Source organism: Lagenorhynchus albirostris, chromosome X (assembly GCF_949774975.1).
Source record: "Lagenorhynchus albirostris chromosome X, mLagAlb1.1, whole genome shotgun sequence".
Lineage (NCBI taxonomy): Eukaryota > Metazoa > Chordata > Mammalia > Artiodactyla > Delphinidae > Lagenorhynchus > Lagenorhynchus albirostris.
The window spans coordinates 76390716-76679073 of NC_083116.1; the positions used below are offsets into that span (position 1 = coordinate 76390716).

The 288358-nt window shown below is 38.8% G+C and overlaps 2 protein-coding genes and 1 long non-coding RNA gene across 5 annotated transcripts; all 3 read left to right on the forward strand.

Moving 5' to 3' along the window:
• Positions 1–91297: 91297 nt before the first annotated feature.
• On the forward strand, positions 91298–182379 carry EDA2R (ectodysplasin A2 receptor). 3 transcript variants are annotated; one of them, XM_060137445.1, is made up of 8 exons: positions 95973–96054; positions 97118–97175; positions 106520–106616; positions 152630–152808; positions 153363–153448; positions 155090–155254; positions 158063–158455; positions 159712–160150. In XM_060137445.1, exons 3-7 carry the CDS (start codon positions 106530–106532, stop codon positions 158452–158454), a joined length of 909 nt encoding a protein of 302 aa, XP_059993428.1. In that variant the 5' UTR covers positions 95973–96054; positions 97118–97175; positions 106520–106529; the 3' UTR covers position 158455; positions 159712–160150. The 3 variants fall into 3 exon arrangements, with proteins under 3 accessions (XP_059993427.1, XP_059993426.1, XP_059993428.1); XM_060137444.1 differs by lacking the exons at positions 95973–96054; positions 97118–97175; positions 159712–160150 and adding exons at positions 91298–91464; positions 182290–182379; XM_060137443.1 differs by lacking the exons at positions 95973–96054; positions 97118–97175 and adding an exon at positions 91298–91464.
• LOC132513728 (centromere protein N-like) lies at positions 103246–103977 on the forward strand. The gene has a single exon (XM_060138282.1). It carries the CDS (start codon positions 103246–103248, stop codon positions 103975–103977), a length of 732 nt encoding a protein of 243 aa, XP_059994265.1.
• A 3757-nt stretch (positions 182380–186136) lies between the features above and the next one.
• LOC132513268 (uncharacterized) lies at positions 186137–206266 on the forward strand. Its single transcript, XR_009538427.1, has 3 exons — positions 186137–187781; positions 205147–205279; positions 206000–206266. It is a non-coding gene; the product is annotated as an uncharacterized LOC132513268 (long non-coding RNA).
• The last annotated feature ends 82092 nt before the right edge of the window (positions 206267–288358 follow it).

A 288358-nucleotide genomic window follows, 5' to 3' on the forward strand; every position in this document is an offset into this window, starting at 1 on the left:
TCAATAAAGTTCTCTTACAGCCAAGTATCTACAAAGGCTTACATAGGCAGTGGTAATCTTTCACCTTGATTTTTCAACATTAACCACAAGGTTCAAGACTAGAAAACAATGGACTACAGAGTCAGTAGATTGAACTGGCTAAGATTTTTCCCACAAGCTGGCCACATTGTTTCACCCAACCATGGGCTGATTGGCAGGAAGGATCTAGGGACATAGTCAACCTAATTATAACACAGGGACAATTGACACTTTTATCAACTGTAATACTTGACCAGGATAAAGCATATTTCTAGTTCATTCACTCTGATAGTGGACCACAGAATATGGTCTCTTTAGGCTATAGATACAAGATTCTGGTCTTGGACAAGTGAGGAAACTCAATCTCTCATACTGCTGAAGACACCCAAGTTATTTAATCCTAGACGAGACATCTGAGTTTTATTTGAATGACACAGGAATTCTCTAATACATATTCATGATTAGCTGTATTAGATGACCAGGAAGTTGAATTGTGTCTTGATACTTGACAAGGAACTTGAGATAAGCTGAAGTGGTATCAATACAAATTGTACCAAAGTTTTCAGGTCACTGTACATGTTTCTAGAAGACTCAGGTCTCTATGCCTAGGGAGACACTGCAGAACCACTAACTACTTCCACTTCAGACTCCTCCTTTTTCTAGGAATTCCCTTTTCCATCCCAACACACCACAAGTTAAAAAAGAAAATTTTAGAGGATCTAGGGGAAGATGGCAGAAGAGTAAGAGGCGGAGATCACCTTCCTCCCCACAGATACACCAGAAATACATCTACACGTGGAACAACTCCTACAGAACACCTACTGAATGTTGGCAGAAGACCTCAGACCTCCCAAAAGGCAAGAAACTCTCCACGTACCTGGATAGGGCAAAAGAAAATAGAATAAACAGAGACAAAAGAATAGGGACGGGACCTGCACCAGTGGGAGGGAGCCGTGAAGGAGGAAAGGTTTCCATACACTAGAAGCCCCTTCATGGGCAGAGACTGCGGGTGCTAGAGGGGGGAAGCTTTGGAGCCGCAGAGGAGAGCACAGCAAAAGGGGTGCAGAGAGCAAACTGGAGAAATTCCTGCACAGAGGTTCGGTGCCAACCAGCACTCACCAGCCCGAGAGGCTTGTCTGCTCACCCACCATGGGGGGCGGGGGCTGGGAGCTGAGGCTCGGGCTTCGGTTGGAGTGCAGGGAGAGGACTGGCAGCGTGAACACAGCCTGAAGGGGTTAGTGCACCATGGCTACCCGGGAGGGAGTCCGGGAAAAAGTCTGGACCAGACGAAGAGGCAAGAGACATTTTCTTGCCTCTTTGTTTCCTGGTGCGTGAAGAGAGACGATTAAGAGCGCTGTTAAAGGAGATCCAGAGACGGGCGCAAGCCGTGGCTAACAGTGCAGACCACATAGACGGGCATGAGACGTTAAGGCTGCTGCTGCCGCCACCAAGAAGCCTGTGTGCGAGCACAGGTCACTATCCACCCCTCCCTTCTAGGGAGCCTGTGCACCTGCCACTGCCAAGGTCCCGGGATCCAGGGACAACTTCCCCGGCAGAACACACAACATGCCTCAGGCTGGTGCAACGTCGTGCCGACCTCTGCCGCTGCAGGCTCACCCTGCACTCCATGCCCCTCCCTCCCACAGGCCTGAGTGAGCCGGAGCCCCCGAATCAGTGGCTCCTTTAAACCCGTCCTCTCTGAGCAAAGAAGAGATGCCCTCCCGCAACCTACACCCAGAGGCGGGGCCAAGTCAAAAGCTGAACCCTGGGAGCTGTGCGAACAAAGAAGAGAAAGGGAAATCTCTCCCATCAGCCTCAGAAACAGTGGATTAAAGCTCCACAATCAACTTGATGTACCCTGCATCTGTGCAATACCTGAATAGAAAATGAATCATCCCAAATTGAAGAGGTGGACTTTGAGAACAAGATTCATTATTTTTTCTCCTATTCCTCTTTTTGTGAGTGTGTATGTGTATGCCTCTGTGAGAGATTTTGTCTGTATAGCTTTGCTTTCACCATAGGTCCTAGGGTTCTATCCGTCCAGGTTTTGTTTGTTTGTTTGATTTTAACTTTAAAAAAATTTTTCTCTTCATAATTACTTTTTCTTTTAATAACTTTATTTTACCTTACTGTATTTTATTTTCTTTTATCCTCTTTCTTTCTTACTTTCTTTCTACATTTTCTGCCTTTTGTTCTGAGCCGTGTGGATGAAATGCTCTTGGTGCTGCAGCCAGGAGTCAGTGCTGGGCCTCTGAGATGCGAGAGCCAACTTCAGGACACTGGTCCACAAAAGACCTCCCAGTTACATGTAATATCAAATGGCGAAACTCACCCAGAGATCTCCATCTCAACAACAACACCCAACTTCACTCAAGGACCAGCAAGCTACAATACTACACACTGTATGCCAAACAACTAGCAAGACAGGAACACAAACCCACCCATTAGTAGAGAGGCTGCCTAAAATCATAATAAGTCCACAGAAACCCCAAAACACACCACCAGATGTGGACCTGCCCACCAGAAAAAAAAGATCCAGCCTCATCCACCAGAACACAGGCACTAGTCCACTCCTCCAGGAAGCCTACACAACACACTGAACCACTTTAGCCACTGAGGAGAGACACCATACACAAAGGGAACTACGAACGTGCAGCCTGCAAAAAGGAGACCCCAAACACAGTAACATAAGCAAAATGAGAAGACAGAAAAACACAGCAGATGAAGGAGCAAGATAAAAACCCACCAGACCTAACAAATGAAAAGGAAAGAGGCAGTCTACCTGAAAAATAATTCAGAATAATGATAGTAAAGATGATACAAAATTTTGGAAATACAAGAGAGAAAATGCAAGAAACATTTAACAAGGACCTCGAAAAACTAAAGATGAAACAATCTATGATGAACAAAACAATAAATGAAATTTAAAATACTCTAGAAGGGATCAATAGCAGAAAAACTGAGGCAGAAGAACAGATAAGTGACTTGGAAGATAAAATAGTGGAAATAACTACTGCAGAGCAGAATAAAGGAAAAAGAATGAAAAGAACTGAGGACAGTCTCAGAGACCTCTGGGACAACTTTAAACGCACCAACATTCGAATTGTAGGGCTTCCAGAAGTAGAAGAGAAAAAGAAAGGGACTGAGAAAATATTTGAAGAGATGATAGTTGAAAGCTTCCCTAATATGGGAAAGGAAATTGTTAGTCAAGTCCAGGAAGCACAGAGAGTCCGATACAGGATAAATCCAAGGAGAAACACACCAAGACACATATGATTCAAGCTGTCAAAAATTAAATACAAAGAAAACATATTAAAAGCAGCAAGGGAAAAACAACAAATAACACACAAGGGAATCCCCATAAGGTTAACAGCTGATCTTTCATCAGAAACTCTGCAATCCAGAAGGGACTGGCAGGACATATTTAAAGAGATGAAGGAGAAAAACCTACAACCAAGATTATTCTACCCAGCAAGGATCTCATTCAGATTTGATGGAGAAATTAAAACTTTACAGATAAGCAAAAGCTGAGAGAGTTCAGCACCACCAAACCAGCTTTACAACAAATGCTAAAGGAACTTCTCTAGGCAAGAAACACAAGAGAAGGAAAAGACCTACAATAACAAACCCAAAACAATTAAGAAAATGGGAATAGGAACATACATATCGATAATTACCTTAAATGTAAATGAATTAAATGCTCCCACCAAAAGACACAGACTGGCTGAATGGATACAAAAACAAGACCCATATATATGTGGTCTACAAGAGACCCATTTCAGACCTAGGGACACATACACACTGAAAGTGAGGGGATGGAAAAAGATATTCCATTCAAATGGAAACCAAAAGAAAGCTGGGGTAGCAATTCTCATAACAGACAAAGTAGACTTTAAAGTAAAGAGTATTAGAAGAGACAAAGAAGGACACTACATAATGATCAAGGGATCAATCCAAGAAGAAGATAGAACAATTGTAAATATTTATGCACCCAAAATAGGAGCACCTCAATATATAAGGGTAATGCTAACAGCCATAAAAAGCAAAATCAACAGTAACAGAACCATACTAGGGAACATTAACACTCCAATTTTACCAATGGACAGATCATCCAAAATGAAAATAAATAACAAAACACAAGCTTTAAATGATCATTACACAAGATGTACTTAATTAATATTTATACGACATTCCATCCAAACACAAAAAAAATACACATTTTTCTCAAGTGCTCATGGAACATTCTCCAGGATAGATCATATCTTCGGTCACAAATGAGGCCTTGGTAAATTTAAGAAAATTGAAATTGTATCAAGTATCTTTTCCAACCACAATGCTATGACACTAGATATCAATTACAGGAAAAGATTTTTTTAAAAAATACAAACACATGGAGGGCAAACAATACACTACTTAATAACAAAGTGATCACTGAAGAAATCAAAGAGGAAATCCAAAAATACCTAGAAACAAATGACAATGGAGACACGACGGCCCAAAACCTATGGGATGCAGCAAAACATGTTCTAAGTTGGAAGTTTATAGCAATGCAATCCTAACTTAAGAAACAGGAAGCATCTCGAATAAACAACGTAACCTAGCAGCTAAAGCAATTAGGGAAAGAAGAACTAAAGAAACCCAAAGTTAGCAGAAGGAAAGAAATCATAAAAATCAGATCAGAAATAAATGAAAAAGAAATGAAGGAAACGATAGCAAAGATCAATAAAACTGAAAGCTGGTTCTTTGAGAAGATAAACAAAATTGATAAACCATTAGCCAGACTCATCAAGAAAAAATGGGAGAAGACTCAAATCAATAGAATTAGAAATGAAAAAGGAGAAGTAACAACTGACACTGCAGAAATAGAAATGATCATGAGACTTTACTACAAGCAACACTATGCCGATAAACTGGGCAACCTGGAAGAAATGGGCAAATTCTTAGAAATGCACAACCTACCAAGACTGAACCAGGAAGAAATAGAAAATATGAACAGACCAATCACAAGCACTGAAATTGAAACTGTGATTAAAAATCTTCCAACAAACGAAAGCCCAGGACCAGATGGCTTCACAGGCAAATTCTATCAAACATTTAGAGAAGAGCTAACACCTATCCTTCTCAAACTCTTCCAAAATATAGCAGAGGGTGGAACACTCCCAAACTCATTCTCTGAGGCCACCATCACCCTGACACCAAAACAAGACAAGGATGTCACAAAGAAAGAAAACTACAGGCCAATATCATGGATGATCATAGATGCAAAAATCCTCAACAAAATACTAGCAAACAGAATCCAACAGCACATTAAACGGATCACACACCATGATCAAGTGGGGTTTATTCGAGGAACGCACATTAAACGGATCACACACCATGATCAAGTGGGATTTATTCGAGGAACGCAAGGATTCTTCAATGTACACAAATCAGTCAACGTGATACACCATATTAACAAATTGAAGGGGAAAACCCACATGATCATCTCAATAGATGAAGAGAAAGCTTTCGAAAAAATTCAACATCCATTTATAATAAACACCCTGCAGAAAGTAGGCATAAAGGAAACTTTCCTCATCATAATAAAAGCCATATATGACAAACCCACAGACAACATTGTCCACAATGGTGAAAAACTGAAAGCATTTCCAGTAAGATCAGGAGCAAGACAAGGCTGCCCACTCTCACCACTCTTACTCAACATAGTTTTGGAAGTTTTAGCCACAGCAATCAGAGAAGAAAAGGAAATAAAAGGAATCCAAATCGGAAAAGAAGAAGTAAAGCTGTCACTGTTTGCAGATGACATGATATTATACATAGAGAATCCTAAAGATGCTATCAGAAAACTACTAGATCTCATGAATGAATTTGGAAAAGTAGCAGGATACAAAATTAATGCACAGAAATCTCTGGCATTTCTATACACTAATGATGAAAAATATGTAAGTGAAATCAAGAAACACTCCCATTTACCATTGCAACAAAAAGAATAAAATATCTAGGTATAAACATACCTAAGGGGAAAAAAGACCTGTATGCAGAAAATTATAAGACACTGATGAAAGAAATTAAAGAAGATACAAATAGATGGAGAGATATACCTTGTTCTTGGAGTGGAAGAATCAACATTGTGAAACTGACTGTACTACCCAAAGCAATTTACAGATTCAATACAATCCCTATCAAACTACCACTGGCATTTTTCACAGAACTAGAACAAAAAATTTCACAATTTGCATGGAAGCACCAAAGACTCTGAATAGCCAAAGCAAATTTGAGAATGAAAACCGGAGCTGAAGGAATCAGGCTCCCTGACTTCAGACTATACTAGAAATCTACAGTAATCAAGACACTATGGTACTGGCACAAAAACAGAAATACAGATCAATGGAACAGGATAGAAAGCCCAGAGATAAACCCACGCACATATGGTCACCTTATCTTTGATACAGGTGGCAGGAATATACAGTGGAGAAAGGACAGCCCCTTCAATAAATGGTGCTGGGAAACTGGACAGGTACCTGTAAAAGTATGAGATTAAATCACTCCCTAACACCATACACAAAAATAAGCTCAAAATGGGTTAAAGACCTACATGTAAGGCCAGAAACTATCAAACTCTTAGAGGAAAACATAGGCAGAACACTCTATTACATAGATCACAGCAAGATCCTTTTTGACTCACCTCCCAGAGTAAAGGAAATAAAAACAAAAATAAACAAATGGGACCTAATGAAACTTCAAAGCTTTTGCACAGCAAAGGAAACCATAAACAAGACCAAAAGACAACCCTCAGAATGGGAGAAAGTGTTTGCAAATGAGGCAACTGACAAAAGATTAATCTCCAAAATTTATAAGCAGCTCATGCAGCTCAGTAACAAAAAAACATACAACCCAATCCAAAAATGGGCAGAAGACCTAAATAGACATTTCTCCAAAGAAGATATACAGACTGCCAAGAAACACATACAAGAATGCTCAACATCATTAATCATTAGAGAAATGCAAATCAAAACTACAATGACATATCATCTCACACCAGTCAGAATGGCCATCATCAAAAAATCTAGGAACAATAAATGCTGGAGAGGGTGTGGACAAAAGGGAACCCTCTTGCACTGTTGGTGGGAATGTAAATTGATACAGCTACTGTGGAGAACAGTAAGGATGTTCCTTAAAACTACAAATAGAACTACCATATGACCCAGCAATACCACTACTGGGCATATACCCTGAGAAAACCATAATTCAAAAAGAGTCATGTAGCAAAATGTTCATTGCAGCTCTATTTACAATAGCCAGGAGATGGAAACAACCTAAGTGTCCATCATTGGATGAATAGATAAAGAAGATGTGGCACATATATACAATGGAATTTTACTCAGCCCTAAAAAGAAACAAAATTGAGCTATTTGTAATGAGGTGGATAGACCTAGAATCTGTCATATAGAGTTAAGTAAGTCAGAAAGAGAGACAAATACCGTATGCTAACACATATATATGGAATTTAAGAAAAAAATGTCATGAAGAACCTAGGGGTAAGACTGGAATAAAGACACAGACCTACTAGAGAATGGACTTGAGGATATGGGGAGGGGGAAGGATAAGCTGTGACAAAGTGAGAGAGTGGCAAGGACATATATACACTACCAAATGTAAAATAGATAGCTATTGGGAAGCAGCCACATAGCACAGGCAGATCAGCTCGGTGCTTTGGGACCACATAGAGGTGTGAGATAGGGAGGGTGGGAGTGAGGGAGACGCAAGAGGGAAGAGATATGGGAACATATGTATATGTATAACTGATTCACGTTGTTATAAAGCAGAAACGAGCACACCATTGTAAAGCAATTATACTCCAATAAAGATGTAAAAAAAAAAGAAAAGAAAAGAAAATTTTCGGGCTTCCCTGGTGGTGCAGTGGTTGAGAGTCTGCCTGCCAATGCAAGGGACGCGGGTTCGTGCCCTGGTCCATGAAGATTCCACATGCCGTGGAGTGGCTGGGCCCATGAGCCATGGTCGCTGAGCCTACGCATCTGGGGCCTGTGCTTCGCAACTGGAGAGGCCACAACAGTGAGAGGCCCACGTAGGGGAAAAAAAAATAAATTTCAAAGAACAACTGTTTTCTTTATTTTTTATTGGGTGCATTTTATCTTAAACTTATCTTTTATGCTTACTTTTCTGCAAATTTGGCTACATTACATTGCCTTTTTTGAAACATCTTTTTTTTGAGTATAACTGCTTTAAAATGGTGTGTTAGTTTCTGCTTTATAACAAAATGAATCAGTTATACATCTACATATATCCGCATATCTCCTCCCTCTAGCATCTCCCTCCCACTCTCCCTATCCCACCCCTCTAGGTGGTCACGAAGCACCGAGCTGCTCTCCCTGTGCTTTGTGGCTGCTTCCCAATAGCTATCTATTTTACATTTGGTGGTGTATATATGTCCATGCCACTCTCTCACTTTGTCGCAGCTTACCCTTCTCCCACCCCGTGTCCTCAAGTCCATTCTATACGCCTATGTCTTTATTCCTGTCCTGCCCCTAGTTTTTTCAGAAACTTTTTTTTTTAGATTCCATATATATGTGTTAGCATACGGTATTTGTTTTTCTCTTTCTGATTTACTTCACTGTGTATGACAGATTCTAGGACAATCCACCTCACTACAAATAACTCAGTTTCATTTTTTTATGGCTGAGTAACATTCCATTGTATATATGTGCCACATCTACTTTATCCATTCATCTGTCGATGGACAATTAGGTTGCTTCTATGTCTGGCTATTGCAAATAGAGCTTCAATGAACACTTTGGTACATGACTCTTTTTGAATTATGGTTTTGTCAGGATACATGCCCAGTAGTGGGATTGCTGAGTCGTATGGCAGTTCTATTTTCAGGTTTTTAAGGAACCTACATACTGTTCTCCATAGTAGCTGTATCAATTTACATTCCCACCAACAGTGCAAGAAGGTTCCCTTTTCTCCACACCCTCTCCAGCATTACTGTTTGTAGATTTTTTGATGATGGCCATTCTGACCAGTGTGAGAGGATATCTCATTGAAGTTTTGATTTTCATTTCTGTAATGATTAATGATGCTGAGCATCCTTTCATATGTTTGTGGGCTCTCTGTGTATCTTCCTTGGAGAAATGTCTATATAGGTCTTCTACCCACTTTTGGATTACGTTTTTCTTTCTTTTTTTTTTTTTCTATTAAGTTGCATGAGCTACTTGTAAACTTTGGAGGTTAATTCTTTCTCAGTTTCTTCATTTGCAAATATTTTGTTCCATTCTGATGGTTGTCTTTTCATCTTGTTTATGTTGTCCTTTGTTGTGCAAAAGCTTTTAAGTTTCATTAGGTCCCATTTGTTTATTTTTGTTTTTATTTCCATTTCTCTGGAAGGTGGGTCAAAAGGATCTTGCTGTGATTTATGTCATAGAGTGTTCTAGCTGTTTTTCCTCTAAGAGTTTTATAGTGTCTGACCTTACATTTAGGTCCTTAATCCACTTTGACTTTATTTTTGTGTATGGTAATAGGGAGTGTTCTAATTTCATTCTTTTACATGTAGCTCTCCAGTTTTCCCAGCACCACTTATTGAAGAGGCTGTCTTTTCTCCATTGTATATTCTTGCCTCCTTTATCAAAGATAAGGTGACCATGTGTGCGTGGGTTTATCTCTCGGCTTTCTATGCTGTCCTATTGATCTATATTTCTGTTTTTGTGCCTTTACCATACTGTCTTCATTACTGTAGCTTTGTAGTATAGTCTGAAGTCCAGGAGCCTGATTCTTCCAGCTCCATTTTTCCTTCTCAATATTGCTTTGGCTATTCAAGGTGTTTGTGCTTCAATACAAATGGTGAATTTTTTGTTGTAGCTCTGTGAAAAATGCCATTTGTAGTTTGATTGGGATTGCATTGAATCTGTACATTTCTTTGGGTAGTACACTCATTTTCACAATGTTGATTCTTCTAATCTAAGACTTGGTATTTCTCTCCATCTGTTTGTGTCATCCTTAATTACTTTCATCAGTGTCTTACAGTTTTCGGCATACAGCTTTTTACCTCCTTAGGTAGGTTTATTCCTAGGTATTTTATTCTTTTTGTTGCAATGGTAAATGGGAGTATTTCCTTAAATTCTCATTCAGATTTTTCATTGTTAGTGTATAGGAATGCCACAGCTTTCTGTGCATTAATTTTATATCCTGCTACTTTACCAAATTCATTGATTAGCTCTAGTAGTTTTCTGGTAGCATCTTTAGGATTATCTACGTATAATATCATGTCATCTGCAAACAGTGACAGCTTTACTTCTTCTTTTCCGATTTGGCTTCCTTTTTTTTCTTTTTCTTCTCTGATTGCTGTGGCTAAAACTTCCAAAACTATGTTGAATAATAGTGGTGAGAATGGACAACCTTGTCTAGTTCCTGATCATAGTGGAAATGGTTTCAGTTTTTCACCATTGAGGATGATGCTGGCTGTGGGTTTGTCATATATGGCCTTTATTATGTTTAGGAAATTTCCCTCTATACCTACTCTCTGGAGTGTTTTTATCATAAATGTGTGTTGAATTTTGTTGAAAGATTTATCTGCATCTATTGAGATGATCATATGCTTTTTCTCCTTCCATTTGTTAATATGGTGTGTCACGTGGATTGATTTGCATATATTGAAGGATCCTTGCATTCCTGGGATAATCCCCACTTGATCATAGTTTATAATCGTTTAAATGTGCTGTTGCATTCTGTGTGCTAGTATTTTGTTGAGGATTTTTGCATCTATATTCATCCATGATATTGGCCTGTAGTTTTCTTTCTTTGTGACATCTCTGTCTGGTTTTGGTATCGTGGTGATGGTGGCCTCATAGAATGCGTTGGGAGTGTCCTCCCTCTTCTATATTTTGGAAGAGTTTGAGAAAGATATGTTTTAGCTCTTCTCTAAATTTTTGATATAATTCGTCTGTGAAGCCATCTGGTCCTGGACATTTGTTTGTTGGAAGATTTTTAATCACAGTGTCAATTTCAGTGCTTGTAATTGGCCTGATTATATTTTTCATTTCTTCCTGGTTCAGTCTCAGAAAGTTGTGCTTTTCTAAGAATGTGTCCATTTCTTCCAAGTTGTCCATTTTATTGGCATATAGTTGCTTGTGGTAATCACTCATGATCCCTTATATTTCTAGTGTCAGTTGTTAATTCTCCTTTTGCATTAGTTATTCTATTTATTGCAGTCTTCTCCCTTTGTTTCTTGATTGTCTGGCTAATGGTTTATCAATTTTGTTTATCTTCTCAAAGAACAGGCTTTTAGTTTTATTGATCTTTGCTACTGTTTACTTCATTTCTTTTTCATTTATCTGTGTTCTGATCTTGATGATTTCTTTCCTTCTGCTAATTTTGTGGGGTTTATGTTCCTCTTTCTCTAGTTGCTTTAGGTGTAAGGTTACGTTGTTTATTTGAGATGTTTCTTGTTTCTTGCAGTAGGATTGTATTGCTAAAAACTGCCCTCTTATAATAGCTGTTGCTGCATCCCATAGGTTTTGTATCATTGTGTTTTCATTGGCCTTTGTTTCTAGGTATTTTTGATTTCCTTTTTCATTTCTTAAGTGATCTCTTGGTTATTTAGTAGTGTATTGTTTAGCATTTATATGTTTGTATTTTTTACATGTATTTTCCTGTAATTGTTATCTAGTCTCATAGCACTTTGGTCAGAAAAGATACTTGATATGATTTCAATTTTATTAAATTTACCAAGGCTTGATTTGTGACCCACGATATGATCTATCCTGGAAAATGTTCCCTGAGCACTTGAGAAGAAAGTGCATTTTGTTGTTTTGGATGGAATGTCCTATAAATATCAATTAAGTCCACCTTGTTTAATGTGTCATTTAAAGCTTGTTTGTCCTTATTTATTTTCATATTGGATGATATGTCCATTGGTGAAAGTAGGGTGTTAAATTGCCCTACTATGATTGTGCTACTACGAATTTCTCCATTTATGGCTGTTAACATTTGCCTTATGTATTGTAGTGTTCCTATGTTGGGTGCATAAATATTTTCAATTGTTCTGTCTTCTTCTTGGATTGATCCCTTGATCATTATGTAGTGTCATTTGTCTCTTGTAATAGTCTTTATTTTAAAATCTATTTTGTCTGATATGAGAGCTGCTACTCCAGCTTTCTTTTGATTTCCATTTGCATGGACTATCTTTTTCCATCCCATCACTTTCAGTCTGTATGTGTCCCTAGGTCTGAAGTGGGTCTCTTGTAGACAGTATATATACGGATCTTGGTTTTGTACCCATTCAGCCAGTCTATGTCTTTTGATGGGGACATTTAATCCATTTACATTTAAGGTAGTTATCAATATGTTTGTTCCTATTATCATTTTCTAAATTTTGGGGGGTTTGTTATTGTAGGTCTTTTCCTTCTCTTGTGTTTACTGCCTAGAGAAGTTATTTTAGCATTTGTTGTAAAGCTGGTTTGGTGGTGCTGAATTCTCTTAGGTTTTTCTTCTCTGTAAAGTTTTGATTTCTTCATTGAATCTGTATGTGATCCTTGCTCGGCACAGTAATCTTGCTTGTAGGTTTTTCCCTCCATCACTTTATATAAGTCCTACCTCTCCCTTCTGGATTGCAGAGTTTCTGCTGAAAGATCATCTGTTATCCTTATGGGGATTGCCTTGTATATTATTTGTTGTTTTTCCCTTGCTGATTGTAATATTTCTTCTTTGTATTTAATTTTTGATAGTTTGATTAATATGTGTCTTTGCTTGTTTCTCCTTGAATTTATCATCTATGGGACTCTATGTGCTTCCTGGACTTGATTAACTATTTCCTTTCCCATATTAGGGAAGTATTCAACTATAATCTCTTCAAATATTTTCTCAGTTCCTTTCTTTTTCTCTTCTTCTGGAACCCGTATAATTCGAATGTTCGTGCATTCAGTGTTGTCCTAGAAGTCTCTGAGTATATCCTCAATTCTTTTCTTTCTTTTTTCTTTATTCTGCTCTGTGGTAGTTATTTCCACTATTTTATCTTCCAATTCACTTATCCGTTCTTCTGCCTCAGTTATTCTAATATTGATTTTTTCTAGAGAATTTTTAATTTCATATTTTGTGTTGTTCATTATTGTTTGTTTCCTCTTTAGTTCTTCTAGGTCCTTGTTAAACGTTTATGTTTTCTCCATTCTATTTCCAAGGTTTTAGATCATCTTTACTCTCATTACTCTGAATTATTTTTTCAGGTAGACTGCCTACTTTCTCTTCATTTGTTTGTTCTTGTTGGTTTTTATCTTGGTCCTTCTTCTGCTGTGTGTTTCTCTGTCTTCTCATTTTGCTTAACTTATTGTGTTTGGGGTCTCCTTTTCGCAGACTGCATGTTGGTAGTTCCCATTGTTTTTGGTGTCTGCCCCCAGTGGCTAAGGTTGTTCCAGTGCGTTGTGTAGCCTTCCTGATGGAGGGGACTGGTGCCTGTATTCTGGTGGATGAGGCTGGATCTTGTCTTTCTGGTGGGCAGGACCACATCTGGTGGTGTGTTTTGGGTTGTCTATGACTTTGTTATGATTTTAGGAAGCATCTCTGTTAATGGGTGGCTTTGTGTTCCTGTCTTTCTAGTTGTTTGGTGTATGGTATTTAGCACTGTAGCTTGCTGGTCATTGAGTTGAGCTGGGTCTTAGTGTTGAGATGGAGATCTCTGGGAGATCTTTTGCTGTTTGATATTACATGGGGCTGGGAGGTCTCTGGTCGACCAATGTCCTGAACTCGGCTATCCCACCTCAGAAGCACAGGCCTGAAACCCAGATGGAACACCAAGACCCTATCAGCCACACAGCTCAGAAGAAAAGGAAGAAAAAAGGAAAGAAAGGAAGAACAAAATTAAATTAAAGTTATTAAAATAAAAAATCAAAAAGTTATTGAAATTAAAAACAATTGAAAAGTAATTTTAAAAAAGAAAGAAGAGAGCAACAAAACCAAAAAAACAAATCCACCAATGATAACAAGTGCTAAAAAGCTATCCAAAAATAAATGAAAAATGGACAGACAGAACCCTAGGACAAATGGTAAAAGCAAAGCTATACGTACAAAATCACACAAAGTCCATCACCTCAATTTTGTGATGCTGCATTGTCTATTCACGGATTCCAGAGATGCAGCGTACATCAAGGTGACTGTGAAGTTTTAATCTGCTGCTCCTGAAGCTTCTAGGAGAAATTTCCCTTTCTCTTCTTTGTTCCTTCGCAACGCTCTTTGGGTTCAGGTTTAGATTTGGCCCCGCCTCTGAATGTAGGTCGCCTGAGGGCATCTGTTCTTACCTCAGAGAGGACGGTGTTAAAGTAGCAGCTGATTAGGGGCTCTGGGTCACTCAGGACTGGGTGGGTGGGAGAGAGGGTTACGGAAGCGGGGGAAAGCCTTTGGCAGTAGAGCCCATCATGACATTGCAACAGCCTGAGGTGCGCCATGTGTTCTCCCGGGGAAGTTGTCCCTGGGTCACGGGACCCTGGCAATGGTGGGCTGCACAGACTCCCGGGAGTGGAGGTGTGGATAGTGACCTGTGCCTGCACACCAGCTTCTTGGTGGCTGCAGCAGCAGCCTTAGCATTTCATGCCCATCTCTGGTGTCTGCACTGATGGTTGTGTCACGCACCCATCTCTGGACCTTGTTCAGGTGGTGCTTTGAATCCCCTCTCCTCGCGCACTCTGAAACAATGGTCTCTTGCATCTTATGCAGTTCCAGACTTTTTCCTGGACTCCCTCACAACTAGTTGTGACACACTAACCCCGTTCAGGCTGTGTTCACGCAGCCCACCCTAGTCTTCTCCCTGGGGTCTGACCTCCGAAACCTGAGCCTAAGCTTCCAACCCCCACTCACCCTGGTGGGTGAACAGACAAGCCTCTCAGGCTGTTGAGTGCTGGTTGGCAATGACCCCTGTGTGGGAACCCCTCACTTTGCCATCAGCACCCCATTTGCTGTGCTCTCCTCTGTGGCTCTGAAGCTTCCCCACCTCCACCCCTGGTCTCTGCCAGTGAAGGGCCTTCCTAGTGTGTGGAAACCTTTCCTCCTTCACAGCTCCCTCTCAGTGGTGCAGGTCCCATCCCTATTTTTTGTCTCTGTTTTTTTGTTTTTTCTTTTGCCCTACACAGGTACATGGGGAGTTTCTTTCCTTTTGGGAAGTCTGAAGTCTTCTGCTAGCATTCAGTAGGTTTTCTGTAAGAGCTGTTCCACATGTAGATGTATTTCTGATGTATTTGTGGGGAGGAAGGTGATCAGCATGTCTGACTCCTCTGCCATCTTGAAGGTCTCTGTTCCATTGTTTTCCTTAAAACTGATATATATAGACAGCCTTTTTTTCCCTGATTTTAAGATCAATATATGCTCACCACAGACCATTTGAAAAATACAAAAATTAAAGAAAGAAAGAAAAATCATTCATTGTCCTACTAAATAATGATAATCATCATTAATGTTTAGATATGTTTCCTTCTAATCTGTTTTCTATACATTACTGTTTACATAGTTGCATTCATACTATATGTATATTTGTGTGATTTTATATGACTTTATATGAGAAATATACTCTAATTTTGCTTTTAAAGTTCCATGTAAACATCATTTTAATAGCTACATAATACCCCATCAAGCTATGATTCATTTAAACCTGAAGAGGTTTATTGGACATTGAAATTGTTTGCAATGAAATTGTTTGCAAAGTGTTACCATTATAAACCTCACCACTGTAATGAACATCTTAATGAATAAATTATGTCTATACCTTTTCTATGGTTCCTTAGAATGGATTCTCAGAAGTGGGATTACTAGATCAATGCCCATGAATATTTCTAACATTTTTTACTACATATTGCAAAATTGCCTTCCCAAAAATGGATACCAGCACCATTGCTTTGTAACAACAGTGAGACACCTGAAACACAGTCTTTTCTCAGACCTGGGAAAGTGACTATCTTCTCTTCAAAGGGCCCTGGATCTGTTCTGGCAAGAAGAGTGCAAGGGCAAGGAGACATTTTACATTGCCCTGAGTGTCATCTAATAGGGTTATACCAGAAAAGTTGTTCTTTGAAGTTGGCAGACAGCTTAGGTTATATGTAATCCCCCAAAATTTGTTGGTTAATTTCCAATATATCCTGATCTTCAGCCAGTTCTCACTTCTTACTGGAATTGTAAAATTTGTGTTTTACATACCATTTTCCCTCTTTTCTAAGGATCCAGTTCATTTCATCGTTTCCTGAACTTCCTTTCCTGCATCTCCTCACAAGATGATATACAGCAGACCCTTTGTCATCATACTGATATGAGTTCCATATCAAAGTGAACATTGCTTATAAACACTTTCAACAATCTTAGCAAGCAAATATCAACACTGTACATAAAAAGCCTAAGTGAGGTACAGGAAAATAAAACAAATTCATTTATAGAAAACCTTTTCCTTATTCAGACTCAAAATGTTACAATTTCCTCAATGTTGTTTGATGGACTGAGGATCTTTTTGTTGGAGCCCAGAGTAAAGCTATCAAACCACAAACTTCAGTCAACCCAGAATAATGTATTTAATGCACTTTTTCTTTAGTATTCTGGTTTGTGTCAACATACATTCCCAGGTACCAGTGACACAGCTGGCTAATTTCTTTTTCCAGAGATTTCAAGCTAAGGTCAATTACCTGTGGTCTGGAGGGCAGAGAGGAGGTTCAGCCAGTAGTTAGACACAAACTGAATGCCCTAATCCAAAGTGCTTTCTAATTACTTATTGTTTATACCTTATATAGCTCCAGGAAGTAGCTAAAATGATGTGTATCCTCTTGCATCATTCCTCCTGGCTCTGTTCTCTTGACTTTGGTCGAAGCTAGCCCTACTAATCCCTTCACATTTAAGCTCATCTCTTCCTTGCAGTGCAGACTAATTTTGGTTTCAGGAAAGAATTACCAAAGAAGTCTTTCCCGTACACCTCCCTACTTACCTAAGTATAAGTAAGCAAACAAATAAATAAATAAATCTATTTGTGTGTTTGGAGGCTGTGAGATGGGAAGGCTTAGTATTGAGTCATCTTCCCTGTTAGATGGATTCACAGACAATGAACATTTAGGCAATGACAATGTGGCCCTGTTCTGGTGGTGGGGACCATGTATAGACAGATGCACACATTCCATTCTCTTACTTCCTTGCCTCAGTATGGAAGGAAGAGTGAAGGTGGATTCTTTAGGGCCAGGAAATTATCATCATCCCTCTAAACAATAAGGAGGAACAGAGGAAAAGAGAGGCATGGAAAATCAAAATGTAGGGAAGTCAGGGGCCCAAATGCAGAAAGGAGAAAGTGTGGGAGAATTCTTAATTCTGGTAGGGTCAGAGCTATGGGCTTGAGTCAGAGTAGAAATACATAAATTTAATAAACAAATAAGGATGAGAACAGAGGAAGTATGAAACAATTGTCTTAAATGTCATCTAGTAATTGTGATTTGCATCTGTGGGGCATATATCATATAAACAACAGCGTTCTGTAGCCCCAAATGCTCCTTCGTACACACCAGTTCTTGACAATAGACAACTGGCCTTTTTGTTCCATCCCAAGGATGGGAGGAAGCAGGAAGAATACAAAAAAATGTTTTCTGCCCCTCGTACATGTCTAGTGTGCACAAGGTGCTTTCATTAATCTTATCAATTCAGTGAGGTAGTTATTATTCTTATTTTACAGATGAGAAGATAAAACCTCCTAATTCTCAGGCAAGAGCCCTTCCTCCTGTGAACCATCATGATGTAGTAGTCTTCAGCCCTGTTGCCAATGTTCCAGTCTTTCTTCCCCATCCCAAATATGGGTCATTCTATATGACATCACTCCAGTCTGTTTGTGCCAGTGAAAGATGCAGATCTTACTTCCTATTTCTGGCTGCCTCATCTCTGCTAATGCTCTGGTCTCTGCCTGCTTCACAAGTGTCTCCTTCACCAAGTCATGCCTCTAATTCAGACCTTGCCACTTGTGTGGCAAAACTAGGCATGGTCAGCCTGATAATAATAACAATAATGGCATGTATCATTTTTTGAGCACTTACCATGCACCAGATTTGGATCAAGCTCTTAATATGCATTATCTTATTTAGTCCTTGTTCTACCCATTGTAAGTACTATTATTATCCCCACTTTACAGAAGAGGAAAAATAAATTCTTGCCTACATCATAAATATCATCTAGTACAACTCCCCCTCTCCCTGCATCCTGCCCCAGCCCATTGGCTTTCTTGCTGAGCCAGTGGGCTAGAGTCAGAGTAGAGAGCCATGAATTTAACAAACACATGATGATGAGGACCAGGTTTAACTTGCTTAATATAATATTTCTTGCTGTTCCTCAGATGCTTCAAATGTGTTCCCACCTCACAGTCTTTATATTTGCTATTCCCTCTGTAAGGAACTCTATTCCCCCAGATTTATTCTCATGGCTGACTCCTTTACGCATTTGAATCTCAATTCAGATGTCACTTTGAGGCTTTCTTTGCCTCTAAAATAGCATACATATACACATACCCCTATCACTGTTTTTTCCCGACCCTGCTTTCCCTGCTTTTTTTTCATTCTCTTCTTTCTCTCCTTCTTTCTTTCTCCCTCCCTCTTTCTTTCTTTCTTTCTTTCTTTCTATCTTTCTTTCTTTCTTTCTTTCTTTCTTTCTTTCTTTCTTTTTCTTTCTTTCTTTCTTTCTTCCTTCCTTCCTTCCTTCCTTCCTTCCTTCCTCCTTCCTTCCTCTCTCTCTCCCACCTCCCTCCCTTCCTCCCTTTCTTTCATTCTTGTAGTTGATATCATTCTAAAGGTCTCTTAATTTTTTGACTTATTTATTGCCTTTCTCCCCTACCAGACTATAAGCTCCATAAAACCAGGGATTTCATATGTTTGTTTATATCTATGTATTGTCCCCAATGCATAGTAAGCACCTAACTTATGTCTGATAGATGAATCTAGTGCTATCTAACTCCATAATCAGTGTTTTTAATTACTACACTTGACTCCTAGTTTGTCGAAAATGGGTAGTCACTTCTCTTTGGGCAGAGACAACTTACCCCTTAAAACTTTTATATGAAATAATTAGAGAACAATTATTTTTTAAATTAGGATGTGAGCTGCCCAAATGCAGGAATTTTATCTTCCCTCCTGTGCTGTAATGGAAGAAAGGTGAACATTAGGGCCAGAGAGAACTAGTTTTAAGTCCCTGGGCTGCCTTAGGTATCTTCATGACTTTAAAATGTTTATTTCCTTGTGAGCCTTAGTTTCCATATATGTCACATATAGTTATTGTGACAAATAAATGAGCTATCATAGGTAACTTGCCTAGTTTACTGGCTAGCACATCGTAGGCACTTAATAAATATCAGTGCCTCATCTCTTGACACTTCTCCCAGAGTGAAACTTATCATGACATTTGTTAATTAGTGGATTGAATATTTATTTCGTACCCTTCAGTAGCATCTAATATAGGGGTTTGCACATGGATGGTACTGACAGACTTTTTTCTCTAATTAACTTGCTTGATTAATATTCATTTAATTCCTACTTGGAGGCATGTCTGGAAGGTATGTGTATCCAATGTGGGAATATTATGAAGCTGGAAGGAAGAGAAAATAAGCTTGATGACAAAAGAGGGTCTAAAAATATATGTCCACAAACTGATCTAATTAAGACAAATACAGTAATGATTATAAAGTAAAGTTCTCCATTTGAATCCAAAAATACAATTGTCTAAGTTCAGGTTGAAAGTGGTATGGTATAGCCCAGTATGTGTGCAAAGTTTAACTTAGGAATCTTGGTTGTCAGAAAGTTCAGTAAGAATAAACAGTGTGATATGCCTATTAAAAAAGAAAAATGAATATCATATGGATTTCAGGGTACCCTTTGGATCTTGTCATCACCTGGAATTGATCCACTTACGGAATCTTAAATAACATTTTCTTCCTTGGACCACAATCCTTTAACCTTCTAGCTTTCTAATTGGTTCCTACTCAATGTATTTTATTCCTCTTTAACACCAGTCTGATTACCCTGGTACTTCCTCCTAGTCAATTAATCTTGTATGGCTCTACCTCTTTCCCTATGGAGCTTAGACCCCACAACACATCATATTAACCATAACTTTAATGACATAACCCCCTTGTATTTTACATACACTCACGCTGATAAAAGATTCTCAGCCAAGGATTATCTCAGAATATCCAGGATGGTGGATCCAGAGGATTAGGGTGAAGTGAGGAAGGAATATTCAAAGTCAATATAACTCCTTCCCAGAGATTCTGTTCCACACCCACTCCAGCCTGGGTTGATATTCACTGCCCTGTAATAAGCGACAGTTGTAGTGTTGTAGTTACAAGTGTGGACTCAGATTGAGACCACCTGTGTTTGAATCCTGATTTTTTTTTTTCTTTTTTTCGTTTGCTAGCAGTGTAGATAACCTCTGCATTTTGGTTTCTTTGTCTGTAAAATGAGAATAGAATAGACTCTTTAACCCTAGAATTGTTGTAATGACTAAATGAATGAGCATATGTAAAGCATTTATAACAGTGCCTAGAGGATGGTAAGTGCTCAGAAATTGTTAATTATTGTTCCTGTCACACACACTTCAGGAGTATTTCAGTGGGAAAAGTTTGAGAACCCTTGCTGTTTACTCCCTTCTCACCATATTAGGGCCCTACAAAATCTATGTGCTCCATCCTTAACTGGGCTTTCATTGCTACACTTCACAATCATTTTAATGTGTCCTAGGTCAGCCCTCCTTCCCGTTCCCTACATCAGGTATTCCATAATTTTCACCCACTCCTCAAACTATTTATCCCACTCCAGTTGGAATATTTCCTTAAATATTTAAGTATTTTCTTAAATATTTTGAATCACATATTAACATACACATCTACCTTCCTCTATTAAGTTGTAAGCTCCTTTAGGGCAGGGGTTTTGTTTTGATTATGTTTTAATTTACTGCTTGCCATAACACTTGATACCACAGCATTGTTGGTTGAATGAATGAATGCATGAACAACTCATGAGTGTACTAATAAAAATGTGCATCTTTAGGAGGATGGAAGATAATCTTCCTGATTTTATTACTTTTTAAAAAATTTCACCAAAGTTAGACAAAAGAGAAAAGAGCCCTAGTTAAAAGATCTTTCAGATCCCTTCCACTTCCAAGAGTTTGTGATTCTACCTTGTCCTTGATACTATGGGGAATACTGAAGTGTAAGATATAATATGTGTTCCAGTGACCTTAAAGTATATGTGAGAAGGTCAGTCTAACATCTATGAAAAACCTAAATAACAATATGATAAAGGTGATAAGGCAATAGGGCTAGACATCAAATTAGCCACATACCATAAATAACGTCTCAGAGGATGGAGTATATACTAATGGCTGGATTGGTTAGACAAGTCTTCCTGAAAGGGATGGACTTGAGCTGGGCTTTAGCAGATAAGAAGGCATGAGTAATGTAGTAATAACAGTAAAGAGCCAGTGTAGCAAGTGGTTAGGAGGATGGGGCCTACAGTCCAACTTTCTGGCTTTAAACCTAGCTCTCCCACTTACTGGCCATGTGATTTGGGACAAGTAACTGCATCTCTCTGAGCCTAAACTACTTTCATACATTTAAGATGGTAATCTTGTTTGCCTCATGTTTTGAGGGATAAATAAGATATTGTGTATAAAGAACATAGCAGAGTGACTAGTTTATAGTAAGCACTTAATAAATCACGTAATAAATGTTGGTTGTTGTTATTATACCTTACATATACTGAGGGCTTCTATTTTGAAGAAGTTTTTTACAGCTATCCTCAGCAATGCTCTTAGAGCAGGGAAAATATTATTATGTCCACTTGACAGATGAAGAAGCTCAGGCCTAGAATACAGGAGTGACTTATCAAAGGTGAGCTAATGGAAGACTCAAGCCTCTTGAATCTCTGGCAGACCAGAGCTTTTCTTAAGGCCTCCCTTTGACCATCAGTTGATCTTTCATACTCTGCTACAACACAGCTTCTGAACAGCTATTTTATTCATGTCTAGGCGATAGAGCAGGGTGGAGTACAGCAAGGTGGGAGAATATGTAGGGAGAGTGTTGAGAAAAAGCCAGAATGACCTTTAGGATTTGATGTATGTTAAGGATGACCTGGTTCAGTGGAAAAGGTCCAGGCTCTGGCTTCTAGGACATGGAAGAGGTAAAACAGATAACTCACCCCACTGTGATAAAAATCATTTGGTGGGGAGGGTATAAAAGTAGTCCAGGAAAAAAAACAAAAACAAAAACATGGGCTTCCCTGGTGGCGCAGTGGTTGAGAGTCCGCCTGCCGATGCAAGGGACACGGGTTCGTGCCCCAGTCCGGGAAGATCCCACATGCCGCGGAGCGTCTGTGCCCATGAGCCATGGCCGCTGAGCCTGCGCGTCCGGAGCCTGTTGCTCCGCAACGGGAGAGGCCACAGCAGTGAGAGGCCCGCGTACCGCAAAAAAAAAAAAAAAGTAGTCTAGGCCTCACACTCCTTATCACTCATAAAGGCAAATAGAAAGTGTTGACAGGGTTGAGTCAATTTCCCGAGGAGGAAGGAAGAACGTTTGTACAATAATTAATAACACCTGGCAAAACTCTTTCTGATTGGCAACATATAACTCTTTAGGATTCAGTGTTGTGCAGTTCATGTCTGGTTATCACAGTAAGACAAATGTAAAAATAACAACACTTTCTTTAGATCACTCGCTCATTAGAATCCCCCACTCAGAGAAAAAACGCATCTTGGGTTAGACTTTCTTTATTTTTTTGCAGGATCCTGTTCTAAAGTGTCCCCTCCCTCTCTCTAAGCAAGTTTAGGTCAGACCACAGGTAAATAGCCTCACCATTTCAATGTGCTTCATTTTCACAGTTAGCTGCTGCCTGTCTGTGCTAAGCTGTGAGATTGATACTCTCTTACCATATGTATGGTGTAGTTTCTAAAAACCACAGCCTAGAGTGTCTAAAAAATCAACTCTGCCAACTGCCTACCATATTGCCAGGTATCATACTTTTTTTAATAGGAAACCTGTAACAAAAATTGGTTGGGAACGTAGTAAGGTAGATAGCTAGTGGGAAGCAGCCAAATGGCACAGGGATATTGGCTCGGTGCTTTGTGACAGCCTGGAGGGGTGGGATAGGGAGGGTGGGAGGGAGGGAGACGCAACAGGGAAGACATATGGGAACATATGTTTATATATGACTGATTCACTTTGTTATAAAGCAGAAACTAACACACCATTGTAAAGCAATTATACCCCAATAAAGATGTTAAAAAAAAATGGTTGGGAGACTTTTTATTGAGATATATTTGACATAATACATTATATTAGTTTCACATGTATATCATAATGATTCAATATTTGTATATATTTTGATGATTGGGGATATTAATTTTTTAACATTTTTATTGGAGTATAATTGCTTTACAGTGTTGTGTTAGTTTCTGCTGTATAACAATGTAAATCAGCAATATGCATATCTCCATGTCCCCTCCCTCTTGCATCTCCATCCTACCCTCCTTATCCCAAGCCCCTAGGTCATTGCAAAACACCAAGCTGCTCTCCCTGGATCTACTTCCCACGACCTATCTATTTTATATTTGGTAGTGTATATATGTCAGTGCTACTCTCTTAGTTCGTCCTAGCTTACCCTTCCCCCACCCCGTGTCCTCAAGTTCATTCTCTTCGTCTGTGTCTTTATTCTTCTCCTACCCCTAGGTTCATCAGAACCACTTTTTTTTAGATTCCACATATATATGTTAGCATACAGTATTTGTTTCTCTCTTTCTGACTTACTTCACTCTGTATGACAGTCTCTAGGTCCAACCACCTCACTACAAAAAAACTCAATTTCATTTCTTTTTATGGCTGAGTAATATTCCATTGTATATATGTGTCACATCTTCTTTATCCATTCATCTGTCAATGGACACTTAGGTTGCTTCCATGTCCTGGCTATTGTAAATAGAGCTGCAATGAACATTTTGGTACGTGACTATTTTTGAATTATGGTTTTGTCAGGTTATATGCCCAGTAGTAGGATTGCTGGGTCTTATGGTAGTTCTATTTTTAGTTTTTTAAGGAACCTCCATACTGTTCTCCATTGTGGCTCTACCAACTTACATTCCCACCAACAGTGCAAGAGGGTTCCCTTTTCTCCACACCCTCTCCAGCATTTATTGTTTGTAGATTTTTTTATGATGGCCATTCTGACTGGTGAGAGGTGATACCTCACTGTAGTTTTGATTTGCATTTCTCTAATGATTAGTGATGTTAAGAATCTTTTCATGTGTTTGTTGGCAATCTGTATATCTTCTTTGGAGAAATGTCTATTTAGATCTTCTGCCCATTTTTGGATTGGCTTGTTTGTTTTTTTGATATTCAGCTGCAGGAGCTCCTTATATATTTTGAAGATTAATCCTTTGTCAGTTGCTTCATTTGCAAATCTTTTCTCCAATTCTGAGGGTTGTCGTTTCATCTTGTTTATGGTTTCCTTTGTTATTCAAAAGCTTTTAAGTTTCATTAGGTCCCATTTGTTTATTTTTGTTTTTAATTTTCATTTCTCTAGGAGGTGGGTCATAAAGGATCCTGCTGTGATTTATGGTGTAGAGTGTTCTGCCTATGTTTTTCCTCTAAGAGTTTTATAGTGTCTGGCTTTACATTTAGGTCCTTAATCCATTTTGGGTTTCTTTTTGTGTTTGGTGTTAGGAAGTGTTCTAATTTCATTCTTTTACATGTAGTTGTCCAGTTTTCCCATCACCACATATTGAAGAGGCCATCTTTTCTCCATTGTGGAGAATGTTGTTAATCTCCATCCTACAGATGAGCAAACTGAGGCTTGAAAAAGACAACAGAGGAAATGGAACTAGAAATCAATGCCAAGTATCTGGTTCCAAAGCCACATGTTCTGTGAATTGAAGCTTCTCATTGTGGAAGAAAAGGAGCACCATCCAGGCATTATGCATGCTAAACTTGTATCTGTCTTGAGTCTTAATTCTCACAACAAACTAATGAGTTAACTAGTTCTGTTATCTCCACTTTACTGATGAAGAAATTAAGGCTCATACTCACTTCCACAGAACATAAACTAAAATAGGAGCAATAGGTACATGATTTGCATGGCCCTATATAAAGGGGACATATAAATTCATAGGTTATACTACATTTTGTATATTTGTTCAATAAAATGATGACTGACAATAAGAATGAATGAATAACTGTAATACCCAATATCTTGAATGAATCTCACATTCATAATACTGAGTGAAATAAGCAAGACACAAAAGAGAACATAGTATATGATTCCATTCATATGAAATTTAAAAATAGGCTAAACTAAACTATAGTGTTTATAGAGAGAGAGAAGAAAGGAAACTATTATTTATTATTGTATATTGTCATTTATATTCCTCTCCTCATTTGCTCACTCCCTCTGTACCTTCCTTTCTCTCTCCCTCACTCCTGTCACTTTTCTTAATGTGTTATATATCTTAAAATAAAATTGTTACTCTTCTATGTCATAGAGAAGGGCCTGAGACTTTCCTGAGGGGAACTTTACAGGCTCCAGCTTGGGATACACCACATCCTAAGTCTAAGCATGACAATTTTAAGAGGGCCAAAATATGGTACAGAGATGGGCTGGGGACAGTTACCATACATGACACTGTAGTGGGTAGAGCAATAAGCTCACAGGGAACAAGTGGGTCTTCGAAAATGTATGTCACATGGCAAAAAAAAAAAAAGCCTCATGGCTCACTGTACTCCAAACCCCCAGAATGAAAAACTCCAGGAACTCTAGAGGGGCTAAAATGCTAATGTTAAAACTTCATAAATATTGATATAAACCATTATTCCTTCCTCTAATCCAGAAGTTGTAGGGACCAGAGAATAATGGCTGGTTTGCATGGTATAGTAGAAAAAGAACAGAGTTTGGGTGTCAGACTGACTTAGGTTATATATTGGATCTGGCCAAGATGTGTGACATTGAGTAAGTCACTTCCTCTCTCTGAGTCTCAGTTTCCTCATAAATAATGATGAGCTTAGCACATATATACAAACCAATAAAATTTAAATTCGGTATTAATACTATGTAATTTACAGAGTTGTTTTAGGAAAGAGTCTGGAAATTAGTAGGTGCACAATAAATAAATGTTCCTTACATTTCCTTTATTTTGGGGCCCCAGCCAGTCCTCAGGAGGTAAAGCAGAAAACTCAGTGCCAGATGACTTGAGAGGATATGTTCTAGTTTATTTTTGGAAGAATGTACTTCAAAACCTACAAATTTATCATTGTCAAAAGGAGAAGACACTCCTGAACACCAAACATCAATCTTCCAACTCTTCAAACTCTCTGTTGTATGGGAGAACAGATAAACAGAGAGAGGAGCTCTACCTGGCTATCTACCTTCATCAAAACAATATTCTGGAGAGGAGCTTCAAGATGGCAGAAGAGTAAGATGTGGAGATCACCTTCCTCCTGACAAATACACCAGAAATACAACTAAATGTGGAACAACTCCTACAGAACACCTACTGAACGCTGGCAGAAGATGTCAGACTTCCCAAAAGGCAAGAAACTCCCCATGTACCTGGGTAGGGCAAAACAAAAAAGAAAAAACAGAGACAAAAGAATAGGGACTGGACCTGCACCTCTGGGAGGGAGCTGTGAAGGAGAAAAGGTTTCCACACACTAGGAAGCCTCTTTGCAGCCTGAGAGTGCAGGTAGAGGAGGGGGGAAGCTTCAGAGCCTCGGAGGAGAGTGCAGCCACAGGGGTGCGGAGGGCAAAGTGGAGAGATTCCCGCACAGAGGATCAGTGCCAATGAGCATTCATGAGCCTGAGGGGCTTGTCTGCTCACCTGGGGGTGGGCAGGGCCTGTGAGCTGAGGCTCGGGCTTCAGAGATCAGACCCCAGGGAGAGGACTGGGGTTGGCTGTGTGAACACAGTCTGAAGGGGGCTAGTGTGCCACAGCTAGCTGGGAGGGAGTCCAGGAAAATGTCTGGACCTGCTGAAGAGGCAACAGACTTTTCCTTGTTTCCTGGTGTGCAAAGAGAGGGGATTAAGAGCCCTGCTTAAAGGAACTCCAGAGATGGTCATGAGCCGCAGCTATCAGCACAGACACCAGAGACGGGCATGAGATGCTAAGACTCCTGCTGCAGCCACCATGAAGCCTGCGTGCAAGCACAGGTCACTATCCATGCCTCCCCTCCTGGGAACCTGTGCTGCCTGCCACTGCCAGGGTCCCGTGATCCAGGGACAACTTCCCTGGGAGAACACATAGCATGCCTCAGGCTGGTGCAACGTTAAGCCTGCCTCTGCTGCTGCAGGCTCACCCCAAACACCATAAAACTCCCTCCCTCTGGCCCGAGAGAGCTAGAGGCCCCAAAACAGCTGCTCCTTTAACCCCATCCTGTCTGGGCAGGAACAGATGCCCTCAGGTGACCTACAGGCAGAGGCAGGGTCAAATCCAAAGCTGAATCCCAGGAAGTATGCGAACAAAGAGGAGAAAGGGAAATTTCTCCCAGCTGCTCCTGCTCTCAGGAGCAGTGGATTAAATCTCTGCAATCAACTTGATGTACTCTGCATCTGTGGAATACTGAATAGACAACAAATCATGCCAAATTGAGGAGGTGGACTTTGGGAGCAAAGATATATATTATTTCCCCTTTTTCCTTTTACCGTGTGGATGACAGGCTCTAGATGCTACATCCAGGCATCAGGGCTGTGCCTCTGATGTGGGAGAGACAAATTCAGGAAATTGGTCCACAAGAGACCTCACAGCTCCCAATAAAATCAAATGGCAAAAGTCTCCCAGAGATCTCCCTCTCAATGCCAAGACCCAGCTCCACTCAATGATGAGCAAGCTACAGTGCGGGACACCATATGCCAAAAAACTAGCAAGAAAGAATCACAACCCCACCCATTAGCATAGAGGCAGCCTAAAATCATAATAAGGCCACAAACACCCCAAAACACACCAACAGACATGGACCTGCCCACGAGAAAGACAAAATCCAGCCTCATCCACCAGAGCACAGGCAATAGTCGCCTCCACCAGGAAACCTACACAACACACTGAACAACCTTAGCCACTGGGGGCAGACACCAAAAACAACAGGAATTACGAACCCGCAGCCTGTGAAAAGGAGACCACAAGCACAGTAAGTTAAGCAAAATGAGAAGACATAGAAACAAACAGCAGATGAAGGAGCAAGGTAAAAACCCACCAGACCTAACAAAAGAAGAGGAAACAGGCAGTCTACTTAAAAAAGAATTCAGAATAATGATAGTAAAGATGATCTAAAATCCTGGAACTAGAATGGAGAAAATACAAGAAACGTTAAAAAAGGACCTAGAAAAACTAAAGAGCAAACAAAGAGTGATGAAAAACACAATAAATGAAATTAAAAATTCTATAGAAGGGATTAATAGAATAATAACTGAGGCAGAAGAACAGATAAGTGACCTGGAAGATAAAATAGAGGAAACAACTACTGCAAAGTGGAATAAAGAAAAAACAATGAAGAGAATTGAGGACAAAAAAATAATAATAATAATTGCGGACCATCTCAGAGACTTCTGGGACAAAATTAAATGCACGAACATTTGAATAATAGGAATCCCAGAAGAAGAAGCGAAAAAGAAAGGGACTGAGAAAATATTTGAAGAGATTACAGTTGAAAACTTCCCTAATATGGGAGAGGAAATAGTTAATCAAATCCAGGAAGCACAGAGAGTCCCATACAGGATAAATCCAAGGAGAAAATTTCCAAGACACATATTAATCAAACTATCAAAAATTAAATACAAAGAACAAATATTAAAAGGTGCTATGGAAAAACAACTAGTAACACATAAGGGAATCCCCATAAGTTTAACAGCTAATCTTTAAGCAGAAACTCTGCAAGCCAGAGGGAATGGCAGGACATATGTAAAGTGATAAAAGAGAAAAACCTACAACCAGGATTACTCTATGCAGCAAGGATATCATTCAGATTTTATGGAGAAATTAAAAGCTTTACAGACAAGCAAAAGCTAAGAGAATTCAGCACCACCATACCAGCTTTACAACCAATGCTAAAGGAACTTCTATAGGCAGGAAACACAAGAGAAAGAAAAGATCTACAATAGTAAACATAAAACAATTAAGAAAATGGTAATAGGAATATACATATTGATAATTACCTTAAATGTAAATGGATTAAATGCTCCAACCAAAAGACATAGATTGGCTGAATGGATACAAAAACAAGACCCATATATATGCTGTCTACAAGAGACCCAATTTAGACCTAGGGACACATACATACTGAAAGTGAGGGGATGGAAAAAGATATTCCATGAAAATGGAAATCAGAAGAAAGCTGAAGTAGCAATTCTCATATCAGACAAAATAGACTTTAAAACAAAGACTGTTACAAGAGACAAAGAAGGAAACTACATAATGTTCAAGGGATCAATCCAAGAAGATGATAGAACAATTGTAAATATTTATGCACCCAATATAGAAGCACCTCAATACATAAGGCAAATACTAACAGCCATTAATGGGGAAATCGACAGTAACACAATCACAGAAGGGGATTTCAACACCCCACTTTTACCAATGGGTAGATCATTCAAAATGAAAATAGTCTTCCGGGAAGATGGCGGAGGAGTAGGACGCGGAGATCGCCTTCCTCCCCACAGATACACCAGAAGTACATCTACACGTAGAGCAACTCCTGCAGAGCACCTACTGAACCTTGGCAGAAGACCTCAGACCCCCCTAAAGGCAAGAAACCCCCCACATATCTGGGTAGGGCAAAAGAAAAAAAAATAAACAGAGACAAAAGGATAGGGAGAGGACCTGCACAAGTGGGAGGGAGCTGTGAAGGAGGAAATGTTTCCACACACTAGAAACCCCTTCTGGGGCAGAGACTGCGGGTGGCTGAGGGGAAAACCTTCGGAGCCAAGGAGGAGAGCACAGCAACAGGGGTGCGGGGGGGGGGGCAAAGCGGAGAGATTCCCGCCCAGAGGATCGGTGCCAACTGGCACTCACCAGCCCGAGAGGCTTGTCTGCTCACCCGCCGGGGCGGGCGGGGCTGGGAGTTGAGGCTCGGGCTTCAGTCAGAGCACAGGTGTGAACACAGCCTGCAGGGGGTTAGTGCGCCACGGCTGGCTGGGAGGGAGTCCGGGGAAAAGTCTGGACCTGCCGAAAAGGCAAGAGACTTTTTCTTCCCTCTTTGTTTCCTGGTGCGCGAGAAGAGGGGATTAAGAATGCCGTTCAAAGGAGATCCAGAAATGGGTGCGAGCCGCGGCAAACAGCCCGGACCCCAGAGATGGGCATGAGACGCTAAGGCTGCTGCTGCCACCACCAAGAAGCCTGTCTGTGAGCACAGGTCACTATCCACACCCTGCTTCCGGGAAGCCTGTGCAACCCGTCACTCCCAGGGTCCTGTGATCCAGGGACAACTTCCCTGGGAGGACGCACGGCGTGCCTCAGGCTGCTGCAACGTCACGCCGCTCTCTGCCACCCCAGGCCCGCCCCACACTCCATACCCCTCCCTCCCCTCGGCCTGAGGGAGCCAGAGCCCCCGAATGAGTGGGTCCTTTAACCCCCACCGGTCTGAGTGAAAAACAGAGGCCCTCCAGTGACCTGCATGCAGAGGCGGGCCAAATCCAAAGCTGAGCCCCTGGGAGCTGTGAGAACAAAGAAGAGAAAGGGAAATCTCTCCCAGCAGCCTCAGAAGCAGCGGATTAAAGCTCCACAATCAACTTGATGTACCTGCATCTATGGAATACCTGAATAGACAACAAATCATCGCAAATTGAGGAGGTGGACTTTGAGAGCAAGATTTATGATTTTTTCCCCTTTTCCTCTTTTTGTGAGTGTGTATCTATATGCTTCTGTGTGAGATATTGTCTCTATAGCTCTGCTTCCACCATTTGTCCTAGGGTTCTATCCGTCCATCTTTTTTCTCTTAATAATATTTTTTATTTTAATAACTTTATTATATTTTATCTTATTTTATTTTACTTTATCTTCTTTCTTCCTTTTTTTCCTTCCTTCCCTCCTTCATTCCTTCCTTCCTCCCTCACTCCCTCCCTCTGTCCCTTCTCGTTTTCTTTCTTTCTACTTCTACTAATTCTTTCTTTCTACATTTTCTCCCTTTTATTCTGAGCCGTGTGGATGAAAGGCTCTTGGTGCTGCAGCCAGGACTCAGTGCTGTGCCTCTGAAGTTGGAGAGCCAACTTCAGGACACTGGTCCACAAGAGACGTCCCAGCTCCACATAAAATCAAAGGCCAAATATCTCCCAGAGATCTCCATCTCAACACCAGCACCCAGCTTCACTCAACGACCAGCAAGCTACAGTGCTGAACATCCTATGCCAAACAACTAGCAAGGCAGGAACACAACACAACACATTAGCAGAGAGGCTGCCTAAAATCATAATAGGTTCACAGACACCCCAAAACACACACAAGATGTGGACCTGCCAACCAGAAAGACAAGATCCAGCCTCATCCACCAGAACACAGGCACTAGTCCCCTCCACCAGGAAGCCTACACCACCCACTGAACCAACTTTAGCCACTGGGGACAGACACCAAAAACAACAGGAACTACGAACCTGCAGCCAGGAAAAGGAAACCCCAAACACAGTAAGATAAGCAAAATGAGAAGACAGAAAAACACACAGCAGATGAAGCAGCAAGATAAAAACCCACCAGACCTAACAAATGAAGAGGAAAGAGGCAGTCTACCTGAAAAAGAATTCAGAATAATGATAATAAAGATGTTCCAAAATCTTGGAAATAGAATAGACAAAATGCAAGAAACATTTAACAAGGACTTAGAAGAACTAAAGATGAAACAAACAATGATTAACAACACAATAAATGAAATGAAAAATACTCTAGATGGGATCAATAGCAGAATAACTGAGGCAGAAGAACGGATAAGTGACCTGGAAGATAAAATAGTGGAAATAACTATTGCAGAGCTGAGTAAAGAAAAAAGAATGAAAAGAACTGAGGACAGTCTCAGAGACCACTGGGGCAACATTAAACGCAACAACATTCAAATTATAGGGGTTCCAGAAGAAGAAGAGAAAAAGAAAGGGACTGAGAAAATATTTGAAGAGATTATATTTGAAAACTTCCCTAATATGGGAAAGGAAATAGTTATACAAGTCCAGGGAGCACAGAGAGACCCATACAGGGTAAATCCTAGGAGAAATATGCCAAGACACATGCTAATCAAACTGTCAGAAATTAAATACAAAGAAAATATATTAAAAGCAGCAAGGGAAAAACAACAAATAACACACAAGGGAATCCCCATAAGGTTAACAGCTGATCCTTCAGCAGAAACTCTGCAAGCCAGAAGGGACTGGCAGGACATATTTAAAATGATGAAGGAGAAAAAACTACAACCAAGATTACTCTACCCAGCAAGGATCTAATTCAGATTTGATGGAGAAATTAAAACCTTTAAGACAAGCAAAAGCAAAGAGAGTTCAGCACCACCAAACCCACTCTACAACAACTGCTAAATGAACTTCTCTAGGCAAGAAACAGAAGAGAATGAAAAGACCTACAATAATGAACCCAAAACAATTAAGAAAATGGGAATAGGAACATACATATCGAAAAGTACATTAAATGTAAATGGAATAAATGCTCCCACCAAAAGACACAGATTGGCTGAATGGATACAAACACAAGACCCATATATTTGCTGTGTACAAGAGGCCCACTTCAGAACTAGAGACACATACAGACTGAAATTAAGGGGATGGAAAAAGATATTTCATGCAAATAGAAACCAAAAGAAAGCTGGAGTAGCAATTCTCATGTCAGACAAAATGGACTTGAAAATAAAGACTATTAGAGGAGACAAAGAAGGACACTACATAATGATCAAGGGATTGATCCAAGAAGAAGATGTAACAATTGTAAATATTTATGCACCCAACATAGGAGCACTTCAATACATAAGGGAAATACTAACAGCCATAAAAGGGGAAATCGACAGTAACACATTCATAGTAGGGGACTTTAACACCCCACTTTCACCAATGGACAGATCATCCAAAATGAAAATAAATAAGGAAACACAGCTTTAAATGATACATTAAACAAGATGGACGTAATTGATATGTATAGGACATTCCATCCAAAAACAACAGAATACACATTTTTCTCAAGTGTTCATGGAACATTCTCCAGGAAAGATCATATCTTCAGTAACAAATCAAGACTTCATAAATTTAAGAAAATTGAATTTGTATCAAGTTTCTTTTCCGACCACAATGCTATGAGACTAGATATCAATTACAGGAAAAGATCTGTAAAAATACAAACACATGGAGGCTAAACAATACACTGCTTAATAACTGAGGAAATCAAAGAGGAAATTTAAAAGTACCTAAAACAAATAACAATGGAGACACAACGACCCAAAATCTAAGGGATGCAGCAAAAGGAGTTCTAAGAGGGAAGTTTATAGCAATACAATACTACCTTAAGAAACAGGAAACATCTCGAACAAACAACCTAACCTTGCAACTAAAGCAGTTAGAGAAAGAAGAACAAAAAAACCCCAAAGTTAGCAGAAGGAAAGAAATCATAAAAATCATATCAGAAATAAATGAAAAAGAAATGAAGGAAATGATAGCAAAGATCAATAAAACTGAAAGCTGGTTCTTTGAGAAGATAAAAAAATAGATAAACCATTAGCCAGACTCATCAAGAAAAAAAGGGAGAAGACTCAAATCAATAGAATTAGAAATAAAAAAGAAGTAACAACTGACACTGCAGAAATACAAAAGATCAGGAGACATTACTACAAGCAACTCTATGCCAATAAAATGGACAATCTAGAAGAAATGGACAAATTGTTAGAAATGCACAACCTGCCAAGACTGAATCAGGAAGAAATAGAAAATATGAACAGACCAATCACAAGCACTGAAATTGAAACTGTGATTAAAAATCTTCCAACAAGCAAAAGCCCAGGACCAGATGGCTTCACAGGCGAATTCTATCAAACATTTAGAGAAGAGCTAACACCTAACCTTCTCAAACTCTTCCAAAATACAGCAGAAGGAGGAACACTTCCAATCTCATTCTATGAGGCCACCATCACCTTGATACCAAAACAAGACAAGAATGTCACTAAAAAAGAAACTACAGGCCAATATCACTGATGAACATAGATTCAAAAATCATCAACAGGGCTTCCCTGGTGGCGCAGTGGTTGAGAGTCCGCTTGCTGATGCAGGGGACACGGGTTCGTGCCCTGGTTCAGGAAGATCCCACATGCCGCGGAGTGGCTGGGCCCGTGAGCCATGGCCGCTGAGCCTGTGCGTCTGGAGCCTGTGCTCCGCAACGGGAGAGGCCACAACAGTGAGAGGCCCACGTACCGCAAAAAAAAAAAATCATCAACAAAATACTAGCATACAGAATCCAACAGCACATTAAACGGATCATACACCATGATCAATTGGGGTTTATTCCAGGAATGCAAGGATTCTTCAATATATGCAAATCAATCAACGTGATACACCATATTAACAAATTGAAGGGGAAAAACCATATGATTATCTCAATAGATGCAGAGAAAGCTTTTGACAAAATTCAACACCGATTTATGATAAAAACCCTGCAGAATATAGGCATAGAGGGAACTTTCCTCAACATAATAAAGGCCATATATGACAAACCCACAGTCAACATTGTCCTCAGTGGTGAAACCTGAAAGCATTTCCACTAAGATCAGGAACAAGACAAGGTTGCCCACTCTCACTACTCTTATTCAACATAGTATTGGAAGTTTTAGCCACAGCAATTAGAGAAGAAAAGGAAATAAAAAGAATCCAAATCGGAAAAGAAGAAGTAAAACTGTCACTGTTTGTAGATGACATGATACTATATATAGAGAATCCTAAAGATGCGACCAGAAAACTACTACAGCTAATCAATGAATTTGGTAAAGTAGCAGGATACAAAATTAATGCACAGAAATCTCTGGCATTCCTATACACTAACGATGAAAAATCTGAAAGTGAAATCAAGAAAACACTCCCATTTACCATTGCAAAAAAAGAATAAAATATCTAGGAATAAACTTATCTAAGGAGACAAAAGACCTGTATGCAGAAAATTATAAGACACTGTTGAAAGAAATTAAAGATGATACAAATAGATGGAGAGATATACCATGTTTTAGATTGGAAGAATCAACATTGTGAAAATGACTACTACCCAAAGCAATCTACAGATTCAATGCAATCCCTATCAAACTACCACTTGCATTTTTCACAGAACTAGAACAAAAACTTTCACAATATATATGGAAACACAAAAGAGCCCAGTAATCCAAAGCAATCATGAGAACAAAAAACGCAGCTGGAGGAATCAGGCTCTCTGACTTCAGACTATACTACAGAGCTACAGTAATCAAGACAGTATGGTACTGGCACAAAAATAGAAAGATAGATCAATGGAACAGGATAGAAAGCCCAGAGATAAACCCACGCACATATGGTCACCTTATCTTTGATAAAGGAGGCAGGAGTGTACAGTGGAGAAAGTACAGCCTCTTCAATAAGTGGTGCTGGAAAAAGTGGACAGGTACATGTAAAAGTATGAGTTTAGATCACTCCCTAACAGCATACACAAAAATAAGCTCAAAATGGATTAAAGACCTAAATGTAAGGCCAGAAACTATCAAACTCTTAGAGGAAAACATAGGAAGGACACTCTATGACATAAATCACAGCAAGATCCTTTTTGACCCACCTCCTAGAGAAATGGAAATAAAACAAAAATAAACAAATGGGACCTAATGAAACTTCAAAGCTTTTGCACAGCAAAGGAAACCATAAACAAAACAAAAAAGCAACCGTCAGAATGGGAGAAAATATTTGCAAATGAAGCAACCTACAAAGGATTAATCTCCAAAATTTATAAGCAGCTCATGCAGCTTAATAACAAAAAAAACAAACAACCCAATCCAAAAATGGGTAGAAGAGCTAAATAGACATTTCTCCAAAGAAGATATACACATTTCCAACAAACACATGAAAGAATGTTCAACATCACTAATCATTAGAGAAATGCAAGTCAAAACTACAATGAGATATCATCTGACACCAGTCATAATGGCCATCATCAAAAAATCTAGAAACAATAAATGCTGGAGAGGATGTGGAGAAAAGGGAACACTCTTGCACTGCTGGTGTGAATGTGAATTGGTTTAGCCACTATGGAGAGCAGTATGGAGGTTCCTTTAAAACTACAAATAGGACTACCATACGACTCAGCAATCCTACTACTGGGCGTATACCCCGAGAAAACCATAATTCAAAAAAAGTCATGTACCAAAATGTTCATTGCAGTTCTATTTACAATAGTCAGTACATGGAAGCAACCTAAGTGTCCATCAACATATGGATAGATAAAGAAGTTGTGGCATATATATACAATGGAATATTACTCAGCCATATAAAGGAACAGAACTGAGTTATTTGTAGTGAGGTTGATGGACCTAGAGACTGTCATACAGAATAAGGTAAGTCAGAAATAGTAAAACAGGTGCCATATGCTAATACATATATTTGGAATCTAAAAAAAAAAAAAAAAAAAAGAAATACGTGGTCAGAAAACCCTAGGGGCAAGATGGGAATAAAGATGCATACCTACTAGAGAATGAACTTAAGGATATGGGGAGGGGGATGCATAAGCTGGCACAATGTGAGAGAGTGGCATGGACATATATACACTACCAAACGTAAAATATATTGCTAGTGGGAGGCAGCCACATAGCACGGGGAGATCAGCTCGGTGCTTTGTGACCACCTAGAGGGGTGGGATAGGGAGGGTGGGAGGGAGGGGGATGCAAGAGGGAATAGATATGGTGACATATGTATATGTTTAACTGAATCACTTTTTTATATAGCAGAAACTGTCACACCATTGTAAAGCAATTATGCTCTAATAAAGATGTTAAAGAAAAAAAAAAGAAACATGACAAGTTGTTTATGGAATCTGCCCCAGCTGTCCTTAAGAGATTTCCCACTTAGCAGAAAAAGAGAATTTGAAATAGCACAAAAGTTATAAAAAAAAAAAGCAAAACTATCAATATTTCATACTAGTGCTCTGGTGAGCATCTCTTTTCAACAAATCTGTTATGCCATAAATCAGTTTATCTCACTTTCTTAAAACTCTCCAAATGCTTCCCATCTCACTCAGAATAAAACCAAATTCTAAGGAATTTGTTGTCAGACAAAGCCCAACATGATCTCTCAATGCTTTATCCACTTTATTATATTAATATTGACTATCTTATGTTCATTTAACTCAACTCAATTGTCCCCACTTTTCCAAGTTGCTGTTTCCTTTGTATACAGTCTTCTCATAGATCTCACAGGACTTGTTCTTGTTATTCAAATATCAGCTGAAACATGACTTCCTGGGAGAGGCTTTTGTGGATCATCCTATCTAATATGGCCTCTTTGCACTTCCTTCTTCACTTATATTAAAATTATCTTAATAATATTTATTTGCTTGTTTGTCTCCCTTCTCTGTACGTTCCATGAAAATTGGGAACGTTTTTGTCTTATTCACTGCTGCATCCTCAGTACCCAGCACATTGGTTGGCATATTGAAGGAACTCAATAACTACTTGCTGATTAAAAAGGTGAAATACCTATAAAACCATAGTATAAAAACTATAGATTCAAAATAAACTGAGAAATTTCAGTTCAACTCCCCATCCATTGCTTAATCTGTGTCTATAATATTACTAGCCAAGTTGATTATTCCCAACTTTGCTTGGACACTTCCAAGAAAAGGGAATTTGTTACACCTCTGGGCTGTCCATTTCACCTGTGGACAGCTCTGTGAAATTGTTAGATAGAATAGATGTTCTTTTCCCTGTTGCTCCTGCTAGGTACAACTAAAACCCCTGGACATAGTTTATAAAACAAGCATAAGAAGACTGACTAGGGCCTTCAGGAGCCAAGAAATCATATGGTGATGAGTTCCCTGAGTTTTCTTTTAGCTTCACATATCCCAGACTGGATACTGGATAAGCTGGCAATTTAGAAATGTGAAAAACACAGAAAAAGCCCCAAGAAAAGCCTATTCTCTTCTACCAAAGCTTTGGAAAAGAGCAGGTGAGCAAGACAGAAAGATTTTAAACAATAACATCTCTACCACAACCAAGCACCACAAAACAAACGAACAGTGAGCCTGTACTCACCTATGCCAGCAAAGGGTGAATGGGGAGCCTAGACTTCCAGCCTTGCCAGGCTATGATGAAGCACCCCCAACCCCACTCCCCACTGTGGGTATGCTTTAGTATGACCAGGTGGGGAGCCTGGACTTTCACCACTATAAGGTGGTAATGCACACCCTTGTGCTTCCTGCACTGCATTGCCAGTGGAGACTGTGTGGGTACCCTGATTCTATGAGTTTTATTCATTTATTTATTTTTAACTTTTTTGTTGTATTCTTTTTCTTTTACTTTTTAAAAATTGAGGTATAGTTGATTTACAATATTATATGTTTCAGGTGTACAAGAGTTGTTCACAAGTTTTGAAATGTTATCTTCCATCTATAGCTATTATAAAATATTGCTGAGCAATATATTCACTGAGCAGTACAATATATCCTTGTAGCTTACTTATTTTATACATAGTATTTTGTGTCTCTTACTCCCCTCCCTCTTCCCTCTCTACACTGGTAATCACTAGTTTGTTCTCTATAGCTCTTGTGACTGTTTTGTTTTTCCTTATTTTTATGTATTTATTTTTAAATTGAAGTATAATTGATTTATAATGTTGGGTTAGTTTCAGATGTAAAGCAAAGTGATTCATTCATATATATATATATATATATATTCTTTCCCAGAATCTTTCCCTTTATTTTTTTAAACATCTTTATTGGAGTATAATTGCTTTACAATGGTGTGTTAGTTTCTGCTTTATAACAAAGTGAATTAGCTACACACATACATATATCCCTATATCCCCTCCCTCTTGCATCTCCCTCCCACCCTCCCTCTCCCACCCCTCTAGGTGGTCACAAAGCAGTGAGTGGATCTCCCTGTGCTATGTGGCTCCTTCCCACTAGCTATTTATTTTACATTTCCAGAATGTTTCCCTTATAGTTTACTACAAATATTGAGCATACTTCCATGTGATACAGTAGGTCCTTGTCAATTATCTACTTTATATATAATAGTGTGTATATGTTAATCCAAAGCTCCTAATTTATCCTTCACCCCATGCATTTCCCCCTTGGTAACCATGTTCCTTTTCTATGTCTGTGGGTCTATTTCTGTTTCCTACATATGTTCATTTGTATTATTTTTTTAGATTTCACATATAAGTGGTATCATATGATATTTGTCTTTCTCTGTCTGGCTTACTTCATTTAATATGATAATCTCTAGGTCTATTCATGTTGCTTCAAATGGCATTATTTCATTCTTTTTTATGGCTGAGTAGTATCCCATTGTATGTGTATACCTTATCTTCTTTATCCATTCATTTGTCGATGGACACTTAGGTTGTTTCCATGTCTTGGCTATTGTAAATAGTGCTGCTATGAACATTGGGGTGCATGTATCTTTTTGAATTATAGTTTTCTCCAGATGTATGCTCAGGAGTAGTATTGCAGGATCATATGGTAACTCTATTTTTAGTTTATAAAGGAACATCTATACTGTTCTACATAGGGGCTGTATCAATTTACATTCCCATCAATGGTGTAGGAGGGTTCCTTATTCTCCACATCCTCTCCCACATTTATTATTGGTAGAATTTTTGATCATGGCCATTCTGACTGATGTAAAGTGATACTGCCTTGTAGTTTTGATTTACACTTCACTAATAATTAGCACTGTTGAGCATTTATTCATGTGCCCATTGGCAATCTGTACATCTTATTTAGGGAAATGTCTATTTAGATCTTCTTTTGATTGTGTTGTTTGTTTGTTTTTTTTGCTATTGAGCTGTATGAGCTGTTTATATATTTTGGAAGTTAATCCCTTGTCAGTCTCATTGTTTGCAAATACTTTCTCACATTCTGTAGGTTGTCTTTTTGTTTTGTGTATCGTTTCCTTTGTAATGCAAAATCTTTTAAATTTAATTAGGTCCCATTTGTTTATTTTTATTTCCATCATTCTCAGTGATGGATTCAAAAAGACAGTGCTGTGATTTATGTCAAAGAGGATTCTGCCTATATGCTCCTCTAGGAATTTTATAGTATCTGGTCTTACATTTAGTTATTTAATCCATTTTGAGTTTTTGTGTATGGTCTTATAGAATGTTCTAATCTCATTCTTTTACATGTAACTGTACAGTTTTCCCAGCACCATTTATTGAAGAGACAGTCTTTTCTCCATTATATATTCTTGCCTCCTTTGTCATAGATTAATTGACCATCTGTGCATGGGTTTATTTCTGGGCTTTCTATCCTGTTCCATTGATCTGTATATCTGTTTTTGTACAGTACCATACTGTCTTGATTACTGTCAGGAAACGTGATTCCTCCAGCTCCATTCTTCTTTCTCAAGATTGCTTTTGCTATTTGCATTGTTTTCTGTTTCCGTACAATTTTAAAAAGTTTTGTTCCAGTTCTGCAAAAAATGCCATTGGAAATTTGATAGGAATTGCATTGAATCTGTAGGTTGCCGTGGGTAGATTGTTATTATGACAATATTGATTCTTCCAATATAAGAACACGATATATCTTTCCATCTGTTTGGGTCATCTTTGATTTCTTTCCTCAATGTTATAGTTTTTTTAGTATAGGTATTTTTTCTCCTTAGGTAGGTTTACTCCTAGGTAATTTATTCTTTTTAAAGTAAGGGTAAATGGGATTGTTTCCTTAATTTCTCTTTGTTATCCTTCATTGTTCCAGTGTATTAATTTTGTATCCTGCAACTTTACCCAATTCATTGATGAGCTCTAGTAGTTTTCTGGTTGCATCTTTGGGATTTTCTCTGTATAGTGTCATGTCATCTGCAAATAGTGACAGTTTTACTTCTTCTTTTCCAACATAGATTCCTTTTATTTCTTTTTCTTCTGTGATTGCTGTGGCTAATACTACCAAAACTATGTTGAATAAAAGTGGTGAGTGTGGGAATCCCTGTCTTGTTCCTGATCTTAGGGGAAATGTTTTCAGCTTTTCACCATTGAGTATGACGTTAGCTGTTTGTCATATATGGCCTTTATTATGTTGAGGTAGGTTTCATCTGTGCCCACTTTCTGGAGAGTTTTTATCAAAAATGGATATTGAATTTTATCAAAAGATTTTTCTGCATCTATTGAGATGATCATATGGTTTTTATTCTTCAGTTTGTTAATGTGGTGAATTGCACTGTTTCATTTGTGGATATTGAAAAATCCTTGCATCCCTGGGATAAATCCCACTTGATCATGGAGTATAATCTTTTTAATGTATTGTTGGATTTGGTTAGCTAGTATTTTGTTGAGAATTTTTGTACTTATGTTCATCAGTGATACTGGCCTGTGGTTTTATTTTTCTGTGTTTTTCTGGTTTTGGTATCAGGGTGATGTTAGCCTCAGAGAAAGAATTCTGAAGTGTCCCTGCCTTTGTCAATTTTTGGAATAGTTACAGAAGAATAGGTGTTAATTCCTTTCCAAATGTTTGGTACAATTCGCCTGTAAAGCCATCTGGTCCTGCACTTGTGTTTGTTGTGAGTTTTTAAATCATGGATTCAATTTCAGTACTTGTAATTGTTCTTTTCATATTTTCTCTTTCTTCCTGGTTCAGTTTTGGGCGATTGTACCTTTCTAAGAATTTGTCCATTTCTTCTAGGTTGTCCATTTTATTGGGATATATGTTTTCATAGTAGTCTCTTACGATGCTTTATATTTCTGTAGTGTCAGTTGTAACTTCTCCTTTTTCACTTCTTTTTTTTTTTTACATCTTTATTGGAGCATAATTGCTTTACAATGGTGTGTTAGTTTCTGCTTTATAACAAAGTGAATCAGTTATACATATGTTCCCATATCTCTTCCCTCTTGCTTTTCTGATTTTATTGTTTGGGGCCCTCTCCTTTTATTCTGGATGAGTCTGGATAAAGTTTTATTAATTTTGCTTATCCTTTCAAAGAACCAGAACTTAGCTTCATTGACCTTTTCTAAAAATATTTCATTTTTAGTCTCTTTCATTTATTTCTGCTCTGATCTTTACAATTTATTTCCTTCTACTAGCTTTGGGTTTTGTTTGTTCTGCTTCCCCTTGTTGCTTTAGGTGTAAGGTTGGGTTGTTTATTGGGATTTTTCTTGCTTCCTGAGGTAGGCTTTTATTGCTATAAACTTCCCTTTTAGAACTGCTTTTGTTACGTCTTATAGGTTTTGGTTCAATATGTTTCATTTTCATTTGTCTCTAGGTAATTTTTTATTTCCTCTTTGATTTCTGCAGTGATCCATTGGGGTTTTTTTAGTAGCATTTGTTTAGTCTCCATGTGTTTATGTTGTTTTGTAGTTTTTTCCTTGTAGTTGATTTCTCATCTTCTAGTGTGGTTGGAAAACAAGCTTGATATAATTTCATTTTTCTTAAATTTACCAAGGCTTGCTTTGTAGACAGTATGTGACCTATCCTGCAGAATGTTCAATGTGCATGTGAAAAGAATGTGTATTGTGATGCTTTTGCATGGAATGCTCTATAAATATCAATTAGGTCCATCTGGTATAATGTGTCATTTAAGACCTGTGTTTCCTTATTGATTCTCTGACTGGATGATCTGTCCTTTGATGTAAGTGGGGTGTTCAAGTCCACCACTATTATCGTATTACTGTCAATTTCTCCTTTTATGTCTGTTAACATTTGTTTTTATATTGATCTGCTCCTATGTTGGGTGCATATAAATTTATAATTGTTTTATATATATATTTATTTGTTTGATTGATTTCTTGATCACTATGTAGTATTCTTCTTTGTCTCTTGTAACAGTCTTTATTTTAAAGTCTATTTTTTCTGATATGAGTATTGCTACTCTAGCTTTCTGATGATTTTCATTTGCATGGAGTACCTTTTTCCATCCCCTCACTTTCAGTCTGTACATGTCTCTAGATCTGCAGTAGGTCCCTAGTAGACACCATATATAAGGATCTTGTTTTTGTATCCATTCAGCCAGTCTATGTCTTTTGGTTGGAGCATTTGTTCTGTTTACATTTAAGGTCATTATAAATATGTATGTTCTTACTTGTTAATTCTTTTGGATTTGTTTCTGTAGGTCTTTTGTTTCCTTTCCTTTTTTGTTCTCTTCTTTTGTGATTCGATGACTATCTTTAGTGTTGTGTTTAGGTTCATTTTGTGTGTGTGTGTGTTTGTATCTATTATAGTTTTTTTGTGGTTTTCATGACGTTTTGGTTTAGCAGTCATATATATATATATATATATATATATATATATATATATATGATTGTTTTAAATTTCTGATTTCTTAATTTCAAATGCATTTTAAATATGCTGCATTTGTACTCTCCTCCTCACAAGATTACTGGTTTTGATATATTTTACATCTGATTGTTTTGTGTGTCTCTTAACTGCCTATTGTGGATACAACTGATATTACTACTTTTGTCTTTTAACCTCCCTAATCATTTTGTGTGTGGATGATTTCCTACATTTAGTGTATATTTGCCTTTACTGGTGAGCTTTCCCATTTTGTAATCTTCTTGTTTCCAATTGTGGCCTTTTCTTTTCCACCTAGAGAAGATCCTTTAGCATTTGTTGTAAAGGTGATTTGGTGATGCTGAATTATTTTAGCTTTTGCTTTTCTGTAAAGCTTTTGACTTGTCCACTGAATCTGAATAAGAGCCTTGCTGGGTAGTGTATTCTTGGTTTTAGGTTTATCCCTTTCATCACTTTAAATATTTCATGCCATGCTCTTTTGACCTGCAGAGTTTCTGCTAAAAAATCAGCTGACAGCCTTATGGGTGTTCCCTTGTGTGTTATTTGTTGCTTTTCCCTTGTTGCTTTTAACATTTTCTCTTTATCTTTTGTCAATTTGATTATTATGTATCTTGGTATGTTCCTCCTTGCATTAATCCTCTATGTATGTTTCTGCACTTCCTGTACTTTGGTGACTGTTTCCTTTTCCATGTTAGGTAACTTTTCAGCTATTATCTCTTCAGATATTTTCTCAGGCCATTTCTCTCTATTTTCTCTTTCTGGGACTGCTATATTGTAAATATTAGTGTGTTGGATGTTGCCCCAGACGTCTTTTAAACTGCCCTCACTTCGTTTCTTTTCTTTTCTTATTATTCTGTTCTGCAGCAGTGATTTCCACTACTCTGTCTTCCAGCTCATATATTCTTTCTTCTGCTATTGATTACTTCTAGTATATTTTCATTTCAGTTATTGTATTCTTCAATTTTGTTTAGTGGTTGTTTATATTTTATAACTTTTTGTTAAAAACTTCTTGTAACTTCTCACTCTGTGAATCCATTCTTTTCCTGAGTTCTTGGACCATCTTTATGATCATTACTCTGAACTCTGTCTCAGATAGATTGTCTATCTCCACTTCACTTAGTTGTTCTGGGGTTTTACCTTGCTCCTTGGTGTAGAACATATTCCTCTGCATCTCATTTTGTCTAAATTTCTGTGTTTGCAGACTCAGTTCCTCAAGTTTTGGGATTGTAGGTTTCTTGCTTCTGTTGTCTGCCTTATGGAGGGTGAGGCTGGCCTAGAGGCTTGTGCAGGCTTCCTGCTCAGAGAGGCTGGTGCCTTCCCACTGGTGGATGGAGCTGTGTCTTGGTCCTCTGGTGGGCAGAGTCATGTCTAGGGGCATATCTAGAGCCCTCTGTGGGTCAGGAAGTCTTTAGGCAGCTGATGGCTGGGGCTGTGTCCCCATCCCGTTAGTTGTTTGGCCCAAGGTGTCCCAGCACTGGAAGCTACAGGCTGTTAGGTGGGGCCAGGTCTTGGCACTAATGATCCACAATGTCAGCCACCAGCAGCAGCAACAGCAATGTTCATGCATTCCCAATTATGTATGCCTCCAGTGTCTATGTCCCCAGGGTGATACACAGCTGCCCCCTGCCTCACTCCAGGATACACTCCAAGACCAGCAGGTAGGTCTGGCCCAGACTCCTATGAAGTTACTGCTTTTTCCCTGGGTCCTGCTGCATGTGAGATTTTGTGTGCACTCTTTAAGAGTGGAATCTCTTTTTCCCCCAGTCTTGTGGAGCATCTGCCATTAAGCCCCACTGGCCTTCAAAGCAAATTGCTCTGATGGCTCCTCTTTCTGATGCCCGACCCTCAGGCTAGGAAGCCTGCCATGGGACTCAGAATTTTCACTCCTGTGGGAGGCTTTCTGCAATATAATTATTCTCCAGTTTATGAGTTGCCCATTCAGGTGTCACAAGATTTGATTGCATCAAAAGTGCACCCCTCCTACCATCTCGTTGTTGTTTCTTCTTTGTTTTTGGATGTAGAATATAATTTTTTGGTAGGTTCCAGTCTTTTTAATAAATGGTTGTTCAGCACTTAGTTGTGATTTTGGTGTGCTCATGAGAGGAGGTGAGCACAGGGTCCTTCTACTCTGCCATCTTGTCTCTTTCCCCACCATAAGTTTTAATGAGTCTTCATTCCTTCATCAAAGGCAACACTAAACAAAACTGATACTCCTCAGTGCTCATGACAGTTCCTCAAGTACCTGAAGCTAGCAATCACTTTGTTTCTTATACCACTTGCCTCTCAATTCTTCACTTCTACAGACTGAATATTACCATTTACTATAGTGATTCCTATTAGGCCATGAATTCAGGTCCCTTCCCCAATTGGGATTTTCATCTTGTAATATACTTTAATTTTTCAATAGAAATATGAAGATATGGCATTCCATATCTGATGCAATACCCTAATTAGGAAGATAAGGGAAGTTGGGGATGCTTTGGATATATTATTACTAAGCATTGATATTGATTTCTCTTTCTACATGTTAATTAAGACAGGTGGGTATTACTGTTATCCAAGAGCTCTAGATTGGAGTAAGCACAGGGCTTATATAAGGGAATGATGCAGGCAGCAGGGAAACACATCTAATGGGAACAGAGTAGTGAGGGACTACTATCTGAATGCAGTCAAGTTATTTTTCAGGTGATGAAAATGGGTAACTTCAAAGCCTGTGATGAATTTATCCTCATCACTGGAGGTAATTAAGAAGAGGCTGGATTAATTTGGTGGGATGATGTAGCTGGGATTCCAGCATCAGATGGCAAGTGGTATTAGATGGACTTAAAGTTTGCTTCCAGCTTTAATGTTCTGACTTCATGGTTCTAACTATCATTTGCCATTTTAGTACCCCTTCTTTTTCTTCTACTAACTCTCATTGTAAAAAGAACCATATCAGTCAACTTCTGATTATCTGGGTGTTCTCATTTCTTTGACTCCTGCTACTGCCTGACCCCAGTTACTCAGTCAGTGGGCACAGCTTCTAAATCAGTGTGTGCTGAGCCTCTGGGAAATCTGATAAGCACATTAAAATTTAATATTTTCAGGAAGGGTCAAGTAGGACGTGGATTTCATATCTCTCCACAAATGCATCAAGAATACATCTACAAATGGAATAATTTTCACAGAGCACCAGCTGAACACTAGCAGAAGATCTCGGACACCTAAAAGGCCAAGAAAGATCTTCATGTAACTGGGTAGGATGAAAGAAAGAAGAAGGGAAAAGGAAGAGGAGACGAAGCAGGACGGGACCTACACCCCTGGCGGGGGGGTAAGGTGAAAGAGAGGAGAGTTTCCCGCATCTGGGAAAGACCCCTCACCAGTGGAGAGATCAGTTAGGACAAAAGGGGAGCTTTGGGGTCTATTGGAGGAGAGCACAGCAACTGGTCTGTGGCAGGCAGAACAGACTGAGACTTACAGAGATGGTCTGTGCCAGAGCCCTGTTTTCCCCAGACTGAGACATGTGTCTGCTGGTGCAGACAGGGAATGTGGTGTTTGGAGAGCAAACCCAGGGAGAGGACTGCTGTTGGCTGTGAGGAGACAGCCTGATGGGATGGGAGTGAGGAAATCCACAACCAGGAATGTTTGTAGAGAAAACATGGACTGCCATAGAAGTGAAGCACCATTGTTGATTGACACACAAGGGGTGGGGCTGCCATTGCAGCCTCTCTCCCCACACAATGGCCCCTGCCCCCCTGGTCACTAGGAAGGGCTACCGCTGGGGTGGCTCTCATTCCTATGGTCACCAGCTCCCCTGTGCACCCAGTCCCCACCAGGGCCAGCTCTCTTGCACACATGGATGCTGGCTCCCCTGCATGACCCATCCCCACCAGGACTCCCACGACCTTGGTGGCCACTGCCTTCTCCTCTGCATCCTGTCCCTGCTGCAGTGGGCACTCTCATGACCCTGGCCACCACTCCCTCTGCCCCTCCTCCTCACAGGGCAGACTCATGTGCTCTGGGGCAGCCACAGGAACAGACCCCTGTGTATGGCCCACATGCAGAGGTGGGGTTGAAAGAACAGCTTAGCTCCAGGGGATGTGCAAATAAGGAAAAAAAGCTGAAATCTCTCCTCGCAGCTGCTCAAATGGGGAATTGACACCACCACCACCAGCTTTGTAAACTCAGCACCTACAGAATATCTGAATGGATAACGAGTGCTCCTTCAGCCAAGATGAGTCTAGCTTTATCAGCTGTAGAAATTGTGAGCACATATATGCACAGGTTGGGAAAGGACAGAGTCTGAGCTTCCCCCAGAGCACCCACAGTGGGTCCAGATCCATGATTACTGCAGTCCTGGGACCTGACATCAGTGGATCTACACTGGTGGCCTGGTAAAAATAATGTCTAAGAAACGCCAGGACTAGTTGCTGGCATACTCACAGTTAAGGTGGGGCCGAGAGCAGTGCCAACAACAGTGTAGTCTGAGAACTCACACAATGAGTAAAAGGTGACACAACACAGCACAACCATAGGTGAACAGCTCTAAAGGAGGAATACTCAGTGACTTCCCTCCCAATGGGAGTGCCCCAATCCTGCCTATCTCACACCACAGATAAGAAACACAGCTGAAAAACAGATCTGGGGACTTCTACTCCCACAACTAGGGAGCAGATCACAACTCTCACAGAGAGATGACAGCCACAGAGCAAAGGGGAGGTCCTGCTCAATATCCAGTACAGGCTCTGGTTACCGCAACACCAGTCACAACTACTGTCAAGGGGATAACAGGCAGCACACACTGTGGAAAGAGATGACAGACATCTATACTAAAAACAGCCTTTTCACCAAAAAACATTAAACCCACACAAGCTACCCAGGGACATTCCCACATAAAAATAGCCCTCCAAGGGCATCGAGAAAAGGGAACCCTCCTACACTGTTGGTGGGAATATAAATTGGTATAGCCACTATTGAGAACAGTATGGAGATTCCTTAAAAAACTAAAAATAGAGCTACATTATGATCCAGCAATCCCACTGCTGGGCATATATCTAGTAATTTGAAAGGATACATACACCACAATGTTCATAGCAGCACTATTTACCATAGCCAAGACATGGAAGCAACCTAAATGTTCATTGAAAGAGAAATGGATAAAGAATATGTGGTATGGAGACCTTCAAGATGGCAGAGGAGTAAGACCTGGAGATCACCTTCCTCCCCACAAATACATCAGAAATACATCTACATGTGGAACAACTCCTACATAACACCTACTGAACACTGGCAGAAGACCTCAGACTTCCCAAAAGGCAAAAAACTGCCCACATACCTGGGTAGGACAAAAGAAAAAAGAAAAACCAGAGACAAAAGAATAGGGACAGGACCTGCACCTCTGGGAAGAAGCAGTGAAGGAGGAAAAGTTTCCACACACTAGGAAACCCCTTCACTGGCAGAGACTGGGGGTGGTGGTGGGGAAGCTTTGGATCCACAGAGGAGAGATCAGAAAAAGGGGTGCAGAGGGTAAACTGGAGAGATTCCCACACAGAAGATTGCTGCCGACCAGCACTGAACAGCCTGAGAGGCTTGTATGCTCACCCGCCAGTATAGGTGGGGGCTGGGAGCTGAGGTTCTGGCTTTGGAGTTCAGATCCAAGGGAAAGGACTGGAGTTGGCTGTGTGAACACAGCCTGAAGGGGGCTAGTGCACCACAGGTATCTGGGAGGAGTCCAGGATAAAGCCTGGAACTGCCTAAGAGGAAAGAGGACATTTTTGGGGGGTGCGCGAGGAGAGGGGATTCAGAGCACCGCCTAAATGAGATAAAGAGATGGGCAAAAGCTGCAGCTATCAGCGTGCACACCAGAGAAGGGCCTGAAACGCTAACACTGCTGCTGTAGCCACCAAGAAGCCTGTGTGGAAGCAGGTCACTATCCCACCTCTCCTCCATGGAGCCAGTGCAGCCCACCACCGCCAGGGTTCCGTGATACATGGAAAAATCCCCTGGGAGAACACACGGCACACCTCAGGCTGTTGAAACATCATGCGGTCCTCTACCGCAGTAGCCTCACATCGCATTCTGTACCCATCCATTCCCGCAGCCTGAGAGAGACAGAGCCGCCTAATCAGCTGTTACTTTAACCCTGTCCTGTCTGAGCAAAAACAGACACCCTCAGGCGACCTACACACAGAGATGGGGCAAAACCCAAGACTGAACCCCAGGAGCTGTGCGAACAGAGAAGAGAAAAGGAAATTTCTCCCAGCAGCCTCAGGATCAGTGGATTAAATCTCCCAATCAACTTTAGGTACAGAGCATCTCTGGAATACATGAAGAGACAATGAATCATCCCAAAATTTAGGCAGCTGACTCTGTGTGACTTTGTGTAGCTTGGCTTTTACTATTTGCCCTAGAGTGCTGTCTGTCCATTTGTTTGTTTTTTCGTATGGTTTTTAGTGCTTATGTTCATTGGTGGATTGGGTTTTTTTGCTTTGTTTGCTCTCTTCTTTCTTTCCATCTTTTTTATAACTTACTTTTTAATTTTATTATTTTTAATTATTTTTTAATATCTTTATTTTATTTTATTGTTTTCTTTCTTTCTTTCTCCCTTTTCTTCTGAGCTGTATGGCTGACAGGGTCTGGTGCTCCAGCTGGGTGTCAGGCCTGTGTCTCTGAGATGGGAGGTCCAAGTTCAGGACATTGGTCAACCAGAGGCCTCCTGGCTCCATGTAATATCAAACAGTGAAAGCTCTTCCAGAGATCACCATCTCAACACAAAGACCCAGCTCCACTCAACGATGAGCAAGCTACAGGGCTGGACACTGTATGCCAAACAACTAGCAAGACAGGAACACAAACCCACCCATTAGCAGAGAGGCTGCCTAAAATCATAATAAGGTCACAGACACCACAAAAAACACCACTGGATGCAGCCCTACCCACCAAAAAGAAAAGATCCAGCCTCATCCACCAGAACACAGGAACCAGTCCCCTCCACCAGGAAGCCTACAAAACCCACTGAACCAACCTTAGCCACTGGGGACAGACACCGAAAACAATGGGAACTACCAACTTGCAGCATGTGAAAAGGAGACCCCAAACACAGTAAGTTCAGCAAAATGATTCGACAGAGAAACACACAGCAGATGAAAGAGTAAGGTAAAAACCCATCAGAAAAAACAAATGAAGAGGAAATACGCAGTCTACCTGAAAAAGGATTCAGAGTAGGTATAGTAAAGATGATCCAAAATCGTGGATATAGAAAGAAGAAAATACAAGAAACGTTTAACAAGGACATAGAATAACTAAAGAGCAAACAATGATGAACAACACAATAGATGAAATTAAGACTTCTCTAGAAGGAATCAACTGCAGAATAACTGAGGCAGAAGAATGGGTAAGTGACCTGGAAGATAAAATAGTGAAAATAACAACTGCACAGCAGAATAAAGAAAATACAATGAAAGAAATGAGGACAGTCTCAGAGACCTCTGGGACAACATTAAACACAACAACATTCAAATGATAAGGGTCCCAGAAGAAGAAGAAAAGGAAAGGGACTGAGAAAATATTAGAAGAGATTATATTTGAAAAATTCCCTAATATGGGAAAGGAAATAGTCAATCAAGTCCAGGAAGCACAGAGAGTTGAATATAGGATAAATCGAAGGAGAAACACGCCAAGACAAATATTAATCAAACTATCAAAAATTACATACAAAGAAAAAATATTAAAAGCAGCAAGGGAAAAACAACAAACAACATAAAAGGGAATCCCCATAAGGTTAACAGCAGATATTTTGGCAGAAACTCTGCAAGCAAGAAGGGAGTGGCAGGACATATTTAAAGTGATGAAAGGGAAAAACCTACAACCAAAACTACTCTACCCAACAAGGATCTCATTCAGATTTGACAGAGAAATTAAAAACTTTACAGACAAAACAAAAGCTAAAGGAATTCAGCACCACTAAACCAGCTTTACAACAAATTCTAAAGGAAATTCTCTAGGCAGGAAACACAAGAGAAAGAAAAGACCTACAGTAACAAACCCAAAACAATTAAGAATATGGGAATAGGAACATATGTATCGATAACTACCTTAAGTGTAAGTGGATTAAATGCTCCCACCAAAAGACATAGACTGGCTGAATGGGTACAAAACCAAGACCCATATATATGCTGTATCCAAGAGACCCACTTCAGACATAGGGACACAGACAGACAGAAAGTGTGGGGATGGAAAAAGATATTCCATGCAAATGGAAATCAAAAGAAAGCTGGAGTAGCAATTCTCCTAACAGACAAAATAGAATTTAAAATAAAGACTATTACAAGAGACAAAGAAGGACACTACATAATGATCAAGGGATCAATCCAAGAAGAAGATAGAACATTGGTAAATATTTATGCACCCAACATAGGACCACCACAATACATAAGGCAAATGCTAGCAGCCATAAAAGGGAAATTTGACAGTAACACAGTCATAGTAGGGTACTTTAACACATCACTTTCACCAATGGACAGATCATCCAAAATGAAAATAAATAAGGAAACACAAGCTTTTAATGATACCTTAAACAAGATGGACTTAAATGATATTTATAGGACACTCCATCCAAAAACAGCAGAATACACTTTCTTCTCAATTGCTCATGGAACATTCTCCAGGATAGATCATATCTTGGGACACAAAACAATCCTTGGTACATTTAAGAAATTTGAACTCTTATCAAGTACCTTTTCTGACCACAACGCTATGAGACTAGATATCAGTTACAGGAAAAATATGTAAAAAACACAAACACATAGAGGCTAAACATTACACTAATCAATAACCAACAGATCACTGAAGAAATCAAAGAGGAAATCAAAAAATACCTAGAAAAAAATGACAATGAAAACACGACTGCCGAAAACCTATGGGATGCAGAAAAGCAGTTCTAAGAGGGAAGTTTATAGCAACACAATCCTACCTCAAGAAACATCTCAAATAAACAACTTAACTTTACACTTAAAGCAATTAGAGAACAAACAACAAAAAATCCCAAGGTTAGCAGACTGAAAGAAATCATAAAGATCAGATTAGAAATAAATGAAAAAGAAATGAAGGAAACCATAGCAAAGATCAATAAAACTAAAGGCTGGTTCTTTGAGAAGGTAAACGAAATTGATAAACCCTTAGCCAGACTCATCAAGAATAAAAGGGAGAAGACTCAAATCAATAGAATTAGAAATTCAAAAGAAGTAACAACTGACACTGGAGAAATACAAGGCATCATGAGAGATTACTACAAGCAACTCTATGCCAATAAAATGGACAACCTGGAAGAATTGGACACATTCTTAGAAAAACATAACCTTCCAAGAATGAACCAGGAAGAAATAGAAAATATGAACAGACCAATCACAAGCACTGAAATTGAAACCCTGATTAAAAATATTCCAACAAACAAAAGCCCAGGTGGCCTCAAAGGCAAATTCTATCAAACATTTAGAGAAGAGCTAACACCTATCCTTCTCATACATTTCCAAAATATAGCAGAGGGAGGAACACTCCCAAACTCATTCTAGGAAGCTACCATCACCCTCTGACCAAAACCAGAAAATGATGACCCAAAGAGAGAAAACTAGAAGCCAATATCACTGATGAACATAGATGAAAAATTACTCAACAAATACTTGCAAACAGAATCCAGCAGCACATTAAAGGGATCATAAACCATGAACAGGTGTATTTTTTCCCAGGAATGCAAGGTTTCTTCAATATACGCAAATCAAACAATGTGATACACCATATTAACAAATTGAAGGACAAAAACCATATGATTATCTTAATAGATGAAGAAAAAGCTTTCCAAAAAACTCAACACCGATTTATGTTAAAAAACTCTCCAGAAAGTAGGCAGAGAGGGAACTTACCTCAACATAATAAGGGCCATATATGACAAACCTACAGCCAACATTGTTCTCAAAGGCAAAAAATTGAAAACATTTCCACTATGATCAGGAACAAGACAAGGTTGTCCACTCTCACCACTATTATTCAATATAGTTTTGGAAGTTTTAGCCACAGTAATCAGAGAGGAAAAAGAAATAAAGGGAATCCATTTCACAATAGAAGAATTAAAACTGTCAGTGTTTGCAGATAACATGACACTATATGTAGAGAATCCTAAAGACGCTACCAGAAAACTACTACAGATAATCAATGAATTTGGTAGAGTAGAAGGATACAAAACTAATGCACAGAAATTTCTTGCATTCCTATACACTAATGTGGTGAAAAATCTGAGAGAGAAATTAAGGAAACACTCCTATTTACCACTGCAACAAAAAAAATAAAATACCTGGTAATAAACCAACCCAAGGAGAAAAAATGTCTGTATACAGAAAACTTTAAGTCACTGATGAAAGAAATTAAAGATGACACAAACAGATGGAGAGATGTACCATGTTCTTGGATTGGAAGATTCAACATTGTGAAAATGACTCTACTACCCAAAGCAATCTACAGATTCAATTCAATGCCTATCAAACTACCTAAGGTATTTTTCTGAGAAATAGAACACAAAATATCAAAATTTGTATGGAAACACAAAAGACCCCAAATTGCCAAAGCAATCTTGAGAAAGAAAAATGGAGCAGGAGGAATCAGGGTCCCAGACTTCAGACTATACTACAAAGCTACAGTTATCAAGAGAGTATGGTACTGGCACAAAAACATAAATATAGATCAATGGAACACGATAGAAAGCCCAGCGATAAACCCATGCACATATGGTCAACTTATTTTTGATAAAGCAGGCAAGAATATACAATGGAGAAAAGACAGCCCCTTCAATAAGTGGTGCAGGGAAAACTGGACAGCTACATGTAAAAGAATGAAATTAAACATTCCCTAACACCATACACAAAAATAAACTAAAGATGGATTAAAGATCTTAATGTAGGGCCAGACACTATGAAATTCTTAGATGAAAACACATCCAGAACACTCTATGACATAAATCACAGCAAGATACTTTTTCATCCACCTTCTAGAGAAATGGAAATATAAACAAAAGCAAACAAATAGGACTTAATGAAACTTAAAATCTTTTGCACAGCAAAGGAAACCATAAACAAGATGAAAAGACAATCCTCAGAATGGGAGAAAATTTTTGCAAATTAAGCAACTGACAAAGGATTAATCTCCAAAATTTGTAAGTAGCTCATACAGCTCAATATCAGAAAAACAAATAACCCAATCCAAAACTGGGCAGATGACCTAAATAGATATTTCTCCAAAGAAGATATACAGATTGCCAACAAACAGATGAAAGAATCCTCAACATCACTAATCATTAGAGAAATGCAAATCAAAACTACAGTATGGTATCTCTTCACACCAATCAGAATGGCCATCATCAAAATATCTACAGAGTAAATTCTGGAGAGGGTGTGGAGAAAAGGGTACCCTCTTGCACTGTTGGTGGGAATGTAAATTGATACAGCCACTATGGAGAACAGTATGGAGGTTCCTTAAAAAACTACAAATAAAACTACCATAAGACCCACCGATCCCACTACTGGGCATATATCCTGAGAAAACCATAGTTCACAAAGAGTCATGTACCACAGTGTTCATTGCAGATCTATTTACAATAGCCAGGACATGGAAGCAAATAAGTTTCCATCAACAGATGAATGGATAAAGAATATATGGTGCATATATACAGTGGAATATTACTCAGCCATAAAAGAAACAAAACTGAGTTATGTGTAGTGAGGTGAATGGACCTAGAGTCTGTCATACAGAGTGAAGAGGAAACATACCATAAGCTAGTACATATATGTGGAATCAAAAAATAAAAAAATAAGAAGGTTCTGAAGAACTTATGGGCAAGACAGGAATAAAGACGGAGACGTAAAGAATGGAGTTGAGGACATGGTGAGGGGGAAGTGTAAGCTGGGACAAAGTGTGCGAGTGGCATGGACATATATACACTACTAAACATAAAATAGATAGCTATTGGGAAGCAGCCACATAGCATTGGAAGATCAGCTCGGTGCTTGTGTCCACCAGAGGGTTGGGATAGGGAGTGTGGGAGAGAGTTGCAAGAAGGAGGAGATATGGGGATATATGTATATGTATAGCTGATTCACTTTGTTATAAATCAGAAACTAACACACCATTTTAAAGCAATTATACTCCAAAAAAGATGTTAAAAAAAAAGAGAATATGTGCTTCATGTATCCAGTGGAATATTAATCATCCATATAAAAGAACAAAATAATGCCATTTACAGTGACATAGGTGGACCTAGAGATTGTCATACTGAGTATAGTAAGTCAGACAGAGAAAGACAAATGTCATTTGATATCGCTTATATGTGGAATCTTAAATAATTGTACAAATGAACCTATTTACAAAACAGAAATACAGTCACAGGTGTAGAAAACGAACTTATGGTTACCAATGAGGAAGGAAGGGAGAGAGAAACTGGGAGATTGGGATTGACATATACACATTACTATATATAAGATAGATAACTAATAAAAACCTACTGTACAGCACAGGGGACACTATTCAATAGTTTGTAATGACATATGGGAATAGAATCTAAAAAAAGTTGTGTATATGTATAACTGATTCACTTTGCAGTGCAGCAGAAACAAATATTACATTGTAAATCAAGTATACGCCTATAAAAAATAAATTTAAAAAATAGCCCTCCAAGAGAGTCTGAGGGTCTGGCATTCGGAGGAAGCACCCTCAAAGCATTTAACCTTGAAGGTCAGTGGGGCTTGAGTGCAGGAATTCCACAGGGCTGGGGTAAACAGACACTCCACTCCTGGAGGATGCACACAAGTTTTCACATGCACTGGGACCCAACAGAAAGCGGTACCTCCAAAGGAATCTGGCCTACACCTACCTACGTGTCTTGGAGGGTATCCTGGGGAGGCGAAAGTCTATTATAACTCTCTGTGGAGGCAAGGACACTGGTAGCAAAAGCACCAGGGAATATTGATCAGAGTGAGCTCTCCCAGAGGTCCACATTTTGACCCTGACACCCAGCCCCACCCAACAACCTGTTAAAATGTACTTCACCATAAGAGGTGTTTAGAAAGTGAACATATTCAGAGCAGTATCTGTTTCTTAGAAAAACATGGCATACCTCACAACCTAGCTCAGTGCCTGACTTGTGATAAGGACTCTGTGAATATTTGTTGAATTACTAGTTAGAGTTTGCTGATAGGCTTACAGGAGTCTTAATCAAGTTGTAATAAATTTATCCTGTATGGCCAGAAAGGGAAATGTTCTAATAAGTTATATGAAATATTTAAGCATTTAAATGCTAAACTTTATTTTAATATTTTTAATGAGAACCGTTGCAAACTTCCTTGCTTTAGTGTTTTGAAATATGTGATGTAATTTGATTTTTCTTAATAAACTGGGGGCCATCTCTAAGAATACACATTATTGTGAATTGCCTGAGACAGAGCCAAAGATGTATATATAATTGTGTATGTGTCACAGGACCTATCAAGATAATGAGTCTAAAGTAAATAGTTTCCTTTTTTATATTTTGCTTTCTTCTATAAAAGTGGAATGACAAAGGTGTGGTTAAGTACACTCCAGGACAAGGTAACATGATTGCTTTTTTTTGAAACATAATGAGTAAATCAAAAGCCAAACCAGTTGCCTACAAAGTATAAAAAAAATTAAGTAAAATAAAATTTAAAAAAAAAACTATGATGGCTAGCGGAGATGTTTTACAGGCACCTTAATTGTAACTAAAAAAATTCAGGTGCCACTGGACAGCATGTAAAAGAAAAAGAATTGATGGTGAAAGAGTAATAGTGGCAAAATTCTAACAAGCAAAAAAATTCCACACAAATATCAGATGCAAAGTAGTATAATGAAAAAAACACTAAATTGGAAGTCAAAAGTGTTCCATTTTTATCACAGCTCAACTGCTTGGCTATGTAATTCTTGATTAGTCCCATGCTCCTCTCTGAACGCCAGTTTCCTCATCTGTAAAATGAAGTTTAAAATGCCTACCCCATAAGGGTAGAGTAATTAATGAAAGTGCTTTTGTAAATGCAAAGTGCTTTACAAATTAGAAATAGTATTATAGTAATGTATCATTAGTGCCCTTTCAGGAAGTATTCCTGATGCTATCTGCTATTTTCGTATCAGTAACACAAGACACCATATCTGTCTCATTGTCATCATTAAAGCTACACTTCACTCACACCTGCATTAAGTTGACTGATGAAATGTGAAGGAGCAGTATCCCTCACCACCTCAAGAAATTGTGCAGGTGTATGTTTGGGTCTTCTGGTCTCCAAATTCATCTTCATAAAAAAAAAAGATATGTCTGCAAACAGAGCTGAAATGTGCCCCAAGCCCCCTGTTTTGATGAAAGTCTGGGGCTTTTTGCCTGTCTACTTCACTCCAATATAATAACCTTTTATCAGTTCAGAAATATCCTCTGGTCTAACTCCACCCTACATAACTTTGACATAGAACTACAAGAATTCAAAACAGAATGCAAAACTAACAAATGTCTACAAGGAAAGATAACATTAAGATGCAACCACTGTACCACCTGGTGTCCACAATATCCTTCCTTTACTAATTAACATTAATCTTTTAATTAGCAAGAATTGGAAATTTTGTAAAGTTATCTCTGTAATACAAGTAACTAAAAAATACCATTTGAGGGCTTCCCTGGTGGCACAGTGGTTAAAAATGCACTGGCCAATGCAGGGGTCACAGGTTCAAGCCCTAGTCTGGGAAGATCCCACATGCCGCACAGCAACTAAGCCCATGTGCCACTACTACTGAGCCTGCACTATAGAGACCGTGAGCCACAGCTACTGAGCCTGTGTGCCACAACTACTGAAGCCCTCACGCCTAGAGCCTGTGCTCTGCAACAAGAGAAGCCACTGCAATGAGAAGCCTGCACACCACAATGAAGAGTAGCCCCCAGTCACCAAAACTAGAAAAAGCCTGCTTGCAACAACAAAGATCCAATGCAGGCAAAAATAAAATAAAATTAATTAATTAATTAATTGAAAATACCAGTTGAATCCATTTTAACACTGTCAGTGTCTAGAAAAGAATGAACACTTTGGTAAGTTTGTAACTCTGGTTTGCCTTGTATGGGATTCTCCCTCCAGATGGGGGTAGTCCTGCAAGACTCCTTGCTTGATGACAGTGGTAAATGAAGGAAATATAAGAGCTAAGATCTGAAGGATGAAGTAAAGAAGTGGACTTGGGAGGAAAGACGCTTCAGGCTGATAGATCAGTATATGCAAAGGAAAATTTGCAGCGGAGGGTATTCTCAACAATAAGGTTCCTAGAGGAGAGTGGTGGAATATGAAGTTGAAGTAGAAAGGGACAAAGGCTTAAGTGTCTCATGCATTACACTAAGGATTTTGTATTTTATCTTTATACTAATGGGGAGTCACTGAAGAGTTTTGAGTGATTAATATGCTAAAGACATCACTCTGGATGGTGTGTAGAGAGTGGGTTGGAGGGAACTGACAGCAGAGGCAGAGAAAAAAGGTAAGAGGCTGGTGCAGTAGCCCAGGCAAGAGCTGTCAATGGCCTATATTAATAAAGTGGCCAGAGGGATAGTAAAACTGACCAGACTTGCCAACAGTTCGTAAGTGGGGAAAATTCCCAAGTTTATGACTTCAGTTCTATGTCATTTAGCAAGGTCTACCAATTTCATGCACATCATCTCTAACTGTGCTTCATATAACTTCACTAAGATAATGGAATGAGCAACCTAAATCAGGAGGTGGCACATTAATCACTTGAATATTGCAGGTCATTTCTCCATTAAACACACATCAGGCTTTTTTTTTTCACTCAGCATAATTTTATCAAAGTTGTTTGTGTATCGTTAGTTCATTACTTAAAGAACAAACAGAGATGAATAATAAAATAACTGAAATGAAAAATACACTGGAAGGAATAAATAGCAAAATAAATTAAGCAGAAAAAACAAATAAATGAGCTGGAAGACAGAGTGTTGGAAATCACTGCCACAGAATAGAATTTAAAAAAAAAGAATCTATAAAAATGAGGACAGCCTCAGAGAACTCTGAGACAATGTTTAACGTTCCAACATTCACATTATAAGGGTCCCAGAAGGAGAAGAGAAAGAGAAAGGGCCTGAGAAAATATTTGATGAGATTACAGAGAAAAACTTTCCTAACATGGGAAAGGAAACACTCACTCAAGTCCAGGAAGCACAGAGAGTCCCATATAGGATAACACAAGGAGGAACACACCGAAACACATATTAATCAAACTTACAAAAATTAAAGCCAAAGAGAAAACATTAATAGCAACAAGGGAAAAGCAGCAAATAACATAAAGATCAGAGGAGAAATAAATGAAATAGAGATAAAGAAGACAATAGCAAAGATCAATGACACTAAAAGCTGGTTCTTTGAAACGATAAGCAAAATTGATAAATCATTAGCCAGACTCATAAAGAAAGGGAGAGGACTCAATTCAATAAAATTAGAAATGAAAAGGAGAAGTTACAATGGACACCACAAACATACAAAGGATCTTAAAAGACTACTACAAGCAACTATACACTAACAAAATGGAAAACCTAGGAGAAATGGACAAATTCTTAGAAAATGCAATCTCCCAAGAATGAACCAGGAAGAAATAGAAAATATGAACAGACAAGTCACAAGTACTAAATTTGAAACTATGATTTAAAAACTTCCAAAACAAAAGTCCAGGATCAGACGGCTTCACAGGTCAATTATATCAAACATTTAGTGAAGAGTTAACATCTACCCTTCTGAAAATCTTCCAAAATTTACAGAGGGGCGGATACTCCCAAGCTCATTCTATGAGGCCACCCTCACTCTAATACCAAACCAGACAAAGATATCACACACACAAAAAAGAAAATTACAGGCAAATATCACTGATGAACATCGATGCAAATATCCTCAACAAAATACTAGCAAACTTAACCCAACAACACATTAAAAGGATCATACACCATGATCAAGTGTGATTTATCCCAGGGATACAAGGAGTCTTCAATATATGCCAATAAATCAGTGTGATACACCACATCAACAAATGGAAGAATAAAAACCATATGATCATCTCAGTAGATGCTGAAAAATGTTGACAAACTTCAGTACCCATTTATGATAAAAACTCTCCAGAAAGTGAGCATAGAGGAAACATACCTCAACATAATAAAAGCCATATATGTCAAACCCACAGCAAACATTCTGAATGGTAAAAAAGTGAAAGCATTTCCTCTAAGATCAGGAATAAGACAAGGATGTCCACTCTCGCCACTATTATTCCACAATGTTTTGGAAGATCTAGCCACGATCACCAGAGAAGAAAAAGAAGTAAAAGGAATCCGAGTGGGAAAGAAGTAAGGAACTTCCCGGATAGTCTATTGGTTAAGAATCTGCCTTCCAATGCAGGGGACGTGGGTTTGATCCCTGGTCGGGCAACTAAGATCCCACATGCTACAGGGCAACTAAACACATGCACTGCAACTAACGAGCCCATGTGCCACAACTAGAGAGCACAAATGCTGCAACTACTGAGCCCACGTGCTCTAGGGCCACAACTCTAGCATGCCACAACTAGAGAGAAACCCGTGCACCACAAAGAAGAGCCTGCACACTGCAACAAAAGGTCCCAAGTGACAAACCTAAGACCCAACACAGCCAAATAAATCAATAAATATTTTAAAGAAAGGAAAAGAAAAGAAGCAAAACTGTCACTATTTGCAGATGACATGATAGTATACATAGAAAACCCTACAATTCCTAGCAGAAAATGATTAGAGCTCATCAATGAATTTGGTAGTTTCAGGATACAAAATTAATACACAAAAACCTATTGCATTCTGATACACCAACAAAAAAAGAGAAATTCAGAAAACAACCGCATTTGCCACTGCATGAAACAGAATAAAATACCTAGTAATAAACTTACCTAAGGAGGCAAAAGACCTGTACTCAGAAAACCATAAGATACTGATGAACAAAATCAAAGATGACAGAAACAGATGTAGAGATATACCATGTTCTTGGATTGGAAGAATCAATATTGTCAAAATGACTATATACCCAAAGCAGTCAACAGACTCAATCCAATCCCTGTCAAATTACCAATAGCATTTTTCACAGAATTAGAACAAAAACTTTACAATTTGTATGGAAACACAAAAGCCAAAGCAATCTTGTGAAACAAAAATGGACCTGGATCTACACGTGGAACAATTCCCACAGAACACCCACTGAACACTGGCAGAAGACTTCAGACCTCCCAAAAGGCAAGAAACTCCCCAAGAACCTGGATAGGGCAAAAGCAAAAAGAAAAAACAGAGACAAAAGAATAGGGACGGGACCTGCACCAGAGGGAGGGAGCTGTGAAGGAGGAAAGCTTTCCACACACTAGGAAGCCCCTTCACAGGCGGAGATGGCAAGTGGCGGAGGAGAGAAGCTTTGGAGCTGCAGAGAAGAGCGCAGCCACAGGGGTGCAGAGGGCAAAACGGAGAGATTCCCGCACAGAGGATTGATGCAGACCGGCTCTCACCACACGGAGAGGATTGTCTGCTCACCCGACAGGGAGTGCGGGGGCTGGGAGCTGAGGCTCAGACTTCAGTCGGATCGCAGGGAGAGGACTGGCGGCGTGAACACAGCCTGAAGATGTTAGTGCAACACGGCTAGCGGGGAGGGAGTCTGGGAAAATGTCTGGACCTGCCAAAGAGGCAAGACTTTTTCTTCCATCTGTTTCCTGATGCGCAAGGAGAGGGGATTAAGAGCGCTGCTTAAAGGAGCTCCAGAGATGTGCGTGAACCATGGCTAACAGTGCGAACCACAGAGACAGGTCTGAGACACTAAGGCCGCTGCTGCTGCCAACAAGAAGCCTCTGTGCGAGCACAGTTCACTCTCCACACCTCCCTTCCGGGGAGCCTGTACAGCCCCCCACTGCCAGGGTCCTGGGATCCAGGAACAACTTCCCCGGGAGAACACATGGCACAACTCAGGCTGGTGTAACGTCACGCCAGCCTCTGCCACCACAGGCTCGCCCCATGCACCATGCCCCTCCCTCGCCCCCTGCCTGAGTGAGCCAGAGCCCCAAAATCAGATGCTTATTTAACCCCATCCTGTCTGAGTGAAGAACAGATGCCCTCAGGTCACCTACACTAAGAGGTGGGGCCAAATCCAAAGCTGAAATCCGGGAGCTGTGCAAAAGAAGAAGAGAAAGGGAAATCTCTCCCAGCAGACTCAGGAGCAGCAGATTAAATCTCCACAGTCACCTTAATGTACCCTGCATCAGTGGAATACCTGAATAGACAACAAATCATCCAAAATTGAGGAGGTGGACTTTGAGAGCACGATTTATTACTTTTTCCCCTTTTCCTATTTTTGTGAGTGTGTATGTGTATGCTTCTGTGTGAGATTTTGTTTGTAAAGCTTTGTTTTCACCATTTCTCCTAGGGTTCTGTCAGTCCTTTTTTTTAGTTTAAAAATATTTTTTTCTTAATAATTATTTTTTATTTTAATAACTTTAGTTTATTTATCTTTATTTTATTTTATGCTCATTCTTTCTTTCTTTCTTTCTTTCTTTCTTTCTTTCTTTCTTTCTTTCTTTCTTTCTTTCTACTTTTTCTCCTTTTTATTCTGAGCCGTGTGGATGAAAGGCTCTTGGTGCTGCAGCCAGGACTCAGTGCTGTGCCTCTGAGGTGGGAGAGCCAACTTCAGGACACTGGTCCACAAGAGACCTCAAAGGTCCACGTAATATAAAATGGTGAAAATTTCCCAGCGATCTCCATCTTAACACCAGCACTAAGCTTCACTCAACAACCAGCAAGCTACAGTGCTGGACACACTATGCCAAACAACAAGTAAAAGAGGAACACAAATCCACCCATTAGCAGAGAGGCTGCCAAAAATCATAAGTCCACAGACACCCCAAAACACACCACCAGATGTGGACCTGCCCACCAGAAAGACAAGACCCAGCCTCATCCACCAGAACACAGGCACTAGTCCCCTCCACCAGGAAACCTACACAACACACTGAACCAACTTTAGCCGCTGGGGACAGACACCAAAAACAACGGGAACTACGAACCTGCAGCCAGCAAAAAGGTGACCTCAAACACAGTAAGATAAGCAAAATGAGAAGACAGAAAAACACACAGCAGATGAAGCAGCAAGATAAAAACCCACCAGACCTAACAAATGAAGAGGAAAGAGGCAGTCTACCTGAAAAAGAATTCAGAATAATGATAATAAAGATGTTCCAAAATCTTGGAAATAGAATAGACAAAATGCAAGAAACATTTAACAAGGACTTAGAAGAACTAAAGATGAAACAAACAATGATTAACAACACAATAAATGAAATGAAAAATACTCTAGATGGGATCAATAGCAGAATAACTGAGGCAGAAGAACGGATAAGTGACCTGGAAGATAAAATAGTGGAAAAAGCTACTGCAGAGCAGAATAAAGAAAAAAGAATGAAAAGAACTGAGGACAGTCTCAGAGACCTCTGGGACAACACTAAATGCACCAACATTCGAATTATATGGGTTGCAAAAGAAGAAGAGAAAAAAGAAAGGGACTAACAAAATATTGGAAGAGATTATAGTTGAAAACTTCCCTAATATGGGAAAGGAAATAGTTAATCAAGTCCAGGAAGCACAGAGAGTCCCATACAGGATAAACCAAGGAGAAACACACCAAGACATATATTATTCAAACTGTCAAAAATTAAATACAAAGAAAACATATTAAAAGCAGCAAGGGAAAAACAACAAATAACACACAAGGGAATCCCCATAAGGTTAACAGCTGAACTTTCAGCAGAAAATATGCAAGCCAGAAGGAGCTGGCCAGACATAGTTAAAGTGATGAAGGAGAAAATCCTACAACCAAGATTACTCTACCCAGCAAGGATCTCATTCAGATTTGATGGAGAAAATAAAAACTTTACAGACAAGCAGAAGCTCAGAGAGTTCAGCACCACCGAACCAGCTTTACAACAAATGCTAAAGGAAATTCTCTAGGCAAGAAACACAAGAGTAGGAAAAGACCTACAATAACAAACACAAAACAAGGAAGAAAATGGGAATAGGAACATTCATATCGATAATTACCTCAAATGCAAATGGAATAAATGCTCCCACTAAAAGACACAGACTGGCTGAATGGATACAAAAACAAGAGCCATATATATGCTGTCTACAAGAGAACCACTTCAGACCTAGGCACACAAACAGACTGAAAGTGAGAGGATGGAAAAAGATATTCCGTGCAAATGGAAACCAAAGGAAAGCTGCAGTAGCAATTCTCATATCAGACAAATATACTTTAAAATAAAGACTATTACAAGAGACAAAGAAGGACACTACATACTCATTAAGGAATCGATCCAATAAGAAGATATAACAATTGTAAATATTTATGCACCCAACATAGGAACACCTCAATACATAAGGCAAATACTAACAGACATAAAAGGGTTTATCGACAGTAAAACATTCATAGTAGGGGACTTTAACACCCCACTTTCACAAATGGACAGATCATCCAAAACGAAAATAAATAAGGAAACATGAGCTTTAAATGATACATTAAACAAGATGGACTTAATTGCTATGTATAGGACATTCCATCCAAACACAACAGAATACACATTTTTCTCAAGTAATCATGGAATATTATCTAGGATAGATCATATCTTGGGTCACAAATCAAGCCTTGGTAAATTTAAAAAAATTGAAATTGTATGTAATCTCTTCCGACCACAATGCTATGAGACTAGATATCAATTACAGGAAAATATCTGTAAAAAATACAAACACATGGAGGCTAAACAATACACTACTTAATAACGAAGTGATCACTGAAGAAATCAAAGAGGAAATCCAAAAATACCTACAAACAAATGACAATAGAGACACGACGGCCCAAAACCTATGGGATTCAGCAAAAGCAGTTCTAAGAGGGAAGTTTATAGTAATACAATCCTACCTTAAGAAACAGGAAACATCTCGAATAAACAACCTAACCTTGCACCTAAAGCAATTAGAGAAAGTAGAACAAAAAACAACCCCAAAGTTAGCAGAAGAAAAGAAATCATAAAGATCAGATCAGAAGTAAATGAGAAAGAAATAAGGACGAGGGGAAGATGGCGGAAGAGTAAGATGTGGAGATCACCTTCCTCCCCACAGATACACCAGAAATACATCTACACGTGGAACAACTCCTACAGAACACCTACTGAATGCTGGCAGAAGACCTCAGACTTCCCAAAAGGCAAGAAACTCCCCATGTACCTGGGTAGGGCAAAACAGAAAAGAAAAAACAGAGACAAAAGGATAGGGACGGGACCTGCACCAGTGGGAGGGAGCTGTGAAGGAGGAAAAGTTTCCACACACTAGGAAGCCCCTTCGCGGGCGGAGACTGGGGTTGGTGGAGAGGGAAATTTTCAGAGCCACCGATGAGAGAGCAGCCACCAGGTATGCGGAGGGCAAAGCAGAGAGATTCCTGCACAGACGATTGGTGCCGGCCAGCACTCACCAGCCCAAGAGGCTTGTCTGCTCACCCGCTGGGGTGGGCGGGGCTGGGAGCTGAGGCTCAGGCTTCCATCAGAGCACTGGGAGAGGACTGGGATTGGCGGCGTGAACACAGCCTGTAGGGGCTTAGTGCACCTCGGCTAGCCGGGAGGGAGTCCGGGAAAATGTCTGGACCTGCGGAAGAGGCAAGAAACTTTTTCTTCCCTCTTTGTTTCCTGGTGTGAAAGGAGAGGGGATTAAGAGCTCTGATTAGAGGAGTTCCAGAGACGGGTGTGAGCCGTGGCTCAAATTGTGGACCCCAGACACGGGCAGGAGATGCTAAGGCTGCTGCTCCTGCCACCAAGAAGCCTGTGTGCGAGCACAGGTCACTATCCACACACCCCTTCCGGAAGCCTGTGCAGCCTGCCACTGCCAGAGTCCCGGGATCCAGGGACAACTTCCCTGGGAGAACACACGGCATGCCTCAGGCTGGTGCAACATCATGCTGGACTCTGCCGCCCCCGGACCGCCCTGCACTCCGTGTCCCTCCCACACCCCGGCATGAGTGAGCCAGAGTCCCCGAAGCAGCTGCTTCTTTAACCCCGTCCTGTCAGAGCAAAGAACAGATGCCCTCCGGCGACCTACACACAGAGGTGGGGCCAAATCCAAAGCAGACCCCCGGGAGCTGTGAGAACAAAGAAGAGAAAGGGAAATATCTCCCAGCAGCCTCAGAAGCAGCGGATTAAAACTCCACAGTCAACTTGATGTACCCTGCATCTGTGGAATTCATGAATAGAGAACGAATCATCCCAAATTGAGGAGGTGGACTTTGAGAGCAAGATTTATGATTTTATCCCCTTTTCCACTTTTTGTGATTGTGTATGTGTATGCTTCTGTGTGAGATTTTGTCTGTATAGCTTTGCTTCCACCATGTGTCCTAGGGTTCTATCCGTCCATTTGTATTTCTTTAATTGTTTTTCTTAATAATAATTTTCTATTTTAATAACTTTATTAGATTTTATCTTACTTTAATTTATTTTACTTTACCTTCTTCCTTTCTCTTTTTCCTTCCTTCGCTCCTTCCTTCCTTCCTTCCTTCCTTCCTTCCTTCCTCCCTCCATCCCTCCCTCCATCCCTCCCTCCCTCCATTCTTTCCCCCTTTCTTTCTACTTCTACTAATTCCTTCTTTCTAATTTTTCTCCCATTTATTCTGAGCCACGTGGATGAAAGGCTTTTGGTGCTGCAGCCAGGAGTCAGTGCTGTGCCTCTGAGGTGGGAGAGCCAACTTCCGGACACTGGTCCAAAAGAGACCTCTCAGCTACACATAATATCAAAGGCCAAATATCTCCCAGAGATCTCCATCTCAACGCAAGCCACCAGCTTCACTCAACGACCAGCAAGCTACAGTTCTGGACACCCTATGCCAAACAACTAGCAAGACAGGAACACAACCTCACCCATTAGAAGACAGACTGCCTAAAATCATAATAAATACACAGACACCTGAAAACACACCACCAGACGTGGACCTGCCCACCAGAAAGACAAGATCCAGCCTCATCCACCAGAACACAGGCACTAGTCCCCTCCACTAGGAAGCCTACACAACACACTGAACCAACTTTAGTCAATGAGGACAGACACCAAAAACAACGGGAACTAAGAACCTGCAGCCTGCAAATAGGAGATGCCAAACACAGTAAGATAAGCAAAATAAGAAGACAGAAAATCACACTGCAGAAGAAGGAGCAAGATAAAAACCAACCAGACCTAACAACTGAAGAGGGAAGAGGCAGTCTACCAGAAAAAGAATTCAGAATAATTATAGTAAAGATGATCCAAAATCATGGAAATAGAACAGACAAAATGCAAGAAACATTTAACAAGGACTTAAAAGAACTAAAGGTGAAACAAGCAACGATGAACAACACAACAAATGAAATGAAAAATACTCTAGATGGGATCAATAGCAGAATAAATGAGACAGAAGAACAGATAAGTGACCTGGAAGGTAAAATAGTGGAAAAAACTACTGCAGAGCAGAATAAAGAAAAAAGAATGAAAAGAACTGAGGACAGTCTCAGAGACTTCTGGGACAGCAGTAAATGCACCAACATTCGAATTATAGGGATTCCAGAAGAAAAAGAGAAAAAGAAAGGGACTGAGAAAATATTTGAAGAGATTATAGTTGAAAACGTCCCTAATATGGGAAAGGAAATAGTTAATCAAGTCCAGGAAGCACAGAGAGTCCCATACAAGATAAATCCAAGCAGAAATACACAAAGACACATGTTAATAAAACTGTAAAAAATTAAATACAAAGAAAACATGTTAAAAGCAGCAAGTGAAATAACAACAAATAATACACAAGGGAATCTCCGTAAGGTTAACAGCTGATCTTTCAGCAGAAACTCTGCAAGCCAGAAGGGACTGGCAGGACATATTTAAAGTGATGAAGGAGAAAAACCTGCAACCAAGATTACTCTACCCAGCAAGGATCTCATTCAGATTTGATGGAGGAATTAAAACCTTTACAGACAAGCAAAAGCTGAGAGAGTTCAGCACCACCAAACCGGCTTCACAACAAATGCTAAAGGAACTTCTCTAGGCAAGAAACACAAGAGAAGGAAAAGAACTACAATAACAAACCCAAAACAATTTAGAAAATGGGAATAGGAACATACATATCGATAATTATCTTAAATGTAAATGGACTAAATGCTCCCACCAAAAGACACAGATTGGCTGAATGCATACAAAAACAAGACCCATAGATATACTGTCTACAAGAGACCCACATAAGACCTAGAGTCACATACAGACTGAAAGTAAGGGAATGGAAAAGGATATTTCATGCAAATGGAAACCAAAAGAGTAGCAATTCTCATATCAGACAAAATAAACTTTAAAATAAAGACTATTAGAATAGATAAAGAAGGACACTACATAATGATCAAGGGATCGATCCAAGAAGAAAATATAACAATTGTAAATATTTATGCACCCAACATAGGAGCACCTCAATACATAAGGCAAATACTAACAGCCATAAAAGGGGAAATCGACAGTAACACATTCATAGTAGGGGACTTTAACACCCCACTTTCACCAATGGACAGATCATCCAAAATGAAAATAAATAAGGAAACAAGCTTTAAATGATACATTAAACAAGATGGACTTAATTGCTATGTATAGGACATTCCATCCAAAAACAACAGAATACACATTTTTCTCAAGTGTTCATGGAACATTCTCCAGTATAGATCATATCACATGTCACAAATCAAGCCTTGGTAAATTTAAGAAAATTGAAATCGTAACAAGTATCTTTTCCAACCACAATGCTATGAGACTAGATATCAATTACAGGAAAATGTCTGTGAAAAATACAAACACATGGAGGCTAAACTATACACTACTTAATAACGAAGTGATCACTGCAGAAATCAAAGAGGAAATCAAAAAATACCTAGAAACAAATGACAGTGGAGACACGACAACCCACAACCTATGGAATGCAGCAAAATCAGTTCTAAGAGGGAAGTATATAGCAATACAATCCTACCTTAAGAAACAGGACACATCTTGAATAAACAACCTAACCTTGCACCTAAAGCAATTAGAGAAAGAAGAACAAAAAAACCCCAAAGCTAGCAGAAGGAAAGAGATCATAATGATCAGATCAGAAATAAATGAAACAGAAATGAAGGAAACAATAGCAAAGATCAATAAAACTAAAAGATGGTTCTTTGAGAAGATAAACAAAATTGATAACCATTAGCCAGACTCATCAAGAAAAAAAGGGAGAAGACTCAAGTCAATATAATTAGAAATGAAAAAGGAGAAGTAACAACTGACACTGCAGAAATACAAAACATCATGAGAGATTACTACAAGCAACTCTATGCTAATAAAATGGACAACCTGGAAGAAATGGACAAATTCTTAGAAATGCACAACCTGCCAAGACTGAATCAGGAAGAAATAGGAAATATGAACAGACCAGTCACCAGCACTGAATTTGAATCTGATTAAAAATCTTCCAACAAACAAAAGCCCAGGACCGCATGGCTTCACAGGCGAATTCTATCAAACATTTAGAGAAGAGCTAACACCTATCCTTCTCAAATTCTTCCAGAATATAGCAGAGGGAGGAACACTCTCAAACTCATTCTATGAGGCCACCATCACCCTGACACCAAAACCAGACAAGGATGTCACAAAGAAAGAAAACTACAGGCCAATATCACTGATGAACATAGATGCAAAAATCCTCAAGTAAATACCAGCAAACAGAATCCAACAGCACATTAAAAGGAACATACACCATGATCAAGTGGGGTTTATTCCAGGAATGCAAGGATTCTTCAATATACGCAAATCAATCAATGTGATAAAACATATTAGCATATTGAAGGAGAAAAACCGTATGATCATCTCAATAGATGCAGAGAAATCTTTCAACAAAATTCAACACCCATTTATGATAAAAAAAAAAACCCTGCAGATAGTAGGCATAGATTGAACTTTCCTCAACATAATAAAGGCCATATATGACAAACCCAGAGCCAGCATCGTCCTCAATGGTGAAAAACTGAAAGCATTTCCACTAAGATCAGGAACAAGACAAGGTTGCCCACTCTCACCACTATTATTCTTTTTTATTTTTTTTGCTGCTTCTTTGAATTTATTTTTGAAATTTATTTTTATTGAAGTATAGTTGAATTACAATGTTGTGTTAATTACTGCTGTACAGCAAAGTGACTCATTTATTCATATATATACATTCTTTTTCATATGCTTTTCCATTATGGCTTATCTCAGGATATTGAATATAGTTCCCTGTGGTATACAGTAGGATCTTGCTGTTTATCCATTCTGTATATACCAGTTCACATCTGCTAATCCCAAACTCCCACTCCAACCCTCTCCCACCTTTCTGCCTCCCTGCCATCCGCCACTTCTTGGGTGCCGGAAGCAAAAACAGGGTACTGCTTCATGCCCCCTGCACACAGCACCAGCAAGGGGGTGGGCACACCACCTAAGCCACCCCTCCAGCTCAACCCATTGATCCCCCCCTACCCTCACCCCACTTAAGGGCCCAGCTTGCTCCCCTCTCCCCCGACCTCAGGGAGCCAGAAAGAGCACCTGTTACTCGTTTTCACTCCCTTGTGCTGCATCATGAGTCCCAATAAAGCCTTACCTGAATTTCTCATCTGACCTCTTATTAATTTCTATCGATTAAAGAGTCCAAGAACCCAGGTTGGTGACAAACAACAGCAGCTTGAACAAAATGGAAGTTCATTTCTCATGTAAAAGTCTAAACAGGCTGCTGGTACTCTGTGGGTGGCAGCAGCAACCGTGCCGCATCTGGTCATTATGGAGGTACTCTGGGGCTCCTGTTTGTTGTTCAGTCAGCATATGTTTGCATTGTGGGTGGTGGCGAGACTGGACAATGTGCCCAGCACCAACTTCAATTTCAACAGACAGTTAAAGGCAGGAGCTGCAGGAATTGAAGAACATGAGTGACAGTTGCCAGTCATGGTGGAGCCTAATGAGGGTTCTGGTCTTACACACAATCACAGGGGCCTAGATTCCTTCCACTCCTCACTTGAGGCTCAGGGGCAGGCATTCAGCTCTCTTAGTAGTATGGTCCCTCGTGAAATATTTCCTTAGTGGACGACAGTCATTTCAGATTCTGATCATCTATCTATTTAATGAGTTTGGAATATTTCACAAGCCAAAGTTAGATTTCTGGGGGCAATTATACAAAAGAGCCCTGAGTGGACAGATGTGGCTCCCCTGCCTAGTCTGAACAAAGGGAAAAGGACTGGACAAGCCTCAAGACACCCCTCCCCCAACCCAAATTGCTTCCAGACATGGCCTTTGTTTCTTTGTTTGTTTGTTTTGGATTTTTTAGTATCTTTATTGGGGTATAATTGCTTTACAATCGTGTGTTAGTTTCTGCTTTATAACAAAGTGAATCAGTTATACATATACATATGTTCCCATATCTCTTCCCTCTTGCGTCTCCCTCCCTCCCAACCTCCCTATCCCACCCCTCCAGGCGGTCACAAAACACCAAGCTGATCTCCCGGTGCTATGCGGCTGCTTCCCACTAGCTATCTACCTTACGTTTGGTAGTGTATATATGTCCATGCCTCTCTCGCTTTCTCACAGCTCACCATTCCCCCTCCCCATATCCTCAAGTCCGTTCTCTAGTAGGTCTGTGTCTTTATTCCTGTCTTACCCCTAGGTTCTTCATGACATTATTTTTCTTAAATTCCATATATATGTATTAGCATACGGTATTTCTCTTTCTCTTTCTGACTTACTTCACTCTGTATGACAGACTCTAGGTCTATCCACCTCATTACAAATACCTCAATTTCGTTTCTTTTTATGGCTGAGTAATATTCCATTGTATATATGTGCCACATCTTCTTTATCCATTCATCCAATGATGGACACTTAGGTGGTTTCCATCTCCGTGCTATTGTAAATAGAGCTGCAATGAACATTTTGCTACATGACTCTTTTTGAATTTTGGTTTTCTCAGGGTATATGACCAGTAGTGGGATTGCTGGGTAATATGGTAGTTCTATTTGTAGTTTTTAAGGAACCTCCATACTGTTCTCCATAGTGGCTGTACCAATTTACATTCCCACCAGCAGTGCAAGAGTGTTCCCTTTTCTCCACACCCTCTCAAGTATTTATTGTTCGAGATTTTTTGATGATGGCCATTGTCACTGGTGTGAGATGATATCTCATTGTAGTTTTGATTTGCATTTCTCTAATGATTAATGATGTTGAACATTCTTTCATGTGTTTGTTGGCAGTCTGTATATCTTCTTTGGAGAAATGTTTATTTAGGTCTTCTGCCAATTGTTGGATTGGGTTTTTTGTTTGTTTGTTTTTGGGTTTGCAGGCCTCTCACTGTTGTGGACTCTCCCATTCCAGTGCACAGGCTCCGGATGCGCAGGCTCAGCGGCCATGGCTCATGGGCCCAGCTGCTCCACAGCATGTGGGATCTTAACTGACTGGGGCATGAACCTGTGTCCCCTGCATCGCCAGGCAGCCTCTCAAACACTGCGCCACCAGGGAAGCCCTGTTTTTTTGTTATTGAGCTCCATGAGCTGCTTGTAAAATTTGGAAATTAATCCTCTGTCAGTTGCTTCATTTGCAAATATTTTCTCCCATTCTGAGGGTTGTCTTTTGGTCTTGTTTATGGTTTCCTTTGCTGTGCAAAAGCTTTGAAGTTTCATTAGGTCGCATTTGTTTATTTTTGTTTTATTTCCATTTCTCTAGGAGGTGGGTCAAAAAGGATCTTGATGTGATTTATGTCACAGAGTGTTCTGCCTATGTTTTCCTCTAAGAGTTTGATAGTTTCTGGCCTTACATTTAGGTCTTTAATCCATTTTGAGCTTATTTTTGTGTATGATGTTAGGGAGTGATCTAATCTCATACTTTTAAATGTACCTGTCCAGTTTTCCCAGCACCACTTATTGAAGACACTGTCCCTCCTCCACTGTACATTCCTGCCTCCTTTATCAAAGAAAACGTGATCATATGTGTGTGGGTCTATCTCTGAGATTTCTATCCTGTTCCATTGATCTACATTTCTGTTTTTGTGCCAGTACCATACTGTCTTGATAACTGTAGCTTTGTAGTATAGTCTGAAGTCAGGGAGCCTGATTCCTCCAGCTCCATTTTTCGTTCTCAAGATTGCTTTGGCTATATGGGGTCTTTTGTGTTTCCATACAAATTGTGAAATTTTTTGTTCTAGTTCTGTGAAAAATGCCAGTGGTATTTTGATAGGTATGGCATTGAATCTGTAGATTGCTTTGGGTAGTAGAGTCATTTTCACAATGTTGATTCCTCCAATCCAAGAACATGGTATATGTCTCCAACTATTTGTATCATCTTTAATTTCTTTCATCAGTGTCATAATTTTCTGCATACAGGTCCTTTGTCTCCTTCGGTAGGTTTATTCCTAGATATTTCATTCTTTTTGTTACAATGGTAAATGGGAGTGTTTTCTTGATTTCACTTTCAGATTTTTCATCATTAGTGTATAGAAATGCCAGAGATTTCTGTGCATTAATTTTTAATCCTGCAACTTTACCAAATTCACTGATTAGCTCTAGTAGTTTTCTGGTACCATCTTTAGGATTCTCTATGTATAGTATCATGTCATCTGCAAACAGTGACAACTTTACTACTTCTTTTCTGATTTGGATTCCTTTTATTTCCTTTTCTTCTCTGATTGCTATGGCTAAAACTTCCAAAACTATGTTGAATAAGAGTGGTAACAGTGGGCAACATTGTCTTCTTCCTGATCTTAGTGGAAATGCTTTCAGTTTTTCACCATTGAGGATGATATTGGCTGTGGATTTGTAATATATGGCCTTTATTATGTCGAGGAAAGTTCCCTCTATGCCTACTCTGCAGGGTTTTTATCAAAAATGGGTGTTGAATTTTGTCAAAAGTTTTCTCTGCATCTATTGAGATGATCATATGGATTTTCTCCTTTAATTTGTTAATATGGTGTATCACATTGATTGGTTTGTGTCTATTGAAGAATCCTTGAATTCCTGGAATAAACCCCAATTGATCATGGTGTATGTTCCTTTTAATGTGCTGCTGGATTCTGTTTGCTGGTATTTTGCTGAGGACTTTTGCATCTATGTTCATCAGTGATATTGGCCTGTAGTTTTCTTTCTTTGTGACATCCTTCTCTGGTTTTGTTATCAAGGTGAGGCTGGCCTCGTAGAATGAATTGGGAGTGTTCCTCCCTCTGCTATATTTTGGAAGAGTTTGAGAAAGATAAGTGTAATCTCTTCTCTAAATGTTTGATAGAATTTGACTGTGAATCCATCTGGTCCTGGGCTTTTGTTTGTTGGAAGATTTTTATTCACAGTTTCAATTTCAGTGCTTGTGATTGGTCTGTTCATATTTCCTGGATCTTCCTGATTCAGTCTTGGCAGGTTGTGCATTTCTAAGAATTTGTCCATTTCTTATAGGGTGTCCATTTTATTGGCATAGAGTTGCTTGTATTAATCTCTCATGATCTTTTTTATTTCTGCAGTGTCAGTTGTTACTTCCCATTTTTCATTTCTAATTCTATTGATTTGAGTCTTCTCCCTTTTTTTCTTGATGAGTCTGGCTAATGGTTTATCTATTTTGTTTATCTTCTCAAAGAACCAGCTTTTAGTTTTATTGATCTTTGCTATTGTTTCCTTCATTTCTTTTTCATTTATGTCAGATCTGATTTTTATGATTTCTTTTCTTCTGCTAACTTTGGGGTATTTCTGTTCTTCTTTCTCTAATTGCTTTAGGTGCAAGGTTATGATGTTTATTCGAGATGTTGCCTTTTTCCTAAGGTGGGTTTGTATTGCTATAAACTTCCCTTTTAGAACTGCTTTTGCTCCATCCCATAGGTTTGGGTCGTCTTGTCTCCATTGTCATTTGTCTCTAGGTATTTTTTATTTCCTCTTTGATTTCTTCAGTGATCACTTCGTTATTAAGTAGTGTATTGTATGGCCTCCATGTGTTTATATTTTTTACAGATCTTTTCCTGTAATTGATATCTAGTCTCAGAGTGTTGTGGTCGTAAAAGATACCTGATACAATTTCAATTTTCTTAAATTTACCAAGGCTTGATTTGTGACCCAGTATATGATCTATCCTGGAGAATGTTCCATGAGCACTTGAGAAAAATGTGTATTCTGTTGTTTTTGGATGGAGTGTCCTATAAATATCAATTAAGTCCATCTTGTTTAATGTATCATTTAAGGCATGTGTTTCCTTATTTACTTTCATTTTGGATGATCTGTCCATTGGTGAAAGTGGGGTGTTAAAGTCCCCTACTATGAATGTGTTACTGTCGATTTCCCCTTTTATGGCTGTTAGTATTTCCCTTATGTATTGAGGTGCTCCTATATTGGGTGCATAAATATTTTCAATTGTTATATCTTCTTCTTGGATCAATCCCTTGTTCATTATGTAGTGTCCTTCTTTGTCTCTTCTAATAGTCTTTATTTTAAAGTCTATTTTGTCTGATATGAGAATTGCTACTCCAGCATTCTTTTGGTTTCCATTTGCATGGAATATCTTTTTCCATCCCCTTACTTTCAGTCTGTATGTCTCTCTAGGTCTGAAGTGGGTCTCTTCTAGACAGCATATATATGGGTCTTGTTTTGGTATGCATTCAGCCAATCTGTGTCTTTTGGTGGGAGCATTTAGTCCATTTACATTTAAGATAATTATCGATATGTATGTTCCTATTCCCATTTTCTAAATTGTTTTGGGTTCGTTATGTTAGTTCTTTTCCTTCTCTTGTGTTTCTTGCCTAGAGAAGTTCCTTTAGCATTTGTTGTAAAGCTGGTTTGGTGTTGCTGAACTCTCTCAGCTTTTGCTTGTCTGTAAAGGTTTTAATTTCTCCATCATATCTGAATGAGATCTTTGCTGGGTAGAGTAATCTTGGTTGCAGGTTTTTCTCCTTCATCACTTTAACTATGTCTGGCCAGTCCCTTCTAGCTTGCAGAGTTTCTGATGAAAGATCAGCTGTTAACCTTATGGGGATTCCCTTGTGTGTTATTTGTTGTTTTTCCCTTGCTGATTTTAATATGTTTTCTTTGTATTTAATTTTTGACAGTTTGATTAATATGTGTCTTGGCATATTTCTCCTTGGATTTTTGCTGTATGGGACTCTCTGTGCTTCCTGGACTTCATTATCTATTTCCTTTTCCATATTAGGGAAGTTTTCAACTATCATCTCTTCAAAGATTTTCTCAGTCCCTTTCTTTTTCTCTTTTTCTTCTGGAAGCCCTACAATTCGAATGTTGGTGTGTTTAATGTTGTCCCAGAGGTCTCTGAGACTGTCCTCAGTTCTTTTCATTTTTTTTATTCTGCTCTGCAGTATTTATTTCCACTCTTTTGTCTTCTAGGTCACTTATCCGTTCTTCTGCCTCAGTTATTCTGCTATTGATCCCATCTAAAGTATTTTTCATTTCATTTATTGTGTTGTTCATCACTACTTGTTTCCTCTTTAGTTCTTCTAGGTCCTTGTTAAATGTTTCTTGCATTTTGTCTATTCTATTTCCAAGATATTGGATCATCTTTACTATCATTGTTCTGAATTCTTTTTCCGATAGACTGCCTCTTCCCTCTTTATTTGTTAGCTCTAGTGGTTTTTTATCTTGCTCGTTCATCTGCTGTGTGTTTTTCTGTCTTCTGATTTTGCTTATCTTGCTGTGCTTGGGGTCTCCATTTCACAGGCTGTGGGTTCGTAATTCCCGTTGCTTTTGGTGTCTGTCCCCAGTGGCTAAGGTTGGTTCAGTGGGTTGTGTGGGCTTCCTGGTGGAGGGGACTAGTGCCTGTGTTCTGGTGGATGAGGCTGGATCTTGTCTTTCTGGTGGGCAGGTTCACGTCTGGTGGCGTGTTTTGGGTTGTCTGTGGACTTATTATGATTTTAGGCAGCCTCTCTACTAATGGATGGTGTTGTGTTCCTCTTTTGCTAGTTGTTTGGCATAGGGTGTCCAACACTGTAGCTTGCTGGTCATTGATTGAAGCTGGGTGTTGGCGTTGAGATGGAGATCTCTGGGAGATTTTCGTCATTTGATATTATGTGGAGCTGGGAGCTCTCTTGTTGACCAGTGTCCTGAAGTTGTCTCTCCCACCTTAGAGGCACAGCACTGACTCCTGGCTTCAGAATCAAGAGCCTTCCATCCACATGGCTCAGAGTAAATGGGAGAAAAAATAGAGGGAAAGAATTAGTAGAAATAGGAAGAATGAAAGAAAGAAAGAAAGAAAGGAAGGAAGGAAGGAAGGAAGGAAGAAAGAAAGAAGAAAAGAAGGAAAGAAGGAAAGAAAAAGGAAAGGAGGGAGGGAGGGAGGGATGTTGGGAGGAAGAAAGGAAGGAAGGGAGGAGGGAAGGAAGGAAGAAAGCAAGAAAGAAGATAAAGTAAAATAAAATAAAGTAAAATATAATAGTTATTAAATTCAAAAATAATTATTAAGAAAAAAATTTTTAAAAAAACAGACAGACAGAACCTTAGGACAAATGGTGGAAGCAAAGCTATACAGACAAAATCTCACACAGAAGCATACACACACAAGCTCATAAAAGGAGGAAAAGGGGAAAAAATCATAAATCTTGCTCTCAAAATCCACCTCCTCAATTTGGGATGCTTCCTTGTCTATTCATGTATTCCACAGATGTAGGGTACATCAAGTTGATTGTAGAGCTTTAATACAATGCTTCTGAGGCTGCTGCAAGAGATTTCCCTTTCTCTTCTTTGTTTTCACAGCTCCCAGGGACTCAGCTTTGGATTTGGCCCCGCCTCTGCATGTAGGTCGCTGGAGGGCGTCTGTTTTTTGCTCAGACAGGGTGGTGTTAAAGAAGCCGCTGATACGGGGGCTCTGGCTCACTCAGGCCAGGTGGAGGGAGGGGCATGGAGTGTGTAGCGAGCCTGCGGTGGCAGAGGCCACTGTAACGTTGCACTAACCTGAGGCTCGCCGTGCATTCTCCTGAGGAAGTTGTCCCTGGATCACGGGAACCTGGCTGTGGTGGGCTGCACAGCTCCCCATAAGGGTGGTGTGGATAGTGACCTGTGCTTGCACACAGGCTTCTTGGTGGTGGCACCAGCAGCCTTAGCATCTCCTGCCCATCTCTGTGGTCCACGCTTTTAGCCGCAGCTCGCACCCATCTCTGGAGCTCCTTTAAACAGTGCTCTTAATCCCCTCTCCTCATGCACCAGGAAACAAAGAGGGAAGAAAAAGTCTCTTGCCTCTTCGGCAGCTCCAGAACTTTTCCTGGACTCCCTCCCAGCCAGCCGTGGCGCACTAACCCCTTCAGGCTATGTTCACGCCTGCAAGCCCAGTCCTCTCCCTGGGATCGAACAAAAGCCCGAGACTCAGCTTGCAGCCGCCCTGGCTCAGGCTGGTGAACAGACAAGCCTCATGGGCTGGTGAGTCTGGTCGGCACCGATTCCCTGTGCAGGAATCTCCCCACTTTGCCCTCGGCACCCCTGTTGCTTCGGTCTCCTCTGTGGCTCCAAAGATCCCCACCTCCGCCACCTGCAGTCTCCACCTGCGAAGGGGCTTCCTAGTGTGTGGAAACCTTTCCTCCTTCACAGCTCCCTCCCACTGGTGCAGGTGTCGTCCCTATTCTTTTGTCTCTGTTTTATCTTTTTTTCTTTTGCCCTACCCAGGTACATGGGGGAGTTTCTTACGTTTTGGGAGGTCTGAGGTCTTCTGCCAGCATTCAGTAGGTGTTCTGTAGGAGTTGTTCCACGTGTAGATGTATTACTGGTGTATCTGTGGGGAGGAGGATGATCTCCGTGTCTTACTCTTGCGCCATCTTCCCCTCCTCCCTCACCACTATTATTCAACATAGTTTTGGAAGTTTTAGCCACAGCAATCAGAGAAGAAAAGGAAATAAAAGGAATCCAAGTCGGAAAAGAAGTAAAGCTGTCACTGTTTGCAGATGACATGATAGTATATATGGAGAATCCTAAAGAGGCCACCTGAAAACTACTAGAGCTAATCAATGAATTGGTAAAGTAGCAGAATACAAAACTAATGCACAGAAATCTCTGGCATTCCTATACACTAATGATGAAAAATCTGAAAATGAAATAAAGAAAATACTCCCATTTACCACTGCAACATAAAGAATAAAATATCTAGGAATAAACCTACCTAAGGAGACGAAAGACCTGTATGCAGAAAGTTATAAGACACTGATGAGAAATTAAAGATGATACAAATAGATGGAAGATATGCCATTTTCTTGGATTGGAAGAATCAACATTGTGAAAATGACTACTATGCAAAGCAATCTACAGATTCAATGCAATCCCTATCAAACTACCACTGGCATTTTTCACAGAACCAGAACAAACAATTTCACAATTTGTATGGAAACACAAAAGACCCTGAATATCCAAAGCAATCTTGAGAATGAAAAATGGAGCTAGAGGAATAGAGCTCCCTGACTTCAGTCTATACTACAGAGCTACAGTAATCAAGACAGTATGGTCCTGGCACAAAAACAGAACAATAGCCCAATGGAACAGGATAGAAAGCCCAGAAATAAACCCATGCACATATGGTCACCTTATCTTTGATAAAGTAGGCAGGAATGTACAGTGGAGAAAGGACATCCTCTTCAATAACTGGTGCTGGGAAAACTGGACAGGTACATGTAAAAGTATGAGATTAGATCACTCCCTAACATCATACACAAAAATAAGCTCAAAATGGATTAAAGACCTAAATATAAGGCCAGAACCTATTAAACTCTTAAAAGAAAACATAGGCAGAAAACTATATGACATAAATCAGAGCAAGATCCTTTTTGACCCATCTCCAAGAGAAATGGAAATAAAATCAAAAATAAACAAATGGGACCTAATGAAACTTAAAAGCTTATGCACAGAGAAGGAAACCATAAACAAGACCAAAAGACAATCCTCAGAATGGGAGAAAATATTTGCAAATGAAGCAACTGACAAAGGATTAATCTCCATAATTTTTAAGCAGCTCATGCAGGTCAATAACAAAAACACAAACAACCCAATCCAAAAATGAGCAGAAGACCTAAATAAACATTTCTCCAAAGAAGATATGCAGATTGCCAACAAACACATGAAAGAATGTTCAACATCATTAAGCATTAGAGAAATGCAAATCAAAACTACAATGAGATATCATCTGACACCAGTCATAATGGCCATCATCAAAAAATCTAGAAACAGTAAATGTTGCAGAGGGTGTGGAGAAAACAGAACACTCTTGCACTGCTGGTGGGAATGTGAATTGGTACAGCCACTATGGAGAACAGTATGGAGGTTCCTTAAAAACTACAAATAGATCTACCAAATGACCCAGCAATCCCACTACTGGGTATATACCCTTATAAAGCCATAATTGAAAAGAGTCATGTAGTAAAATATTCATTGCAGCTCATTTACAACAGCCAAGCAATGGAAGCAACCTACGTGTCCATCATGAGATGAATGGATAAAGATTTGGCACATATATACAATGGAATAGTACTCAACCATAAAAAGATACAAAATTTAGTTATTTGTAGTGTGGTGGATGGACCTAGATTCTGTCATACAGAGTGAAGTAAGTCATAAATAGAAAGACAAATACTGTATGCTAACACATATATATGGAATCTAAGAAAAAAAATGTCATGAAGAACCTAAGGGTAAGGTGGGAATAAAGACACAGACCTACTAGAGAATGGACTTGAGGATATGCAGAGGGGTAAGGGTAAGCTCTGACAAAGTGAGAGTGTGGCATGGACATATATACACTACAAAACATAGAATAGATAGCTGGTGGGAAGCAGCCACATAGCACAGGGAGATCTGCTCTGTACTTCGTGACCACCTAGATGTGTGGGATAGGGAGGTTGGGAGGGAGGGAGATGCAAGAGGGAAGAGATATTGGAACATATGTATATGTATAACTGATTCTCTTTGTTGTAAAGTGGAAACTAACACACCATTGTAAAGCAATTATACTCCAATAAAGATGTAAAAAATAATTTAAAAATAATGGAATATGAAAGAAAAGCAATGGAGATAAAAGTAAAACAGACCTGGAAGAATCACATTCCCTGGTTTCATACTATACTACAAAGCTACAGTCATTAAAACAGCATGGTACTGGCACAAGAACAGAAATATAGATCAATGGAACAGGATAGAAATTCCAGAGATAAACCCACACACCTATGGTCACCTTATCTATGACAAAGGAGGCAATAATATGCAATAGAGAAAGACAGCCTCTTCACTAAGTGGTGCTGGGAAAACTGGACAGCTACGTATAAAACAATGAAATTAGAACACTCCCTAACACCATACACAAAAATAAACTCAAAATGGGTTAAAGACCTAAATGTAAGGTCAGACACTATAAAACTCTTAGAGGAAATTGTAGCCAGAACACCCTTTGACATAAAGCAGAGCAAGATCTTTTTCCATCCATTTCCTAAAGTAATTAAAACAAAAATAAACAAATCGGACCTAAGTAATCTTAAATGCTTTTGCACAACAAAGGAAATCATAAAACAAAACACAACCCTCAGAATGAGAGAAAGTACTGCAAACAAAACAACCAACAAGGATTAATCTCCAAAATATAAAAACAGATCATGAAGCTCAATATCAAAAAAACCAACAACCCAATCAAAAAGTGACTGGAAGATGTAAATAGACGTTCTCCGAAGAAGACATACAGATGGCTAAAAGGCACCTGAAAAGATGCTCAATGTCGCTAATTATTAGAGAAATAAAAATCAAAACTACAATGATGTATCACCTCACACGAGTCAGAATGGCCATCATCAAAAAATCTACAAACGTCTAATGCTGGAAAGGGTGTGGAGAAAAGGGAACCCTCCTACTTTGTTGGTGGGAATGTAAACTGGTACAGCCAGTATGGAGAACAGTATGGAGGTACCTTAAAAAACTAAAAGTAGAGCTACCATATGATCCAGCAATCCCACTCCTGGGCATATATCTGGAGAAAACCATTATTCAAAAACATACATGCACCCCAATGTTCATTGCAGCACTAGTTATAATAGCCAGGACATGGAAACAACTGAAGTGTCCTTTGATGGAGGAATGGGTAAAGAAGATGTAGCACATACATACAATGGAATATTACTCAGCCAGAAAAAAAAACAAAATAATGCCACTTGCAGTGACATGGATGAACCTAGAGATTGTCATACTGAGTGAAGTAAGTCAGAGAAATACAAACTGATATTGTTTTTATGTGGAATCTTAAAAAATGGCACAAATGAACCTATTAACAAAACAGAAATAGAGTCACAGGTGTAGAAAACAAACTTATGGTTACCAAGGGGGAAGCGGGGGGAGAGATAAATTAGGAGATTGGGATTGACATATACACATTATGTCATATACACGTCATATATAAACATGACATATACACGTTTGCAGTATAAATAACATAGGTAACTAATAAGAACCTACTGTATAGCACAGGGAACTCTACTCAATTGTCTGTAATATCCTACATGTGGAAAGAATCTAAAAAAGAGTGGATATATGTATATGTATAACTGATTCACTTTGCTGTACAGCAGAAACTAACACAACATTGTAAATCAACTATACTCCAATAAAAATTAATTGAAAAAAACAAGAAAAAATATCAGTTGCAATCATCACAATTTTGAAAAAAAAAAAGTTAATATGTCCAAAACCACACACTTGATTTCCTACCCCCATAAAACTTGCTTCTCCCCCAGTCTTCTCATCTGAATAAATGTCATCACCATTCATCCACTTGCGTGGGCCTAAACCTAGGAATCATCATTGATCCCAATTTTTTCACACTGCCCAATCATGTAGAAAATCATCTAAATCTTAACTCCAAAGCAAATACAGAATCCAACTGTTTCTTAACACTTTCATCCAAGTCCAAACCAACATTATTTGTTGCCTTGGCTACTTCTGCAGCCACTTAGCATATCTCCTCATATCCACTCTTGCCCCATAAGGCCCATTGTCCACAGTTAAACCACAGTCATCCTTTTGAAATAGAATTCAAATAATATTTCTCAGACCAAAACCCTCCAGTTGCATCTCATCACACTTAATATAAAATCCAAACTCCTTACCATGGTCTACAAGGCCCTTCATTATTTGCCAGTTTCTGACCTCTAAGACTGGCATTTTTGTTATTCTTTGAGCATCCCATCTCTGAGACTTTGCCTTTGCTTTTCACTCATCTTGGAACACTCTTTCCCCAGACCTTTTCATGGTTTGATTCCCCACATCATTCAGGTCACTGCTCAGATAGCACTGACTCAGAGAGGCCTTCCCTGACAATCCTATCTGAAATAGCTACTCCCCATCATACACTCCCTTTCCATATTTTATTTTTCTTCCTAGTGTTTATCAATACTTAAAATTATATTGTATGTTTGTCATTTGTTTATTTTTGCCTCTATTCACAATAATGATATGTACCCCTTGTTCACTCTCTCCTCTGTCATAGATATATGACAGATCTCAAGATGAGATTAGGCCCCACTCTCTTCTCTTCTATTAAGGAAAAGATATGGAGACCAGAAAAAAATCTACTTGAAACCAATGTCACACATGAAGGTGTCTGAAATATAGATTTCCATACCTCTTGTAATGTAAGCTAAGCTTAGAAAGCATAACAATTACAAGACTATTATTTCCCAAAACTATCAGAGACAAAACAATGTCAACAAGGAATACATACTTTCCTCATGTGGGACTAAACTCTGTCCTAGGAAAAATTAATGCTCTGTTTGGTAAGGTGTGCTTCCTTCTTAGGTAACTAATGATGAAATTATCCATGGCTTTCACTGGTGGTGTGTGTGAATTGGAATCAGAACACCCACCACTCACACAAAGGACCAGAGCCCACTCCTTTTCTTTTATGGTAGGAACAAGGCAGAAAATTTTTATTATCAACCAACCAAAGCCTGAGGTACTAGAATTTGCAAAACCAAAACAAGGGAATGAGATATAGAAAGGGTGGGACATCAGAACCAAAGATACAGTAAGTCCCCTACATACGAACGAGTTCCAGTCTGAGAGTGCATTTGTAAGTCCAATTTGTTTTTAAGTCCAACAAAGTTAGCCTAAGTACCCAAGTAACACAATCGGCTATATAGTAATATACTGTACTATAATAGGTTTATCATACTTTCCACACAAATAATACATAAAAAACAAACACAAAAAATAAAGGAAACATTTTTGATCTTACAGTACAGTACCTTGAAAAGTACAGTAGTACAGTACAACAGCTGGCATACAGAGGCTGGCATCGAGTGAATAGGCAAAAAGAGTTACTGACTGGAGGAGGGAGGGGAGGTGGGAGATGGCAGAGGTGAAGGATCATCAGCACTAGGAGATGAAGGGCAAGCTGCAATTTCACTCACGCCTGACATTGATGGAACGCACGTTAGCATCTTTGAAAGTTCACAACTTGAAGGTTCGTATGTAGGGGACTTACTGTATTCCTAACATATTTCACATGAAGAAACTTGATCAAAGTCACAACTCAGGGTTTGAACTCAGAACTGTCCTCACTAAAGCTCATGCCCTTTCTACTGTATTTTAATCCCATTTCATTATTGATTGATAAGAGCCAAGATGCTTTAGCTGAAAGAACAAAGAATTTTCAGTCAAAAGCACCTTGTTCCAAACCCAGTTTTTTGTGCCTTCTCTCTTAATGACCTTAGACTTATCACTTTTTAAGTCTTAGTTGCATCATCCAAGAGGCAAAAATATCAGCTCTGTCTCATGGTGCCATTGTATTAAATGAAATAATGTATGAAATGAAAGGGGTTAACGTAGCACAGGGCACATATTAGGTCCTTGATAAATGGACTACTACTAGTCTTACTACTATTTTCAAAATATACCTGGCATAATACATAGTATATATTATACAGTGATTTAATGGTAGTTAATGTTATTAAGGTGTTTGTTGTCAGAACACAGGCTATGTTTAAATCTTGATGTTGCTATTGCCTAACTGCATATCCTTACGTAAGTCATTTAACCTCTCAGAGCCTGGAGATAGGTGTACCTCAAGATTCCTTTGAGGCTTAGATAATTCAGACAAAGTACTTAACATAGTTCTAGACACTTGATGCTCAAAATTATAGCTATTACTGTTATTATCAGAATAATGCATCAAAAGGCTTCAAAGTTTATGCCATACACAGTGGGAAGCTGTCATGCAGGTTCTTGGGAATAGTAGTGATAAAGGAAGTGGGTGAATTCTTCTTCTCAATTCTTAAGTGTAGGGGCTCCCCAGCAGGGCTGACCTAACAAAAAATGGTGTTTCGGTGTTGAAGATTTGTTTCTAGGTGGATCAGGTTGGGGGGACCTCTGAGCTTAATGACGCTAGTTTTCCATAGGTGGAAGGCTGGGATGAGGGAGTGAGGTTGTTAGAAGGAAGTTGTTGGGTGCAGGTATGCATGGGGTTATGGCTGGAGAATCTTGAAGTCTTTTGAAATAAAGAGAGGCATAGTAATTCATTAAGGAGTCAAGAGGGAAGGGTCTCTCCTCCACCAGTGGGAGGAATTCAAATATGTTTGTGGGTAGAGTGGCTGGATACAGAGGAAAGGTGAATAATAAAGATACCTGTGAGAGAGGGGTTAAAAATAAAGCATGGTCCATAGGGAACAGGGAAGGGAGAAGAGGCTTATGCTCTCCTCCTCTCCACCAAGAGGAAAGACCAGAATGGATAGAGAGAGAAACTTACTGGCATAAGGAAAAGTGGTGGAAGGACTTCATACCTAATAGCATCTGTTTCTTGATGATAAGGATAGGGATTCATTTTTCTGGACTGATAACTAGGTGCCAAAATAGGGACTTCAGGGAAAATGTAGAAGTTTAGAATAGCTGTGCAGGGAAGATGGGAGGACCCTCTAATTGGGAAGGAGAGAAATTATTTCACTTAGTGCTTTAGAACAGTGGTATTCAAACTTGAGTTGGAATCAGAATCACCCTAGAGAGCTTGTTAAAACACAGATTTCTGGGCCTAACACTGGAAATTTCTGATTCATTAGATCTGGGCTGGGACTAGAGAATTTGCACTGAAAAAATGTTTCCAGGTAATGATGATTCTGCTGCCAGAGACCTGAGTGAGAGTTCTTGAATCCATTGAGTTTTCTGGCTGTATTACCATGAACAAACTCCTTAGCCACTCTATCTTGATTTCTCATCTGAAAGTTAAGGATGATAATCATAGTACCTATCTAATAAAGCTGTTATGAAAATTAAATTAGAACAGGGCCTGATAGTAACTTGGGAGAAATATGTAGTACTCAAGAATAGTTGGAAATCCAAGAAGACTGGGCAGTTATTTTTTCTGGCAACTTCTTCTCTTTGCCCTACCCCTAGCTCTAAGTCCAGGCCCTAAAATTGCCTTCACCTCCATCCTAGGTGCTGATTGGTTTCTAGGGATATATCTGGAGAGACCTGCTTCCTGAGCCTCAGTAGTAACTCTGCCTGTAGATTCTACACTTAAGCCTACATTCACTACCTCCTCTAGCCTTCCTGGTTTGCCTTGAGCTTTCTGAGCTTTCCCATAAGAGGCCAACTTGAACCTCACTCTGAGTGGAAGCACAGCCAAAGCCCACAAAGCCCTGCTAGGGAGAGGTCTTGAGAGATGGCTGGAAAGGTCTAAACTCTCCCCTAGAGGAATCACTCTGAATCCAGGCAGGCTGGAGACACACACTGAGGAAAATGACCTTAGCTGCCGACTCCAGGCTGGTAACATTATATTAGTGAAGATAAATGGGAAAGACTGTTATCTGGAGCCCTGGAGACTGACCTGACCCTTCACTGTGATTATTAGAAAACAATTCCTTATACTGAGTATAAATCTGTCTGCCTGTACATTCTACCCATATGGGCTCATTTTCCCCCCTTAAGATACAAATCTCATCAGTTCCTTCTACCCTGTGACAGCCCTTCAGATGTTGGCAGAAAGTGACCAAGTCCTCTTGAGTCTTCTCAAACCAAACATAGTGGTGGGTGATGGCAATGAAATGAGTGTCTGGTTGTCTCACAAAAGCTAAGAAGAATAAGAATTTTAGAACCTGCCCTGTGGACACTAGATATATCTCTTATATGATTATGAATCTTTTATACAATTGTGTACCCCTTAGTGTTGCCATTCTTTCTCCTATTATGTATTTATTAATTAATTTATTATTTATTTATTTTTGTGCCAGGCATATCATGCTGTGAATTCCTTTTGAAATTGAACTGACCTAAACAATCCTAATATTTTGCAGAAATGCTGCTTGAAAGCCCTATGGCCCTCATCCCATAAGTAGAGTTTTAGAATGAAGTATCTAAATCTTTTTCTGCATCCACAGTGATAGTTTTCTGTCCCCACAAGGCTGTCTGTAGGTGAGAAATAGCATGGTATACTAAAAAGAGCTTCAGGATTGGACTTAGAAAATTCAAGTTCAAATCTCAACAACTCTGCTTAGCAATTCTGTGCTCATTTGGATGTCACATAATGTTTTATATATCCAATTTATTTTTTTTTATTTTTAAAATGGACGTAATAATCACCAGATCATGGAAGTGCTCTTGAAGGGTTAGTGAGATAACATATAAATTGTCTATCTCAGTGCCCGCATATAGTACACCTCCAAGAGATGGTAATTCTTCCCTTTCCAATTAGTAAATTGACATGGTAATAGTAATGGCACCTTCCCATGGTTATAAGGATTGAATGAGATACCTGTGTAAAGAACTCTAGAGGACTATGCTACCTATTGTTTTAAAGTAATATTATTAGCAAATACATGTGTAGAAGAGTCAGAGTTGCACAGCCTTCTGGTTGGTGTGTGCTGAATTTCCAATCCTACGCCTGAGAAGGTAGGGTGTAGAGAAAACACAGGAGTTTGGTTAATTGCCTCAGTCGAAATTACATTCTCTCAGAGGAGGACTGAGTCAGGCAAAAACAAATAAAATTAGGAACTAGTGACAAGAAAATAGACTAATAAGGTTAGACTAACAATAAAAGGTAGGAAAATTAGTTAGGGGGAAAAGGTTGACAATTATAGTCCTCATTACCACTATCATTCTAACAGATCTCAGTTATTGTGTCTGGAACTGGGTTCAGAAGTCTATATATATATTCCTCTCAAATCTTCCCAGCAAGCTTGTTTCTTTCCACATTTTATAGATAGGGAAACTGAATCTCTGAGAGGTTAAAGTACTTGTCTAAGATCACACAGCATGCAAATTTTAAGTGACAGATCTGGGATCCCAATTCAGACTCCAAAGCCACTCTATTGCTATGCCATGTCCTTACTCACTGGAACAAGACAGCATGATGTAACATGCTTAGAGTCAGGTACTAGTTATAGTTCTGGATTAAGCTTGTACTTGCTGTGTACCTTTGCACAATTCAGTTAACTTGTCTGATCCAGAGTTGCCACATGTATAAAATAAGGAAAATAATACTTATGAGTTGTTCTGTGGGATAAATGATATTGTATGTATAAAGTGTTGTGAGGGCCCCAGCATCACCAACATTATAGAATGAGATACTGGAGAATATCCAGTGACACAATCTGAGAAAGAAGGGTAAGAGAAACAGAGGGAAACCAGGAGCCGAGTAGTGTTTTCCAACACAAGAAAGAATGTTTCCCAAAAAAAAGAGTGGCTAGCACTGGAAAGAAACTGCAGATAAATACGAAAATGAGTGAAAATGTTCCCTAAAATCTGGCAGTAAAAAAGGTCACTTGTGATCTCAGGGAAAGAACATTGGGCTGGAAGCCAGGATGCAATAAATTGGGAAGCTAATGGAAAGTAAAGACATGGAAACAGTGAGTGGAGACTACTCTGGCCAGAAATTTGGCTGAGAAAGGAAGAGAGATGAGGCTATTATTTTAGGAGGAGGCAGTGGGGGAGATTTTATTTTGCAGTGGGAAGAATTCAAATATGTTTGTGGGGTAGAAGGGTTGGACATAAGGTGGAAGGTAAATAATAAAGATACCAGTGAGAGAGGAGTTTTAAAATGAGGCATGGTTCTACTGAGTGAAGTAAGTCATAAACAGGAAGAGAAATATCATATGATATCGCTTATATGTGGAACCTAAAAAAAAGTATACAAATGAACTTATCTACAAAATGGAAACAGAGTTACAGATGTAGAAAACCAATTTATGGTTACCTGGGGGAAAGGGGGGGAGGGATAAATTGGGAGATGGGATTGACATATATACACTACTATATATAAAACAGATAACTAATAAGGTTATAATAATAAGGTATAGCACAGGGAACTGTACTCAACACTTTCTAATGGCTTATATGGGAAAATAATCTAAAAAAGGGTGGATATATGTATATGTATAACTGATTCACTTTGCTGTATAGCAGTAACTAATACAACATTGTAAATCCACTATACTCCAATAAACTTTGTGTGTGTGTGTGTGTGTGTGTGTGTGTGTGTGTGTGTGTGTGGTACGCGGGCCTCTCACTGTTGTGGCCTCTCCCGTTGTGGAGCAAAGGCTCCAGACGCGCAGGCTCAGCGGTCATGGCTCATGGGCCCAGCCACTCCGCGGCATGTGGGATCTTCCCGGACTGGGGCATGAACCCGTGTCCCCTGCATAGGCAGGCGGACTCTCAACCACTACGCCACCAGGGAAGCCCCAATAAACATTTTTTAAAAATAAAAAATAAAGTTAAAAAAAAAAGAGAGAGAGAGACACGGCTCATAGGGAGCAAGGGAGGGGGAGCTCTTGAGGCTAGGGTTGTTGAAAGGCCCCTAATCCTGACCTTGAAGAATGTTCCCAACTTAGCTGGAAAGGACTTGTGTTGAAAAACTAAAAGGCAGCAGGGTTGTGTCAGGTGGGAGAGTACACCCAGGCTAAAGGGTCCCCTTGCTGCCAGCTCACATTTCTTCATCTGTAGGGCTCTTTGGCTAAGTTCAACATATTCAAAGTCTTTCTGACCTCTCCCATTTTGTTGTTTACACTTGGTTCTCTAGTTTATTTATTCCTCTCCTGTGTACCAGACTCCTTCCCAGCCCTGTCACTTACTAGCTGTTTGACAATTGGGCAATCATTCTATGCCTTAGTTTTCTTATCTCTAAATTGTGAATAAAACTAGGGTAGTTATAAGGATTAAATGAGCTAATATATGTAAAATATTGAGAAGAGTGACTGGCAGATAGCAAGTGTTGCATAAGTGTTAGTTATTAAGTATTAGCTCATGACGCTTACCAATTAGTGGAAGGGAAAGGACAGACATTAAACAATCAAGGAATTTAATCAATAATTATTACAGATTACAATTCAGTGCCAGTAAGAAAATAAACAGAGTGCAGTGGACAGGGCAGGACTTTGATTAGTGAGGCTTATATGAGGAAGTGACACTCTGCCATGAAGACACCAATCCTCCCTTGACACCACAGATCTTAACTTCAGCTCCACAATCTCTCCTGCTTCCATTACCTCTCTCCCTGCTTCAGTCCCTGAAGCTTTTCAGTTCTTGCCAAAGGCGTGGCTTGGTCACTATTCACCCACTCTTCCCCAACTCCTCCCCCACTCTCACTGTCAGGGGTGAAACTTCTTTGTGTAGCCACACCTAGACACTCAAGTGGTCCAATAGCTGCTTCATGGGGGCGGAGAAGTAGGCGTAGCATGAAAGGAAAAGAGAATAGGTTCTGGCTGTTGTTGCTACATGTGGATGTGAAATGAGTCAGAGCAGAGCTTTGATTGTAACGAATTTCATCTACTGTGAGTGTAGTATGGAGACTGGCGGCTGAGAAGTGGGGGCTTGGTGGGATGTCTGGCCTGCGCTGAGGTACGTTTGTCCAGGGATTCCGTCACTGGAGCAAGATCCATCCATACATTTATTTACAGGGTAAGTGTGGGAACACCCTCTGGCATGGCAAGGTGGCTTGGACCTGTGGGGCCTAGAGATGCAAGTTCAGGATCAGGTTAGGATGACCCTGCTAAGGTGCTACAAAGTCAGAATGGCTGGGAAGGTGTCCTGTGGCTGTCTGTCTGCCCATCCATCTGTATCCAGAGAGTGCTGTGTAGGGTGCCATGGACCTGAGCTAATACCCTGATGGCCTTGGTGAGCCAGTTCCCCTGGAGTAGGCTTGTACTGGACCATTATGGCCTCTGGGAACATGTGTGGACCCGCCCAAACACCCTGAGTATCTCCAGTTAGGAGATAAGGAAGAGAAAAGAGAAGGAGGCTACGAGCTTAGGGGAGGGAGGGAGGAGTTGGATCAGATTTGTGAAGCATCCCGAGGGACGTTGAGTGGCTGGCCTACCCACGTGGCCCCTGGGCAAGTTGGGGCTTGTGTAAAGAGTTTGCAAGCTCTATTTGGGGGCTTTCAGTCTCACCCATCCGGCTGGGTTTCACTTGATCCCTCACTCCTGGAAACTGAGCCCAAGGCAGTGATATTTTGATCCTGCTTTACATCAAACATTGGCCAAAAGGCCGAGGCAGCTGTGAGAACTGGGGGACAAGTAGAGACCCGCCAGAAACTAGGCTGGGGAAGCAGAGACTGCAAGGTCTTGTTTGGACAGGTGTTGGCAGTGCTGACCAGTATGAAACCATTGCAGGGTGGCTAAGGCAGGAGAGTATGGGCATCTTCCCCTACATAACTCTCCTGTCCCCTCTTTCACCCCAACATACCTTCAATTAAACATAACAGACTCACTGAGCACCTACTCTGTGCCACCACTGTGTGAGACAGACAGATGCCTAAGACATAGTCTATGCCCACTGGGACCTCATCATGGGTATAAGAATAAATAAATATAACACAAAATAGCTTTAAAGGTACAGTTAAAGTACGCTTTGGTATTGTCAGGTAAGGATCACATCTAGTTGAGCCAGAGTAAATCAGAAAGTGTTTTTTGATTGTTTGTGTTTTGACATTGTATCATCTTTCAGGGCTCCAGAGCCAGACTACTTGAGTTCAAATCCCATCCTACCATTTATTAACTTGTGTGACATTGGACAAGCATAATTACTTTTCCCTGTCTGAATTTTGTTTTAATCTAGTTTAAAATGGATATAAAAATAGAGCTTATTTTATCAAGTTTTTGTGAGGATTAAATTAGATAATCCATGTGAAATACTTGCACACACTTAGCACAGTGGCTTGACCAAAATAAGCACTCAATAAATGTTAACTATTATTATTATTTAAGATGGGCCATGAAACACAGATAGGATTTCAACAGGTGGAGGCAGGAGAGAAGGCAGTCCAAGCCAGGAAAAAAACAGGAACAACTGTTTGGAGGCAGGGAAACTCAGAGCATGTGAAAAGAACACCAGCTGAACTGGATTTTAGAGTACAATTACGTGGAAAGTGAAAGTTAAAGTTGACATGGTAGATTGATGAAAAACTGTGGAAGACTTTTGGATGCTAGATTTTCTGTTCAATTCGTCACACTGTGGAAAATCATTGAAAGTTTCTGAGCTAAAGAAAAAATATAAATCTCTGTTTCAGGAAGAATAATCTGGTAAACATGAGTTAACTGAATTGGAATAGGAAAACATGAGATGTAGATAAACTAGATGCAGAGAGGGAATGAGACCCTGAACTGAGGTAGTGACTATGGGAATAGAAAGGAGGCAATGAATTTAACAATACATCACAGAAGTTGGATCTGCAGAACTTAGAAGTTGATAAATTATATGAGATTGAAAAGAGAGGAATATGAGAGAATCACTATCTCTTGGGATTGGTTTAGACTTTAAAATGTTGTGTATTCCAATCCCAATTCCATCCATTTCTGTGGATGGTACAAATAGAAAGGATATCTACTTTCTGAGTTAAACACAGCTTATTCAAGTCCTGGGTCTGCTACTTACCTGCTGTCTGTGATCCTAAGCATATTATTTATCCATCATTCCCAACCAGGATCAATACGATATCCATAGGGCATTTAGAGATACGTGTTGAGAGTGGGATTTTTTTGCACAAAGAATGAAGTACTACTGAATTTAGTACTAACCAGGTTGAGACAGCAAACTATTGTTCTTCCCACCCACTTATTTTTTTTTAACATCTGTATTGGAGTATAATTGCTTTGCAATGGTGTGTTAGTTTCTGCTTTACAACATAGTGAATCAGCTATACATTTACATATATCCCCATATCTCCTCCCTCTTGCGTCTCCCTCCCACCCTCCCTATCCCACCATTCTAGGTGGTCACAAAGCACCGAGCTGATCTCCCTGTGCTATGTGGCTGCTTCCCACTAGCTATCTATTTTACATTTGGTAGTGTATATATGTCCATGCCACTCACTCACTTTGTCCCAGCTTACACTTCCCCCTCTCCATGTCCTCAAGTTCATTCTCTATGTCAGAGTCTTTATTCCTGTCCTGTCCCTAGGTTCTTCATAACCTTTTTTTTAGATTCCGTATATATGTCTTAGCATATGGTATTTGTTTTTCTCTTTCTGACTTACTTCACTCTGTATGACAGACTCTATGTCCATCCACCTCACTACAAATAACTCAGTTTTGTCTCTTTTTATGGTTAAGTAATATTCCATTGTATATATGTGCCATATCTTCTTTATTCATTCATCTGTCGATAGACACTTAGGTTGCTTGCATGTCCTGGATATTGTAAATTGAGCTGCAATGAACATTGTGGTACATGACTCTTTTTGAATTATGGTTTTCTCAGGATATATGCCCAGTAGTGGGATTTCTGTGTCTTATGGTAGTTCTATTTTTAGTTTTTTAAGGAACCTCCATACTGTTCTCCATAGTGGCTGTATCAAGTTACATTCCCAACAGTGCAAGAGGGTTCCCTTTTCTTCACACCCTCTCCAGCATTTATTGTTTGTAGATTTTTTGATGATGGCCATTCTGACTGGTGTGAGGTGATACCTCATTGTAGTTTTGATTTGCATTTCTCTAATGATTAGTGATGTTGAGCACCACTCACTTATAATACCAGTAGTAACCCCAGTGAGAAATACTGAACGTCTCCAAAACTCAGTCTGAAGGGAGAATAGTAGACATGTCATAGTTTTTTTGGAAGGATTAAAAGAAATAATCCCTGTGAAGTATCTAGCACAGTATCTGATGCATAGTAGGTAGAAAATTCATAGTAGAAAGTTCATGAATCATAATTTTCTTTCACCCCAATTGACTTCACCTTATAACATCTTTGCTAGTCTCTGCCTGAATACTTTCAAAGGGAGTGTACTTACTGATCTCTGAGAGAGTCCATTCCCTTCATAGAAAGCCTTGACTCTGCAAAAGTTCTTCCTTTTGTTAAACTGAACTCAGTCTCCCTTTGGCTTCCAGAGGTTCTAGTCATTCTCCCTGGGGCCACTCAGACAAGTCTGCTCATTCTCTTCCATGATAGTTCCTCAGAGATCTGAAAACCATAAAACAGATCCCCATTCATCTTTCATTCCCAAGTCAAACAGCCCAGCTTTTTCATCATTTCTCTTATAGCATGCTGTCAAGTCAAATAAGACTCTGAGGCTTTGAGCTATATAAGGTGGGGTGATGGTGGCACCTTCAAAGTGATCAGAAACACTGTAAAAGGAACAGGATGGGTGAATGTGACAAGTTCCTTTGTAAATTATTTCTTAAGTTCCCACTGTGTGCCAGGTACTTTCAAATCCATAATCCCACTGACTCCTCACCCCAACTAGGGAAGGTCCAGGTCCTCTTGTCTTAATTGTACAGGTAGCCAAATAGTCTCAAAGAAAATGAAACTTGCTAGAGATCATTTAGTTAGTAAGTGTCTGAACAAAACTAGAAACCAGATTTTTGTTACTCCAAGGTCAGTATTGTTTTGTTTTGTTTTGTTTTTTAATTTTGGCACTGGGCCCTAAATTTGGAGACTTTAGATTCTAGTCCTGGCTCTGTGCTAACCAACTATGTGAATTGGGGGAAATTTTATCCCTTCTAGAGGGGCCTCAGTCTCCCCATATGGAACATCAAGGGAATGAGGTTAGGTTGTCTTGAAGAATCCTTTTGGGATTCCATGAGAATTTGTTTTCAATTATCTGATGGTTTGAAGTTTTAGTCAGTTACCAAAGAGGAGAAAAAAAATAAACCATAATGAAATGTGCTGTCGTATGAGTACTGAGGTGTCTGTTACTCTACTTGAGGTGAGTTCAAGTAGATATGGATGATATTTCTTTATTGGGCAACAGGAAGCTGGGACTAAGATGAGTTTTAAGCTCCCATCTAAGATTGTACAATTCTGAACATTGTTTTATAGAATGTGCATTTACATATGCAATCATAGGCTTCTTGTTGTATCAGTTTCATCTTTTCCCCACTACCCCGCCACCTTTCTTTTTCTTAGGAAGTCTAAAAAATAAAAGGCAAGAAATATTTTGGCATCAATATCTCATCCTGTACAGACAGGCTTCATTCTATGGACTGATTCTCCCATTCAGATTGGAAGGATAAGTAGCCCTGAGCTGTGCTTGCAAATGCTCATCAGTTTGTATGTCTGTTTCTTTAGGATATTTCTGGCCTATGAGGAAGGGATAGTGTACATGATAGGGGGATACATGGGATCCCCAAGGGATAGTGTACATGATTGCTGTGGGAGAAAAGGCACTGTTCTTATTGACATCTTCAGAGAGATACAACTATTCCAGATAGTTGGTAAACTGGACAGGGTGGAGAGAATGTGGGGCAAGACCAAAGAACATTAATAAAAATCAGAAATGAGAGCACTTGACTGAGTTTTATCCAGCTCCTAGCCCTGTAAAGAAATCATACCATTAATCCAGTTTTCAGCTGGGAGAACTCAGTCAAAAGCATATCCTCTGTGGAAAGTCACCTAGTACTGCTGGCGATGTAACTAATTTTTGATGATACCACTAATTTCATTGTATCTTGTGGTGGTCAGTACATGAATGTGACTCACTTTGGCTAGGGACACTGTGGAACAATAGCAGGGGTTTTGGGTATTGGTTGTTTGGCCTGTAGCCTCTCTCCAATGTCCTTTGCTCCCAAACTCTGGGTGGAATAGAAACAACACTCATAGCAACCCCTCACATGTGTAGCACAATTTGGAGTTTCCAGAGCACTCTCACATACATTATCTCATTTTTCCCTTGAACATCATCCAGCGTAGTTCCGTACCTTTGCTCCCACTTGGGAAGACTGTTTCAGCAATCATTACAGTGATATTTTCCTCTCATAATCAGCCCAAAGATTGCTGGTCTTAATTATATCACCATATTCTTGGCTACACAGTTCTTTTCTCCCCTCCCTTTAACAATTTTTTTCAGCAGTTCCAGACACTAACTAAATATTTATATATTTTTTAGCTTTTTTTCCGCCTCAATTTACAGTCTTTTAAGTTATGTTTGTCTTTTCTAGATTTGTGCTTTTTTGTTGTGGATGTGTGTGCTTCCACATGTTTTGAAGGAGAAAAATTTTAACTCACATGGTTAACATTTGCTTTTGGCTGAATTGAAATTGTCCAACTGGATATTAATTCTATCTGTACAGTGACAATTGTTTATAATAAAATTTTCTTTACTTTTCTACTCCAGCATCTTTATTCTTGCTGAGCCATTATCTGTTGCTCTGTACACCAGAATAAAGAACAAGGTAAATAGGTGTGACTTCCTTAATTTTGCACAGCTTCCTTCATTCTCCTCTGTTGATATACTAATCCTGACATTACTGGACCAAATGTTGCTATCACTAACAGTTGTATTTCTTCAGCCACTTTGGAAATGGAAAGAGAAGCTTGTTAAAAACTGTAACAACCACCTGTGGTCTCTGAATTATTTCTATTCCATGCACATATTGTGATATACTTGAATATTAAGACAATTTATTTTTGTCACATACCAACAAAATAATATATTTCCAGTCCTGATGCTCCTTCACCTCCCTGCACCAACAGCTGACACTGCTGCTCATCTTTTACTTCTTAAAACTTTGTCCTGTACTGTCCCATCTGAGTTCTATTCTTTCTTCCCTGGATTCCCCTTCTTGGTTACTGCTGGCTAATCTTCCTCTACCAGCTTCACATATGGATGTCCCTTAGTGTTTTGTTCTTAGCATTTTTCTTTGCTCATCTAAGCCTCTGCCATGATTTACCTAGGCCAATGGTGCTCTACCTTCTGAAGATTTTATTTAATTGGTCTAGGGAATAGGTATGTTTTAAAGTACTCCAGACGATTCTGATGTGCATCCACGAGCTGGTATTTTTATGCATTTGACTTATCTCTAGCCCCAACCTATGTTCTACATATTTTAATTGCCTGCTAGGCACCACAACTGACATGGTCCTTTGTCCCCTCAAACTTTTCATACTTAAAACAGTTTGAAAAACTGAGTGCATTGTCTCTTTTTTTCCTAACAAGCAACTCCCCTTTCACACTTTTTGCACCCTGAGTTTCTCCTGGTTTCTCAGGAAGAAACCCTCAGAATCTTCTCTGACTTATGTCTTTCTCTTGGCTCTCACATCCATGTAATTGTAAGGTCCTGTGAACTTACTTTGTAAGATCTGTATCTCCCACCATCACTTCCTTCCTGTTCCTACTGCTACCATCTTTGTCCTGGCCCTCGTATCCTAGGGCTTGAGCAGAAACCCTGTCTAGCCATTCTTTAAACACATATTAGTATTCAAAAAATACCTTTGTCCCAACCTAAAAGATTGTTGATGAAATAGTAAATTTAAGTGACAGCCTGGGAGGACCTCCATTCCCTATTTTAGAGTTCAATACTGCCTTGGAAAGAATGCCAAACTCATGAGTCTTAAATCACCTGTGAGTTCTGGCTTTATTTAATGCTAGTTAAATAAATTTAGAGGCATTTTTTCTTTAAGCCACAGTTTTTAAAATCTATGAATTGGTGATAATAATCCATGGCTTATTCTCAGGGTTACTGGAAGGACATATTGAGCTAACTGATATTAAACCTTTTAAAACTGTGAAACCTTTCACTCAGAAGATAGTTACCGTTATTTTGTAAATTTTTACCATTCACTCATCCAACAAATATTTATTTAGTGCCTATTGTATGCCAGGCACTGTTCTAAGCATGGGGGATGAAGTAGTGACCACGACAGGACCATGATCTCATGGTGCTTACATTCTAGTTGGGGTAGAAACAGGCAATAAAGAAGTAAATAAGATAAAGTGTGTCAGATGGTCACAAGTGCTACTGAGAAGAATGAAACAGGAGAAGGGATAGGGAATATGGAGGGAACTTGCAGTTTTGAAACAGTGGTCAAGAAACCTCACTAAGAAGATAATTTATATCAAAGAACTGAAGAAGATGAGGAAGGTAGCCATGTAGTTATCTGGGGGAAAACATGCCTGAATAAGGGAATAGCAAGTGTTAAGGCCTTAAGGTGGAAGCATTTCCTGATTAGTTTGAGGAAGAGCAAGGAAGTTGGCATGGCTGGAGTTAAGGGAATAATAGGAAGAATAGTAGATCATGGAGTCAAAGAGGTGATGGGGTGGTAAGCAGATCATCTAAAACCTCATTGACCGTTATAAGGACTTTAGTTTATTGAGTGAGGTGGAGAGGCATCGATGGATTTTGAGGTTGGAAATGACATGATCTAACATGTTTTAAAAGAACCATTCCACCCTCAGCCCTTTTAACTCTATCACCTATTATTTCCAGAAAAAAAATGGGTAGGCCCCAGGTTACTCCCTCACCAAGTTCCCTCTGAATATGGGGGAACAGAAAGACTTTTTTCTGACTGCACCTTATATTCAGGTGAAACATACAAGAGCCAAAAAGAGCCCTTAAAACAATGATTTTCAAAGTTGGCTGCACATGAGAATCACCTGGTGAATTTTTAAAATACATCAGAATCTCAGGAATGTGACCCAGGTATAAGTGTTTTTTTGAAGCTCCCAAGGTGCAGCCTATACTGAGAACCACTAATCAAAGAGATTGACCAAATCCTCATGATATGATTGGGACCTTGAGTTTGGAAGTGGGGAGGATCATGCTTCTGATGGCAGAGCTGGACCTGGGACCACTTACCATTCTGAGGAATGCAGAATTCACAAATACTTGGACAGGAGGAAGATAAGATGTTTCATAGTTTGGAAGCAGATTATGGGCAAGAGAAAGCTGAGATAGGAGTATCCCTGGGCCAGGCCAAGAAGGAGAAGGCTGAAAGCCAGCACCAAATGATAAAGCAACATCTGAATTATAGGCCAAACATCTGGAAATGATGAGGGCACTACACAGATTAGAAGCTTGATTTTCAAAGAAAGTACTGTTCTCACGGTCAGACTGAGCAACTACTTTGATTTTTGCCAGTCCTCTGCACGTGGGTGACTGGGTAGGCTCACAAGGAGAGGAATGGGCAGCGCATGGACCAGCTGCTGTCTTTCTCATCCTCTTTAATCCCACACCTCCTGCACTGCCCAGGAAAAGCAAATATCTTCCATGAAGTCCTGAGTTCTTAATTTAGACCTGTCATCTTGTTCTGCCCACCCGTCCTAGAGACAGAATGTTTCATCCCACAGGCATGTGCAAGTTGAGAAGAGCAGCAATCGTAAGCTGTGGCCAGAGGCAGCTGCACTGGCAGTAGTCTGAGTATCTAACATCCAGGAGAAACTTATCCAACATCAATTTTTAAGGCACAGTGAGCTCATGTGGGAATTATTATTAATGTCAGCCTCATTACTTCTCCTTTTCCCTGTCAGGTTGCATTCTTATTTTTCTAGTTTATTTTTTTTAGTGGGGGAGTGGATCAGGACAGGGGGATGGACAGAGTGAGCAGTCACATGACAGAGACAGACAAAATAAAGAGATATTCTAGTCATCTTGCCACTTGTCAACACCTCTGGTTAAACCCAATCAATATACCCAAATAGCACCTACTAGATAAATTTGGGGGAAAAAAATCATTTGGAGGGCATATATAAGAATATTCATAGTAGCTTTTTAAAATTTTAATTTGGGGAATAAATTAAACAATGTCTATTAGAATGATACAGGGTAATTCACAGTATTAAAGAAAAAGCTGAAGAACTAGGTTTTTTAAAAAATTGAAACATAATTCACATACCATAAAATTCACTTTTCAAAGTGTATAATTCACTGTTTTTTAACATATTCACCAAGTTGTACAACCATCACTACTATCTAGTTCCAAGCCATTTCCTTACCCCAAAATGAAACTCATATCCATTAAGTAGCTATTTCCTATTCTCTCCTTTCCCCAGCCCCTAGCAATTACTGGCCTACTTTCTGTCTCTATGAATTGCCTATTCTGAACATTTCATATAAATGGAATCGTATAGTTTTCCTTTTGTGTGGCTTCTTTCACTTAGCATAATATTTTCAAGTTTCAACCATGTTGTAGTCCTCATCGAGTACTTCATTCCTTTTTCTGGCTGAATAATATTTAATTGTATTGATAGACCACATTTTGTTTATCCACTTAGTTAATTTACATTTGAGTTGTTTCTACATTTTTGACTATTATGTATAATGCTGCTAGGAACATTCATGTACAAATTTTTGTGTGGATATATATTTTCAGTACTTTTGGGTATATACTAAATATTGGAATTGCTGGATCACATGGTAACTTTATGTTTATTATTTTGAGGAACTGAAAAACCATTTTCCAAAGGGACTGCACCACTTTACATTCTCACCAGCAATATATGAGGGTTGCAATTTATCCACATCCTTGCCAACACTTAATCATCCCCTTTTTTGTTATAGCCACCTTAGTGGGTATGACGTGGGATTTCATGGTGATTTTGAGTTGCATTCCCCTAATTGCTAATGACGTTGAGCATGTTTTAATATCCTTATTGGCCATTTTTTATATCTTCTTGGAGCAATGTATATTCAAGTACTTTGCCCATATTTAATTAGGTTATTTGCATTTTTATTGTTGAGTTGTAAGATTTCTCTATTTTATATATATAAATATATATATATAAAATCAGTTCTCTATAATTTATAGGGTTTTTTTCTCCCATTATGTGGGTTGTCTTTTTATTTTCCTGATATTGTCCTTGAAGCACAAAAGTTTTAAATTTTGATTAAGTAAAATTTATCATTGTTTTCTTCTTGTTGCTTTCTTTTTGGTGTTGTATCTAAGAAACCATAGCCTAATCAAAGGTCACAAATATTTATACCTATATTTTCTTATAAGAAAGAAATATTTAATTATAAACATTTTTATGTTTTCTTATAAAGCTCTTTTAAGAGTTTTATAGGTTTATGTCTTTCATTTAGAGGTTTGGTCCATTTTGAGTTAATTTTATATATGGTGTGAGGTAAGGGTCCAATTTGATTCTGTTTTATGTGGATACCCAGTTGTCACAATGCCTTTTTTTGAAAAGCCTGCTCCTTTCCCATTGAACTGTCTTGGCACTCTTTTTGAAAAGCAATTGACCATAGTATAGCAACTTTATTGTAAATGGTTACAAATTAAAAACAGTTCAATGTCCATTAACCAAAAAAATGCATAAATAAATTGTGGCATATCCATATAATGGGGTACTACACAGCAATGGTAAGGAATGAATATTGCTACATACAGTGTAATGGATAAATCTCACAGACATTACATTGAGCAAAGAAAGCCAGAAACAAAAAAGTCCTCTTTTTTTGAAATATTTATTTATTTATTTATTTGGCTGTGCAGGGTCTTAGTTGTGGCACATGGGATCTTCTTCTTTTTTTAAACATCTTTATTGGGGTATAATCGTGGGATCTTCTTTTACCACGTGCGGGATCTTTTAGTTGTGGCATGTGGGATATTTAGTTGCAGCATGTGGGATCTAGTTCCATGACCAGGGATCAAAACCGGGCCCCCTGCATTGGGAGCATAGCGTCTTAGCCACTGGACCACCAGGGAAGTCCCAAGAGTGCTCTTATATGAATCCAATTTATATGAAGTTCAAGGACAGATTAAACTAATGATTGTGACAGAAGTCAGAATAGAAATTACCTGGGAGACGGGGATGGCATTGACTGGGAAGGGGCATGAAAGGGTCTACTGAGGTAATGGAAAGGTTTTTGTATTTGTATCTTTATCTGGATAGCATTTGTATGAGTATATACATATGTCAAAATCTTATAGGTCTGTCTATATTGCTGTCTTATACAGCAGTTTGGAAGATTCAGACGTCTTCTGTGACCTTTTAGAAGAGTGTTAGCTGCAGTTATAGGATGCTTCAGAGTAGCTCTGATTTTCTCAAAACCTAATTATTCTCTCTCACCTTCTCTTAGAATAAAAAGGCAGTACATCTACCACAGGACACTGCTGACCACAGGGAAGAACTTTACATAAGGTCTGAGTTTGTCCCTGGGTAATAATTTAACCATTCTTAGACAATTTTACCCATATGCCCTGACTTCTTCAAAACAGATCAGAGTCTATGTGGCTTTCTTCTCTTTTAAAAAGGCAATTTGTTAAACTTATAATGAAAGACAGTTTAATTTGTATGCTTTGGATAAACAGTTTGACAAAAGAGGGGGGAAAAGTCCTTTGTTCATCCCCTGGGACCTGATATGGGGATTTGGCAATACGCCCAACTTGCCTAGACACAGGTCTCAAAGCCAAAGTTAGAGGGACATGTTAAAATTCATGCCACATGCCAGGGCGGCGGGAACTGCAATTGGTGTCTTTGAAGGTGCAGCAGGCGGGAACATCTGATGAGAGAGCCGGCCGGCGATGTGTGCCAAAGAGATGGATGAAACTGTTTCCGAGTTTTTCAGGAGGACCATCTTGAAAATCCCATTGACTGAAATGATGACAATACTAAAAACCTGGAATTTTTTGTCTGAAAATCAGCTGCAGACTGTAAACTTCCGGCAGAGAAAGGAATCTCTTGTTCAGGACTTGGTTCTGCTTTGTGAGGAAAATCGTGCAAGTCTCAATGATGCAGCCCTTTTAGACATCATTTATACTCAATTTCATCGGCATCAGAAAGTTTGGGATGTTTTTCAGATGAGTAAAGGACCAGGTGAAGACACTGACCTTTTTGATATGGAACAATTCAAAAGTTCATTCAAGAAAATTCTTAAGAGAGCATTAAAAAATGTGACAGTCAGCTTCAGAGATGCTGAGGAGAATGCAGTATGGATTCAAATTGCCTGGGGAACACAGTATAGAAAGCCAAACCAGTACAAACCTGCTTACGTGGTGTATTATTCCCAAACACCATATGCCTTCACTTCTTCCTCCCAACTGAAAAGCAATCTACCCCTTCTGGGTCAGGCACTGACAATTGCTAGCAAACACCATCAGATTGTGAAAATGGACCTCAGAAGCCGGTATCTGGACTCTCTTAAGGCTATTGTTTTTAAACAGTATAATCAGACCTTTGAAACTCACAACTCTACTACACCTCTACAAGAAAGAAGCCTTGGGCTAGATATAAATAGTATGTGTGTTTTAAGATAAAAACTGAAATTTGGAAGGACATTCCTTTTCAGATTTCTGTCACCCAGGAAAACATTTATGTACCAGGATGTGATTCAAAAGTATTTACTGTTTTCAGAAAATTGAAAATTACATTTCTGTTGAAGTGGGGAAGCTAAGCTACCATAATCTCTTTTAGAATTTACTAGACTGGCATCTAATAATAATCAGAACAAAAACAAAAATTAACTAACAGTTGTTGAGCATTTCTTCTGTGCCAGGCACCATACTAAGGTGTTTATATGAGTCATTTCCTATTTCTTCACAGCAGTACCATGAACAAGCTCTTTTCATCAGGAAACTGGGTTTCAGAGAGGTTTAGTAACTTGTGAGGCAAAATCACATAGCTAGGAATCGGCAAAGCCAGGAGTGAAATCCGAATCTGAGTCTGGAGCCCAGGCTCTTAATGCTTCCTGAGTACTTTATTGCATCTCACAGGTATTGCGTTATTTACAAATTGAAGGTCTGTGGCAACCCTGCATTGAGCAAATCTCTCAGCGCCATTTTTCCAACAGCATTTGCTCATTTCACGTCTCTGTGTCACATTTCCATAATTCTCACAATATTTCAAACTTTTTCATTATTATTATATTTGTTATGGTGATCTGTGATCAGTGATCTTTGATGTTACTACTGCAAAAAGATTACAACTCCCTGAGGGCTCAGATGATGGTTAGCATTTTTTAGCAATAAAGTACTTTTAAAAAAAAATCATGCCACATGTTTATTACATGGGAGGGGCTCTGGATACCAAACAGAATAGGCTGTCTCAGACACCCAAAGGCCAGAAACAGCTGCTATGGAGATTTCCTATATAAGGAGCTTATCTCAAGGGCAGGACTGCTCTTTGGCTCCTGACAATGTTTTTCTGTTTCTGTGAGCAAGAGAAGGATACAGGGGAGTTGTCCAGACCAATATGCTGGCCCTGTGCCCATGACACTTAATTCCCTTGTCATGAGGGCTGTGAGACCACTGATGGTTTTTGTTCTTAATGAGAAGATGGGGTAGGGAGGGGAGCGTGCGTACTGAGGGTGACACTATGGGCCAGTAATCGAAACAACATAGGAGGTAACATCTTCAGCTTGTGCAAAAATGGATTTTGTAGTCCACTTTCTTCTGAATGAATGCATGGGAAAGAATGGCCCAGTTGATGGTGGGAAAAGGTGCATTCAAGCAAAAATGCCAGACAGGATGACTTATCCCATCGCTATTGGGGACTTTTGAAGGGAGGGGTGATGGTCTCTCAAGGTGCACATTCACACTCTCCTCTCTTCTGACTGGAAGTACATACTTAGGACTTTCAGTACTTTTAGAAGCCACCTGAAGTTCACCTTGGCATGAAGTTAAGGAGTGCACAAAAGAATCTCACCCCACCTTTCTCTTTGAGTAGTGCAAGCTCCATGTATCAGTTACTTACATTAAAATTCACCTTTGTATAAAACTCTCTGTCTACATACTTAACTCTGTCTTATTTTGTATAGCTTTTCAAATCCTTCAGAATGCTTTTATGGACCTTAGCTCATTTAATCATCCCAAGACCTATATAAGGTAGGTGAGGAATATACTTCCCCCTTTCTTCAAATTAAGTAACTAAGGCCAGAAAAAATAAAGTGAATCATCCAGGATCATAGGTTGAATGAAGAAGAGCCAAGTAAGTTGACCAACCATCCCAATTTACCTGAGACTGTCCCAGTTTTAACACTGAAAGTCTCATGTCCTGAGGAAGCTTCTTAGTCCTAAGCGAAACTGGATGATTGGTTACCCTATATCCAGGATAGAACCCATATCTCCCAACACTCTGACCAATACTAGTGCCACTGCCCTATGCCATTTGTATTATGAGAACTGTTATGTGACTAGTGTTTCCTTTTATCTACACCTTAGTGTACCAGCACATTTCTTCATGCTGCGTCATTCTCCCCTCCTACCCAGACAAGGACAGAAGCAATGACAGCTAGTTCTCCTCAAACTTAAAGACAGTTTTGGCAAAAGGGAACCATGTTTCAGCTTTCTCATCCACAAAGGAAGGATGATAATCTCTACATTGCTTACCTCACATGGATGTTGTATGGATCAAATATAATGGGTATTAAAGTGCTTTCTAAACTGTTAATAGCTGGTAACATGTGAGAGATTGTGGTTATTCTCTACTCCCTAGGCAGAAGCCAGCTCCTTGTCTTATTCTCTTTCCAGTTCAGCAAGTGTTATAGCCACTAACTGTGTGAACTTTGGTGAATCCCTTGGTCTCTGTGCTTCATTTTCCTCATATGCAAAATTAGGCTAATAATAATTATTTGTATGGTTGTTTTAAAGGTTGAATTATTACTTGTAAACCATTTAAGAGTTCTTGGCACATGGTCAGTGCTATATATGCATTAGCTGTTTTGGGTTGCCTTTCTCAACCCTTATAACCCAGGACCAGAGACTAGATTAAGAGGCCCATAAACCAATTGACATGGAAGGCACTACTTACTTTGAAATCCCTTTCCGCTAGTTCCCTAATTGTTGTGTTGTGTACCCATAGCATTCCCACCATGGATTGCCAGGAAAATGAGTACTGGGACCAATGGGGACGGTGTGTCGCTTGCCAACTCTGTGGGCCTGGACAAGAGCTCTCCAAGGTAAGTCCCCCTGGTCAGGATACTTATTTCTGTCACATCTTAAGAACCAGACTGGCAACCAAGAGAGTCCAAGATTAGCAGAATCATCCCCATCTGTGTCTAATCAGTTTAGTAGATAAAACAAACCAAAGATTATGACAGGGGACTTCTCTGGTGGTCCAGTGGTTAAGACTTCACCTTCCAATGCAGGGGGTGCGGAATCCATCCCTGGTCAGGGAGCTAAGATCCCACATGCCTCAGGGCCAAAAAAACCAAAACATAAATCAGAAGCAATATTGTAACAAATTCAGTAGACTTTTTAAAAAAATGGTCCACATCAAAAAAAACAAAGATTGTGACAATAGCAGTCACAACTCCATTAAGAAGTCAACCTGGCAACATCAGGGGCAGGGGAGGATTCCATGAGATAGTGGGGTATTTCAAGAGTAAATGTGTAATGCAAAGGCCTAGGAAGGCTGTTTGGTATTAGGGACATATGTCAACTAAAGAAGGGCCCACTCATTTGCGGTTCAGGAGCCAGATATCAGGTCTTGGGAATTGGAAAGAGAGAAGAACTGAGTAGTCTGAAATGTGGCCTCTGTCTAGAGGGACTGGGCCACTGAGGAAACTGCAAGAGAGGCTTCATTGATGGGGAACTAGGGAGGGTCTAGAATCCCAATTAGTGGTAAGGGTCAGAACAAAACCACCCACAAAGCAGGGATTTTATACACAGCCCTGGCTTGCAGAGCTGGAGCTGCTTAATTGTTCCTGCTTCAGGTCCCTATTGGTCCCAAAACCTGGGGGTGGTATTAAATTTAGGCTGCAGCTGGGAACACAAAGGTTGGGAACAGACAGTCAGCAGATTTTTTTTTCACACTCACATATTTTATGCAGTTGTTCATTAATTCAGCAATTACTTATTGAACACCTACAAAGTGGCAGGCATGGTTGTAGCCACTGTGGGTATGGTAAAACAGACAAAATTCTTTGCCTTCATGAACCTTACCTTTTAATTAGTGGAGCAAACAATGAACAAGATACATACATAGATATGGAAGTATGACAAGAATTATTTACAGTGACCTGATACAGAGTGACTGGGTGGCTGCTTAGATCAGGTAGCAAGGGAAGGCCTCTCTAAGGAGGTGTCTTCTGGGGAGAGAATACAGCTAGTGCACAGTTCCAAGGTGAGAATGAGCTAGGCATGTTCAAGAAAGAGGAAGAAGGTAAGCGCAGCTGGTGATTGGTGAGTGAGAGGTAGACTAGTACATAATGAGGTCACAGAGGGAAGTATCGGCCAAACCATGGGAATCTTTAAGTTTATGATGAGAAATTTTAATTTTTTAAAAAGCACACCAGGAACCCTTTGGATGGTTTTAGTTAGGAGAGTGACATGATACTCTGACTGAAACAAAATGTATCAATTATTTAGCCGGCCTCCTTCCTACCTCCCTGTTTCACAAATGAAGAGACTAAGGCCCAGGGATATTAACAGACAAGCACTAACTCTAATTTTAACTCTTTACACATAGCATTCTATACCACAGTGGGGTGCCCACATGGTTAATAAGGGATCCCAAGACCAAGGAAAAGTCTTCAGAAGTTAGGTCATGCTAGACATTAGGATGGACCAGATGGAATAAGCTACTTAGCTTGACAAAATCTATTTTAAATATCACATTCATCTTCATGATCAAAAGGCTTGGCACTCCTATAAGAACAAGCTCTGAGAAATGTTCCTGTCATGTACATGGCCATTACCTTTAAAACCATCCATATTTACAAACCTGAACTTCTCCAAGGGAGAAAAATAGGTCTTTCTGTTAAACTGCTGTTACCAAATTCTCAAAAAGTGGCCCATGATGAAATGTGCATTTGTCTAAGCACCTCTTTGGTTGTCATTTATTTCAGCACCACTAGAAAGCTCAGAAAAAATGAATGAACTGCAGTATTGTGTTCCTGCAACTGCTTTATGTAAAAACAGCTTGCACTTGTATAGCAGTCTGTACTTTGTAAAGAGTTTTCATGTGCATTATCTCATTTGGCTCTCGAGTCTCACCAAGAAGGTATTATGAGCCCCATTTTAGATGTTGAAACTGAGACTCAGAGAGCGTATGTGACTTGCTCAAAGTCACAGTGTTCAGTAAAAATTGAATACACATGGGTTTGAGTCCCAGCTTTGCTGTGGGCAAATTAATCTTTGATTAAATTAAGATGTACTAAGTTAAAAGTAACATAAAACTTACCAGTGACTTGAACCATAAACACATTTATTTATGTAATGAAATTTGGAAGCAGGGATCCTTGTGGTTGGGTGGGCAGATCAACAATATTGTCAAGGACCCAGGCTCTTTTTATCCTACATCCTGGGCACCTTGCTATTTTTTCCTCATGCTTGTGGTCTCTTGGTTACCATAACTCAAAGCATTACATCTTCACATCAGAGTCAAAGTCAGGAAGAAGGGGCAGAGACAAAGTAGCGTGACATTGTTAGTGAAGAAGTATTTTCCTAGAAGCTCCACAACAGATTTCCCTTTGTATGTTATGGGCCAGAGTTGGGCATTATAAGTATCTCAAAACTGCTGGGAATGCTAGGACATAAGTACCTGGCAAACAAAAATGGGATTTCCATAATGGACTAAGACCAATCACGAATCACTTCTTGGACTTCCCTGGTGGCGCAGTGGTTAAGAATCCGCCTGCCAATGCAGAGGACATGGGTTCGAGCCCTGGTCCAGGAAGATCCCATATGTCACAGAGCAACCAAGCCTGTGTGCCACAACTACTGAGCCTGCACTCTAGAAGCCACAACTACTGAAGCCCGTGTGCCTAGAGCTCATGCTCTGCAACAACAGAAGCCACCGCAATGAGAAGCCCACACACCACAATGAAGAGGAGCCCCGCCTCGAGGCAAATAGAGAAAGCCCTCGCACAGCAACAAAGACCCAATGCAGCCAGAAAGGAAGGAAGGGAGGGAGGGAGGGAGGGAGAGTCAGTTCTTGAGGCTGGTCACTTTGCCACCCAGAATGAAATCAGTGTTCTGTTAGTAAGGAAGAAAATGGGCAATGACTTTTGGATAAGGAATTAACAGCATCTGACACAGGCTTGTTTTTATAATTTCTTTTATTTAGTTTTAAAGTTCACTCATATGAACCATAAACATCACTGTAAATAAAACTTTAGAAAAAATCAACACTCTTTCCTCAGGACACATTTTTAGAAGTATAATTGTCAAGCTAAATAATGCATACATTTTTAAGATTCCTGTAATATATTAGCAGATAACACTTGTGATAATTTTTACTAATTTCCACTATAATTACATTTATTTTCAACATTTCATGGAATTCTTATATCCCAGAAGCCTAACCACACATAAATAATGTGTGTTTCTATCATCTATTAATTTTGTCTTCCTTTGTAACATTAAATCACTAACATATGAGGACTTCACATTCATTTTTTTTTTTAACTTTTTACTATTTGATAGGGGAAAATATCACCTTTTGGTGTTTATTTGCAGTTTTGTGAACCGTTTCTGTTTGCTTGTTTTTTCTGTTCTATTCATTGTTTATTGTTCATTCTTCACTCATGTAAGGCACCTGAGTAGAAAAACAGATAGAAGAATATGGGGTATTTTAAAAATCATTTATATAATGTGTAATACTTTTAAAAATCAGAAATGGTCTTGAATTTTATTTCATTTTATCATTCATTATCTCTTGACTATTTTATGTATGTCCCTTTGATATATTAATTTGATGACATATATTAATAAATTCCAAAATTAAAGTATCTTGCATCCCAAGGATAATTTTATTGTGATTTTGGATTAAATGCCCTCTTATGTTTTATAAGTTAATATTTTATTTATAATAAATAAGTACTCAGCGCTATCAGCATCAAAACTTATTTAAGAACTGTGCTAGCTTGGTAAAATTAATTAAGAAGATCAATGTTTTTCTGGTTATAAAACTGGTTAGTAGCAAAAGAGTTTTGGGGGACTTGATCATTTGAACAAATTTTCTTTGCTTCCTCATTAGGAAAGAAAAATTTCAATATAAATTTTTCATGATAATTTCTTCCTTTTTAATTTCTTAAGAAATGAAATATCTATTTATTCAAGGAATTCTTGTTGAGGACAATTTGATAGTGTTTATCCACTATGCCAATCTCTGCTCTTAATTGGTGTACTTAAACCATTTATATTTAATTGTTGATATGTTAGACCATTTTATCATTTTATTTTTTTGTTTCTTATTCTTCCGTTTGTCTTTTCTTGCCCCGCTGTGGGTTACTTGAACATTTTTTTTTAGGATTCCATCTTGATTTATTTGTAGGGTTTTGGTACAGTTTCCTTGAAATCATTCTGGGTACAGTAAGTCCCCTACAAAGTTCAAGATGCGAACTTTCAAAGATGTGAAAATGCATTCCATCAACATCAGGCGTGAGTGAACTTGAAACTTGTCTTCCATCTCCTATTGTTGATGATCCTTCAGCTCTACCATCTCCCACCCCCTCTCCCTCCTCCAGTCAGTAACTCTTCTTGCCTGTTCACTCAATGCCAGCCCCTGTATGCCAGCTGTTGTACTGTACTACTATACTTTTCAAGGTACTATACTGTAAGATTCAAATGTTTTCTTTACTTATGTGTTTGTTTGTTATGTATTATTTGTGTGAAAAGTATTATAAACCTATTACAGCACAGTACTATATAGTCGATTGTATTTGTTGGGTACCTAGGCTAACTTTGTTGGACTTATGAACAAATTGGACTTAATGAACATGCTCTCAGAATGGAACTCCTTTGTATGTAGGGGACTTACTGTATTACAATATACACATGTGACTTAACACTCTCCACTGTTATCAACATTTTACCATTTTTTACCATTTTTAGTACAGTATGGAAACATTACTTCTACTTAGGTTCCTATACTTTCCTCACTTTCAAATATCATTGCTTTGACTATCAGGTAATTTTATGATTTTTTTTTTTTTTTTTGCAGTACGCAGACCTCTCACTGTTGTGGCCTCTCCCATTGTGGAGCACAGGCTCCAGATGCGCAGGCTCAGTGGCCATGGCTCATGGGCCTAGCCGCTCCGTGCCATGTGGGATCTTCCCGGACTGGGGCACAAACCCATGTCCCCTGCATCAGCAGGCAGACTCTCAACCACTGCGCCACCAGAGAAGCCCTTTTTCTTTTCTTTTTTTAAGTGTTTATTTCTTTATTTCTTTATTTCTTATTAGTCATCCATTTTATACACATCAGTGCATACATGTCAATCCCAATCTCCCAATTCATCACACCACAACCCCCACCCCCCGCTGCTTTCCCCTCTTTGTGTCCATACATTTGTTCTCTACTTCCATGTCTCAATTTCTGCTCTGCAAACCGGTTCATCTGTACCATTTTCTAGGTTCTACATGTATGCTCTAATATACGATATTTGTTTTTCTCTTTCTGACTTATTTCACTCTGTATGACAGTCTTTATACGCATACACATCTCTACAAACGACCCAATTTCGTTCCTTTCTATGGCTGAGTAATATTCCATTGTATATATGTACCACATCTTCTTTATCCATTCCTCTGTTAATGAATGTTTAGGTTGCTTCCATGTCCTGGCTATTGTAAATAGTGCTGCAGTGAACACTGTGGTACATTACTCTTTTTGAATTATGGCTTTCTCAGGTTATATGCCCAGTAGTGGGATTGCTGGGTCATATGGTAGTTCTATTTTTAGTTTTTAAGGAACCTCCATACTGTTCTCTATAGTTACTGTACCAATTTACATTCCTAACAACAGTGTAGGAGTGTTCCCTTTTCTTTACATCCTCTTCAGTATTTATTGTTTATAGATTTTCTGATGATGTACATTCTGACCAGTGTGAGGTGATACTTCATTGCAGTTTTGATTCACATTTCTCTAATAATTACTGATGTTGAGCAGCTTCTCATGTGTTTGTTGGCCATCTGTATGTCTCCTTGGGAAAAATGTCATTTTAGGCATTCTGCCCATTTTTGGATTGGGTTCTTTGTTTTTATGATATTGAGCTGCATGACCTGTTTGTATACTTTGGTAATTAATCCATTGTCAATTCTTTCATTTGCAAATATTTGGTTGGCCAAGAAGTTCATTCGTGTTTTTCTGTACCATCTTATGGAAATCCCCAAACTGACATTTTGGCCAACCCAATATTTTTTGTCCCATTCTGAGGGTTGTCTTTTCATTTTGTTTATGGTTACATTTGGGGTGCAAAAACTTTTAAGTTTAATTAAGTCCCATTTGTTTTTGTCCTTATTTTCATTACCCTGTGTGGTACGTCAAAAAAGATCCTGCTGTGATTTACAACAAGCAGTGTTCTGCCTATGTTTTCCTCTAAGAGTTTTACAGGGTCTGGCCTTACATTCAGGTCTTTAATCCATTTTGAGTTTATTTTTGTGTATGGTGTTAGGGAGTGTTCTAATTTTATTCTTTTACATGTAGCTATTCAGTTTTCTCAGCACCATACTTTGAAGAGACTCTCTTCTCTCCATTGAATATTCTTGCTGCTTTGTCATCTATTAGGTGACCATAGGTGTGTGGGTTAAACTCTGGGCTGTCTATCCTGCTCCACTCATCTATAGTTTTGTTTTTGTGCCAGAACCATACTGTCTTGATGACCATAGCTTTATAGCACAGTCTGAAGTCAGGGAACCTGTTTCCTCCAACTTCGTTTTTCCTTCTCAAGATTGATTTGGCTCTTTGGTGTCTTTTGTGTTTCCATACAAATTGTAAAATTTTTGAGCTAATTCAGTAAAAAATGCCATTGGTTATTTGATAGGAATTGTGCTGAATGTGTAGATTGCTTTGTGTAGTATAGTTATATTCACAGTATTGATTCTTCCAATTCAGGAACGTGGTATATCTTTCCATCTGTTTGTGTTGTCTTGGATTACTTTCATCAGTATCTTATAGATTTCTGAGTACAGGTCTTTTGCCTCCTTAGGTAGGTTTATTCCTAGTTATTTTATTATCTTTGTTGTGACTGTAAATGAGATTGTTTCCTTTATTCCTCTTTCTGATCTTTTGTTTTTAGTGTATAGGAAAGCAAGAGATTTCTGTGTATTAATTTTGTATCCTGCAACTTTACCAAATTCACTGATGAGCTCTATTAGTTTTCCTGTAGAATATTTATTAGGTTCAATGCATAGTATCATGTCATCAGCAAACAGGGACAGTTTTAATTCTTCTTTTCCAATTTGGATTCCTTTTACTTATTCTCTGATTGCCATGGTTAGGACTTCTCAAACTATGTTGAATAATAGTGGCATAAGTGGACATCTCTGTCTTGTTCCTGATCCTGGAGGAAATGTTACAGTTTTTCACCACTGAAAAATGATGTTTGCTGTGGGTTTTTTTGTATATGGCCTTTATTATGTTGAATGAGGTTCCGTCTTTGCCAACTTTCTGGAGAGTTTTTATATAAATGAGTGTTGAGGGGGACCTTCAAGATGGCGGAGGAGTAAGAAGTGGAGATCACCTTCCTCCCAACAAATACATCAAAAATACATCTACATGTGGAAAAACTCCTACAGAACACCTACCGGACACTGGCAGAAGTCCTCAGACTTCCCAAAAGGCAAGAAACTCCCCAGGTGCCTGGGTAGGGCAAAAGAAAAAAGGAAAAACAGAGACAAAAGAATAGGGATGGGACCTGCACTTCTGGGAGGGAGTTGTAAAGGAGGAAAAGTTTCCATACACAAGGAAGCCCCTTCACTGGTGGAGACAAGGGGTGGAGGGAGGTGAGCCTTGAGGCACACAGGAGAACACAGCAACAGGGGTGCACAGGGCAAAGCAGAGAGATTCCCGCACAGAAGATTGGAACTGACCAGCACTCACCAGCCTGCGAGGCTTGTCTGCACACCCAGCGGGGCTGGTGGGGGCTGGGAGGTGAGGCACAGTGTTCGGAGTTCAGACCCCAGGGAGAGGACTGGGGTTGGCTGCATGAACACAGCCTGAAGGGGGCTAGTGCACCACAGCTAGCTGGGAGGGAGTTCAGGAAAAAGTCTGGAACTGCCTAAGAGGCAAGAGACCATTGCTTTTGGTTGTGCAAGGAGAGGGAATTCAGAGAACATCCTAAAAGAGCTCCGGAGACAGGCGTGAGTCGCGGCTATCAGCACAAACACCAGAGAAGGGCATGAAATGCTAAGGCTGCTGTTGCAGCCACCAATTAGCCTGTGTGCAAGCACAGGTCACTATCCACACCTCCATTCCCGGGAGCCTGTGCAGCCCGACATGCCAGGCTCCCATGATCCAGGGACAACTTCCCTGGGAGAACACATGGCGTGCCTCAGGCTGTTGCAACATCATACTGGCCTCTTCTGCCCCAGGCTCATACCGCATTCCATACCCCTCCCTCCACCCCGCCCAAGTGAGCCAGAGCCCCCTAATCAGCTGCTACTTTAACCCCTTCCTGTCTCGGGGGAGAACAAACACCCTCAGGTGACCTTCACACAGAGGTGGGGAGAAATCCAAAGCTGAAACCCAGGATATGTGCAAACAAAGAAGAGAAAGGGAAATTACTCCTAGCAGCTTCAGGAACACCAGAATAAATCTCCACAATCAACTTCATGTACCCAGTATCTCTGGAATACCTGAATAGACAATAAAGCAACCCAAAATTCAGGGGGTGGACTTTGGGAGCGAATGTAGACTGGGGGTTTGCATTCTGCATCTAATTTGTTTCTGGTTTTATGTTTATCTTAGTTTAATACTTAGAGCTTATTTTTACTTATAGATTTGTTTATTGATTTCTTTGCTCTCTACCTTTATATATATAAACATATATTATTTTTCTTTTTCTCTTTCGGTGAGTGTGAATGTGCATGCTTCTTTGTATGATTTTGTCTGTACAGCTTTACTTTTGCCATTTCTCCTAGGGTTCTCTCTTTCCTTTTCTTTGGTATTTTTTGTTCGTATAATCTTTAGCACTTGTTGTCACTGGTGGATTTGTTTTTTGGTTGGGTTGCTCTGTTTTTTTTCTTAATTAGTTTTTTATTTTTTGTTTTTAATAATTTTTAAATTTTAATAATTTTATTTCTTTTCTTTTCTTTCTTTCCTTCTTTCTTTTTTCTTCTCCATTTTCTTCTGAGCCGTGTGTCTGACAGGGTCTTGGTGGTCCAAATGGTTGTCAGGGCTGAGCTTCAGAGGTTGGAGAGCTGAGTTCAGGATACTGGTCCACAAGCGACCTCTTGGCCCCATGTAATATCAAACGGTGAAAGTTTTCCCAGAGATCTCCATCTCAATAATAAAACCCAGCTCCAGTCAATGACCAGCAAACTACAGTGATGGAAACCCTACACCAAACAACTAGCAAGACAAGAACAAAACACCACCCAATAGCAGAGAGGATGCCTAAAATCACAGTGCACAGACACCCCAAAACACACCACCAGACGTGGTCATGCCCACCAGGAAGAAAAGATCCAGCCTCATCCACCAGAACACAGGCACCTGTCCCCTCCACCAGGAAGGCTACACAACACACTGAACCAACATTAGCCACTGGGGACAGAAACCAAGACCAAGGGGTACTACAAACACGCAGCCTATGAAAAGGAGACCCCAAACACAGTAAATTAAATAAAAGGAGAAGATAAATATGCAGCAGATGAAGGAGCAAGGTAAAAACCCACCAGAACAAATGAATAGGAAATAGGCAGGCTACCTGAAACAGAATTCAGAGTAATGATAGTAAAGATGATCCAAAATCTTGGAAATAGATGGAGAAAATACAAGAAACGTTTAACAAGGACCTAGAAGAACAAAAGAGCAAACAAACAATAAAGAATGACACAATAAATGAAATTAAAAATTCTCCGGGGCTTCCCTGGTGGCGCAGTGGTTGGGAGTCTCCCTGCCGATGCAGGGGACGCGAGTTCGTGCCCCAGTCTGGGAGGATCCCACATGCCGTGGAGCGGCTGAGCCAATGGGCCATGGCCGCTGGGCCTGCACGTCCAGAGCCTGTGCTCCGCAGCGAGAGAGGCCACAGCAGTCAGCGGCCCACGTACCACGAAAAAAAAGAAATTCTCCAGAAGGAATCAATAGAAGAATAACTGAGGCAGAAGAACAGATAAGTGACCTGGAAGATAAAATAGTGGAAAAAACTACTGTAGAGCAGAATAAAGGAAAAACAATGAAAATAATTGAGGAAAGTCTCAGAGACTGCTGGGACAAGATTAAACACAAAAACATTTGAATTATAGGGGTCCCAGAAGAAGAAGAGGAGAAAAACGGGACTGAGAAAATATTTGAAGAGATTATAGTTGAAACCTTCCCTAATATGGGAAAGGAAATAGTCAAGTCCAGGAAATGCAGAGAGTCCCATACAGGATAAATCCAAGGAGAAACATGCCAAGACACATATTAATCAAACTATCAAAAATTAAATATAAAGAAAAAATATTTAAAGCAGCAAGGAAAAAGCAAAAATTAACTTACAAGGGAATCCCAATAAGGTTAACAGCTGATCTTTCACCAGAAACTCTGCAAGCCAGAAGGGAGTGGCAGGACATATTTAAAGTGATGTAAGGGAAATGCCTACAACCGAGATTACTCTAACCAGCAAGGATCTCACTCAGATTTGAAGGAGAAATTAAAAGCTTTACAGACAAGCCAAAGCTAAGGGAATTCGACATCACCAATCCAGCCTTACATCAAATGCTAAAGGAACTTCTCTAGGCAGAAAACACAAGTAAAGGAAAAGATTTACAATAACAAACCTAAAATAATTAAGAAAATTGTAATAGCATATGTATATGTATAACTGATTCACTTTGTTATAAAGCAGAAATTAACATACCATTGTAAAGCTTCAATAAAGATGTTTAAAAAAAAGGTAATAGGAATATATATTGATAATTACCTTAAATGTAAATGGATTAAATGCTCCAACCAAAAGACCTAGACTGGCTGAATGGATACAAAAACAAGACCTGTACATATGCTATCTACAAGAGACCCACTTTTGTCCTAGGGACACATACAGACTGAAAGTGAGAGGATGGAAAAAGATATTCCATGAAAATGAAAATCAAAAGACAGGTGGAGGAGCAATTCTCATATCAGACAAAATAAACTTTAAAATAAAGACTATTACAAGAGACAAAGAAGGACACTACATAATAATCAAGGGATCAATCCAAGAAGAAGACATAACAATTGTAAATATTTATGCACCCAACACAGGAGCACTTCAATACATAAGGCAAATGCTAACAGCCATAAAAGGGGAACTCAAATGTAACACAATGATAGTAGGGGACTTTAAGTCCCCACTTTCACCAATAGACAGCTCATCCTAAATGAAAATAAATAAGGAAACACAAGCTTTAAATGCTACATTAAACAATATGGACTTAATTGATGATTATAGGACATTCCATCCAAAAACAGGAGATTACACTTTCTTCTCAAGTGCTCATGGAACACTCTCCAGGATAGATCATATCATGGATCACAAATCAAGCCTTGGTAAATTTAAGAAAATCGAAATCATATCAAGTATCTTTTCTGAACCACAACTCTATGAGACTAGATACCAATAACAGGAAAAAAGCTGTAAAAGATACAAACACGTGGAGGCTAAACATTACACTACTTAATAACCAAGAGGTCACTGAAGAAATCAAAGAGGAAATCAAAAAAATAACTACAAACAAATGACAATGAAAACACGAAGACCCAAAACCTATGGGGTGCACCAAAAGCAGTTCTAAGAGGGAAGTTTACAGCATTAAAAACCTACCTCAAGAAACAAGAAACATCTCAAACAAACAAGCTGACTTTACACCTAAAACAATTAGAGAAATAAGAACAAAGAAACCCCCATGTTAGCAGAAGGAAAGAAATCATAAATATCAGATCAGAAATAAATGATAAAGAAATGAAGGAAATGATAGCAAATATCAATAAAACTAAAAGCTGGTTCTTTGAGAAGATAAACAAAATCATCAAACCCTTACCCAGACTCATCAAGATAAAAAGGGAGAAGACTCAAATAAATAGAATTATAAAAGAAAAAGGAGAAGTAACAACTGACACTGCAGAAATAAAAAGGATCATGAGAGATTACTACAAGCACCTCTATGCCAATAAAATGGGCAACTGGGAAGAAATGGACAAATGCTTAGAAAAGCACAACCTTCCAAGACTGAACCAGGAAGAAATAGAAAATATAAAAAGACCAATCACAAGCACTGAAATTGAGACTGTTACTAAAAATCTTCCAACAAACAAAAGCCCAGGATCAGATGGCTTCACAGGTGAATTCTATCAAACATTAAGAGAAGAGCTAACACCGATCCTTCTCAAACTCTTCCAAAATATAGCAGAGGGAGGAACACTCCAAAACTCATTCTGTGAGACCACCATCACCCTGATAACAAAACCAGACAATGATGCCACAAAAAAAGAAAACTACAGGCCAATATCACTGATGAACATAGATGCAAAAATCCTCAACAAAATACTAGCAAACAGAATCCAACAGCACATTAATGGATCATACACCATGATCAAGTGGGGTTTATCCCAGGAATGCTAGGATTCTTCAATATACACAAATCAGTCAATGTGATAAACCATATTAACAAATTGAAGGAGAAAAACCCTATTATCCTCTCAATAGATGCAGAAAAAGCTTTTGACAAAATTCAACACCTATGTATGATAAAGACCTTCCAGAAAGTAGGCAGAGAGGGAACTTATCTCAACAAAATAAAGGCCATATATGACAAAACCACAGCCACCATTCTTCTCAATGGTGAAAAACTGAAACCCTTTCCACTAATGCTCCCATTCTGAGGGTTGTCTTTTCGTCTTGTTTATGGTATCCTATGCTGCGCAAAACTTTTAAGTTTCCTTATGTCCCGTTTATTTATTTTTGTTATTCCCATTTCTCTAGGAGGTGGGTCAAAAAGTATCTTGCTGTGATTTATGTCATAGCGTGTTCTACCTATGTTTTCCTCTAAGAGTTTTATAGTGTGTGTCCTTACATTTAGGTCTTTAATCCATTTTGAGTTTATTTTTGTGTACGGTGTTAGGAAGTGTTCTAATTTCATACTTTTACATGTACCTGTCCTGTTTTTCCAGCACCACTTATTGAAGAGGCTGTCTTTTCTCCATTGTATATTCTTGCCTCCTTTATCAAAGATAAGGTGACCATATGTGTGTGGGTTTATCTCTGAGATTTCTTTCCTGTTCCATTTTTGTTTTTCTGCCAGTACTAAACTGTCTTCATTACTATAGCTTTGTACTATAGTCTGAAGTCCAGGTGCCTGATTTCTCCAGCTCCATTTTGCTTTCTCAACTTTGCTTTGGCTATTCGGGATCTTTTTGTTTCCATACAAATTGTGAACTTTTTTGTTCTAGTTCTGTGAAAAATGGCATTGGTAGTTTGATAGGCATTGCATTGAATCTGTAGATTGCTTTGGGTAGTATAGTCATTTTCACAATGTTGATTCTTCCAATCAAAGAACATGGTATGTCTCTCCATCTGTTTGTATCATCTTATTACTTTCATCAGTGTCTTATAGTTTTCTGCATACAGGTCTTTTGTCTCCTTGGGTAGGTTTATTCCTACGTGTTTTATTCTTTTTTGTTGCAATGGTAAATGGGAGCGTTTCCTTAATTTCTATTTCAGATTTTTCATCACATTAGTGTTTATGAATGCAAGAGATTTATGTGCATTAGTTTTGTATCCTGCTACTCTACCAAATTCACTGATTACCTCTAGTAGTTTTCTGGTAGCGTCTTTCGGATTCTCTATGTATAATGTCGTGTCATCTGCAAACAGTTTGTTTTTCTCCTTTTTGGAATTGGATTCCTTTTATTTCTTTTTCTTCTCTGATTTCTGTGACTAAAACTTCCAAAACTATTTTGAATAATAGTGGTGAGAGTAGACAACCTTGTCTTGCTCCTGTTCTCAGTGGAAATGGTTTCAATTTTTCGCCATTGACATCGATGTTGGCTTTGGGTTTGTCATATATGGCCTTTATTATGGTGAGCTAAGTTCCCTCTCTGCCTACTTCTTGGAGTGTTTTTATAAAAATTGAGGGTTGAATTTTGTGGAAGGATTTTTCTGCATCTACTGAAATGATCTTGTGGTTATTCTCCTTCAATTTGTTAATATAGTTTATCACATTGATTGATTTGGTATATTGCAGAATCCTTGCATTCCTGGGATAAACCCCACTTGATCATGGTGTATGATCCTTTTAATGTGCTGTTGGACTCTGTTTGCTAGTATTTAGTTGAGGATTTTTGCTTCTATGTTCATCAGTGATATTGGCCTGTAGTTTCTTTTTTGGGTCATCTTTGTCTGGTTTTGGTATTAGGGTGATGGTGGCCTCGTAGAATGAGTTTGGGAGTGTTCCTCACTCTGCTATATTTTGGAAGAGTTTGAGAATTATAGGTGTGAGCTCTTCTCTAAGTGTTTGATAGAGTTCACCTGTCAAGTCAACTGGTGCTGGGCTTTTGTTTGTTGGAATATTTTTAAGCAGTTTCAATTTCAGTGCTTGTGATTGGACTTTTTATATTTTCTATTTCTTGCTGGTTCAGTCTCGGAAGTTTGTGCTTTTTAAAAAATTAGTCCATTTTTGCCAGGTCGTCTATTTTATTGGCATATAGTTGCTAGTAATAATCTCTCATGATCATTTGTATTTCTGCAATGACAGTTGTTACCTCTCCTTTTTCATTTCTACTTCTATTGATTTGAGTCTTCTCACTTTTATTCATAATGAGTCTGACTAACGGTTTATCAGTTTTGTTTATCTTCTCAAAGAACCAGCTTTTAGTTTTATTGGTCTTTGCTATCCTTTCCTTCATTTCTTTTTCATTTATTTCTGATCTGATCTTTATGATTTATTTCCTTCTGCTAACTTTGGGTATTTTTTTGTTCTTCTTTCTCTAATTCCTTTATGTGTATGGTTAGGTTGTTTATTTGAGATGTTTCTTGTTTCTTGAGGTAGAATTGTATTGTATAACCTTCCCTCTTAGAACTACTTTTGCTGCATCTCATAGGTTTGGGATTGTTGTGTTTTCATTTTCATTTGTTGCTAGGTATTTTCTGATTTCCTCTTTGATTTATTCAGTGAACATTTGGTTATTTAGTAATGTATCATTTAGCCTCCATGTGTTTGTATTTTTTACATATTTTTTTCCTGTAATTGATATCTCAGCTCATAGCATTGTGGTCAGAAAAGATATTTGATATGATTTCAAATTTCCTAAAATGGCCAAGGCTCCTTTTGTGACCCAGGATATAATCTGTCCTGGAGAATGTTCCATGAGCCCTTGACAATAAAGTATAATCTGCTGTTTTTGGTTGGAATGTCTTATAAATATCAACTAAGTCCATTTTTTTAATGTATCATTTAAGGCTTATGTTTCCTTGTTTATTCTCCTTTTGGATGATCTGTCCATTGGTGAAAGTGGGGTGTTAATGTCCCCTACTATTATTGTGTTACTGTCATTTTCCCCTTTTATGGCTGTTAGCATTTACCTTATGTATTGAGGTGCTCCTATATTTGGAGCATAAATATTTACAATCGTTATATCTTTTTCTTGGACTGATCCCTTGATCATTATATAGTTTCCTTCTTTACCTCTTGTAATAGTCTTTATTTTAAAGTCTATTTTGTCTGATATGAGAATTGCTACTCCAGCTGTCTTTTGATTTCCATTTTCATGGAATATCTTTTTCCATCCCCTCACTTTCAGTCTGTATGTGTCCCTAGGACTAATGTGGGTCTCTTGTAGACAGCATATGTACAGGTCTTGTTTTTGTTTCCATTCAGCCAGTCTATGTATTTTGGTGGGAGCATTTAATCTATTTATATTTACGGTAGTTATTGATATATATGTTCCTATTACCATTTTCTTAATTGTTTTGTGTTTGTTATTGTAATTCTTTTTCTTGTCTTGTGTTTCCTGTCTAGAGAAGTTCCTTTAGCATTTGTTGTAGAGCTCATTTGGTGTTGCTGAATTGTCTTAGCTTTTGCTTGTCTCTACATTTTTAAATTTCTCCTTCAAATCTGAATGATATCCTTGCTGTGTTGAGAAATCTTGGCTGTAGGTTGTTCTCTTTCATCTCTTTAAATATGTCCTACCACTCCTCTCTAGCTTTCATAGTTTTTGCTGAAAGTTTCACTGTTTACCTTATGGGAATTCCCTTGTATGTTAATTGTTGCTTTTCCCTTGCTGCTATTAATATTTTTTCTTTGTAGTTAATTTTTCATAGTTTGATTAATATGTGTCTTTGTGTGGTTCTCCTTGGATTTATCCTGTATGGACTCTCTCCACTTCCTGGACTTGACTGACTATTTCCTTACCTATATTGAGGAATTTTTCAAGTATAATCTCCTCAAATATTTTCTCAGTCCCTTTTTTTCTCTTCTTTTTCTGGGACTCCTATAATTCGAATATTGGCATATTTAATGTTGTCACAAAGGTCTCTGAACTTGTCCTCAATTCTTTTCAATTTTTTTCTTTATTCTGCTCTGCAGTAGTTATTTCCACTATTTTATCTTCCAAGTCACTTATTCGTTCTTTTACCTCAGTTATTCTGCTATTGATTCCTTCTAGAGAATTTTTAATTTCATTTATTTTGTTGTTCATCTTTGTTTGTTTGCTCTTTAGTTCTTCTCGGTCCTTGTTAAATGTTTCTGTATTTTCTCCATTCTATTTACAAGATTTTGGATCATCTTTCCTACCATTATTCTGAATTCTTTTTCAGGTAGACTGCCTATTTCCTATTTATTTGTTTAGTCTGGTGAGTTTTTACCTTGCTCCGTCATCTGCTGTGATTTTCTCTGTCTTCTCATTTTGCATAACTTACTGCATTTGGGGTCTCCATTTTGCAGGCTGCAGGTTCATTACTTCCCATTGTTTTTGGTGTCTGTCCCCAGTGGCTAAGGTTGGTTCAGTGGGTTGTGTAGGCTTTCTGGTGGAGGGGAGTGGTGCCTGTGTTCTGGTGGATGAGTCTGGATCTTTTCTTTCTGGTGGTCAGGAACACGTCCTGTGGTGTGTTTTGGGGTGTTTGTGAACTTTTTATGATTTTAAGCAGCCTCTCTTTTAATGGGTGGGTTTGTGTTCCTGTCTTGCTAGCTGTTTGGAATAGGGTGTCCTGCACTGTAGCTTGCTGGTCATTGAGTGGAGCTGGGGCTTAGCCTTGAGAAGGAGATCTCTGGGAGAGCTTTCACCATTTTATATTACATGGGACCAGGAGGTCTCTGGTGGACCAGTGTCCTGAACTCGCCTCTCCCTCCTCAGAGGCTCAGGCCTGACCCCCTACCAGAGCACCAAGATCCTGTCAGCCACACGGGTCAGAAGAAAAGGGAGAGAAAAAGAAAGTAAGTAAGTAAGAAAGAAAGAAAGAAAGAAAGAAAGAAAGAAAGAAAGAAAGAAAGAAAAGAAAAGAAAAGAAAGTTATTAAAATAGAAAATAATTATTAAAAATAAAAAATAATAATAAAAAAGAAACAGAAAGAAAGAAGAGAGCAACCACACCAAAGAACAAATCCTCCAATGATAACAAGTGCTAGAAACTATACTAAAAAGAAAAAAGAATAAATAAAAATAATGGACAGTCAGAACCCTAGTACAAATGGCAAAAGAAAAGATTTTGGGAAGTCTTAGGTCTTCTGCCAGTATTCATTTGGTGTTATATAGGTGTTGTTCCACATGTAGTTGTAATTTTTATGTATTTGTGGGGAGGAAGGTGATCTCCACATCTTACTCCTCTGCCATCTTGAAGGCTCCTTCTTCAAATCCAAACACAGCCTCTCTGCACATTCTGAGTTTGTATACTGCAGGGAGGCATTCCCTGTTCCTGGTATCTGTGCCCCTTTTCAAGTTTTCTCTTTTTTAATAAAGCATATAAATGCTGGGTGATAAGAAAAAAATTTGGAATTCAACTTTGACAGTAGCCTGCTAACCCAATAAAACCTCATAACTGACACTTAGTTTTAGGTTTTGGGAACCTCAGGTTTCCATAAAGCCTACATAGATCCAAATGTAGTCCTTGTTCAGAGATCATGTGCCCTAAACATCCAACCTGAGTTTGAGCAAAGTGCAGTTGTTCTTTGGAGACTTTATGGTTCCTTTAAGGCCAAAAGTTTTAACAGATGGACGCTGTCTTCGTGTGAAGAGGTTTGAGAAGGAGAGCATAGAAGCAAATCATCTATATATTGTAACAACTTCAAACCTGTAGAAAACTTTGTATCATCCACATCAGCTTTCAGGATTTGTGAAAATTAAGAGGGACTTACTGGGAATTCCCTGGTTGTCCAGTGGTTAGGACTCCATGCTTTCACTGCTGAGGGCATGGGTTCAATCACTGGTCCAGGAAATAAGATTCCACAAGCCAATGGTGTGGCCAAATAAAGAAAAAAAAAAGGAAACCCTGACACATTACTGTCCAGATGTATTGTCATCCTTCCCAGGTGAAGGCAGAAACATATTGGCTAGCCTTATCAACTGGAATACTGAAAAATGTACTGCATAGATCAATTATGGTGAAAAATTTGCCTTCTGTTACAATGGATGTTAGTAATGTATGGGGGTAGGAAGAGCAGTGTATTGAGCGATAATATTGTTTATTGCTCAGAGATCCTGGACATACCTCCTTGGGTTTTCTCAAAGGTAAAATATGAGTATTACAGAAACTAGTACAAGGGATAATGAGGCCCTGAGCCTTGCAATCTTCTTTTATGGGCTTTATACCTTGAAGTGCTTCTTTACTTATAGGGTATTAATTAATTCTGGGGAGAGGTTTTGAGGGATCTATGTGAGTCTTGATGGGAGGTGCACTGTGTATTTTGGCAATCTCAGTTGGATATTTTACCCATAAGAAGGGGTGGAATTGGCTCAATAATGACAAATTATCAGTGTCTCCAGAACCAGCTCAAGTACCATCAGAGACAGAGAAAATGAAAGATGTTGAAGGGTCATTTAATTTATCTGGTTGGGTATTTTCATTGCTACTGTCAAATTCTAGAATTATTTCCCCCTTCTGGTAGAAAGAAATTCCAGCATGATACTTTTCTAAGAAGTCTCACCTGATAAATGGATAGGGGTGGAGGGACTAAGGAGAAAACAGTGGTTATCTCTCAAGGGGCTTAATCAAGATGGAATGGGTTCAGAGACAGGAACCTTTTGTGGTTCACTAGAAATCTTCCTTATTTGAACTCTTTTAGTATTCTGAGGCAGCAGCTGCTTTATAGCAGTGGGGTTGAACACTGACAGTGTGACTCCAGTGTCAATAAGGACAGTAAAAGATTCATTCCCAGTGTGGAGAGTTGTTTATCTGAGCCAATTAAGAGGAAGGATTGGGAGGAGTCCCTGTAGATCCTTGGAGCCCCAATTTTTCAGAAATGGGAGGGCACTGGAAATTCTGGTTAGAGGGCTGAAGGCACCTAAAGTGCTTAAGTTTGTGATTATCTTTTTGCCAATGTCCTGGCTCTTTGCAGTAATAGCTGAAACTAAGAGGTTTTTTTGTTTGTTTGTTTTGTTTAGGGCCCTTCATTTGTCAGAGTTGAAAATTAAGAATTGTAGCAGTTTTTCATTTAGTGACACATCTAGGGTGCAAGCCAGCTGATTTTCCAGATTAACCTAATCTAAGGTAGACATAGTTTCCCATTCCACCCTGCTCCTTTTAACTAAAAGGGAAAGATCCTGTTTCAGCCCTTAGTAAACACACAGTTAAAGCCTACCCAATTATATTCAACACCTGAAAGAAGCCCAGAATTTCCTTTGAAAATAGCCTTAAGTAAATTGTAATAGTCGTGAACAGGTTCACTAGATTTTTGTCTGCAACCCTGAATTTTATTTTAGTCAATAGGCTTAGGGAAAGCTACTGTAATTGCTCACTGGAGTTCTCCAGCAAATGTTTTAGCCTCTTGCCAAAAGTTAGGGGCTTACTTTTCTAAATCCCTTTCAAGATTTTCCCATCTGGCAAGTTTATCCAGTGTTTGGCTTGACCCTCACCAACAAGCATGTGGACTAACTGATACAAATCTGAAAAACCAGGTTAGTAGGTTTGAATAACTATGTTAAATTCATCAGCAAACCTTGGGGGTTTGTTTGGATCAGAAGACTTAACTTTAAAGGGGCAGGTTCTAATAGGTTCAGGGGAGGAAGGAGCAGGGAGAGGTTTAAGAAAAACGGGAAGTTCAGTGAGAGAATTAGAAAGAGGAATCTGAGGATATAGAGGAAATGGAGGCAGTCCATAAGGGAAGGAGGAAGATGGCACCAGAGGTAGGATTTGAGCATAAGATGGCTGCTGCACGTCCAGGGATGGAAAATGGAGGAGGGGAAAGAGAGGTCTTAGAAGCCATTTTGTCGTTCTTCAATAGTTTGTTTGCCTCAGTTATTTTATAAATTTTATTTTGCAGTGAGGCAATTTTAGACTCCTATGATCACATTTGGAAGTTTCAAAATGCCAGTTAAAATAGGTGTGCTATTCATTTTTGACAGTTTTAGAGCCATGGCTTTCAATTCCATTTTAAGAAAAGTATGTTTGGGGAGTTCAAAAGTCCCCCATAATGGCCATCGGTGTTCTCAATTAAGTTGATCCATTTAGTTAGAAATGCACATGAGGAGGGACTGCAGTTTTTAAACATTAAACTGGCTAGGATCCCTGAAGTAGGGGCATACTCAAAGCATTATATTACTGAGATCCCATTTCATAGAAATTTTTTTTCTCTAAAGCAAAGGGGAAAAAATCCTAAACAGCACAGTTCTAATAGGAAAAACAGCCCAGTTCCAAAGGAACTGGACCAAAGGCTTAGCCACACAGTTCCAATAGGAACAGCCTGGTTCCAAAAGGAATTAGAGCAAAAGCTAGCACAGTTCTATTAGGGACAGCCTGATTGCAAAGAGTCAGCCCAAAGTGCCAAACAAGTGCTAACAGAAAGGCCAAAGCCTTTAACAGAAAAATCAAAGCTTTCAACAAATATTTCTGTATAGTAATTTTGTATCCTGCAACTTTATTGAATTTATTGGTGAGCTCTAATAGTTTTTTGGTGGCATATTTAAGATTTTTGATATATATATGTTATCATGTCATTCGTATACAGTGACAGTTTTACTTCTTCCTTTCCAGTTTTATTTCTTTTTCTTTTCTGATTGCTGTGTATAGGACTTCCAATACTATGTTGAATAAAAGGAGTGAGAGTGAGCATCCTTGTGTTGTTCCTGATGTTAGAGGAAAAGTTTTCAGTTTTCACCACTGAGTATGATGTTAGCTGTGGGCTTATCATATATCACCTTAATTGTGTTGAGGTATGTTCCCTCTCTACCCATCTTGTTAATTTTTTTTATAAATGGATGTTTAATTTGTCAAAATGTTCTTCTGCATCTATTGAGATGATCATATGATTTTTATTCTTCAATTTGTTACAGTGTTGTATCACAGTGATTGATTTGTGGATACTGAACAATCCTTGCATCTTGAAATAAATCCCACTTTATCACAGAGTATGATCCTTTGAATTTATTATTGGATTCAGCTTACTAATATTTTGTTGATGATTTTTGCATCTATGTTCATCAGTGATAGTGGCCTGTAATTTTCTTATTTTGTGTGATATCTTTGTCAAGTTTTTGTATCAGGGTGAGTTTGGCAGCTTTCCTTCTTCTGCAGTTTTTTTTATAGTTTAAGGACGATAGGTGTTAACTCTAAATGTTTGGTAGAATTCACCTGTGAAGACTTCTAGTTCTGTACTTTTGTTTGTTGAGTTTTTTTTTTTTTTTACTACCGATTAAATTTCATTACTGGTAATTGGTCTGCTCATATTTTCTATTTCTTCCTGGTTCACTCTTGGGGGATTGTAAATTTCTAAGAATTTGTCCATTTCTACTAGGTTGTCCATTTTATTGGGGTATAGTTTTTCATAGTCATCTCTTATGATTCTTTATATTTTTATAGTGTGGGTTGTAACTTCTGCTACTCCATTTCTGATTTTATTAATTTAGGTCCTTTCTCTTTTTTCTTGATGAGTCTGGTTTATCAATTTTGTTTATCTTTTCAAAGACCATCTCTTAGTATCATTGATCTTGTCTAATTGTTTAGTCTCTATTTCGTTTATCTCTGCTCTGGATTTCTTTCCTTCTACTAACCCTGGGGTTTTCTTAAATTAATTAATTAATTTTATTTTTGGCTGCATTGAGTCTTCGTTGCTGTGCACGGGCTTTCTCTAGTTGCGGCGAGCAGGGGCTACTCTTCATTGTGATGCAGAAGCTTCTCATTGTGGTGGTTTCTCTTTGTTGTGGAGCACAGGCTCTAGGCACATGGGCTTCAGTAGTTGTGGCTCACAGGCTCTAGAGAAGAGGCTCAGTACTTGTGGTGCACGGGCTTAGTTGCTCCACAAAATGTGGGATCTTCCCAGACCAGGGCTGAAACCCATGTCCCCTGCATTGGCAGACAGATTCTTAACCACTGTGCCACCAGGGAAGTCCCAACACTGGGTTTTGCTTTTTTTTCTTTTTCTAGTTCCTTTAGGTGTAAGGTTAAGTTGTTTCCTTGAGATTTTTCTTGTTCCCTGAGGTAAGCTTGTATCATAAATTTCCTCCTGAGAACTGATTTTGCCACATCCTGTAGATTTTAGATCATTGTGTTTCTGTTTTTATTTGTCTCCAGGAATTTTTTTATTTCCTCTGATTTCTTCAGTGACCCATTGGTTGTTTAGTAACATATTGTTTAGCCTCCACGTGTTTGGTTTTTGCAGTTTTTATCTTGTAGTTGTTTTCTAGTCTCATAGTGTTGTGGTTGGAAAAGTTGCTTGATATGATTTTAATTTTCTTAAATTTACCAAGGCTTGTTTAGTAGCCTAGCATGTGATCAGTCCTGGAGAATGTTCCATATGCACTTGAAAAGGATGTGTACTCTCTTGCTTTTGGATGGAATGTTCTATATAGATTTATTACATTCATTTGGTGTAATGTGTTGTTTAGGGCCAGTGTTTCCTTATTGATTTTCCATCTGGATGATATGTCCATATATGTATGTTGTGTGTTAAAGTGCCCCACTCTTTCTCTGTTACTGTCGATTTTTCTCTGTACTTCTGTTAATATTTCCATTATGTATTTAGGGGCTCCTATGTTAGGTTCATATATATTTTCGTTATATCTCTTGGATTGATCCCTTAATCATTTTGTAATGTCCTTCTTCATCTTTGCTATAGTCTTTGTTTTAAAGTCTATTTTGTGTGATATAAGTATTGCTACCCTGGTTTTCTTTTCATTTCCCTTTTCATGGAATATTTTTTCCATCCCCTCACTTACAGTTTCTGTGTGTCTTTAGATCTGAAGTGAGTCTTGTGAAACCAGCATATATATGGGTCTTTTTGTATTCATTCAGCCACTCTATGTCTTTTGACTAGAGCATTTAGTCGATTTAAATTTGAAGGGTAAGCTGTGACAAAGTGAGAGAGTGACATGGACATATATACACTAACAAAGGTAAAATAGATAGCTAGTGGGAAGCAGCCGCATAGCAAAGGGAGATCAGCTCAATTGTTTGTGACCACCTAGAGGGGTGGGATAGGGAGGGTGGGAGGGAGGGGGATACAAGAGGGAAGAGATATGGGAACATATGTATATGTATAACTGATTCACTTTGTTATAAAGCAGAAACTAGCACACCATTGTAAGAAATTATACTCCAATAAAGATATTTAAAAATAAATAAATAAATTTGAAGTAACTACTGACAAGTGTGTAATTATTTTCATTTTGTTAATTATTTGGTGTTCTTTTCATATTTCTTTTTTTTTTCCTTTCTTCTTCTTTTGCACTCTTCCCTTGTGATTTGATGCCTATCTTTCATGTTATGTTTGGATTCCTTTCTCTCTTTTTCTGTCTGTGTTCTATTATAGATTTTTGGTTTGTGGTTACCATGAGGTTAACAGATAGAATTTGCTATATATACATGATTATTTTAAGCTACTGATCTCTTAATTTCAAATGTTTTTAAACAACATTGCATTTTTACTACCCTCCTCCCACATCAACTGTTTTTCACATATTTTACATCTTCTTTTTGTTTGTGTCTCTTAATTACTCATTGAATATAGTTGATTTTACTCTTTAATCTTTCTACTGGCTTTTTGTGTTGTTGATTTACTACTACATTTACAGTATATTGCCTTTACCAATGAGATTTTTCTGTTCCTGCTTTTAATATTTCTAGTTGTGGCCTTTTTTGTTTAAAATTAGAGAATGCCCTTTAACATTTCTTGTAAAGCTGGCTTGCTGTGGATGAACTTTTAGCTTTTGCTTGTCTGTAAAACTTTGGGTAACCCTATTAAATTTGAATTAAATCCTTACCAGGTATAACATTCTTAGTTATAGTTTTTTTCCTTTCATCATTTTAAATATATTGTGCCACTTCCTTCTGGCCTGCAGTTTCTGCTTAAAAGGCAGCTGATAGCCTTGTGGGATTTCCCTTGTACAAAACTTGTTGATTTCCATCTCTGCTTTTAATATTCTCTCTGTACATTGAACTTTTGCTACTTTAATTGCAGAGTGTCTTGGTGTGGTCCTCTTTGGATTGAACTTCTTGGGAACTCTCTGTGCTTCATGGACCTAGATGTCTGTTATACATTACCTCTTCATATTTTCTCATGTCCTTTCTCTCTTGCTCTCTTTTCCTTCTGGGACCCATATAATGAGAATGTTCGTTCATTTAATATCATCCCAGAGGTCTCTTAGACTGTCCTCGTTTCTTTTCATTCTTCTTTATTCTTTTCCATGGCAGTGATTTCCACCATCTGTCTTCCAGGTCACTTATCCATTCTGTTCTTCTGCCTCAGTTACTCTACTATTGATTCCTTCTAGTGTATTTTTTATTTCAGTTATTGTATTGTTTATCTCTGTTTGTTTGTTCTTTAGTTCTTCTAGGTCTTTCTTAAACACTTCTTGCATCTTCTCAATCCTTCCTGCCATTCTTTTTCTGAGGTCTTTGATCATCTTCACTACCATTATTCTGAACTCTTTTTCTGGCAGGTTGCCTATCTCCACTTCATTTAGTGGTTCTTCTGGAGTTTTATCTATTTCCTTCATCTGGGAAACATTCATCTGCAATCTCATTTTGCCTGACTTTCTGTGATTGTGGTTTCTGTTCCATAGGCTGCAAGATTGTAATTCTTCTTGCTTCTGCTGTTTGCCCTCTGATGGATGAGGCAGTGGAGGGACTCCACTAGTGGGTGGAGCTGGGTTTTCTCCCTCTGGTGGGCAGGGCCGTGCTCAGGAGAACTTTAAGCAGTTGATGCTGATAGGTGCAGCTCTCTTCCCACCTTGTTTGTTGTTTGGCCTGGGGCGTCCCAGTACTGGAGCCAACAGGCTGTTGGGTGGAACTAGTGGCAGCCTCTGGGAGGGCTCACACCAATGAGTACTTGCTAGAACTGCTGCTGCCATTTTCTTTGTCCCCACAGTGAGCCACAGCCACCCCCCACCTCTTCAGGAGACCCTCTAATGCTAGAAGGTAGGTCTTGCCCAGTTTCTTATGAGGTCACTGCTTTTTTCCTCTGGGTTCTGGTGCACATGGGACCTTGTGTGCACCCTCCAAGAGTGGGTCTCTGTTTTCCCCAGTCCCATGGATTTCCTGTGATCAAACACTGCTGGCTTTAAAGCCAGATTCTCTGGGGGCTTCTCCCAATGCTGGACCCCTGGCTGGGAAGCCTGACATGGGGCTCATGACCTTCACTCCTTTGTGAGGGTCTCTGTGGTACAATTGCTCTCCAGTCCATGGGTTGCCTTCCTGGCAGGTATGGGGTTTGATCTTATCATGATTGCACCCCTCTTACTATCTCATTTTGGCTTCTTCTTTAGGGTATCTTTTTTTGATAGGTTTCAGTGTTTTTCTGTCATTGTTTGTTCAGCATTTAGTTGTGATTTTTTTTCTGTAAGAAGGGGTGAGCCTACATCCTTCTACTCCACCTTATCGAGCTCAAGCTTGTCTTCTTTTTTTTTTAAATGTTAAGCCTTTTTTAATTAATTTTTTAATTTATGGCTGTGTTGGGTCTTCATTTCTGTGCAAGGGCTTTCTCTAGTTGTGGCAAGTGGGGGCCACTCTTCATCATGGTGCACAGACCTCTCACTCTCGTGACCTCTCTTGTTGTGGAGCACAGGCTCCAGACGCGCAGGCTCAGTAATTGTGGCTCACTGGCCTAGTTGTTCCACGGCATGTGGGATCTTCCCAGACCAGGACTCGAACCCATGTCCCCTGCATTAGCAGGCAGATTCTCAACCACTGTGCCACCGGGGAAGCCCCCCTTTTTTTTCTTTTTTTTTCTTTTTTCTGTTCAGCTTCAGTGATTTCCACTGCTTTGTCTTCCAGGTCACTGATCTGTTCTTCTGTGTCATGTAATCTACTGTTCATCCCTTCTGTTGTATTCCTCACTTCTGTTGTGTCATTTTTCATCTCCTTTGTTGTTCTTTATATTTTCTAACTCTCTGTTAAAAACTTCTTAACTTTTCATGCTGTTTATACCATCTTCTCCTGAGTTCTTTGAGCATCTTTATGAACATTATCTCAAACCCTTTATTGGGTAGATTGTCTATGTCCACTTCACTTAGTTTTTCTGTAGTTTTATCTTGTTCCTTCATTTGGAACATATTCATTTTGCCTAATTTTCTCTTTTCATTTCTATGTGTTTGGTAGGTTGGTTATGTTGGAGAAGTGACCTTTTGTGGGAAATGTCCTATGCACCCCAGCATTGCACTCCTTTCTGGTTATCAGAGCTAGGGTTGTACCCCATGTGGGTTTGGTGGGTCTTTCTATAGTGTCAAGATGACTACTGTGGGTGGTCTGGTGGGTGTGTCTCACCCCCATTCCAGTTGGTGGCTAGGCCCTTCCTTGTGAAGAGGCTGCCTGTCACTGATTGGTACGGCCAGGTCACCAGGTAGCTGGCTGCAGAGCCCCCTGTTTTCCCAGGGCTAGTGCTGGCCCCCTGGTGGGTGGAGTCAGGTTCTGCATTGGGTGACTGCAGGTCCAGGGTTCAAGATCTATTTTTGTTTTGCTGCCAGGCCAGGCCAGATCCTGACATAACTGGGTGTTGTGTCTGGGGTGTCCGAAAGCTTGTGCTGGCCCACTGGTGAGTGGATCTACATCATGGGTCACCTGGCTAAGGGCCCAAGGTATCTCTGGGCAGTTGCCCACCCACTGGTGGGTGAACTCATGTCCTGAGGCTAGTGGTGGCCCACTGGTGGACAGAACTGTGTCCTGAGGCCTCTGGCTACAGGGCCCAGCCATCCCAGAGCTTGTGTTGGCCTTCTGGTGGGCAGGGCTGAGGCTCAGGGGTTCTCAAGACTATTGCCAGCTCAATGGTGGTGGAGCTGAGCACTAGGTTCTCTGGCTGCAGGACACTAGGGATCTAGTGTTGGTGTTTCAGATTGCTGGTGGGCAGGACTGGGACTCAGTGGGTCCTGGGACTGGTTTCTGTCAACTAGTGGGTGCAGCTGATCTCAGAGCTAATGCCAGTCCAGTGGTGAACATAGCCAGATTCCAGCATCTCTGTCTTCAAGGCCCTTGGGTTCCCAGGTCTAATGCTGGTGCACTGGTGTGCAGGCCAGAGTCCTAGGCCCTCTGGTGGACTGAGTTGGGTTTCAGGTTGTCTGTGGGCTCAAGGGATCTTAAGGAAGCCATCCTGATCATCAGTGGGTTTGTGTCTCTCCCTCGTGGCTAGTTGCTTGGCTGTAGGTGTCCCAATACTGGTGCTGACAGCCTGACAGGCAGGGCTGGCTCCCTGCACTAATAAGCTAGAAGGAGGATTCCAAAATGGCACTTACCAGCACCAGCATCTTCATGGTAGAAGCAGCTCACAAAAAAATTACTGCAACTAGTGTCTATATCCCCAGGGTGAGTTCCAGTTTCCTGTGGTCTCTCCAGGAGACTATCCAAGACCAGCAGGTGGGTCTGACCCAGGCTCCTATCAAATTACTGCTTCTTCCCTGGGTCCTGGAGTGTGTAAGATTTTGTGTGCACCCTTTAAGAGTGGTGTCTTTATTTTTCACAACCCTCTGGCTCTCCTGATATTAAGCCCTGCTGGCCTTCAAAGCCAAACGTTCTGGGGACACATGTTCCCAGTTTAGGACCCCCAGGCTGGAGACCCCATCGTGGGGCTCTGTCCCGTCGCTCCTTGGGGAGAACCTCTGCAATTGTAATCATCCTCCCATTTGTCGGTCACCCACTTTGGGGTATGGGTCTTGATGATACCCATTTCAGCCCCTCCTACCTGTTGTGGTTCCTTCTTTATCTTTAGCTGTTGAAGATCTTTTCTTCTAATCTTCCAGCCTTTCTCATCTATAGTTGCTCTGTAAATAATTGTAATATTGATGTGTGCATGGCAGAAGATGAGCTCATATTCTTCTTATTCTACCATTTTGGACACTCCCCTCTTCAGTTAAATTTATTTCCAGATATTTTATGCATTTAGGTATTATGAAATATAATTGCTTTTTAATCTCCTTTTTGGATTGTTTCTTGCTGGTATATGGAAATGCACCAGACTTTTGTGTGTTTACCTTGTATCCTGAAACTTTTCTGACTTTGTATATGTATTACTTTGCTAGGGCTGCTAGGCTGCTATAACTATAACTACAGCTATAACTATAACTATATATATATATATAATATATATATATGCAGTGAAATTTTACTTTCTAACAGTTCTTGAGGTTAGAATACTGAGATCAAGGTGTAGACTGTCTTTTGTTCCTTCTGAGGCCCTCTTTGGCTTGCATATGTCTGCCTTCTTGCTGTGTGTTCACATGGTTGTCTCTCTATGCATATATAAGCACGTGTTTGGTCTTCCCCTTTCTCTATGTCCTAATCTCTTCTTCTTGTAAGGATACTAGTCATATTGGATTAGGACCCACCTTAACTATCCCATTTTAATTTAATTATATTTGTAAAGGTCCCATCTCTGAAATACAGCCACTTTCTGAGGTACCAAGAGTTATGGCTTCAACATATGATTTAGGGGTGGGAGATAATTCAGCCCATAAAAATTTATTTCCTCTACTAGCTTTCATGTGGAGTAATTAGGATATTTTCTACATAGGAATATGTTATCTATGAATATAGTTTTACTTATTTATTTTTTGGCCATACTTTGCAGCATGTGAGATCTTAGTTCCCCAACCAGGGATCAAACCTGAACCTACTGTATTGGAAGTGCAGAGTCTTAACTACTGATCTGCCAGGGAATTCCCTAGTTTTACTTCTTTACTTCCAATTTGTATCCGTTTTATTTCTTTGCCTTCTGTAATAGCTCTGGCTAGGATTTCCAGTAAGATGTTGAATTGCAGTGGTGAAAGTGGCCATGCTTTTTTTGTTTCTAAACATAGGGGGAAAGGTATCAGTCTTTTACCATTGAGTATGATTTTAGCTGTGGATTTTTCATATATGTTTTTTACCATGTCGAAGAAGTTCCCTTTTATTCCTAGATTTCTTTGACAATTGATATAAGCATGTGTTTTTTCCCCTTTATTCTATTAGTGAGCTATATTAACATTGATTTTCTTATGTTAAATCATCCTTGCATTCTTATGATAAACTCTTCTTGGTATAAAATCCTTTTAATATGCTATAGGATTCATTATGTTTGTATTTTGTTGAAGACTTTTACATGAATATACATGAGGGATATTGGTGTGTAATTTTCTTTTATTGTGACGTATTTTTAATCAGGTTATTGCTGGCCTCATAACATGAGTTAGGTATTGAATTAAATTTATTTTTTGGTAAATTTTGAAAACATTAAGAGTAATTATTTTAAGGTTTGGTAGAATTCACCAGAGAAGCCATCTCTTCCTGGATTTTTCTTCATTGAGAGATTTATGATTACTGATTCAATCTCTTTACTTGGTATAAGTCTGCTGATATTGTCTATTTCTTCTTGACTCAGTTTAGGTAATTTGTGGATTTATAGGAATTTATCCATTTCATCTAGATTATCTAATTTGTTGCTATATAACTGTTAAAACATTCTTTTATAATTTTATTTAATTTCTGTAAGGTCGTTAGTAATATCCCCACATTCATTTCTTTTTTATTAATATTTATTTTATTTTGGAGTATAGTTGATTTACAATGTTGTGTTAGTTTCATGTGTACAGCAAAGTGGTTCAGTTATACATATACATATATCTATTCTTTTCTAGATAATTTTCCCAAATAGGTTATTACAGATTACTGAGTAGAGTTCCCTGTGCTATACAGTAGGTCCTTGTTGATTATCTATTTTATATATACTAGGGTGTATCTGTTAATCCCAACCTCCTAATTTATCCCTCCACCCACCATCCCCCTTTGGTAAACATAAGTTTTTTTCTAAGTCTGTGACTCTCTTTCTGTTTTGTGAATAAGTTCATTTATATCATTTTTTAGATTCCACATATAAATGATATCATATGATATTTGTCTTTGATTTACTTCACTTAGTATGATAATCTCTAGGTCCATTCATGTTGCTGCAAATGGCATTATTTCAATCTTTTTATGGCTGAGCAGTATTTCATTATATATATATACCACATCTTTATACTTTCATCTGTCAGTGGACATTTAGGCTGCTTCCATGTCTTGGCAATTGTAAATAGTGCTGCAGTGAATATTGGGGTGCAAGTATATTTCCAAAGTATGGTTTTCTCCAGATATATGCCCGGTATTGGGATTGCTGGATCATATGTTAGCTGTATTTTTAGTTTTTTTAAAGAACCTCCATACTGCTCTCCATAGTGTTCTGTACTAATTTACATATTCACCAATAGTGTAGGAAGGTTCCCTTATCTCCACATCCTCTTCAGCATTTATTGTTTCTAAAATTTTTGATGATGGCCATTCTGACTGCTGTGAGGTGGTACCTCATTGTAGTTTTGACTTGCAATTCTGTAATAAATAGTGATGTTGAGCTAATGTGCTTTATGGCCATCTGTATGTCTTCTTTGGAGAAATGTCTACTTTGATTGGGTTGCTAGGGTTTTTTGGATACTGAGCTATTTGTATATTTTGGAGATAATCCCTTGTCCACTGCATCATTTGCAAATATTTTCTCCCATTCTGTGGGTTGCCTTTTCTTTTTGTTTATAGTTTCCATTGCTGTGCAAAAGCTTTTACGTTTGATTAGGTCCCATTTGTTTCTATTTTATTACTCTAGGATGTGGATCTAAAAAGATATTGCTACAATTTATGTCAAACTGTGTTCTGCTTATGTTTTCCTCTAAGTTTTATATTATCTGATCTTACATTTAGCTCCTTAATCCATTTTGAGTTTATTTTTGTGTATGGCGTAAGAGAAGGTTCTAATTCTATTTTTTTACATGTAGTTGGCCAGTTTTCCCAGCACCATTTATTGAAGAGACTGTCTTTTCTCCATTGTATATTTTTGCCTCATTTGTCATAGATTAATTGACCACACATGCATGGTTTTATTTCTAAGCTTTCTATCCTGTTCCATTAATCTATAAGTCTATCTTTGTGTCAGTACCATATGCTTTTGATTACTGTAGCTTTATAGTATAGTCTGAAGTCAGAGAACTCGACTCCTCCCGCTCCATTTTTCTTTCTCAAGATTGCTTTTACTATTCAGGGACTTTTGTGTTTCCATACAAATTTTAAGATTTTGGTTCTAGATCTGAAAAAAAATAGCCATTGGCAATTTGATAGGGATTGCATTAAATCTGTATATCACCTTGGGTAGTATAGTCATTCTGACAATATTTTTTCTTCCAATCCAAGAACATGGTATATCTTTCCATTTGTTTGTGTCATCTTTGATTTCTTTCATCACCATCTTATAATTTTCAAAGTACATGTCATTTGTCTTCTTAGGTAGATTTATTGCTAGGTATTTTATTCTTTTTGATGCAATGGTAAATGTTATTGTTTCCTTAATTTCTCTTTCTGATCTTTCTTTGTTAGCATATTGGGATGCAACAAATTTCTGCATATTAATTTTGTATCCTGTAACTTCACCAAATTCATTGGTGACCTGTAATAGTTTTCTGGTGGCATCTTTAGGACTTTCTATGTATAGTGTCATGTCATCTGCAGACATTGACAGTTTTACTTCTTCTTTTCCATTTTGGATTCCTTTTATTTCTTTTTCTTCTCTGATTTCCATAGCTAGGACTTCCAAAACTATGTTGAGTAAAAGTATTGAGAGTGGACATCCTTGTCTTTTTCCTGATCTTAGAGAAAATTATTTCAGCTTTTCACTGTTGAGTATGATGTTAGCTGTGGGATTGTCATATATGGCCTTCATTATGTCGAGCTATGTTCCCTCTATGCCTGCCTTCTGGAGAGCTTTTATCCTAAGTACGTGTTGAATTTTATCAAAAGTTTTTTCTGCATCTATTGAGATGATCATATGGTTTTATTCTTCAATTTGCTAATGTGATGTATCACACTGATTGATTTGTGGATATTGAAAACTCTTTGCATCCCTGGAATAAATCCCACTTGATCATGTATGTATGATTTTTTTAATATATTATTTGATTCGGTTGCTAGTATTTTGTTGTGGATTTTTGTCCCTATATTCATCAGTGACATTGGCCTGTAATTTTCTTTTTTGTGTGATATCTTTATCTGTTTTTAGTATCAGGGTGATGGTGACCTCATAGAATGAATTCTGAAGTGTTCCTGCCTCTGCAATTTTTTGGAAGAGTTTCAGAATGATAGTTGTTAACTCTTCTCTAAATGTTTGATAGAATTCACCTGTGAAGTCATCTGGTTCTGGACTTTTGTTTGTTGGGTGTTTCTTTAATCACACTTTCAATTTCAGTACTCATGATTGGTCTGTTCATATTTTATTTTTCTTCCTGGTTCAGTCTTGGGAGATTGTACCTTTCTAAGAATTTGTCCATTCCTTCTTTGTTGTCCACTTTTTGGCATATAGTTGCTTGTAGTAGTCTCTTATGATCTTTTGTATTTCTGTGGCATCAGTCTTAACTTCTTTTTCATTTCTAATTTCATTGACTTGGGCCCTCTTCCTTTTTATCTTGATGTGTCTGGTTAAAGGTTTATCAATTTTGCTTATCTTTCAAATAACCAGCTTTTATCGTCATTGACCTTTGTCTATTGTTTTTTTAGTCTTTTCCATTTATTACTGCTCTGATCATTATTTCTTTCCTTCTGCTAACTTTGGGGTTTGTTTGTTCTTCTTTCTCTAGTTTCTTTAGGTGTAAAAGCACCTAGGTTGTTTACTTTAGGTTGTTTACTTGTGATTTTAATTGTTTCCTGAGGTACGATTGCATTGCTGTAAACTTCCCTCTTAGAACTGCATATTCTGCATCCCATAATTTTTGGATCGTCATGTTTTCATTTTCATTTGTCTCTAGGTACTTTTTAATTTGCTTGTTGACTTCTTCAGTGATACATTGTTTAGTACCATGTTGTTTAGCCTCCAATTTTTTTTACAACTTTTTTTCTTGTAGTTGATTTCTAATTTCACAGCATTGTGGTTGGAAAATATGCTTGATATGATTTCAGTTTTCTGAAATTTATATTGAGGTTTCCTTTATGGCCCAGCATGCTATCTATCCTGGAAAATATTCCATGTGCACTTGAGAAGAATGTGTGTTCTGCTACTTTTTGTTGGAATGCCCTATAAATATCAGTTAAGTCCATATAGTCTAATGTGTCATTTAAAGCCTGTGTTTCCTTATTGATTTTCTCACTGATGTAATTGGGGTGTTAAAGTCCACCACTATTATTGTGTTACTATTTCTCCTTTTATGGCTGTTAGCATACACTTTATATATACGGGTGTTCCTATGTTGGGTGCATATATATTTACAATTGTTATATCTTCTTGGATTGATACCTTTTTTAAATTTTTTATTTTATTTTTAACATCTTTATTGGAGTATAATTGCTTTACAATGGTGTGTTAGTTTCTGCTTTATAAAATAGTGAATCAGCTATACATATACATATATATATATGTATATATATATATATATCCCCATATCTCCTCCCTCTTGCATCTTCCTCCCACCCTCCGTATCCCACCCATCTAGGTGGTCACAAAGTACCGTGCTGATCTCCCCGTGCTATGCGGCTGCTTCCCAATAGCTATCTATTTTACATTTGGTAGTATATATAAGTCCATGTCACTCTCTCACTTCGTCCCAGCTTACCCTTCCCCCTCCCCGTGTCCTCAAGTCCATTCTCTACATCTGCATCTTTATTCCTGTCCTGCCCTTAGGTTCATAATAACCATTTTTTTTTTTAGATTCCATATATATGTGTTAGCATACGGTAATTTTTTTTCTCTTTCTGACTCACTTCACTCTGTATGACAGACTATTGGTCCATCCACCTCAATATAAATAACTCAATTTCGTTTCTTTTTATGGCTGAGTAATATTCCATTGTATATATGTGCCACATCTTCTTTATCCATTCATCTGTCAATGGACACTTAGGTTGCTTCCATGTCCTGGCTATTGTAAATAGAGCTGCAATGAACATTGTGGTACATGACTCTTTTTGAATTATGGTTTTCTCAGGGTATATGCCCAGTAGTGGGATTGCTGGGTCATATGGTAGTTCTATTTTTGTTTTTATAAGGAACCTCCATACTGTTCTCCATAGTGGCTGTATCAATTTACATTCCCACCAACAGTGCAAGAGGGTTCCCTTTTGTCCACACCCTCTCCAGCAGTTCTAAGAGGGAAGTTCATCACAATACAATCCTACCTCAAGAAACAAGAAACATCTCAAATAAACCACCTAACCTTACACCTAAAGCAATTAGAGAAAGAAGAACAAAAAACCCCAAAGTTAGCAGAAGGAAAGAAATCATAAAGATCAGATCAGAAATAAGTGAAAAAGAAATGAAGGAAACAGTAGCAACGATCAATAAAACTAAAAGCTGGGGGCTTCCCTGGTGGTGCAGTGGTTGAGAGTCCGTGTGCCGATGCAGGGGATGTGGGTTCGTGCCCCGGTCCGGGAAGATCCCACATGCCGCAGAGCAGCTGGGCCTGTGAGCCATGGCTGCTGGACCTGCATGTCCGGAGCCTGTGCTCCGCAGTGGGAGAGGCCACAATAGTGAGAGGCCCACATACCACAAAAAAAAAAAAAAAAAACTAAAAGCTGGTTCTTTGAGAAGATAAACAAAATTGATAAACCATTAGCCAGACTCATCAAGAAAAAAATGAAGAAAACTCAAATCAGTAGAATTAGAAATGGATTGATGTAGTGTCCTTCTTTGTCTCTTGTAACAGTCCTTATTTTAAAATATATTTTTTCTGATGTAAGTATTTCTACTCCAACTTTCTTTTGATTTCCGTTGGCATGGAATACCTTTTTCTATCCCCTCACTTTCTGTATGTGTCCCTAGATTTGAAGTGGGTCTCTTGTAGACAGCATATATATAGGTCTTGTTTTTGTATCCATTCAGCCAGTCTATGTCTTTTGCTTGGAGCGTTTATTCCTTTTACATTTAATATACTCACTGATACTTATGTATTAATACTATTTTGTTAATATTTTGGATTTGTTTTTTAGGTCTTTTTTCTTTCCTTCCACTTTTGTTCTCTTCTCTAGGTATTTGATGTGTATCTTTAGAGTTCTCTTTGGATTCCTTTTTCTCTCTTTTTTTTTTTTTTGGATATCTATTGCAGATTTTTGTGGTTCCCATGAAGTGTTGGCATGCAACCTATATATATACAAGATTGTTGTAAGTTGCTGGTCTATTAATTTCAAATGCATTTCCAATATCCTATATTTGTATTCTCCTCTTCTCACCATTGCTGGATTTGATAATATGTTTGTGTGTGGATGATTTCCTACCTTTGCTGTATGTTTACATTTACCATTGAGCTTTCCCATTTCATAATTTTCTTGTTTCTAATTGTGGCCTCTTATTTGCTACCTATAGAAGCTCCTTCAGCATTCATTGTAAAGCTCATTTGGTGGTGTTGAATTCTCTTAGCCTTTGCTTCTCTGTCAGGCTTTTGATTTCTCCCTCAAATCTGAATGAGAGCCTTGGTGTGTAGAGTATTCTTTGTTGTAAGTTTTTCCCTTTCATCACTTTAAATATACAGTATAGTGCTACTCCTTTCTGGCCTGCAGAGTTTCTGGTGAAAACTCAACTGATAACCTTATTGGGATTTACTTGTATGTTATTTGTTGCTTTTTCCTTGCTGCTTTTATTTTATTTTTTTTATCATCTTTATTGGGGTACAATTGCTTTACAATGGTGTGTTAGTTTCTGCTTTATAACAAAGTGAATCAGTTATACATATACATATGTTCCCATATCTCTTCCCTCTTGCATCTCCCTCCCTCCCACCCTCCCTATCCCACCCCTCCAGGCGGTCACAAAGCACCGAGCCAATATCCCTGTGCCATGCGGCTGCTTCCCACTAGCTATCTACCTTACGTTTGGTAGTGTATATATGTCTATGCCTCTCTCTCGCCCTGTCAGAGCTCACCCTTCCCCCTCCCCATATCCTCAAGTCCGTTCTCCAGTAGGTCTGTGTCTTTATTCCTGTCTTACCCCTAGGTTCTTCATGACATTTATTTTTCTTCAATTCCATATATATGTGTTAGCATACTGTATTTGTCTTTCTCTTTCTGACTTACTTCACTCTGTATGACAGACTCTAGGTCTATCCACCTCATTACAAATAGCTCAATTTCTTTTCTTTTTATGGCTGAGTAATATTCCATTGTATATATGTGCCACATCTTCTTTATCCATTCATCCAATGATGGGCACTTAGGTTGTTTCCATCTCCGAGCTATTGTAAATAGAGCTGCAATGAACATTTTGGTACATGACTCTTTTTGAATTTTGGTTTTCTCAGGGTATATGCCCAGTAGTGGGATTGCTGGGTCATATGGTAGTTCTATTTGTAGTTTTCTAAGGAACATCCATACTGTTCTCCATAGTGGCTGAACCAATTCACATTCCCACCAGCAGTGCAAGAGTGTTCCCTTTTCTCCACACCCTCTCCAGCATTTATTGTTTCTAGATTTTTTGATGATGGCCATTCTGACTGGTGTGAGATGATATCTCATTGTAGTTTTGATTTGCATTTCCCTAATGATTAATGATGTCGAGCATTCTTTCATGTGTTTGTTGGCAGTCTGTATGTCTTCTTTGGAGAAATGTCTATTTAGGTCTTCTGCCCATTTTGTGGGAAAACTGGACAGGTACATGTAAAAGTATGAGATTACATCACTCCCTAACACCATACACAAAAATAAGCTCAAAATGGATTAAAGACCTAAATGTAAGGCCAGAAACTATCAAACTCTTAGAGGAAAACATAGGCAGAACACTCTATGACATAAATCACAGCAAGATCCTTTTTGACCCACCTCCTAGAGGAATGGGAATAAAAACAAAAATAAACAAATGGGACCTAATGAAACTTCAAAGCTTTTGCACAGCAAAGGAAACCATAAACAAGACCAAAAGACAACCCTCAGAATGGGAGAAAATATTTGCAAATGAAGCAACTGACAAAAGATTAATTTCCAAAATTTACAAGCAGCTCATGCAGCTCAATAACAAAAAAACAAACAATCCTTGTTGCTTTTAATATTTTCTCTGTCTGTGATTTTTGTCAATTTTATTATTGTGTGTTTCAGTGTGTTCCTCCTTGGGTTTATCATGTATGAGACTCTCTGTGATTCCTGGACTTGGGTGATTGTTTCCTTTCCCCTGTTAGGGTAGGGAATTTTTCAACTATTATGTCTTCAAATATTTTCTCATGACTTTTATCTCTCTCTTCTCTTTCTGGGATCCTTGTAAAGTGAATGTTTGTGTGTCTCAGAGGTCTCTGAGATTGTCCTCACTTCTTTTCATTCTTTTTTCTTTATTCTGTTCCTCGGCAGTAATTTCCACCATCCTTTCTTCAGCTCACTTATCCATTCTTCTGCCTCATTTATTCTGCTATTGGTTCCTTCTAGTGTATTTTTCATTTTCACTATTTTATTCTTCAACTCTGTTTGGTTATTCTTTGTATTTTCTAACCTTTTGTTTAAAACTTCTTGTAATTTCTAGCTCTGTGCATCCATTCTTTTCCTACCTTCTTGGATCATCTTTACAGTCATTACACTGAACTCTTTGTTGGGTAGATTGCCTATCTCCACTTCACTTAGTTGTTCTGGGGTTTTATCTTGTTTCTTCATCTGGAACATATTCCTCTGCTATCTCATTTTGCCTAACTTTTGGTGTTTGTGATCCCAGAGGCTGCAGGATTGTAGTTCCTCTTGTTTCTGGTGTCTGCCCTCTGTTGGGTGAGGCTGGTCTAAGAGGCTTGTGCAGGCTCCTTGTGAGAGTGACTGGTGCCTGCCCACTGGTGGGTAGAGCTGGGTCCTGTCCCACTGGCTGGCAGGGCTGTGTCAAGAGGTGTGTTTAAAGGTGGCTGTGTTCTCAGGAAAACTTTAAGCAGTCTGTCTTCTGATGGTTGGTGCTGTGTTCCCATCCTGTTTGTTGTTTGGCCCTAGGCATCCTAACACTGGAGCCTAAGGGCTATTGTGTGGGACCAAGCCTTGGTGTCAAAATGGCAACCTCAGACAGCTCAAACCAATGAGTACTCCCTAGTACCTCTGCCACCAGTGTCCTTGTCCCTGAAATGAGCTACAGCCGCCCCCCTCCCCAGGAGACCCTCCAAGACCAGCAGGTAGGTCTGACCCAGGCTGCTATGAAGTCACTGTTTTTCCCCCTAGGTCCCAGTTTGTACAAACCTTGTGTGTGTCCTCTAAGAATATTCCTTCTATTTCCCCAAGTCTTGTGGAGTTCCTGCCATCAAGCCCCACTGGCCTTCAAAGCCAAATGCTCTGCGGGCTTCTCCTCCTGATACCAGACCAGCAATCTAGGGAGCCTGATGTGAGGCTCAGAAATCTCACTCCTGTGAGAGAACCTCTGCAATATAATTATTTTAAAGTTTGTTGGTTGCCCACCTGGTGGGTACAGGATCCTATCATCTCATTGTGACTTCTTCTTTGTCTTTGGATGTAAAATATGTTTTTTGGTTGTTTCCAGTCCTTTTTTTGTCAATGGTTGTTCAGCAGATACTCGTGATTTTGGTGTTTTTGTGAGAAGAGGTGAGCTCAGGTCCTCCTACTCTGCCATTCTGTCAGAAATCCCCCACTTTCCTTTCTGATTTTAGTCATCTTCATCTTCTCTCTTTTTTCTTTGTAAGTATAGCTGAAGGATTGGAAGGATTGCCAATTTTGTTCATCTTTTCAAAGAATCTAGTTTTCATTGATTCTATTGTTTTTCTACTCTATTTATCTCCACTCTAATCTGTTATTTCCTTCCTTCTGCTAGCTTTGGGCTTACTTTGTTATGTTTTTTCTAGTTCCTTGTGGTATAAATTTAGATTATTTATTTGAAATCTCTTTTCTTTTTTAATATAGGCACTTACAGGTATAAGTTTTCCTCAGACTACTACTGCCTTGCTGTATCCCATACATTTTGGTATGTGGTGTTTTTTTATTTTCATTCAGCTTTAAGTAATTTACAGTTTCCCTTAAGACTTTTTCTTTGACCCACTAGTTTTTTAAGAATGTGGTATTTAATTACACATGTTTGTGTATTTTCCAATTTTCTTTCTGTTATTGATTTATATCATCATTGTCTTGTGTTCAGAAAAGACACTTTGTATAATTTCAGTCTTTTAAAATTCATTGAAACTTGTTTCATAACCTAACATATGTGGTCTACTTACAGAATGTTTCATGTGCAATGGAGAAGAATGTATATTCTTCTTTTGTTAGGTGTAGTGTTCTATAAATGTCAGTTATGTCTAGTTGTTTTATAGTGTTGTTAAAGCCCTCTACATTGTTATTGCTATTCTGTCTAGATATGCAATCTTTTATTGAAGTTGGTATTCAAGTCTCCAACTATTTTTTAGAACCACTATTACTCACTTAAATTTTGTCAATGCTGCATAGATTTGGGGGGATTTGTTATTTGGTGTATGTATGTTCAGAGTTGTTATATCTTCTTGATGTATTGACCACTTATAAATATATAACGTCCTTCCCTTTCTCTTGTAAAAGTTTTAACTTAAAGTCTATTTTGTCTGATATCAGTGTAGACATCCCAATTCGCTTCTCAGTACTATTTGCATGGAATATGTTTCCTGTCTTTTACTTTCAACCCATTTGTGTCTTTGGATCTAAATGAATCTCTTCATATAGTATATAAGTGGATTATGTTCTTTTTATCCAACCCATCAATCTGTACCTTTGGAGAGTTTAATCCATATACATAAAGATTAGTACTGATAAGAGAGTACTTCTGACATTTTATTATTAGTTTTATGTATTTCTTATGCCATTTTTATTCATCATTTTCTTCCTCATTGCCATTTTTGTGCTAGTTGATCTTTTGCAGTGAAAAGTTTTAATTCCCTTATCATTTCTTTTGTGTGGGGTTTTCTTTTTAAATATATTTTCTTTGTGGTTACCATGTAGATTCCCTTTAACATACTAAATTTTATTTATTTTTAAAACAAATTCATTGGAGCATAGTTGATTTACAATGTTGTGCTAGTTTCAGGTGTACAGGAAAATGAATCAGTTATACACACACACACACACATATATATACATACACATATATATATATACACACTCTTTTTTAGATTCTTTTCCCACATAGGCCATTACAGAGTATTGAGTAGAGTTCCCTGTGCTATACAGTAGGTCCTTATCAATTATCTATTTTATATATTACATACTAAATTTTAACAATATATTTTGCATTAATACCAAGTTAATTTCAATAACATACATAAACTCGACACATACATGGTTTTTTGGGGGTTTTTTGTTTTTCTTTTTTTTTTTTTTTTTGTGGTGCGCAGGCCTCTTACTATTGTGGCCTCTCCCGTTGTGGAGCACAGGCTCTGGACGCGCAGGCTCAGTGTCCATGGCACATGGGTCCAGCCACTCCGCAGCATGTGGGATCTTCCCGGACTGGGACATGAACCCATGTCCCCTGCATCAGCAGGCGGACCCTCAACCACTGCGCCACCAGGGAAGCCCACTTATACAGTTTGATATCACCTTCCTCTATGTTATTTTTGTCACTTTTGTTTTTATCTTAATCATTGTATGTGCAATAACATAGATTTATTATTATTATTGTTATTATTTTATTAATTTTTCTTTTAAATAATATAGGAAATAAAAGGCAGAGTTCCAAACCAAATATTCAATAATGCTGCCTTCTGTATTTGCCCGTGTATTTAACTTTACCAGAGATATTGACTTCTTTTTATGGCTTTGAGTTACTATCTAGGGTCCTTTCATTTTAACCTGAAGAACTCCCTTTAACATTTATTGAAGTACAAGTCTAGTAGTATCAAACTCCTTTAGCTTCTTTTATTTATCTAGGAATATTTTAATTTCTCCCTCATTTTTGAAGGATTTTTTGCTGGGTATAAAATTGGTTAATAGTTTATTTCTTTTGACACTTAAATATGTTATCTTATTGCCTTCCAGCTTCCAGGTTCTGAAGAGAAATCAACTTTGCATCTTATTGAGGATCCCTTGTATTTGACAGATTGTTTCTCTCCTTCTGCTTCAAGATTTTCATTTTGTCTTTGGCTATCCACATCTTGTTTATGTCTCATATGGGTCTTTTTGAGTTTTTCCAAATCAAAGTTTGTTGAGCATTGTGGATGTGTTATTCATGTCTTCTGTCAATTTTGAGAAATTTCAGCCATTATTTATTCAAATTTCTTTCTGCTTCTTTATCTTTCTCTCTCTTTTACTTTTGGGACTCCCATAATGTGTATATTGGTCCATTTGATGGTGTCTCTTAGGTTTTGTTTACTTACTTCATCCTTTTTAAATTTCTGCTCCTCAGACTTAATAATTTCAACAATTTCAACTGTCATGTTTCAGGTTTCATCATTTGTTCTTCTACTTGTTCAGATCTGCTGTTGAACTCTTCTAGTGAATTTTTAATTTCAGTTATTTTACTTTTCAATTCTAGTATTTCTGTTTGGTTACTTTTTACAATTTTTCTTTTCTGATATTACCATATTTTTCATACATTTATTTTCTTATATTCTTTAGTTCTTTGTCTATGTTTTACTTTGAACATATTTAAGACAGTACTTTTTTGTCTTTGTCTAGTAGGTCTGATGTCTGGACTTCCTCAGGAACAGTTTGTCAATTTTATTTGTTACTGTAAGTGGGCCATACATTCCTGTTTCTTTTTATGCCTTGTGTTTTTGTTGTTGTTGTTTTTGAAAACTGTTTTAATTATAATGTGGTAACTGAAAATCAGATTCTCCCCCTTCCCCATATTTAGCTGTTTTCTGTTGTTGTTACTTTATTTGATGATGGCTATAGTAGTCCATTTGTTTAGTTGTTTTAACCAAATTATTTGTGCAAAGACTGTATTCTTTGTCATATGTGATCACTGAAGTCTGTGTGGCTCTTTTTCAGCTAATATTTTGACAGGAATTTCCTTGAGTGCCAGCAGTTAAAAGTAAATAACAACAGTAGCAACCAAAAAACCCACATACCTCTCCCAATCTTTGAACATTGGCTCTGTGCTGAAGCACTCCTTCAACACTTAGCCAAACTGGCACTTAGCCCATGTATCAGTCCGGTGTGCAAGCTTTGGGTCTTCTCCATATTTTTCTAGTCATGTGTCTTTCCCTGGACATACATGGGCCTTTCTAAACTGGCCCCATATATATTGGTGCTTTTGAATGTCCTAATTTCCCAAAGAATCTTCTCCAGCTTTTGCTCCAGACTTAAGCAGTCTATTATATGTCTCCAGCCATAATTTCTTGTCCCAGGCATCTCTGGTTTATTAGTTTGCTTTGCAAAACATTTTAACAAATGCCCACCCATTTTCCAGCCTGCATTTTGAATTGAGTGAAACAGAGATGAGCACCTTGTATCTGTCCTTCAGATAACAGGTTAAAATAGACATACACAATAATTTTTGAATAAGTTTTGCTTAGCTCACTCTGGACCTAGGGGTGAGGGTTTCACACTAGGAACTCAGGCTGCTGCTACTTTAAGACTGCCTTCACTTTAGGACTGTTACTGGGGAGAGGGGTGCAGTAAGGGCAAGTAAAAATGGCACAAATCTTTCCTATCATTTTCAAGATGCCTTTTTCTTGGTTCAGCATTTGCTTCATTGTTGTAAATGTTTGACTATTTCCCAGAGTTCTGACAACATTGATTCCAACAGTTTCTGTTTGTGTTGCTACACTTCTGTGAGGGAATGAAAGCTCAGAGCTGCTGCCTCCTCCATATCCCTGATGTCCTCTGTCGTTTTTAATATATTGATTCCAACATCTCCCTGGGTGTCCCTGTGTGCCAGAAGATCAAAGCATAAAGAAAATTAAGGATACTTTAATTATAAAATAAGTATAAAGAAAAAAGACAGTTTTTTGTTGAGCCAGGCCTGAGAGATGCATACATCATTTAAACCATATTCCATTGGCTAGAAATTAGGCACATGTCCCTACAGACTTGTGTGGGGTTAGAAAATGTTGACAAGTGGTATTCCCAGGAAGAAAGGTGAATGAGTTTAGTGGACAACCAGCCAACTTCTCCCACAACAAACAAATAACTAATATCCATTGTTAAGTAGAGTTGTGTCTTTGACAAAGAGCTATGATATAACAGGCAGGAGCCTCGTTCCTAGGTTAGAATGCCAGAGCTGGAAGAATATTTAGAGACCATTTATTTTAATATCCTCAGGTGTTGGGGACTCTGATGCTTGGAAATGGAGAGAGGCTAGCCAAAGTTACACTGAGTCAATACCAGACCTGAGACAATATCCAGCTGGATCACTCATCTCTCCTCTATACCACCTTTATTCAAACATGTTTGAGCATTTCCGAGAGTAAGATTCAATCTTAAAAGATTGTATATTTCTAGAAATGTATCCATTTTTTCTTGGTTGTCCAATTTGTTAGCATATAATTGTTCATAGTATTCTCATGATTATTTGTATTTCTGTGATATTGTCTGTAACTTGCACAGCAAAGCACATCAACAAAACAAAAAGGCAACTTACTGAATAGAAGAATATATTTGCAAATAAAATATCCACTAAGAGGTTAATATCCAAAATATACAAATAACTCATAACAGTCAACATCAAAAACACACAAACAACCGAATTAAAAATGGGCAGAGGACCAGAATAGACATTTTTCCAAAGAAGACATATATATGGCCAACAGACACATGAAAAGATTTTCAACATCACTAATCATCAGGGAAATGCAAATCAAAATCACAATGAGGTATCACCTCACACCTGTCAGAATGGCTATCATCAAAAAGACAAGAAATAACAAATGTTGGAGAGGATGTGGAGAAAAGGGACCCCTCATGCACTGTTTGTAGGAATATAAATTGGTACAACCATTATGGAAAACAATATAAAGGTTCCTCAAAAAATTAAAAATATTACTACCATTTGATCCAGCAATTCCACTCTTGGGTATTTATCTGAAGAAAATGTAATCACTAATTCAAAAAGTTATATGCATCCCAGTGTTAATTGAAACATTATTTTAATAGCCAAGATGTAGAAGCAACCTAAGTGTCCATCAACAGATGAATGGGTAAAGAAGATGTGGTATATGTATGTGTATATATATATATATATATATATATATACACACACACACACACACATATATATGTGTGTATATATATATATATACACACACAATGAAATATTACTCGGCCATAAACAATAATGAAATCTTGTCATTTACAACAACATGGATGGATCTAGATGGTATTATGCTAGGTGAAATAAGTCAGAGAGAAAGACAAATACAGTATGTCTTCACTTATATGTGGAATCTAAAAATACAAAACAAACAAATAAATGTAACAAAACAGAGACAATCACAGATGTAGAGACCAAACTAGTAGTTGCCAGAGAGGAGAGGGGTGGAGTAATAGGTGAAATCAGACAGGGAATAACAAATACTATATGTTTTCATTTATATGTGGAATCTGAAAAACAAATAAACAAATATAACCAAACAGAAACAGGCTCACAGATACAGAGAAAAAACTAGTCATTGGCAGAGGAGAGGAGTGTAGGGGTAAGGGCAAAATATTAGCTTGGCCAAAACGTTCGTTCAGGTTGTTCCTAACATCCTGCAGAAAAACCCAAACGAACTTTTTGGCCAGCCCAATAGGTGAAGGGAATTAAGAGGGACAAACTACCAGTTATAAACTGAATAGACCACAGAGATGCAATGTACATCACAGGGATTACAGTCAATAATATAATAACTTTGTATGATGTGTAATCTATAAAAATATTGAATCACTGTGTTGTACTCCTGAAATGAATATAATGTTGTGAGTCAACTATAGTTCAGTAAAATGTAAGAAATAAAATTTTCATCACAACCCAACATATACTTACATATTTCATCTGTAAAACTTCTATAAAACAATACTAAGATAGGTAGTGATTAGCATTCATTGTCAAATATTTCCAGTTCCCCAGCTCTGGCACACTATAGAATTATACTTTCTTTTACTTTTGTAGTTACTAATGATCAGGTGATGTGTGTGGTGAAGGACGTGAGCAAAATGAAATGAGTTATTTCTGGGGGAAGATTTAAGAGCCAGTGCACAGATCACAATATTCTCTTTTCTCTGATGCTCCAATCATGGTAGCACAAAGATGAAGCCTCCATCACTCTGGGTAACCCAGTAAGTATAACGTAAAACAGAGCCCCCAGGAAATCTCTGGTAAGCAAAATGGTGTGAGTGAGAAATAAATTTTTGTTCTTTTAAGACACTGAGGTTTGGAGTTTACTTTTTTACCATAGCATAACCTAACCTATGCTGACTGTAAATTGATGTCATGACTCAGTAATGGGTTGCAACTTGCAGTTTGTAAAATGCTACTCCGTACAATGTCCACTTGTCCCATAGCTAATCCTCTCTCCAAGTTTCTGTAGAGTAATGTTAGTGACTCCCATTTCACTGAAGGATTGTGGTTATGGAGAAGGTGGAGATGCATACTGCGCAGCCTGCCCTCCCCGCAGATATAAAAGCAGCTGGGGCCACCATAGATGTCAGACTTGCATCACCTGTGCTGTCATCAATCGTATCCAGAAGGAGAACTGTACAGCTACCTCTAATGCCGTCTGTGGGGACTGTCTGCCCAGGTGAGCCTGCTACATAAGGCCAAGCTCTTCTGGGCATTCTCTAGCCCTTGGAGGTCTCCCTCATCCTTACCTCTCAGGGCCTAGTTGAAGTATTCTAACTGTCCATATCATGATGAGTTTAAGCTCCCCTGAGGGAGAAGCATTATTTTTTCAAGATACCTCTATAAAGTACTTAGCACGCAGTCAATTACAGATGAGTACTAAACAGCTGTTTTATCATGCTGGCATGCTTAGCTCAGGCCCAAGTTTCAAGGTAAATCTCACTGTAGACCTAGAAGAGATTAGGAAGCAGTTGGTGTCAAAGCAGTGTTTCCTTCTCTTGTGAGACTAGTTCCCCTTTTGGTTATAGGGTTTGGTGAATGGGGGAAGAGGTGGAGCGTCTGGGACTCTTGAGTCAGAATCAGACATAGAGGCAGAGAATTCACGAGGGGTCAGAGTGAGTGATGGCTTCCTGGAGGACAAGACTCTTAGAAGCTGCCTATGGTTCAAGAAGGACCAATCCAAGTACATTGCTTGTTTGATCATCTTGCCATTTTTTATTGCTCTGACTACAGGTTCTACCAAAAGACACGTATTGGAGGCCTGCAGGATCAAGAGTGTATCCCATGCACGAAGCAGACCCCCACCTCTGAGGTTCAGTGTGTGTATCCAGTTCTCTTCTCCCCTTTCCCCCCCAATCCATTGGGTGACAGCAAGACAGCATAGTAAAGACTTCCCCTACCCCCTCATACTCCTTCCTATAGGGTAGATTGGCAAGGGAATTGGTTAGATTTGAGTAATAGTTTTGCAATATATTATCTGTGTAACCTTCTATAAATTATTGAATCTCATTGAACCTCATTTCCCTCACCTGAAAAAAATGTAAGTCATGAAAATCATTGTTCTTCATACCTTATGGGATTCTGCCTAGTTCTAGTGAGATAAGAGGTTAGAAAGCATTTTGTAAATTATAATATTTGTACACTTGTGTATTATTTATTTGAAGTTTATAGGAGTCCCTAATGCTTAGGACTAGTAAAAGGCTGAATGAAGCACTAAGATCTAGTCTGTGCCCATATCACTATCCATTTATCTGTCTATTCTTTTTGTCTATCTACCAACTATATGTCTACTCACTTATTTTTTAATTTATTGATATCTTTTTAAAACATGAAGTATTTCAAATATGTAGAAATATTTTAAATGCAGAAAAATATAAAAAGAAAAATGCTCAGTTACACAGCATCAATGATTAATAAATCTTAAAATTTTGCATATTTGCTTCAGATTTTTTTTAAATGAAGATTCCACAAGTTTAATGGAATCTGTGTTTTGATCCTTTCTGAGTTCCATTCTCTCCTTACCTCCCCAGAGGCAACCACTATCATGAAATTGTGTGTATCTTGTTGGTAGGTTATGCTACAGTAACAAACCCCCAAATCTCAGTGATTTCATGCAATAAAAGTTTATTTTTCATATGCAAAGATCTTACTCTATCTTGTAACTATACCATCAAACCATGTGGTTTCCAGGTTGATGGGACAGGTTAAGAGATAGAGGAGACATACTGGCTTTTAACTACTTCAGTCTGCAAGTGACACACATTACTTCCACTCACAGTCCATTGGCCAGAAGTACTCTTATGGCCTTACTACAAGGGTGTATGGGAAATGCAGAGAAGCATGTGGATAATTTGTGAGCACTATGACTCTGCCAAACTCTCCACCCATGTTTTGATACTTGTATTCTTTATATATATATATATATATATATATATATATATATATATATATATTCATAAGCAATGTATTCTATATGCTATTTTTTATATTTTATAATGTTTTATGTAAGTGATATCAAGTTATATACTCTCTCTCCAATTTGCTTTTCCTCTCTGGATTATTTAAATTTATCCATACAGGTCTTTTATTTTAAATGCTATATAATAATATTACATAATAGAATTATATCATGATTTATTTATCCTGTGCCCTACTGATGAACATTTTAGTTTGTTTCTATTTGTCTAGCTTATATAACTGAATGTGACATGGAAAGACCACAGGATATGTGCATCTTCAAATAACTATACTAATTTATACCATACCAGCAGTATATGCTAGTTCCTCCACTTTGTTCGTTATACTTTTCCCTGCTCTACAAAGAAGTAGAACCAGTTTAGCATCCCTAGTTGAGGAAGACCCTGGGGAGAGGGTGCTGGCCTGAGGAAGTCCAGGCCCAGTGTCAGGGTGACTATTGACTACCCACAGTGACTGACCTCCCCCACTTTCTTGTCTCACAGGTGCCTTCCAGTTGAGCTTAGTGAAGGCAGATGTACCCACAGTATCCCCTCAGGAGGTCACACTTGTTGCACTGGTGAGCAGTCTGCTCATGGTGTTTACCCTGGCCTTCCTGGGGCTCTTCTTCCTCTACTGCAAGCAGTTCTTCAACAGAAATTGCCAGCGTGGTAAGGGTAGCTGCTTCACGTATTACATGAATCAAGAACAAGGTTCTAACTAGCAGAAGAGAGGAATTTCCTGGGGTTGAGAGTTAATGGACCTTCCCTACAGTGCTGAAATATCTGGGGTGGCAATAGAATGCACAGGACTTCAGAGATGATTGAGGCTGACCCTATGAGTTTATAGGACCTGGTTCTTTAAGGTGTGGTGATTCATAAAGGGCTACAACATTATGGGAAAACCCTTGGGAAAGGCATCTGAAGTCCTAGTCTAATCTACCTCTAAATCACTGTGTAACTTTAGATAAGTCATCTAGCTTCTTTGGACCTCTTTCTCCTTAATCTTTAAAATGAGAGATGAAGTTGATTTCTAAGTTCTTTTCCAATTAGTTATATCTACTAATAGGTATAGATTCTGGAGCATGTCAGGAAAAGAGGAAGGCTGGCTGGAATGAGACATGACTATAATAAAAGTGGGTGAGGTCTCAGGCAATGGTTATCAGTATAGTAGTATACCAAATGTGGTAACTGAGAGCCCAATGTCCAGAGGAATTGGCAAACTTAGACATTTTTCCTCAGACAATAATGATAACCAGAGCTCTGGCCCAGCCCATAGGAGATGGCCATGTGAAATTTTAGATGGAATGTCATATTTAAAATCAGGAGTAACATCATGATCTATTTTCAGCACAAGTCCAGCCATTAGCCAAGAATATGAGACAAGAATGCCAGGTCACTGAGGGAAGATATAGGGGAGGTGAGATGGTGGCTGGCCAAGACCAGAGAAGGGTTTAGATCTTTAGTCAATAGTACTGAGGTTCAGTGCAGCTTCAGTGCCATCAAGGGAGCTGAGAGCTGGACAGAGACACCAAAATAGGAACCCAGGCTAGTAAGCAGAGTTGATTTAGTAAGGAAAGAGGAGGACACATTCTACTAGATACACAGGTGCTAAGGACTCCTCCTCAGCCCACTGTATATTGGGTCCAAAGCAACACAACTTTTTTCAACCTCTTTGTTTGTGTGGAAAGATTCTGCTTATATAGGCCTACCTTGGTTACTTTGGATCTAGGGTCTGCCAGATGATCTTCAAAAAGCTTAGAAGATATGTTTGGCTCTACCTCTCACTTAAGTGGAGGTGAATCTAGGATTTCAGGGGATGCAGGGCACAAGGGCAACACTGTTATCCCTTTATGACCCTTCTCAAACTCTAATTCTCTCTCCTCTACTCTCTGGTGTCTCCTGGAACATTGTGGCTCAGGGTGGATCATCCTGTCTCTGACTTTGGAGGCCAGTTTCTCAGATAAGAGCTGTTGCCCAGTCCCTGGGCATGGGCATGAAACATGGGAAATGAAGCATTTGGGCCCCAGGGCCCGGAAAGAAGAAGATGAGGCAACATCTGAGAGCTGCCTGTCTCCCTCCTCCTGCCTCAGGAGAAGAGAAATGGGTAACGCTTCTCTGCTCGTCCTCTGTCCTCAAGATAATAATGCAGTACCCTTTTCTGGGGATACGAGGGCAGGCAGCTCCCTCAGGGTCTCCACAGGGGAAATAAGATTAGACATTTTCTCATTTATCAGGAGGTGTTTTTCAGGAGTCACTGACTTACATGAATACTAGGGTTGTATAAGGGAGATGAATATGTGAATTGGATCCAATATAAGGTTCATTAGAGAGGAGTAGAGACTGTGGCAAACTGAATAGTTCATCCCCTGTCTAAAGAGGAATCTACTACTCAGTTTCAGCTGTTTGTTACCATGTAGGAATATTCAATGTTTCAAGATCTTCTGAATTTTCAAGAGAAGCCAAAACTCTGGATTTTTATATGAAATAGTTTTAAGTTATGGCAATGAGTTATAATTAAAAAGTACCACAACCACAATGCAGGGGTCAAACAAACACACATCCCATAGGCTCTCAGTTTGTAACCTGATGTTGAATCAGACTTATGCATGAAAGGTGTTTTAATTTTCTATCACTGCCAGAACAAACTACAACAAATTCAATGGCTTAAAACAACACCCATTTATTATCTCACCATTTCCATAGATCAGAAGCTTTGTAAGCTTGGCTGGATCTCGACTCAGAGTCTCACTAGGCTGAAATCAAGGTGTTGCCGAGGCTGCATTCATTTCTGGAAGATCAAGAGGTTAATCCATTTCCTTGATCATTCAGAAAGGTGGAAGAATTCAGTTCCTTGCAGTTATAAGGTTGAGGTTCCATTTCCTTGCTGACTGTCTGCTGAGAACCATTCCCAGTTTCTAGACACCACCCACTCTTTGACTTATGACCCATTTCCATTTTCAAAACTAGCAATGGTGGTCAAGTCCTTTTCCTTTCACATATCTGATACTCTCTCTGACTCTTCTGCCTTCATCTTCCCCTTTTAAGGACACATGTCATTACATTGGGCCCACCTGGGTAATCCAGGATAATCTACCTATTTTAAGGTCCATAATCTTAAATCCACCTGCAAAGTGCCTTTTGCCATATAACACAACATATACACTGGCATAACACCAGGGAATAAAGATCATGTCTGGTGTGGGTGTTGTTAAAATCCTGCTTCCCACAAAGGATTTCTCTTTCTCTGGAGAAATTGACAATTTTCCCTGATCCACCACCAGGTAGCCTTAATCTGATACCCCAATGTAAATATGTTTCTCAACTGTGTCACCTCAGCCTGGTGCTAGGTGCTCTGGTCCCCAGGGATGGGAGGGGGAGCACTAGTTCCCAGATCTTTCCTGATTTTGTGCTCAGGACCAGGTGCCCCGCTAAGAAGAGCCCCTGCCTTTGGGTGACTCAGTGGCTTTCTGCTTCAAGTTTCAGGAGGTTCGCTGCAGTATGAGGCTGACGAGGCAGCGGAAGAGGAATCTCTCTTCCCCATGCCACCTGGCCAGGAGACCAGTCCTGAGTCCCCACTGAGTGAAAGCATCTTTGAGACCCAGGCACTTAACCCCATCCTGGATGACGACTGCAGCTCGACTCGTGGCTTCCCCACACAGGAGTCTTTTACCTTGGTCTCCTGTGCCTCAGAGAGCCACTCCCACTGGGTCCACACTCCCATTGAATGTACAGAGCTGGACCTGCGAAAGATTTCCAGTTCTGCTTCCTATACTGGAGCTGAGACCTTGAGGGGGAACACAGCTGAACACTCTGGAGACAGACTGGAGCTCACTGTACCCTTTGAAGTACCCAGCCTTTCACTCTACTGAGGTGAGCTGGAAAGGTAGGGTAGAAAGACCAGAAATTGGGGACCACCCCCAAAAGGAATTATCCCTTGGAGTACTGTTGTTCAGTAGGGCTAGTGTCAGAGGAACAGCAAGCTAGGAACACTGGTGGATGGAGGGACAACTGTGATAATGTTAATCTTTTAAGCCAGTCAGTCATACATCATACATCTGGGCCTACAGCTGTCAAGGAACTGGCCAGGTTGACATGACACCAGTTTTTCTATCCTGGCCTTTTGCAATCTCTCTCAGAGCCCCACTGTCTAATAGTTATATTCAGTTATCTCCCATCATGTATTCAAGCACCAAGGTACAGTGGGAAAATATACAAACCTTGGCATCTGGAAGCCTTATATTTCAAATCTACCTCCATTCCTTAATATTTGTGTGAAGCTTGTGTAAATCCCTTCACCTCTCTGAGTCTCAGGTCCTTAATCTGTGAAAAGTAGGAAATACTATTCACCTTATATTGTGAGAGTTGAATGAGAAATGCATGTGCAAGTGCCTTTTATAGTGTCTAATGCATTAGAGGTGTTTAAACCATGTTAGTTTGTCTTTGCCCCCAGTCACAATTTATATTGGGTTGGCCAAAAAGTTTGTTCGGGTTTTTCCATAACGTCTTATGGGAAAACCCAAATGAACTTTTTGACCAACCCAATACATCCATACATATACACTACACTCGTCTGGTCTTCATAACATACTTTTATGGTAAGAAGGTTACACTTTATAGAGGCAGGAACTGAGACACAGAGAGGGAAAGTGATTTGCTTAAAGTCACAGAGCATTTCAGTGGCAGAACTGGGTTAGAGCACAGGTTTTGGAGCTCCATGTAAGTAACAAGGGGCAGTATGAAGCATGAGGGTGGATTCCTATTTTTCAACTAACCAATTACTTTCACCACCCATTTCCATATTTCTCCAGCTATGATATTGTCCAGGTCCCCCAATGACTCCCGCTCCCTATATCTTACCTAAGAAAATATAAACAATATGTAGGTGAAAGCCAAGACTCCTATTAAACCAGTCATCCTAGATACCTTCAAGGTCATCTAGGCCAACCTCTCTTCCAACTCCTCCAATCCATTCTTGAGTCCCTTTTATAATATCCCCAAGAAGTGTTTGTGTCATCCTTGCTCACATACTTACAGTATCAGAGAGCTCACTACTGCCCAACATGTATTGCAGCTATGACTGGTGGATTTGAGCTCAATGTAAAGAAAACCTTTCTGTCTTCTTATAGTAACCACCCTTGGGTCCTGCTCTGCTCCTCAGGCCACACAGACCTCATCTGCTTCCTGTGTCTTGTGATAGCCCTGAAGAAGTCTAAAGATAGCATCTCCTCTCTGGAAAGTACCACTTTGGGTTCCGTTAAAGTATGGGGGGCTTAAAACTGAACCCAGTTTCATGAGGAATTGTCTCACCAACATAGAGTAGGGTAGAACTGTCATCATGTCCACCCCACACAAGTGATGTTTTTCTGCTATTATACCTTAACCACTGGCCTAAAACCATTTTTTGAGGGATGGGAAGAGGAAGGAGCTAGTGAGATTGCCCCATAGGTTTCTAACTTGCTCTGCTCCCTCCCTAGGTCTCTTGGGCTCCTGGCAGCCCAGTCGTTCTCCCTGGACTCTTCTGCCTTGTTCCTATACCACAACAGCAGCAGGGGCATAGGATGTGGTATCCACAACAGCCTGTACTCTACAGACGGGGCACATCCTATCCCATCCCACCAAAGGATTGACCCTTCATCATTTTCCCAAGACTGACCAGCAGCATTTTTTGCTTTCCTATCCTAGATAGCCTGGAGAACCAGATTCCCCAGTCATGGGACTACCGGACATATTCCTAGCTCAGCTTGATTATAGAGAGGAGGGAAGGGGATGGCAATGAATGGGGTAGAGTTTTACTGCCTGCATCTTTGGTCAGGTGAATCTGAAGGGGGAGCCTCTCAGTACCCTATTGATACATCTACCTAGCACTTTAGGGACAAAATCAAACTCTTCCCTCTTTCACTCCTCTGCACTGCCCCCCCCTCCCCAGTACACACACACACACACACCTACACACATCTTAGGAGAGGCCTGAAACCTTGATTCCCCACACATCTCTTAGACTTCTGTGGCTGTGACAATCACGGAGCTAACCCCTTTGCCCCCTGGGGTCTTCCTCTCCACTTATAGGTTTCTTACCTTCTTTAGTGGGGATACAACTAAGCATCTTTTTGACTCTTAAAATGGTACTTCCTAAAGTTCCTTTTATCTTATTTCTCTTCTTTTCTTGCCTCTTTTGTCCCTTCCTGGTACCTTGTCTTCTTAAGCCCAAGGCTGAGCCTCTAGATCCCAAGGGCCAAATTCAGAGCTCAGAGCTTTCATCTTTGGGGTGACCATGAAATCCCTGAGATCTAGTGGGGGACACTTAGGAGCTAAGGTTTTCCATGAAGCCTGCCCTAGGGTTGCTCAGGGACCATTGGTGCTTTCTTGGTTTAGAGAAAATCAATCAATTGCTGAGCCCTCACCACTAGTTTCACATGCTTCTCAGAATAAAGTGGAACTTCTCTCTCCATGGCTGATGCCACAAGGCAGATGAGAACATCAAGGCTCAGATGTGGGCACCATGGATTGTTTTTAAGTCTCCCTTATGTCCATAATGGGCTACTTGGGCTGATACCCACTTCCTCACTGTGGGTCATATTTTGAAAGAAAAATTGCCCAGATGAGCAGAGCAACTCTCTCCTTTGTTTGGGAGCAACCTATATACTTCAGAATGTTGGATGTGACTTAATTTGTGAAAACCAAGACTGTATCTTAGGGTGGGAATGCTGGAATTTACTACGTATATGTGCTACACTTTACAGTTTGCAGTGTGTATTCACAGCAATCATCTCATTGGATCTTTATACACACCCTGAGGTGGGCAGGGCAAGAATTACCATCTCCAGGTTGCAGATGATGAAACTGAGGCTCAGAAATGGAAGGTGACTGCACTCAGTAATGTATGGGGTAATTATCAAGGCTAGGGTCATCTCCAATATCTTGAAATCTTCATTTTCTAGAAGACAGTGTTTTAAAGTAGTAGCTTTTCTGGCATATCTGTTCCAGAAAACAACACTTTTTGGAAGCAAAAGGGGTGGAGGGATAAATAAGGCCTTTATGCCTGAATGTGAATGAGGTAATATCCTTGCCTACAATACCAAACCTATTCTCTCCCCCTCCCATCAGCTCCCCTACTCCCACCCTGTAGCCAGCCTGGATGTATATTCTCTGCCAGATCTGACCCCAGTGGAAAGGTAAGAGACTTTCCATTCAGCACTGTCTCTCAAGAGATCAAAAAGTGAGAAGAGCTGCAAGGTCAGACAAAACCCTTTCTATCTGCCTATCTTATCTCCTTTTGCCACTGGGGGTAAGAAAGAAGGTATAAAGGTTGGAGCCAGTAGGAGTATCCATCCTACTTGTCCTCCCTCCTGTATTCCTCTGTTCAACTTAAGAGTCTCTGATCTTAGTTTGGGCAATGACTTGAGACTTTAACTTTAAAGGTGGGAGGGGGACAAATATCCCATCTTTAAAAGCCTCTCCCAGGTAGATTACAGATATTTGAGCAAATCTTTCAATTATAACACTTTAGTGTTTTACATTCTAAAAAAATTCAGTCATACATGCCTAATTTAAAGATGAGGAACCTGAGCCCTAGATAGGAGTAGTAACTTACCCAAAGCAATTCATATTTTGGAAAGGCAGCGTGCTCCACACTCCCAACCCCAGACTGAAGTGTGGATTCCATGGCTGAGGATAGAGCCAGGGAAGGACAGTTTGAGCAGAAACTGCTCTTGGCTATGGCAGAAGGACAGGCAGAGGTGTTGGAGGGCACTAGTTATTTCTATCCACTAGACACTGCCTAAATAACCCTTAAAATATCATTAAGGAACATAAGGAAGAGCAGGAGATTGAATAAGGCAATTCATCTCCACCGCCAGAAAAAACAGCTGGCCCCATAGTCTAAGTGCTACGGAGGCAGCAGTGTAGTCTTCCACTGAAAAATAGCACATGACTTCATCCACATCCAGGATGGAGAGGGTATCTTTGTTTTTTTGTTTTTTGGGGGTTTTTTTTTGGCTTTACTCTCCCCTATAGCTCTTACCTCCTATGGCCTACAAGTTTTCCCCTCCCTTCTTCCAGATCCCTCTGGACTCACCACACTCCCTGGGTTAGCTGGAAGATCTTATGCATGTTTGAAGAGTGATGGTCCTGTGATGCAGCACAGGCCAGAGCAAATAATTTCCCTGTGGATCTCCTGGGCCTCACCCTTTATTTGAAGTGCTATAACTCTCCACCTCCGGCAGGGAGCCGGGCTGGAATTTGCCTTATTGGAACCTTACGGAAAATTTCTGAGCCAAGGTGACCTTCCCTCTGGGGCCTGATTTCCCCAAATTACCTCCCAGCAGTCCTCCAAAGATACCCTCTAATATACTTAGGAGTAGCTGAGTGGGGAGAGGAAGGGAGCCTCACTGCCACTTTCTACTAACATGTCAGTTGGATCCCAGATTTCCCACCACCCCTTCCCATTTGATTCTTTCTGAAGTTTGTTTTTGCTTTAATTCCTACCTATACATCTCATGACCAGGAAGGAACAAGCAACTTGGAGGCTGTATTCTTCTTTATTATCTGGCTATCTTTTTGAGGACTGTACAGCTAGTTCTGTCCCACAAGTACTTGGTGGTTAATTAAGTACATTAAATTGCATGTGCACTTCATTAGGACCTAGCCCTGGCAAATGAATGCTCTCTACCACAAAACCTCTGCTTTCAGGATTTTATTAAATGCATCTTTGGGGAGAGTTCATCTACAAATATTGATTAAGGGCTCCGGGGACAGCCCATTGGTCAGGGTGCTAAAAGCACCTGGGAAAAAGTAAACAGGCCCCATTGTACTGGACTGGGGATTAGAAGCAATTGAATTACTAGCCTGCACCAAGCAGCCTGACTTAACACAGGTATTGGCAAATACGTGTGAGCCAAGTGTTTAGGCCTTGATCTTTAGGTTCTCTGTTCTTTTCTTTCTGGGACAGTTTATTCTTATCTCACTGGCTCTAATTAGTCATGTCTGCAGCTTCTGGTAGGGCAAGAACTAGTATCCAAACAGAAGATGATTCAGCTTGGGCAGGCCTTAGGTGTTCAAAGGTCACCATGTGCCTGGCAGTGGTTCAAGCCCAAGTCTAAGATTGCTGTATCTATGGCAAAGGTAGTGATTTTGTCACAGTCATAATGACAATAATATTATGATAAAATGTTACAGCCAGCTTTATTCATTGTTCCTGCTCTAGACTTTATAATTTACAAAGTTCTTTTATGTTTATGGTCTCATTTCATCCTCACAAACCCCTGAATAAGGTGTTATTATATCCCTTTTGAAGAAAAGTAAAACAGCTCATATTAGATATGTGGCTTGTCAGGCCAGAGATCAGTCTGACCCAAGTCTCCTGATCCCCAGACCAGGGCTTTCTCCAGTGTTTCCCCTTAACAACTGCTTTAAGATGGTACAGTTACTATAGTGGCACTGAGGGCAACATTGCAGAAAAAAACAGCAACAATGTAGCAAAATTCCCCAACGGTATATCCATAAACACAATTACTGCAAAGCTCATTGTGAGCCCCATACAAGACAAGAAACTTCCTGGCTAGAATACCCAGCCCAGAATAACTTCTTAGCAATGATATTTTCTGTAGCAATTAAGACAACAGCCTTGGTTGCTGGGGCTACCCCAGTGCACAGGTGTGCCAACCAGGAGCAAGGTCCTCATGGTATGAACATTGTGTGACCATTCCAAGTCATACCCAGTATCACCTTGCTTCTAACTTTCATTCTGAAGTTAAAAAATTGTAGTTAGCAATTGGACTAAGGAAATGTTTTACTTTGCTTTTTAAGATATCTTGGGTAGAGGTGAGGTGAAGCATGCTTGTTTTCCTTATAATTGCTGCTTTGCCATGGCAAATGTCACACTCAAGCATTTGTTCCTGGGGAGTGTTTTTAAATATTTCATTGCTTTTAAAGTATGGGCATCTTTGAGTGCCTTGGTTTCATGTATTTTTTCTATTTGGGGGTTATTGGTCAGTGGAAGCACAAAGGACATGTGACAGAAAAGTTTTCAACATGTCCCTAAGACTAGAAAATAGTGGAGTTGTCTATATTTGAACTAGCAAAAGAAAGTTGTTCTTGCTTGTAAGGGAGGGGAGGTATTTACTGAGGACGAGTTTAGTTTTTCAGTTTTGTATTTTCTTCTCTGTATATCTGGATTTGGATTTTGACAGGGAGGAGCCTGGGAGAGCAACTTTCTCCTCCAAGGTTCTCAGATCCAGGCTTGGTAACAGTGTCAATACTGTAGCACCCTCTCCACAACACAAACCCTACTATACTGGGAAGATAATCTCTTATGCACCTAATCCCCTGCTCGCCTCACTAAGAAGGTCTCTGGTGTTTTACATTGAATGTAGGTAAATTTTAATTACTTTTCCCTCCTAAATTGGTTATTTATAGAGATTTTGTTCAATCTTGAGCCATATGCATATGTGTCTACTGGCAGAGTTATGTTTTATTTCTGATGGTCTGGAAATATTTCATATTAGCCAATAAAGAAAAATACATCCAAATACCTTGTTTATTCCTCTACTTTCAAATAGCAAGGTGCCTCATTTGGCTGGTGTGTCTTTGCTCAGTGAGTACAGCAAGGAAATGTGTTTCTTCTCAATGGATCCATCACCAGGGATAGTAGGATCCACTGACTTGCCACCCAAGAGGTCTGGGTTATAGTCCAAGCTCTCCTTCTATATTTTTGAATTGCTTATGACATTTATCTTTTATTCTGGGCTACAGATCTACTAGAACTTCTTGTGTTCTAAACTAATATTTCTTAAAACAGGTTCCATGTCCTAAGAGGACTGTGCACATGTCTTGTGAGGTCTGCAAAATCTCTCAGAGATTGTGTGTATTTTCATTTTGACTATAATATTCTTTTAAAAAATACAAGCATATTCTCTTTAGACCATCTGGATTATTATCTCTTAAAAGTACTACCTGGCCATTTCAGAGTCTGTGTTTACAATCTCGTTCGATTTAATGAAGCACCTAAGTAGATAATATTTAACTTTGAATGTTGTGCTTTACTATAATCTTATTTAAGAGCTAGAGAAATCAAGTTCCTCCCATCTTTAATATGCTATGATCCTGACAACAAAACATATTGGCAAGGATGTGGAGAATGGGACCTCTCATACCTTGCTGGTGGGATTGTAAAATGGTACACCCACTTTTGAAAACAGCCTGGTAATTCCTCTAAAAGTTAAAGTTAGAATTACTATATAATCCAATAACTCCACCATGTATGTACCCCAAGATAATTAAAAATATATGCACACACAAAACTTTTACACAAATATTCATAGAAACATTATTTATAGTATCCAAAAAGTAGAAAAAACCTAAATGTCTATCAACTGATGAATGCCTAAACAAATTTTCAAGTATACATATAATAGAATATTCACTAATTAAAAAGATTGAACCGACGCACAATATGTCATAAATTAACCTCAAAGCAAGCTAAGTGAAAAAGCCAGACACAAGAGACCACTTATTGTATGATTCCATTTATATAAAATTTCCATATAAGCAAGCTAATAGAGACAGAAGGTAGATTAATGGTTGCCTCAGGCTGGGGGGTGAGAAAAGGGATTAAAAATGGTCCCCAATTTATGATGATTCAATTTACAACTTTTTGACTTTATGATGGTGTGAAAGTGATAAGCATTCAGTAGGAAACATACTTCAAATTTTGAATTTTGATCTTTTCCTGGGCTAGCAATATGTGCTCTAATACTCTCTTATAATGCTGGGAGCCACAGCTCCCAGTCAGCCATGCAATCACAAAGGTAACCAACTGATATACTTATAACCATTCTCTACCCATACAACCATTCTGTTGTTCACTTTCAGTGCAGTATTCAGTAAATTACATGAGATATTCAATACTTTATTATAAAATAAACTTTGTGTTTGATGATTTTTCCCAACTGTAGGCTAATGTAAGTGTTCTGAGCACATTTAAGGCAGGCTGTGCTAAGCTGTAGTGTTTGGTAGGTTAAGAGTATTAAATGCATTTTACACTTAGGATATTTTCAAATATGATGAATTTATCAGGATGTAACCGATTGTAAGTCAAGGAAAATCTGTAAATGTAAATAGGCATGAGGGATCTTATTTGGGGATGAAAATGTTCTAAAATTGAGCTATGATGATTGCTGCATCACTCAGTAAATAAAAATTGTTGAAATGCACACTTGAAATGGATGAATTTTATCATATGTAAAATACACCTCAATAAAACTGTTTTAAAAAATATTCTGTGATCATCGATCTGAGTAGACTGGTGTTGGTTTAACAATTTGATTACTTTCCAAACACCTGCATTGCCAGAAATAATCTCTCTCTCTCTCTCAGACAGACAGACACACACACACACACACAAACACGACCCAATTACTCAATTAGGACAAAAGAAAGAAACAGAACTAGAGTCCTATTTGGTTCTTTTCATTTTGAACTCTCTACATAGCCTCAAGGAAAGAGAAAGGATGCATCTAGAAGGAACTTACAGGAGGCATCATTCAAAACAAAAGGAGGAAGAACAAAGGAAACTATTATAGATTCAGGGGTGGGTATAGGAAAAGAGATATTGGGAGATACCATCACAGGCTACAGAGGAGTTTTTTGAGGGAACCATCACAGAATAAAGGAGGAGTAACTGGGAATTACTTGGCAGGTAAGAGGCCAGGACTTGTGGTGAGTCTGTCCTGCCTTTGTGTCAGAAAAGAACTTTTTGCCCAACCAGGCCTCCCATTCTTACTCGAAATTTTGAATGCTAGTACAGTGGGAGAGATTTAACCCTCTAATTTATGGATGGTGATTAAGGCACAGTAAGTGTTAGCACTTACCTGTTGGAGTCGATGTCAGTGTGTGCTTGTACCAGTCATAGGGCAGTGAAGTCCTACTCCTTACCCAAGAAGGACATGGGAAAATCAGAGCTCTGTAAATAGATGGATTAAAGCACAAACAAGTCATCAGACTATCAAATAGGGGATTATTAGGTGATTGTTAATAACCCTTTTATTAGGGACTAGGAACACTTGCTATTTCTGCTGGTATGATGATCTTTCACTTTATGTTCACAACATGATTGGCAAGTTTCTGTATGCCCAACAGTTAGTCCTTTAAGGCCTTAGAAACTGTGTGTGTGTGTGTGTGTGTGTGTGTGTGTGTGTGTCTGTGTGTGTGTGGTTCAAATGCTGCCTGCCTGGAAAAAATGGATCCCCAGTGAGAGCAGCTGCCTAATCACATGATTATATGGCCCCAAACCTTTTTTCCTTGTGGTTTCTAGTGCCAGTAAATTCCCTTCCTTAACATCTCTTTCCTAAGGAATAGTGCAAAAGTGAAATAGAAGGGAAAGTAGTCAATATTTAGTGGTTATCTCTCATGTGTTTTCTCACTTTCATATTTTGTCTCATTCAATCCTCATGATGTCCCTAGGTGGTAGGTGCTCTTTATAACCTTCATTTTACAAAAGAAGATCACAGATTTAATGATTTTTCTATGGTTATACAGTAGTAAATGATGTGCTAGAATTCCAGTCTAAGTTTATCTGACTCTGAGGCACAGACACTTCCCACCATGCCTCAGCTGCCTCCCTAAGACAGACCTCAGGAAAGAGAATAGAATTTATCCCACTGGATCTCTCATAGTTCCCAGCTTGGGAGGCTACATCAGAGAGTCTCCCTAGGAGACTCTCTAAGTCTCTCTAAGTATCATATCACATAGTAGTGTCAAAGTATTATCAGCTCATGATATATTAATCATTCCCATGTAATCAGAAGGACCACATTGATCATGCTATCTCCTTGGACACAATGTTGTCATTGAAAGAGCATGCTGGAGATATGAGTTATTTATTTTATTTTATTTATTTATTTATTTATTTATATATATTAACATCTTTATTGGGGTATAATTGCTTTACAATGGTGTGGTAATTTCTGCTTTATAACAAAGTGAATCAGTTATACATATACATATGTTCCCATATCTCTTCCCTCTTGCGTCTCCCTCCCTCCCACCCTCCCTATCCCACCCCTCTAGGTGGTCGCAAAGCACCGAGCTGATCTCCCTGTGCTATGCGGCTGCTTCCCACTAGCTATCTACCTTACGTTTGGTAGTGTATATATGCCCGTGCCTCTCTCCCACTTTGTCACAGCTTACCCTTCCCGCTCCCCAGAGATATGAGTTCTTATTTCACCTTCATCATCCCCTAGATGGAGTATGAAAAGGGTAATTTCCTTGGCCTCAGTTTCCCCCATGGTACACTAAGGAGATTGAACTCAATGATCTCTAAGAGCCTTCCAACATTGATGTGCAATAAACTTACAAGACCTAGCTTTGCTATAGACTCTTCGTAGCAGGAGATCTCAAAGGAGAGGAAGGACAGAGAATATAACCAGAAATGGTAACTAGAATATGACTGAGTAAATAACAGGGGCTTAATTTTTTAACCTATGGGCTTTATTGATGTTTTCTATTCCATTTTAGAATCATCTCCATTAAACGTGCCTCTAGGGATTATTTTCAGATCCTCCAGATGCATCTGAGAAAGTAAGCTTTCCATAAGTAAGAACGACAAAGAGACAGACCATGATACACTTTTCTTCTCATTTACATGCTCTATATAACACTAGATCTCTTGTTAAAGTAGTAAATCAGTAACAGTATTGAAAAATATTATATTATATTAAACAACACATATGGGTAAAGATTAAGACACCTGTGGTTGGTTAGAGACCCTTTCTCCAAGAAGCCTTACTTGTTGACAATCACTGATTAATCTTTTCTTCATTCTACCTTCCCAATGTCTTGTATGGGATGAGTTTCTTCTTAACATTAGTTGAACCTTCCTACTCTAGTCCAACACCCCTACAGCAGTGATTCTTAACCTTGGCTTTATACTGGAATCACTTGGGGAGATTTAAAAATGCTGATGCATAGACCTCAGACCTAGAGATTTTAAGTTAATCATTCTGAAATACAGCCTGAGTATTAGAAGAAAAAAAAAACAAAACAAAACACGTCCCCAGGTGATACTAATGAGTAGCCAGGGTTGAGAACTTCTTCCCTATAGAAACATTCTCCTACTCATGGCTTTCCTTATCATGGCCACAGGTAATCTATTTACTCTGTTAAAAGGCCCTTTTAAAACTTCCATCAACTGTTTGTTTCCTGCCTCTCCATACATCTCTTAAACTTAATTCTTTTCCCTTTGAGGTTTAAACTAGTATTCTTCCTAATCTATATTAACTAATCCCTTAAAAATCATCCCAATTACAGGATCAAGTGTAAACTTATGCTCAAATACAGATGGTTTCTAATATGTCAGCTTCCTGGGCAGAATCTTCAGGCTGTGAAAGCAAGCAACATCCAAAGCTCACTTTAAAAAAGGGTTTCAGGTTCCAGACCACAAAGGAAGAGATGCATTTCTCTACCACCACCCCCTCCTAAGCACAGCTAAAATCCCTGGACATTATATTTAAAACAAATATGACTATAAAACTCTTAGAGAGAAACATAGGCAGGACACTCTATGACATAAATCACAGCAAGATCCTTTTGACCCACCTCCTAGAGTAATTGAAATAAAAACAAAAATAAAAAAATGGGACCTAATGAAACTTCAAAGCTTTTGCACAGCAAAGAAAACCATAAACAAGATGAAAAGACAACCCTCAGAATGGGAGAAAATATTTGCAAACGAAGCAATGGACAAAGGATTAATTTCCAAAATATACAAGCAGCTCATGCAGCTCAATATCAAAACAACAAACAACCCAATGCAAAAATGGGCAGAAAACCTAAATAAGCATTTCTCCAAAGAAGACATACAGATGGCCAACAAACACATGAAAAGATGCTCAACATCTCTAATCATTAGAGAAATGCAAATCAAAACCACAATGAGGTATCACCTCACACCAGTCAGAATGGCCGTCATCAAAAATTCTACAAACAATAAATGTTACAAGGGAACCCTCTTGCACTGTTGGTGGGAAAGTAAATTGATACAGCCACTATGGAGAACAATATGGAGGTTCCTCAAAAAACTAAAAATAGAACTACCATATGACTCAACATAGGGAGGGTGGGAGGGAGGCACAAGAGGGAAGGGATATGCAGATATATGTATACATATAGCTAATTCACTTTGTTATGCAGCAGAAACTAACACAACATTGTAAAGCAATTATACTCCAATAAAGTTAAAAAAAATACATGTACCTCAGTGTTCATTGCAGCACTAATTACAATAGCAAGGACATGGAAGCAACCTAAATGTCCATCAACAGATGAATGGATAAAGAAGATGTGGCACATGTATACAATAGAATATCACTCAGCCATAAAAAGGAGCAAAATTGAGTTATTTGTAGTGAGGTGGATGAACCTAGAGTCTGTCATACAGAGTGAGGTAGATCAGAAAGAGAAAAACAAATACCATATGCTAATGCATATATATGGAATCTAGAAAAATGGTACTGATGAACCTTGTGTCAAGACAAGAATAAAGACACAGACATAGAGAATGTACTTGAGGACATGGGGGAGAAGGGGAGGTTGGGAGGAAGTGAGACTAACATTGACATATATACACTACCAAATGTAGAACAGATAGCTAGTGGGAAGCTTCTGCATAGAACAGGGAGATCAGCCTGATGCTTTGTGATGACCTAGAGGGGTGGGATAGGGAGGGTGCTAGGGAGGCTCAAGAGGGAGGGAATGTGGGGATATATGTATACATATAGCTGATTCACTTTGTTGTACAGCAGAAACTAACACAACATTGTAAAGCAATTATACTCCAATAAAGATGTAAAAATAAAAATTGATAAATAAAATAAAATAAAATAATAAAATAAAACAAATATGAGAAAGCCCTGAAAAGTGGAGAGAAGTCAAACCATCTAGAGGCTATGGAACCTGATGAGTGATACAGCAGTGAGTTCTCTGGGTTTTCTTTTTGTTGCATACATCTCAGACTGGGTGGAAGAAAATCCAGTGACACAGAAATGCCAATGAGCAATAAATGCCAATAAATCCCCCAAGGAAACCCTACTCTTTCCAGCTAAAAGACAAAGAGGCAAGATAGAAACCTTCTAGCTAATAACTGCCCTAAATTGTGGAAATAACTGTGACCCCATCACCATCTTTGTCAATAAAAGCAGTGCGGAGAACCAAGATTTCGACGCTTTCCCTGCTCTAATGAAGTATCCCTTCCCTTCTTGCCAGGGTGGTATCAGAGAAGAAAAAATGAGGACTGGGAACTTTACTGTCTTGTGGTAACAAGCATCCCTCCATAGTATCAGTCGAGGCCTAGTGTGGGGGGGTGGAATTCCTCCCCTCCCCAGTGATAACAAGGCATTCTTCCCATTCCCCACCAGTGTCAGTGAAGGATGAGTGGGAATCCAGAATATTCACTACCATCCAGAAGTAACAAAGCATCTCCCCACCCAGAGATGTCAGTGGAGGCCACATGGGGAGCAATAAAATGGTGCCACTCCTCCTCCTAGCCAGGATGGTACCATCAGACCCCCAGTGAAAATCTGAAACTCCCACCTTTTCCCAGCAGTAAGGAGTCACCCCTTTACTCTAGGGTGTCAAGGAAAGCTAGTGGGAAACCTGAATTTCTACTCCCCACCTGCCAGTAATGAAAGAGTGACTCTCCTTCTCCCACTGGTGTGATGTCAGAGGAGGCCTGCTAAACAGAATATATTGAAAATACCCAAGGTCTTATAATATAATACACAAAATGCCCATATAAAATAAAACATCATGTTCATAAGAAGAACCAAGAAAATTGCAAATGAGAAAAGACAACAGATGTCAATGAAATGACATAGATATTATTATCTCACAAAGATTTTGAAGCAGCCATCATAAAAATTGTTCAGTGAGCAATTATGAATTTGCTTGAAGCAAATGGAAAAAACAAAACAAAAACAGTCTCAGCAAAGAAATAGAAGGACCAAGTAACTTTTAGAACTGAAAGATGCAATATTTGTAATAACTCAAAGATGCAATACTTGTAATAACTCAATGGATGGACTCAAGAGCACAGTGAGGAAGAGAGAAAAGATCACTGAACTTGAGTATACAATAATACTAATTATCCAATTAGAACAACAGAGAAAACTAAACTGAAAAAAAAAGTAACCAAGATACTGGCAATGAATAACTGGAATTTGAAAATTTTTCACAGTGTTATTTACACTAGCACCTCCCCCAAAGGAAATACTTAGGTATAAGTCTAACACAATATGTACAAGATCTTTATAAGGAAAACTACAAAACTCTGATGAAAAATAAAAAAAAAAACTAAGTAAATGGAAAGATATTCCATGTTTATGGATAGGGAGGCTCAATATTGTCAAAATGTCAGTTCTTCCTAATTTGATTTATTGATTCAATGCAATCCCAATCAAAATCCCAGTAAGTTATGTGGTGGATATTGACAAGCTGATTCTAAAGTTTATACAAAGAGGCAAAAGACCCAGAATAGTGAACACAATACTGAAAGACAAGAACAAAGTTAGAGGACTGATATTACTGTTATCAAACTCAGGTTTGGCTGCTTGCTACTTGAAACCCAACACTCGAAAGACAAACGTTGGTAGGAAAGGAAAGATTTCTTTATTCAGTAGGCCGGCAACCTAGTGAGAAGGTGGACTCACATCCAAAAGCCAACTTCACACTATCAATCAGGGAGAAAGAGCTTTTAAAGGGGAGTTTCAGGAGTGTATAGGTGGAAGAAGGGTGCTAGGTGCAGAACAGCACAGTCAGCTCCAACAATCATCTTGAAATTGCTCATGCAGTGGTCTGATCAGCATCATCTTGATTGTTTTAAGTACAGTTACTCTTCAGTTCCAGGGTTGGTTTGTTCCCATTTCCTTGAGGCCAGTTCTAGAAATTGTGCAAGATGAAGAAGCTTATATTATGGCTACGGGCTGGACATAGTGTAGTTAACTTTTTCCACCTGGTGGGGGTTTTCAGTACCTGTAAAACAATCCAAAGGAGATGGCTCAGAATATTATCTATAGCCCTTGAGGAGGAACTCAATGGCCTTGATTTTGTTTAATGACTAAGCTATTATTATTTTGTCCTGCTTGACTGCTTTTCTTTTCTCCTGCATTTTTCTACTTCTATGATTAAATTTATTCTTTGCCTAAAGTTTTTCTACAGACAAGAGGCAGTCAGAAGATTTGGGTGGTGGGAGGTCTGTCCTGGGAAGGCCCCATAGGGTCCTGCTCCATTACACTGCTTGAATTCAACACTTACTATAAATCTACAGTAATCAAGACAGTGTGTCTAGAGGAGGCTGTGGGCTCAGGAAGTCTTTAGGTAGCCTGCCAGTGGATGAGTAGAACACTGTGCTTGCCCTGTTGTTTGTTTGGGCTGATTCAACCAGCACTGGAGCCTACAGACTGTTGGGTGGGGCCAGGTCTTGGTGCCAAAATGGTGGCTTCCTGGAGAGTTCACACTAATGAATATTCCCCAGTACCTCTGCCACCAGTGTCCTTTTCCACACAGTGATCCACAGCCACCCCCTTCCTCCTCAGGAGACCCTCCAAGCCCAGCAGTTAGGTCCTGCCCAGGCCTCTATGAAGTCACTGCCTTTGCCCTGGGTTCCAGTATGCAAGAGACCTTGTGTACACCCTCTAAGAGAGGAGTCTCTGTTTTCCCTCATTTTGTGGAGCTTGTGCAGTCAAGCCCTGCTGACTTTCAAAGCCAAATTATCTGGGGGTTCCTCCTTCCGATGCTGGACTCTTAGGCTGGGCAGCCTGGAGTGGGGCTCAGAGTTCTCACTCCCATGGGAGAACTTCTGCAATATAATTATTCTCCAGTTTGTAGGTCCAGGTGGTATGGGATTTGATTATATGGCAAGTGCATACCTCCTACCGTCTCTTGGTTCCTTCTTTATGTCTTTGGATATAGAATATATTTTTTGCTATATTACAATCTTTTTTACTGATAGTTTTCCAGCAATTAGTTGTGATTTTGTTGTGCTGGTGAGAGGAGGTAAGCTCAAGGTCCTCCTACTCTGCCATATTATCTCCCTTCCTCAAAACTAATTTCTTTTAAATGTGGCTAGACTGAGAGCATAAGGAGAGAAGTCAAGAGTCAGATTTTACATACCAAGGTCAGTTAAGTAAAAATATGTTCCAGTCATTAACATATAAAAGCTTAATTTTTAGCATATTTGAACAGAAGGAGATTACTTTCTGAAACACCCAAAGAGAGAGAGCTCATGCATCCAACCAAATTGACATACATGTTATTATTATTAGCCCCACTTGATTTCTGGAGGCTTTTCATCAGTGTGAATGCTTGTTATAAGTGCTTTAATTCTTTTGGTACCATTCTCAGAAGAGTCTCCTAAGTGGACTAAAATTGAATTTATCCATGTGAAATTGATGAATGGCTCCTACTTAATTGAGGTAAAATTGGTATATAACATTATATTTTTCATTGAGGTAAAATTGGTATATAACATTATATTAGTTTTCATTGAGGTAAAATTGGTATATAACATTTTTCTATTTTTCATTTTTCATTGAGGTAAAATTGGTATATAACATTATATTAGTTTCAGGTGTACAACATGATAATTTGATATTTGTATACACTACAACGTGATCACCACAATGTTTAGTCAGCATACATCCACAATGTACAATTAACTTCCTTCATCCAATTCTCCCATCACCATTTTGTTATTTGTAGATGAGTTTTGTTTTCTTTTCTTTCAGATTCCATATATAAGTGAAATTACACAGTATTTGTCTTTCTCTGTCTGACTTATTTCACTTAGTATAATACCCTCATGTTCTACCCATGTTGCCATAAATGGCAAGATTTCTTTCTTTGTTATGACTGAGTAGTATTCTATTGTATTTATACCACATTTTCTTTATCCATTCATCCATCAATGACACTTAGGTTGTTTTCATATCTTGGTTATTATAAATAATGCTGCAATTAACATAGGGGTACATATATCTTTTTGAATTAGTGTTTTTATATTCTTCAGATAAATACTTAGAAGTGGAATGGCTGAATCATATGGTAGTTCTATTTTTAATTTTTTGAGGAACCTCTATACTGCTTTCCATAGTGGCTGTACAAATTAAATTCACACCAACAGCATACAAGTGTTCCCCTTTTCCCACATCCTCTCTAATCTTGTTATTTCTTGTCTTTTAGATAATAACCATTCCAACAGGTGTGAAATGATACCTCATTTTGATTTTGATGTGCATTTCACTGATAATTAGTGACACGAAGCATCTTTTTCTGTGTCTATTGACCATCTGTATGTCTTCTTTGGAAAATGCCTATTTAGATACTCTAGAAGGGCTACTACTTTTAAACTATTCCCAAATCTATTCATCCAAAGGAGCCATATGAGGAATCAGTTGGACTTTGCAGAAGTACCTACAAAACCTGGCTCAAAATAACATGACTCGTCTCAAGACATAGCTAAAGGATTAATGGCCCTTATGTCAGTGGCACCACCCCTCCTCAACCAAGCTTTTCCTCCATATTCAACGGCCTTAGCGCCTCTGTAAAACACTACTTAACCCTAACACTGTACTCCCATTGGTAGTCCAAAGTCATGCTTTTATCTTTTGTAGAAAAGTGGAAGGGGCAGAGAGAAAAGTCAGTGGCCTGCCTGGCTGTTACTATTGAATCTCTTCATTCTCCCACTTAAACTCATTGTCAATATCCAAGTAATCCAGGAAGAAGTATGTGAAAGGTGGGGTAGGGTAGGGTCTGGTGGCTGGCCATGCCTTTCCTAGGCTTCTTTCCTTTACTTGGAGAGTAGACCTATAGTTTTGAACCATTGGTAGGTAACTAAATCAATTTACTGGATGGAAACCTGTACTGAAAACATGAAACATTTATTGTGGTGATCATTTCATAATGTATGCAAATGTCAAATCATTATGTGGTACACCTGAAACAAGCATAATATTGTACATCAACTGTAGAAAAGGAATGTTGCCTGCCATTCCAGTAAACAATGAATGTTGCCCACCATCAAGCCATCAGCCACTGCAGCCACCCCCTTGATTGTGCACTCTGAGAGGGATTCAGGATGGAGCAAAACAGGAAAGATTTTGTGCTCTAGATATTGGCCCTAGATAGTTAAGATGCACGTCTAAGGAATAATTTCAATGAGCTCAGACTCTTGCATCTTCCCATACGTAGAAAAACACTAAAATCATTAATTTGAGATGTCTGGTTATTGTGATTAGCAATAATCTTTTGATGTTCCATTACATTCTTTTTTCAGCAAAAATTCCTATATACCCTGGCTCCTCCCTTACCTCTTTGGAGCAGTTCCTCAGAGCTATCTGAGAGGCTGTCTCTCAGGCTATAGTCTTCAATAAGTTCCCAAAATAAAACTTAACTTGCAACTTTTAGGTTGTGCATTTTTCTTCAGTTGACAAACTGTAGTTCAGTTAAATAAATAAATGAAAATCAATTTAGCTAATAAATGTAAAGACAAAAAGAACACAAAACAGAATAAAATATCAGAATACTTCATTTCTAATGAAGCTAAATAAGGAAAGGTAGTAAAATATAGTAGCACAGCCTCTGAAGATGCACTAATTGGTAGTCAATCCCAGTTCTGGCAATTACTTATTACTTGACTTGACTTGTCTGTGATTCAATTTCTCCTGCTGCAAAAGGGAATAGTTATTGCCATTACATCATATTTGTAATTACTAATTATTTTTACATAGTTAGATATATAATTTAAATTATATATATATACATATATATAATTTCATAGTTTCAACTGCATAGTGGTCATTGTGTGAATTAAGGAATTGAGCTACCATATTTAAGGTACTCGGAACAGTACTGAGCACAAGATAAACATAGATAATAGATGTTTCTCATGAAACTTTGGCTTCAGACATGTTTTTAAGTGTGAATACTGGTCTAAATAATCTAAAATGTACTATGTACTATGGCTAGAGATTGAAAAACTCAGTTCCTGTTTCAGGAACTGTGACATTGCCATACAGATATTACCTGCTACTCCTCTGGTCCTCTAGCTACAGTGTTAGCATAAACTTGTTAATGAGTTAATGAAATTTAATTAAAATGGCATCATCACTCAATCATAGCTTGAGTGAAATGAAAGTTGACTGGACATCAGGGATGGGGGTGCAGTCCAAGGCCATGTATAAAAAGCTATAGTCAGAATTAATACTTCTCTCCTGGCCCCATGGACTCTCCTTCCCATCCCCCATCTGCATCCCCCTGCTTTCTAATTGACAAAAGAATAGGACTAAATGATTCTGGGCAGATAACTTCCCTCTTCACTTCAGTTTCCACACCTTTATATTAATGGTTGGTTGAAGATGTCAAAGAAATACACACAATGTGAAAGTTGTGAGTTGAGTTTTATTCAGAGATCTTACTGAGGACTATAGACTGGGAAACTATAGCCCTCAGTAACTCTGAGGGGACTGCTCTGAATTGGTAGGGGAGGAGCCAGTGTATATTATGAATGTTTTGGCTGGGAAATACATGTAGTCAAGCATATATCTTGGTACAAGATTACTGCTAATCACAAAGAACCGATCTCTCAGGTTAATAATTTTAGTGCTTTTCTATGTATGGGAGTATTCAAGAATCTTGGGTCATTGAAATTCTTCCTTAAACATGAACCTTAACTATCTAGGGACCCATATATCCAAAGCAAAGAATGCTTCATCCTGTTTTTCCCATCCTGAATTCCCCTAAGTGTGCACTGTCAGTGGATGACTGCAGAGGGATGAGACTTAACCCTTTGTATAATGGGATGATGATTGATACTCTTTGTTCTCTTTGTTTACAGGGGACAGGACTGTATGATTTTGAGGGGCCCTTCCACCTTCAGATCTACATTTTAACACTAAGCACATTCAGAATGAGCTCAGGGTAGGGACAAAAGTTGCCCTTAAGTATTTGGGTAGACATTAAAGTGGAAGTACATAGGGAGGGATATTTTTATAATAAAGTATGTTGGGGTGACTTTTTGCCCAATCTGAGCCCTAGCATCCCCTTGAAGACCAGAGACAGTTCTGGAACAAATCACTGGTCACTGACCTCCTAGACCTGAAATCAGATATGGGTATTAGTGAATCCAAAGACTGGATCTCATCTTCCCAGTTGCTTTGAGCTCTCCAAACAAAACATCATACACATGGAACAAGCAGGTAAGATTCTACCTTGTGTCCAACTTCATGCAAGGCCCAGCTCAAGGAAGGAGACAGGCAAGGCATGAGCACCAATGTGACTCTGCAAGCTCAACTTCCCTCAGTGCAGTGAGCCTTTTTAAAACTGGAACATGTCCAAATCCCTAGGTTCAATTTGGATTCACCAAAGACACAACGTATCCCACCACACAAACCCAGTGGCTCACCATAACTGTCTTAGAGCAAATATGGCCCATCTGATGTGCAAAAGTAGTCACCAAGAGAGCAGGGCTCTAGAGTGCTGATGTGTGGGTGACAGGTATTCTGTGTCTTCACACTACCCTGAATTAGTAAAAAGAAAACTATTTCCAGGAGTGTTCCACTGAATCTATCACTGTCCTCATTGGCTGTCCTAGCAGGAAAGAATCTGTAACACTAGTTATGTTTAGTCTCAGCCTCTTTGCTTTTGGGAAGAGAAAACTGAAGCCCCAGAGAGGATGAACAAGGATTTGCCCAAGGTCACATAGCAAGTGAATGCCAGAGCCTAAAATAAGACCTTGGTCTCCTTCCTTCCAGGCTTATATTCTTGGCATGAGTCTCTGGTTTGGAGTTAGAAGTTGTATTAGTTTTCCTATGGCTGTTGCAACAAATTGCCACAAACTTAGTGATCTAAACAACACAAACTTATTATCTTAAAGTTTTAGAGATTAGAAGTCCAAAACGAATCTTATGGGGTTAAAATTAACGTGTTGGCAGCAGGGTCGGTTCCCTCTGGAGGCTCCAGTGGAAAGTTTGCTCCTTGCCTTTTCCAGTTTTTAGAAGCTGCCTGTATTATTTGGCTTATGACTGCATAATTCCAACCTCTCCTTCTGCTGTCACATCTCTCCTCTCTGATATTCCTGTCTCTCTTTTTCTCTTACAAGGACCCTTGTGATTACATTGGACCCACTTAAAATAGTCTAGGATAATCTCCCTATCTCAAGATCCTTAATTTAATCACATCTGCAAAATCCTTTTGGCCATGTAAGGTAACATATTCACAGGTTCTAGGAATTAGGATATGGGCATCTTTCAGAGAGTTTATTCTTACTGCCACAGGAATTTTCTCCTCAGACAAATGAAATGAATGAATGAGCTATCTTTTTAGTTCTTGCTAGTAGTATGATAGGAGGCAAAATATAACTCAAACACAGTAAAAGTCCCATTATAAAATGCCTGACTATCCCATAGATTAGTTGTCTTATGAGTCAGCCTATGTCCTGTGCAGAAAGTGAGGAGCAATGCATTCACTCTCTGTATTGTGGAAATTATTCTCCTTGGGGAAATCTGGAGACTTCAAGATTGCATTATTCTTTCACAGAAATAAAAATTTTAAAATGAAATAAAACTGTCTCAGCAAGTTATCTATTTGCTCAATCCACAAATTTTCAGAAGTTCTCACCAAGAGCTATTTCTCTTCTCTGTCACCTCTCTCTTAAGTCTTCTATATTCAAATCTCTCATCTATCTCCCACAGGCTGCTGTCTTCTCCCTATTTTCCTTTCCTTGCTATCTCTACCACCTACTTTTTAATATACTATATACTGAGCTAGGCTATTTCAGCTTGGGGAATAAGAAAACAAAGTTTTTGGCCTAAGAGCAGCTTTCACCTTTAGTCAGAGAGGCATGTGGCTCAAGGAAGCAAGCTTTTCCTACTCCCAGTTTCTTTCCCTCTTCAAGAGAGTATCTACCCATTTCTTCTGGTCTTTCTCTTTCAAGCTCCTCTTCAGGAAAGCTAGGCCATCAGTCATTTAATCCTCAGTCTAAATGAGTTTCCCTGACTTGGTTCTCTAATTAAAACATATTTTAAAGACTTTGTGTTAATTCTGTGGTCCTCAGCTAACATTTTTCTCTAACTAGGGAATGCAAATTATTGTCCCTTCCCTCCCCATGCTCTTTCTTGTAATAAAGTATCTCTCTCTGCTTGCCAGATATTAACATATGCTAGGGGTGCTATGTAGGAAATTTTCACACAGCCCCTTAAATATTATGGGAAGCTGAAAATAAATAGTTTTGTTTCAGCTTATCATGCATTAGCTTGCCAGTGAGCTGCCACCAGCTGAGAGAAGTTTATGGATGAGATATTCTCTCCACTACTAAGTATTCTCCAGGGCATACAGATCACGTTTCCTCAACCTCTCCTATCTTGGGAGTGGGGAGCAGGACTGTGGGATATAGGTTGGGGTGGGAGAGAGAAGCTATTCTTATCTCTGACTTCTCCAGTGCTGCTATTAATCAGATCCATTTCTATTTAGAACCCCCTTTTCCCCACCCATTCTTATACCCAGGGGAGAAAACTTTGTTACTTTCATTTTCTCCAGTATCTGGATGAGCTAACAGAGGAGGCAGGATACAGGAAGGGATTTGGGTGCAATGTATGAGAAAGCTATCCACAGTAAACCACTAACACAATTATTAAAAGGTCACTTCCCACTATGTAGGACTTCTTGATAAATATACATTCATCTACCAGGGACTAGGACCCTTGAAATATCTGATATTTATAGAGTAAATTAGTTTCTCTGAATCTTCCCTCTTTTCCTTGAGGGCTCTAATGTTTGGCATTAGGAGAGCACACAAAATAGATGTGGTAATCAGGGACTATATTTAAAATATTTAACTACAGGGTCCAGCACAAACTGACCTATCACAATAGATACAAACACTCTTTCCTCTATTGAATTACATTGGCACATTGTCAAAAATCAATTGATGGATTTCCTCTTCCCTTTTCCAAGCTGCCCCAGCATCCCGCCAACCCTACGTCTTTTAGTAGTGCTTCTGAACGCTTGAGAGGAAGACTCCAGGAATCTGTCCAGAGGAGAACACCCTGCATGTCTCAAGCTGTTGCAATGTTACACCGGTGTCTGCCACCATAAGCTCACGCCACATTCCAAACCCCTCCCTTGCCCTGGCCTGAGTGAGCCAGAGCCCCCTAGTCAGCCACTCCTTTAACCCCCTCCTGTCTGGGGGAAGAACAGATGCCAGAGGGCAACCTACATGCAGAGGCAGGACCAAATTCAAAGTCGAACACCAAGAACTGTATGAACAAAGAAGAGAAAGGGAAATTCTCCATGTAGCCTCAGGAACAGAATATTAAATCTCCACAAACAACTTGATGTACACTGCATCTATGGAATACATGAATAGACAACAAATCATCACAAAATTGACGTGGTAGACTTGGGAGCAAAGGTAGACTTGGGGTTTCCTGTATGCAACTGACTACTTTCTGGTTTATATGTTTATCTTAGTTTAATTTTTAGTGCTTCTTATCATTGGACAATGTGTTAATTGGTTTGGCTTTTCTCTTCATTTTTTATATTGTTATTACCTTTTTAATTTTTATTTTAATTATATTTTTTAATTTTTTAATTTTAATAACTTTCTTTTCTTTTCTTTCTTTCTTTTTTTTTCCATTTCTACCGACCCTTGTGGCTGACAGGGTTTTCGTGCTCCAGCTGGGTGCCAGGCTTGAGCCTCTGAGGTGGGAGAGCCGAGTTCAGGATATTAGACCACCAGAGATTTCCCAACCCCACATCATATCAATCAGCAAGAGCTCTCTCAGAGATCTCTGTCTCAACACTAAGACTGAGGTCTACTCAAAGACCAGCAACCTCCAGTGCTGGACATGCCATGCCAAACAACTAGCAAGAGAGGAACACAACCCCACCCATTAGCAGAGAGGCTGCCTAAAGTCATAATAACTTCACAGACACCCCAAAACACACCACCAGACTTGGTCCTGCCCACAAAAAACACAGGATCCAGCCTCATCCAACAGAACACAGGCACCAGTCACCTCCACCAGGAAGCCTACACAACCCACTGAACCAACATTACCCACTGGGAGCAGACAAAGAAAAAGAAAAAGAAAAAAACAGGAACTACAAACCTGCAGCTTGCGAAAAGGAGACCCCAAACACAGTAAGTTAAGCAATATGAGAATACAGAGAAATATGCAGCAGGTGACAGAGCAAGGTAAAAACCCAATAGACCAAACAAATGAAGAGGAAATAGGTAGTCTACCTGAAACATAATTCAGAGTAATAAGAGTAAATATGATGCAAATCTTGGAAATAGAATGGAGACAACACGAGAAATGTTTAACAAGGACCTAGAAGAAATAAGGAGCAAATAAACGATGAACAACACAATAAATGAATTTTAAAATTCTCTAGAAGGAATCATTAGCAGAATAATGGAGGCAGAAGAACAGATAAGTGACCTGGAAGATAAAATATTGGAAATAAGAACCACAGAGAAGAATAAAGAAAAAAGAACAAAAAAAATTGAGGACACTCTCAGAGACCTCTGGGACAACACTGAATGCACCAACATTCGACTTATAGGGGTCCCAGAAGAAGAAGAGAAAAGGAAAGGGACTGAGAATATATTTGAAGAGATTATAGATGAAAACTTCCCTAATGGGAAAGGAAATGATTTCAAGTCCAGGAAGCACAGAGAGTCCCATACAGGATAAATCCAAGGAGAAACACTCCAAGACACATATTAATCAAACTATCAAAAAATAAATACAAACAAAAAATATTAAAAGCAGCAAGGGAAAAGCAACACATAACATACAAGGGAATCCCCATAAGGTTAGCAGCTGACCTTTCAGCAGAAACTCTGCAAGCTAGAAGGAACTGGCAGGGCATATTTAAAGGGATGAAAGGGAAAAACCTACAACCAAGATTAGTCTACCCAGCAAGGATCTCATTCAGATTCAAAAGAGAATTTAAAACTTTTACAGACAAGCAAAAGCTAAGAGAATTCAGCACCACCAAAGCAGCTTTACAACAAATGCTAAAGGAATTACTCTAGGCAGGAAACACAAGAAAAGGAAAAAACCTACAATAACAAACCCAAAACAATTAAGAAAATGAAAGTAGGAACTTACATATCAATAATTACCTTAAATGTAAATAGATTAAATACTCCAAAAAAAAGACATAGACTGGCTGAGTGGATACAAAAACAAGACCTGTATATATGCTGCCTACAAGAGACCCACTTCAGACCTATGGACACATAGAGACTGAAAGTGAGGGGATGGAAAAAGATATTCCATGCAAATGGAAATCAAAAGAAAGCTGGAGTAGCAATTCTCATATCAGACAAAATAGACTTTTAAACAAAAACTATTACAAGAGACAAAGAAGGACACTACATAATGATCAAGGGATCAATCCAAGAAGATATAACAATTGTAAATATTTATGCATTCAACATAGGAGGACCTCAATACATAAGGCAAATGCTAACAGCCATAAAAGGGGAAATTGACATTAACATGATCAGGGTAGGGGACTTAAACACCCCACTTTCAGCAAAGGACATATCATCCAAAATAAAAGTAAATAAAAAACAAAAGCTTTAAATGACACATTAAACAAGATGGACTTAATTTATATTTACAGGACCATGCATCCAAAAACATCAGAATACACTTTCTTCTTACCTGCTCATGGAACATTCTCCAGGATAGATAATATTTTGGGTAACAAATCAAGCCTTGGTTAATTTAAGCAAGTTGAAATTGTATCAGGTATCTTTTCCAACAACAGTGCTATGAGACTAGATATCAATTACAGGAAAAAAAATGTAAAAAATACAAACATAAGGAGGTTAAACAATATACTGCATAATAACCAAGAGATCACTGAAGAAATCAAAGAGGAAATCAAAAAATATCTAGAAACAAATGACAAAGAAAACACAATGATCCAAAACCGTTGGGATGCAGCCAAAGCCGTTCTAAGAGGGAAGTATACAGCAATACAATCCTACCTCAAGAAACAAGAAACATCTCAACTAACAACCTAACCTTACACCTAAAGCAATTAGGGAAAGAAGAACAAAAAAATCCCAAAGTTAGCTGAAGGAAAGAAATCATAAAGATCAGATCAGAAATAAATGAAAAAGGAATGAAGGAAACAATAGCAAAGATCAATAAAACGAAAAGATGGTTCTTTGAAAAGATAAACGAAACTGATAAGTCAGACTCATCAAGAAAAAAAGCTAGAAGACTCAAATCAATAGAATTAGAAATGAAAAAGGAGAAGTAACAACTGGCACTGAAGAAATACAAAGGATCATGACAGATTACTACAAGCAACTATATGCCCATAAAATGGACAACCTGGAAGAAATGGATAAATTCTTAGAAATGCACAACATGCTGAGACTGAACCAGGAAGAAATAGAAAATATGAACAGACCAATCACAAGCACTGAAATTGAAACTGTGATTAAAAATCTTCCAACAAACAAAAGCCAGGGACAGGATGAATTCACAGGCAATTCTATCAAATATTTAGAGAAGAGTTAACACCTATCCTTCTCAAACTCTTCCAAGATATAGCAGAGGGAGGAACACTCCCAAACTCATTCTAAGAGGTCACCATCACCCTGATACCAAAACAAGAAAAAGATGTCACAAAGAAAGAAAACTACAGGCCAATATCACTGATGAACATAGATGAAAATATCCTCACCTAAACACTAGCAAACAGAATCCAACAGCACATTGAAAGGATCATACACCATGATCAAGTGGGGTTATACAAGGAATGCAAGGATCCTTCAATATACGCAAATCAATAAAAGTGATTCCCCATATAAAAAATTGAAGGATAAAAAATAAATGATAATCTTAGATTCATATAAAGCTTTCAACAAAATTCAAGACCGATTTATGATAGAAACTCTCCAGAAAGTAGGCATAGAGGGAACTTATCTCAACATAATAAAGGCCATATATGACAAACTCACAGCCAACGTCATTCTCAATGGTGAAAAACTGAAACAATTTCCACTAATTTCAGGAATAAGACAAGGTGGCCCACTCTCACCGCTATTATTCAACATAGTTTTGGAAGTTTTAGCTACAGCATTCAGAGACAAAAAAGAAATAAAAGGAATCCAAATCGGGAGAGAAGAAGTAAAGATGTCACTCTTTGCAGTTGACATGGTACTATACATAGAGAATCCTAAAGACTCTACCAGAAACCCACTAGTGTTAATCTATTAATTTGGTAAAGTAGCAGGATACAAAATTAATGCACATAAATCTCTTGCATTCCTATACAAAAATGATGAAAAATCTGAAAGAGAAATTAAGGAACCACTCTCTTTTTAGCACTGCAAAAAAATGAATAAAATACCTAGGAGTAAACCTACCTAAAGAGCCAGAAGACCTGTATGCAGAAAACTATAAGACACTGATGAAAGAAATTACAGATGATACAAACAAATGGAGAAATATACCATGTTCTTGAATGGGAAGAATGAACATTGTGAAAATGACTCTACTACCCAAAGCAATCTACAGATTCAATGTAATCCCTATTAAACTACCAATGGCATTTTTCACAGAAGTAGAAGTAAAAATTTCACAATTTGTATGGAAACACAAAAGACCCTGAATAAACAAAGCAATCTTGTGAAAGTAAAACAGAGCTAGATAAATCAGGCTCCTGGACTTCAGACTATACTACAAAGCTACAGTCATGAAAAGAGTATGGTACTGCCACAAAAACAGAAATATACATCAATGGAACTGGATAGAAAGCCCAGAGATAGACCCACACACATACGGTCACCTTGTCTTTGATAAAGAAGGCACGGACATACAATGGATAAAAGACAGCCTCTTCAATAAGTGGTGCTGTGGGCTTCCCTGGTGGCACAGTGGTTGAGAATCTGTCTGCCAATGCAGGGGACACAGGTTTGAGCCCTGGTCTGGGAAGATCCCACATGCCATGGAGCAACTGGGCCTGTGAGCCACAACTACTGAGCCTACGCGTCTGGAGCCTGTGCTCTGCAACAAGAGAGGCCACGACAGTGAGAGGCCTGCACACCACAATGAAGAGTGGGCCCCGCTCGCCACAACTAGAGAAAGCCCTCGCACAGAAATGAAGACCCAACACAGCCAAAAAATATATAAATTAATTATTTTTAAAAAAAGTGTTGCTGAGAAAACTGGACAGCTACGTGTAAAAGAATGAAATTAGAACACTCCCTAACACCATACACAAAAATAAACTCAAAATGGATTAAAGACCTAAATGTAAGGCCAGACAGTATAAAACTCTTAGAGGAAAACATTGGCAGAACACTCTATGACATAAATCAGAGCAAGATCCTTTTTGACCCGGCTCCTAGAGAAATCAAAATAAATACAAAAATAAACAAATGGGACCTAATGAAACTTAAAAGCTTTTGTGCAGCAAAGGAAACCACAAATTAGACGAAAAGACAACCTTCAGAATGGGAGAAAATATTTACAAATGAAGCAACTGAAAAAGTATTAATCTCCAAAATATAAAAGCAGCTCATGCAACTCAGTATCAAGAAAACAAACAACCCAATCCAAAACTGGACAGAAGACCCATTAAATACACATTTCTCCAAAGAATATATACAGATTGCCAACAAACACATGAAAGGGTGCTCAACATCGCTAATCATTAGAGAAATGCAAATCATAACTACAATGAGGTATCATGTCACACTGGTCAGAATGGCCATCCTCCAAAAACCTACAAACTATAAATGCTGGAGAGGTTGTGGAGAAAAGGGAATCCTCTTGCACTGTTGGTGGGAATGTAAATTGATACAGCCACTATGGAGAACAGTATGGAGGTTCCTTAAAACACTAAAAATAGAACTACCATACAAGCCATCAATCCCACTACTGGGCATATACCCTGAGAAAACCATAATTCAAAAAGAGTCATGTACCGTAATGTTCATTGCAGCACTATTTACAATAGCCAGGACATGGAAGCAACCTAAGTGTCTATTGAGAGATAAATGGATAAAGAAGATGTGGCACATATATACAATGGAATATTACTCCACCATAAATGGAATCGAAATTGAGTTATTTGTATTGAGGTGGATGGAACAAAGTCTGTCATACTGAGTGAGGTAAGTCAGAAAGGGAAAAACAAATACCATATGCTAACACATATATATAGAATTTTAAAAAATATATAGTTTCTTTAGAACCTAATGGCAGAACCGGAATAAAGATGCAGACATTGAGGATGGACTTGAGGACACGGATAGAGGGAAGGATAAGCTGGGGAGAAGTGAGTGAGCGGCATTGACATGTATACACTACCGAATGTAAATTTGATAGCTAGGGAGAATCAGCTGCCTAGCATAGGGAGATCCACTCGGTGCTTTGTGACCACCTAGAGGGTTGGGATAGGGAGGGCGGGAAGAAGGTGCAAGAGGGAGGTGATATGGGGATATAGGTATACCTATAACTGATTCACTTTGTTATACAGCAGAAACTAACACAGCAATGTAAAACAAATACTCCACTAAAGATGTTTAAAAAAAATTCAATTGACCGTGTTTGTGTGGATCTATTTCTGGAAAAATATGGTAACTGGAAGACAGAGACCAGCTTTGTGTTTGAAGCAATTTCCCTTCTACTAGTACAACTAGATTCCACACTTACTTTAGAAGTCCTCTGCCCTACTTCCCTCACTTTCCATGTGCACCACCTAGTTTCAGCAAATATCTGTTGGAGAAAATTGTCTTTGCCGTTGGGGCACTACAAGTTTCTACTCTTCCAAGCTACTCCCATATGACCACCAAATGTTTCAATTGTTTCTCCTTCCCCCAGGAGAGCCCCTCTGTGTAAGCCAAGACTAACACTTATTTTATATCCGTAATATGTAAATAACCCCAGGGGAAGTGGCTCACAATTAATGTCCCACCTGTGAAATACTTTCCTCTCTCTCGAAATCCAATTTATCCAGTTTTTGTTGTTTCCATACCTTCCACACCTCTATCATATCTTTATAGTAGAATGTTTTCAATGCATCCAGATTTTTCTAGTCTTTGCACCAGGAACATTGGGCTATTGAGATTTACTGTATCCTACCAAGAAAGAGGAGTTTCCCATCCACTCTGCTGCTTTACTGATAATATAGAAAAAGGAAGGGGCAAGAATAGAAGAATGGAGATCAGTTAGGAGGTGATTGAAATGACATATGATGGAGGCTTGACTTGTCGAAAGAGTCTGGATTTAAGATAAAAATCATCTAAAGCAGGGATTGGAAAACATTTTTTCATAAATGTCCAAATAGTAAATATGTTAGACTTTGTGTGCCATATAGTTTCTCTCAAAACTACTCAACTTTGTTACTGTAGTGCAAAAGCAGCCATAGACAATATGCAAATGAACAAGCATGGCTGTCTTTTAGTAAAACTTTATTTACAAAAATAGACTTGATTTGGCCTGTGAACCATAGTTTGCTGTCCCTTATCTAGAACTTTTACCTTTCCTCCTGCTTTTCAGTTGGAAGTTCTACTGAGTGTCTTTCTTTTATAGTAAACTCTTCATTGAGGGTGTAATGTGCATAGAAGTTCACAAATGATAAATATATAGTTCAATAAATTGTCATGAACTGAAATACCTTGTAATCATGACCCCAATCAAGAAAGTGAACATTAGCAGCAACCCAGAAATCCTCTCATGTATCCTCCCAGTCAGTACCAGAAACAACTCTCCTAACTTCTAACATCATAGGATGGTTTTGCTTATTTTTGAACTTTATATAAATATATAAAGTGATTGACATATAAATGATCGACATATAAATGATCGATATATAAATGATCGACATTTGGATAGTTTCATATAAATGATCGACATATAAATGATCGACATATAAATGATCGATATATAAATGATCGACATTTGGATAGTTTCTAGTTTGGGACTATTACAAATGCTATTTCTATGAATATTCTTTTACATATCTTTTGGTGAATATAAAAAAGCATTTCTGTTGTGTATATATGTAAGAATGTAATTTCTTAGTCATAGGATATGCATGTGTTCAGATTAAATAGATATTGAAATCTTTTACCTAAGTGTCTGCACCATTTTTACTGAGGTTGTTAACAACACCTGTGCCAACAGACAGAGAGTGCTGGAGAGAAACAGAGGGGAGAGGTGGTCATTGGTTAGTTTCATCCTGAATGGAAGGAAGTTCTAGCTGTCTGGGTCAGGGGTTTTTCCTCACAAGCCATACCCTTTAAACACTTTATAGAGTTAGACTATTTGCAAAATTGGCTTCTAGAGAGAGCTTTCAAGGATTAGATGGCTCCTAAGACCCTTTCTCACCTTTGGCATTGTCCTAGCAATCCCTTCCACTGTTACCCAAAAAAATTAAGTCATGACTGGTGCTATTTATCTTAACTCTTATGCAATCTAGATGCATTAAAGGCCAGCATAGGAATGAATATCTAGGTGGGAGGCAGAGCACTGACTATGCTGGACAAGCTGTAGTATATGTCATAGCAAACTGGTCTGTTAGTGGGGCTGCTTTTTTATGTGTTGCTATATGTTCATAGCTCAATTTGACTGGTGGTGAGGGAGAGAAAAGAAAAGAAACACATAGTAAGAAATCTGGAATGAAATTTCTTTTGCAAAACCCTAAACACAGAGGTTTATTTGTCTCTCAGAGGAGATGTAGAGGTGGAGCACCTAAAAAGAGTTTTGGGAAAAGGGAGGGAGACGAGAAGGAAAAAAAGGTAGGGGAAATTCAAGGAGAGAGTATGTGAGAAAGAAAGAGAAAATATGCTAACACATACATATGGAATCTAAAAAAAAAAAGGTCATGAAGAACCTAGGGACAAGACGGGAATAAAGACACAGGCTCACTAGAGAATGGACGTGAGGAAATGGGGAGGAGGAAGGGTAAGCTGGGACAAAGTGAGAGAGTGGTATGGACATATATACACTACCAAATGTAAAACAGATAGCTAGTGGGAAGCAGCTGCATAGCACAGGGAGATCAGCTTGGTGCTTTGTGACCACCTAGAGAGGTGGGATAGGGAAGGTGGGAGGGAGGGAGATGCAAGTGGCAAGAGATATGGGGATATATGTATATGTATAACTGATTCACTTTGTTATGAAGCAGAAACTGACACACCATTGTAAAGCAATTATACTCCAATAAAGACGTGGAAAAAAAAAGAAAATTAATGAGATTGGTAAATGGAGTGAAAGGAAAGAATTGAAATAAGTGACATAAATAAGGAAGTGGAGGAGAAGGTCAGAATAGTGTATTGAAAGTACACTATATAAAGAGCATGGTATAGGATTGCTATTGATGACTAATAACATTCCTCATCAGAATTCTAATGGAAGACAGGTTCCGTACTAAATGTATTTCTATATGCTGTCTCACCTAATTATTATAATAGCTCTGTGAGGATGATGTTATTCCTATTTGCAGACGTGGAAACAGGCTTTGCCTCTGAATCAGGAGTTCTTAATCTGCTGTCCACAGGGTTTGTAGAAGTCAGAGGGTTTATGAACGTGGGTGGGAAAAATTAAATCTTAATTTTTACTAACCTCTAACTAAAATTTAGCATTTTATCCAATGATGACAATAGGCAAAAACCATAGTAGTATTTACATTACTTGAGACTTTGTCACCAATAGAAATCACATATAGTTTCACATCATATTAATTATTCCAGATATCTCTAAATAACATTTAAGCTCATCATTATGCCAAAATGAAGGTAGTTACAGGACTTGATGCTAAATCTTGTTATGTATGCATTAAAGAAGAAATACATATATCACATATTTGGTTTACAAATATTTTGATAACTGTTTCAATATGCAATCATAATTTTTTTTCATTTTATGCATTTAAAAACATTATTTATCAAAGGGGTTCATAGGTTTCATCACACTGCCAAAGAGGTTCATAGAAAAAAGAATATTAAGCATCTATTTTACCTCACGTGTGACCTTGAACAAGTCTTTTTCCTTCTTCTATCTCAATTCCTCTGTTTGAACTTAAATCATCTCCAAGGCCTTGGCCAGGCTTGAAGTTTTAAGTTTTAGATGAGAAGAGTAGGAAACATAAGAAAGAAGACCATCCCAGAGGTTGTCTAGCCAGAGCCTTCCTAGCCCACAGGACACATTCAGAGTAAGGCTGTATTGCAGGATATCTAACCAGAAATCCTGCACTTGAATTTTATTGAGGTAACATTGGTTTATAATATTATATAAGATTTATGTGTATGACATTATATTTGAACTTCTGTATACACTACAGAGTGCTCACCACCAAAAGTTAGTTTCCATCTGTCACTATGCAGTTGACCTCCTTTACCCATTTCACCCTTCCCCCACCTCCCCTCTGGTAATTACTACTCCGTTCTCTGTATATACATGTTTGCTTTTGTTTATTTTGGTTTGTTTATTTATATTCTTTTTGTTTGTTTGCATTTTTAATATTCCACATATTAGTGAAATCATATGGTATTTGTCTTTCACCGTCTAATTTTGAGTAAGCTGAAAAAATATCACTCCAGTCTAGAAGGCCTATCTGACCAAAAGTGATGGTGTTCCATGGGCCTCTAAACTGCAGATATTTGAAAGGAATTTTAAAGAATCAGGTATAACTATCAGCTGAGGAAAATTCTAAACCTGGTATAAATGATTAACTGCAAAGCGTCTTTTTTTTTTTTTCCCCTCCTGGAACAAATTGTAGGGGCATTGAATCGTAGGGGCATTGATAGCTTGAGTCAAACTGACAGGCTGACTGTCCATTAGAAAACCACACAAAGGAAGGCTTTGGCTAGATAAAAAGTGGTCTTTCAGTCTTAGAAGACATTCTCAAGACGTACATTAAGATGTGTCAAAATATTTCTAAAATTAACAGAAAAATGTATCAAAGTATTTTTGCATAAAACATTGGTTTCAAAAGTACACTATTAGCTCATAGTCCTGTTTACTGAACTAGCCAATTACTGGGCTACTATAAGGTAATGGTAGATCTTTAGTTTTGTTTCCTTGTTTTTTTTCCTAAATATTTTAATTGTATTAATATAAAATAGTATTGTATTTTTAAAAATTTTATTGGAGTACAGTTGTTTTACAATATTGTGTTAGTTTCTGCTGGACGGAAAAATGAATCAGCAATACATATATATATATATATATATATATCCCCTTTTTTCCATTTCCTTCCCATTTAGGTCACCTCAGAGCATTGAGTAGAGTTATCTGTGCTATACAGTAGGTTCTCATTACTTATCTATTTTATACATAGTATCAATAGTCAATAGTATCAATAGTATCATAGTATCAATATGTCAATCCCAAACACCCAATTCATCCCACCCTCCCTTTCCCCCTTGGTATCCATACGTTTATTCTCTATGTCTATGTCTCTATTTCTGCTTTGTAAATAAGATCTATACCAATTTTTTTCAGATTCCACATATCTGTGTTAATATGCTGTATTTCTTTTTCTGAATTACTTCACTCTGTATGACAGTCTATAGGTCCATCCACGTCTCTACAAATGACCCAATTTGTTCCTTTTAATGACTGAGTAATATTCCATTAGATATATATACATCTTCTTTATCCATTCATCTGTTGATGGACACTTAGGTTGCTTCCATATCCTGCCTATTGTAAATAGTGAGGCTATGAACACTGGGGTGCATGTGTCTTTTGAATTATGGTTTTCTCTGGATGTGTGCTCAGTAGTGGGATTGCTGGGTCATATGGTAGTTCTATTTTTATATTTTTAAGGAACCTCCATACTGTTCTCCATAGTGGTTGAATCAATTTACATTCCCACAAAAAGGGCAAGAGGGTTTCCTTTTCACCACATGCTCTCTAGCATTTATTGTTTGTAGATTTTTTTGATGATGGCCACTCTGACTGGTGTTAGGCGATATCTCATTGAAGTTTTGATTTGAATTTCTCTAATGATTAGAGATGCTGAGCATCTTTTCATGTGTTTGTTGGCCATCTATATGCCTTCTTTGGAGAAATGTCTATGTAGGTCTTCCACCTGTTTTTTGATTGGGTTGTTTGCTTTTTTGATATTGAGCTGCATGAGCTGTTTGTATATATTGGAGATTAAACTTTTGTCAGTTGCTCCATTTGCAAATATTTTCTGCCATTCTGAGGGTTGTCTTTTTTGTGGTTTCCTTTGCTGTGCAAAAGATTTTAAGTTTAATTAAGGTCCATTTGCTTATTTTTATTTTTATTCTCATTACTATAGGAGGTGGGTCAAAAAAATATCTTGCTGTGATTTGTGTCAAAGAGTGTTCTGCCTATGTTTCCTCTAAGAGTTCAATAGTGTCTGGCCTTACATTTAGGTCTTTAATCCATTTTCAGTTTATTTTTGTGTATGGTGTTAGAAAGTGTTCTAATTTCATTTGTGCATGTAGCTGTCCAGTTTTCCCAGCACCACTTATTGAAGAGACTATCTATTCTCCATTGTATATTCTTGCTTCCGTTATCAAAAATAAGATGATCATATGTACATGGGCTTATCTCTGGGCTTTCTAACCTGTTCCATTGATCTATATTTCTGTTTTTGTGCCAGTACCATACTGTCTAGATTATGGTAGCTTTGTAGTATAATCTGCAGTCAGGGAGTCTGATTCCTCCAGCTCCACAGTTTTTCTGAAGATTGATTTGGTTATTTGAGGTCTTTTTTCTTTCCATACAAACTGTAATTTTTTTCCTTCTAGTTCTGTGAAAAAATACCATTGTTAATTTGATAGGGAATGCATTGAATCTGTAGATTACTTTGGGAAGTAAAGTCATTTTCACAATATTGTTTCTTCCAATCCAAGAACATGGTATACCTCTCCATCTATTTGTGTCATCTTTGATATCTTTCATTATTGTCTTATAGTTTTCTGCTTACAGGTCTTTTGTCTCCTTAGGTAAGTTTATTCTTAGGTATTTTATTCTTTTTGTTGCCATGGTAAATGGGAGTGTTTCCTTAACTTCTCGTTCAGATTTTTCATCATTAGTGTATTGGAATGCAAGAGATTTCTGTGCATTAATTTTGTATCCTGCAACTTTACCAAACTCTTTGATTAGCTCTAGTGGTTTCCTGGTAGCATCTTTAGGATTCTCTATGTATAGTATCATGCCATCTGCAAACAGTAACAGTTTTACTTCTTCTTTTCCAATTTGGATTCCTTTTATTTCTTTTTCTTCTCTGATTGCCATGGCTAAGACTTCTAATACTATGTTGAATAATAGTAGTGAGAGTGGGCATCCTTGTCTTGTTTCTGATTTTTGAGTAAATGCTTTCAGTTTTTAGCCATTGAGAATAAGGTTTCCCATGAGTTTGCCATATATGGCCTTTATTATGTTGAGGTAGGTTCCCTCATTGCCCACTTTCTGGAGAGTTTTTATCACAAATAGGTGTTAAATTTGGTCAAAAACTTTTTTGCATCTATTGAGAAGATCATATGATTTTTATTCTTCAATTTGTTAATATAGTGTGTTACATTGATTGATTTGTGTATATTGAAGAATCCTTGCATCCCTGGGATAAATCACACTTGATCATAAAGTATGATGCTTTTAATGTGTTGTCGGATTCAGTTTGCTAGTATTCTGTTGAGGATTTTTGCATCTATGTTCATCAATGATATTGGCCTGTTATTTTCTTTTTTGTGTGATATCTATGTCTGGTTTTGATATCAGGGTGATGGTGGCCTCATAGAATAACTTTGGGAGTGTTCCTCCCTCTGTAATATTTTGGAAGAGTTTGAGAAGGATAGGTGTTTGCTCTTCTCTAAATGTTTAATAGAATTCACCTGGTCCTAGACTTTTGTTTGTTGGAAGATTTTTAATCACAGTTTCAATTTCATTACCTGTGATTGGTCTGTTCATATTTTCTATTTCTTCCTGGTTCAGTCTTGCAAAGTTGTACCTTTCTAAGAATTTGTCCCTTTCTTCCAGTTTGTCCATTTTATTGGCATATAGTTGTTTCTGGTAATTTCTTATACATTGTATTTCTTCAACAGTTGTAACTTCTCCTTTTTCATTTCTAATTTTATTGATTTGAGTCCTCTCCATTTACTTCTTGATAAGTCTTGCTAAAGGTTTTTCAATATTGTTTATTTTCTCAAAGAACCAGCTTTTAGTTTTATTGATCTTTACTATTTTTTTGCTTCTATTTCATTTATTTCTGCTCTGATATTTATGATTTCTTTCCTTCTGCTAACTTTGGGTTTTCTTTCCTCTTTCTTTAGTTACTTCAGGGTAAAGTTAGATTTTTTTATTTGAGATTTTTCTTGTTTCTTGAGGTAGGATTGTATTGCTATAAACTTCCTTCTTAGAACTGCTTTTGCTGTATCCCATAGGTTCTGCTTCATTGTGTTTTCGGTGTCATTTGTTCCTAGGTATTTTTTGTTTTCCTCTTTGATTTCTTCAGTGATATCTTGATTATTTAGTAGCACATTGTTTAGCTTCCATGTGTTTGTGTTTTTTACAGTTTTTTTCCTGTAGTTCATTTCTAATCTCATAGCATTGTGGTCAGAAAAGATACTTGATATGATTTCAATTTTCTTCAATTTACCAAGGCTTCATTTGTGACTCTAGGTGTGATCTATCCTGGAGAATGTGCCGTGTGCACTTGAGAAGAAATTGTATTCTACTGCTTTCAGATGGAATGTCCTATAAAATCAATTAGATCTATCTGATCTAATGTGTCATTTAAACCTTGTGTTTCCTTATTAATTTTCTGTCTGGATGATCTGTCCATTGGTGTAAGTTCATTTTAAAGTCCTCCACTTTTATTGTGTTACTGTTCATTTTCCCTTTTATGGCTGTTAGTGTTTGCCTTATGTATTGAGGTTCTTTGATGTTGGGTGCATAAATATTTACAATTGTTATATTTTCTTCTTTTGTTGATCTCTTGATCATTATGTAATGTCTTTCCTCGTCTCTTGTGAGTGTCTTTATTTTAAAGTCTATATTTTCTGTCATGAGTATTGCTACTCCAGCTTTCTTCTGATTTCCATCTGCATGGAATATCTTTTCCCATCTCCTCACTTTCAGTCTGTATGTGTCCCTAGATCTGAAGTAGGTATCTTGTAGACAACCTATATGTATGTGCTGTTTTTGTATCCATTCAGCCAGTCTGTGTCTTTTGGTTGGAGCATTTAATCCATTTAAATTTAAGGTAATTATTGATATGTACATTCCTATTACCATTTTCTTAATTGTTTTGGGTTTGTTTTTGTAGGTTTTTCTTCTATTGTGTTTCCTGTCAGAGAAGTTCTTTTAGCATTTGTTGCAAAGCTGGTCTTGTGGTACTAAATTCTCTTAGCTTTTGCTTGTCTGTAAAGCTCTTGATTTCTCTGTCAAATCTGAAGGAGAGCCTTGTTCTGTAGAGTAATCTTGCTTGTTGGATTTCCCTTTCATCACTTTAAATATATTCTGCCACTCCCTTCTGGCCTGCAGAATTTCTGCTGAAAAATCAGCTAATAACCTTATGGGATTCCCTTGTATGTTATTTGTTGCTTTTCCCTTGCTGCTTTTAATATTTTTTCTTTGTATTTAATTTTTGTTAGTTTGATTAATATACGTTTTGTCTTGTTTCTTCTTGGGTTTATCCTGTATGGGACTCTCTGCACTTCCTGGACTTGGGTGGCTATTTCCTTTCCCATATTAGGGAAGTTTTAAACTATAATGTCTTCAAATATTTTCTCGTATACCTTCTCATTCTCTTATTCTTCTAGGACACCCTGTAATTTGAATATTCATGCATTTAATGTTGTCTCAGAAGTCTCTGAGACTGTCGCCAATTCTTTTCATTCTTTGTTTCTTTATTCTGCCCTGCAGCAGTTATTTTCACCATTCTGTCTTCCAGTTCACTTATCCATTCCTCTGCCGTTTATTCTGCTATTGATTCATTCTAGTATATTTGTGTGTGTGTGTGTGGTACGCGGGCCTCTCACTGTTGTGGCCTCTCCTGTTGCAGAGCACAGGGTCTGGACGCGCAGGCTCAGCAGCCATGGCTCACGGGCCCAGCTGCTCCGTGGCATGTGGGATCCTCCCAGACTGAGGCACGAACCCATGTTCCCTGCATCAGCAGGCGGACTCTCAACCACTGCACCACCAGGGAAGCCCTCTAGTGTATTTTTAATTTCAGTTATTATGTTGTTCATCACTGTTTGTTCTTTAGTTCTTCTAAGTCCTTGTTAAATATTTCCTGTATTTTCTCCCCTCTATTTCCAAGATTTTGGATCATGTTTACTATCATTACCCTGAATTGTTTTTCAGGTAGATTGCCTATTTCCTCTTCATTTATTTGATCTTGTGGGTTTTTATCTTGCTCCTTTGTCTGCAACATATTTCTCTGTCTTCTCATTTTGTCTAACTTACTGTGTTTGAGGTCTACTTTCTGAAGGCTGCAGGGTCATAGTTCCTCTTTCTTCTGATGTTTGCCCCCCATGGGTGAGGTTGATCCAGTGGTTTGTGTAGGCTTCCTGGTGGTGGGGAATGGTGCCTGTGTTTTTGTGGGTGGAGCAGGATCTTATCCCCCTGATGGGCACAGGTGTGTCACGTCATGTGTTTTTGGGGTGTCTGTGGGCTTAGTACAACTTTAGTCAGCCTGTCTGCTGATGGGTGGTTTTGTGTTCCTGTCTTGTTTGTTGTTTGGCATGGGGCATTGATTCAGCACTGGAGCCTTCAGATAGTTGGGTGGAGCCTGGTCTCAGAGTTGAGATGGAGACCTCCAGGAGAGCTCTCACCATTTAATGTTCCCTCAGGCTGGGAATTCTCTGGTATTCTAGTTTCCTGGGCTCAGCACTTCCACCCAGAGGCTCAGGCCCAACCCCTGGTCTGGGCACCAAGAACGTGCAAGCCACACAGCTAGGCAAAAAGGGGGAAAAGAAAAAGAAAAGAAAAAAGAAAAACAAAAAGAGCGGGAAGAAAATGAGTCAAAACAGACAAAATAAAACCCATGACCAATAGCAAAGGACTTCCCTAGTGGCACAGTGGTTAAGAATATGCCTGCCAATGCAGGAGACATGGGTTCAATCCCTTGTCCAGGAAGATCCCACATGCCATGGAGCAACTAAGCCCATGCACCACAACTACTGAGCCTGCACTCTAGAGCACGTGAGCCACAACTACTGAGCCCCTGTGCTGCAACTCCTGAAGCCTGCATGCCTAGAGCCCATGCTCCACAGCAAGAGAAGCCACCACAATGAGAAGCCCACACACCACAACAAAGTTTAGCCCCTGTTCGCCACAACTAGAGAAAGCCAATGCGCAGCAACGAAGACCCAAAGTAGCCAAAAATAAATAAAATTTTTTAAAAAATAGCAAAGACAAAATCAAACAAACATCAGCAACAACAATTAAAAACAAACAAACAAAATCCCTGACAAATAGTAAAATCAAAACCAAACAAACAAACAAAAGCAACAACAAACATACACACACATACAAAAGAAACAAACATAAAAACAGAGAAAACAAAAAACAAGAGAACAACCAGACAAACAGAAGAACACCAAAATGATATCAAAGAATTAAAAACAAAACTAACAAAAATAAAAAACAAAACAAAAGCAGAATTTAAACTGAAGGAAAAAGCAAAAAAGCAAAACAAGCTCACAAAAAGATTTTTTAAAGTTAAGAACAAATAGAAGAAAGGAAAAAAAGATAAAAAACAAAATAGAACAAAGAAGTGGGATGAATTGGGAGATTGTGATTGACATATATACACTATTGATATTATGTATAAAATAGATAACTAATGAGATGCTACTCTCTAGTTTAGGTAACTCTACTCAGTGCTGTGTACCGACCTAAATGGGAAGGGAATCCAAAAAAATAGGGGATATATGTTTATATGTAGCTGATTCACTTTGCTATACAGTAGAAAGTAACACAATATTGTACAGCAACTATACTCCAAAAAAAATTTGTTAAATATAGAACAAAGCAAAGAAAGAAGGAAAAAACACAGAACAACACAAAAGTAATATAGAAATAGAAATATAAAAAAATTAAAAATATATTAAAAATTTAAACTACATAAAAGTAAAAAATAAAAACAAATAGTAATAAAAATCAGCAGAACAAAACATTAAAAAGTAGTAATAATTATAATTCCTGGGGTCTCAGCTGTCAGTGTCCTTGCCCCCACCCTGAGTCACAGCCAACCTCCACCTCTCCAGGAGCCCCTCCAAAACCTCTAGGTATGTCTCTGGACCCTCTGTGGCCACTGTGGGGGCAGTTCAGACTCTGACCTGGCCCACTGCTGCATGTACTGTTCCCCAAAGTCCACAGCTGCTATAGCTAGACCGGTTTCATTTGTGGGAACACTCATTGTCCATTCAGATATTCCATAGACGCAGGGTTTACCAAGCAAATTGTGGGGATTTAACCTGTGGCTTGTGCAGCTGCCCAGAAATATTTTTGTTCCTCTTCCTTAGTCGCACCACCCCCTGGGGCTCAGCTGTGGTTTTAGCCCATTTCCCACAGGAGTCTGCTCCCGAGGCTGCCCTGGAGCACTCGGGTCTGTCCCAATGAGGACAAGGAATGGAGGTGGCATGTCTGCCTGGATTACGGGGACCCTGGCAGTGATGGGTGCATGGGAAAGGCAGCAGCTGTGGGGGTAAGAGTTCTGGCCCTAGCACCTTGTGGCCAGCGTGAGAAGTTCAGCCCTGTTGGGGGCTTTTCTTAGTACCTGGCAGGGCGGGGGGTCAGTGAGTGGAGACAGAGGCTACAATGACAGCTCCACCCCTTACACATCACTCAACAGTGGCACCATGCTTCTATGGCAGTCTTGGTTTCCTCCTCAAGCATTCCCAGTTGCAGATTTCTTCCCTCGCATCCCCTCAGGCTGTCTCCTTGCAGCCAACAGCAGTCCTCCTCCCGGTTCGCACATGGTCTCTGTCCTTGTGTGCACCAACAGACACATGTCCCAGTCTGGAGCATGCAGGGCTATAGCACGGATAATCTGTGTAGGTCTCACTCTGTCCTTTCTGCCACAGGCTGACCATTTCACCCTCCTCTGACAGCCTCAGATGCTCTCTTTCTGTCCCAACTGATTGCCCCATTGGCGATGGGACTTCCTGGATGCAGGAACCTCTCCTCTGTTTCAGCTTCCCCCCAGGACACAGATCCCATCCCGCTTCCTCTCCTCTTCTTTTTCCCTTCTTTCTCTCATTTTACCCAGTTATGCAGGGATCTCTCTTGTCCTTTTTGGTGTCCAAGGTCTTCTGCTAGTATTCAGCCAGTGCTCTGTGGGAATTGTTCCATCTGTAGATGTATTATTGATGCATTTGTGGAAAGAGATGAACTCCATGTCCTCCTACTCCACCATCTTGGTGACCTAGCTCTTTAGTTTAATTTAAAGGTGTGAAGCTAAACCAAAAAAAGATCAAAAGCATATTTTAGTACAGTATTGATATTAATCACAAGCATCTCTCAATTAGAATATTGCCACAAACCACCAAGTGATAGAGCCATCAAGATGCAAAGAACTCAGAATTCAGAGAAGTTAAAGGTTGTTTTTTCCCAGTCAGTACCAGATTACTCCTAGTCCATACTCAAAATGATACCCCCTTAGGCCATGTGGTAGGGCACATTTATCTCTTTACTGTCCTCTTGATATTGCAGGTTCTGTGAAGCTTCTTTGAAAGACATCCAAGTGGGATGGGAGGAGCCACTATGGGCTTGCCTGGCAACTGGATCAAGGTTCAACCCTGGATCCAATCCCTATTTTACTGTGGGAACTTGGATAAGTGAGCCCAACTCCTTGAACCTGTTTCCTTATCTATGGGCTGCCCCATAGAAAGTGTTTGGAAATAGCAGGAGCCCACCAAATTTCAATTCCCTAAGCTTCCATGTTCTCTTGAATGTCATTCTCTGCTCTCCTCATCCTAGCCAAATCCTGCAAAATCTGCAAATGCAGGTATTTTCTTTGTTTTGTTTTGCTCACTGGTGTATCCACAACACTTAGAACAATGTCTGACTGGCTTATAATAGAGATGCCTAAATATTTGTTGAGAAAATGAACTCTCACTGCCTGTAGTTTGGTTATTGCAAAGACAGTAGTGAATCATGCAAGGCTGAGAATGCACAGTGCTCTGATTGTGGCAGTATTCCATGGTCATAACATATAGATGTATAAACTGCACAAAGTCACCCTACCAGGAAGGACAGCTGGGGCTGAAATCTAGAGGGTGCTCTCCTTGCCAAGGTCTACATCTACTCAACAAGGCACATTTTTCCTTATTTACAAACCGAGACCTGCTCACAGGGTGTGTTTGTCAGGAAGAGATGCCTTTTTCTAATCTTCACAAAGGTACTATATAGGCTAGCAGCCACCCTATATGGGGTTATTTTCTCTTCTTTCTCTATATTGTGTAGCCTTGTGCAGAACTAGGTATTTAGTAGATGTCCAGAAAAAACCTGTTAGTGGATGTGGGAAAGGGTTTACAGTGTCATCTTTTATCCCTTTGACTGCTCATTGCCCTTTCCATCTGATAGTGCTTTTGGAAACAAGGTGATCCAGCGAGGTGGGAAACACAACATAGCTACTCTTTCCAGAGTTGAGACAAATGAAAACACACCTAACAGGTTTCCAGTGTTGTCATCCATTTGCCAAGCTAACCTGAAAATATAAACTTTTCCCACCATCAGTGTTAGCAAGTGCACTAGCCATCAGTACACCATCCTTAAAAAGCTTATTTCATACAAATGAAATAAGCCATTTAAGTGAGCAAAAGGCTGTAATGTGGAGACCCCCATGGCTAGCTTTTCTTTGCCTTTCTGGAAAGATAAAAGTACTGAGAAGCAAAAGCTTGTTAAAGTAAATGAAATTGTTTCCAATTCACAATCTGCTGAAGTATTATAGAGTTAGAAAGTACTTTTGAATTGAAATTTTTAAGCAAACTAAATATAATCAATTTGGATTCTCTATATGCCATACTATTTGACCTTTTTTAAGCATTTGCCTTTTAAAAAGAAATAGATGTTTGTCTTCAAAGGAGGTGTGTCTTGGTAATGTAACTTAGCATTAGGCAAAGATGTGTATGATTGCAAATATATTTTCCTGATCCTTTGTGGAGTAAGGAGACTGATGGCCATTTCCAAGATGCTGAGTGGCCCAGTATTAAAGCTCTCTACTGGTATACCAATCACCTCCCATTTTATTCCCTGGAGTTAGGGAAGCTAGAGCTAGAGATGACATACAAACATAGATTTTGGAGTAAAAGATTTGTGAAATCTGAACTGTAGGTAAAATAATTTTAAGCTCAAAGGTTAGCTAGTTGAAGAAAAATTAACAAGTGTAGAAGGATTGACTCAGCAACTCAGAGGGCAATGAGTTGTGATGCTTTGTAATAAAGGCAAATAAAGAAAGTTGTACAAGAAGTTCACTTGGAGCTCAATTCTAAGATAACACAGAGCCATATTCATAGTGTGCTTTAGCCAGTTAAGAAGAGGAAACTTAGTAACTGCTTTCAAGTGCATGAAGGGCCATTATGTGGACACTTCTCTCCCTTGCAGAGCCCCAACTTTTAAAACTAAAAGAAAATTTAGAATCTTAAAGATAATAAAAAAGATTGTCTTTAGAAGTGAAAGAAACTGAGATTATTTCTCTCTAAAGAGTACAAGACATCAAGGGATAAAGGATTGGAGATGGAGAGACAGGTGGAAAAAATAGAATGGATAAAAAACAGTCTAGGCATAACCAGTGAAAACATCTCCAAAGGCAAAATTTTCCAACTTGCAGGCAGACCAGCAGTATACCTTGATGTAATTGCCCAGCCAGAAGACTAGAGCTGGTGGGATCTTGCAGTAGCATTATATGTCAGTGAGGTAATGTATGCTTTCCCCTAGCAGAAACACATGTTAATTTTCCTTCCCTGCCTACTTTATATTAAAGATTACAAATCTATAGTTTAAAATCTAACTTTTCACTGAAGATCCAAGCTCATGTTTCTAATGACTTTCCAGTCCCTGAAAATCAGCCCATCCAAACCACGTGCATTTTACAAATGAGGAAATGGCTACTCAGAGAAGGGAAATCGTCTGAGATCCTACTGCTCAGATTCAAGCCCACATCTGTCTAACTTTTAAACTTTAGGCCAAATGCTGTAATCCAGTCTACCTGTTGCCTCTTTGAGTTTTAACTCTTCCTTGCAGTTTTGTCCAACTATATTTATCTCCCCTTTTTTGAATTCAATCAGCATTTAGCATCTCTGACATATAAGTTGTCACTTTGTCATGTGCTGGCTTGTATAGTTCAATAATTATTTTGTGTCTAAATCTTGTACTCCCAACTAGATGGACAGGCAGGAACATGCCATGTCTTTCTTTTCTTCCATGGCTCCTGGTAAGGTGGTGGAAGATACATAAGATAGTTCATAAACACTTACACACTTGACTAGAGAAAATAGAGGGGCTACAATGTTTCTTTATCTTTCCTCTTCATTTTCCTTTCTGTCTTTCCTTCTTTCTTTCTTTTTCTTTCTTTCTTTCTTTGTATCTTTCTTTCTATTTCTCCCTTCCTCCCTCCCTCCCTCCTTCCCTCCCTCCTTCCTTCCTCCTTTCCTTCCTCCCTTCATTCCTTCCTTCCTTCCTCCTTTCTTTCCTCTCCTCCCTTCCTTCCTTCCTCCCTCCCTCCTTTCTTTCCTCTCATTCCTTCCTTCCTTCTTTATTTGTTTCTTTCCCTTCCTTCCTTCCTTCCTTCTTTCCTTCCTTCCTTCCTTCCTTTCTTCCTCACTGTTTTTGTCACTTGAAATACCCAGGGAGGTGGAGGCTAGAATATCACCAAATTTTGAGGAGAAGACCTGGATATGAGGAGATGGTACTATAATTAGCTCCAGGAAGCATATGCAGCAACCAAAAAGGAGTGTTTGCTCCTCCAACCAGTTGCCTGACAGAGTCAGTGGATTAAAGATTATACCTTTATATATTGGAGCAATCAGCAGGTTGTACTTGGCAGAATTGAGGTAGGATTAAAGGAATGCTTCTAATTCATGTCAGAAGATGGGGAAAAATCCATTAAAGTAACATAAACATGAAAGTGTAATCTCATATACAGCAATAGAGCTTTTGGTTACTGAACCTGGAACCCTCCCTTGTAAGTTAGCAACTACTGGGAGGTCCTGCAATACCTAGAAAGAGCTGGGGGTGCTGTGGGGGGTGAAGAGTGGAGTTTAAGTACTTTTCAAATACAAGAATTGAAATGGTTTCAAAATAATCTCACCAGATGTTAGAGGAAAGAGATTAATAAATTCCTTCTGCTCTTCATGTCTGGTGCTTCCCTAAGCTCTGAACTGCTGTTCCCCTTGAAGGCCTCCTTCTGGCTATCCCTCTACCCCTCTGTCCAACATATGAGTCAAGGTAATAGAAAATAAACTTTGCAGCTACTTAACTGACAGCATATAGATAAAAGAACTGGTAACAAGTATATATCTGTCTTTTCATCTTGCTTTTATCTTCTAGGTCCTCATCCATATGGACTGAACAAAAGCACACAACCTAAAAGTTGTGAGTTATGTTTTATTTGGGCAACGTACTGAGGACTATAGCCCAGGAGACAGCCTCTTAGATAGCTCCGAGGAACTCTTCCAAAGAGGTAAGAGAGTAGCCAGGATATATAAGTGGTTTTGCTGAAAAAAAATGTAGTGAAACATCAAAAGATTACTGCTAATAACAAAAACAAGTTAATGATTTTAGTGCTTTTCGATGTATGAGAAGATGTAAGAGTCTGGGCTCATTGAAATTATTCCTTGGATATGTATCTTAATTATCTAGGGCCATTATCCTCTTTTTCTCCTTCCTGAATTCCCCTTAGGGCACACTGGCAGGGAGGTGGGGGTGGCAGTTGTAGTGGCTCATAGCTTGATGGTGGGCAACATTTGTTGTTTACTGGAATGGCAGGCAACATTCTTTATTTACTTAAATGTGTTGCAACATTTTTGTCTTCATCCACCACCCCACATTGGTAGTTTTTGATAACAAGAACTAGAAAAAAGCCATTATCAGAACGTACTAAAAATAACCTTGTTACGGCATTGTAGAGAAAAAACATGAGTAGTTGTCAGTTTGTCTCTTGATAAACAATTAAAAGAGGGAAGACCACAGGCTTTGCAGTCAGGCCAACTTAAGTTCCAAGCCAGGTTCCACCACTTAATGGTTGTTTAACCCTGGGAAATTTAATTTCTCTGAGTCTCCGGTTCTCATTTGTGAAATGGGAGGTAAAAACACCTATCATTCAAGGATGTTATGAATATTAAAACAAAGTATGGGGACTTCCCTGGTGGTGCAGTGGTTAAGAATATGCTTGCCAACGCAGAGGACATGGGTTTGAGCCCTGGTCCAGGAAGATCCCACGTGCTGCGGGGCAACTAAGTCCATGTGCCACAACTACTGAGCCTGCACTCTACAGCCTGTGAGCCACAACTATTGAGCCCACGTGCCACAACTACTGAAGCCCGTGTGCCTAGACCTCATGCTCCACAACAAGAAAAGCTACTGCAGTGAGAAGCCCACTCACCACAGTGAAGAGTAGCCTCCTCTCACCGCAACTAGAGAAAGGCCATGCTCAGCTACGAAGACCCAATGCAGCCAAAAATAAATAAATAAATAAATAAATTTATACATATATAAAAAAGTATGGTGATGAAGTGTCAAGCACTTATTTAAACACCTTATCCATTCCTCGCAACAACATTAGGAGATAGAGACAAGCATAACTCCACTTTACAGGTGAGTACACTGAGTCACAAGGAGTTTAAATAATTTGCCTAAGCAATAGAATAAGTGGTCAAGATGAGATTGTGAGCCTTGATCATCTGACTGTAAAACTAAGTTCTTAATCACTATATTGTGCTGAAAAAAGTTCAGAGATATAAGACAGCTGCTCCATTCTCATCACACACACCAAACAACTAGGACAAAAGTTAGTACTAGGGTTTCCCTGGTGGCGCAGTGGTTGGGAGTCCGCCTGCCAATGCAGCAGACGCAGGTTCGTGCCCCGGTCCGGGAGGGTTGCACATGCTGCGGAGCGGCTGGACCCGTGAGCCATGGCCGCTGGGCCTGCGCGTCCAGAGCCTGTGCTCTGCAGCGGGAGAGGCCACAACAGTGAGAGGCCCGCGTACCACAAAAAAAAAAAAAAAAAAAAAGTTAGTACTGAAGCACTTGGCATCAATTTCAAATGCAGTGAAGGTTGAGAGAAAATAAAGGTCTTTCAGGGTTAATTCATATTAGAATGAAGACTTAAAACTATATGTAGAATTTCATAGTTTGAAGATCCATAAATATTCTCCCTCATCTTAAACGGAAGGAAAATGAGGCCCAGAGAGGCAAAGTGTCTTTCTTATGGTCACACAACTAGTTAATGATAAAACCATAATAAAACTCAGTTTGGCTATAAAAATGATTGATTTTATGAGTATAAGAGCAACATGGAGGTTCTTGGGGGTCATACAGCCAGAATAACTGAAGGAGTGAAGATGTTTCAGAATCAAAACTTCTTCAGCTAATGAGGCAAGATCACTTAGTAGAAGCAGTGTATTGCCAAATGTATGACAACTAAGTGTATGTATTGGTACTAAAAGAGGGATCATTATCCTGAACACCAATTTAACAGTGATTTTTACCCTCTCACTACCACTAACCTGATATTAAGCCTTGAAGGACAACTTAAAATCAGATAAGTGACTAGTTGCAAAGTGTGGGAAATCCTGGTATGTGGGGCATGTAGGTTTATAAGAAGTGGAGAAAAAGCATTATTAAAGGCAGAGAGTCCACTATAACCATGTCACATGTAGTAAGTGATGAAAAGACAAGTGTTGGACAAATGTGGCCCCAGCAGAAGGAACCAGGTCAGATGAGTTTTCTTTCTTTTTTTTAAATTTAATTTTTATCTTATGTGGAGTATAGTTGATTTACAATGTTGTTTTAATTTCAGGTGTACAGCAAAGTGATTCAGTTACACATACACATATATTCATTCTTTTTCAGATTCTTTTCCAATATAGGTTATTATAGAATATTGAGTAGAGTTCTCTGTGCTATACAGTAGGTCCTTGTTGATTATCCATTTAATATATAGTTATGTGTATATGTTAATCCTAAACTCCTAATTTATCCCCCCCCCACTTTTCCCCTTTGGTAACCACAAATTTGTTTTTGAAGTCTGTGAGCCTGTTTCTGTTTTGTAAATAAGTTCATTTGTATCATTCTTTTAGATTTCACATATAAGTGATATCATATGATATTTGTCTTTGATTCACTTCACTTAGTATGATAATCTCTAGGTCCATCCATGTTGCTGCAAATGGCATTATTTCATTCTTTTTTTATGGCTGGGTAGTATCTTTAATTGAAAAAGTTACTTATTTCATTTAGTGTAATTCCCTCAAGTTTCATACATGGTATTGCAAATGGCAGAATCTCCTTCTTTTTATGGCTAAATAATATTCCATTTTATACATACAACACATTTGCTTTATCCATTCTTCACTTAGGTTGTTTCCATGTCTTGGCTGTTGTAAATAATGCTATAACAAACATAGGGGTACAGATATCTCTTTTTTTTTTTTCTGGGGACATTTACAACTCTTATTTATTTATTTATTTTTAAATGGGTTATAGTTGCTTTACAATGCTGTGCTAGTTTCTGCTGTACAACGTTGTGAATCAGCAATATATATACCTATATCCCCTTCCCCTTGGACCTCTCTCTCACAACCCTCATCCCACCCATTTACGTCATCACAGAGCACCGAGCTGAGATCCCTGTGCTATACAGCAGGTTCCCACTAGCTATCAATTTTACACATGGTAGTGTATATATTTCAATACTAATCTCCAAATTAATTTCACCCCCTTCCCCCCATGTCCACACATGTGTTTTCTACATATGCATCTCCATTCCTACCATGCAAATTGGTTCTTCTGTATCATATTTCTAGATTCCACAGATATGCATTAATATACGATATTCATTTTTCCCTTCTGACTTACCTCACTCTGTATGACAGACTCTAGGTCCATCCACCTCTCTAAAAGTGACCCAATTTTGTGCCTTTTCATGGCTGAGTAATATCCCATTTTATATATATGCCACATCTTCTTTATCCATTCATCTGTTGATGGACATTTAGGTTGCTTCCATGTCCTGGCTCTTGTAAATAGTGCTGCACTGAACATTGGGTTACATGTATCTTTTTTATTATGGTTTTCTCAGGGTATATGCCCAGTATTGGGTTGCTGGGCCATATGGTAGTTCCACTTTTAATTTTTTTGAAAGGAAGCTCTATACAGTTCTCCATAGTGGCTGTATCAATTTCCATTCCCACCAACAGTGCAAGAAGGTTCCCTTTTCTCCACACCCTCTCCAGCATTCATTGTTTGTAGATTTTTTTGATGATGGCCATTTTGGTAAGTGTGAGGTGATACCTCATTGTAGTTTTGATTACAGTTCTCTGATAATTAGTGATGTTTAGCATGTTTACATGTACCTCATGGTGACCTATATGTCTTCCTTGGAGAACTGTCTATTTACGTTTTCCACCCATTTTTTGATTAGGTTGTTTTTCGTGATATTTACCTGCATGTAAATATACATACAAATTTTTGTATATTTTGGAGATTAATCCTATGCCAGTTGCTTCATTTGCAAATATTTTTCTCCCATTCTGAGGCTTGTCTTTTCATCTCGTTTATGGTTTTCTTTGCAGTCTAAAAGCTTTTAAGTTTAGTTAGGTACCATTTGTTTATTTTTGTTTTTATTTTCATTAGTCTAGGAGGTGGGTCAAAAAAAATCTTGCTGTGATTTATGTCAAAGAGTGTTTTTCCTATGTTTTCCAGTAAGAATTTTATAGTGTCCATTCTTACATTTAGATCTTTAATCCATTTTGAGGTTTGTTTTTTTAAGCACTTTAAATTTTTTTAAATTTTATTTATTTATTTTTGGCTGTGTTGGATGTGTTGCTGCATGTTTTCTCTAGTCGTGGCTAGCGGGGTTTCCTCTTCGCTGTGGTGTGAGGGCTTCTCATTGTGGTGGCTTCTCTTGTGGAGTACGGTCTCTAGGCGTGCGGGCTTCAGAAGTTGTGGCACACAGGCTTAGTTGCTCTGCAGCAGGTGGGTTCAACCCCAACCAGGGCTCAAACCTGTGTCCCCTACATTGACAGGTGGTTTCTAAACCACTGCACCACAAGAGAAGTGTCTTGAAATTATCTTTGTGTATGGTGTTAGGTAGTGTTCTAATTTCATTCTTTTGCATATAGCTGTTCAGGATTCCCAGCACCACTTATTGAAGAGACTGTCTTTTCTCCATTGTATATTCTTGTCTTCTTTGTCATAGATTAGATGTCCATAGGTGTGTGGGTTTTCTCTGGGATTTCTATCCTCTTCCATTGATCTATCTTTCAGTTTTTGTGCCAGTACCATACTATCTTGATTACTGTAGCTTTGTAGTATAGTTTGAAATCAGGTAGACTGATTCCTCCAGCTCCCTTTTTCTTTTTCAAGATTCTTTTGGCTATACGGGGTCTTTTGTGTTTCCATACAAATTGTAAAATTTTTGTTTTAATTCTATGAAAAGTGCTTTTGGTAATTTGATAGGGATTGTAGTGAATCTGTGGATTGCTTTGCGTAGTGTAGTCATTTTCACAATATTGAGTCTTCCAATCCAAGAACATGGTATATCTCTCCATCTGTTTGTGTCATTTTTGATTTCTTTTTTTTAACAACTTTATTAGAGTATAATTGCTTTACAATGGTGTGTTAGTTTCTGCTTTATAACAAAGTGAATCAGTTATACATATACATATGTTCCCATATCTCTTCCCTCTTGCATCTCACTCCCTCCCACTCTCCCTATCCCACCTCTCCAAACGGACACACAGCACTGAGCTGATCTACCTGTGCTATGCAGCTGCTTCCGTCTAACTAACTACCTTACATTTGGTAGTGTATATATGCCAATGCCTCTCTCTTGCTTTGTCACAGCTTACCTTCCCCCTCCCCATATCCTCAAGTCCATTCTCTAGTAGGTCTGTGTCTTTATTCCTGTCTTACCCTTAGGTTCTTCATGACATTTTTTTTCTTAAATTGCATATATATGTGTTAGCATGCGGTACTTGTTTTCTCTTTCTGACATACTTCACTCTGTATGACAGATTCTAGGTCTATCCACCTCATTACAAATAGCTCAATTTCGTTTCTTTTTATGGCTGAGTAATATTCCATTGTATCTATCTGCCACATCTTCTTTATCCATTCATTCCATGATGGACACTTAGGTGGTTTCCATCTCCTGGCTATTGTAAATAGAGCTGCAATGAACATTTTGGTACATGACTCTTTTTGAATTTTGGTTTTCTCAGGGTATATACCCAGTAGTGGGATTGCTGGGTCATATGGTAGTTCTATTTGTAGTTGTTTAAGGAACCTCCATACTGTTCTCCATAGTGGCTGTACCAATTCACATTCCCACCAGCAGTGCAAGACTGTTCCCTTGTCTACACACCCTCTCCAGCATTTATTGTTTCTAGATTTTTTTAAACATCTTTATTGGAGTGTAATTGCTTTACAATGGTGTGTTAGTTTCTGCTTCACAACAAAATGAATCAGTTATATATATACATTTATTCCCATATCTCTTGCCGCTTGCATCTCCCTCCCTCCCACCCTCCCTATCCCACCCCTCCAGGCGGTCACAAAGCACCGAGCCAATATCCCTGTGCCATGTGGCTGCTTCCCACTAGCTATCTACCTTACTACGTTTGTTAGTGTGTATATGTCCATGACTCTCTCTCACCCTGTCACAGCTCACCCTTCCCCCTCCCCATATCCTCAGGTCTATTCTGCAGTAGCTCTGTGTCTTTATTCCTGTCTTACCCCTAGGTTCTTCATGACATTATTGTTTCTTAAATTCCATATATATGTGTTAGCATACGGTATTTGTCTTTCTCTTTCTGACTTACTTCACTCTGTATGACAGACTCTAGGGCTATCCACCTCATTACAAATAGCTCAATTTCTTTTCTTTTTATGGCTGAGTAATATTCCATTGTATATATGTGCCACATCTTCTTTATGCATTCATCCATTGATGAACACTTAGGTTGCTTCCATGTCCTGGCTATTGTAAATAGAGCTGCAATGAACATTTTGGTACATGACTCTTTTTGAATTTTGGTTTTCTCAGGGTATATGCCCAGTAGTGGGATTGCTGGGTCATATGGTAGTTCTATTTGTAGTTTTTTAAAGAACCTCCATTCTGTTCTCCATAGTGGCTGAACCAATTCACATTCCCACCAGCAGTGCAAGAATGTGCCCTTTTCTCCACACCCTCTCCAGAATTTATTGTTTCTAGATTTTTTGATGATGGCCATTCTGACTGGTGTCAGATGATATCTCATTGTAGTTTTGATTTGCATTTCTCTAATGCTTAATGATGTTGAACATTCTTTCATGTGTTTGTTGGCAATCTGCATATCTTCTTTGGGGAAATGTCTATTTAGGTCTTCTGACCATTTCTGGATTGGGTTGTTTGTTTTTTTGTTATTGAGCTGCATGAGCTGCTTATAAATTTTGGAGATTAATACTTCGTCAGTTGCTTCATTTGCAAATATTTTCTCCCATTCTGAGGGTTGTCTTTTGGTCTTGTTTATGGCTTCCTTTGCTGTGCAAAGCTTTCAAGTTTCATTAGGTCCCATTTGTTTATTTTTGTTTTTATTTCCATTTCTCTAGGAGGTGGGTCAAAAAGGATCTTGCTGTGATGTATGTCATAGAGTGTTCTGCCTATGTTTTCCTCTAAGAGTTTGATAGTTTCTGGCCTTACATTTAGGTCTTTAATCCATTTTGAGCTTACTTTTGTGTATGGTGTAAGGGGGTGACCTAATCGCATACTTTTACTTGTACCTGTCCAGTTTGCCCAGCACCACTTATTGACGATGCTGTCCTTTCTCCACTGTACATTCCTGCCTCCTTTTTCAAAGATAAGGTGACCATATGTGTGTGGGTTGATCTCTGGGCTTTCTATCCTGTTCCATTGTTCTATCTTACTGTTTTTGTGCCAGTACCATACTGTCTTCATTACTGTAGCTTTGTAGTATAGTCTGAAGTCAGGGAGCCTGATTCCTTCAGCTCCGTTTTTCGTTCTCAAGATTGCTTTGGCTCTTCGGGGTCTTTTGTGTTTCCATACAAATTGTGAAATTTTTTGTTCTAGTTCTGTGAAAAATGCCAGCAGTAGTTTGATAGAGATTGTATTGGATCTGTAGATTGCTTTGGGTACAAGAGTCATTTTCAAAATGTTGATTCTTCCAATCCAAGAACATGGTATATCTCTCCATCTATTTGTATCATCTTTAATTTATTTCATCAGTGTCTTATAATTTTCTACATACATGTATCTTGTCTCCTTAGGTAGGTTTATTCCTAGATACTTTATTCTTTTTGTTGCAATGGTAAATGGGAGTGTTTTCTTCATTTCACTTGCAGATATTTCATCATTAGTTTATAGGAATGCCAGAGATTTCTGTGCATTAATTTTGTATCCTGCTACTTTACCAAATTCATTCAAGAGATATAGTAGTTTTCTGATAGCATCTTTAGGATTCTCTATTAATAATATCATGTCATCTGCAAACAGTGACAGCTTTACTTCTTCTTTTCCAATTTGGATTCCTTTTATTTCCTTTTCTTCTCTGATTGCTGTGGCTAAAACTTCCAAAACTATGTTGAATAAGACTGGTGAGAGTGGGAAACCTTGTCTTATTCCTGATCTTACTGGAGATGCCTTCAGTTTTTCACCATTGCTGATGATGTTGGCTGTGGGTTTGTCATATATGGCCTTTATTGTGTTGAAGAAAGTTCCCTCTATGCCTACTTTCTGCAGGGTTTTTATCAAAAATGGGTGTTGAAATTTGTCAGAAGCTTTCTCTGTATCTATTGAGAGGATCATGTGGGTTTTCTCCTTCAATTTGTTAATATGGTGAATCACGTTGATTGATTTGCATACATTGAAGAATCCTTGCATTCCTGGAATAAACCCCACTTGAGCATGGTGTATGATCCTTCTAATGTGCTGTTGGATTCTGTTTACTGGTATTTACTTGAGGATATTTGCATCTATGTTCATCAGTGATATTGGCCAGCAGTTTTCTTTCTTTGTGACATCCTTGTCTGGTTTTGGTATGAAGGTGATGGTGGCCTCGTACAATGAGTTTGGGAGTTTTCCTCCCTCTGCTATATTTTGGAAGAGTTTGAGAAGGATAGGTGTTAGATCTTCTCTAAATGTTTGATAGAATTCACCTGTGAAGCTATCTGGTCCTGGGCTTTTGTTTGTTGGAAGATTTTTAATCACAGTTTCAATTTCAGTGCTTGTGATTGGTCTGTTTATTTTTTCAATTTCTCCCTGATTCAGTCTTGGCATGTTGTGCATTTCTAAGACTTTGTCCATTTCTTCCAGGTTGTCCATTTTATTAGTATAGAGTTGCTTGTAGTAATCTCGCATGATCTTTTTTATTTCTGCAGTGTCAGTTGTTACTTCTCATTTTTCATTTCTAATTCTATTGATTTGAGTCTTCTCCCTATCTTCTTGATGACTCTGGCTAATGGTTTATCAATTTTGTTTATGTTCTCAAAGAACCAGCTTTTAATTTTATTGATGTTTGCTATCCTTTCCTTCAGTTCTTTTTCATTTATTTCTGATCTGATCTTTATGATTTCTTTCCTTCTCCTAACTTTGGGGTTTTTTTGTTCTTCTTTCTCTAATTGCTTTAGGTGCAAGGTTAGGTTATTTATTCGAGATGTATCCTGTTTCTTAAGGTAGGATTGTATTGCTATAACTTCCCTCTTAGAACTGCTTTTGCTGCATTCTGTAGGTTTTGGCTCATCGTGTCTCCATTGTCATTTGTTTCTATGTTTTTTTTTATTTCCTCATTTATTTCTTCAGTGATCACTTCGTTATTAAGTAGTGTATTGTTTAGCCTCCATGTGTTTGTATTTTTCAGACATTTTCCTGTAATTGATATCTAGTCTCATAGCGTTGTGGTAGGAAAAGATACTTGATAGGATTTCAATTTTCTTAAATTTGCCAAGGCTTGATTTGTGACCTGTGATATGATCTATACTGGAGAAAGTTCCATGAGCCCTAGAGAAAAATGTGTATTCTGTTGTTTTTGAATGGAATGTCCTCTAAATATCAGTTAAGTCCATCTTGTTTAATGTATCATTTAAAGCATGTGTTTCCTTATTTATTTTCATTTTGGATGATCTGTCCATTGGTGAAAGTGGGGTGTTAAAGTCCCCTACTATGAATGTGTTACTGTCGATTTCCTCTTTTATGGCTGTTAGTATTTCCCTTATGTATTGAGGTGCTCCTATGTTGGGTGCATAAATATTTCAATTGTTATATTTTCTTCTTGGATTGATCCCTTGATCATTATGTAGACATAAGAGACAACTTCTTTGTCTCTTCTAATAGTCTTTATTTTAAAGACTATATTGTCTGATATGAGAAATGCTACTCCAGCTTTCTTTTCATTTCCATTTGCATGGAATATCTTTTTCCATCCCCTTACTTTCAGTGTGTATGTGTCTCTAGGTCTGAAGTGGGTCTCTTGTAGACAGCATATATATGGGTTTTGTTTTTGTATCCATTCAGCCAATCTGTGTCCTTTGGTGGGATCATTCAGTCCATTTACGTTTAAGGTAATTATTGATATGTATGGTCCTATTCCCATTTTCTTAATTGTTTTGAGTTTGTTATTGTAGGTCTTTTCCTTCTCTTGTTTTTCTTGCCTAGAGAAGTTCTTTTAGCATTTTGTTGTAAAGCTGTTTGGTGGTGCTGAACTCTCTCAGCTTTTGCTTGTCTGTAAAGATTTTAATTTCTCCATCAAATCTGAATGAGATCCTTGCTGGGTAGAGTAATATTGTTTCAGGTTTTTCTCCTTCATCACTTTAAATATGTCCCGCCAGTCCCTTCTGGCTTGCAGAGTGTCTGCTGAAAGATCAGCTGTTAACCTTATGGGGATTTACTTGTGTGTTATTTGTTGTTTTTCCCTTGCTGCTTTTAATATGTTTTCTTTGTATTTAAATTTTGACAGTTTGATTAATGTGTGTCTTGACGTACTTCTCCTTGGATTTATCCTGTATGGGACTCTCTGTGCTTCTTGGAGTTGATTAACTATTTCCTTTCCCATATTAAGGATGTTTTCAACTATAATCTCTTCAAATATTTTGTCTGTCCCTTTCTTTTCCTTTTGTTTTTCTGGAACCCCTATAATTCGAATGTTGGTGTGTTTAATGTTGTCCCAGAAATCTCTGAGACTGTCCTCAGTTCTTTTCATTCTTCTCTCTTTATTCTGCTCTGCAGTAGTTAGTTCCACTATTTTATCTTCCAGGTTACTTATCCGTTCTTCTGCCTCAGTTATTCTGCTATTGATCCCATCTAGAGTATTTTTCATTTCATTTATTGTGTTGTTCATCATTGTTTGTTTCATCTTTACTTCTTTTAGGTCTCTGTTAAAATGTTTCTTGCATTTTGTCTATTCTATTTCCAAGAATTTTGGATCAACTTTACTATCATTATTCAGAAGTCTTTTTCAGGTAGACTGCCTATTTCCTCTTCATTTGTTAGGTCTGTTGGGATTTCATTTTGCTCCTTCATCTGCTGTGTGTTTTTCTGTCTTCTCATTGTGCTTATCTTTGTGTGTTTGGGGTCTCCTTTTTGCAGGCTGCAGGTTCGTATTTCCCGTTGTTTTTGGTGTCTGTCCCCAGTGGCTAACGTTGGTTCAGTGTGTTGTGTAGGCATCCTGGTGGGGGGGACTTCTGCCTGTGTTCTGGTTGTTGAGGCTGGATCTTGTCTTTCTGGGGGGAGGTCCACGTCTGGTTGTGTGTTTTGGGGTGTTTGTGGACTTATTATGATTTTAGGCAGCCTGTCTTCTAATGGGTGGGGTTGTGTTCCTCTCTTGCTAGTTGTTTGGCATAGGGTGTCCAGCACCAAAGCTTTCTGGTCGTTGAGTGAAGCTGGGTGCTGGTGTTGAGATGGAGATCTCTGGGAGATTTTCCCTGTTTGATATTATGTGGAGCTGGGAGGTCTCTTGTGGACCTGTGTCCTGAAGTTGGCTCTCCCACCTCAGAGGCACATTACTGACTCCTGGCTGAAGCACCAAGAGCCTTTCATCCACACAGCTCAGAATAAAATGGAGAAAAAGTAGAAAGAATTAGTAGAAGTAGAGAGAAGGAAAGAAAGAAAGAAAGAAAGAAAGGAGGGAGGGAGGGAGGAAGGAATCAGGGAGGGAAGGAAAAAAGAAAGAAAGAAAGAAGATAAAGTAAAATAAAATCAAGTAAGCTAAAATATAATAAAGTTATTAAAATAAAAAATAACTATTAAGAAAAAAATTTTAAAAAGAAAAAGAAAACGGATGGAGAGAATGCTAGGACAAATGGTGGAAGCAAAGTTATACAGACAAAATCTCACACAGAAGCATACACATACACACTCACAAAAGGGGGAAAAGGTGAAAAAATCGTAAATCTTGCTCTCAAATCCACCTCCTCAATTTGGGATGATTCATTGTCTAAAGGAAGGAAGGAAGGACAGAAAGAACGAAAGAACGAAAGAAAGGAAGGAAGGAAGGAAGGAAGGAAGGAAGGAAGGAAGGAAGGAAGGAAGGAAGAAGATAAAGTAAAATAAAATAAAGTTATTAAAAGAAAAAAAATTATTTAAAGAAAAACAAAAACACCCAAAAACGGATGGATATTACCCTAGGACAAATGGTGGAAGCAAAGCTATACAGACAAAATCTCACACAGAAGCATACACATACACACTCACAAAAAGAGGAAAAGGTGAAAAAATCATAAATCTTGTTCTCAATGTCCACCTCCTCAATTTGGGATGATTCGTTGTTTATTCATGTATTCCACAGATGCAGGGTACATCAAGTTGATTGTGGAGCTTTAATCCGCTGCTTCTGAGGCTGCTGGGAGAGATTTCCCTTTCTCTTCTTTGTTCGCACTCCTCTTGGGGGTTCAGCTTTGGACTTGGCCCCGCCTCTGCGTGTAGGTTGCCAGAGGGTGTCTTTTCTTCGCTCAGACAGGATGGGGTTAAAGGAGTACCTGCTTCTGGGACTCTGGCTCACTCAGGCGTGGAGAAGGAGGGGTATGGAATGCCGGGCGGGCCTGCAGCAGCAGAGGCCGGCATAACATTGCACCAGCCTGAGGCATGCCATGCGTTTTCCCGGGGAAGTTGTCCCTGGATCCCGGGACCCTGGCAGTGACGGGCTGCACAGGCTCCCTGGAAGTGGGGTGTGGATAGTGACCTGTGCTCGCACACAGGCTTCTTATTGGCGGCGGCAGCAGCCTTAGCATCTTAGCGTCTCATGCACAACTCTGGGGTCCGCGCTTTTAGCCGCGGCTCACGCCCGTCTCTGGAGCTCCTTTAAGCAGCACTCTTAATCCCCTCTCCTCGCGCACCAGGAAACAAAGAGGGAAGAAAAAGTCTCTTGCCTCTTTGGCAGCTCCAGACTTTTCCCCGGATTCCCTCCGGGGTAGCCGTGGTGCACTAACCCCCTGCAGGCCGTTTTCACGCCGCCAACCCCAGTCCCCTCCTGACACTCAGACCGAAGCCCGAGCCTCAGCTCCCAGCCTCACCCACCCCTGCGGGTGAGCAGACACGCCTCTCGGGCTGGTGAGTGCCAGTCGGCTCCAGTCCTCTGTGCGGGAATCTCTTCACTTTTCCCTCCGCACCCCTGTGGCTGTGCTCTCCTCCGAGGCTCCGAAGCTTTCCCCTTCCACCACCTGCAGTCTCCGCCCATGAAAGGGCTTCCTAGTGTGTGGAAAACTTTCCTCCTTCACCGCTCCCTCCCACTGGTGCAGGTCCCGTCCCTATGCTTTTTTCTCTGTTTATTCTTTTTCCTTTTGCCCTACCCATGTACATGGGGACTTTCTTGCCTTTTGGTAGGTCTGAGGTCTTCTGCCAGCGTTCAGTAGGTGTTCTGTAGGAGTTGTTCCACGTGTAGATGTATTTCTGTTGTATCTGTGGGGAGGAAGGTGATCTCCGCGTCTTACCCTTCCGGCATCTTCCCCCTAAATCCAGATATCTCTTTGAGATAGCGATTTCATTTCCTTCAGATATATACCCAGAAGTAGATTGCTGGATCATATGGTAGTTCTATTTTTAATTATTTGAGGAACCTCCACACTGTTTTCCACAGTGGCTGCACCAGTTTATATTCCCACTAACAGTGCACAAGTGTTCTCTTTTCTCCATATCTCTCCAACACTTACTTGTCTTTTTAATGATAGCCAGTCTAAAATGTGTGAGGTCATCTCATTGTTTGTGTGTTTTTTGTGTTTTTATTGGCTGTGCCGGGTCTTAGTTGCAGCAAGTAGGATCTTCATTGAGGCAGGTGGGCTCTTTAGTTGTGGCGTGTAGGATCTCTTTCCCTGACCAGGGATCAAACCTGGGCCCCCTGCATTTGGGAGCACGGAGTCTTAACCACTGGACCACCAGGGAAGTCCCCTCAGTGTGCCTTTGATTTGCATTTTTCTGACCACTGGTGATATTTAGCCCCTTTTCATGTACCTGCTGGCCTTTTTATGTCTTCTTTGGAAAAACATTCAGGCCATTTGACGATTTTTAAACTGGATTTTTATGCTAAGTGAAGTAAGTCAGACAAAATGACAAATTTTGCATGATCTCACTTATATGTGGAATCTAAAAAAGGAAAAACTAAACTCATAGAAACAGAAAACAGATTGGTGGTTGCGAGAGGCAGGGGTGAGGGAAAATGGGTGACGATGGTCAAAAGGAACAAACTTCCAATTATAAGATAAATTCTGGGGATGTAATGCATAGAATGGTGACTATAGTTAACAACACTTTATTGTATATCTGAAAGTTGCTAAGAGAGATTTTAAATGTTTTCATCACAAGAAAACAATTGTAACTATGTGAGGTGATGAATGTGTTAACTAAAATTATTGTGGTAATAATTTCATAATATATACATATTTCAAATCATTCTGTCGTACACCTTAAAATTATACAATGTTATATGCCACCCGTATGTCAATAAGTCTGGAAACAATTTTTTAAAAGAAAATTTTACTCTACTGTTTACCCTTTCCTAGAATGGTAACATTTTGTGACACTCAACCAGGATATTCACATTGATATAATCAACTAACCTTATTCAGATTTCCCCAGATTTTAATGCACTTGTGTGTGTGTGTGTGTGTGTGTGTGTGTGTGTGTGTGTTTAATTCTAAAAATTTTTATCACATATTTTGGTTCCTGTAGGCACCACCACAGTCAATATACTGAGCAATTCCATCACCACAAGGATCCGTCACATTGCTTATCATAGCACACTTTCCTTTCTCTGGTATCCCCCATCCCTGGCCATTAATCAATCAAGTATATCTAACCTCTGATAACCAATAAACTCTTTGTTACCATAATTTTTTCAATTAAAAAGCATGATAGCAATTGAATCATACAGTATATGACTTTGTGTCTTTTTTCACTCAGCATAATTCCCTGGGGAAACATCCTAGTTGCTCAAGTATATCAATAGTTCATCCCTTTTTATTGCTGAGTTGTATCCAATTGTATCAATGTAACAGAATCTGTTCAACCATTCATCCATTGAGAAATCTGGTTGGTTCCAGTTTTTGGATATTATGAATAAATCAGACATGAACATTTGTATATTGTTTTTTGTGTGTGAACATAAGTTTTTATTCCTCTAGGATAAGTAGCCAGGGGGTTAATTGTTAGGTCATATAGTAGTTATGTGCTTAGTTTGTTAAAAAACTGCCAACCTAGACATAGAGAATGGACTTGAGGACACGGGGGTGGGGGGAAGGGGAAGCTGGGAAGAAGTGAGAGGGCAGCACTGACATATATACACTACCAAATGTAAAATAGATAGCTAGCGGGAAGCAGCTGCATAGCGCAGGGAGATCAGCTCAGTGCTTTGTGACCACATAGAGGGGTGGGATAGGGAGGGTGGGAGGGAGGTGCAAGAGGGAGGGGACATAGGGATATATGTATACATACAGCTGATTCACTTTGTTATACAGCAGAAACTAACACAACATTGTAAAGCAATTATACTCCAATAAAAATGTAAAAAAAGAAAAAAAAAACAACTGCCAACCTGTTTTTCATAGTGGACATAACATTTAACATTCCCACCAACAATGTATGAATGATCCAAGTTCTTCAGCTTGTTACCAGAATTTAGTATTGTTTTTACTTTTTATATTAACTCTTGTAATAGATGTGTAATGATATCTCTCTATGATTTTAAGTTACATTTCCCTAATGGCTAGTGATGTTAACATCTTTTTACATGTTTATTTGCCATCTGTATATCCTCCTCAGTGAAATGACTTTTCATGTCTTTGCCCATTGTCTATTTAAATTGTTTTTTTTAACATTGAGTTTTATGAGTTCATTATATAGTCTATATACTAGTGCTTTGTTGAATATGTAGCTTGAAAATATTTTCTCCAAGTGTGCAGCTGGTATTTTCATACTCAGTAGGGCCTTTCACACAACAAAAGTTTTAAATTTTAATGAAATAAAACTTTCTAATTTTTCCTTTTATGGATCATGATCTTGGTGTGCCAATTAAAGAATGTCACTCGCCACTTAGTTCTACAAGAATCAAGTCACTAGCTGCTGACCTTCAACAAACCCGGAAAATAATTCAGGGAAGAGATCAGGAATGAGGCACTCTGCCCTTGTTCTGCAAAAACTGGCAGCACAAGCCTTCAGATAGTCAGATATTTTCAGGAGAAATTTTTTATGTACCTGGATTCTTGCATCTTCCCATACTTAGAAAAGCACTAAAACCATTAACCAGGATATCTGTTCCTTGTGGCTAGTAGCAAGCTTCTATGGAGATGTGTGTTTGTTTGACTGCAAATACCCTTCTGCCAAAATAACATATATATTGACCTCCCCCCTTACCTCTTCTGAACAGTTTCTCAGAGCCAACTCAGAGGCTGTCTCCCAGGCTGTAGTCCTCAGTAAGACACTGAATAAACTTGACTCACAGCTCTCATTGTGTGTTGTTTGTTTGGTTTTTTCAAGTCAATAGGTGTCAAGTCTAAGAACTTTTTGCCTACGCCTAGATCCTCAAGGTTTCATCCTGTTTTTTTTTTTTTAAGTTTTACAATTTTATGTTATTTATTTGTCAGTGATCCATTCTGATTTAATTTTTAAACAGCACATGAGATTTTAAGTCAATGTTCATTTTTTCACCTATGTATGGCCAATTGCTTCAGCACCATATTTTGACAAAGATATCCTTCCTCCATGAAATTATTTTCATAAAATTTGTCAAAAATCAGTTGAGTCTATTCCTGGGTTTTCTTTTCTGTTCCATTGACCTATGTATATATCCCTCTGCCATCCCACATTCTCTTGATTACTGTAGATATATGGTAAGCCTTAATATCATGTAGATTATTTTCCTTATACTTCATTTTCAATATTGTTTTTGCTATTCCAGAGCTTGTGCTTTTCCATATAAATTTTAAAATAAACTTGTCTATATTTACACACACACACACACACACAAATTTGCTGGAATTTTTATATGAATTGCCTGTGGACAAAGAATATTGCCTGCCACTTCAGTAAACAAACAATGTTGTGACCATCAAGACATCAGCCACTGCAGTCACCCCCAACAGTACACCCTGAGGGGAATTCAGGATGGAGGAAAACAGGATAGTGTTCCTAGATAGTTAAGGCAATCGATTATAAATATAACTCTATATAGAATCATTGTAGTAGTGCAACTCTACATATGGGAAGAAGCAACAAGGAGAAACATTTCCTGGATCATAATAGACTAGTAAAACAGATGATCCAAAGAATTTTAGATTATCAACAAGGCTTAATCCAAAAGTTATCACATTGAATGACCTATCAACAGACTCCTCCCCTGACCTAGGAATGAGCCTTCCCAGCACAGTGGGACAAAATTGGTCATGAAATGCCTCCCAAACATTGGTCAGATTTATGGCAAAGAGGAGAGACTGTGGACAATAAATATTGCCTGCCATTTCAGTAAGCAAAGGACATTGTTATTATCAAGTCATCAGCCACTGCAGTCACCCCTAACAGTACACCCTGAGGGGAATTCAGGATGGAGAAAAAGAGAATAGTGGTCATAAATGGTTAAGGTGCATATCAAATGAATGATTTCAATAAGCCCAGACTCTTGCATCTTCCCATACATAGAAAAGCATTAAAATCATTTGGGATATCTATTTTTTGTGATGTCTGTATCCCAGGCTTAAGTCCTCAGTAAGTCTACTGAATGAAACATAATTCTCAAATATTAGGCTGTGCATATTTTTAAGTCAACAATTTTGATGACCAGTGAAGGGAGCCAGAACAGACTTTTCTCGTTTGCCTGAACTCTACGAGGATCCAGAGCCTTAGTACCAGCAGAGATCTCTTGTGCCCATCCACCTCCTTGGAGAGTCCAGACAAACTCCTGGTTCTTGGATCTCCTGATCATTGGTTGATAACCCTGAGTTTTACTTGGCAGCATGTAACAGGTATCTGGTCCCCAGCTTTCAGGTGGGGAGCCTGGTTGAAAAACACTAAGAAAAATTACTCTCTCAGTTGAAAGATGCTAAGGAAGCCTTGTTGAAAGATATTGGGATTTACTCAGTTGAGAGACACTGAGTATTCCGAACTGGGTGATTAGATGAGAGGCTTGCCTAACATCTTTCCCAGCCTCCAACTAACACCCCAGCCAGATTTATGTGCTTACAAAACTTATATTTACAAGTACTTACTTAAATGGGAAGTAAAGGAAATCTCACCCTGAAAATAGCCAAGATAGGGCTCTTTTACTGTGTTAAGTTAGAGAAAGCCAGCTTGTTAAAGCATCTTTTCAGAATTCTGACCTTAAAGAAACAAAAGCACTTTTAGGAGGAACTTACATATCTCTCCCATGTCTTTGAGATGTAAATGTTCTACCTGACCTTCTTAGGCACTCTTTTTTTCCCCCCTGTGTTTTGAGAGCTTGCTCTCTGCCATCTGAAAGGTATACATATGGTGTACTTTTGGCAGCCAGTTGAATAGGGAGGGATTCTGAGCAGGTTTTTTTTGGTTTTTTTGCTGGTTTTGTTTGTTTGTTGGGTCTTTTTTTTTTTTTTTTTTTTTTGTCTGACTGCCAACTCTCAGGAGAAATTTGTCATAAGAGCTTCCAGAAAGGGCTTTTGTCATCTTAACCTTTGTTGTGTCCACCTGTACAATAAAGTCCCTTTACTTTCTTAGACTGTTTTGGGGAGTAAATTTTCTAGATCTTGTGAGGCTACATTCTTTGCACTCTCTTGTTGGGACAGCTCTTGCATCTTATGGGTTTGAGTGGTTATTAAGTTATACCTCATTAATGGCCAGACAATGGATCCTTTAAATTGGAGAAACTTTTAAACTGGTAAATTTTTAGAGAGCTCTCATTATAAATAACTGCTTTATTGGCATCTATGAAAAAATCAAATTAGAAGGCAGCTATATATATATATATATATATATATATATAATGACTAACTTAAGTACTCCCTTAGTATAAAACAAACAAACAAGCATACAAAAAATGGTTTTGGAAGCCTTATTTGTGGATGCTACTTCTCCTTAATGGGTCTTTGAAATGCTAATAAAAATGTTAGGTTAATTAATGCTACTTAGGTTGATTAAGGGTGGGAGAAAAAACTGAGGGGAAAAGTTCTAGAGACTTTTTTTTCCCAACTAGGTGGAAATTTTAAAGGAACTCCTCCCAAAAGATAAAAATCTTTAGAAGATTATTAAGAAATTGAATAAATAAAATGGACAGTAATATGATTAAAACAAAAGTTTTTTTCTACAACACTATCTAAGGTTGGATGGGCCAAAGAGATCCCCTATTGGTCCCCGACATTAAAGGACCCCAAACATGTCCACCCTATTTACCCCAGTGTAATATATATATATATATATATATATATATATATATATAGGACTGGAGAAAAAAATTACACTGAGATATCTGACAAGCAATTGCTTAGGGCAACAGTTAGGCCAATTAACCAAGTTAAAAGATTGACAAAAGGGCCTGACTCCCTCAGCTCAACTCCTCATTGGAGACACCAGAGCCTTTTATACAAAAAAATAGATAAAATGGTCAGGGGATAAAAGGAAAGCTTCTAGGACTCCTTGTAAGACCAAGGTTTGTTGATGGGGTCCTAATGGAAACTAAAGTTAAAAGTATAACAGTTAACAGAATTGAGATGAAAGTTTATATAAATTGGTATATTTCAATGGGCTTTATATAAGATGGTTACATAATTTTTGCCTAATTATGTTGTGGGATTGACATTTTGTCTCACTAGGGAATGCTTCACCTGCTTGGTATGATAAGACAAGTCATATAAATCTGCCACTCAGACAATATTAATTAAACTTACTAAAGGAAATCAACAGGGTTACCTGAGTCCACACAGTATGAAGTAAAAACTGGGAGCCAATATTCAGGGGCTACTACTACTACTAATAATAATAATAATTATTATAATAATAGAAATTTTTGCCCTGGGTTTAACCTGTGCACTCCAAAATAGGGACTTTGTTGGATGCTTTATGCACATTTTTGAAGGCATGATATATTGAACCCTAAAATTCTAGAACATAGAACACTTGATTTTCAGTTTAGGAGGAAATCTTCTCACTGATATATAAAAGCAAATTAAAAAATATAGTTGGGCAAATCAATCTTCTAATATTATTTAGGTGACAGACTAGTTCTTTGGGGAATTAAAAGCAACTCTTTGTCTTGCAAATCTCTACAAATTAGAAACGTAAATACAGCTCACAATAATCTGATACTAAGCCTATTTAGCCCAATCAGGTAAAATCTGAAAACAAAGGAATAATAAAAAACAGGAAAAAAAGGGGGGCCTTTTAAAACTCAAACTGCTGGAAAGGCTCCCTCACCCATAATCTAATTCATAGTTTCCTTAAAGATTTATTAAGGACAAATATGAATCTTAAAAGTCTTTTCCACATATAGTAAAGCCTTAGTCATCTGACCAAATAAATTTAACTTATTCCAGATGTTACTCATAAACTACTAAGTTTATATTGTAATATCTCATTCATAACTAATTGTTAAAGTGAAGCTATGAGATCTCTAGTTTTGTCTGTTTGTATGTCTGTGTGTACATTATACGTATGAGATTTCTCTACTCCTGGAAAATGTAAAAAAATAAAGTTATAAAAGAGCTCTATTTAATTGGCTTAAAAGTAAGTTCTTACAAATTAAATATTTCTAAATATAAAGGAAACTGGCCAGAATGAATTTCAGGCTTATGTGATCTAGGAAATATTCAATATTAAATTAATGTCTAGTATTAGAACTAGCTTAGGCTTGCTGGTTTAATCAATACAGACATGTCCTAATTTTATTGTACCTAGGTTTACTGAAGGTCAATAAGTTCATGTTATTTCTGTTGCAGAGTTTGTCAGCAAGAAAAAAATGACATGGTATGATGATCTATTCATAAGTAAGTTATAAAATAAAGACAAATGAGATAAGAGTTTTCAGGTGAACACTTTAGGAATAATTATGTTTCGGGTATGTCTATCTAAAATAGTTTCTCCAGATTTTTTGTAACTTGAAACTTCAAAGTTTTGTTACGTTAAATAATGGAATTCATTGAATATCCAGATCATTTCAAGTAAGAGATAAAATACTGGAACATTGACTGCTAAACTGGTCTAAATTTGCCTAATTTTGTCTCTTTACAAGAGAGAACTGAAAGATATTTGGGGTTTGTTAGACACATGTCTTGTACCACACTGAGAAAAGAAATACTATGAAAACCTCTATGTTTCTAGAGGTTATGGAATGTTCCTAAGTTTGCCAATCAGGAAATGTTGGTTTGGCAAACAGTTCAAAATTGCTTGCTTTTCAGGTTTTGCTAGAGATTTTAAGAGTTGAAAATTATAATAAAATATTTAATTAAAGCTAGAAATAATAAGGGAAATGTGTCGGTATGCAAGGAAAGTAGAATATGAGTTTTCAGCAAAAGAAGGTATGAGGAATGGAAATGTATTTTGTTAAGGGGAAAGAGTGATTTTGTCCTAGAGCTGCTTGTTTTAGGATGGAAAAATAAGGGACAAATGAATATGGATACATAAAGTTGTGGAAGGTTTGTAGAAATAGAGCCCTTAAAAAGGAGTTTTGTACATGCTAAGGCTTAGATTGGATTGAATTTAATTAGATAAATGATTTCTGTTATTAAAGGTGGGCGGATGCAGGACTGGAGTTTGGTTTTCTCTATCTGTTAAGAGAACAAAATTTTCTTGGAATGTTGAGCTACTTTTGATAACAGATTGTGAATTTCTTTGCCTTCTAAATGATCTGTATTTGACTTAAAAATCTTTTCTTGTCACTTTGGTTAACTGAATAAGTACTGCTTCATGGTGGTCTATGATTCTATTTGACCAAGTGTTTTAAAAAATTTTTTTTTGATATTTTTTGACAAACTTTCCAAATGTCAAATTCTAAATAAAATTCTTCTGATCTCTGCGTAACTTTGGGATTCTTCAAAGGGACACTGAAATATCTCAAAGAGAGATACTAAATTAGTTAGGTTTATTTGGTATGTTAAATTACATGGGAAACATTGTCAAATAAGTGGTGATAAAACCTTCTTAGGTTATGTTGTGTGGGTTAATGTATTTAATATAGATATTCCAAAATTTATTTGGAATTCCTAAAATTCTGATGTCCTGGTATAATGTTATAAGTCATAATTCCAGTTATTATCTTAAAATGTTGTATGTCACAGAAATAACCAAGTTTCTTGTCAATTGCATTGTAATCAGGTTTTTAACCATGCTATTTTAAGTCTTTTGTTATTTATAGGCCATCATTGTTTTATTCTGATGCTTTTATAAAATGAAGATCTTCAAGAAGATTCATAAAAAGGACTTTTTGGCAAATATAAGTTTCTGATGACTTTTAGATCATACCACTGAACTGGGTAAGAAATTTAAAACTCTAATGGAAAACCTGATGACTTCATACAGATCAACAGAAATTGATTACATGGGACTGAATAAACTGATAAATATTATATAGTTTTATGACATTTTTCTGAAAAATACTGGCTTTCAATCTTTGTTTTCCAGAAAACCGTTCCTCTTACACTATGCTAAGTTGATAAAGTATACCATTGTAAACAAAAATAAAACAGTTATCTTTTTCTCTCTACCTGATCCTTTCAGAATTTGGTTTCTCTAGCTGGCTCCCCTGTGGATTTGATGTTTTATTTTCACCAGATTACAACTTATAATAATAATTGTTTTAATTTGTTCTCTTGTTATTTACAAATTATTGATGCCTTGTGCCTCTCTCTGCTATACTATGATTTTTATTAATGTTACTACCTGTATTACTTATATCTTATCTATTTTACAAGATTACTGTCTCTTACTTTACCCAATGTGTAACCAGACCTCAGACAAAATTAATGATGGCTAAATGTCTTGAGGAAATCCATCATAAATATAACTGTATATAGAATAATTGTAGGGTGCAACTCTACATATGGGAAGAAGCAACAAGGAAAAACATTTCCTGGATCATAATAGACTAGTAAAACAGGTGATCCAAAGAATTTTAGATTATCAACAAGGCTTAATCCAAAAATTATCACATTGAATGGCCTATCAACAGAATCCTCCCCTGGTCTACGAATGAGCCTTCGTAGTGCAGTAGGACAAAATTGGTCATGAAATGCCTCTCAAACATTGGTTGAATTTATGGTGAAGAGGAGAGACTGTGGACAATAAATATTGCCTGTTATTTCAGTAAACAAAGGATGTCGCTGTCATCAAGACATCAGCCACTGCAGCTAACCCCCTCATTAGTCCCTGAGGGAAATTCAGGAGGGAGAAAAACAGGATAGTGGTCCTAGATAGTTAACATACATATCAAATGAATGATTTCATAAGCCCAGACTCTTGCATCTTCCCATGCATAGAAAAGCATTAAAATCATTAACTTGAGATGTAGTCTGCTAAATAAAACATAAGTCTCAATGTTTAGGTTGTGCATTTTTTTCAGTCAACATGCCTTAAACCTGTTGTTAAAAAGAAGCAAGCCCTAAATGGAATCACTCTTGCTAAGCTTCACCAAGAATTAACACTTAACCTAATTGCAGTTTCAACCTCTCCCAGGAGTGGAATTTTAAACCAATCAGTCTGGAATTTCCAGGTCAGCTCTAGTGAGGTAATCTGCATAATTATAAACCTCCTGCCCTTCCCCCTAAAGGAAAGTAACTTAGCCTGAAACAACCCTTTCTTTTCTTTTGCTAATAACTTCCTTGTCCTACCCAGTTTCTGCCTATAAAATCCTTTCGTTTTTACATCTCCTCAAAGTGCCTTTGCTATCTACTAGATGGGATGCTGCCAGATTCATGAATTGTTGAAAGAGCCAATTAGATCTTCAGATTTACTCTGTTGAAGTTTACTTTTTAACACTATAGACCATCTGGGTAGAATTGGTATGTTTAGTATGTTGAATCTTTCAATCCATGACAATGGTATGTATTTCCATTTACTTCTTTGGTTTCTTTCATCAACATTTTGTAATTTTCAGCGTATAGATTTTAAGTGATTTTTTTAAAGCTTATATCTAAATGTTTAATTTTCTTTGGATTGTACCTGATATGATGTGTAAATTGTGGTGAAATATACATGACATAAAATGTACCCTTTTAACCATTTTGAAATGTACAATTCAGTGACATTAATTATATTCACAAAGTGGTGCAATCATCACCAATTTCCAGAACTTTTCCAGCATCCCAAACAGAAATACTGAACACATTAAACAATACTTTTGTACGCCCTTCTTCCAGTCCCTGGTGTTCCTGGTGAATTTAAGGTTCTTTCTCCATATTGAAAGAATTTGGAGATGAGGCAGGAAGGTCAAGAAAGTAGAGTGAGAGTTTATTTAAGCAAGAATATGCTCTCAGAGGGAGAGCGGGCAGACAGGTGAGGAGCTGCTGCCCTGGGTTTCTTTGGCAAACCGGTTATGAGGGGCATACAAATGAATGGGTGGAATATTCACTGCGAAACGAGGAGTTTAGGGGTCATATTCCCTGATTTTCATCCCAGCTCCATCTTCCCAAGGGGAGGAGGGATTTTGCCCTTATTTAGCTTAGATTAGAAGTGTTATGGTGTCGGTGCATGATGGGTACTTTTATCTGTAAGGCTAATTTTATTGTAATGAGCAACAGGTTACATTCAGACTCAGGAGATTCCCGCCTTTCCCCACCTTTCTTTGTTTCCAGGACACTTATCACCCAGAATGCATGGTTTCCTGTCAGTCTGGAGGTTCCTGCTTTTCTTTGCTGCCCATGGACCCCCGCTGTTTACAGGATGCATCATTTCCTGCCACTTTTCACCTCCCCCCATTTCTCTGCTCATACCTAGCTACCTGCCTGCTGTAACACTGGTTACTTCTATTCTACTTTCTGTGTCTAAGAATTTTAGGTACCTCATGTAACTGGAATCATATATTTATCTTTTTGCTTCTGGCTTATTTCATTTATTGTAAGGTTTTCAAGATTCATCTGTGTCATAGTAAAAGGATGCAGAACTATCTCATCAGCCAGATGTCCATTTTTGATTATTATGTGTGGATTCACCCATGTCATAGCATGTATCACAATTTCAATTTTTAAGGCTGAATAACATTCCATTATATGAATATACTACATTTTGTTTACTCATCTGTTGGTGGATGTTTGAATTGGTTAAACATTTTGGTTCTTGTGAATACGGCTGCTATGAACATTAATGTACATATACCTGCTTGAGTCCTTGCTTTCAATTTTTTGGACATACACCTAGGAGTAGAATTGCTGGATCATATGGTAATTCTATGTTTAACTTTTTGAGAAACCACCAAATGGTTTTCCATAGCACTGCACCATTTACATTTCCACCAACAATGCATGAGAATTCCAATGTCTCCACATCCTTGTCAACATATTATTTTCTGTTTTGTTTTGTTTGACATATTACTTTATATATTCTAGGTATTAATCCTTTATCAGTAAGTGATTTTTAAGAATTTTCTTCCATTCTGTGGATTTTCTTTTCACTCTCTCAATAATATCCTTTCATGCAGAAAAGTTTAAAATTTTGGTGATGTCCAAATTACCTATATTTTGTTGTTGTTGTCCATACTTTTGGTGTCATATCAAAGAAATAGTGCCAAATATAATGTAATGAAGATTTACCCCTGTGTTTTCTACTACAAATTGTATAATTTTAGCTCTTATTTTTAGATCTTTCATCCATTTTGAGTCAATTTTGTATATGGTGTAAAGAAAAGGTCTAACTTTATTCTTTTGCATATGTATATCCAGTTTTCCCAGCACCAATTATTGAAAAGACTTTGCTTTTTCCTATTGAATAACCTTGGCACACTTGTCAAAAATCAGTTGACCATATGTGCAAGGGTTTATTTCTGGAGTCTCTATTCTACTCCATTTGTCTCTTTGTCTGTCCTTATGCCACTTGCACACTTCGTATAAATGTCTATTTTTCAGTTTTTGCATTTACATTGTCTATAGATATAAATGTGATGATTTGTGTGTTTACTTTGTATTCTGCAGCCTTGCTGAATTCACTTATTCTGGGAGGTGTCTTTGTAGGTGTCTCAGAATATTATATGTAGACACTCATGTCATCTTTAAATAGAGATCAGTCTCTTTCTTCCCTTTTACAAAGTATGATTTTTATTTATTTTTCTTGTTTTATTGCAGTGGCTAGAAATTTCAGTATTATGTTGAATAAGAAAGTATAGCAGACATCCCAATGTTAGGGGAAAAGCATTCAGTTTTCACTACTACATATAATGTAAGTAGTAGTGTTTTGGTAGATGTTCTTTATCAAGTTGAGGAGATTGCCCTCTATTTCTAGTCTGCTGAGGTTTAAAAAAATATTTTTATGAATATGGTAAAAAGATCATTGGTTGCTGGGGATTGGGGAAAGAATGAATAGACGGACAGAGCATAGAGGATTTTTAGGGCAGTGAAAATACTTTGTATGATACCATAATGAGGGATAAATGTCATTTTACATTTGTCCAAACCCATAGAATGTACAACACCAAGAGTGAACCCTAGTGTAAACTTTGGACTTTGGGTGATTATGGTGTGTCAATATAGGTTTGTCAATTGTAACAAATGTACCACTCTTGTGGGGGATATTCATAATGGGGCAGGCTATGCATATATGGGGAAAGTGAGTATATGGGGAATCTTCCTTCCTTCTCAATTTTGCTGTGAACCTAAAAGTGATCTAAAACAATAAGGTCTTAAAAAAAAAGAACCTCCCTCCATGTCAGCTTTGCTAGGAATAGAGGAAGGAGGAAGCTCAGCAGAAGGCTTTTTTTTCCTATTTTTAAAATTATGTAATCATTCTCATTTAATATTATTGATATAGTTTGTTTACCTCTGCTATTTCACTTTCTGTTTTATATTTTCTCATATCTTTTCTCTCTATTCCTCCTGCTTTATTTTACATTAAGTAGATATTTTGTAATGTAGCCTTTTATTTAATTTCTTTTTCTTTAAGTATAATGTTTAGTTATTTCCTTCATGGTTGCTCTAGGGTTTACCATATGCATCTTCACTTATCAGAACTAGCACCAGATTTACACTAACTTAATTCCAGTGAGATATGGAAATGTTACTCCTACCTCTATGGATATATATCTTCTTTCTCCTTTTTGTGCTATTATTCTTATACATATTATGTCTATATATATTAAAACCCAACAATAAATTGTTATAATTATTAGTTTATATAATTTTATGTCTTTTAAATAAGCTGAGGAAAGAAAGAAGAGTAAGTATATATGTAAGCATTTGTTATATTAACCTTTTTTATTTTTTATTGAAGTACAGTTTAATTACCATGTGTGTTAATTACTGCTGTACAGCAAAGTGACTCAGTTATACATATACATATTCTTTTTCATATGCTTTTCCATTATTGTTTATCATAGGATATTGAATATAGTTCCCTGTACTATACAGTAAGATGTTGTTTATCCATCCTATATACACCAGTTTTCATCTGCTAATCCCAAACTCCCATTCTTACCCTCTCCCACCCCCCAGCCCTTGGCAACCATCAGTCTATTCTCTATGTCCCTGATTTTGTTTCTGTTTCATAGATAGGTTCATTTGTGTCATATGTTCGATTCCACAGATAAGTGATACCATATGTTATTTGTCTTAACCTTCTTATTTGTCATTTTGTGTTGTCTCCATTTGTTCCTATGGATTCAACTTACTATCAGGAATCATTTTATAAGCTCAATACAGCTTTTCTCCAACCTAAAATCTTTTGTGCTGTTATTGACAAATATATTTCTATATGTTAAAGGCCCCAAAGTACATTTTATACATTTTTTTTTATAAAATTGCTTTTTAAATTAGTTTAGAGAAGAAAGAGGAAGAAGTATGCATTTATATTGGTTTATAATTATGTAATTTCCTTTTCCCTTGCTCTTTGTTTTTTCATATATAATCAAATTACTGTCTTGAGTTAGTTGCTTTTAGCCTGAAGAACATTCTTTAGCATTTCTTATAAGGTGAGCCACAAATTTTCTCACCTTTTGTTTATTTGGGTATGTCTTTATTTCACCTTCATTTTTGAAAGATAGCTTTGATGGATATAAGATTCTTGATTGCTTCAGATTTATTTTCTTTGCCAATGATCCAAGGCTTGCCTCATATTTTTGGGAGATCTTCAATTTGATCTGGCAGAGAAATAAACCTACCTGGGCTGCTTTCCATTGCTGGGTTGGTGGTTCCGAAATTCTGGGTTGGCAGCATGGTGTTAGATGCCCTGCCCATTCTTAAGTCCTGGGATATCCCAAACCAGTTCATAATATTTTTAACTACCTTTCAGAGTTTTATTTTGGTTTCCTTTTGAATTATTTCCAAGGTTTAGTTGTACATAGTAGCAAAGAGCCACCCTACTTGGGATAAAAAGTTTATGCCATCTTATTCCAACTAGAAGTTTCCTGATGAGAATTTCAGAAACATAAAATTGCATGAGTAGAATGCAGATAGATTATGAAGGAGCTACACACACCATAAGCACTTAGACTTGAAGCTATAAGCATTTAGGGGTTCATTGTAGTTTTTAATCAGAGCAGTGATGTGATAGAAGTGGTAGTTTTAGAAGATTAGTCTGTTCACACTGTGCAGAATAAATTAGAGGTTCAAATTGCTTTTAGTTGACTGTATTCTAGTTAACTGCCACCGATGCATCTAATATTACCATAAGTTGTGCTGTTGATGAAAATATTAAACTACACAGGCTCTGTGTTCAGCTCTATGAACATACCATTTATTATGTTGTCTCTCAGATCTAAGGGTTTATATAACCCTGTATTTAAGATCCCAAATTAGGGCTGTGAATAATAAGCTTGTTCTTAAACCAAAGCTTACCGCAGATCAATATCAGGCAGTGGGTACCACTGCACCATGGAAATTTTCTCAATGTCTAAAGCTATGAACTAGATCCCTGATACAAGGTAAAAATTCTGACTCTTGCAGGTCTTGACCATTTGCTATTCTAGTCAACAGACTCATTAGAATGTAGTTTAAATAAACTAAGCAATTATACCCAATTTATCTAGTGATATTATCTCAACAAGGATAAGAAGATATTCCAAGAATATTGAGGAGAGAGATGTGGGCAACACATGACAGAGCTATCAGGGATAGGGAACAAAAGATGGCATATGCACAAACTTGCCAGGGATCTGGGAGAGTTTAAAGGGAAACTACCCCTAGTTGGTTTTGATCAAAGTCTGTGTCTTGCTGACACACAGTCACTGTATGGTCTCAGAATTGGAAATCAATAATCCATCTTATAAGAAGTTGAAAAACAAGCTATCAACTAGACAGAATCAGGAAGTGAAGGAAGAATGAGAGATTATATCAGTTTAGCCTATAATTCCTGCCTCAGTCTTCCCCAGATCCTCACAGCTGGGTCACCTACAAGCACAACAGCTCATCCCCCTCACCCCTTCCCAATTTCTGGGCCAAGCAAGCTTGGTTCCATCTCTCTCTATCCCAAAGGTGACACCTATTGCAGGATGTACTTTCTACAAAGCCCTAAAACACATTTTTTTTAAAGAAGTCATTCCTCCTTAACCTTTCCACAACCAAGTAAAATAACCTAAATTCCTTTAAGTTCTCAGAGAAATTATTTTCTACACTTCTGATCATTCTATTTTTTTTCCTGGACTATGTTCACATATTCTTTGGACAACTTGGGTACCAGAAGTAGATACAACATTCTTACAGAACTTTAACATATATATATATATATATATATATATATATATATATATATATATATATATACTAAAGGAATTATCTGGTTTAATGAAACAAACAAATGTTAGAGAGTTAGAAAATCAGGATCTAGGTTTGACTCCATTGCTAGATTACTTTTAGTCCTTAAACAAGTCTCCTTACACCTCTGGTCTTCAGTTTTACAAATCTATAAATGGTTCTTTCCAGTTGCGTCATTTTAAGATTTTGCTTCTGTTTGCTGCCTGCCCAATTATTTTCCAAATCCCAGCATCCTTTTGGTTCTTTTAATAACCACAATGTGTTGCTGTCTCACATTCTGCTTGTGGTCCACCACTCCTAGATATTACTCTTATTGATTAATATTTCTTTAACTTGATTTTGGAATTTTGTTTCTTAGATACTTAGGAGCCCATGCAATAGACTGGAATAGTTGCTACCTTTCCTGTTTTATTTTATTTTTTATTTATTTTTATTTTATTCACATCTTTATTGGATTATAATTGCTTTACAATGGTGTGTTAGTTGCTGCTATATAATAAAATGAATCAGCTATATGTATACATATATCTCCAAATTTCCTCCCGCTTCATCTCCCTCTCACCCTCCCTATCCCACCCCTCTAGGTGGACACAAAGCACCGACCTGATCTCCCTATGCTATGTGGCTGCTTCCCACTAGCTATCAATTTTACATTTCGTAGTGTATATATATACATGCCACACTCCCACTTCATCCCAGCTTACAATTCCTCCTCTGCGTGTACTCAAGTCCATTCTCTAAAACTGCGTCTTTACTCCTGTCCTGCCCCAAGGTTCGTCAGAACCATTTTTTTTAGACTCCATATATATGTGTTAGCATAAAATAATTATTTTTCTCTTTCTGACTTACTTCACTCTGTATGACAGACTCTAGGTCTAACCACCTCACTACAAATAACAATTTCATTTCTTTCTATGGCTGAGTAATATTCCATTGTATATATGTGCCACATCTTCTTTATCCATTCATTTGTCGATGGACATTTACGTTGCTTCCATGTCCTGGTTATGGTAAATAGATCTGCAATGAACATTTTGGTACATGACTCTTTTTGAATTATGGATTTCTCAGAGTATATGCCCAGTAGTGGCATTGCTGGGTCGTATGGTAGTTCTATTTTTAGTCTATAAAGGAACCTCCACACTGTTCTCCATAGTGGCTGTATCAATTTACATTCCCACCACCAGTGTATGCGGGTTCCCTTTACCCCACACCCTCTCCAGTGTTTATTGTTTGTAGATGGTTTTTTTTTGTTTTTTGTTTTTGTTTCTTTGCGGTACACGGGCCTCTCACTGCTGTGGCCTCTCCCGTTGTGGAGCCCAGGCTCCAGATGCGCAGGCTCAGCGGCTATGGCTCACGGGCACAGCCACTCCGCGGCATGTGGGATCTTCCCGGACGGGGGCACGAACCCGTGTCCCCTGCATCGGCAGGCGGACTCTCAACCACTGTGCCACGAGGGAAGCCCTGTAGATGTTTTTGCTGGCCATTCTGACCAGTGTGAGATGATATTACATTGTAATTTTGATTTGCAGTTCTCTAATGATTAATGATGTTGAGCATTCCTTCATATGTTTGTTGGGAATCTTTATATCTTCTTTGGAGAAATGTCTATTTAGGTCTTCTGCCCATTTTTGGATTGGGTTGTTTGTTTCTTTGATATTGAGCTGCATGAGCTGCTTGTAAATTTTGGAGATTAATCCTTTGTCAGTTGCTTCATTAGCAAATATTTTCTCTCATTCTGAGCGTTGTCTTTTCATCTTTTTTAAGGTTTCCTTTGCAGTCCAAAACCTTTTAAGTTTCATTAGGCTCCATTTATTTATTTTTGGTTTTATTTCCATTTCTCTAGGAGGTGGATCAAGAAGGATCTTGCTGTGATTTATGTCATAGAGTATTCTGCCTATGTTTTCCTCTAAGAGTTGTATACTGTCTGGCCTTACATTTCAGTCTTTAATCATTTTGAGTTTATTTTTGTGTATGCTGTTAGGGAGTGTTCTAAATTCATTCTATTACATGTAGCTGTCCAGTTTTCCCAGCACCACTTATTAAAGAAGCTGTCTTTTCTCCATTGTATGTTCTTGCCTCCTTTATCAAAGATAAGTTCACCGTATGTGCATGGGTTTATCTCTGGCCTTTATATCCTGTTCCATTGATCTATATTTCTGGTTTTGTGCCATTACCATACTGCCTTGATTGCTGTAGCTTTGTAGTATAGTCTGAAGTCCAGAAGCCAGATTCCTCAAGCTCCATTTTTCTTTCTCAAGATTGCTTTGGCTATTCGGGGTCTTTCGTGTTTCCATACAAATTGTGAAATTATTTGTTCTAGTTCTGTGAAAAATGCCACTGGTAGTTTGATAGGGATTGCATTGAATCTGTAGATTGCTCTGGGTAGTATATTCATTTTCACAATATTGATTCTTCCAATCCAAGAACATGGTGTATCTCTCCATCTCTTTGTATCATCTTTAATTTTTTCATCAGCGTCTTATGATTTTCTGCATACAGGTCTTTTGTCTCCTTAGGTAGGTTTATTCCTAGGTATTTTATTTTTTTGTTGTAATAGTAAATGGGAATGCTTTCTTAATTTCACTTTCAGATATTTCATCATTAGTGTATAGGAATGCAAGAGATTTCTGTGGATTAATTTTGTATCCTGCTACTTTACCAAATTCATTGATTAGCTCTAGTAGTTTCCTGGTAGCATCTTTAGGATTCTCTATGTATAGTTTCATGTAATCTGGAAACAATGACAGGTTTACTTCTTCTTTTCCAATTTGGATTCCTTTTATTTCTTTTTCTTCTCTGACTGCTGTGGCTAAAACTTCCAAAACTATGCTGAATAATAGTGGTGAGGGTGGGAAACCTTGTGTTATTCCTGATCTTAGTGGAAATGATTTCAGTTTTTCACCATTGAGAATGATGTTGGCTGTGGGTTTGTCATGTATGGCCTTTATTATGTTGAGGTAAGTTCCCCTATGTCTACTTCCTAGAAGTTTTTTATCATAAATGGGTGTTGAATTTTTTGAAAGCTTTTTTGGCATCTGTTGAGATGATCATATGTCTTTTATCCTTCAATTACTTAATGTTGTGTATCACATTGATTGATATGTGCATATTGAAGAATGCTTGCATTCCTGGGAAAAAACCCACTTGATGATGGTGTATGATCCTTTTAATGTACTGTTGGATTCTGTTTGCTAGTATTTTATTGAGGATTTTTGCATCTATGATCATCAGTGATATTGGCCTGTAGTTTTCTTTCTTTGTGACATCTTTGTCTGGTTTTGGTATCAGGGTGATGGTGCCCTCATAGAATGAGTTTGAGAGTGGTTCTCCCTCTGCTATATTTTGTAAGAGTTTGAGAAGGATAGGTGTTTCTTCTCTAAATCTTTGATATAATTCGCCTGTGAAGCCTTCTGGTCCTGGGCTTTTTTTTGCTGGAAGATTTTTAACCACAATCTTAATTTCAGTGCTTCTGATTGGTTTGTTTATATTTTCTATTTCTGGTTCAGTCTCGGAAGGTTTTGCTTTTCTAAGAATTTGTCCATTTCTTCCAGGTTGCCCATTTTATGTGGATATAGGTGCTTGTAGTAATCTCTCATGATCCTTTTTGTAATTCTGCAGTGTCAGTTGTAACTCCTCCTTATTCATTTATAAGTCTATTGATTTGAGTCTTCTCCCTTTTTTTCATTGTGAGTGTGACTAATGGTTTTTCAATTTTGTTTATCTTCACAAATAACCAGATTTTAGTTTTATTGATTATTGCTATTTTTTCCTTCATTTCTTTTTTCATTTATTTCTGATCTGATCTTTATGATTTCTTTCCTTCTGCTAACTTTGGGATTTTTTGTTCTTCTTTCTCTAATTGTTGTAGGTGTAGGATTAGGTTGTTTATATTTGAGATGTTTCTTGTTTCTTGAAGTAGGATTGTACTGCTATAAACTTCCCTCTTAGAATTGCTTTTGCTGCATCCCGTAGGTTTGGGTCATCGTGTTTTCATTGTCTTTTGTTTCTAGGTATTTTTTGATTTCCTCTTTGATTTCTTCAGTGATCTTTTGATTATTAAGTGGTGTATTGTTTACCCTCCATGTGTTTGTATTTTCTACAGATTGTTTCCTATAATTGATATCTAGTCTCATAGTATTGTGGTCGGAAAAGATACTTGAAACGATTCCAATTTTCTTAAATTTACCAAGTAGTGATTTGTGACCCATGATATGATCTATAGTGGAAAATGTTCCATGAGCACTTGAGAAGAAAGTGTACTCTGTTCTTTTTGGATGGAATGTCCTATAAATATCAATTAAGTTCATCTTGTTTGATGTATTGTTTAAAGGTTGTGTTATTTATTTTCATTTTGGTTGATCTGTCAATTGGTGAAAGTGGGGTGTTAAAGTTCCCTACTATGTTTGTGTTACTGTTGATTTCCCCCTTTATGGCTGTTAGCATTTGCCTTATGTATGGAGGTGCTCTTATGATAGGTGCATAAATATTTACAATTGTTCTATCTTCTTCTTGGATTGATCCCTTGATCATTATGTAGTGTCCTTCTTTGTCTCTTGTAATAGTGTTTGTTTTAAAGTCTATTTTTTCTCATATGAGAAATGCTGCTCCAGCTTTCTTTTGATTTCCATTTGCATGGAATAACTTTTTCCATCACCTCACTTTCAGTCTGTTTGTGTCCCTAGGTCTCAAGTGGGTTTCTTTTAGACAGCATATATATGGGTTTGTTTTTGTATCCGTTCAGCCAGTCTATGTCTCTTGGTTGGAGCATTTAATCCCTTTACCTTAAAGGTAATTATCCACATGTATATTCCTGTTCCCATTTTCTTAATTCTTTGGGGTTTGTTATTGTAGGTCTTTTCCTTCTCTTGTGTTTCCTGCCTAGAGAAGTTCCTTTAGCATTTGTTGTAAAGCTGGTTTGGTGCTCCTGAATTCTCTTCACTTTGCTTGTCTGTAAACGTTTTATATTCTAGGTCGAATCTGAATGAGATCCTTGCTGGGTAGAGTACGTTGTACGTTGTACAACGTACATTGTACGTTGGTTGTACGTTTTTCCCTTTCATCACTTTAAATATGTCCTGCTATTCCCTTCTGGCTTGCAGATTTTCTGCTGAAAGATCAGCTGTTAACCTTATGGAGATTCCCTTGTGTGTTATTTGTTGTTTTTCCCTTGCTCCTTTTAATATGTTTTCTTTGTATTTAATTTTTGACAGTTTGATTAATATGTGTCTTGGCATGTGTCTCTTTGGATTTATCCTGTATGGGACTCTCTGTGCTTCCTAGACTTGATTGATTATGTCCTTTCGCATATTAGGGAAGTTTTGAACCATAATCTCTTCAAATATTTTCTCAGTCCCTTTCTTTTTCTCTTCTTCTTTTGGGACACCTGTCATTCGAATGTTGGTGCCTTTAATGTTGTCCCAGTGGTCTCTGCTACTGTCCTCCATTCTTTTTTCTTTATTCTGCACTGCAGTAGTTATTTCCACTATTTTATCTTCCAGGTCACTTATCCGTTCTTCTGCCTCAGTTATTCTGCTATTGATTCCTTCTAGAGAATTTTATTTATTGTGTTGTTCATCATTGTTTATTTGCTCTTTCGTTCTTCTAGGTCCTTGTTAAACATTTCTTGTATTTTCTCAATTCTATTTCCAAGATTTTGGATCATCTTTACTATCTTTACTCTGAATTCTTTTTCAGGTAGACTGCCTATTTCCTCTTCATTTGTTTGGTCTGGTGTGTTTTTACCTTGCTCAATCATCTGCTCTGTGTTTCTCTGTTTTCTCATTTAACTTAACTTACTGTGTTTGGGCTCTCCTTTCTGAAGGCTGCAGGTTCGCAGTTCCCATTGTTTTTGGTTTCTCCCCTCAGTGGCTAAGGTTGGTTCAGTGGGTTGTGTAGGCTTCCTGGTGGAAGGGACTAGTGCCTTTGCTCTGCTGTATGAGGTTGGATCTTGTCTTTCTGATGGCCAGGTTTATGTCCAGTGGTGTGTTTTTGGGTATTTGTGACCTTATTGTGATTTTAGGCAGCCTCTCTGCTAGTGGGTGCAGTTGTGTTTCTCTTTTGTTTTTTTTTTTTGGCATAGGATTCCAACACTGTAGCTTGCTGGTCACTGAGTGGAGCTGGTCTTGGCATTGAGATGGAGATCTCTGGGAGGTTTTTGGCATCTGATATTATGAGAAGCTGGGAGGTCTCTGGACCAATGTCCTCAACTCAGCTCTCCCACCTCAGTAGCACAGGCCTGACACCCGGCCAGAGTAACAAGACCCTGTCAGTCACACGGCTCAGAATAAAAGTGAAAAAAAAGAAAGAAGGAAAAAAATAATAAAATAAAATAAAGTTATTTAAATAAAAATAAATAATAATTATTAAAAGTAAAAAAAAATTACAAAGTAGTAAAAAAAAGAAAAAAAGAAGAGAGTAACGAAACCAAGAAACACATCCACCAATGATAAGCACTAAAAACTATACTAAAAACAACAACAAAACAAACAAGCAAACAAAAAGTGGGCAGACACAACCCTAGGACAAATGGTAAAAGCAAAGCTATATAGACAAAATTACACACAGAAGCATACCCATACACACTCACAAAAATAGAAAAAGGAAAAAAAAATATATATCATTGCTCCCAATGTCCACCACCTGTATTTGGGATGATTTGTTGTCTATTCAGGTATTCCACAGATGCAGGTACATCAAGTTGATTGTGGAGATTTAATTCGCTGCTCCTTAGGCTGCTGGGAAAGATTTCCCTTTCTCTTCTTTCTTCACACACCTCCTGGGGTTCACCTTTGGATTTGGCCCTGCCTCTGTGTATAGGTCCCCTGAGGGCGTCTGTTCTTCGCTCAGACAGGACGGGGTTAAAGGAGCAGCTGATTTCGGTGCCCTGGCTCACTCAGGCTGGGGGGAGGGAGGGATACGGCATGCAGGGCGAGCTGTGGTGGCAGAGGCCAGCGTGATGTTGCACCATCCTGAGGCATGCTGTGTGTTCTCCTGGGGAATTTGTCCCTGGATCTCGGGACCCTGTCAGTGTTGGGCTGCACAGGCTCCTGGGAGGGGAGGTGTGGATAATGTCCTGTGCCTGCACTCAGGCTTCCTGGGGGCTGCAGCAGCAGCCTTAACATCTCATGCCCATCTCTGGGATCCATGCTGATAGCCGCAGCTCACGTCCATTTCTGGAGCTCATTTAGGTGGTGCTCTTAATCCTTTCTCCTCGTGCACTGTGAAACAAAGAGGCAAGAAAAAGTCTCTTGCCTCTGCAGCTGTTCCAGACTTTTTCCCGGACTCCCTCCTTGCTAGCTGGGCACACTAGCCTCCTTCAAGCTGTGTTTATGCAGCCAACCCCAGTCCTCTTCCTGGGGTCTGACCTCCGAAGCCCAAGCCTCAGCTCCCCGCCCCCACCCGTCCCGGCAGCTGAGCAGACAATCTTCTCGGCCTGGTGAGTGCTGATTGGCACCAATGCTGTGTGCGGGAATCCTTCCCCTTTGCTCTCTGCACTGCTGTTGCTGTGCTCTCCTCCGTGGCTTGGAAGGTTCCCCCCGCCACCCCCCCATCTCTGCCAGTGAATGGGCTTCCTAGTGTTTGGAAACTTTTCCTCCTTCACACTCCCTCCCAGTGGTGCAGGTCCCACCCCTGTTCTTTTGTCTCTGTTTTTTCTTTTTTCTTTTGCCCTACCCAGGCACCTGGGGAGTTTCTTGCCTTTTGGGAATTCTGAGGTCTTCTGCCAGTGTTCAGTAGGTGTTCTGTAGGAGTTGTTCCACATGTAGATGTATTTCTGATATATTTGTGGGGAGGAAGGTGATCTCCACATCTTACTAATCTTGAAGGTCTCTCCTGGATATAAAATTCTTGATGGACACATTTTTTTGTGTCCATACTTTTCATGTGGCATCCCATTGCTTTCTGGATTCCACTGTTTCCGATGAGAAGTCAGTTGTTTATCTCACTGTAATTTGTTGTAGATGACTCCTTTTTCTCTTGCTATTTTCAAGATTCTCTCTTTATCTTTGCCATTCAGCACTTTTGCTATGATATTTCTGGGTATGGGTTTCTTTGGGTTCATACTACTTGGGTTAAAAAAATTAGATGAGTGGATTAATTCATTTGGGGAGTTTGAATGCATTATTTTTCCATTTTTTCTACTCCTTTTTGTCTTCTCTTCCTTGTAGCATCATAAATGATGTCCCACATTTCTGTGAGTTGGTACTTATTTTTTAATTTACTGTTTTCTCACTGTTCTTCAGATTACTTAGAATATTTTGACTTATCTTTAAGTTTTCTGATTTTTTCTGCCAGCAACTTAATTCCACTATTGAATCATACTAGTGATTATTCATTTTTATTATTGTAATTTTCAACTTCATAACTTTAAGTTCTTTCTTTTAAATTAATTTCTATCTCTTTATTGAAATTCTCTATTTGATGTGATATTGTTATGTGTTCCTTTTCTTCATTAAGCTTGACTTCCTTTAGTTCTTTTAACATATTTAAAATAGCTGATTTAAAATCTCTCTGCCAAGCCCAACACCTGGGCCCCTCCAAAGGCATTTCCCATAGCTTCCTCTTTTTTTTTCCTTTGTATGGATTTTAGATTTCTTTTTATGCCTTTTAAATTTCTTTTTATGTCTTGGGATTTTCATTGAAAAGTGGACATTTTAGGTAATATGATGTTACAACTCTAGATACTGATTCCCCTCTACCCTCTACAGGTTTGCTTGTTTTTTTTTCTTTTTCTTTGTTTATCTTTTTAGTGACTTCACTAAACCATTTTAAACAAGTCTATTTCTTCTAATAATGTGAAAGTTCTGTTTCACTCCTTGAAGACCTCTGCTTTCAGTATGTACACACTCACCCTGGTATGACAGTGGTTAGCTGAGTTCTCTTTGTCTCTTTCCCTGATATTTCCATTAAGCTGTCTGCCTCTTTTGATATCACACTTATCTTTTAGTTTCCATTAATTGCCAACTACTTGCTCTATTGTTTTCAATAATTTCCTGGGGTGTAAATGGTTCCATAGTATAATCTACTTAAATTCAAGTGGCATTTTTTAAAAAGACTGGTCTTTGAGGTTTATTTTGACCAATATATCATAGTCAGAATAAACCTCAAAGACCAGTCTTTAAAAAAAAAACTGATAGGTAAAAAATATTTTTGATAGGTAAAAAAAATAACTTTTTTGCCTTTGAAAGGTAAAAAAATATATAGTTTTGAGGTATATTCTGACCTCTACTTCAGCAGGACTCCTCTTAGCTGTTTCTTTTCCTGGTTCACTTTTCTAAACTTCTAGCTGGCCTACAACTGAGGCTGTTGTTCTTCCCTACACTCTGTTTTAAAATAAATATCTTAAGGACAGCTTTAGAGTTCTCTGTTCTTTTGTACTGCCTATCTCCATGGGCAAATTATCTGAGGAACTGTTCCAGGCACTCAGCATAGTGGTCAGTAACCTCTGATTCTCTTAGCTTACCACTCTTGTCAGGGAATTCCCACCCTATGAGCAAGCTGAGGTCAGCGGAATTAGAACCCTAATATTTTCAGCCCGTCACACCTGGGACAAGGGCTGGTTTGGTGCTGGGTTGAAGAAGGGACTTTATGAACTCTCAGCTTTGCACACCAGGAATTTAACCTCTACAACTCAAAGTTGAATGGAGTGACATATCCTGGTAGCTTGCTCCATACATTGAGATATCAAATCTCTTGATTGATATCTGAGGGAACAGGTATCCCTGACGTCTTGGGCATATCTGCCTGGATTGTACCCTATATCAAACTGAGCTGGAGGTGGAGAGAGTGAGTGGGTCATAATTCAAGTGCCACAAACTCTTGATGGTCTTCCTAAATTTTAGTAGATTTTCTTAAATAAATGTTATTCCATTCACTATATGCCCTTAAGACAATTTGTGAAGACTATAAATCGTTGTTTTCTTTTTCTTTTAATATACTTCATCAGCTGTGCTTGTCTTGCTGGGATGCAGTTCCACATACTGTGATTCCATTTGTATAATTGATTAAAACTGCATGTGAATTTACAATTACTTCAAAAAATATGTTCCATATGAATATTAAGGTCCTGTGAAGATACTACCATGAGCTAGATTAAAGGCAAGTTGGACAAGATTTCCACATGGAAAATGTGTTTGTAAAGACAACAATTTGGTATGGGAGTTTTGTGAAAAGAACATTCTCTCCTTTTATAAGATGGGGACACTTAGGTATGGGAGTCCTGAGGCAGATTTTAATTAGTGTTAGGTAGGAAAAAAATGACATGTCATGGGAACAGTAGAATAGTATAAAACCCATGAATGGAGTTTTATATTAGCTTTGATATTAATAAGCTGCATAATTTTTAAAAAGCCCTATCTATCAGGGTTACAGTCTGAAAAATAGATTATCATTAAATGTATTTTCCAGCTCTGACATTCTATATTCAAGAAAAGTTGAAACGTAAATGGATAAAAAACATAGAAATATATATACAACTTCACTAATTTACAAAAAAATTTTTAAATTCTATTTTTAACATAAGAAATATAATGTTTTAAAAAGATACATTCTAGTACTGGCAAAGGTATAATCACATATGCTGCTGGTGAGGTTATTTATAATCTATTTACTATTTTAAAAGTAAATTTCTTCTGGCAATCTCTTTATCAAAATATGTAGATCACAAAATGTGTTCATTAATTTTGACCCAATAATCTCCATACTATGTTTCTATCCTAAGTAAATACATGACTATAGAAACTTTATCAAAAAACATATTCATGTTAATGTTATTTATGATAGCACAAAAATAATATCTCTGACAACAATAGGAAAAGCATTAAGTAATTATCCATTCGTGCAGCCATTAAAAATGTTTACCTCAGGATGATGATAACAAGATGGTAGATTAAGACACTCCAGACTCTCATTCCTTCATGAAACCAACTAGAGAGTGGCTAAAACAAACTTATAGGAGCTTGGGCAAACTGTCAAAAGCTTAAAGCAACTAAGTAAATTACCAATCAAGAAAAAGCCACACTCAAAAGAGTTTGAAACTTTGTGGCATCTTTATTCACCCTTGTCCCATTCCCTCCTGAGTGTGGCATGCCAAGGTTAAGAGGAAGCATTCCAGTTCCAGATTCCATCCTCAGGCTAGAATGAGCAGAATGGATCTTATTAGCAATGTTCTAACCTCTCTATGGGCTGCCTGAGGTACTGGTTTCTTCTTTACCCAACTCAGAGCTCAGAAGAAGAAATGTGGCATAGCTTGAATCTCAGGCTGGAAAACTACATAGAATGCAGTGGTGGGCATTGCTTATAAAAGCTGCAGGAAGACTGGAGACCCTCAGATACGTTTTCCAAGAGGTTATGGGCAGAGGAATACTATATGACAACCGAAACAGAAGCTGGGATGAGACTCTGGGAAATGAAGACATTTAAAAGCAGCTGCATATTTAGGGGGACTGGAAAAAGCACACATACAGGTCCATGTAAGACACATGTTCAAAAACTGCTAAGAATTTAAAAATCATGTTATGATAGTGAGTCTGAGCAACAAGCTCATCTTCAGTTCCCACCTAGAAGAGGTATATGGTGCTCTGCTTCCCTCAGAGAGTACTATTTGGGGGCCAGATAGGGTATTCATCTCTCTTCCCCTGACCAGTGGAAGTAGGAAGTGATGATATGATACTGTTATCTGAATAATATAGACAAAATGAAGAGGTTAGCTAGATGGAATATTAACTATTAGCTAGGTGGGATAATGTCTCCCACATAGTGGTTTGATTCCCCTGGTGGGTTACTGTTGGCAGGGTTCAGCAGAGAGCAGAGTCTCAGCCCCAGGCATTCATCATTGAAACTGAAAACTGAGCAAGCTGGAGATAGTAAGCACTCCAATTTCTCCCTAACCCTAGCATTGCCACGGCATGGTGAAGAGTTCAGCCTCAACATACACCTGCCATCAAGGAAGTGAAACAAGTTGATGCAAGCAGGGTAGTCAAAAAGGCTTCCTCTCTCCCATGAATTCTGAGGGATCCAAGGTAAGCTGAGTCCCTACTCCACCAGACATCAAGCAGGTAGAATGAGGTAGTTCAGGAGTGGGTGATGGATGTTAAGCTATCCCCATCCAGTGCAATGAGGGCCAACCATAAGCTGAGCTTATGCCTCCACCCTGAAGCAAGAAGGCAGTACAAGATAGGATGACTAAAGATGGCAGAGTAGAAAGTCGTGAGCTTACCCTTTTACGAGACCAAAAAATCACAACTAACTCTGAACAACCATCAACAAAAAACGCTGGAACCTACCAAAAAAGATACCCTGTATCCAAAGACAAAGAAGAAGCCACAACGATATGGTATGAAGGGTGCAACTGTGATAAAATCAAATCCCATACCCACTGGGTGGGCGACCCAAGGACTGGAGAGAAATTGTACCACAGAGGCCCTCCCAGAGGAGTGAAACTTCTGAGCCCCACATCAGGCTTCCCAGCCTGGGGGTCTGGCAATGGGAGGAGGAGCCCTCAGAGAATCTGGCTTTGAAGGCCAGTATGGTTTGATCACAGGAATTCCACAGGACTGGGGGAAATGCAAACTCCACTCCTGGAGGGTGCACACAGGGTTTCGTGCACACCAGGACTCAGGGAAAAAAGCAGTGACCCCGTAAGGGACTGGGCCAGACCTACCTCCTAGTATCAGAGAGTCTCCTGCAGAAGTGGGGGGTGGCTGTGACTCACTGTGGGGACAAAGACACTGGCAGCAGCAGTTCTGGGGAGTGCTCATTGGCATGAGCCCTCCCGGAGGCCACCACTAGCCCCACCCAACAGCCTGTAGGCTCCAGTGCTGGGACACCTCAGGCCAAACAATCAACAGGGCAGGAACAGAGCCATGCCCACAGCAGACAAGCAGCTTAAAGACTTCCTGAGCAAGGCTCTGTCCACCAAGGGACAAGACCCAGCTCCACCCACCACTGGGCAGGAACCAGTCCCTTCCATCAAGAAACCTGCACAAGACTCTTAGATAGCCTCAGCCACGAGAGGGCAGACAGCAGAAGCAAGAAGAACTACAATCCTGCAGCCTGCAGAACAGAAACTGCCATCACAGGAAGTTAGACAAAATGAGTTGACAGAGGAATATGTCCAAGATGAAGGAACAAGATAAAACTCCAGAAGAACAACTAAGTGAAGTGGAGCTAGGCAACCTACTGGAAAAAGAATTCAGAATAATGATAATGAAGATGATCTAGGGTCTCAGAAAAAGAATGGAGGCAAGAGTAGAAAAGATGCAAGGAATATTTAACAAAGACCTTGAAGAACTAAAGAAAAACAAACCGAGATGAATAATACAATAACTGAAATGAGAAACACACTAGAAGAAATTGATAGTAGAATGACTGAGGCAGAAGAAAAATAAATGAGCTGGAAGATAGAATGGGGGAAATGTGGCCACAGAACAGAATAAAGAAAAAAGAATGAAAATAAATGAGGACAGTCTAAGAGACCTATGGAACAATATTAAACACACCAACATTTGCATTACAGTGGTCCCAGAGAGAAAAAGGACCTGAGAAAATATTTGAAGAGATAATAGCTGAAATAATAGCTAATAATAGCTATTATTATAGCTAATAATAGATAATAGCTGAAAACTTCCCTAACATGGGAAAGGAAACAGTCACCCAAGTCCAGGAAGCACAGAGAGTCCCAGGCAGGATAAACCCAAGGAGGAACATGCCAAGACACACAGTAATCAAATTGACAAAAATAAGAGACAAAGGAAAAATATTAAAAGCAACAAACAGCAAATAACACACAAGGGAACTCCCATAAGGTTATCAGCTGATTTCTCAGCAAAAACTCTGCAAGTCAGGAAGGAGTGGCATGATATATTTAAAGTGATGAAAGGGAAGAAGCTACAACCAAGAGTATCCTACCCAGCATGGATCTTATTCAGATTCAGTGGAGAAATCAAAAGCTTTACAGAAAAGTGAAAGCTAAGAGAATACAGCACCACCAGTCTAGCTTTGTAACAAATGCTAAAAGAACTTCTATGGGTGTAAGATAAAAGGTCATGCTAGAAACAAGAAAATTATGAATGGAAAAGTTCACCAGTAAAGGCAAACATACAGTAAATGTAGGAAATCATCTGCACGCAAATATGATATCAAAACCAGCAATTGTGAGGAGAGTACAAATGCAGGGTATTGGAAATGCATTTGAAATTAAAAGACTAGCAACTTAAAACAATCTTGTTTGTCTATAGTCTGCTATTTCAAAACCTCATGGTAACTACAAACCAAAAATCTACAATAGATACACACAAAAAAGAAAAAGTAATCTGGACACAACACTAAAGTTAGTCATTGAATCAAAAAGGAATAGAACAAAAGAGGACATAAACAGATGGAAAGTTACCATGTTCTTGTATTCAAAGATATCAATCTTGTCAAAATGACTATACTTCCCAAGGCAATCTACAGATTCAATGCAATCCCTATCAAATTACCAATGGCAATTTTCACAGAACTGGATAAAAAGATCTTAAAATTTGTATGGAGGCATAAAAGATCCCCAATAGTCAAAGCAATATTGAGAAAGAAAAATGGAGCTGGGGGAATCAGGCTTTCTGACTTCAGACTATACTACAAAGCTACAGTCATGAAAACAGTATGGTACTTGCACAGACAGAAATACAGAAAATTGTAACAGAATAGATAGCCCAGAAATAAGCCCATGCACACATGGTCACCTAATCTATGACAAAGGAGGCCAGAATACACAATGGAGCAAAGATAACCTCTTCAGTAAGTGGTGCTGGGAAAACTGGACAGCTACATGTAAAAGAATGAAATTAGAACACTCCCTAACAGCAAAACACAAAAATGAACTCAAAATGGAGTAATGACCTAAATGTAAGACTGGACACTATAAATCTCTTAGAGGATATCTTAGGCAGAACACTCTCTGACATAAACTGCAGAAACATGTTTTTGATCCACCTCCCAAAGTAATGGAAACAAAAACCAAAATTAAAAAAAAAGGGACCTAATTATACCCAAAAGCTTTTGCACAGCAAAGGAAACCTTAAACAAAACAAAAAGACAACCAACAGAATGGGATAAAATATTTGCAAATGATGGGACTAACAAGAGCTTGATTAGTCTCCAAATTTACAAACAGTTCATGTGGCTAAATATCATAAAAAGAAAAAAACCCAATCAAAAAATGGGCAGAAGACCTAAACAGACATTTCTCCAAGGAAGACATACAGGTGGCCAACAGGCACATGAAAAGATACTCATAATCGCTAACTATTAGAAAAATGCAAATCGAAACTACAATGAGATTATCACCTCACACCAGTCAGAATGGCCATCATCAAAAAATCTACAAGCAATAAATGCTGGAAAGGGTGTGGAGAAAAGGGATCCCTCCTACACTGTTTGTGGGAATGTAAATTGGTACAGCTACTATGGAGAACATTATGGAGGTTCCATAAAAAACTAAAAATAGAGCTACCATATAATACAGCAATCCCACTCCTGGGCATATATCTGAAGAAAAACATGATTTGAAAGTTTACATGCACCCCAATGTTCATTGCAGGAATGTTTACAATACCCAAGACATGAAAGCAACCTAAATGTCCATCAACAGAGGAATGGATAAAGAAGATGTGGTACATATATACAATGGAATATTACTCAGTCATTAAAAAGAATGAAATAATGTCATTTGCAGCAACATGGATGGACCTGGAGATTATGATACTAAGTGAAGTAAATCAGGCAGAGAAAGACAAATATCATATAATATCGCTTATATGTGGAATCTTAAAAAAAATGATACAAATGAACTTATTTACAAAACAGAAACAGACTCAGAGACTTAGAGAATGAACTTATGGTTACCAGGGGCAAAGGAAGGGTGGGAGGGGTAGACTGGGAGTTTGTGATTGACATGTACACACTGCTATATTTAAAATAGATAATCAACAAAGACCTACTGTATAGCACCTGGAACTCTGCCCAATATTCTGTAATAGCCTAAATGGGAAAAAATTGAAAAAGAATAGATACATGTATATGTATAACTGAATCACTTTGCTTTACACTTGAAACTAACACAACATTGTTAATCAACTATACTCCAATATAATTTTTTTTAATTATAAGAAAAAAAGAAAAAGCAGTACAAGTAAGCCCTTGGTTTCTCCTTCCCATGGTGTTAGCAAGGTCCAGTGATGATGTAATATTACACACCAACTTGGAGGCCATGAGGATGAAGAAGACTGTGCTCTCCTTTCCCCAGGAAGGTGTTGGGGAACTGATAGTGGATCTGAACTTTCAACTCACTCATGTGCAAAGAAAGAGGTAGTGTGAGTTGATGCTTTGCTTTTGCTAGAGAAGAGTTAGGCCAGCAGGAACCTGAACATACAGAACCATCTAAACCTCAGACTATATCCCAACACAATTACTGTCAGCTGTAAATAAAATTAAATATGATTCAAAGTTTCATAATATAATATCCAAAATGTCAATGATAAAATTGAAAAATACTCTTTATTCCAAGAACTAGGAAAATCCCAATACAAATTTAAAAAGATAATCAACAGATGCAAATGTAGAGATGAATGAGATATTGAAATTATCTAACTTCAACAAAAATTTATGTATTCTCTTATAATAGAGAAACAAGAGAAAGTCTTAGCAAAATTTTAGCAAAGAATTATGTTATAAAATGGGAGCAAATGGAAATTTTAGAAAAATACAATAACAGAAATATAATACTTGCTGGATGGACTAAATAGCAGAGTGGTGATGACAAAGGAAGGAATCAGTTCACTTTTGGATAGACTAACAGTATTTACCCAACTTGATCAAGAGGAACAGATTTAAAAAATAAACAGAAACTCAGAAAACATTGAGACAATAACAAAAGAGCTAATATCCAAGAAGTTGAGAGAGTGAGAGGAATTGGAAAAGTATTTGAAGAAATAGTGGCTGAAATCATCCCAAACTCATTGAATGACATAAACGTACAGACTCAGGAAGCTGAGTCCCCAGATAAATAAACACAAGCAAATCTACCCCACAGCATATTATAATTGCCTTCTGAAAAAAAATGTTGATAGTAGTCATAGACACTTTTCTTATACTGGAATACCAATTAGAATAACAGCAGAATTCTCAACTGAAATTATAAACACCAAAATTAAGTGACACACTTTTCAAGTTTTGAAAGAAAATAACCTGTGAATTTCAAATTTTATTTGAAGTGAAAGACATGCTCATATGAAGAAAAACTAAGAGAATGTGTTGCTTGTAAATCTACCCTTAAGAAATCATTAAAGAAATTTCTCTAAAAGGAAAAAAAAAAGAAAAGAAAAGCACCTAAAAATTCAGAAAGGGAAGAATTTCAAAATGGTTAAAAATACAGGTAAATAAAATAAAGTATCCTACTTCTCATGAATTTTTAAATCATATTTGATAGTAGAAGCAAATATAACACTATCAGATGTGGGGTGAAATTTATATAAAGGAAATAATTTAAAGTATTGAATTTCTTTTAACATCTTTATTGGGGTATAATTGCTTTACAATGGTGTGTTAGTTTCTGCTTTATAACAAAGTGAATCAGTCATACATAAACATATGTTCCCATATGTCTTCCCTCTTGAGTCTCCCTCCCTCCCACCCTCCCTATCCCACCCCTCCAGGCTGTCACAAAGCACCGAGCCAATATCCCTGTGCCATGCGGCTGCTTCCCACTAGCTATCTACCTTACCACGTTTGTTAGTGTGTATATGCCCATGACTCTCTCTCGCCCTGTCACAGCTCACCCTTCCCCCTCCCCATAACCTCAAGTCCGTTCTCTAGGAGGTCTGCGTCTTTATTCCTGCTTTACCCCTAGGTTCTTCATGACATTTTTTTCCTTAAATTCCATATATATGTGTTAGCATACGGTATTTGTCTTTTTCTTTCTGACTTACTTCACTCTGTATGACAGACTCTAGGTCTCCACCTCATTACAAATAGCTCAATTTCGTTTCTTTTTATGGCTGAGTAATATTCCATTGTATATATGTGCCACATCTTCTTTATCCATTCATCCGATGATGGGCACTTAGGTTGTTTCCATCTCCGGGCTATTGTAAATAGAGCTGCAATGAACATTTTGGTACATGACTCTTTTTGAATTTTGGTTTTCTCAGGGTATATGCCCAGTAGTGGGATTGCTGGGTCATATGGTAGTTCTATTTGTAGTTTTTTAAGGAACCTCCATACTGTTCTCCATAGTGGCTGAACCAATTCACATTCCCACCAGCAGTGCAAGAGTGTTCCCTTTTCTCCATACCCTCTCCAGCATTTATTGTTTCTAGATTTTTTGATGATGGCCATTCTGACTGGTGTGAGATGATATCTCATTGTAGTTTTGATTTGCATTTCTCTAATGATTAATGATGTTGAGCATTCTTTCATGTGTTTGTTGGCAGTCTGTATATCTTCTTTGGAGAAATGTCTATTTTGGTCTTCTGCCCATTTTTGGATTGGGTTGTTTGCTTTCTTGTTATTGAGCTGCATGAGCTGCTTGTAAATTTTGGAGATTAATCCTTTGTCGGTTGCTTCATTTGCAAATATTTTCTCCCATTCTGAGGGTTGTCTTTTGGTCTTGTTTATGGTTTCCTTTGCTGTGCAAAAGCTTTGAAGTTTCATTAGGTTAAAGTATTGAATTTTTAAGATGTGATCATTAATTTTATGTCTCAACATAACTGAGTCATGGGGTGCCTGGATATTTGGCCAAATACAGTAAGTCCCCTACACACAAACCTTCAAATTGCAAACTTTCAAAAATGTGAACGTGTGTTCGCATGTCCAATCACATAAGTTAGTTTACGTGTCTGGAAAATGCTTGAAACAGAAATTGCAGCATATTTTTCATTTTCTTTGTCACTTCAATGTCATCATAAAGACTGGCTTCCTTGAAGACCCAGAATGTCACATTACCCCATGGACCCTCTCAGTCTCCAGCTGATGGAAGGCCACAGGTTCCTCAAGGAGCTCTTACAATGTGTCCTGGCTTTGCCACCCTGTGCCTGTTCTGCTTCAGAGGCAATTCTGCTTCAATCCAGAATTGGTGGCATAAAGGGTAAAGAAATGCTCAGGTGTATGACTGGATGCATGTGTGCACATGAGTTTGTATATGTGGGTGGTGGTGGCTGAAAGAAGGAGGTCTATGTACAGGGAAAAATAGAGAAGAGGAACGCTGAAGTAAGATTACATGTAGCTCAACACCAAAAAGGCAGTTAATGCTCAGGAGGTAAGCAGGGGACAATGAATTTAAAAAAAGAAAGGGGGCAGGACAGGAATAAAGATGCACATGTAGAGAATGGACTTGAGGACATGGGGAGGGGGAAGGGTAAGCTGAAAAGAAGTGAGAGAGTGGCATGGACATATATACACTACCAAATGTAAAATAGATAGCTAGTGGGAAGCAGCCGCATAGCACAGGGAGATCAGCTCGGTGCTTTGTGACCACCTAGAGGGGTAGGATAGGGAGGCTGGGAGGGAGACCGAAGAGGGAGGAAATATGGGGATATATTTATATGTATAGTGATTCACTTTGTTATACAGCAGAAACTAACACACCATTGTAAAGCAATTATACTCCAATAAAGATTTAAAAAAAAAAGGAAACAAAAAAAAAGCATACAAAACAGAAAACAAAAGGGAAAGAACCTAAAGAGTAGACCAAAGCACCAGAAATGAGGAGACCTTGATTACTGAGGAAATGACAAGGCTCAGCCCAGGAGATTGTGAACCTCTGGTTAAGTCAGTAACTAAAACCCAAGCTTTAGTAGCCAGGAGCAAACATGTATGGAAATGTGAGCACCTGAGTAAAATGTTGAAAGGAGAGATAAGTAGTTATTTATGGCATATCTGGGGCATGTGTGACAGCAGTGGTGCAAAATGAGGAGATGAAGCTGGAAAAATTCAAGAAATGTGTGACAGGGTATTTAGGGTCTGAATTGAAGTGAGTTGAGTTGAAGAGGATGTGAGAAAAAGGTAAAAATATTAGAAATATTATAGACAAATTAGAGTGGAGCTATATACATTTAATATAGAGATAACTGGGGTGGAAACAGAATTAGCACAGGAAGAAAATTAGCACAGAAGAGCACAGGAGTTTGGGTTACAGATTAATAGAATTGTCATAGGGAAGTACACAATATCATGAAAAGTAAAGCCAAGAGAAGAGAAAGTGAATCACCAGCAGTAAAGAAACCCTGATTCCTGGGGTAAGAATTTGCCACAATCTGAGAGCTTCCAAGACTTCATTTTAAGGCCTGAAATCATATCCAGGCTCAGTTAGCACGGAAATTACAGTTGGAAATAAGTGCAAAGAATAGGCAGCAGGATAACAAGAGAGGCCACAAGAGGCTTGTACCTGTGTGAATATAAGTGTGTATGAGTGTGCGTGCATACATGCACCTGATTGTGTCAAAGTTCCCATTTAGGATGCAACAAATTACAGTCGATAGGGAGTGGTTAGGGTTGGGAGGCTGATTTAATTTTCATGCAAGTATTGAGAGAAAAGTGTTACTGTGAGTCACTACAACAGACAACTGGGATCAGGGATTTCAGATGGGAAAAAATCAATATAATTCACGAGCAAAAAGATGTGCAAGTATACACACTAGTAAAATACAATTGCCAGTGTGTTCCTCCAGGTGAGAGAACCCATAGTCTGGATAATAAGGTGGGAAATGTGAAACCTAGGAAATAATTCAGCAACCAGAAGAACTGCAAAAACTTTAAGATGGGGGTAATAGAAGTCCAGGGCCATTCACAAGTAGGTCTTTCTCCTTGAGATGACCTTTTGCTTTTTGAGATGACCAGGCTAGGTTGAGGCAGAAAGCAAATACATGAGAGTACCAAGCTGGTGCTCAGGGGTACAGTGAAGAAAAAGAAGGTGTTCTTGGGCTTCCCTGGTGGTGCAGTGGTTGAGAGTCCGCCTGCCGATGCAGGTGATATGGGTTCGAGCCCCGGTCCAGGAAGATCCCACATGCCGTGGAGCGGCTGGGCCCATGAGCCATGGCCGCTGAGCCTGCGCGTCCGGAGCATGTGCTCTGCAACGGGAGAGGCCACAACAGCGAGAGGCCCGCGTACCACAAAAAATAAAAAATTAAAAAAAATAAAAATTAATAAAAATTAAAAAAAAAAAGAGAAGGTGTTCCTATTGGGGAGGAGGAGCTGTTAAAGTCTTCCCTGTGATGCTTCACTCATGCCCTCTCTCACCCACTGTTCTTCCACCTTACTAATAAAAACTATTAATGGTAATCACAGATCAAAACTGGAGTCACGGGCTTCCCTGGTGGCGCAGTGGTTGAGAGTCTGCCAGCCATGGCCGCTGAGCCTGCGCATCCAGAGCCTGTGCTCTGCAACGGGAGAGGCCACAACAGTGAGAGGCCCGCGTACCGCAAAAACAACAACAACAACAACAACAAAAAACTGGAGTCACAGTAGGTCTCAATCAGGGAATCCAGTTCTCACCCCTCCTATTTCTGAAGCAAGGTAGGTGAGAGTCGACAGACTCCTGCAGGACATCTCATGGTGCCAGTTGCTCCATCAGATATAGTGTGATCACCTCTCAGTTTCCAGGACTCAGAGCCATCAACCAGAGAGGGGACTGGGGCTGTACCTGCTGGGATGTCCATGATTGGAGAACATTGGCTTAAGGGCTATACCATCTGGCTGATTTGTTGTTATCATGCTGAGTATGAACATCTAACCTGTGCCAAGGGGGTAGGCCAAATTTCCTTGGGAGGAGAATGGAATGGTCATGGTCTGAGCCATGGAGATGTGGAGGGAGTTGAATTGGCTGACATGACACATGATTCTGCCAAATATCCACTGCCTGCTCAGGAATTGGGCCTGGGGCAGGGGAGCAAAGGGGCGGTTGGCTTGTCACTCAAATAATCCCTTCAGGCCTTGCAGGAAGGCAAGTTTAAGAATGGGGGATTGAGGTGGGTTTATATCCCATCTTCCTCCTAGTCCCATCACACATCCCTGGACTGGAGCAGCATTTACCCTATGTGCTAGAACCAACCTTATATAGTCACTCACCAGGGCAAATGGACTGTTGAGCAGAATTATCAAAATGTTAGATATTGCCAGATTAAAGATAAGAAGGTCTGCTGATTTGTTGATTTTCTTGTGCTTGATGAAAACTTGGCAAACGAGGGAGTTGCTGAAGAGAGATATTATGATGATGACTGAATATGTCAAGGACAACACTATTTTCGCTGTGGTGTGGGGTTTGCTACCCAGCCATTACCTGGTTATTTCTGTCAGCCCTTTCCATTCTGGACTGTGGATACTGTTTCCATTTAGACTTGTGAGGTTCCAGCTGTGAACCTCAATTGGTGGAACTCAAGTGAAATTTTGGAGGAGCCGATCAATAGTATGTTCCACTTGTAATAGAAAAGGGAATACTCCATTAATGTAAGAGTTCATTTTTTTGGACTGACAAATTAAGCAGGCCTGAAGGGGCTACAGAAGAGATAGATATGGGAGCTCTTCTCCACAGTCTTAACAAACAGAAACTCCTGAATCTGCCTTAGATGTGAAGAATCACGACTTAACTGCTTCACAGAAGAGTGGATCAGCTTTTCAAAGCTTGTTATAAAGTGGGATCCTGAGGAGCCAAAAACCAAATCTTTACCTCTCCTGTAGGAGAAGGGAAGCCAGGGGTCCTGCTGATTAGCTCACTTTTACTGGGATGATGGAATCCTATGGGGCCAATTAGAGCAACCATTTACCCATGGGACTGAATTATCCTTCCCCTTTCCTCATCTCCTTCAATAAGTATGAACTTCTTTCCAATCATTTGCAGGCAAAAGCTATCAAGCATATTTGAAGTATATTTAATTCATTCCCAATTATCACTGTGGGAGGGAGCAAATGATACCCATAGTACATTATACCAAACCTCTCTCAAATAGGTTTAAAGGAACTAAAGAATAAGTCTTTCATACTGTCATTAGGGGTTCAAATCTGACTGAGAGTGAAGTCACTTTGTCGTCCTTTAGTCAGAAAAGAGCTATAGTCCAGGTTCAGGGCCAGAGACCCTGCACTCTCCCTAGGTCCCCTAATTCAGTCTCCATATCAGGGCTGTAGAGTGGGAGAGGAGTGGTGTACCCTGTTAAATTCAACACACTGGTAGATTAAGATTCTGGCTGCACTTCACATTTATTAATTTGAATACTATTTAATTCCATTTTCATCTTTGAGATATATTTTATCTTCATTTCTGACTAATCTCCAATTAGCAGTGACTAGGGAATTGCTAAAGGAACCCTTTAGTGAATTATTTTTATAAGCAAATAATCACCTGTCTAATTTAATTGGTCTGTTTTTTCTTTCCTATATTTTTAACGAGATTTTTAAAGAAAGGTACACCTATATAAAATATTTAAAAATTTTCCTTGCTCCAGGTAGAGCCAGGGATGATCCTTCATTAGTAAATGTGAATGATGCCCAGACAAACACCATGTTAACAACCAGTCTGAACATATAGTCTCAATGAATATTGCCACTAAGTTTAATCTTGTGAGAGGGAGGAAGCGCACATTAATTCATTTCCAAGGCTCTTGGGTTAAAACCATTTTAGTTCACACCTCCCCCTTCTACTAGAGACTTAGTTCCAAACAGCAGGTTGTGATTTTGAAATACTTTGCATTAGACATCATAAGTACCATCCACTGTGTGTTACTTCCTGGCCTTGGGTTAAAACTATTTTAGTTCACACCTCCCCCTTCTACTAGAGACTTAGTTCCAGACAGCAGGTTGTGATTTTGAAATACTTTGCATTAGACATCATAAGTACCATCCACTATGTGTTACTTCCTGGCCAGGTGATACCTAGCAAATGCATTCAGGTAATTCCTACATACTGCCTCTTTTCTGACTAACTTAATAGTTTTGAGGTATTACTCATCTCATTCCATTAAGATTTATCTGTACAGGTTTACAATCAATCAATCCATCAGCAATATTTACCAAAAACCTCTGAAACTCAGTAGGCCAGCTACCTTTAAGGATGACCAAAGAAGTTGCTCACTGACAAGCCTAACAAACACAAATAATTAGAGAATGATTCAAGTTGGAAAACTAATATAGTGCAAAATGCAGATGATGTAAGTGTCTAGGTGTTGAGGAAAGAAAGCTTTTGATGAGAGCTGAAATAGAGGAGGTTTGAGAGAGGGTAGATAGAATCAGATCTAGATTTTGATGTACACTTACAGACAGACACACAAGCCTGGATTCTCACCATCATATTGTTCATCAAACCATGCCCCAGGGCTGCCCTAGAGGTACCACTGCCTTCTAATGCATATTGCATTAATTAATTAATTAGTAAATAAATGAACCCCTAAAAAGAGCTGGTATCAAGGCCTATCAGGCTAGATACCTCTGGTTTCTGGCCTTGGAGCCATCCTGGGTGCTCCAGGGTGGGATGAGGGGACTGGGGTCTTTCTACATTATCTTAATAAAGTAAAGGCCAGTTCTGGGTTGCGCTTCCTTGTGCTGGGTGACATAAATAAAAAGATCAAGCCAGAAGAATAGGGTCTCTGAATAGCTGACTAGTCTCTAATCCTAGGGGATGACAGCTAGTTAATAAAGTGGAGTAAGTAATGTGTATGCATGTGGTAGGGTGGAGTGATGTCAGAGTATTGTAGGCTTAAGGCCTTTGGTTTCCATTCCTATTCCACGCTCCTGTTCTGTCACCAACTCGCAGTATGACTTCAGGCAAATCAATTTTCTGTACCTTGTTTTCCTCAACTATCAGATGGAGATGATATATACCTCACAAAGTGGTGCTGAAGATTAAATGAGATCATGATGGGGTGTGCATGAAAATGTATGCTATTCAAAAGAAAGGCTTTATCATAATTTTATTGATTATTTTTCTTTCTTGACATCCCCACCTTACCTCCTTCACTGTGATAAACATCTTTATTGTGGAAAATCCTTCAGTCCTTCTCTAAGACTACCTACTTTTTTTGTTTTTAAACCAATGAGCTCAGGTTGAAAGGGAGCAAAGGTGGGAATATGTGTGGGTATGTATATATGGATTGTGTATGTGGTGGATATGAGTTTCTGGTGCATACTTTGTGTGTGATGTGTGTTTGAGAGGTGTGTATTTTTTGTTGTATGTATCTGTGTGGAGGATGCTTGTTGTGTTTGCATGGTGTAAGTTTGTGTGGTGTATATTTGTCTCCTAAACAGCAGATGTATGATGTATGTTTGTGTGTGATATGTTTCCATGACGTGTTTATGTGTAGGTTTGTGTACTGTACATTTGCATGGTACATGCTTATGTGGCATGTGTTTATGTTGCATATGTTGGGCAGAGTTGCGGACTTTCCTCATTTCCTTTTTATTCTCCATCTCTTCCTCCCAGTTCTACCTACCCCCCCCCACATACCTCAGAAATAAATTTGCCAAGGGGCAAACAAGAATGGTCAGATCCTGGGCTAAGATCCAGGATCCCTAAGGGCCAATGAAGTCACCATTTTTCCTAGCTTTTCATATCCCCCTGTCTCGGGTGACTCCTCTTATGTTGCAAAATGCCATCATTTTTGATTGAAACACCTCACAGTAGCTGCCCATGCTACAGGAGAGTATGTGTGATTGGGAGAGGGTGGGGTTGCTGTCTAGTCCCAGGAATTGACCTTGATTCTTTGTTTGGTCCAGGGGAGGCTATGTTGTTTCCTCATCTAATCTGGATGGGGGAGGATTTGGAGGCTCACCCCAATGATCCAGTTACAGATCTGGCCTCAGTGTTCCCCAGCTGGAGCACTGGAAAGATCCCTTCACTGCCTGCAGAGGAGTGGGCAGATAAAGGAATGCAAACCAAATTTCCAGCTAATACACCTTCCCAAATGTCCAAGTCCGGGTGAGGCTGGGGGTAACGTTAGAATTTGAGACTCCTTCACTAGTATGCTGGGGCAGAATAGTAATATACAGTGTGGAGGGGTACATCCTCTTTTCCTGATCTTACCCTTGTCCCAATTCCCCTGTCCCAGGCTGGGGGCGGAGTGGGGGGTGGTTCCTTTGAGAGAGGACCACCTCCCCTCAGAGGGGAGGCGGGACACAAGAGGGCGGTGAAGGTATGAGCCTCCGCCCCTCCCCCTATTGCTACGTGGTTTGCTAAGGAGAAGCGGCACAGTGCCGTTTCTGATGTTTCCGTAGAGCTGGAGATGGGGAAGGGGCTCGAGAACTTAAGTTTAGCCAGTTTGTAAAGACCCGCTCCTCATCAATAGGACTTCTGTTCCAGCCAAACAGGCAGTAGGGAGCAGTAAGCTCCTTCCCCCAAATTTCGGGAGGGTGAGGCTTTAAAGAAGCAAAGTCACGGTAAGACCTCCTAGCACCGCGCAGGCGAGGGTTGCAGCGTCTTGTGCCCGTACCCCAACCTCCAGCTATGCTTGGGAGCTGGGCACGATAGGAGGAAGCTCTAATTGCCGAGATTCGCTTTTTTACACTTCGCGGCCAAGAGCCTCTCCCCCAATTCCTGAGTTGATGATTCCGGTGGCGGCGGCTCCCTTGAAAGAAACCTTACCTTGGATAAGTGCCCTTTTCTACCCGGCGTGACTGAAGACAGAGTTGGGCAGAAGACTGAGAAGACTCGGGCATGGAAGGAGGTAAGGAAAGGGTGTGGAGGCGGCAGCTCCAGAGCTGGCTGCAGGCTTTCCAAGACCAGGGGGTGGGGTCAATCTAATAGTTTGTGTGTACTTTGATGAAAAACAAGCAAACAAGCAAACCAGAAAAACAGTTTTCGAGCTTGGAAACATCTAGGGAAGGGGAAGGGGGCCAAAGCAGCCTACGCTGGGCAGACGCTGGTAGGATACAGGTAATGGGATAGTGGGCTTTCCGGGGGCCTTTGGGACATTCTAAATTTTCAGGAGTGCCACCATCGATATGGACCATGAGTGGACAAAAACAGGAAGGAACTCACCTTGGAGTGCTTTAGCCCACGCACGATCAGGAAGCCAGGCACCTTTAGCCCCAGTTTGTCAGTTGGGGAAAAAAAGGGAGGTGAAGACTCGCTATCCTCTTCCTCTCTGGGCACCGCCCTTCAACGGTGAGGGCCGGGCACCGGGCGGGCGGGCTGGCCCGCAGAGCTTGGCAGAAGACTTGGGCTTCTGCCTCTGCGAGGAGGTGCTGTTGTGTGGATCTGCAACTCAGGGGGACACAGATGGCTCATGCGGGAGGGAGGGCGAGCCGATTTTCCAGACGCCATCTGGAGTTCCTTTCACCCCTATCAAAGGCGCAGGCATTTGCGGGCCAAATCAGAGTATTTGAATGGGGGAGGGGGAGTGTTTGTCGCCAGCAGGGCGCATTCTTCACTTTTTAACCTCTTACATCTAAATGTAACCCATTCAGTTTAACAATCAGCAGGCAATTAACATGTATCCCCCGCGGATCCCTTTTATCCTGGATCTCCAACTCCCTCCTCCCAGGCATCTGGCTTCCAGATTTGTTTTTCTAAGACAGCAGCCCCTCGGGCGCCCTGCCTGCTCTTTGGAGCCTCTGGGTGGCCGGAGCTTGGAGAGGAGAGATTGGGAGTGCCACGTGGAGGGAAAGAGGCAGTTTGTGAAAGAGGCTTTTTTGAAAAGCTGCAAACGACCAACTTTCCAATGATGCAAAACAGCTGATGTGGAATCACAAGAGCATGGGTCAACTTGCAAAAACAATGAGGTCAGTACTTAATCTTCGTAAGAAAGTTGGGGTGGGGGGGCAACCTAACAAAACATGAGGAAGGAAGAGAGGAAAGAAAAAACCAGGAAAGCAGGCGATTTCCTACTTTAAAAGGCACAGCAAAGAGTTTTATTTCTTGAAACTCCTGAGGTTTGGTTATTTTATTACTTTTTTTCCTTTTTTAGTCCCCCCCCCCCGTGCGTGTGAGTGTGTGAGTGTATGTGTCCTTCTGGAGAAAATAATCTCCCAATGTGTCTTTTATTTTCTAGAAAGATTTCCTTATTTTCCCTACACCCCAATTCTTCTCAAAAGGAAACATAAACACTCCAAAAACTCCTATGCGCACTAACTCACTAATTTCCGCCGGGGCAGTGTGGGGCACCGTCAGTCTTTGTTGGCACATCTAATTTTCCCCAATAATAGGAGAGCATTGTGGATTTCTTCCATAAATCCCCTTCCATAAACTTCCCCTGCACAGTGTGAGAACCTGATTTTCCACTTGTACCCCACATCTCTCACCAGAGTGTGTGTTAACACCTCACCTCTGCCACAGTAACCAGATTTCCCCCTCCCCCGTCCCCGTTGAAGGACAACTGATTTATTTCCCATACACCCTGTATTTCCTTTGGAGAGTGCAGGGTCCTGCACCCCAGATTGTTCTGGGTTTGTGATAGTTCCCACGTTATCTCCTGCGTACCTCAAAATTATTTCTATTTGGAGTGAGAATACCATAACTTTACCTAACTTCAACGTTTTTTCTGGACCATTTGGAAATATTTTAAAATCTCCATTGGGGCTTACCTGGTCTTCCAGTTGTTAAGACTCCGCGCTTCCAATTCAGGGGGCGGAGGTTCCATCCCTGGTTGGGGAACTAAGATCCCACATGCCCCGCGGCGCAGCCAAAACAAATTAAATAAATAAAATAAAAATGTAAAAAAAATCTCTATTGAACATGAAATTTTGCGGCATCACCATGTATTTACCTCAGTGTAAGTTAGAGCATGCAAATCTTTTCAGCACCCGGTGTCCCCGTCTACTCTCCCGCCCGCCGCACCCCGCGAAGGAGCAACATTGCGCTGTCTGCCAGACACATTAAATTTACCACAGACAGGGCCGGGGGAATGCTGTGTCTTCCACGGGCATCAAAATTTTCTCGACAGCCAGAGGACATCCCGTATCTCTCCTACACCAAAATTTACCCTCAGGCATATTTCCCCCTTTCCCCTTTCTACCACGTTCCTTAACCCCCAATCTCTCTTTTTTTTTTTTTGCGGTACGCGGGCCTCTCACTGTTGTGGCCTCTCCCGTTGCGGAGCACAGGCTCCGGACACGCAGGCCCAGCGGCCATGGCTCATGGGCCCAGCCGCTCCGCGGCATGTGGGATCCTCCCGGACCGGGGCACGAACCCATGTACCCTGCATCGGCAGGCGGACTCTCAACCACTGCGCCACCAGGGAAGCCCCCCCACAATCTCCTCTTTAAAAGAGCCCAGAGAGTCTGCTCCACACCCAAAGGGTGGCCAAGAGATCTGGAGACATTGTCAGTTGTCTCTCCATTTTGCTAGATCCCAATATCACCTCCTCTGCCAGACCTGACAGCCATTGTCAGATGCTCACAGGCACACAGCTCCTCTGGTAGTCAGCGAGTTCCCCAACAGACAATGCAAAATCCTTGTTTTGTCAACAGAAGTGCATCAGCTGACCCTCAGCAGCTTAACACATCTGCAGAATGAAATGTTATGATATATTACGAGTGTCAGGGGGCAAAAAAAATTCCAGTTCCATACCTGAGAATGCAGAGTTTTGGATAAGCACAGCGAACAGCACAATAACCTAGAAGCAAGTGCCTTCATGCAGTCTTCCCTGAGTTCCCGAAGTTCATCTCAATCTAGCCAGTGTGCCACCAGTAAGACCTTTCCCTCCTCTCTCACCCGCTCACCTTTACCCCCCACCCCCCCACGTCCTCCCTAATCTAAGGGCGATCTGTTCTGGCTCTGGGACTAGACTATCTGTAGCACTTGGAATTCTTCCAAAGTCGCCTTCTCTCCCCAGGGTCACAGTCCCTGGAGAGTTAGCCCAGGCCAGGCAATCGGGGCCAGGCAAGGTAGCAGCAGCTTTTGACCAAAGGTCAAAGCCTCCTGATAGCCAATTTATAGGATTCCACAGTGAGGGAGGGACAGGGTGGCACTGTAGCTGAATTGGTGTAGAGGGCAGCGAGAGTTCTGGGCTGTGGGTTCTGTATCCCCTCGTCCTTGAGCTGTCACTTAGGTTTCCAATCCATTTTTTCCCAAAGTATAGCTTCTAAGCATGTCAAAGTTTCTGTGTCCCTGCAACCAGCCCCAGCCTATCGAAAGAGATATAAAGTGGTTGTCTTGGTCGCCCAGGAGGGCACTCTAACCACCTAATCTCATGATGATTGAGACCTAAAGGAAAATTCAGCTGTTGACCATGATAAGAAAAAAAGGGAATGAGAAGGATGTGTGTATGTATAGACTTGTTTTTTCATGGTGAAGACGTTCCTTTGAATAAACTCCCTCCCTCCCTCCCTGCCTCCCTCCCTCCTTCCCTTCCTTTTCTTTATCTTTGAGTCCTACAACACCAGTTTGAAGTCGTTTTTAGATGGTCAGGTATTTTCTTTTTCAGGTGGGAAAACAGAGGCAAGTCACTTGTTTGAGATAGAAATATTAGTGTCAGAGCCAGGTCTTCATTCCAATCTTCTGACTCCAGGTATTTCCATGGTGCCTCAACATAACTTCTCAGACATGAGACTGTGCAGTTAGGTGTGCTCATTTTGTTTTTGTGCTGTTATGCTAATCACACAGAGCTGTGAATTTGGAGACTCGGATGCAATGTGTTCAAGACAATTTTGTAAGTTGTGTTTTGGTCAAGAAATAAATAATATATAGGTTACTGAAGAGATAATATGGCAAGTTGACATCTCTGATGATCTCTTTTTGGTCATTGTCCAATAGCTTTGGTCTTGTTGTTGCCTTATCAATCACCCTGTCAGTTTTTTCCTCCACAAATGTCTCTTCCTTTGTATTTATGATAGCACCTTCTCAAACTCTTCAGACTGTTATTTTAAGTGCCTCCTAACTCACCTCTCTGACGACCCCTCCCTGTGTCCCCAGATGTCCATGACTCTGGTTTACCCAGGGCATATTAATCTAAATGAAAGTTTTATCATGTTATGATCACTAATAAGAAGCTGAAATGATTGCCTAGATCACAAACTCCTCTATTGAGAATCTGCTGAAATTTGCCCCCACACCTCCCCAACCAGTTTCCTCATCCTCTTGCCAAATTATACCTATTTTCAATTTCCAGCTCTAATTCCACTTCCCATTAAAGTGTTCTTTGACTTCTTTTTTAACAACTTGTTGAGCTATAGTTCATAGATCATACAATTTATATATTTAAACTGTACAATTCAGTGGTTGTATACTATTCACAGAATTGTGCACCCATCACTGGTTGCACAATTTTAAAACATTTTCATCACTATGAAAAGAAATTTTGTATATCAAACTTTCAGTAGTAAGACCAAGTTCTGGAGATCTAATGTACAGCATGGTGATTATAGTTAATAATGCCGTATTATATGTCTGAACATTGCTAACAGTAAATTTTAAATGTTCTCACCACACACACACACACACACACACACACACACACACACAAATGGTAAGTATGTGACATGATGGAGGTATTAGCTAATGCTATGGTGATAATCATTTTGTAACATGTAGGTATATCAAATCAATATGTTGTGCACTTTAAACTTACACAGTGTTATATGTTAATTATATCTCAATAAATCTGGAAAAAAAAACTGTACTCATTTGCAGTTTTTCCCATTTCTCCCCCAAGTACTCTGTTCCCCCATACCCCTTTCCCCAGCCCTAGGAAGCCACTAATGCACCTCTGTATCTATGGATTTTTCTATTCTGGTAATTTTTTATAAATGGAAACATACATATATAGTTTTTGTGACTGGCTTCTTTCATGTAGTATAATATTTTCAGGTAGATCCATATTGCACTGTGTATATGCTTCATTCCTTTCTATTCCAAATATTGCATATATGTATACAGATAAACCACATATTGTTCATCCATTTATCAGTTTATGGAAATCTGGATTGTTTCCACATTTTGGCTATCATGGGTGATGCTGCTATAAACATTCATGTATATTTTTTGTATGGAATATGTTTTAATTTATTTTAGGTAATTCAACTGAGAGTTGAATTACTGGGTACAATTGTAATTCTATGTTAAACTTTTGCGAGGAACTGCCAAAGTGTTTTCCAAAGTTGTTATACCATTTCACCCTTCTTCACATGCTCGTTAACAACTGTTATTCATCTATAGCCATCCTAGTGGGTGTGAAGTGATATCTAGTTGTGGTTTTGATCTGCATTTCCCTACTAAATAATGGTGTTGAGCATCTGTTCATGTCCTTATTTGGCTGTTTGTATATCTCCTTTGGAGAAGTGTCTATTCAATGATATTGCCCATTTTAATTGATTAGTTTGAATTTTTTATTATTCAGTAGTTACAAATGTTATTTATATATGCTGAGTACCAGTTCCTCATTGGATATGAGATTAAAGAATATTTTATCACATGCTTTGGAATGGCTTTTCACTTTTTTTCTTTTAATTTAACTATAGTTGATTTATAATATTGTGCTAGTTTTAGGTGTACAGCTTCAGATTCTTTTTCATTATAGGTTATTACAAGATATTGAATATATTTCCCTGTGCTATACAGTAAATTATTGTTTATTTTATATATAGTGGTGTGTATCTGTTAATCCCATATTCCTAATTTATCTCTCCCACTTCCCTTTCCCCTTTGGGAAGCATAAGTTTGTTTTCTGTAACTGTGAGTCTGTTTCTGTTTTGTAATTAAGTTGAGTTGTATTTTCTTTAGATTCCACAAATAAGTGGTATCATATAATGTGTCTTTCTCTGCCTGACTTACTTTACTTAGTATGATAATCTCTAGGTCCATCCATGTTGCTACAAATGACATTTTTTCTTTCATTTCTATGGCTCAGTAATATTCCATTGTATATATACCACATCTTCTTTGCCCATTCATCTGTTGATGGAAATTTAGGTTGCTTCCATGTCTTGGCTATTATGAATAGTGATGCTATGAACATTGGTGTGCATGTATCATTTTGAATTAGAGTTTTCCCTTTTTTTTGGATATATGCCCAGGAGTGGGATCATATGGTAACTCTATTTTTAGTTTTTTAAGGAACCTCCATACTGTTCTTCATAGTGGCTGCACCAATGTACAGTCCCACCAACAATGTAGGAGGGTTCCCTTTTTCTCCACACCTTTTCCAGCATTTATTATTTGTAGACATTTGGTGATGGACATTCTTACTGGTGTGAGGTGATACCTCATTGTAGTTTTTATTTACATTTCTCTAATAATTAGTGATGTTGAGCATCTTTTCATGTACCTGTTGGCCATCTGTATATCTTCTTAGGAAAAATGTCTGTTTAGGTTTTCTGCCCATTTTTTTGATTTTTTTTTTCATATTGAGTTGTATGAACTGTCTGTATGTTTTTGAAATTAAGCCCTTGTTGGTCGCATTGTTTGCAAATATTTTCTCCCATTCTTTAGGTTGTCTTTTCATTTTGTTTATGGTTTCCTTTGCAGTGCAAAAGCTTTTAAGTTTGATTAGGTCCCATTTGTTTATTTTCACATTTATTTCTTTAGTCTTGGCCGACTGAATCTAAGAAAATATTACTAAGATTTGTATCAGAGAATGTTTTACCTATGTTCTCTTCTAGGAATTTTATGGTATCTGGTATTATATTTAGGTCTTTAATGAATTTTGAGTTTATTTTTGTGTATGGTGTGAACAAGTGTTCTAACTTCATTGATTTACATGTGGCTGTCCAGCTTTCCCAACACTACTTGATGAAGAGACTGTCTTCTCTCCATTGTATATTCTTGCCTCCTTTGTGGAAGATTAATTGACCATAGGTGCATAGGTTTATTTCTGGGCTCTATTCTGTTCCATTGCTCCAAATGTCTGTTTCTGTGCCAACACCATGCTGTTTTGATTACCATAGCTTTGTAGTATTGTCTGAAATCTGGGAGGGTTATGCTTCCAGCTTTGTTCTTTTTCCTCAGAATTGCTTTAGCAATTCTGGGTTTTTTGTGATTCCATATAAATTTTAGGAGTGTTTTTTCTAGCTCTGTGAAAAATATCATGGATAATTTGATAGAGATCACATTAAATCTGTAGATTGCTTTGGGTGGTAGTGCCATTTTTTTACAGTATTAATTATTCCAATCCAAGAGTATGGGACAACTTTCCATTTCTTTGTATCATCATGAATTTCCTTTATCAATGTTTTATAGTTCTCAGTGTATAGGTCTTTCACCTCCTTGGTTAGATTTATTATTAGTTTTTTTTTTTCTGATTTTAAAGGGGATTTTTTTTTTTTACTTTCTCTTTCTGATATTTCATTGTTAGTGTAAAGGAATGCAACAGATTTCTGTATATTGATCTTGTATCCTATCCTGCTAGCTTTTTTAGTTCTAATATTTTTTGTGGAGTCTTTAGGATTTTTCTATAATCATCTGCATACAATGACAATTTTACCTCTTCCCTTCCAATTTGGATATCTTTTATTTCTTTTTCTTGTCTGATTGCTGTGGCTAGGACTTCTGATATTATGTTGAATAGAAGTGGCAAGAGTGGGCATCCTTATCATGTTCCAGAATTTATCGGGAAGGTGTTTAGCTTTTCACCATAGTGTATGATGTTGGTTGCAGGTTCGTCATAAAAGGCTTTTATTATGTTGAGATATATTCTTTTTATACCCTCTTTGGTGAGAGCTTTTATCATGAATGAATGTTAAATTTTATTAAATGCTTTTTCTGCATCTATTGAGGGATATGCGGTTTTTGTCTTTTCCTTTGTTGGTATGGTGTATCACATTGATTGATTTGCATATGTTGAACCATCCTTGTGACCCTGGAATGAATCCAACTTGATCATGGTGTATGATCTTTTTATGTGTTGTATTCTGTATGCTAATAATTTGTTGAAGAGTTTTACATTTATATTCATCAAAGATATTGGCCTGCACTTTTCTTTTTTTTGTATAGTAAGTCCCCTACATACGAACCTTCAAGTTGAGAACTTTGGAAGATGTGAATGTGCATTTGCACATCCAGTCACATAAGTTAGTTCATGTGTCTGGCATACATTGTCACGTGGGTGCATTCTCTACAAGTGGTTGTGCTTTTGTGTATTTTACAGTACAGTACTGTATAGAGTACAGTAGCACAGTATTGTTATTTGAAGCCCAGGATGTCCAGAAGGAAGCATAAAAGCAGAGGTGATGTAGCTGGTACTGCTAAGAAGTGCCAACTCTTGTGCTGTACTACTGTACTTTTCAAGGTACTGTACTGTAACATTAAAATGTTTACTTTTTGTGTTTTTTATGTATTATTTGTGTGAAAAATGTTATGAACCTAATACAGTACAGTACTATATAGCCAATTGTGTTAGTTGGGTATTTAGGCTAAATTTGTTGGACTTACGAATGCACTCTCATAATGGAACTCATTCGCATGTAGGGGACTTACTGTAGTGTCCTTTTTTGTTTTTGGTATAAGGGTGATGGTGGCTTCATAGAATGACTTTGGGAGTGTTCCCTCCTCCTCAATCTTTTGGAATAGTTTATGAAAAATAGGTATGAGTTTTTCTTTGTATGTTTGGTAGAATTCCTCAGTGAAGCCATCTGGTCCTGGACTTTGGTTTGCAGGGAGTTTTTTTTTTTTTTTTTTTTTTTTGATTACAGATTCTATTTCACTACTAGTGATTGGTCTGTTCCAATTATCTGTTTCTTCTTGATTTAGTTTTGGCAGGGTGTATGTTTCTAGAAACTTGTCCATATATTCAAGGTTGTCCATTTGGTTCGCATACAACTTTTCATAGTATTTCTTATGATTTTTTTGTATTTTTGCAGTATTGGTTGTTATTTCCCCTCTTTCATTTCTTATTTTCTTTTTTTTTTTTTTTTTTTTGCGGTACGTGGGCCTCTCACTGCTGTGGCCCCTCCCGCTGCGGAGCACAGGCTCCGGACGCGCAGGCTCAGCAGCCGTGGTCCACGGACCCAGCTGCTCTGCGGCATGTGGGATTTTCCCAGACTGGGGCACGAACCTGCGTCCCCTGCATCGGCAGGTGGACTCTCAACCACTGCGCCACCAGGGAAGCCCCATTTCTTATTTTCTTTATTGGGGTCCTCTCTCTTTTCTTGCTGAGCCTGGCCAGAGGTTTGTTGATTTTGTTTATCCTGTCAAAAAACAACTCTTGGTTTTATTGATTTTTTTTTTCTATATATTTTTTGAAATCTCTATTTCCTCTCTGATCTTTATTATTTCCTTCTTTCTCCTGACTTTAAGCTTTGTTTGTTCTTTTCTAATTATTTTAGGTGGTAGTTTAGGTTGCTTATTTGAGATTTTTCTTGCTTTTGGAGGAAGGAATGTTACTATGAACTTCCCTCTCAGGATTGCTTTGGCTGCATCCCGTAGATTTTGTATGGTTATGTTTTCGTTATCATTTGTCTCAAGGTATTTTTTGATTTCCTCTTTGATTTAATTATTCACCCATTGGTTTTTTAGTAGCATGGTTTTTAGTCTCCATATAGTTGTTTTCTTCTCATTTTTCTTTCCGTGATTGATTTCTAGTTTCATGCTGTTGTGGTCAGAGAAGATGCTTAAAATAATTTCTATCCTCCTCAATTTACTGAGGCATTTTTTATGTCCTAGTATGTGGTCTACTGTAGAGAATGTTCCCTGTGTATTTGAAAAGAATGTATATTCTGGGTTTTTTTTTTGTTGTTGTTGTTTGTTTGTTTTGTTTTTGGATGTAGTGTCCTACAGATGTCAGTTAAGTCTTAACTTTTTTATTATGTCATTTAGTGTCTCTGTTGCTTTATTGATTTTCTGTCTGGAAGATCTGTCCATCGATGTCAGTGAGGTGTTAAAATTCTCCTACTATTATTCTATTCCTATCAATTTCTCCTTTTATATCTATTAGTATTTGTTTTATGTATTTAGGTGCTCCTATTTGGGGTGCATATATGTTAACGAGTGTAATATCCTCTTGTAATGATTCCTTTATCACTATATAGTGTCTTTCTTTGTACTTCTTAATGGCCTTTGTTTTAAAGTCTATTTTGTTTGGTATGAGTATTGCTACCCTGGCTTTCTTGTTATTTCCATTTGCATGAAATATCTTTTTCCATCCCCTAACTTTCAATCTATGTGTGTCTTTTGCCCTAAAGTGAATCTCTTGTAGACAGCATATTGTAGGTTCTTCTTTTATTATACAACCTGTCACTCACTCTGTCTTTTGATCAAAGCATTTAATCCATTGACATTTAAAGTAATTATTGTTAAGTATGTATTTATTGCCATTTTAAACCTTGTTTTCAAGTTGATTTGTATTTCTTTGTTGTTCCTTTCTTTTTGTTTTTCCTTTTGTGGTTTGGTGGTTTTCTTTTGTGTTATGCTTGAGTTCCTTTCTTTCTGGTTTTTGTGAGTCTTTTGTATGTTTTTTGATTTGTAGTTATCCTGGTTTTCAAGTATGTTAACCCATAACTATATCTACTTGCTTTAGACTGATAGTCATATAAGCACAAACACATTCTAAAAGATCTACATTTTCTTCTTCCCCTCCCCCACATTTTGATGATTTTGATATCCTATTTTACATCTTTATCTCTATGTTTATCCTTTTGCTGTTCTTTGTAGTTATAATTGTTTTCACAATTTTTTATTGTTTTTAATCTATGTGCTGCCTTATTTAAATGATTTTCAATTCTTTTATATATCTGCCTTTCCTATTGTGATTTTCCCTTTCCTATAGATTCTTGCTTCTATAGAATCAAGAAGACGTTAGAGAAGGCCTTAGAGAAGACCTTTCACTATTTCTTTTAGTATAGATTTAGTATTGCTGTATTCTTTTAGTTTTTGCTAGTCTAAGAAATTATTTACTTCTTCTATTTTTAAATGATAATCCTGTTGGGTTAGAGTATCCTAGGTTATAGGTTTTTACCTTTCAGGATGTTGAATATATCTCGCCACTCCCTTTTTTCTTGCAAAGTTTCTGTAGAGAAAACAGCTTATAGCCTTATTGGGTTCCTTTGTAGCTGACTTTTGTTTTTCCTTTTTTTCCTTTCCTTTTGTTTTTCTTTTGCTGCCTTTAGAATTCTCAGTTTATTTTTAACTCTTATCATTTTAATCATGATATGTCTTGGTGTGGGTCTGTTTGTGTTCATCTTGTTTGGAACCCTCTGTGCTGCCTGTACCTGGGTATATATTTCCTTCTTTTGCTTTGGGAAGTCTTCTGCCATAATTTCTTCAAATACATTTTTGACACCCTTTCTTTCTCTTCTCCTTTTGGAATCCCTATTATGCATAGGTTGGCACACTTTATATTATCCCATAGATCTCATATTTTGCTTTCATTTTTTTCACTTGTCTCTTTGTCTGCTGCTCTGATTGGGTCATTTCTATTATACTATCTTCCAGATCACTTATTTGTTCTGCATTATTTAGTCTGCTACTTATTTCCTTTAGCTCAGTTTTTATCTTGGCAGTTCAGTTGTCTAATTTTGATTGACTCCTCTTTATGGTTTCTAGTTCCTTGTTGCAGTGATCTGGATTTCTATTAATAGTCTTTCTTAGTTCCTTTAACATTTTTATTCCCTCTTTTTTGAACTCAGGGTCTAGTAGAATGGTGTGGTTTGTTTCATTGTTCCTTTAGGGGTTTTCTTTTGTTCTTTTATTTGGGAGTAGTTCCCCTGCTTTTTTATTTTAATTATATTTCTCTGACTATGAATTCAGGAGAAACAGTTATCTACTGCAGTCTGGAAGGGCTGTTTTTAATGTGGGAGCATCCCTGTGTAGACTGTGTAAGTCCAACATTTTTGTTGCAAGGGCTGTATTTGTTACGGTTGCCTCCTTGGTCTTTCTTCAGTGTGTTGGCTATTGTCCCCTTGATAAGGGATGTGTTTGGTGTTGTAGTGACCAGAGCCTCCACTGGATGTTGGGTGCGGGCTTCTCTTTGCTCTGTGGTTGTCACAGCCTTGTCAGGGGCAGAGTCTGCTCCCCAGTTGTTGGAGTAGAAGGCTCCAGATCTGGTTCTAAGGTGAGGTGTGAGGTAGGTGGAGCTGGAGTGCTCCCTCTGTGAAAGGAGCCACTGCATGTTCCTCCCCAGGAGATGTCAGCCAGGATGTATGACACTGTGACACCATCCACCACCCATTGTGTGCTCCCAAAAAATCCACTGCTGCTGGTACTACCCCTGGACCTGCCTCCACTGCAGGAGTGCTGATAATCAGGTCAGTCGTCATCCTGCCTTCAGCATGTGTGCTCTCACAAAGCACAGGCTCCCAAAGCCTGCTGAATCCATGCCCTGGTGTGGGAGTGCTGATAATCACTCAGACTTCAGTGTTAATTTCCATGTGTGTTTGCTCACAAAGCACAAGCTCTCAAATCCCACTGAAGTCATGCTCCACTGTGGGAGGGCCAATAATCGGCTTGGACTTCAGTCCCTGTGCATGTGTTCTCCCAAATTCTTCCATGGCCAGAGCTGTACCCTGCTGTGAGCATGCTGGCAATGAGGCTTCTATGTCAGACCCACACCCCACCATCAGGGCATTGATAATGGGACTTCTATGGCAGACCCACACTCCGTTCTGCATACACTCCCAATTGCAGCCTGGACCACATTCCAGGACATATGGGCTGTTTCCGTGCAGCCAAACCAAGCCTTCTCCCCGAGTCTGTCCACTGAACCCTGAGTTTCAGCACCCAGACACTGTGCACATCTGCAGGTATGTGTCTCAGCCTAGGAAGTGTGGCAACATGGCAGCCATCAGTGCTGGTCCCTCTCTGTCCTGCTTGGCAGCAGGCCAGCAGGGGAACATTCCTCTCAGGAAAGTGTGTTTGAAGTTGTCAAATATATTTTCTGCATCTGTTGAGATAATCACATGATATTTGCCTTTTATTCTACCAGTGTGGTGTATTACATTAATTAATATTCAGATGCTAAACCAACCTTGCATTTCGGGAATGAATCACATTTGGTTGTGGTGTTTAGTCCTTTACATCTGTTTCTGGACTCTGACATAATTTGGTTCAGATTTTTCCATGTGTATTCCAATAGCATATTGTTCTATAGTTTTCTTGTGATGTCATTTTCTGGTTTTAGTATCAGGATAATAATGACTTCAGAGTGATTTGAGAAGTTTTCCCTCTTTACCTAGTTTTTGGAAGAATTTGTGAACAGTTGAAATTAATTATTATATAATTGGTAGAATTCAAAAGTGAAGCTATATGGGCCTCATGTTTTTCTTTGTTGGAAGAAAACATAAATTAAATCTATTTACTTATGTAAATTAGTAATGTTATGTTATGTATCTGTTCAGATTTTCTATTCTTCTTGAGTCATTGTTCATAATTTGTGTCTTTTAAAGAATATTCCCATTTCATCTAAGTTACATAGTTTGTTGCATACAGTTGTCCATAGTATTTTCTTATAGTCTTTTTACTTAGGAAATGTCAGTAGTCACGACCCCTCTTTCATTACTGATTTTAGTACTTTGGGTTATTTTCTTAATGATTGTTCTAAGCTTTGCAATATACATCTTAACTTATAAAAATATTCTTAAGATTTATACTAACTTATTTCCAGTGAGATATAGAAATGTTTACTTCTATATAGCTCTATTTCCTCTTTCTCTTTTATGTGTTGTTGTTTTTCATATTACATCTTATATGTTACAGACCTAAGATTACATTGTCATAATTATCAATTTATAGAATTATATGTCTTTTAAGGAAGCTGAGTGAAAAAAGGAAAGCAAGTATATTTTATAGAGTTGGTTATATTAATCTTCTTAATTACCATTTCTGGTTCTCTTTATTTGTTCTCAAGACTTTGATTCACCACCTACTGTCATTTCCTTACTCTTATGGCTTTTTTCTCCCCACCTCCTTCTATTGTAAAATATGTTACATTAGTATATGTTAGGGGACCAAAATAAAGTCACACTCACACACACATACACAATTGGCTTTTAAATTGGATAACAGAAGAAAGGAGAAGAAAGACACAATTATATTTTCTTTTTTACATAATCACTTTTATATGTGTTCTTTGTTTTTTAATGTGTATTTGAATTACTGCCTTGGGTCACTTGCTTTCAACCTAAATAACTTCCTTTACTATCTCTTGTAAAATGGGTCTGCTAGCAATGAATTCTCTCAATTTTTGTTTATATGGGAATGTCTTTATTTCACCTTTAGTTTTGAAATATTGTTTTTCTGTATGTAAGATTCTTGGTTGGCAAGTTTTAGCACTTTAAATATATTTGCCTTCAGTCTTCTGGCTTCCATTTTTTCTGATGAACTATCAACTGTTAATCTCTTTGGGGGCCCCCTTGTACATAGAGAACAGTTTTTCTCTTGCAGCTTTCAAGATATTCTCTTTTTCTTTGGCTCTCAACATTTTGACTATGATGTGTTTGGGTATGGATCTCTTTAAGTTTATTTTACTTTGAATTTATCAATGGTGTCTCACATTTCTATAAAACTCTTTTCATTTTTCTTCATTTTTTCCCCTCTCTTCTTCAGATTGCATAATCTCTATCAATCTGTCTTCATGTATATTTATTCTTCTGCTAGTTCAAATTTACTGTTGATCCCCTCTAGTGAAAATTTCATTTCCCTGGGGAGGGAAAGATGGACTATATGTCTAATGTACAAACTTTATAAGGGGATACCCAAAGGAATGGCTTCTGTATTACCAGCATATTCTAGCTACCTGGGGTTCAATGGAAACAAAGATAGTGGTATAATATAGCACACAACTAGTTGCCACAGCCCCTCCCTCTCAGCTCAGTAAAGAGCAAACAGGTGAAAAATCCAAGATACCAGGTTCTCACTGGGGAGTGAAAGAGTTAGAGCATCCAATGATCTAACTTTTCTGTAGGCTGTCCAAGGAACTGACTTTATTTAGTCTTTATTGCCTTGGAACAGTGATGTGACTGTCATTCTGTAGATGCATGAGGACTGCTACAAACAAATAAGATTAGATTAGCACAAAGGTTTAGAGGCCCGAGAATTTCTCTCCAGGCTGATTGGTGAATATTTTTGTCTGTACAAGGCCAGTTAATAAAGACTGGGAGAAATGAGTTTTGTCTAATGCACAGACACCAGAGAGGCACAGAAAATGAAGAGACACAGAAATATGTTCCAAAGAGAGGAACAAGACAAATCTGTAGAAATTGATTCTAATAAAACCAAGATATATATTTTACCTGAGAGAGAATTTAAAATGAGCATCATAGAGATGTTTACTGAGGCCAGGAGAATAATGCATAGAGAAACTGAGAATTTCAACAAACAGAAAATATTAAAAAGTTCCAAACAAATCATGGGGGATAAAAAATAAAATAACTGAACAGAAAAATAAATAAATAAAAGTAAAACACTAGAGGCATTCAACAACAGACAAGTTAAAGCAGAAGATAGGATCAGTGAACCTGAAGATAGATCATTGGAAATGTTTCAGTAAGAGAAGGATACTGAATAAGAATCTAAAAAATGAATAAAGGACAACTGTCAGTCAAGTGAGTGGGACACATTGGGCATGCTGCATGCTAAGGACTCATTGCTGAACTCGATCCTCCTGGTGAGCATTTCTCTGTTTGGGGCCACAGACAATGAACAGGGGACCAGGGACCAGAGACCAGGGACTGGGGACCAGTGACCTGGTAACATTTTTCTTGAAGGTCCCTGGGGAAGGTACAACTGTTGGTAAGGAGACAAATTCCTCCCTCCCCATGCTGGGCTGGTTTCAGGCACTGGAATTCACTTCCAAGGTCCACTGCAGGCCAGCCTCAGTTGGTGCAAGCATGTTGAGAAATTTTCACCATCATTTTTGGTCAACATCACAACCTATGTGTATGCATGAAGAAAGTTTATTTTTTCCTTTTTTTCCACTCACTGCTGCCACAATGAAGGAACATTCATAAACGAGACAAAAAACAATATGGTAATACTTAAAATAATAAAAAAGCAAAGTAAAAAGTGAATAAAGCTTAAGTAACTAATGCAACACTATCAGGTAGAACAATATACACATCATGAGAGCCTCAAAAGAAAAGGGAAAGAAAGGATCAGAAAGTTAATTCAAAGAAACAATAGCTAAACCCTTCACAAATCTGGGGAAGAAAATGAATATCCAGATCCTGAAAGCTCCAAGCTTGCCAGTTAAAATAAATGAAAAAAGAAGTCCACACTGAAATAAATTATAAAAAAATTGTTAAAAGACCAGGCAAGAATTTTGAAAGTAACAAAAGAAAAGTGACTTGTGATGTACAAGAGGATCTCTATAAGACTGTCAATGGATATTTTAGCAGAAACATTGCTGGCTAGAAGGTACTGGGATGGCGTATTCAAAGTTCTGAAAGAAAAGCAAAACTGCCAATCCAACAATATTATATCTGACAAAACTATCCTTCTAATATGAAGGAGAGATGAAAGATAAGAAGTTCTGACAAAATCAGAGAAAAGGGGAAGAGTTTTAGAGTAAAGGGGAAGTTTGGCAAGGTAATTAGTATGTGGGAATTGAGGGTAAAGAGGAGGTGTATTCACTGGAGAAAAGAAGGAGGAAGATAGTGCTGGAGGCAGTCTGATAACAAAAATGCTGAAGGAGAGAGATAAGATGGTGCTGGAGGCAGAGCTTGAGAAGCAGAAGTCAAGTAGGAAGAGCCTGAGGCTTTGGTATCCTATCTTTTTTTTTTTAACATCTTTATTGGAGTATAATTGCTTTACAATGGTGTGTTAGTTTCTGATGTATAACACAGTGAATCACTATACATATAGATACATCCCCATATTTCCTCCTCCTTCTGTCTCCCTCCCAGCCTCCCTATCCCACCCGTCTAGGATGTGACAAAGCACCGAGCTGATCTCCCTGTGCTATGCAGCTGCTTTCCACGAGCTATCTGTTTTACATTAGGTAGTATATCTAAGTCCATGCCACTCTCTCACTTTGTCCCAGGTTACCGTTCCCCCTCCCCATGTCCTCAAGTCCATTCTCTACATCTGCGTCTTTATTCCTGTCCTGCCCCTAGGTTCTTCAGAACAATTTTTTTGATTCCATATATATGTGTTAGCATAACGTATTTGTTTTTCTCTTTCTGACTTACTTCACTCTGTATGACAGACTCTGTGTCCAACCACCTGACTACAAATAAATCAGTTTTGTTTCTTTTTATGGCTGAGTAATATTCCATTGTATATATGTGCCACATCTTCTTTATCCATTCATCTGTTGATGGACATTTAGGTAGCTTCCATGTCCTGGCTATTGTAAATAGAGCTGCAGTGAACATTGTGGTCCATGATTCTTTTTGAATTATGGTTTTCTCAGGGTATATACCCAGTACTGGGATTGCTGGGTTGTATGGTAGTTTTATTTTTAGTTTTTTTAAGGAACCTCCATTCTGTTATCCATAGTGGCTGTATCAATTTATATTCTCACCAATAGTTCAAGAGGGTTCCCTTTTCTCCACACCCTCTCCAGCATTTATTGTTTGTAGATTTTTAATGATGTCCATTCTGACTGGTGTGAGATGATACCTCACTGTAGATTTGATTTGCATTTCTCTAAGAATTAGTGATGTTGAGCATCCTTTCATGTGTTTGTTGGCAATCTGTATATCTTCTTTGGAGAAATGTCTATTTAGGTCTTCTGCCCGTTTTTGGATTGGGTTGTTTGCTTTTTTGATATTGAGCTGCATGAACTGCTTGTAAATTTTGGAGATTAATCCTTTGTCAGTTGCTTCATTTACAAATATGTTCTCCCATTCTGATGGTTGTCTTTTTGTCTTGCTTATGGTTTCCTTTGCTGTGCAGAAGCTTTTAAGTTCCATTAGGTCCCATTTGTTTATTTCTGTTTTGATTTTCATGTCTCTAGCAGGTGGGTCAAAAGGATCTTGCTGTGATATATGTCATAGAGTGTTCTCCCTATGTTTTCCTCTAAGAGTTTTATAGTATCTGACCTTACATTTAGGTCTTTAATCCATTTGGAGTTTACTTTTGTGTATGGTGTTAAGGAGTGCTCTAATTTCATTCTTTTACATGTAGCTGTCCACTTTTCCCAGCACCATTTATTGAAGAGGCTGTCTTTTCTCCATTGTGTATTCTTGACTCCTTTATCAAAAATAAGGTGACCATATGTGTGCGATTTTATCTCTGGTCTTTCTAACCTGTTCCATTGATCTATATTTCTGTTTTTGTGCCAGTACCATACTGTCTTGATGACTGTAGCTTTGTAGTATAGTCTGAAGTCAGGGAGCCTGATTCCTCCAGCTCCATTTTTCGTTCTCAAGATTGCTTTGGCTATTCGGGGTCTTTGTGTTTCCATACAAATTGTGTAATTTTTTGTTCTAGTTCTGTGAAAAATGCCATTGGTAGTTTGATAGGGATTGCATTGAATCTGTAGATTGCTTTGGCTAATATAGTCATTTTCACAATGTTGATGCTTCCAATCCAAGAATATGGTATAACTCTCCATCTGTTTGTATCCTCTTTAGTTTCTTTTATCAGTGTCTTATAGTTTTCTGCATACAGGCCTTTTGCCTCCTTAGGTACGTTTATTCCTAGGTATTTTATTCTTTTTGTTGCAATGGTAAATGGGAGTGTTCCTTAATTTCTCTTTCAGATATTTCATCATTAGTGTAGAGGAAAGCAAGAGATTTCTGTGCATTAATTGTATATCCTACTACTTTAACAGATTCATTGATTAGCTCTAGTAGTTTTCAGGTAGCATCTTTAGGATTCTCTATGTATATTGTCAAGTCATCTGCAAACAGTGACACCTTTACGTCTTCTTTTCCAACATGGATTTCTTTTCTTTTTCGTCTCCGATTGCTGTCACTAAAACTTCTCAAACTATGTTGAATAATAGTGCTTAGAATGGACATCCTTGTCTTTTTCCTGACCGTAGAGGAAATAGTTTCAATTTTTCACCATTGAGAACATTGTTGGCTAAGGTTTGTCATATATGGCCTTTATTATGTTGAGGTAAGTTCCCTCTATGCCTAATTTGGTGGGATTTTATCATAAATTGGTGTTGAATTTTGTCGAAAGTTTTTTCTGCATCTATTGAGATGGTCATGTGTTTTTTTTCCTGCAGTTTATTAATATGGTGTATCACAATGATTTACATTTATTGAAGGATGCTTTCATGCCTGGGATAAATCCCACTTGATCATGGTGTATGATGCTTTTAATGTGTTTTTGGATCCAGGTTGCCAGTGTCTGGTTGAGGATTTTTGTGTCTATGTTCATCAGCACTATGGACCTACAATTTCCTTTTTTTGTGATATTTTGTCTGGTTTTGGTATCAGGCTGATGATGGACTCATAAAATGAGTTTGGGAGTGCTCCTCTCTCTGCAGTTCTTTGGAAGAGTTTGAGAAGGATAGGTGTTAACTCTTCTTTAAATATTTAATAGAATTCCCCTGTAAAGCCATCTGGTCATGTACTTTTTTTTTTAGGAACATTTTGAATCATATTTTCAACTTCATTACTTGTGATTGGTCAGTTTATGTTTTCTATTTCTTCCTGGCTGAGTCTTGGAAGGTTGTGCTTTCCTAAGAATTTCTCCATTTCTTCCAGGTTGTCCATTTTATTGGCATAGAGTTGCTTGTAGTAACCTCTCACCATCCTTTGTATTTCTGCAGTGTCAGTTGTTACTTCTCCTTTTTCATTTATAATTCTATAGATTTGAGTATTCTCCCTGTTTTTCTTGATGAGTATGAGTAATGGTTTATCAATTTTGTTTATTTTCTCAAATAACCAACTTTTAGTTTTACTGATCTTTAGTATTGTTTCCTTCATTTCCTTTTTATTTATTTCTGATCTGATCTTTATCATTTCTTTCCTTCTGCTAACTTTTTTTTTCTTTTATCTCTAATTGCTTTAGCTGTAAGTTTAGGTTATTTATTTGAGATGTTTCTTGTTTCTTTAGGTAAGATTGCATTGCTATACACTTCCCTCTTAGAACTGTTTTTGTTGCATTCCATAGGTTTTGGGTCATCGTGTTTTCATTGTCATTTGTTTCTAGGTATTTTTTTGATTTCCTCTTTTATTTCTTCAGGTATATCTTGGTTATTAAGTAGTGTACTGTTTAGCTTCCATGTGTTTGTATTTTGTACAGATTTTTTCCTTTAATTGATATCTAGTCCCATAGTGTTGTGGTCAGAAAAGATACTTGATACGACATCAACTTTCTTAAATGTACCAAGGTTTGATTTGTGGCACAAGATATGATCTATCCTGGAGAATGTTCCATGAGCACTGGAGAGGAAAGTGTATTCTGTTGTTTTTGGATAGAATGTCCTATAAATATCAATGAAGTTCATCTTTTTAATGTATCATTTAAAGCTTATGTTTCCTTGTTTATTTTCATTTTGGATGATCTGTCCATTGGTGAAAGTGGGGTGTTAAATTCCCCTACTATGATTGTGTTACTGTTGATTACCCCTTTTATGCCTGTTAACATTTGCCTTATGTATGGAGGTGCTCCTATGTTGGGTGCGTAAATATTTACCAATGCTCTATCTTCTTCTTGGATTGATCCCTTGATCATTATGTAGTGTCCTTCTTTGTCTCTCGTTATACTCTTTATTTTAAAGTCTATTTTGTCTGATATGAGAATTGCTACTCCAGCTTTCTTTTGATTTCCATTTGCATGGAATATCTTTTTCCATCAACTCACTTTCCATCTTTATGTGTCCCTAGGTCTCAAGTGCGTCTCTTGTACACAGCTTATATATGGGTCTCATTTTTGTATCCATTCAGCCAGTCTATGTCTTTTGGTGGGATCATTTAATCCATTTACATTTAAGGTTATTATCAATATGTATGTTCGTATTACCATTTTCTTAATTGTTTTGGGTTTGTTATTGTAGGTCTTTTCCTTCTCTTGTGTTTCCTGTCTAGAGAAGTTCCTTTAGCTTTTGCTGTAAATCTGGTTTGGTGATGCTGAATTCTCTTAGCCTTTGCTTGTCTGTAAAAGTTTTAAATTCTCTGTTGAATCTGAATGAGATGCTTGCTGGGTCAAGTAATTTTGCTTGTAGGTTTTACCCTTTCATCACTTTAAATATGTCTTGTCACTCCCTTCTAGCTTGCAGAGTTTCTGCTGAAAGATCAGCTGTTAACATTATCGGGATTCCCTTGTATGTTATTTGTTGTTTTTCCCTTGCTGCTTCTAATATTTTTTCTTTGTATTTAATTTTTGACAGTTTGATTAATATGTGTCTTGGCGTATTTCTCCTTGGATTTATCCTGTATGGAAGTCTCTGCGCTTCCTGGACTTGATTGACTATTTCCTTTCCTATATTAGGGAAGTTTTGAACTATAATCTCTTCAAATACTTTCTCAGTCCCTTTCTTTTTCTCTTCTTCTTCTGGGACCCTTATAATTTGAATGTTGGTGCGTTTAATGTCCCAGAGGGCTTTATGACTGTCCTCAATTCGTTTTATTCTTTTTTCTTTATTCTGCTCTGTAATAGTTATTTCTAATATTTTATCTTCCAGGTCACTTATCCATTCTTCTGCTTCAGTTATTCTGCTCTTGATTCCTTCTAGAGAATTTTTAATTTCACTTATTGTGTTGATCATAATTGTCTGTTTGCTCTTTAGTTCTTCTAGGTCCTTGTTAAACATTTCTTGTAGTTTATCCATTCTATTTCCAAGATTTTGGATCATCTTTACTATCATTTCTGTGAATTCTTTCTCAGGTAGACTGCCTATTTCCTCTTCATTTGTTACGTCTGGTGGGTTTCTATGTTGCTCCTTCATCTGCTGTGTGTTTTTCTGTCTTCTCATTCTGCTTAACTCTGTGTTTGGGTCTCCTTTTCACAGGCTGCAGTTTCATAGTTCCTTTTGTTTTTGGTGTAAGCCCCCAGTGGCTAAGGTTGGCTTAGTGGGTTGTGTAGGCTTCCTGGTGGAGGGGACTAGTGCCCATGTTCTGGCGGATAAGGCTGGATCTTGTCTTTCTGGTGGGCAAGTACCATGGCTGGTGGTGTGTTTTGGGGTTTCTGTGACCTTATTATGATTTTAGGCAGCCTCTCTGCTAATGTGTTTGGTTGTGTTCCTGTCTTGCTAGTTGTTTAGCATAGGGTGTCCTGCACTGTAGCTTGCTGGTCATTGAGTGGAGCTGGATATTAGCATTGAGATGGAGATTTCTGGGAGGTTTTCACTGTTTGATATTACGTGTAGCCAGGCAGTCTCTGGTGGACCAAATTCATGAAATTGGCTCTCCCACTTCAGAGGCACAGGCCTGACATGCGGTCAGAGCACCAAGACCAGGTCAGCCACCTGACTCAGAAGGAAAGAGAGATAAAAGAAATAAAAAAGAAAAAAATATATAACAAGAAATAAAGTTATTTAAGTAAAAAATTAAAAAAAATTAAAGAAGAAATTAAAGGTAATACAAAAAAAAAAGAAAGAAAGAAGAGAGCAACCACACCAAAAAACAAATCCACCAATGATAACAAGGAGTAAAAACTATATTAAAAAAAAATGGAGAGACAGAACCCTAGGACAAATGGTACAAGCAAGGCTATACAGACAAAATCACACAAAGTAGCAAACTCACTCACAAAAAGAAAAAAAGGAAAAGTGTATATACCTATATATATCTAAAAAAAGGAAGAGAGCAATGAAATAAATAAAAAATCTACCAGTGATAATTAACTCTAAATACTAAAGTATGATAAAAATAAAACCCGAAACTGGTCAGTCACATACAGCAAACCCCACGTCTACAGTTGCTTCCAATGTCTACCCCATCAATTTTGGGATGATTTGTTGGCTATTCAGGTAGTACACCAATGCAGGGTACATCAACTTGATTATGGAGATTTAATCTACTGCTCCTGAGGCTCCTGGGAGAAATTTCCCTTTCTCTTCGTTGTTCACACAGCTCCTGGGATTCAGCTTTGGATTTGGCCCCACCTCTGCATGTAGGTCACCTAAGGGCATCTGTTCCTATCTAGGCAGAACAGGGTTAAAGAGTAGCTGATTAGGGAGCTCTGGCTTACTTAGACCAAGTAGAGGGAGGGGTATGGAATGTGGGGCGAGTTTGTGGCTGAAGAGGCTGGTGTGACATTGCAACAGACTGAGGCGTGCCATGTGTTCTCCCAAGGATGTTGTCCCTGGATCACGGGACCCTGTCATTGGCGGACTGCACAGTCTCCTGTGAGGAAATGTGTGGATTGTGACCTGTGCTTTCACATAGACTTCTTCGTGGCTGCGGAAGCAGCCTCAGAATTTCATGCCTGTCTCTGATGTCTGGCTGATAGCCGCAGCCTGCACCCATCTCTGGAGCTTGTTTAGGCAGTGCTCTGTATCCCCTCACCTCGCACGCCCCGAAACAGTGGTCTCTTGTCTCTTTGGCAGGTCCATACTTTTTCCTGGACTCCTTCCTTGCTAGCTGTGGTGCACTAGCTGCCTTCAGGCTGTGTTCATGCGGCCAACGCCAGTCCCCTCCCTGGGATCTGACCTCCAAAGCGCAAGCCTCCACTCTTATCCCCCACCTGCCCCAGTGGGTGAGCAGACAAGCCTCTCAGGCTGGTGAATCCTGGTAGGTACTGATCCTCAGTGTGGGAATCTGTCTGCTTTGCCGTCTGCACCCCTGTTGCTGCACTCTCCTCCATGGCTCCAAAGCTTCCCCCTCCCCCCCGCCACCACCCCCCATCTCTGCCAGTGAGGCTGCTTCCTAGTGTGTGGAAACTCTTCTTCCTTCACAACTCCGTCCTCTAGTGGCCAGTCCTGTCCATATTCTTTTGTCTCTGTTTTTTCTTTTGTCCTACCCAGTTACATGTGGAGTTTCTTGCCTTTTGGGAAGTCTGAGGTCTTCTGCCAGCATTCAGTAGGTTTTCTTTAGGAGTTGTTCCACATGTAGATGTATTTCTTTTTTTTTCTTTCTTTCTTTTTTTTTGCTGTACACGGGCCTCTCTGTTCCAGTTGGGCTCTGCTATCATTGCAGGGCATGAAAGCTCCTCTCTCTGGTGTCCCAGTTTTATTTAATTGATGTTTCTTTTTGTTAATTTTATAAAATCAATACAATAGAATTGAGTGTTCGTAAATAGACCCTCACATTTATGTCAGTTTATTTATACCAGAGTACTGTGAAAGAATAGTCTTTTTGAGCAACATGGATGAGCAAAAAGCTACCTTTGTCTCCCCCCTTCAATCTACAACCTATAAAACATCCATAGTACAAAAAAGTAGCCTGTGCCTAGCACACAAGGACACTGGAGAATTCCCCATATCTATACATCTAGAGGTGGTTTGACTGGAACATGTAGAAAGTGCAGAACCTGAGGACCAGTGGAAGTAGTGTTGACAATCTGAGATTTCTGGCCAAGACTGCTGAGTTCACAGCCCCAGAGATCCCAGTAGTAGCAGGCAAGCAGTGCACAGGACTCCAGCATCCTGGCTATAGCAGTGCCTAAGGCCACAGGTAAATGGGCAACAGTGGCAGTAGGACCTGAGACACCATCTCTCTAGCTGCTGAGGTGCCATAACTCTGGCTCCTGTTCCCCCTTGCACAGCAGCAGAACCCATGAACGTTACAACACTGGGCAAGGTAGGGGTGCCTGCACCACCAGGGCTCCCACTCTTCCCCAGCCCCTCCCCTTGCAGCAGCAGAGTTTGAAACTCAGGGATCCCAGATGTGGCAGAAGAGCCCAACATTCCAGTGCACAAGGCATCACTGCCGGCAACACTGGCAGACAAAGTCACCAATGATTTGAAGGCACAAGAAGCAATAACAAGGGCATAGAGCCACAACTATGAGAGAGACTGTGGGGGGTGAAAATTGAAGACTCTCCAGTGTAACCAGAGGCAGATCAGGTAAGAAAATCTGAAAATTTATGCTATAGCTCTATCTAGGAAAACAAAAGAAAGACCTTTAATTTCTAACTTGTTGATACTTCAGATGCAATGACAGAGTAACAACTTAATAAGTAGCATGAAGAACTGTAACTATAACTGTGGTAACACTGTACCACAAAAGGAAAATGATAATTCTCCAGAAACCAAACTTAAATTCACAGATGATTGTGATCTATCTGATAAAGAATTTAAAATAGCTGTCATAAAGGAACACATTGAAATACAAGAAAACCCAGAAAGGTAATTCAATGAACTCAGGAATAAAATTAACAGAAGGAATACTATCAAAGAGATTTGAACTCTAAAAAATATCCAAACAGAAATTCTGGAGCTGAAGAAAACAATAAATGAGATGAAGAATGCATTAGAAAACATTGGAAATAGAACATATCACATGGAGGAGAGAATTAGTGAGCTTGAGATAGAAATCTATAAATGATACAAGTAGAAGATGATAGAGAAATAAGGTATAAAATAATAAGGAAATACTATGAGACCTATCTGACTCTTTTAGGAAGATCAGTGTTAGGGGAATTGGTATTCCAGAAGGAGAAGAGAGGGAGAAGGGAGCTGAAAGTTTATTTAAAGAAATAATAGCTTAGACCTTCCCAAACCTGGAGAAGGAACTGGATATAGAAGTCCACGAAGCTAAGAGAACACTTAGATTTGCATTACAAGAAATGTTGAATGGAGCTCTTCTACCAGAATATATACTACAAAATGTAAAATAGATAGCTAGTGGGAAGCAGCCACATAGCACAGGGAGATCAGCTCGGTGCTTTGTGACCACCTAGAGGGATGGGATAGGGAGGGTGGGAGGGAGAGGCAAAAGGTAGGAGATATGGGGATGTGTGTATATGTATAGCTGATTCACTTTGTTATAAAGGAGAAACTGACACACCATTGTAGAGCAATTATACTCCAATAAAGATGTTAAAAAAGGAGAAATTATACAAAAGTTTGAGTAACATGATATATAGACAGAATAAGAAAATTGCAGCTATTAATCAGAATAGATTTTAAAACACTTTATTAGGACTTCCCTGGTGGCACAGTGGTTAAGAATCTGCCTGCCAATGCAGGGGACACAGGTTCGATCCCTGGACTGGGAAGATCCCACATGCCATGGAGCAACTAAGCCCATGTGCCACAACTACTTAGCCTGCACTCCAGAGCCCATGAGCCACAACTACTGAGGCTGTGTGCCACAACTACTGAAGCCTGTGCGCTTAGAGCCTGTGCTCTGCAACAAGAGAAGCTACCACAATAATAAGCCTGCACTCTACAACGAAGAGTAGCCCCAACTCACTGCAACTAGAGAAAGCCTGCATGCAGCAACAAAGACCCAACACAACCAAAACTAAATAAATTATTTAATTTTTAAAAATAATAAAATAACTATTATAGCATGAATGTTAAATGGGATAGAAGTAGATGAAAAACAG

Excerpts from the sequence above, each read along its gene's own strand:
- LOC132513728 (XM_060138282.1), top strand. The coding sequence starts at position 103,246 with ATGTGTGCCAAAGAGATGGATGAAACTGTTTCCGAGTTTTTCAGGAGG.
- EDA2R (XM_060137444.1), top strand. The coding sequence starts at position 106,530 with ATGGATTGCCAGGAAAATGAGTACTGGGACCAATGGGGACGGTGTGTC. Across the intron at positions 152,809-153,362 it reads TGTGGGGACTGTCTGCCCAG|GTTCTACCAAAAGACACGTA; the intron begins GTGAGCCTGCTA and ends CTCTGACTACAG. Across the intron at positions 153,449-155,089 it reads CCCCACCTCTGAGGTTCAGT|GTGCCTTCCAGTTGAGCTTA; the intron begins GTGTGTATCCAG and ends CTTGTCTCACAG.